Below are 273767 nucleotides of genomic sequence, written 5' to 3' on the forward strand. Positions count from 1 at the left end.
ATTCTGGACCATCTTCAGAGCGCCCCCTATGGATTCAAACTCAGACTACACAGAACTGATCAACATGTTAAAGACATTTTTTGTCAAATATTTTTTTTATTTATCTTGCCAGTGCTCTACAAGGGTGCAATTTAAATAAATACCGTTTCCAAATTAATACAATTACTTCAACTTAAAGTTTTAAGATAAATAGATAATACATCAAATACATCATATTTAGTATCATTACACTTGTATACACAATGCATGGCTTTTTACAAAAAAAACAAAACCCAAAACTGCATGGCCTGTGTTGGACCACGCCATGACAACTTCATCAAATGGTTGTTATAACAATCAACATATAGGTCCAGCTGTACAATCATAAATTACTATACAATCCTCAATCTGGCCTCCAAATCTGATCCATTAATACTTTTACCATTTGGAAATGGAAAAATGTAAGTATAGTGAGTACACATGAGACCAATGGCTTCAGTGTAAGCTGCACTGGCATGACATGACTGGAGACCAAAGTGAGGACAGCAAGAGGATCGGATAAAGGAAATAAGGTGGAAACAGTTTGAGAGTGCAAAAATGTGAAGGGAGGAGGGAGGGGAGGAATAAAAAAAAAATCAAAAAAGTTTAGAAGAACATTTTGTAGCTTCTGCTGTAAGAAGCAGGGCAGAGAGTCCGAGCTTCTGCTCGTTCCGCTGCTCAAGGCAACCTGGTCATTGGCTGAAAGTCTCATTCACTCCGGTCCTCTTTAAGACGGAAGCGCCAGGAATCCAGTCGCAGACCTAATGATAAAAAAAAATGTTAATGACATTTTGAGCCTGAAAAAATAAATGATGTATTGAATGTGATGACAAGGGCCTACTCCATGTTGCTTTTCAGCTGATGCACAGTGCGTTTGTCGAGGTAGCGACAGAAGAGACTGAGCAGGTTGGAGGGCATGAGCAGCGGCTCCACCAGCGAACACTGCGACAGCTGTGCTGCCACCTGGAATACAGTGTCGATCCTGAAACAGCCAAAGAAACATGTCATAAAAACATCTCATAAAACTGGCACTTTATTGAACTTTACACTCAAAGTTCTCACCAGACTTCGAAGTCACCGATGCAGGGCTCCAGAGGAGCACCCGAGGACAGCAGCTTCTCTCCCTGTGACAGGAAGGCGTACAGCAACGACAGTCCGAACTACAAGGAAAACAAAACATGTGACACAACTTTCAAATCAGTAGTGCCAAATAGAAGAAAAAAAAGGCAGTAAACCTTGTTCTGACATGCCAGCGTGAGACACTCATACATTGAGAGAGACTCGGATGACGTCAGATCTTTGAGGAAACCAATGACCTGACTGAAGGAGAGGCTGCTTATGACGTTCCGGAGAGACTGGAAGAGCACCGGGAGTGCCTGAAAGATGAGCGATCAGCCAAAAGCCACATGAGGTGTTTGGTTGAGGGCAGAGAAACAAGGTTAAAAAAAACAGCCATACCTCGTCTGCGTCTCTGCTCATGATCGCAGGAAGGTTAGCGGTCACAATGCGCAGGATTTTCAGTGCAGAGTCATGTTTCAGGTAAGGGAGCAGACGTGCAAGTAGCTTTTTGCCTTTTGAGACCAGCAGGAAAGGAAGAAACTCCACTCCTGAATCTCTACGTTTAACAAAAAAAAAAAAAAAAAAAAGGTACATTTGACAGTAGGCTAACCTATGAGCAGTTAACTAACTTAATGAAAGCACTGACTCACAGGGGGTGGTGGTGTTGCAGCTGTGAGTAGATGTGCTCCACCTTCCTCTGGGTCTTCTCCATCAGCCTCTTTTCTTCTGCTTCAGACAGGACTGTGGTCTTCATCCTTGCCGTTTCCTCCACCTCCAAAAGAACTACAAACAACTACGGAGCAGACCGGATGTAAACATGTGTGTATCATGTATAAAACATGTCACATCAGTGAGCAGACACCTTCTCTATTTTGCTGAGGATCTCTAACCGCTGCTGTCTGGTGTCCTTTGGTTCCTGAAAAAAAAGAGTTTTAAAAAAAAAAACTCTGAAGGGTCAGCTGAGGGAAATGAATGTACTGCTGTGTTGAAGCACCCAGTCACCTCATGTGGACCCTGAGCTTGGACTGCATGGACAGCACTGATGGCACGGCGTGGAGAGTAACACGTGGAAACAGCAACTTGACCCAAAGAGCCTTCAATGTGCACCACTGAAACAAAAGAGACTTTACAGAAACACATGCACAGCCTCCCCTCTGATCTGGTGACATCTATTAAAGAGAAGCAAACCTGGTGTGTAGGAGTACGTTTTCGAGATGTAAGGTGTGGTGAGTTTGAGTGGCTCCCTCTTGCCCCGGATACCCAGCTCTTCCTCGGCCATCTTGGCTTCTATTCGCCGATAGTACTCCTTTGGCAGGAACATCAGCCATCAAACCCAGGGATGGATTATTTAGGTTCAAGTTATAAAGATGTGAGGGCAGAGCTTTTCTACCTGGTAGTAGTAGTCCTCCAGGAAAGGATTCTCACTTTGCAGTTGGATCATCTGAAGCCGTGTGATCCACTCCTTCTCCTTGGCCGTCATGAGATTACAGTAAGGATCCCAGCCGTCACACTTCCTGTGAAAAGTCAGACTTGTTTTGTACAAATAAGACTATTTGTTGACATTACAAGCTCAAATTTGCCATGCACCATATACCAACCGTTGGAAAATACGTTGTTTTTGACTCAGTAGTCGTTTATGTTGGGGATGGAGCTGCGTGACGGGACCGGGGTACCTGTATGTCAGAAAAAAGGGTTTACGATTGATTCAATTAATGATCCCACAGAATTAATTTTATCTTAGTGAATGCTGATTAGTCATCTTTTATTCCCAGAGGGAAGAACCTGTGCACCTCAACTGCTGCACTGGATTAGATGACGGGCTGTGAATCGGCGATGGCCTTGGCGAGTTGGCACCAAACCGTAGCTGCATCACTTTGGGATTCAGAGACTGAGGAGTGGAGGGGCAGGGCCGGTTCAAAGGAAATGCAAAGCCCCCTGTCTGCTACAGCACAAAATAAAACTGTGAGATGAGTCCAACAAATCTGTGTCAATGCATTTAGTGATGGTCGAACCTGATTGAAAGGCCGTCGTGGGGTCAGAGGTTGACGTGTGAACAAGGGGGATCCTGGAACTATGGGCGCTTGCATCTGCAACGGAGAAGTAAAACTGAAGCCAAGACTCTTAACTATTCCTATTTTTTCCCTTCAGGCAGACCATTGACTGAATTTATGCTAAGCTATGCTAACTCATTATCAACAGGGGGACCCGTCTGCTGTCGTCTGATGTGTCTTCAGTCATTGTTTACAGTTAGGCAGCTTGGGAGTTTCAAATGTATTTCTTAAAGTAGCTCTCCACCTGAGAGGGCCCTCGTGATCCAAACTGTCTCCTGGTGTAGGACCCTCTGGGATCCCCCCTCCTGTTCTCAAAGGGTGGGCCAGGATACTGCAAATCTGTGAAGTTGGAATTCAGGTGCTGACCTCTGCCTCTGTGACCAATCACACAAACTATAGCACTGTCCTACGAAACATACAGTCAAATAACACATTAAATAAACATGTTATTGATTAAAGTACTGTCGTACATGTGGGGTGTTCCTCACCTGCAGTATTGATCCTGTGCCTCTTCTGGTCTTTCTGTAAGAGGGCATCATTCTCTGGGGATGAAAACAAACATTAGCAGGACAAAATGTGGTCAAAATGTCTCACTTTAAAGTCGACTCTTACATCATCGAAGATATTATGGTACATGGCACTCCCACAGTCCACTATGGCACTGTCAAGACTCTGAAAAAACCAAAACAAAGACACAAAATAAGAGACCAGCTGTGGCGAAAGAATCCAATTACAGAGTATTCGTTTCTGTCACCTTGAGGCTCGGTCGTCCTGCCACTGTCCTCATCACAGCAGGGTCTTCGAAAATCTGGCCCCTGCCCAGTCCTCTACCTCTGCCACGCCAGTGTGGATACTGCGGCCTCTGTCTGGGAGGGGAGGGCCTGCAGTGGGGGGACTGAGGTTTAGGATCTGGTTGCGGCGGCACCGTTAACGGGGGCGGCTCTTCAAACTGAAGGCTACTGGAGCTGGGGTCACCTGTGGTCTCGTGTGCATCCAGATCTACGACACAGAGGAGGTACATCAAACATATGCACATGTCTGTGAAAAATCTCGTTCATTCCAGGTCATGTCCAAGAGGTTAAACATCAAAGCAATAGATGGGTTGTTAGCCGACCATTAACCACTTTAGTCATGTGAGTTTTACTAGATGTCCTAAAACGTAAAACAGAGTTCTATTTTGAAGCTACAGTTAGCTTAGCACAAAGAGGGAAAGTTTTCCCCCTCAGTACAGCTCATCACAGGCCTGCTCGGGAAAATAATAAATTCACATATACACACCCATTCCAAATGTCTCCTCATTGTGGACGTTTATCTCTTCATCTTCATCGGCCATGGCCTGCAGAAGCCCACAGTCCATGCTGGTTTCTTCCTCTCCATCACTCCACTCACCTCCATTCTCAGGCCACTGAGGCTCACACACCTTCTCTGCCTCCTGGAAGGAAACAATGCATACATACAGCTGAGATCACATGAACAACTATAATCACATCAGTACATCACACATTGAAACAGCAGGTGCTGACTTACCTGTTGCTGTTCTGATTCACTCATTGTGTGTGTCTGTATTTTTTTTTCTCCTCTCTTGAAACCAACGAGTCGTGGTGACTTTCCTCGCAGGGTTACCTGCTTTTCTCTGGTCAGACTGAGAGTGACGCTCATTAACTTTTAAATCAACTCACCTGTGCGTTGCACGTGGGCGCGCACGTCCTCTGTCCTCGCGCACTCCCTGTCCCTGCCGCGCTGCTTGTTCCAGGTGAGTGAACACTGACACCTAGTGGCCAAATACAACACTGCTTCCACAGTAAGCGGCTTCATTTTATGTTTTGAAGGAATTATTTTTCCAGCTGTTCACTTTTTTATTTATTATTTTGCAGAAACTGAAAATGTTTAATTCATCCACAAAACTGTGCAGCAGGTGTGTGTGTGTTCACCTTTGTTTTATTCTTTGTATTTGTGAATGAATAATGCAAAGTATCTGACTTTAAACATACAATACTTTTGTTTGGTACATGTAAAATATATATATATAACAGTCAGCATATAATATATAAATGTGATTGCGGTGACACGGATACTTCTTGCAATAAAAAAAGCAAATATATTAAAGGGGATTTACTTGCACTTGCAAGTACAAGTCCTTAATTGAAACAATCAATTTGTTCGGTTTCTTTGGCAAAAGAAGTCAATTTTAAATATTCAATTTGAATCAATACAGTACGTAAAAGATTTACATACATTTGGCATCATTTTGTGTCTGTCTAACTAATGCTAGAGTTCTATTTCATACTGTCAGTCCAATAATAAACAGAAAGGAGTTGGAGGACTCTTCCTCTAAGAGACCAGCTCCATATAAAAAACAAACAGTTGCACATTCACACAGCTTCTTCATGACTTTCAGGACGAGTGGTTGGGTTCATCCAAATAGTTTGATGAAGCAGGGGTGGCAGTAAGGTTTGTTCTCCTGCTCCTTGAAGCAGCCTTTGCTCAGAGGCTTCAGGCAGAAGTGGCACACAAGGTGATGTGGGTGGAATTTGGCCCCCATGGCGGTGACGCAGCGGCCCAGGATTGGCTGCTGACAGGCCTGACACACGCTGCCTCGTGACTGGTGGTAGTGGGCCTCGCAGAGCGGCTTCCCCTCGTGTTCAAAGAAGCTGCCGTTGACAAAGGGGCTGTAGCACTCCTGGAAACATGACGAGAGGGAGAATGCAGTGAGATTCAACCCTGACTCATCCTACTGTAATTAGAAGGTTTCATGTGAAATGACAACTTTCCCATGACGTAACTCCAGCTCTTTTTTTCATACAGCTGCATTAACTTCCTCACCGAGGCTTCCCTGTACAACCACAATCATCTGTTGGTCACTAAGACAAACATTGTTCACTACTCATATGTTCCATGAGCCCTTTGAAGTTTTGTTGGGTTTTTACAAAATACTGAGGTCATACATTCAAAAGAACACAGCTGGCCACCGTAATTTTCAGTATATATATATATATATATATAAATCATTAAAACATTAACCATTTTACCACACTCAAAGCCAGCAACTCCCTTTTGGTTGCTCACCTGTACTTACTCCCTGTTATTCTATGTCATTATTCATTCTCTTAAAAATCTTTGTCAATGCAATACAGCAGCCCCACAGCTTCAGGTCCTCCCTGCTGCCCCCAACTGGTGGATCTTATCCTTCCAGTGAGTCCTGATCAACCCATGTGTCATCGTAGTGTTCTCTGCAGTGTCTGTGACCATGCATCTACCTGAATTGTAGCACTACTACACCAAGCATCACACACTCACCCTGCATACAAAGCATTGTGGGTGCCACAGAGAGTTCAGAGCTGAGATGTAGTTTTCCAGAATGGGCTGGCTGCAGCCTTGACAGCGTGAAGCAAACAGCGTCAAGAAGCACTGCTGGCAGTACTGCTGGCCGTCACGGTCATGGAAACCTGCAGGAGTTATCATTCATAGTTTAACAGTCCTTTAGACAAACATCAGATTAACTGCATACTGTCCAAAGTGTTGAAAACAGTCTGAGCACTTCCAGTGTGACTCTCATTAGTGGTATTTTAAACTTCAGTCTCTGAACTGCTTCAAATTTGGTCAGTTTCATGCCAGGAAAATACAAAGATTCAGTGTTTTCATCCCAAATTCCTGGCAGCTTTACAAAACTGCAAAGATTCTTATTTTGAAAACTATAAAAATGTCACATTTAATCAGGTCATATGGCAGAAAAAAACACTACTAAACAAATTCGTTACTGTAATACTACAAATTAATCTACCCTTTAATTAACATAATTTTTATGAAGTGTGACTTTACTGCGGTTTAATGTTAACAGCTGCACGCTGTAGCCAGACAGGATGCAGCAGTGCCGCCCATTACCTTCCTCTCCGAAGGCGCGGCTGCACTTAACGCAGCAGAAACACTCTGGGTGCCAGTTCTTGTCGAGAGCGGTGACCATTTTCTACACAAAAAGAAGAAGAATGAAACATTTTGCGGCAGGTTGTTTGGAGTCTGTTCATGTTACAACAAGCTTTATGTAGCTGCATCTCACATTTAGGATAGGTTTGTTGCAGTGTGCACAGTGAGGGGAGAAGAGGGTGAAGTAGTCCGACTCGCAGTACGGCCGCCCGTCCTTCTCAAAGAAATTGCGGCTGCCCAACTCCGTCTCACACTCTGTGCACACAAAGTGCTCCGGGTGCCACACCTTTCCCAGAGCTGTCACCACCTGCATCGATGCCAAGAAGTGCAGAATCACAAGAAGACTACAGCCTTATGTGCACAATAGAAATTTTAAAACCTCACCTGTCCTACTACTGGCTTCTGACAGGCTGAACAGTTTCCCTTGGACGATGTTTGGACTCCTTGTCGGCTCAGGTCCGATTGAAGGAGCCCCAGCATGCTGTCCAATGAGCCTCCAGATGAGGGCTGTGCTGCTGTGGTAGGCTGTGGAGGTGGTGTAACCACAGGAGCTACAGGTGCAGGCGGCTGAGAGAAGACACAGAGACATGTGTCTGCAATGATTGTCGAACTAAAGTCATACTGTTAGCCTTTCTTGGATTCACCTCCTCTGCTCACATGCTTACTGACTCACTGCAAAGAGCAACCTGATTATATACTACACACACCATATCTAGATCTATAACTATCTGAAGCTATTTTTGAAGTTTCCACCAAGACTAATTTTCATCCACGAGCCATGTCTGGTGACTGATTTGTACCAGGAGGTATGTGATGTGGCCACACAGAGTAGTCATTATGAATGTCTTCATGAATCCACCATGAATCAGTGAGAGCTGTGTTACAGTGTGGAACAGATGAGGGTGAATCGTTGGTAATAAGCTGACAGGTTAGGACTAATAAACTCTCTCTTACTGTGCTTTGGACTCTGAAGTCAGATAGAGAAGCCATCAGTTTGTCCAGTTCCAGTGTGGCTGATGTTGCTGAAGGCTTCGCAGAGCTGGAATACAAAAATATAAAATCAAACAATGTATGAAACAAACCTGCAAGTGCCATTGATAGATTTGGTACCTTGTTGCGGCCTTATCCTTGATTTTTTCCCTTTCGTCTTTCTTAGAGGACGGAAACTGAGCCAGAATCTCATCTATTAACAAACAAAAAATAAAATAAGAAGAAATTCACATCAGAGTGAGACTGATTATAAACACACACTGACCTGTGATGTTAAACTGGGTGGCATTGAGCTCCTGTAGCAGATGGTCCAGTTCACTCAGACCTCCACCCAGCAGTGAGGAGGAGGAGAAAGCTGGAGGAGGATCTGCTGTGCGGGGAGAGCGTGGTTTACACACTGTGCTGGAAGGGAGATGAGACAGTGTCCAAAATTAACAAAGACATAAAACATACTCCTGCTAATGTGGATTTTTTTGTGGTCACAGTAAACTTCACTCCCTTCAAATATGAGTTGTGGGAGGAAAATCCTGTCAAATGACCGAACTAAAACAATTAAAGACTGTGGCTACCTGCCACTGGGTCCAAAAGGTCACTGCAATAACCCCTCAAAGTCAGCCATGACTCCGTACTGAGCTGGAGAGCAGCCAGAACGGTCAGCTAACACATCTGCAGGACTGTTGGCTTCTGCTTGGAACTGACAGCTGCTTTGGACAAACAGCTCAAGTCGCCTCAGCTCATCGCTGTCACCTCTGTGAGACTGGTTACAGGTCATGCATTTGAATCCCTCAAGTGATCCGTCACATTAGGCCTGTCTGATGATGGGTTACCCAGATTATTTAGTGAAAGAAAAATTGGAGGACGTTACCTGTATAATTTGTCTGGGTTGGAGTTTTGTGACGACTTCATCGCAGCAGAAACTGTCTAGAAAATCAATCATGAGGACAATCAAAAAAGGCTACACAAAAACAGCAAGAACCACAGTAATCAAAGTGAAAAAAAATGATGTGAGATAAGTCACCTGTTGTGGAGTGTAGGCGGGTGGTGGAGGCCTGGCCTGGGTTGAATCCTGGCTAGCAGGATCAACATTTTGAGGGGGGTCGGAGGTGAGCAGGACGGGACACCGAGGTAGAGGAGAGCTGGTGTTCTCCAGATCAGCAAGGAGGGCATCTGAAAGGAAAAGAGCTTTGATAGACGTTTGGCTCCCATGACGTGTCTCGACTTTTTTTTTTAATTATGAATGTCTTGTAAAAGTTTGTTGACGAAGCATTAAATGGAAAAAAATGGATGTTAAGCACATGCTGGATGACGGACAGAACATGCACGACATGACACAGGAGACGGGATGAAACGTAGAAACACATGCAGAGGCAGCTACGTACCAAACACAACAATACGGGGGCTGAGAGGGTAGTTAGGTGGCTCAGGCACTCCTATAAGGAGAGACAGACAGCCTGTGTGACCAATACAGCAGCAGCAGCAAATCAGCCCAACACGCAAGACACCACATGGAGGACAACAAGCGTCCTCAGACACTAATCAGCCGGAGGACAGGACAGGAGATAATCCACTGACAGTGAAGTTATTTAGACACACATATATTTCTGCATTCATATAAATGACATGCCAGTAAGAAAAGGAAGCGGAGGAGGAAGAGTGTTTGGAAACTGTTATCTAAATCCACTCCAGCACCCACGCATACGCTCACTCACACAGAAGCCATCCAGAGACTGAACTCTGCAGCTGTATGACATCATTTAGTGCTGACAAGTCGCTGTATGTGTGACTGAAGGCCGCAGCCGAGCGTTTGAGAGGAAAAAGGAGTCATTACAAATTCCAAATAGTAGAACAGAGGCTCCTGTTTTGGATGCATCACAACAGCACACGAGACCACGAGACACAAGACTTTCATTTTACTACCAAGGTTATCAGTAACCCCTTTAGGGGACACGGATACGTAATTTACCCGACAAAGACAGAAAACTCATTTTATACAGCGCTTAATACGCTTTTAGAGTTTTCAAGCGTAAATTCTCCCCGAATCTCTCCCATATAGTCTGCTAATAAGTTTCTTGAAGCTCAGAGTGGCGGCCGCCATGTTGGAAGTGACTTGTGATGTCCCTTGTGATGCTTTGTCAGAACAATGGGTGACAGCAGCCATAACATTAATTATGTATAACTGTAATCCATAAATAGTCTTTAAACTGTGGTCATATTTAAAAAAAAAAAAACATGTTTTTTTACTAAGCTGTGAACTGACTCCCTTTTAAAGCCAGCCTCAAGTGGCCATATAAGGAACTGCAGTTTTCAGCATCAGCCTGATTTTTGAAACCCTGAAACAGCAGTTTGGTCTCTTCTGTACCAGCAGCACTGCCAGAGGACATGATGAGAAATGGTCTGCTCAGGCCACTGGAGCTGGCCCCGCTGACTGAGTATTTATCCAACCAGTCCTGATTCTCGAGTTCACTTAGCTTTTGTTTTTAATAGCACACAGAGAAGTACTGAATCATTGGTACAATGGTGGACTTACTTTGTCTGTTTAAAAACTGAGAGCAAAGTCCAATCATGAGCGTCACCATCAGCTTAACCACATTTATTTGAACGTTGATGGGCTCCTGCTTCACTTACACTGGTGAGGTTCTGTATTCAACATCTGCATCGGTCAGGTACGTGACACCATCTAAACATAACCAGCCTCCTTCACCCCTGGAGTCATCTCTGTCCCAGATGATTCACACTTCTGGTACGACCATGTGGTGAGAACTGTGTGCATATACTACTCACCCTCCTCTCTGCTGTCTCTTTTACACACACACACTCTTTCTCTCTCTCTCTCTTCCAGACTAACTGCACATATAAGGAGCTGAACTTCTCTCAATGGGAATTATGACCATATTTAGAGCTGCCTGCCATCTTGTTTGTCTTGGCCTGTGTAACAAGTGGTCTCTCCTGAAAGCCTTCACCAGATCCATTACAAAAACTTACAACATTGTTGAACAACAGCGTAAACCTCAAGTCTCAAACATGGCCTCTGCCTGACTGAAGTTACCCAGTAACACGGGTCTTCCCGCCTGCAATCCAATCCAGATGTTCCCAGATGTGCTCAGGCTACATCCTGCCATTCCTCCTTGTGTTGCCCTGAAAAGCTGAACAAATGTCTGACTTCTGCAGATTTTAGGCGGAAAAAAGTTCCAGAGAAAGAAAATGGCCAGGTTTTTTTTTCATTGAACTCTGTGGCTTTGACAAATAGCAGCATTGCCCTGGGCTATTCCAGGGCCTCTCCGGCACAGCTATTCTCAAACACAAAGCTTCTCATAATGTTGCTTAAAGAGGGGGAAATAGTTAGAAATAGATGCTCCCTGATGATGGCCATCTTTGATGTTTTTAAAACAGGAGAAACTCTGTGTCTCTCTTTACATCCCTGGGTTGTTAATGTCGATGGATAGGCGGGCCTGCTGAGGATCCATCTAAATCTAATTTACAGAGAATCTATTCAATTTGCATGAAAAAAAACCTCAATGGTGGTCACACAGATGTGGAATAATGCACACAATCTTTCTGAAAGATGCACCAGAAAATATAAAAATGAGGAAAAACCTTCTTCACAGAGAAGTTGTCACAGTTTAAGAGGATTTTACTCTGTTATGTATTTTCTTTAAAATGTCATAGAGTCCCTGTTTAGCTTCATACATGTCAGTGTGTGTCTGCCAGAACCAACAGAGACCGTATTTCCTCTGTTTGGACGCACCACCCCTTCCCAGAGATCCCTTAAAGATATCTCAACATGTACGAAGAGGAGCAGCGCTACTCACCCAAATCCTCCATGATGTGACCTCAGCCGACTGGTTTCCTCTTCAGCATGAATAAAGGGTGATGGTTGTGTTTCAAAGCTGGACAGTCTCGGCGCTATTGTCTGCGTCGGTGCTGAATAACTTCTTGGACACCGTTATCCGCCAAGAGAAGAGGAGGAGGAGGAGGAGGAAGAGGAGGAGGAGGAGGAGGGCGTCCCGTTTCTTTTTTCTTTTCCTCCCAGACTCTCTTCCTGTGTAATGCCTACCAGGACCTCAGACCGGAGAAGGCGCAGTTGAATAAATGTGGTTACAAACCCGCATTCCCCGGACACGAGACGTCATCGTGGACATTCCTAGGCCTTATTTGGGATACAAAATTAGGACTGCACGCGCCGACGCTGTGACCATTACGCACGTATAGAGACAAACTGTGTGTGTGTGTGTGTGTCCCTGCACTGGGACGGACACACACGTCGTTTTAATGGAGAATATTTTCTTTTCTTTTAAAATGTCCACATCCATGTCCCATTCAGTCTTATAACAGAATGTTTACATTTTCTGACCTAAGATGTGTTTTGTTTAAATTTAGCTTTATTTTAATTGATTCAACAAATCTGTTTTTAAAAAAACATAAAACTTCCTTTTGGCATCAATTAATATTTTTTTACCAATTGCTATCAGGAAGGAGAATTTTCGCCCACTTAATGCAAAAATAGCTACTTCCAGTCAGCATGAACAGAAGAGACATCAGCCCACAAAATCAATAGAAATATGAGGATGTGATTGACTGAAGTGAATCCATACTTTTCTGTTGTACCTCAAGTTTCAACCAAATACAGCACACACAGCAAAACACAAGATGGCTGCGTGATATAACCTACACTCTGCATCCATTTCAAAATGCTGAATAAAACACAGTTTAAATAGAAAAACGCACCATGTGTACACAATACTATGTGTGTAAAAATATCATATAGGGCCAGACTATGCGATGATAAGTTGATGCTAACTGTTTTGATCTTAGCAGTGATGCTGGTCCTTTTTATGGTAATCTGGAAGACTAAATACCATTTAGTGTTACTGTTTATCCACATGTGTCCTCTCCTATAAACTATGTGCAGCAGAAAGGATGTTAGCACGGCCAAATTTATAAACAGAATATATAGACAAAACTAATTTTTAATAATAATAATAATAATAAAAACTTAACCAAGAGAAAAAAAAGCAAAAACTTTTAATTACGCAAGCTCAGTTACAGGCTATGTTTGTGTAACTAGAGCAAGGTGCCACATTAATGTTGGTGACGTGATGTTTAACACATGAAAATGCTCCTCCCCCCCCCCGTGTTTACTATACTGTATGTCACAGACTGACCAAAAAAAATCTCTCTGCTGTCCAAGAGGTACCTGCCTTTGGTCTCAGTGCATGAAAAACAACAAAGGGGCTAACAAGAAGACACACGGACGAAAATGAAAACAAAAAAATGAACAACTATAATAAAGACTGGTATGAAATCAGATTAGAAATGTACAACAGAACAGGAAAACAACAAGGAGACATATCTGTGGTGGGTACAATCGGTCTTACTGTTTCTGTGGAGAAAAAAAAAAAGCCTTTTGTTTTGAATTTGTTCATGCAGTTTGCCAATTCAGACACTGCACTCTTACCCATGCATTGTTACTTCAAGAGCACTGTGACACACAACTATGCCTTCACCTTTTCCAAAATAATAATGATAATAATTATAACAACTCATACACACACAATTGTTCTTTCCAAACCAACGTCTTCACTCAAACATTAGAGCCAAATGGTGCAAAGAGCAAATTCAAGAAGCAGAACCGCATGTGATGTGGAAATCAGTTTTAAAACATAATGTGAGAAGTAAACTGGGAGGGGAGTGCTAACATAATAGCATGAAGGTGGATAGGATTGGTTACCTATAATGTCCCCATCCATCAACTAAAATTATATTACATATCCTCCACCCCGCTACTTCTTCACTGAAGTTATTCCACACACACCCACTTCATTCCTTCCCTCCATTGCTCGGTTTCCTCTCTCTGCTATCACTGCACTGCCTGTTCATTAGCTGTGCTACCAGAGTCCTGAGGCTTCATCACATCAGGGAGTTCTGGGGGGCTGGAGAAGGCCTCGATGTGCAGCTGCTCAAACATCTCATCTGGAGGGAAGAGGAGACAGATGGACAGACATGAGCTCCACCATGACAACATTGTTTAATGTGGCTACATACTTCTTTTGTCAATAAAGTTTCTCAAGTGAACATTTATTGTGGATATGCATCCACTCAAACTGTTGCTCAAGTACAATAAGGGCATGCGTGAAAGTAAAACACTTAACCCTAAGGTTGGTTAATTCAATTTTTTTTATTATTTGTATTGGTCGTAAGGTTGTGGTAGCCTGTCTGTTCAGAGACCAGGGTGTATTAATAGTTTTTGTCACAATTACCAAGTTTAAGGATTTTGAGTATTGCTGAGCGACTGACACAAAGTGTAAATATCTTTTATCAGTCATTCCTGGCAAGGCAAGAAAAAGGTGAAAAGAAGCAGGACAGGAAATACATGTTGAACAGAAAAAGCTCTTAACACAGGTAAACACTATATCTCCAATCCCAGCATGCAAATCGCATGAAAGAACATACCATTTATACGGAAGGCCAGACCAACTGTAGCTGGAGCCTGAGGTCTGGCAGTCTGGTTGGTGAATCCACAGTCACCCAGAGTTTTGCTGTCCTCTAGCAACTGGTCGTCCTGTAGAACAAGAGTTGAAATTGTTTGTCTACGTGAATCTGACAGATAATATGCTAATTTAAATGTATTTTCACTCACTTTGTAGAGTCTCTGGTCTTCAGGTGGTTTTTTAAGTATTCCTTCAACAATGCGCTTCAGCTCATAAACAGTGGTGGACTCCTTGGCATCCGTGAAGATTGTGGTCTTGTGACGCCGAATCATTAAGAACACGTCCTTAAAGACAAGTGGCCACACCGTTTTATGTCAAACACAATGCCAATGACACGTTTCAAACACGTCAATGAAAACTTTTCATCACTTTTACAAAATGCTACATTAAGATTAGGACATAATCAAATGGGACACTTCGTTATGTGGTAAAGGTAGCTAATAACCAGGTTATATAACAAAACATCTCAGCCGGCCATCCATTCCTTTAATATTGTACTATTAGCCCATTTAGCAAAATAACCTGAACTGAAAACGGACTCTCTTGATAGCAGGCATGTTTTATGGACTTCAAGACTATTACGTTCTTTAAATCGTATAGATATTAATTTACGCTACTGACATTTCATTGATTCATAAACTAGCAGTGTTACACAGACGTAACTCTGAACTATCGCCAAATTAGCCCCGAGACCTCGATCAAAATTAGGCCGAACAGATAAATTAACGGACACCGAGGCCTGAAAATGACCTATTTATAATAAACTATTATGACTAGTAAACCTGTGTTAGAATGCGGGCCAACGCCGTTTCACTTCCAGTGTAAACCAAGCTAAGCTAAACTACCTCGGTAGCTTTGCCTCCCGTTATAGATAGGAAGGTAGCGCTAGAAACTTAGCGTTAGCTCGCTAGCCAACGCTAAGTGAAATGAGCATTTCGATAACCGCCTGAATTGTTGGCCGTCAAAAACGTTAATACATCTGAACGGAAAACGGAACAATATTTTCGCATTTGTGTCTACGCATTACAATCCCAAACCATAAGTGTTTTCTTTAATTAAAGTTACCATTTCAAGTGGTCAGCTAGCTAGCCTGTCACGCCAGCCTTATGTTGTGCAGCAGAACCCCAGACTGCACCGCTTGCGGATGTTGCGCAATGTAGCTCCGTAGCTCCGTATTCACAGACGCAGGTGCGCAGCGCCGCGTACACAGTTCAGAATTTGGCGCGAGGTGGTTATATGCTCCAAGAGTGCTCGCGCAGGTTTGGACACAGCAGCAGCAGCGACTGTTAAAACGTATTATTTGGAAACCTGTCGCTAAGAGTGGACTATGGTATGTTTACATTTTTTGTACTTCAATTAATACTCAGCTGTCAGCTGTAGTGAGTTATTTCGTTGTAAATTAGCTAGCTTGCTACGTCATGTTGTTGTGTTTGTTGTTGGTCCGCCCGTGGTTAGCAAAAGTTTGTTTGGGTGTTAGCACAACATGCTATATCACAACAGACACTGGCGTCAGTCTTTAAAGTAACAGGAATACATGTTACGACCTAAGACTGACGCTGACAAACTGTTAGATTGTTGATATCGATAATGTACGTCACATCCAGCAGGTCTGCCGACAACCCCAGTGCCTGTGCAGACAAGGAAGGCCTGCTGTTTTGCAAATTAGTTTGTCATACATAGATGAAAGGGACTGTATTGAAACCGATACCACACAAAAGATCTACAACCTGTCAGACGAGATCTTCAGATGTTAGAGCTTTTTGATTGTTGCGAGTTGGAGAGAAAATGGCAGGCATATATAACGTACCTCGCGTCACAGTACAGCTGTTTTTGCTTTGTGCAAACACATCAGATTAAACTGTAAAAGTGGCATTGATATATTATTAATTGTCTAATGTGTTCCAGCTTGCTGTCTACATGGAAAAGAACTGAAAAGGCCCCAACACTATGTCCACCACAGTGGAGACTACAGTATCCAGGATGCCTCTCCCACTTCCCACCCACTTCTCCCATGCAGAGCGCTCCTTCTCCCTCAAAAAGCGCCACCTCCCAGTTTCCTCATCATCAACATCCAACTCATCCTACTCTTCCCCAGATCGACTCTCACATTCTCTGCCCCCACGGCCACCCTCAAAGGGATGCCCCACTCTAAGCAGGGTGTTCCACCAGCATTCATCCCCATGGACACCCCTATCTCATTCCCTTAGTATGTCTCCCCCACCAAGTAATGTTTATGATCCCAGCAAGCAAGAGACCTATTTTAGTCAGTGTTTTACTAATTTGGGCCTCCTGGGAAGAGGGTCATTTGGAGAGGTCTACAAGGTAAGACAAATATGACAGTGGTATAGCACACTTTCAGCATTAGATGCTACTTTACATAGAGGAAACTAGAAATTCTGCATTGTCAGTACATTGTGTATTCTCTCTAGGTGCAAAGCAACAACGACGGTCGCCAGTATGCAGTCAAGCGCTCTGCTCAACGCTTTAGGGGTAACAGTGAGAGAAACCGGAGTGTGAGAGAAGCCAGGAACCATGAGTGCCTGTGTCCTCACCCTCACATTGTGGATTTTGTGGCAGCCTGGGAGGAGTGTGGCAGGCTGTATATTCAGACAGAGTTGTGTAGCACCAGTTTGCTCCAGCACTCTGAGAACCAGCCTCCTGGGCCAGGTATATCCAAAAAAGACAACAAAATCTATTGAAATTACATATCACTGTAGTATTTTTAAAAATCTGTTCTGTGCTTGAATCCAGATGAGCCTGCAGCATGGGGGTACTTGTGCGACCTGCTTTCGGCCCTGCAACACTTGCACTCTCAGGGTTTTATGCATCTGGACATCAAGCCTGCGAATGTCCTCATCACAGACTCTGGCCGTCTGAAGCTGGGGGACTTTGGTCTGCTCCTTAAATTCAGAGATGCGAGTGCAACTGAGGTGAAAGAAAAAGAGGATGTCCAGGAGGGAGATCCTAGATATATGGCTCCTGAGCTACTCCGTGGAGATTATGGACCTGCTGCAGATGTTTTCAGGTATCCATACCATAAAATGCAATTCTATATTACACCAGTTATAGATCTCAATTAAACTCGTGTCTAATTACTGTTAATCATTTTGTTTTAGTCTGGGTGTTTCTATTCTGGAGCTTGCCTGTAATGTTGAGGTTCCAAATGGTGGCCAGGGATGGCAGCAGCTCAGACAGGGCAGACTTCCCTCAGAGTTAACCAACGGTAAGATCAGATGTCCTTTAAGCTCTATTAGTTTGATTGCTGCTAGGCAATCAAACTTTTGTTCTTCATCCTCTTTCTTCTATCTTCTTTCTTATTCTTCCGTACGTTTTTTGGCGCAGCGTATCTTCAGCAAACATTGACCGATTTCAGCCATTCAACTATCAAAATGTTCATCTCACAGAGGACATTCCGGCTCAACTTCAAGTTTTTTTTTTCAAAAAATTATAGTTTTTCAAATATTAAGCAATTTCTGTCATTTTTTACATGGGAGTCTATAAGAGCCCTTCAACGAGGGTCATCTGCCAAATGTAGCTCCTCCTCCATAGTCTTAAAACGCTCATTAGATGCTGCTCTATCAAACTTCAGAATTTCTGAATTCTCAATTCTGAGTCGTTTCCACGCGCCAGGCCCTCAAAGTTGGAGTGGTTTTTGAGGTCTCCTCTGCTGTTACCATGGTGACAGGCTGACACGCAGAGGCATACAAAGATCTGAATTGCTCTGATTCCCCAGCAATTCAGCGCAATCAAAGCAATGCTTCAGCTGCAGCAATCAAACTTGCATTTTCTTCAGGAAATGCCCTTTTCTAGTCTTTATTTATGATTGTACTCTCCCCATCTGTGTTTGCAGGCCTGTCTACCGAGCTGCAGACAGTGCTACAGATGATGCTGGTACCAGAACCCTCTGAAAGGCCAACAGTCTCTGAACTTCTCGACCTCCCCTCTGTCAGGAAACATAGGTGGAAAAGACACATTCATCTTAAGGCCATTGAGACCATGCTTAAACTGGCCTCTCTGTGCCAGGTAATGATTCCAAAAAAACACAAAATACACATGTAATGCAGACTGAAGTTTTATACATTTCTGTCTTTTTTTACTTTTACAGTTTGTGGCGTACTTTGGGTATAGAATATTCTCCTACTTTCACTTGTCCCTCTTACCCCGTTGGACCAAGCCGGTTCCCTCTACACCTCCTAAGGACAGCTGGGACAGAGATCTAACCCTGCCCCTCAATGTCCTGCACACGGACTCAGGGAGCCCAGAGGATGATGATGTGTTTATGCAACCTACAGGCCCAGATCTTTCCCCCACTTTCTCACACGGGTAGGGAATCATTGCATTGATAGGTGGATGTTCTTGTCAACCCAGTTTTACATGGTCTTTAATCTGCGTGGAACAATAATAATTTCTTAGCTTGATGGGTATATAACAAGTACAGCTGCTTTTTCCGTTGCTAAAGGTAAACCTGTTAGGGAGTACAGATTTATTGGCTGTGACTCTGTGTCTGATATTGCTTTTCCCTTTCTTTTAATTAGTTTTTTCTTTTTGTGTTTCTCTCCTCTACAGAATCAAATCCAGACTCTGTGTGGAAAGCACGTCCACTCCTCTCCCAGGTTCTGCCCTCACACCTACTCAATCAAATCTGGGTGACTGGTCCTCCTCTAATTTGCCTCAGACCCCCTCTAGCATCCATTCATATGGTTCCAGCCTCACAGTAACACCCAGCGCGAGCCCTCTATGTGCAAAGCTTTCTTTTTCATCCACAAATTCTTCACAGCGACATGGTCGCAGCTGGGTTACAATAGAGGAGGCGTTACCTCGAGCCAGCTTTGAACCAAAGAACCTGCTCAGTCTGTTCGAAGACACAACCACGGAGGAGCAGCCATGAGTGCACAACTGCCATTTAACACTTAAGGACAGTGTATTATTCTCTTAAAAAATGTCAGGTGAATAAAACCTAATGTGTGAGTGGGTGAGTTTACTATTCAGTTTGTATGAACTGCCATTTTGAAAAGGTGTTTTATTCATATTTGAAAAGGAATTAATGTAGGGAAGAGGGTTGCGTGTGTAAACAGACCTTAAAGCACCTTTTATGTTTGTGTAAATACAATTCATTGCTGAAATGTCAACTCGTGATTTATTGTTAAATAAGTTATCTGTCGCCTATTGTACTCATTGTAATTATACTTAAGAGTTACAAAAGAAAGTAAACAGAAATCTGAGCTTGTGTCGAGTGTGTGACTAGCACTGACTGACTGAAAACAGACCTTATTTCCTCAGAATCAGACTGGAGGTGATAAAAACAGATGTCATAAAAACCTGCAAACATTCTTCATTCTTAAAGAAATCAGCTGGCTGACCACTAGATGGCAGCAGCGCACACCGCACCGCCTGCAATACCGGGGTTATGCTGAGTTTTGCATGCATCCCCGTCGCGGGAACGCGCATTTTATGCATTTTATAATATTATTATAATTATATCGCCCCCTCCCCCCTGCTTGTGTTGTCCTGGGATAAAATGATGTTTACCACAGTATAATGTAGTCTGTCCGTGTTCACGATAAATACGAAGAATAATAGTGCCTGTCCGTAAAATACACGGAAGTGTTTGCTGTGTGCGCGTTCCCGCGACGGGGGATGATTTTTTCGCAGGCTTGCAAAACTCGGCATAACACTGGAGGACGCCGTACGACGTTAGTCATGCGCACAACCGTCGTTTGCTAGGATAATTGTTTTTTTATATGCATCATTTTACCGTCAGGGATAAAGACAGAGAAAAGACACCTGTTGTGCCTCCTTACGTTTTACCTAAATGAGCGAGTGAGCTTGACAGTGGTTAGCTGCATATAGAGCTGAGCAGTATAAATCTGCTTTGTTCCTGCCAGAATATCATAAGATAAGTCCGACATACAACAAAGACTGCGCAGTTCAAGGTATGATGTTTCCTTTGTCGATCCGTTGTTAAAGAAATCCGCTAGTTTTATGTCTGCTCTGTATGCTCATACTACTGTAACACTGGCAGAACACATGCTGCATCTGGTTTATAAGCATCAAGGCCTCTTTGTTTTTTTGTTTTTTTTTAGGTCTTAAAGATGTTAAAGGTTGATCGTCTGAATGTCCGAGTGGAGAAGCTGCTGTCTAAAGCAGTGCTGGAGGTTCTGGATGTGGTGAGAGAAACTGTGTCAGAGTATCAGGAGAAAATAGCCAGAACCCAGAGAGAGAACCAGAGTCTGAAAAGGAGGCTGCAGGAGCTCCAAGAGAAGATTAACATAGAAAGCAAAGGTGGGGCAGTGCAGCTGCATGTGACCTCTGCATGATGTGTGTTCAAATAGAAAAAGTGTTAAAATTATAAATTGTGTTTTGTCTGTTTACTGTCTTGTGCTGCAGATTTAGTGCCACAAACTCCCCCTGCATCAGAGCCGGCTGAGGTAGAAATACAAAAGATAGAAGAGGTGGAAGAAGACATTAAACCCATCCCTGCTGAAAAGGACACTGATCAATTCAAAGACCTTGAAGTATCCATCACATCTGTAGGTACACCCTGTGTCTCCATTAAAGGTGCAACAGGAACAAGAGTTGATAATGCACCAATTTTAAACAATGTAGATCCCATTGATTCTGAAAATGACCAGAAAATGAAATCAGAGCCTGATGATGATGGCTTCCATTTTGTCAATTATTTTTATAACAGTACGTCTTCAAACAGACCTAACCTAGAACCTTCTCAGTCCAGTTCAGGACTCCACAGTGAGCCAGGGGACGTTTTCAGTTTGCATCCTCGGGCCATCGAAGTCCCCTATTTTACAACACACAAGGACTCATATCGAGTTGTGCGTGAACAACAAGGTAGGAAAGAGGACTGCTCTGAGTCCGGCTCTGCAGCACTCCAGAAGACTGTCAGAAAACAATACAGCTGCTCTCTCTGCGATCGAACATTCACGCACGCCAGCATCTTTAAAAAACACAGCAGGGTGCACACAGGGGAGAAGCCGTACTGCTGCTCTGTGTGTGGAAAGAGCTTCAGTCAGTCAGGCTACCTGACAGTGCATCTGCGCTACCACACGGGGGAGAAGCCGTTTAGCTGCCGTTATTGTGGTAAAAGTTTTTGTCATTCCAGTAACATGAAGCAGCATGAGAAAACTCACCGGGGAGGCTTCTGATGCACCTGCACAAGCTGTGTTTGAAAGGACAGACACCTAAAAGGGTTTCTGACCTATAAGCATAGAGGTAACTGAATGTGTTTAGTCTTTCTTATTCTGAAGTTAAAAGGAGCTTATTGTAGGTGAATGTAAAAAGAAATGTCCTTTAAAATAAAAAATAAACATGAGAAGAAATGGATTCCTGCTTTTGCTGCTTGTTTGCTAGATTTGTTGGTACTGATTAAAGTGAGGAATTAAAGGGTTTCTTTTAGATTGGTAATAGGAGACACATACCAAAAACAAACAGGGATTAGAAGAAGCTTTTACATGTTATTCTAGCCAATCAGATACCTTCTTGTGGCTAATCTTTTTGGAAATGTTATTAACACAGAATTTCGACTAAGAGTTTATTAAAAAAATAGAAAAGGGCATTTCCTGATGAAAAAGCAAGTTTGATTGCTGCAGCTGAAGCATTGCTTTGAATGCAGATGTGAAGGATTGCGCTGAATTGCTGGAGAATCAGAGCAATTCAGAGCTTTGTATGCCTCTATGTGTCAGCCTGTCACCATGGTAACAGCAGAGGAGACCTCAAAAACCACCCTAACTTTGAGAGCCTGGCGTGCGGAAACGATCCGGAATTAGAAAATTCTGAATACAAGTTTGATAGAGCAGCATCTAATGAGCGTTTTAAGACTAAAATGGAGTCTGTAGCTTGAAATTTGTAGGAGGAGATATATTTGGCAAATTACACCGAAATTGCTTAATATTTGAAACACTATAATTTTTTGAAAAAAAACTTGAAGTTGACCCGGAATGTCCTCCGTGAGATGAACATTTTGATAGTTGAATGGCTGAAATCGGTCAATGTATGCTGAAGATATGCTGCACCAAATAAGAAGAAGAAGAAAGAGGGTGAATAACAAGAGTTTGATTGCCTAGCAACGGCAATCAAACTAAATAGAAATTGTGTCCTAAAAACCTGCTGAAATATAACTATTGCACAATTTTCAAAGAAAAGACCAAAATGACCACTAGCTGGCAGCAGCGCAGCATGCGCTATGTTATTGGACGTTTAAAAACCCGGAAGTAGACGTTGTTTGTTGCTCATGCGCACAACTAATATGTTTAGGATAATTGTTTGATATATTTAAACACTCGTTGTCGCCAGGAAGAAGCTTATAAAAAGATAAGCAACTGAAACCTGGGTTTGCCTTTTCTTAATTATTCCCTAAAATGAGTGGGTGTGTATGCTGCATCGTTGTGAATATTGTAAATAATGCGTTGTTCCAGCTTTAATATCTGTTGATAATCACGGATACATCACAGACTGCGCCTATTTCACGGAATTGTATCAGATTCAAGGTATGGGGGTTCCTTAGTGTGTTCATTCTTTAAGACAAGTACAATTTTCTCTGTTTACCTGTGTAAAGAAGAAGGTTTATGAGTGTTTTTGTACTTATTTACAGCCTTGTATCACTCATATTGTATAAATGTCTTATAGCCAGCATAGTTATGTCTGTATGGGTCAGTGAATGTCATAATACTGGCAGAAAAAAAACATGCTGCAAGTAGAAAGGTAATATAACAGCCACTTATTATCTTTTTAGGTCTTAAAGATGTCAAAGGTTGATCGTTTGAATGCCCGAGTGGAGAAGCTGCTCTCTAAAGCAGTGCTGGAGGTTCTGGATGTGGTGAGAGAAACTGTGTCAGAGTATCAGGAGAAAATAGCCAGAACCCAGAGAGAGAACCAGAGTCTGAAAAGGAGGCTGCAGGAGCTCCAAGAGAAGATGAACATAGAAAGCAAAGGTGGGGCGGTGCAGCTGCATGTGACCTCTGCATGATGTGTTTTCAAATAGAAAAAGTGTTAAATTATAAATTGTGTTTTGTCTGTTTACTGTCTTGTGCTGCAGATTTAGTGCCACAAATTTCCCCTGCATCGGCTGAGGTAGAATTTCAACAGATAGAAGAGGTGGAAGAAGACATTAAAATCATCAATGCTGATAAGGACACTGATCAATTCAAAGACCTTGAAGTATCCATCACATCTGTAGGTACACCCTGTGTCTCCATTAAAGGTGCAACAGGAACAAGAGTTGATAATGCACCAATTTTAAACAATGTAGATCCCATTGATTCGGAAAATGACCAGAAAATGAAATCAGAGCCTGGAACAGGCTTCCATTTTGTCAATTATTTTTATAACAGTACGTCTTCAAACAGATTTAACTTAGAACCTTCTCAGTCCAGTTCCGGACTCCACAGTGAGCCAGGGGACGTCTTCAGTTTGCGCCCGCGGGCCAAAAAAGACCCCTGTTGTCCCACACACAAGTCATATGGCATTCGGTCTGAACAACAACACACAACTCAACAAGACAGGAAAGAGGACTGTTCCGGCTCTGCAGCACTTCAGAAGACTGTTAGAAAACAATACAGCTGCTCTCTCTGCGATCGAACGTTCACGCATGCCGGCAACTTTAAAAAACACAGCAGGGTGCACACAGGGGAGAAGCCGTACTGCTGCTCTGTGTGTGGAAAGTGCTTCAGTCAGTCAGGCTACCTGACAGTGCATCTGCGCTACCACACGGGGGAGAAGCCATTTAGCTGCAGTTATTGTGGTAAAAGTTTTTGTCATTCCAGTAACATGAAGCAGCATGAGCAAACTCACCGGGGAGGCTTCTGATGCACTGTGTGCATCTAAGCCGTTTTTTAAAGGATGGACACTTTCTGAACCATAAGCTAAGGGGACCTAAAGGCATTCTGTGTTTTTCATTCTGTAGTTCAAATGACTTTATTGTAGCTGTTGTATGATGACTGTTGGTCAGATTTGTTGTACTGTTTGAAATGAGTCTTTGATTTATATATTTTTTTATCAGTGTGGATAGTATAAATTGAGAACATGTGAACTAGAGCAAGATAATGGTATGTTCACTTTTTTAGGAGGATGCCACAATCTGCTGGATTTCACAACACTACATATATGTATAGTACATGTTTCCCCTTCTTCCTGCAACAGGGTGAAACCTGCCCACTAACCTAACTAGACACGTCACTTCCTGTTTAATCAATTCTTTCACATTTTTACATGGGTAAGCTAAAGGACACTCTGATAAAACAGATGTGAAAGGTAAGGCAGGGTTTTCCTTTCATTCTCTTTATTTATACTGAATGTAGTTGCCATTGCCAGACAGTTACACAATGTGATTTAATGTCATTAATATTCTTTATGATATATAAGGAATCTGGGTGCAGGTTTACACCTACACCTATATAAATAAAGTCTTTCCGAAAGACTACATACCTAGTTTCTCTTTATCTTTTTTAATTTATTTATTCTCTTCATTAACTGCACTTGTGTCACATAAAAGTTATTTGTTGTGACTTATTTATGTATTTGTATTCATCTATTTACATTCTCATGTCACCGTGCACTGACAAAAATGTCAAACATGCATTTTGAAACTCGGGGCTTTTATTTTGAAAACTAACACACAAAGGATGTGATTCTGCATCTGCTTCCGGGTTTGCGTGTTGTTTTGTTGCGTTGTGTTTTGTATCATTCTTTTCATTATTTAAAGTTGTTTAAACCAGTTGAATTAGGTAAAAAAGACATTACACCTAACATTTTGCGTACACACTAACAACACGGTTGCCTTGTCGTATTTATGGGACGCCTAAAGGGAAAACAGTAACCTACGGAGTTAGCTAATGTAGCTAACTTTAGCTTTTTTATGTTAAAGACGCTGACTTAAGGACGAGCTTGCAGGTAGAGCTGCCCTTTTAACACACTTAGCTAGGCTAGACTAACACGAGTGTAACTGTGGTCTCACCTGTTTAGAATTGATAGCAATATTTAAAAACAGGCATTACTTATAGTGCAAATGTTGACTGTGGTTTGTCATTTACCCCCAAAAAATGTAAAACCGGGTTATGTTTATGGCAATACCATGGTAACACTGCTCAAACAACGACAGGAAAGGATAGGATAAATGTACAGAGTTTCATAATTCAACACAAACTAGGATCATATAACTATTATGGCACACCAGTACAGATTTATTGACTGAGATATGAGATTCTTCTATTAGTTTCTACTGAATGCCTCTGGGGAATTGTTCAGTCCTTTCTTATTCTGAGTCGTGCTTTATTTCAGGATGTCTAAACTTGAACGTTTAAATGCCCGTGTGGCCAAACTACTGACCGAAGCATTGCAGGAGGTTCTGGAGGTGGTGAAGGAGACGGTGTCAGAGTATCAGGAGAAAACTGCCAGAACACAGAGAGAGAATGAGAGTCTGAAGAGAAGACTGCAGGAGCTTCATGATAGGATACCCAGAGAAAGTACATGTGGGTACAAGCCATTGTCATCACATTCCATCCTTGGTAAAATGTCACATTCACATTGAGTCTTTGGTCTTAATTTCACAGCTGCTCTACCTACATGTGAGCTGTCATCTGAAGAAAAAAATGACACGGAGGATCACAAGCAGGCGCTGACCCACATACAGATCAATGTCTCACATGCCGTACTCACAGAGCAAAAGATATGTAACAGCCACAACCCAGACTGTGGCATGAAGCAGGAACCTAAAGCACCAGAGAGCCACAGTAATACTGGATTACAAGCAAAATGCAGCTTGGCTCAAACATCAGCAGAACATTGCAAATCACAGCCGGAAGAAGTGACACACAGCTCTGACACGTCACATAGCACAACCAAAGATATCAGTGCAGTCTCATCAAACGATATTTGCAGCTCACAGGCTAGCACCATATTTGCAGTGCCGCTGGCTGCCATTAAAAAAGAATCAGAGGCACCAGACTGCATAACACCAGACCAGTTATCTACTCAAGAACAATTCGTTGGATGTGTGGACTTAAGCTGCAACTCTTCTCGATACACCTCTGCTGAGACCCATAGGCCCCAAGTGAGCACTGAACCCTACGGACTTGCCTTTGTACATTCGAATCTCACACACAGAAGGCACGGATTAACAAAAACCAACAGGGCCGCCTTAGACAGGAGACAAATCCTGATGGAGCACCCCAGGAGAGACGACCTGCATGTGTGTGTTGTGTGTGGAAAAACGTTCAGCAGGGTGGGGAACTTAAGAATACACCAGCGCTGTCACACAGGAGAAAAGCCGTATGGCTGCATTCAGTGTGGCAGGCGTTTCAGTCAGGCCGGAGACCTGAAAAAACACAAGAGGGTCCACACGGGTGAGAAACCGTATTACTGCAACCAGTGTGGAAAGAGCTTCAGTCGAGGGGAGAACCTTAAAAGACACCAGAGGATTCATATTGGAGAGACTTTGCAGTTACAGAAAGCATGGAGGGAGCAACAGTAGTAATCGGCTAATTACTCAGTCTATCAAGGATGATTGTTGACCTTAGTTTAAAAAAGAGTTGTACTGTATCTAAACAGCTTATAAAAAGGCCAGTAGCTTTTTACACAATGGGAAAATATTCAAGAATGTATTTAATTTGATGAGCCATTTGCAGTTTTACTATGTGTGCTTAGACTTGCATGTGTGAGAAGGACCATCTCCTAGCACATGAGAAAAGTTTGTCTTCAGGGCTTAAGAGCAAAAACAGTGCAGGTGGAGGATGGGAGTTTGTGTGTGAATATGTCAGACACAGGACTTGTGAGACCTTTTCTCAGATATTTCACTCACACTTAGTAGGGTTTAAGCAACAACTTATTTAGGAACAGAAAATCATGACAAAGAAAGCCTTTTGACAATAAACCCTGAAAGAAAACTTCTCCCATGTACTTCTGTGCAATATTATTATTGCTGAAACATGCTGCACCTGCAGGGTGGCACTGTGGTGGTGCAGTGGGTCCTGGTTCGATCCTGGGGTCTTTTCTGTGTGGCGATGTGTTTGTTAGGTTAATTGGTGACTTTGAAAATTGTCTGTAGGTGTGAGTGTGATTGGTTGTTTTTCTATGTGTGTTGTCCTGTGGTGGACCCTGTCTCTCACCCATAGACAGCTGGGATAGGCTCCAGCCCCTTTGTGACCTTGTACTACAGGACAAAGCAGGTTCAGAAGATGGATGGATGTTGCACCTGCAATATTTATTTGTTCATTATCATGTAACCTGACCTCACCCCTCGACAATGACATCTGCTTTAAAAAAGCCATATTTGTAAATCTTTACTACGGTTGCTTGATTTTCTAAATGAGTAATGAGCTTTGGCTTTCTAGGGTGACCATGTGTTGTAGTGGAGTACCTCTTTTGGTCACATATAGAACATATTTTTATGAGGATAATGGCTGGATACAAATCTGAATAGCATGATGGTTATTTATTGCCTGATTTTCCAGATTCATTAAGTGCTTGCTGTTTGTTGAATATTGCAAATTTAAATAGAGTTTTTTTGCACAGCAGAAGCAATAAATTAATTTGTTATCCCCACAAATGTGTGTCTGACATTTTGAATAGCAAATTAAGGTGTTGGTACATTACCTCCCGTCCCCCTGTGAATGTGTGTATAAGGATCTTATGAGTTATTTAGGTTAAGTAATATAATAAGGGTAGAATGTGCAAGAACTTATCACATGCACCCAGCTGACTTTACACACTAGAGGTCAGGGATTTTCAACTGACTGCATGGCCTCAGCACAACCACAGCCAAAAGCTGCTTATGACATTATTTTAATTAGACTGAAGAATGATGCAGTTGCTTTTGAAAAACCACGTAGGAGCTTATACTGCAACTGTTAGAGGAGGACAGGAAATGTAAGTTTCAAGGACGATTCTATTTGATTTTAATATATATGACACATATACTGAACTTTACAACAGCAAAACAAACCCTAGAGTAGAAATGTACTTTATTCTAATTGCATCAAAGCTTACATTCAATGTAATTTGTATAAATATCTCCTAATGCAGTATTCTGTAGGCTAAAAATAGCTGTTTTATATCAATAGAGTCAAGTGGCTTCTATTCCCAATCTAGAAAATGTCGTCTTGACTGCACGATAAAGCAGTAAAATTAGTTTCAATGTTGCCTTTTTAAGTGCGTACTGTTTTTTTTCTCTATTTTTTTAACAACTCGAAGCGATATAAACCATTTTAAAACTGTTTCATTTAGTCATCATTTTTGGTGACGTAGGGCCACCTTCACCTTAACCAGGAAGTGACCGACACACAAACACACCTACTGGGGAAATTACTGCAACACAATATTAACACACTTCGGAAAGGTGAGTAAACACGAACCATGTGGAGTGTGACTGCGTAATTTTTATATTCAGAGCAACATGTGCAAACAGGAACCGATACGTGTTACTGTCGGGAGGCTCAGGCAGACTTTGAAAGAAATTAGGGAGTTATAATAATGGCGGGCAGGTTGGCGGCTTCGCAGAAAAATACACAAACTGGGTTTACTTCCTGTTTCCCCACTTCAGTTTTTTAAAGTATGTATTCCGAGCGGTTGTAAGCACTTATTTGCCCTGTCATCATTACTTCTCCGTGAACACACAAAGGGGAAGTAGCTAAACTTGTTTGTTTTGTCGATGCTTGCTGGTGTTATGTGGCAGATGCAGTCAGGAACACACTGAGATGTTGACATGAAGATTGATGAAAAAATTTTCACCTATTTTGAATCATGCAACTCACCTGTGGACAAAGAAGGTTACCTTTACAAAAAGGTAAGACTAATCAATATTCAGCTGCAGTAGACCAGGTGATTTGAACATGACCGTTCAAAATACAGCTCCATATTTACTGGAAAAAAGGAATGAAATATTCTCCATCCACACCTCTCAAGCAAAGCAACCTTTGTTCTGCATGACACTTTTCACTTAGCAGTTGTGTAAGAAACAGAGACATTTCTAAATAACCACAGATGGCACAATTATCCTGCAGGGTGAGATAAAGACTTCCTATCAGAAGCGCTGGTTTGTGCTGAAGGGAAACCTCCTTTTCTACAAGGAACGGCCATATGACCGGGACGTGATAGGCGTGATTGTTCTAGAGGGCTGCACTGTCCAGCTGTGCGAGTCCGAGGAGCAGTTTGCCTTCTCGCTGGTGTGGAGCGAACCGGGGCTGCGTACATACAAGTTTGCAGCAGAAGACGAGGCCAATCAGGAGAGCTGGATTAAAGCCCTGCTGTCAGCCAACCACAGCTATCTGGCCCTACTAGTGATGGACATGGAGAAGAAGTACAAAGGTAATAGGCTCAGGTTTTTTTTGTGATCTCTGTGAGGGGTGAAGAGGGAAAACTTTGTTCTGGAGGGCAGCTGTGAGAGGCGTTGCATCACTGTGGACAGCCTCTGTATCAGACACCATGTACACTGTGGTACAGGGCACACAAAGCACAATCAGTTCAACAAAAGAGATCTACATAGTCCTTAAAAGTGTAGTTTTGCCTTGTTAGAAATGAATTAGTGTTTAGATGATTGATAATTTGATCAGTGGCTTGTCCTGTTACAGCTGTTTGGATCTTTTTTTCCTCTTTCCTCAGATGCATTAGGTGCCTTCACCAGTCAGACCTCATCAAGCAAACCCTTCACCATGCTCAATTTCAGCACAGCTGGAGCAGAATATCCTTCAGCCTCTCTTAGCGCACTGACTTCGCATCCTGCAGCGGTAGCAGGACCCAGTCTTGGCCCTAATCCACTGCTTCGATCTCCGGCTGCTTCATCCAAAACGGCCAGTAAGAGATCACCCAAACTCTGGCCCAAGAGGAGTGCAAACGTGGTGCCTGTAAACACTCCAGCACTGCCCGTGGGGGAGTGGTCAGGGGTGTGTTTAGGCACCATGGAGGAATTTAGTAAACTGCATGAGGACTTTGGAAAGGAAGTAAAAGAACTGATTGCTGATTGGTCGAAGAGAGGACACAGGGGTGTAGTTGTTCAGGAAGATAATTTAATAGATTTTGGATAATAAATTCATGAACCTTTTAATTATTATTTAATTATGACTGATAACAATTTTTTATTATTTGTTATCAGTGAGGTTTTAGTGTTTTTTTATGTATCATTCCAGGTTCGTGAATAAATTATCAATGATTTCCTGTTCTTTTGACTCTAGTTCCTGATTTGAGTGATGTCTTTATTTGGCTTTTTGCAAGATCATGCGTGATTGACACCCAGTAAAAATCTAACAATCATTTTTCATGTTACAAAATTATGATAATGCATGATGATTCTACAGCTTTAACTTATTTGGTTATACATTCATACACTTGGCTGCCAATCAATAAAGTTCTTCTACATTAGTAAGAAATGTTCTGCAGTATTTATTTTTTAAACCTTTTATCTCATCAGATGCATTAATGTATGTTAATACTAATCATTAATATCAATGCATATAAATTAAACCCCTTTTAACTCAAAGCTGTGGGCAAATAAAGGAGTGACAGTTGCATGGGGGCAAAGCAGGCGGGAAGGGTGAAGTCTGTTGAATTTTAGAAGACAGTCAAAATGGCTGAGAAAGAATGCTGGGGGGTAGAGGAGCTATTTCAGTCTGTACAGCTGTCTTGCTTTTATAGTCTTTGACTGTGCTTGGTCTTTCTTCTGTCTCTCTCTCTCTTCTTTTCACCTTCAGGCTTATAGCCTGCAGTGCCCGCTCTTTTGCTTGCAACATGGAACTAACTCCTTTCACCACAAAGTGATTCTTTCTGATTAAATAAATTTTGATCTGGCAGACAGATCATACAGATACATGTTAAAGAAACAAATTAGGCTTGGAAACATCGACTTCTTTTAGAAGAACTGAGCCACATTTGCCGCTAGGTCTACAAGTGAGCATAGAGACGGTATCAGTTCACGCTGTTGCTGGCTTCCAATACATACCATAGCTGTGCAGGGGGTGTGATTGATGGCAGCCTATGGAGCTCATATATGGAGTTTGGTGGGTGGGTCACTGTCCTCCTGTTCTAAAGCAACTAAACTGGGAAGCTCCAGGAGCGACCGAAATTAGTGCACCCATGGTGGGAAATCTGCACATCATCAGTTGCTGTTTTTTTTGTTTTTATTATCACAGGTGTGACTAATTCACAGAGGCAGCAGATTATTTACTGTATATGAAACAAATTTTTTATTAGAAGTTTGAGTGTGTTTTTAAAGGGTCTGTTTATGTGGGAGAGGTGGTTCATTTTTCTTTTCTTGGATCAGCTTTAAAGTGCTGTTTACACCTCTCATCAGTGCATAGTCAGTCTTTCTAGTGGCCCCTTAGTCAAGTGTCACTACTGGAGCTGGACCAGTGTCCATCCGCCAACTGCTTTCAGGTTTCATTACTGTTTATAAACTCAGATGCTCACTACTGGTGTGGTAATGGGCACAAACCTCAGACCAAACCTATCATTATGACAGGGTGATGACTTTAGGATATGTTAACTGCTAATACACGCTGGCACCTTGGGCAGCTTGTTGATGTTAATTAATAGAAAGCATTGGTTGGGTTGTGTGTGTGTGTTCTTGGAGTGAAGCAGTGAACAGCCCGCCATTGTCTTCTCTCTTCTCTCAGGATATAACATAAATAGACACAACAAAGTCTCTCAGTATGACAAGAAGAAGAAGAGACATGCGGGGGCAGTTCAGTTGTCCTCAGCATGTTCTAACTGTCTGTTTGGCCATATTAGTCCACAGATGACACCAAAGTCCAGTCTGTGTGTTGGCATTGAATTCACCTCATTCCAAGACTCCTGCGGCCTATTTTGGATCATCAGTAAACCGATCCGCCAGGCTACCTCCTCGCTCCTCCCTCTTTCACTTACTTTCCCTCAGCTCTGTTTTCCTGCCAAACCTGATGGTGTGCCTAAAGTTAGCCCCCCATGGGCTAGTATATAATGCCCCAAGGGTCCAATACTTACATGTCAGTCACATCGGCTTGGCGTAGGCTTCTCTTCTTGACCAACAACAACCCCACAAACTTGAGAGATGGTGAGTGTGGCCACATTCCTTGGAAGATCAGGCTCTAGGATGTAGGATCTTCTCTGCTCTGAACTGATGGGATGATCACATCACTAATACATTTGCTATCTGGAATACCAACATCCCATCAAACAAAACTGTTGGAGACTCTTAAGTTGAGCCTCCCAAATCTGGATTTGGACCCAGTGTTGGTTTTTATCTTCTGGCTTGAGTTAAAGTGTGACTTAAATCATGATGTAAAAAAAAATCAGTTTGGGGATCATTATCCTTAAAGCCATCACATAATATTTGGAGATGGAATTATTTATAACAGAATTATTTTTTAAGGAAAAAAAAACACCTCTTCACACTAAGCTTAGTTTGGGCAAACTACCACAACTTTTATTGCAATTATTTAGTAACACCTACTGAAAGAAGCATTTTAAGGCTTCTCCAGATCTTTCTCTAGATTTTGTTTGTGTGTATCGATATATATTTTACCTTTCTTATATCATTCCTCAGGCACCCAAGAAGGCCAAGAGGAGGCAGCAGCAGGGTGAGGGTGGATCCTCCAATGTGTTCTCCATGTTTGAGCAGAGCCAGATCCAGGAGTACAAGGAGGTAACTTTTTTCTTCTTCTTTGTGTCTCACTCACTGCACATATTTTCTAGTAATAGTGAGTGCCTGTATAACTGATAACTCCTTGTATTGCCTAACTCCTGCGGGGTAACGCGAGACACCTTCAGAATGATATAGACATGATCAGATTGGCTGTATGATGGCAAAAATGTCCTCATCAGCAAGACAGGACAGTAAATCTGAGCTTTTCCGATGACAGCAGCTACGTCTCTCCCCCGTGCAAGCTCAGTAAGTCTCCTCAGAGACACCGTGACTCCACTGGAATGTAGCCCAACAGGTGGCTGATGGTAATATTAATCAAAGCGGGAAAGAGGGGCTCAAAGTTGAAAGACAACATTTGAGGTCCTCAGACCAAAAAAGCTAAAAAGGGCAAGGGAACAAATAAAAGTCAGGGCTTACTCAAGAATTTTATTGCAATTTTTAAGATCCTCTCTCAAGTGGGAGATTTATGTTAATTAGGTTTAATCATAGCACTGTCTTCTTGTATGCACGAGGTAATTAAAGAGCGCACAGTGGCTGCAGAAGCTTAGCTAGCCCTTTAGAGGACTCTAAAGGTGAAAGAACATTGGTGACAGGGTCAGAAGATGTAGTCACAAGGCAAAAGGATGACAGCTGTAATCAATACCTTCTCCTTAAATGTCGCAAGGGGCTTGTCTCACATTCTGAAACCATTTTAACACCTTAGAAAGACAAGTGGCCGACCAGCTGCCAAGTCCCAAAAGGTTTGCAATTCCATCTTTGGTTTCACAGGGTGCTACACCCAGCTATGTGGAAAGAGAAGTGGATAAGAGTTCCACATTTACACGCTTATGTTGGCACTCTACCTCACAAAATAATTATTATTAACAAGTCTTATGATAAAGACTTGTGAGAAATCTGAGAATCTCAGTTTTCACCATTTTAATTGACACGTGATGTCACCAAGACAACTTAGTTTTTTTTGAGGGGGGGTTCCTTGACTAATCACTGGTTTGTTTCTGGTAGGCTTTCACAATCATCGACCAGAACAGAGATGGCATCATCAGCAAGGATGACCTCAGGGACGTGCTTGCCACCATGGGCCAGCTGAATGTGAAGAATGAGGAGCTTGAGGCCATGGTGAAGGAGGCCAGCGGCCCCATCAACTTCACCGTCTTCCTGACCATGTTCGGCGAGAAGCTGAAGGGTATGCTGACACAGAGACCTGGACTGATTACTTATCCTTTTTGTTATTTCATTAAAGATTTTATTTTGCACATTTATTTTAAATTGGTGTTCTTTTCCTCTTAGGTGCTGATCCCGAGGACGTCATCGTGAGCGCTTTCAAGGTCCTGGACCCAGAGGGTACTGGCTTCATCAAGAAGGAATTGTAAGGACTCTATCTGTTCCCACAACAATCTGAGCTCATAATCTTTCATCATATTTATTTATTGTTCTTGTTTTCCCTCTTCAGCCTTGAGGAGCTCCTGACCACCCAGTGCGACAGGTTCACCGCTGAGGAGGTGAGCTCATCTGTCACCAGGTTGTACTCTCATTCGGTGATTATACCCTTAGAGTTGTAAGTCACGTCTTGAATCTCTCCTCTGCAGATGACCAACCTGTGGGCTGCCTTCCCCCCTGATGTGGCTGGCAACGTAGACTACAAGAACATCTGCTACGTCATCACACACGGAGAGGAAAAAGAGGAGTAAATCCCTCTCTCTCAAGATCTCTACCTCCGTTCAAACCTGTACTCGTGCCACCATCTACTCACTCCCCCTTTCTCCAAACGCCATGGCTTCCTTACACACACTCGCGCCCAGGCCTGATCTCTTTCCTCGCCAGCTCATTACAAAAAGACTTGTCTCCTTTGCCAAGACACTCGGTGAGAGGACGGAAGGCCATGGGGGTGTCTGTGTGTGAGTACCAACAGGGGAACATGGGATTATTTTCAATAAAAATAATCTTGTGACACTGAAACTCTCTCTCTATCTCTGTCCCTGCCTCTTGTTCCTCCTCCTTTTCCTCCCCATCACTCATTCTGTCTTTCTGTGTTGAAGCCAACAGTGCATGCATCATACCTACGTACAGCATAGCGTGTATGCACATGCAGTCCAGTGTATACAGTGGTTGGTCAAAACGTCTTTTGGGTGCTGTGGTGCATGCACAGTCACTTACTTGAAACAAGTGGGCGGTCTGTTAGTCTCAACCCGGCACAGAGTGTTTAATGGATTTGTATTGGAGAGGAGTGTGTAGTAAAAGAGTGGGAGTACTGCACTATAATAGTTTGCCTACTCCTCTCTTTTTTTTCGGAAACAGTCGCTCCCTCTCTTACGCAAGGAGAAGTTGCAGTGAAAAGAGGAAAGAATGATTTTTTGTTTTAAAATTCTAATCTTGTAAATAGAGAAAGAGATGGTGAAAGATGGTGAGTGAGGGGCAGGAAAGAGACAAACAAAAGGAAAACTTTGTTTTTGGTTCCTCTTCCTCCTCCTACTCACTGCCGTTTCTCTCCTGTTGTTGTGACTGTGTCTGTGTCTCCACTGTAACGAATAAAGAAGTACAAATAAAAGCCACTATCTTTTGTACGACACTGTGTCTGCTGGTTTGAGTGGGGACCTGGGTGAAAGCACTGATGGTGGACAGCCTTGTAGAACACTGACTGCACTGTGATATGCATGTGGTGAAGCAAAAGCTGATAAAAAAAACCCTCAAAACGTTACCTTGATCTATTATTAACTCTGCATTCTAAATATACAGGACAGAAAAAATAGTACATTACAATAATAACATATACCTAATAAGGAAAAGCACTGCAGTCTTCAGATCAACTTTAGTCCTTGAGTTTCTTCATGACCTTTACTGAACTATAAATAAATGTGACACATAAATCAATCAAATCAAAGGTTGATGCCTGGATGATTTGTGCATTCAAGCTTCACATAACCTCCTTATGTTTGTCTGAGAAATGGAGTCAGCAACATGCAAGCTTTATTTAGTTAGTCTTCCATATCCTTTCACTTTTCACAAGCTTATTAATAATAATAATAATAAATAATAATAAATAATGTATTAATAATAATAAAAGTAGAGCGTTCATAGATCAATACGTCACGTGGCCAATGACGTTGCAAGCCAAAACAGGATGTAATACAATTGCGAGCAAATCTTCTGCCTTCAAAATAAAAGCACCTTTTATTGTCAATAGAGAGGCTGAATTTGGCAAACAAACAGACTTACCAAACAATGAAGCAATTTTGACGGCGCACATACTGTACTGAGTTATGGCCCTGACCCTACGTGTTGTTACGCGACACAAAAGCTTCCGCAAACATTTTATTTTGAAAATGGCGTCCGGAAACGCAGTGCGTGTGTGAAACTTGACCCTGGTCAGAGGGCAGAGGAGCAGTGGACAGCCACTACTGTAACTGTAAAACCTTTCAGGCCTGGTTTGTCAACACAAACCCGGGATGGCCCTGTGGTAATGTGGACCGCAGGCTTTAAGCCACTGTCGCCCAGCCGTGCCTTTGTGAGTCTTGACAGGCCGAGACCCTCCGCCATGGCCTCAGCGTTCTTGCCCCGCTGCACATCTGTCAGACTCCCTGCTCTGGCCACTGTCGTCCTGGTCCTGCTGTCGGCGACCACCGTGCAATCCTCTCAGGGTGATAAGGAGCCGGTTTACCGAGACTGTGTGAAGCAATGTGTCCAGACAAACTGCACCGGAGCTCGGCTACGGGGCTTCCAGTCTGCCCAGCCGCAGTACATGGCGCTGACAGGTGAGTTGTTGTCATCAGGTAAGTTAAGCTAACTTAGCTAGTTAGCAGCTGATAGCAGCATATTCGTAGTACTGTGCTATATTACATCCCATTAACAGCTGGCATGTTTCTGCTAACAGTTGCCATAATATTTACTCACACTTCCTGTTACTTCCTGGTATGTCATGGCTGCAGCCTGACTTTTAATCCTCTTTATTTTTCAATGAAATACGTGCAGCACACGCCGTTTAGTGACCTTTCACATACTCTACGATTAAAAGCAGGTTTTTCTGGTGGAGCAAGGTGTCACGGTAGTACCATTGTAACCCCACCCCTCCTTCATGATTATCATTTGTGTCTCATCCTGAGATTTAACCCACACAACAGGCTGGTAACTAACTCACCTCAGGGAAAACATGAAGGCAACAGATTTCAGTGTCTAAATTTGTGAATTTACAAAAAAAGGCAAAGTTTGACCCTCTGACCTGCCTTTGTGCCTGCCCTCAGCTCATCTCTCTTTGTCTCTGTGTCCCAGGTTGGACATGCCGGGATGACTGTCGCTACCAGTGCATGTGGACGACTGTGGGCCTTTATCAGGCAGAGGGGTACAGGGTCCCACAGTTCCACGGCAAGGTTTGTTCTTTAAAAAAACAAATCCTTCCTGAATTTATCAGAAGATTGGGTCTGGAATAATTTGGGGTGTATTTTATTTCCTTCAGTGGCCGTTTGCACGCTTCCTGTGTTTTGAAGAGCCAGCGTCCGCGCTGGCCTCTCTGCTTAATGGCCTGGCTTGCCTTCTCATGCTGCTGCGCTATCGAAGCACAGTGCCACGCCAGAGCCCCATGTACCACACCATTAACGCCTTCTCTCTGGTGAGCTAATAATAACACGATCTCCAGTCTGGAGTCTTGTTTTTACACTGTGACACTGAGTTTGTATGTGTTTGTTTAGGTATCTCTCAATGCCTGGTTCTGGTCCACGGTGTTTCACACCAAGGACACCTATCTCACTGAGGTAAATGTGCCTGAATACTTATAATCAAACTGTTTTTATCTACAAGTCGATTTGTTGATTGGTGTATTTATATCTTTCTCTTTCAGAAAATGGATTATTTCTGTGCTACAGCTGTCATTCTTTACTCAATCTACCTGTGTTGTGTCAGGTAAACTCTAAAGCATAGAATCCATGCTCCCTTCTATTGTGTTTGTTTGTCACATGACAGAAATTCCTGCATAAAGCTTTAAGAACCAACAGTAATGTCAAGTCTGTAAACTTTGCCTGGACTATCAAACAATGGAGACTTATATTCACACAGTGCTCCTCCTGTCTTTGACAGAACTTTGGGTCTGAGGCGACCTGCGGTTTCCAGCATGGTGGGCGTCCTGCTGATCTTGGCCTTTACCTCGCACGTGTCCTACTTGACTTTTATCAGTTTCGACTATGGCTACAACATGGCTGCGAATGCTACTATAGGTAAACAAAATGCTCAAACATTCAATGTCTAAAAATTATGTCTAAAAAAATCTCGACACTGTCCTGGGTTTCATGTTTCTCAGTGATGATTTTGTGGCTCAAGATGGTCAGTTTCTAACAGTTACAACACTGTATGTATTAATATGAGATTTAATACTCACTAATGTTTTCTTAGTACCTCTTTAACATTCTCCTTCTTTCTTTTTGCATTTTATAAAGGCATGGCGAACCTCTTGTGGTGGCTGTGTTGGTGCTGGCAGAACAGGCGGACCCTGCCCTACTGGTGGAAATGCGGCCTGGTGGTGGTGCTGCTCCATGGTCTTGCCCTTCTGGAGCTTCTGGACTTCCCCCCGCTGCTCTGGGTCTTAGATGCTCATGCTGTTTGGCACCTCAGCACGATCCCAGTGCACTTCCTTTTCTACAGGTTTGTGCTACATTTTGTAGACCTTTTAGAAAAGGAGGCATTTCTGGGATCGTAAATGCCCAGGCAACAAACAAATACCATATAAAAGCATTTAATTTGACTTTTAATAGGACTTTAGAAAGTAACTAAAAGGGACAGAGACAAATACCTATGTTGAATGACCCTTGTTTCCTTCTTCCTCCAGTTTCCTGATAGATGACAGCCTCTACTTACTAAACACAGAGAAGATGGGTGTAAAAGTCGAGTAGGAGGAGCTCATTGCGTCTTCACCATGCCCACCACATCCTCGTATCTCTCCAATCAGGGCAGCTGGACACCTGAATACTGAAGTAGCTTAGCCTCCCAAATGACTTGCATGACAGCACTATGTGACATTCATCAAAGTTTACATTTTTTAAAAATTTTCTTTTATTTATTTGGGGGGTGATTTCTCAGAAACGTTGTCAGGGTTGATGCTTGACTTGTACTGTGCTACCGTTTGCCACTGAGTTAAGTAGTGCATTGTTTCTTTCTATTTCCACCAAACTGATCCCCTGAACCCATAACACATCACACTCACCAGCTCTGCTCTCATGGCAGTTTGTCGTGGCTGACAATAGGTGGCACCAAATCACTAGCTGGACCCGCTCCGTGTGGGGCAACATGTGTCAGGGTCCATCTGTGCCAAAAGGGGACTGGCAGAAACTGAGAGGTAGCCCTTGTGAAGTGGGGCTGGGCTGCCAGCTGATTGTTCTAGAGAGAGGGGGAAGGGGTTCGTGTTGGAGGCCATTCTAGCTGACTATGTTTTTTCTTTTCTTCTCTCATCATCACACCTTTATTTTTGTGCCTCTCTTGTTCCCACTGCTGCTTTTGTTTTTTTTTGTCATTCAGATTTTTATTTTCATTCAAATCACCTGCCTTATCTGTGTTAATTTTGTCACTGTCGACCAAATGTGTGCGTTATATTTTTTTGAGTTTTACTTGATTGTGGTGGGATATGCCTGATGAGCAACAATGGAAATATAATTTCTATTCACCTGGATTGCCTTTTAGTGTGAGGATACTGGGATAGGAGGAATAAGCAATGCAACAGGAAGCTGCAGTCAGTATGTTTTTTAAAAAAAAAAAAATAAATCCTGCAGTTAGGTGGTGTGTGTTTGTGAGTGACTGTTTGGGTGTTTTATTTCCATTATTATTGAATTGGCTTTATTTTCTGCTGCAGTATTCCCCCCAAAATGGCACACACACACACTCAATCTAGAATATTCCACTTCTCTCCATGCTTGCCTTACACACTGCTTTTATTTTATTTTATTTGTTTTGTTTGGACACCAAAAATTCCTAAATAATTCCATGTGCATCTTTACACCTCTAAACTTCCTTTCCATATGTGCACTTTACAAGTGTGTGTGTACATTTATGTGTTTTTTGTTGTTGTTCTTGATTTTTGAAACTCAGCCCATACCTTTGTACTCCTGTGTGAGAATGTGAACAATGACTCGCGTATGCGTTGCCTTGACTGGACATTGTGTTTTTGCCATTACGAATGGAATCACTGTGTGAGAAAGAGCTAGATTGTTCTTGATCCTTTTGTAAAGATGTGTGAGCGAATCAGTGTGTGTATATTTACAGACATATATATCGGAGGATTGCTGCGTGAAGTTGTGGGTAAATTTAGCTTTGGTGACAGCCTGTGATGGGGGTGGGGGAAGACAGGATGAAAGACATGGAGAGGTTACTATAGGTCAGGGGGGGCAAAAAGATTCTTGAATGATGGGCAGATATATTGAAAAAAAAACAATATATGTAACTCTACAATTTGTCATGAGCCTCAATTGTTTCTTATTTGTAGTATTGTTTAATTACCACTGATATTCTTTTGATGACATTATGACGACTGGAAGAGTGCTATTGAAGAGTTTAAACTTCGTTTTAGAATTATAGCCGACTTAAAACCAAAAAGTCTTTGTCCACACTTTACAAGTAATTTCAGTGGTATTTGCAATATTGATTAACTGAAAAATTAACATAAAACAAACTCCTCATTTTGCTCTGTAAGTCATTCCATTGTTCATTTCCTACCTCCTTGCCAGTAACCACGTCCTTCTGCTGCCCCCTGCCTGCTGCCCTGTGCACCACCACCTCTCCTGACTGCACTTTCCTCCACCTCACATCTAATAATGACCAAAAAACAACAAAAAAAAAAGACTTCACAAATGGAATAAATAAAAGTGTTCTTTATTGATAAGGGGTTGGAATCAGCGGTGTATTTTGTCCTATAAATCAATATTTAATCCTGTAAATGTGGTTATATGTGACAAAGAATTGGTCCAACATGTCTCATGCATCCCTCAGGAGGTTTGCTTCTTTGAACATCATTAATTTAACTGCAGCTTTCAAGAGCTGCCACCTTACTTCATATGTCATCCAAGTTTTTAGCCTGCATTATAGTGATTTAGCAAAACTCAAACAATCACATAACAAATATGTTATATTATTATTAGCAGTGCTGTAATTAGTAACACTAGTTTTACCAAGTTACAGAGTTGATTCACATTTTATACAGGCAGATAATAATATACATATTATATGTATAATATGCATCATGCAAGACTGAGAAAGTACAATTATATAATAATTTTTAAGCAGAAGTTTAAACATTTTTTGAGTCTGCAAAGACTAACCTTTCAACATTTGAATAATTTTCTGACATTTTTTTAGTTGTCATGTCTCTGCAGCAGGAGGTGACCCTTTGTGATATAATGAGGACAAAGTCAGCCTGTGTAGTACAGTCCTGAAAAGGGTTCCTGTATGACTTCCTGTCTCCTTCTTGGTAAGCATGCAAGCTGTGTATTGGTACAGTCTAAAGCAGACTTGAAGGAACTAGATTTTGTGTAGATAATCTTGGGCTCTCTCACTTGCTGGCCACCCCACCATGCAGGGTTTGACTGATATTAATGTTCCATATGCACCCTCCTCCAATATGCTCTGTGATGTCTCCTGACTTTTTTAAGAAGTCATTCATCCATCCAGGATGCTGAAGTGGCTGACTGACTTTTTTTTGTGGGAACCAAACATTTCAGTTGACCAGGCCCCACTTAACCCCGTGAAAAGTCTGGGACTTGTGTTCAGTCAGTGAGTAGCTTTTTGTTGTTTTGTTGATAGCTCCATGCAGGAGGCTGGACTCTGACCCTGGCTGCTGTGGGTGGGGAGAGTGGAACCGAGTAGGATGAATAGAGTTTATTCTTCCTCCTTCCACTCCTGATTTGTGAAGAGCATGAGAAAAAGTGAATGAAAGATGCTACAGGCTGGTATAATGAAAATAATACAGCTCTTTATGAAGTCAATGAAACAGAAAAAACTTATACTCATAAATTTGAAAGTAAATTATGCAGCTTACTGTAGATTTGTGGTCATTTTTGCAGTGCAGAGTATGTATTTTGTTGTTCAAAGTGTCTTTAACCACACAAGCATCACCCTCACAGCGACCTCTAGGTGTGAAACAGTATTTAAAATCCCCGGGCTGAGTTGTAATAGATGACATCCATGTGAAACGCATGTGTCGGGATGAAGTGTTGTAAGTCAGAGTGCTGGAGTGAGGGCGGGCTGACTCAACCTGCCACTCCCCGCTCAGGCCTTCACGGGAGCGCGCTTCTGCTCCTGCGCGCTGTCACGCTTTTACTACCAACAGGCACGGAATTCACGGGAGGAAGCCACTGAGATTGGGAAACGAACAACTTGTGCCAGTAAAAAGGAAGAAGCAACATTTATTAATTCCTCGGGAACAGTGAAAAACATCCAACTTTGGAAGTATGGACTAGAGGGGCGCTGCGTCTCAGCAGATGGAGGCGGCGAGAAGTTTGCTGTTTGTCGGGGCCGTGCTGCTCGGAGTGACGGGCGCGTTGGGCAGAGAAGGTGGGTAACTTTTAAAGCTTTAATAACCCCGAGTGTACGTGTTAACAAACCGAGGAGTGTGTCGGTAGAAGTGTTGGGTGTGTTTGAGTGACTGTTCCGAGGTTGTTTCTGGTCCTGGAGCACATTCCTGAGTGTGTCCGCAGTCAGCTCGGTCCCTGCGGAGACTCCTGGGATTTATGAAGCGCTGAAAAGAAGGAAGAAAAAAAAATCACACCTGTCACAAAGCAAGCCTCACAACACATTCACTGTTTGGACTCAGACTCCACAACATAAACACACTGTAGTAACACTTTGTTACCTGGCAAAGAAATCCGAGAACCTGCTTTGCAACTTTATGGGACAAAGATACACAAGTGACATGCAGGCTCTGCTTTGCTGTAAACAACAACAACAACAACAAGAAACCAACAACAACAGGCAGTGCATTGTCTGCCAGGGATCATGACGATGTCAATTATTCACTTCTGGCTCCAAAGAGGGCATTGTCTGTCAGAGGGCCACTTGTCACACTTGGAGCTTGAGAGCATGCCAGGAAAACAAGAGCTAAATGTTTGAATAATGCTCATGTTTTATTTTGAAAGGGGCAAAAATGATCTCATTTGAACACAGCTGTATTTGACATTTTTATTAAATAATAATAACATAAAAACTTTGGATTCTTGGACTGGAAAGAAAAGGTATTTTATATATATATATATATATATATATATATATATATATATATATATATATATTATAACATTGATTCTGAAATCGGAACATAGCATTTTAACCCGGAATTTCAGCATCAATCTGATACCAAAACACAGATCAATACATTTGGATAAAGTGCTCTGCAGGCTGTGATAAGATGTCAAATTAATATTATTTTGTGATGCCTACATACAGTTGTGCAAGTGAATAGCTACTGTAAGACAATAAACAAACCGCCCATTAACCACATGGTCCCAGCATTACCACCTCTAAGCACAGTGGCTTGTTAGATACCGTTTTCTCATGACATGTTAAACCAAGTTTTAGTCGTCTAAACAAAAATGACAAACAAAAACCTCGGCTAAAATGTTAACAAGGCTTTGGATTTTAGGTGGAATGCAGAGGCATCAATCATTCTGGTCAGCTGATTGTAAAGGCCTCTGAGTGGGCTCAAGCTAATGGCAAAAAATACTGACATCAATAAGTGACAGTTTCTGATGGAACAGACTTTGTTGACGTTCTGTTTTTATTGATGTGCACTTTAAAACAATCAAAAGCCTGCAGAGGAAGAGCTTCAGTCAAATGTCTGCTCTGAATCATTCATTCATATCTTTCTCCCTTTCTAAAATCATGAGGACAGCACTGTCTGTGTTTTATTAGGTAACCCCTCCACTACTACTATTACACACACACACTGACAAAGCCAATAGTAACAGGTGAAGTGTTTGCTTAATGTGACTTCATTGTTGGAGGGAACTGGTTGGTGCACTTTACTCCACAGTGTCGCTCTCTGAAGCATCAGCTGCGGTGTGAGTGCTCAGACTGGTTAGCAGAGTTTAGAAATGCACTGTGTACAACTGGATAAATCTCGACACACACTCAGGCCTCCCCTGTGTGTGTGTGTGTGTGTGTGTGTGATAGCTATTAGCGTCCACACAGCTCATGTCCTTGTCACACTACAGTGCACCCTTTGAGTGAAACTCATTGCAGTGATTAACTTCTACTTTGTCGGCCTTGGTGGTGGAAGCAGGTTAGCTCAGCCGGCCGTGACTCACCAGTCTAGACTGTGTGTTAGTGATCTAACGCACTGAGAAGGAGACCACCAGTGGGCCTCACAGGAGGCTTTCAGCACCTTTCTCGTTGCTTATCTTAGATTTGAGGTACACACCTTCAGCCTGCTTTTACAGTAAAGCGAAACCAGCCTCTGATCTTTACATTAGCGTGTCACAAACTCTGTGCTTTGGTGCATTATACTTATATTTTATACATTCTGGGAGTGAGACATAATCTTTTTTGAGGACGTCATGATGGACTAAGAGTTTAAAGTACTGTTGATGTATTTCAGTCCACTTTAGCTTGTATCAATGTTACAAATGCAGCAACTGTGCCTGAAAACTGAAACAGCCACAGAAGAGAAACGGTGCCTGCATGAGCAAGAACATTCAAATGTTCATTGTTCAATATGTGCATGAGACCTAAACTCTGGCAGCAGTGGCTAATATCTCAGGTTGATGCTGCAATAAGAAAATTAATCAATTTATGCTCTCAAAGACTTAGTATTTCTAGTTATTGATATAACTATAATGTAACTATTAAGACAATCAGAATGACCTTTATTTAAACGATTTCTGAATCCACGCTCGGCCATCCTGATTTCAAACAGGATTGTGGGAGATTTTCTGTTGTGCTCCTGTGTGTTTGTGATTGTAGTCTGTGCATGATGGAGCGAATGAGTGAAGAGTTCGTGTCTGTGGCTCCAGTACAGTAGAGATCCTGTTCTGCTTGTCTGTTGAGCAATACCAGTTTTTTGTTTCTCGGCTGAAGAGGAAGAAAGAATGTGTTCAGGGAGGTTGGGAGAAATGTGAAGTTTATGCAAGACGTGTAGTGAGGTTTAGGCACAGCAGTAGAATCGGGGCTGATGTGTTAAATATGATGAACTGACAGAGAAAGTCCTGTTGGGTCAGCTTGTTGTGTTTGTGTTGAGCTTTGAGGGATGTCCAGCAGCAGAGAGGATCCTGCTGATTGCTCTGGTGTGGCCGGCTCTGCCACCGTGATTCAGTCCTGCAGCAGCATCGTGTTTGTGACGCTTACCGTGCGCACGCTGGTAAACACATGCACGCACATGCACACTCCCTGTGCTAACTGGACCGCTGCCATACACAGGTGTGGCTTCAAGCTGGCTTTCAGTTTTTAGTCTAAAGCTGCTTGTTTACCTTTGTAGCGTAACAGAGCAAACCTCTCTTTTGAACTTCTTATAATTTTGGGAATCAAGTAATTGACAAAATTTAAGGAAGTGGAGTGAAGCTATGCTGTATTTACCATTAGTAACACACTCAACCAAGGTGACGTTTTCAAAATTACCCCCAAGAATGGCTACATTAACCAGCTTATACACTGATATAACATACTGGATAACACAAAAATACAGTATTTTGAGTTTGTAACTGGTTACGAACAATCTCCCAAGGTTTTTTGGGGTGTCATAAGTGGGTGCTTGACAATCTTGCAACACAAATGGATGCACAAAAGTGAAAAGGAGCTTGTGTTTACTTCTCTTTCTGTTTCTTCGCAACATTGTAATAGCTGTTTTGCTTCCATATAAGTATTAAAAAATTACTCAGTCAAAATCCACATGTGAAGGACATTATCCTGTGCAAAGTGTGTGTGTGTGCTTGGATGTCTGACACCATGATCATCTTGTGAACTGGAAGGTCACAGGTCACAGACTAGTCTCTGACCTACAGCTGAGCTTCTGTTGTCCACCATGGCCCGTCTCACTGGTGAAACGCAGGTGATCACACCATGACTGCAGGATGAAAACATACATTTTATTTAAATCTAATTGAGGCTCCAGCTTAAAGATCAAGGTCGGAGGTGTATGCTGTGCATGAGTGAAGTATGTTGGTGCAGGTGTTGTAAGCTGCAAAACGGAGCGGAAGACTAGAGGAGCCGCAATCAAACCAGGGCAGTGGTGTGCCTAACCACAAGAGCAGAGATGAGGGGTTTAGAAACCCGGGGTGATCCAAATCACACTAATCAGCTACCCGCAGAACAGGCAGACACAGTCAGTCGCATTTGTTCCCAGAGGCTGGAAACAGTTGCACATTGACTTGCAGGTTCTGAGAAGATTTGAAGAAGATATTTGGCGAAATATGAGAGAGAAGAACTTTCTAGATAACTTTGGCCTCAGCTCAAAAGACATGCTGAGTGAATTTTGAAGAAGAGTAAGGCAGGGACAGTGACAAGGCGGAGCAGAGTAATAGATAGTGATAGAAGAGGGTATTTTCGGCTGCGGGGAATGAAGGGTGGGCAGCTCCTCCAAGGCCACTCACACACACGCTCACTCACACACACACACACTGTGGCGTTGCTGAGAGACTTTTGGAGAGCAAACAATGACAGAATAAAAGGAGAGGAAGCTGAGAACTAGTTTAACACACTCTTTTAGAAATGGAAAATCTGCTGTTGTGCTCTCAGTTACGGCACATTTACTTAATCCCTGGAGCCGGAGCTGTGTGTGTGTCTGTCTTTGTTTAGCTATTCTGTCTTATTAGTAGTGATTAAAATGCTGGAGGTCAAGAGCACGGCTCCCGTCTTTGCTTGATATGTAAAACTGTTTCCATGATGACATTATTGAAGTGATTAATCATTTGATTTGCTATTTGACACAAGCTCTGAGGACTGGGTGTGTATTTTTGGTAGCCTCGCTGTTAATCGCAAAACCATTCGGTGCAGGGGCTAGCTGTCAAATTTGAATGTGAACTTTATTTATGCTTTATCACTCATATCAATCAGCTGAGCTGCAACATGCGTCACCTTTGTGCTCATCAGGATGTTTAACACGTAGCGGGTGAAACACCAGATCTCCTGTCTTTGTTGAACTTGAGCATGCTAATGAAAATCGCACTCCTCTAGCCTGCCAGGACTTCCTGTTCCTCCGATGATGTATCCGAGTCCGTCCTGCCACCATTTCCAAAAGGGGAGACGGAGATAGCGCAGGGGTGGGGGGTGAGGGGCTTCAATCAAGAAAAGTGGGTTGACTATTGAAGGGCTGTTGGAAGAAAGCCAGAGGAAGTCATTTATAACCTCCACAGAGGAGGCGGACTGTCCACTGTGTGACTGCCTGCTAAGGCATGGGAGCTATGCGTCTGCAAAAGCCTCCATGGATTGTAATGCAGTGTGTGACCCTGAATGTAATGCAGTGTGTGACCCACTGCGGGGAATCTGTGCTCCCTGCTGCCAGTGGAAAATATATCCTGTAGACACAGACAGGGGCAGTGAACAAGGCTTTGTGTTTCAGAGGAACCATTCAAGGCTGATGCACACTGTAATTAATGGACTTGTGTGATGGATCTGTGTTGCAGTCTGCCTGGGTACGGACATGAAGCTGGCCCTGCCCTCCAGCCTGGAAAACCACTATGAGACCCTTAGGCTGCTTTACACCGGATGCCAGGTTGTCCACGGCAACCTGGAGATTACACATCTCCATGGAAACCCTGACCTCTCCTTCCTACAGGTATATTTTTGGGGTTGTCTGTCTTTAGTACAGATACTGCGAACATCAACTTAGAGTTTGATCTCAAAGGACATTAAAAAAGAATTAATTGTAAATTAAAGATAAAATAAGTTTTACGTTTTTGTCTCTTCACCAGGGCATCGTGGAGGTGCAAGGCTATGTGCTTGTTGCCCACGTTTCAGTGAGCCTGGTACCTTTGGATAACCTTCGGATCATAAGAGGCAGCCAGCTGTACAACTCCAGCTACGCTCTGGCTGTGCTGGACAACACTCTGGCCAACCAGGGGCTCAGGACACTCCGGCTTCGCAGCCTGACAGGTCAGATAATAGTGTGTATATATATATATATATATATATATACATACATACACTATTATCTGACCTATATATATATGTGTAGTGGTATGATCTGACAGCCCTGGCTTTATAAGATTTGTTATGTGTTGTTTCTTTTTGCAGAGATCCTGCTAGGTGCAGTGTATTTTTGGGGGAACCCTAAGCTGTGCTTCCCAGATCCCCAGACCATCAGATGGAGGGACACTTTGGACGATCAGAACATCCAGAACACCAAGCTCCACAGACTGCAGGCTCGGGCCCCTAATTGTGAGCAGCTGTTTGATTAAAATATGAAAACAGATGATGGCTGAAACAGGGAGTTTCTGCTTCCTACTTGTTCAGTTATGGATGTAGTGCTCAGATTTCCATGGTTGTCATTGCTCGCTTTCTTCTGCTGCAGGTCCAACTTGTGCTTCTGCTTGTAATAAAAGCTGCTGGGGAGAAACTGCACAGGACTGCCAAACCTGTAAGTAAGAATCATGTGATACTGTTTGGTCAATGCACAGGTAGCTGAAAAAGTCTTTTTCCCCCTCCAAAAGTGACCCGACTTAACTGTGCATCCGGCTGTCAGCGATGTAAAGGTCCTCTGCCCAATGACTGCTGTCACATGCAGTGTGCTGCTGGATGCACAGGACCCAAGGACTCAGACTGTCTGGTAAGATACACACACATTATCTTTTATCAACAATATAAATCTCATTGCAGTTACACGCAGGTCTTTTGTCATTACCAGAGTAACATGTTTCCTCCTTCCTCTTATCTCCAGGCGTGTCGTCACTTCAATGACAGCGGTGTGTGTAAGGAGAACTGTCCTCCACCCACCATCTATGACCCAGTCACCTTTCAGACTAAACCCAACCCAAACAAAAAGTTCAACTTCGGAGCCACCTGTGTGAAGACGTGCCCTTGTAAGGATCCTGCAGTGTTCAGTAGAAATACCAAGATATCACTGTCACTCAGTTGCCCTTTGAACGCTCTGTCCTTCTCTCTGTAGATAACTACTTGGCTATGGAAATGGCCTGTACTTCTGTTTGTCCCCGAGCCAACCAGGAAGTGATCACCACCCAACCTGATGGCGTCGAGACACAGAAATGTGAAAAGTGTGAAGGAGACTGTCCCAAAGGTGGGGGGGCTTGTGTTGAAGTTATGCCTTCTCGAAGTAACCCTGCAACAGACACGGTGTTACAGGACAAATGGTGATGGCTGCACACACTGATGGCCTGATGTTCCGTGTGCTGACAGCAGCGCAAAGTGAACCAACCTGTTTCTGTGGCAGCTTGTTGTTGTTACTCAAGTTAAGGATAAACTTTGGTAAACTAAGATGACTTCACTTTAATAATGCCTGTTCCTTTTTGGGGTTGTGTTACAGTGTGTTACGGTTTCGGCATGGACAATCTAGGTATCATGGACAACCACGGTGTCACCATGGTAACATCCTCTAATGTGGAGCAGTTCAACAAGTGTACAAAGATTTTTGGCAGCTTGGCCTTCTTTCCTGAGAGCTTTGCGAGGTAGGAGACACATACATATCTTTTATAACAACAGTTAATATGACTAAAAAACAGTTTTCATTCAGTTAACACAGACTTTATTCAGCAACAGAGCCTCGGCGCTCCCATTTGGCACTTCAAATATTTGAGTTTGCAGCAACATTTGTGCACAGTTGTTTGTGCAAGTTGAGCAAAAAGCTGCCACCCAAGCCGAACCCTGTCGAAGAAATCTGAAGAGCTTCTAACCCAGATCCAAGTTATGTGTAACCTAATTTAAATGCATGCACAGTGAAGAGTTAAAGATATACAGTAACGCTCTACAGTCTTCATCAAACTAGTCTGCACATGTGCTCCACTGACATTTAATACATCTACAAATGTGACATCTTCCAAAGCTGAGATGCCAAATCCTGATAAACCGTCTTCTACAGCTTGTGCTGGCTGTTTACACTGAAAGTGGAGGATTTCCTTCATGCATCTCTGGAAACTTTATCACTGAATAGAGATTGTTTCTAGTTTCTAATTTTTGTCACTGAGCCTGTTGGGGCAGGCCAAGAGAATGCAGTGTCTTAATATAAGTAGCCCCAGTGGAACATATCTGTGCAGCCCCAACACAAGCTCATACTGGAAGATATATTAGCTGTGTCTTATTCTCAGGAGCTGCATGGTTTGGGTGGACTACAAAGATGGAGGAGGTCCTTACAGCATTATATCAGGATATAGAAAAACACCAAGAAACAACCATTAGCTATTGATCAACCTGTTTTTTTTTAAATCTGTGCTTTAATCCTATGTTGTGATGCTGCAGGGATCCTGTCACCAACTCATCAGGCCTGACTTTGGAGCAGCTGAGCGCTTTCAAGAAACTGGAGGAGATTACAGGTAATAATTTTAAAAACCTTTTTCACATTAATGCTACAAATAATTCTCCTCTGCTCGAGTATTAAGTACTAAGTTTAAGCGGGTTTGCAGGATATTTGTACATCGATGCCTGGCCAGAGGAGTGGACTGACCTCAGTGTGTTTGAGAACCTGAAGGTGATCCGTGGCAGGATGCCCTACAAGTAAGGGATTGTTTGTTTTTAAATGACATCCACAGCCACTGTGCTGTTGGGATTTTATTTTCAACTATAAGTAAAATATAAATACTCAATCAAATCTAAAAAACAGGAAACAGGATTAAAAAATGAAAAAGTATACAATATTTGTAGCCTGGAAAATAGGCAGATACAGTTATATTAACAAGACAAACGTCTTCTGTAAATTGTATCGCTTTCTGCTGTCTGTGTGGTGCGTCACCACATGCCGCTGTGTTGTTGTCCGTTCACCCACTCAGTGTCCTTTGTCATTTGTGTTCGGTTGAGGCAGCCTGTTCACTTCGCAGTAATAAATGCTAATTATTAGCCAGCACATGCCAGCCTGGGTCTACGGGGCGTTAGCACAGAGTGCTTAAACTAGGTCACAGTGACACATGTGATCTCCCTGCTTTTACAATACGGTCTGTTTGTGTATTTCTTTTTTTCCCCCTTTCTTTTTAGGGGTGTGTTTTCTCTGGCCATCCAGAATCTACACATCCAGTCGCTTGGGTTGCGTTCACTACGCAGCGTCAGTGGCGGTTTAGTCTTGTTGTACAACAACTCCCAGTTGTGCTACACCACTTCACTGCCCTGGTCAAATCTTGTCCATCCCACCCAGGGACCCCACCGCATCGTCAGCCACAACCAGGACCCCAAAGTGTGCGGTAGGTGAACGTGCGCATCCAGTGTGCACAACATGCTAGTACCACACTTAGTACTGTGTGCATCATGTTCTGCTGTGTGTGTGTGTGTGTGTGTTTTCAGAGGCAGAGGGACATGTGTGTCACTTGCTGTGTAAAGGAGGCTGCTGGGGTCCCGGGCCCAGTCAGTGTGTGTCCTGTAAATCCTTCAAGCGTGGCACTGAGTGTGTAGAGGAGTGTGACATCTATCAGGGGTAAGTAAGTGTGTGTGTGTGTTTTTGTAGGTGTAGCCACTTTAAATCAATAAAACACCAACTGATAAAGTTCTCCAGTAAATAAAGCATAATTAATCACATGTTCTGCTGAAGTAAATCATATCATCACACATATGCTGACAAACAATATCTTACATTGTTGTCCAGGCAAGAGCAAATTATCCTGTGCAGCTCGTCAGGGTTATTTGCAGCTGGGGCCCCCTTTCTAAAACTGTCTCAGAGTCAGGTGCTCTATATAAATGCATCCAACAAATGCCACACTGGGATGTTACATGTGTGACATGCTTGTGTCGCAGGTCTGTGCGTGAATACACCGATGGATCTTTGTGCATTGCCTGTCATGCAGAGTGTCGTCCTCTAAACGCCTCGGCCTCCTGCCAAGGCCCGGTAAGATGTGCAGGGATTATTTGGCCGACAACACATTTCAGTTAAAAATAACAAGCCAGAGACAGACAAATAGACTAACCTCACCTCATTATATCTGTGTGGATGTGTGTGCAGGGTGCAGAAGATTGCACAGAATGTTGGAACTTTCAGGATGGCGAGTTCTGCGTGGATCACTGTCCCAGTGGCGTGAAGGAGGATCAGCAAACTGTGTGGAAGTACAGCAATGCTACAGGCCACTGTCTGTCCTGCAACACCAACTGCACACTTTCGTAAGTGAGCCCACACAGTCCTTAAAGTCACAAGTAAGCGATCAGGATGATCTCGAACTCAGTGTTTCTGTGTTTTAGCTGCACGGTGATGGATGAGAGAGGCTGCCCCATTGATACCAGGACTGGGTGAGCTACCTTTAAGTGTCTCGATGTGTTTTTAGTTACAACAGGAGCTGTAGTGAGCGGCTTCTTTTTTTTAGACCGGGTACGACCATCGCGGCTGCAGTGGGTGGAGTGGTTCTCTTCTTCATCCTGCTGGCTCTGCTGGTGTTTTACCTGAGGAGACAGAATAAGCTGAGGAGGAAGGAGACAATGAGGAGGATCCTGCAGGAGCACGAGGTCAGCACTCGGAATGATTTCTTGCTATGTCGCAGCTGTAGCTTTGCTTAGCAGTTTGTGATGATTTCCTGTATGTTAACAGCTGGTGGAGCCTTTGACTCCGAGTGGTGCGTCACCAAATCAAGCTCAGATGCGAATTCTGAAAGAGACAGAGTTGAAAAAGCTGCGGGTGCTGGGAGCAGGTGCCTTTGGAACTGTTTACAAGGTAAAGGAAACAACTGCAGTGATACACATCTTTTACTGAACAGTATTTTAGACGTTTTGTGATGGTTTTGGTCACTATTTCAGGGAGTGTGGGCACCTGAAGGGGAAAATGTGAAAATACCAGTGGCCATTAAGGTGTTACGAGAAAACACCTCACCAAAGGCCAATAAAGAAATCCTTGATGTGAGTACGACAGACACACACTCACAGCACAGGCAGGTTTCAATCTGTCAACAAGCTTTTTCTCTTCGTCTTCTCCCAGGAGGCCTACGTGATGGCCGGCGTCGCCAGCCCTTATGTGTGTCGTCTCTTGGGGATTTGTCTGATGTCCACAGTGCAGCTGGTCACTCAGCTGATGCCATACGGCTGTCTTTTGGACTATGTCAGGGAGAACAAGGACCGCATTGGTTCACAGTATCTCCTCAACTGGTGTGTACAGATTGCAAAGGTAAACACAGTTTTGTTTTGATGGACGTACCTTGCTGGAGTATGGGAGTATGGAGGTTTATTTCATGCTGTTGATTCCCCTCTCATCTTATTTCCCCTTTTACATTTGACATGGTAGCAGTGTATTTGTGGTCACATGGATTTGTGTGTGATGGTTGTGTGTGTTGGTGTAGGGGATGAGTTATCTGGAGGAGGTGCGCTTGGTCCACCGAGATTTGGCCGCCCGCAATGTTCTGGTGAAGAACCCGAACCATGTGAAGATCACCGACTTCGGTCTGGCTCGCCTCCTCGACATAGATGAGACTGAGTATCACGCTGATGGAGGGAAGGTATGATGGAGCAGCGGCTGATGTAGCAGCTTTCGTCATGATTTGTTCCTGTCATTAAAACTGATAAATGTGTTTTTATAGGTGCCGATTAAATGGATGGCTCTGGAGTCTATTCTGCACAGGAGGTTCACTCATCAGAGTGATGTCTGGAGCTACGGTCAGTGTTTGCACTTAGCATTAGGCCAGTCATCTTAACATGTGTTTACATGTGTTGTAATTTCCTTCTCAGGGGTGACGGTTTGGGAGCTGATGACGTTTGGGTCTAAGCCCTACGATACAATCCCAGCGAGGGATATCCCAGACATTTTAGAGAAAGGAGAGCGGCTTCCCCAGCCCTGCATCTGCACCATCGAGGTCTACATGAGCATGCTCAAATGTCAGTATTTCTTACTGCAGGCCTAAGCAATTCATTGATTTATAAGGTGTGATTGATATGTTTGTGATACGAGTGGCAAGCTGGGAAGTTTCAAATAATCCTGATTTAATGTTTGGATGGTAGGCTGGATGATTGATCCAGACAGCAGGCCAAGGTTCAAAGATCTGGTCAGTGACTTCAGCACCATGGCCCGAGATCCGCCTCGCTATGTTGTCATTCAGGTACTTTCTTCTGGTTTTGACTCATTTCAGGACAAACACAAACTTTAATATAAAATTACTGTGATTTCACATCTGTGTTTTTCTTTTATTGTCTCACAGAACGACGAGCAGATGAGCATGTGCAGCCCAGTGGACAGCCGGTTTTACCGGATGCTTCTGGAGGAAGGGGACAATGTTGGGGATATGATGGATGCTGAGGAGTATCTGGTGCCACAACCAAACGTCTTCCACCAGGCGAAGGGAGATGAGGCCCAGGCCAACGGGCCGTCCAGACACCAGTCATATAGGGTCAGTCAGTCTGTACCTTCTTCTTAAGTTTAAATTCCCTCTCATACCATGTGGGGGGACTCTTAGATTGTTCGGCTCTTTCATTAGAAATTTTAACTGCATAACTTTATCAGAACACTATGGTGTACCATGATCTGATTTCTGATGGCAGATTCACACCTTGTTTACCTGAATTTCCACTGGGTGAGGTACTAGTTTGAACTGCCTGTACTTCCCCCCTCATATTTATGACTTTTATCACCTCTTTCTTCAGCAGAGCAGAGATCAGGGCTTAGATGTAGAGCCCTCTGTCGCCGGTGCCCCTCGAGGCATGTACTCCTCTCTGACTACTCTGGGCCGCAGCCAGTACCCAACCTTACCATTAGGAGCCAGCACCTCTAACGGCCTATGGTCTCAGTACCCGACGCTGGCTCGCAGCCCCTCAGCTGGAGGCCAGTCTGACTCTGTCTTCTTGGACGGGCCACCAGATGGACACTCATTGCCCCCAGCCAGCCCTGGACGCTACAGCAAAGACCCAACCTACCCCAATGGGAGTCAGGGAGAGCTAGAGACTGACGGGCTGAATGGCTTCCATCTTCCTTATCACCTTCATCACTCACTGCCCAGGCGGAGTCATGGCTACAATCATAATCATGCCTTGCCAGGTGAGCTCATTATTTCATCCTTTGTCTTAGTTACTTATTCTTTTAGCAATTTCTAAGTCTCTGTTTTGTTCTGACCCTTCTCAGAATACGTCAACCAGGAGATCCAGGATCTCAGGCCGGGGATCCCTGAGCGGCCCAGCACACTGCCCCGTAAAGGTAGAGTAGGCCTCCCTAATGGCCTAAGCTCTGGTCACAGCGTGGAAAACCCAGGATACTTGCTCCCTGTGAACTCCATGAACTCCACCTCTCCAGCTTTTGACAACCCATACTACCTGGATCTTGTGGCCAAAGCCGGGGCCGTGGGAGAGGACGGACACGCGGCACTGGAGAGTGATGGTGGCATTGCCAGGCATGTGAACGGGTTTGTGACCCCTACTGCAGAAAATCCAGAGTATCTCGGACTAGCAGACACCTGGAGTGGACATACTTGAGTAGAGAGAACACAGACGGTTGTGTTTTACTGAGGGAACGAGACAAAGGGAAGATGAATGTTTGAGTGAGATGAAAAGTGAGATTGTTGTACGTGGAACCGAATTTTCTCTCGACAGAGGCAGCCGAGTCCGAACCGTTTTAAGGTTGTCCAGCAAAAGTTAGAACACATGGACTCAACACAGTGTAGCATTAATGTGTCTGTAGCATCATTTTGGATTCCTTTATTCTTCAACAATCTGTGACTGTTCAGCACCAAAAACCCTTCAAAGTCCGGAAACGGTGTCATTATCTCAGACCATTTGACTGCATTAATGGATGCTGATTATCAGCCAATCAATTTTTCTTCATTTCTGTTTTTTATTCTTGTGAAGCGTTTTTTGTTTTTTAGATTCCTGATGTCTCGCGCAGCTCCAGCTCGACAGAAAACAAATATATAGAACACACTGACCAAGTGAGCCATGAGTCGCATTGAAGGCGTTGCTTAGTATTCTGGTCACTTTCTCTCAGACCTGATGGGGGTCTTCAATGCTCTCAAAGACATTTTGTTTTGGACAGAGGAGGCCCTGCAGCCCATCTGGCCAGTAGACATGCTCCCTGAAAGAAAGGCATCCTGTATGGAGAAGACAGAGGCATTGTGCCACGCTGATGTATGTGGTCATTTGCGTCTGTGGCTGCAGCTACTTTGTGGTACGAGGAATCACTTATGAGGTACTCGCAGACTGCAAAATGATATATTTTTTGTTGTTTAAAACAAATAAGTAGTCAACCTGTCAGGGATGGACAGTTTTTCACAGAAGTCGGGAGCCATGCAAAATGCACTACATGTTAGGACACTGTGTAGACTCTCCAAGCTTGTGTTATCACAGTGAGCCTACTGGGTTTGGTGGCTTTTTGCTGTGCATGAATGCACTTCAAGCTATTAGTACATATATTCCACAATAAGTGAAGAATTTGCATATATATATATATATATATATATATATATATATATATATATATATATATATATATATATATATATATATATATATATATATATATATATACAGAAAGTGGGAAATCCGCTCGACACTGCAGCTGAATGTGATTCCGAGGAGGCAAAAACATTGCTCCATTTGGATAATCAATGCATGGCTCGCATTCCTCTCAGCAAGAACACACATTGGCATCCCAGTTAATAATCAACAGCATTTTTTGAAAGCTGTTTTTTTTCTTCCTGTTAACGGGTTTTGGGCCGGGGGAGGTCAAAGCAGAGTCAATGGAGCCATTGTGTGACCTCACATCCCCATAAGACAATGTCATAAGAAGTCGTCTGAGGATTGTAATCTAGCACAGGTCTCTGGTCTCTACTCAACAAACTGCAACAAATCATCCTGTTGCGTACGACTACTACGACGTCTTGAACGTTTTTTTTTTTCATCTCTGAAATATGTCAATGTTCCACGTAATGAGTGGAGTGTGTCTTCAGTGGGAGCGCTGAGATGTTGAAATGTGAACAACTCTCCGCATTCATGTCAGTTTTACTCTGTTAGACAAAGCAAATATTTCTTTTGTCTTGATACGGGTTTTGAAGAGCTTTGTTCCAGAATAACATCCCTAAAGAAAATACCTAATATTACATTTTACAAATATTATTATATGACCTTTATATATACTAACATAGTTTGGTGATTGAGTGATGTTTTGTCATGTTTGTATTATTATACATATACAGTGTTGTATTTTGGAATGAAACCCTTCATTTTAAAATCTGCCAATCGAAGTGATTTGACCAAAAGACATTTTTTTCCCCATTAAATACCTATAGATCAGCCGTTTAACTGGACACTCAACTAAATCCTTTACAAATATACCAAAATGATTTTTTAAGTGTATTCCACATCTTCAATGTGAGAAAGGAACTGCTAACTAGCAAGAGTGCAGACAATTTTGTAAAAGTAAATATCTGTAATTTACATTTTGAAGAAATATCTTTTGTATTTTTCATTTTTTTTTACCTTTCACACATGTTTAGCTTGTAGCCAGGTATGAAAAATAATGAGATTATTGGGAGGGTTTACCATGCAACCCCTTCTCTTTTGGGTCAGTAAGTTCCATCGTGTAAATGTGTAGTATAAATATATATATATATGTATAAATAAAAAAACAATCAGTTTGGTAGCTAAATTAATTGAATTCATTGTACCACTATGGAGGGAGGGGAGTGTAAGGACAGATATTGAGCAGATATTTCATGAAGAAAAAGTCATTTTATATGAAAATGTGTGTGTTCTGTTTACTGTGTGTCATTAAAATCGTAGAAAATATAATGATTCCACATCTTCACTAGGCTTCATTAAAGGTTGGGTGACCCTGCCACCCAGTGGTGCTGAGTGGAACTACAGCAAATTGGTTGATCATAGATGTAATCATGTATTTGGCAGCTAAAATATAGTCTTAGCTCATATTAGATAACACATCATTTTCAAAAATTCTGTCCAACAACAGTCTTTTTAGAACTTAAAGACATTTTTTAAGTTAGTGGAAAAAGTATAAAGGTACCTCTGTACCCTTGACCTTTGACCTCCTAACCACTGTGAATCAAAGGAAGCTTACAATAGAATGAATAAGTTCTTTTTTACATATTAGCAAATCAAATCTGCGTATTCATGTGTATAAAAACGTCACAGTGGCCAAGACTGGAAAATGATCCTCACTGTAACTTGCATATTCAAATCTATGTTTTCATAACCGAAACAAATTGGCTGCACCATCACAACATCTTGACCAAAATTAAGGTCTGATCTTCAAGGTAGGATGATAATTATACAGATAGTGATGTAAGAATGAATGTCACAGAGAATGAGCTAATGTGTTTCTGTTTAATTTCAGTCCATCACTGATCACTGCTGCCTGAGAATGCTCCTCCGTCCTCACATTCAGAATCTAACGCTTAACGTCAGTGAGCCCTCAGAGGACATGCTGGGACACTGTGGTGACATGTTGGCAGGTCTTTTGGTCTGGGCTTCTTTCAGCGCTCTCTTCTCTCTGCTCGGATGTCCTGCATGTGTTGCTGTTCTCTGGGAGCTGTTTCAGAGACACAAAGTAGGAACCTCTATTTCCCCCAATGATATCTTCATGCTTAACCTCACCATCATGGACCTGCTCTTCCTGTGTTTTGTCCCGTTCGGACTGTGTAACTTCCTCCTTTGGAACATCGAGACCTTTGAGATGCTCACCAACTTTCTGTATGCTTTAAACCTGGCTGGTCGACCCCTCCTGACTGCATGCATCTGTCTGGACTGCTACCTGGCTGTGGTCCATCCTGTCACCTACCACTCAAACCGGAGTCTGACTCCTCGGCTGCTGATGGCTGCTGCCGTGTGGACCGCCACTCTCATGCAGGGAGCCTTCTCCGCAGTTGTTGATGAACTGAACCACAGTGCCTGGGCCATGTTGGTGTATGTCATAGCTCTCCCTGTGATCATCATCTGTGATGCTTCCATCCTCTGGACGCTGAAGAAGTCCTATCGTGGAGGGGGAGACCTCCACCCCAAAAAGAAGAAGGCTCTCCAGATCATAGCCAACAGCATGGTCATGACTGTCATCTCGTATGTCCCTCCTGTGCTGGTTTATGTCTTCGGACATTTGATCATCAGTGATGACAAAACGTATGAATGCTATTTAGCCATACCTACCCTGATAACCCCGACTGCAGGGAGTGCAATCATGCCTCTGCTCTTTTTGGGTAATCTGGGGAGACTAAAGAGCCTCTGCTGCTTGGAGTAGCTTGATGGTTTGTGTCATTCACAGAAAGTTTGAAAAGCCTTAATAGTAACTGTAAAACAATGGTTGATGCAAATACTGATATATGCACACATGATTATCCACCAAACTGCAGAGAAGTTGTCTGTAGTGTTGAAAAAATGTGACTTGGCTGTTCTCAAAAATCTCTGCAGAGAGCAAACTACTGTCTCTCTTTTTGTGTATACTATTGTGCATTCCTAGAAAAGCTTCAATATGAGCTGTAGAAACATATATATGAGCCTATACACATATATATTTAATACTATTTTTTCCCATCACACTATTGTTGTTTTAAAAACCATATTCTTCTGCAGCTCGGTATGTAAATGATGTTTGTTTAAGCCTGCAGACCTGTGTGCAAAAAACTGTCATGAAAAATGATCTGAGGCTTTGACTATTTGCATTTGTAACATGATCATTGTACATTAGATTTAGATTTTTATGTTTGCAGGTCGGCTAGGCAGCAAGGAATTCCCTGCTTTAGCATATATACCTGCATAAACTGTTAAAGCAAAACTATGTGCACTAGCTTCCACACTAAGAGGTAAAAAAAGGTATGATGAAAGGGATGAGTTGAAAGAAACTGTATGAAACATTGTGGTTTTATTATAATCCTGCTTACTGGTTTTCAGTTGATGCTGTGTAAAATAAAAGTTGATTAAAAAAATCGAGTGTTTGTCATTAATCTAATGCTGTACATAGTGATTTGTTCACCATCAATGATAAAAGGTAAAACAGCTGAGGTCAACAACTTGTTTATTTACTTTATAATAAAAGCATTCATATTCAACTACAGGTCACAAAACACTCTTTAACAGCAAAGTATTAAGCACTATATAAATAACAGAGTTTTTTTTAAATAATATAAATATGCACGTATGACTTTGGCAGAAATTAGGATTTGCAGCATCCAACCTTGAAACAATCCAATTTGCCAACATTATATAGGTAGAGTAGAGGCATGATTGCAGATCCCAAAGAATAAGTCAGAGTAATCGGAATAGCGACTGCACATGCAAAGGCGGTGGAATCATGGATCAGAGGCAAGCCAAAGGAGAAGAGCACCACTGGAGGGAGGTAAAAGAAGGCACTCATAACCAGGCTGTGGATCAGGGTCTGGATGGCTCTCTGCTTCTGGGGGTGAATGTTTTTTTTGCCTGGCTCAGACTTTATTAGCGTGCGAACAATGCAACAATCACAGAAAACAATGATTACAATGGAAATTATGAATGGCACAATGGAAAAAACGGTGTAGTACAAGGTGTGGAAAAGGAGGAATGCAATCCCGCAGGCAGCTGTCAGAGTCCAAATTAAACCAGTCACCACAATCCTGGGGGTCAGACTCTTCCTCTGGTGGTAAATGATGGGATGGACCACAGCCAGGTAACAGTCGATGCAGGTACCAGCCATCATGAGGGGTCTTCCACATGAGCTCAGGGCATAGATTCCATTCCAAGTTGCTTCAATAGGCCAATTGAACCAGATGAAATGATTCAAAATTCCAGGTGGGATGAAGATCAAGAAGACGGCATCCATGATGGAGAGGTTCAAGATGAGGAAGTCATTTGGTGTGTAAGGAGTTCTCCTGTGCGCCTTAAGCATCTCCCAGATGATGTAAACTGAGGCAGGAAAACCAAGAGCAAAGCACAGCACTGTGCAAACAGCCCAGAAATACATGACCCCCACCGTTTGTGTGCACATACTAAAATCAAATTGTTTCCACACAAATCCATGAGATGTGCCAGAATTGTTGTTCAGCTGCGTGAAAAAATGAAGCGCAAGCAACATGGTTCGGTGGAGGAAAAAACCCTGAAAGAGGAGAGGCTCAGAAACATAAACTCACAAACAAAAAAGGCTAAAATCTGTAAAAAAAAAAAATCAAACTTCTCAGTGAATACAGAATACAGGAACATACTGTACCTTATTATGAGTGTGTTTGTGCCGAGTTCATGTGGTTTCTGCCAAACAGGTGCTTCTGCATGCATTTGTGTACATGCATCTTGCTGTTGTTAGCAGTTTTGCAAATCATATCTTTTATGAAAAAGAGGCAACCCACGAAGCATAGGAGGTGATAAAGGACCAACGTATGAAACATGATAAGTGTTTACACTGCTCACACTTCTGACTCTGCAGCAGGTTAGTGGTGAGCCGAGGTTTACATCAGGTCAGGTGTAGCTATGCTATGAAGCACCTTTTCCCCCCTAACTAATAACAAAAAAACTTTTTCACCTCCATCCATCCATTTTCTTTTTCTGCTTCGTCAGGGTCATGGCGCTGCTGCGGGATATTCCAGCTGTCACCTCTTTAATGTATGTAAAAATTCCTTTTTGCTAAATGAGTAAAAAAAATGAGTTCCCATCGACTATAGCCTCAAAGTCAGTTGCTAAAAAAATGAATTAATTGCAATCAATTTAGATGACTAAAAAGAATGGACACAAATTGACTGAATCAAATTATGGGTTGGACACATAAACTCCAACCATATATGAGCTGAGTTACCAAAGACATACAGGATTTATGATGTGATGCAAATGTCATCAGCATTTGCAAACAGTGACATTTTTCAGAAAATCTGTCATGATATGACATAAGAAGTGTTGTTTTAGGTGTCAGCAGGTGGATGGAAACACAAATGTGCTGTCATAGCTGACAAATAACCCTCTGGGGTTCCCCAAAGGGTCAGTGTGGTAAGTGATGTGTTCATGGTGCACACACAAACACAATCAGTCAATATAGCAGTGGGGACAATGAGTACTGTAGTGGAGTCAGTAGGTGCAGGGGATGATTTATTTATTTTTCTGCAATCATAAAAGGTAATTGATAAAGGGATAAAGGGTTAGTTGGGCACAGAAATGTCTTGCTGCAGCTGTCCTTAGGTGTGGAGTACACCATGCTGCCTCCGGTGGCTACTCTCCCTGCACACTGAGTTGAGAGCAGAAACTATAAGAATGCCAATAAGACAGTCGAATCAACATATATATATAGCAGGCTACAAATATTTAACACAAAATGTATCTATCTAACCCCTGAATTGCTCCAAAGACAATTCCAGTTGTTTTGACACTGATAATTACTATATTCATGAATGCACCACAAGCCTCTTTGACGCTCATCTTTATACTATTTTGGGTCTCCGGTCGCCGCCATTGCTGCCGTATTATGAACATCTTCCAGAAGCGTTTCGCCTTAAATTAGACACATTTAACACATTTTTGGATGTAACGTGCAGCTTTTACCGTTGAGAGAGCGCCCACAATTAAACGGACTAAACAGTTAGCGACTGCTGCGACGCGTTCATGGTCCACTTCTCCTGCTGGTAATTATTAGACTGCTGCCAGCTTTAAAAAAATGTCACTACATGAAAAGCGTAAAGAAATCTACAAGTACGAGGTGCCGTGGACAGCTTACGTCCATGAACTGGACTGTGCGGCCAGACAAACGCTTCCGGCTGGCGCTGGGTAGCTTCGTGGAGGAATACAATAACAAGGTAACTTCAAGGAGCACATGCTGCTACTTGTAATGGCAGTGATAGAGACACAGTCTGAATTTAACAGTTGAATATAAAGATGTAAAAGTTAATTTGAATTTTTTTTTTAATTTTGGTTAAAAGAATTAAAATAATTATTTTAACCAGCTTCATCAGTCTGGTTGTAAACTGGTTGTAAACTGGTTGGTAGACCGGATTTAGAGATATGAAAGTGTATTTTCTTGTTCCTGGTTCAGATAAGTAACACTACACTGGCTCACTGAAGGTGAGTTGTTATTGTGTCTCCACAGGTTCAGATAGTCGGCCTGGAGGAGGAGAGCTCTGAGTTTTAGTGTCGAAACACTTTCGACCATCCATACCCTACCACGAAGATCATGTGGGTTCCGGACACCAAAGGGGTGTACCCTGACCTGCTGACCTGCTGGCCACCAGCGGGGACTACCTAAGGATCTGGAGGGTGGGATGCTCTGCCTTTTCTTCTTTGTCTTCATTCCATCAGATTGTTGATGACAACATGTGCTTTAACATTGCAGGTGAGCGATACAGAGACCCGTCTGGAGTGTCTGCTCAATAGTAACAAGAATTCAGATTTCTGTGCACCCAGCACATGTAACATTATTGACTTGGTAAATACCCACTGAAAAACAGTATTTTAAAGTGTGTGTGTGTGTTGTGCAGGAACTTCCAGTATAGACACCACCTGTACAATCTGGGGGTTGGAGACTGGACAGGTGCTGGGAAGAGTCAATTTGTTGTCAGATCATGTTAAGACACAGCTCATTGCACCTAAGAACAAAGAGGTAAGCTGAACTACCGTGTCTAATGAAATGGAATGTGTGGTCAGTAATGATGCTAACCGGCTGTCTGTTTATGTTGCAGGTGTGTGACATCTCTTTCAGTCGAGCAGGTGGGGGTAGGGACATGTTTGCCTCAGTCGGTGCAGATGGCTCAGTCCGTCACCTCGAACACAGCACTATTATCTATGAAGACCCCCAGCACCACCCATTGCTCTGACTCTGCTGGAACAAGCAGGACCCCAATAACCTGGCGACTATGGCGACATTAGTTTTTAGCAACATTATTTTCTTCCTGTCATACTAAGATAAATCGATTACATCAAACCTCCTACCCTCTTCTCTGTCTAGTGGATGACCACCAGGCTCTAATCTGGGACATCCAGCAGATGCCCCGGGCCATCGAGGACCCTATACTGTCCTACACAGCTGAGGGAGAGATCAATAACGTCCAGTGGGCTTCCACCCAGCCTGACTGGATCGTTATCTGCTACAACAACTGCCTGGAAATCCTCAGTCTGAGCTGGAGGGAGAACATTGCCGGTGGGATTTTTAACAATCTTACATGACTCTGTTGACGTTGCTTATGAAGGAGTTTCAGTTTGTGCTCTTCATGTTGACAGAGAGGATGTCTGTAAATCTTTTTTTACTTTAGTGCAGATTTATACTAGAGTAGACTTTGTGATTAAAAAATGTCCACAAACAGGTTTTATTGTCATTTCTGCACCAATATTATTTATTCATGGCAACATTATTTTATACAGAAATAAATACTCCCTCACAATTTAAACCATTCTTAAGTTTATATTGAGTTTACATTGTTTCAGTGAGAGACAACACTGGTAATTATCTATAATACAGATTTTACAGTTTGAAATGATAGGTGGAAGATTCTTCTAAGTATTAAACATTAGAGAACATGAACCATGATCCTGAACGAGTGGGTCCTGAACACAAAGGAAAATACAAGAGGTAGAAAATAAGTCAAACTGTTTCGGTTAGGGCCAATTGTTCATAGACTCATTTTCACAAAGTGGGGCCAGATCAATACATGTAAGGGAGGCCCAATCCAGTGGCACATACCGTGTGTTGGTAGTTGATTAATGGATGCTGAAATTCCCTAAGATATGTTTGTGGTAAGTCCTTGATCACAGTTAATAACCAAATTTAATGGATCCTCATCTTAACATATTTATATGGTTTCCACACATACTGGTATTAAAGGATCTGTGTCGAGGATTTGTTAACCTTAAAAACACAATTAGGAATCAAATTATTTCTCAGCATGTGGGACAGATTTAGGAATAAGAAGTAGAGAAAATCTGAAATGACAATTTGTTAAAGAGCATGATAACTGGCATAACTGTCCTTTCAAGAGTGACTGTTTTCAAGTATTACTCTGGAGGCAGTCATCACTGATGATGTGTATTCCTGTGAAATCCTGTCCATATGAGTATTAATAGCTGAGTCTCTGTAGTGTGGAAGGTGGACTGGCCACATGGTTTCTTTCTTTAAAAAGTCTTTTAAGCAGCAGAGAATTACTGCTTTGACTGGCCGTCAGATGACAGGCAGCACAGGATCTGAGGCGTGTTTCTGGATTTCAGTCAGTCCTGCAGTAAGGTCCAGGTTCCCTGGTAGAGACGGGTAGCGAAGGTTCCCACCCAGTCTGGAATTTGCCATGAGGGAAGATTTGACCGTCACCTTGGGCAGCTGCGGTGGTAACTCTGTGTTGGTGTCAGCTTCAGGTGTGACGGTCATGAACATGGTGTCGTCTGACGCCACAGTCACATGGATACCGCTGGACAATGACTCTTGCGACTTTTTGTTGAATTTGAGATCAGTTTGGGCCAAGCTCTGAGAACAGAAATAATAATAATAATAATAAGTCCTCAGTCTTGACATTTGCTTCTGTTGAAATTGTTTCCTGGCATGATCCTTTACCTGTGTGGCTGCTCGGCTGTCCATCTGTAGGGGGGTGATGGAATACATGCTGTGCAGCACTGGAGTCCCAGTCCCATACAGACCAGGTGAATCAGTAGGGAGGGTGCTAGATGATACTGTGCTGTAAGCTGGAGGTACAGGAGCCATCTGCCTCTGGAGAAGCTGCAGAATGACGTTGATGTCAGCCGTCATCCGAGTTTCCAGCCTGGAAAAGTATGTTATTAACAGAGTTACCAAGAGTCTTCCATCCCTAACAGTGATTGGCCTTGATTTTTAATGAGTTTCTTGTATTGCCACTAGGTGCAATGAAGGGTCAAAGGACAAATGTAAGGTATATGTAGGTGATGATATGTTGAATCTGTTGCCTAAAAGAAGCTGAGATCAAAAAGTGAGTGCACCTGTTGAGCTGTGAATGCAAAACCTCAAGTCGAGATTCAAGCTCACTGGGCCTTTCCTCTGTGAATGGTGGAGGGTGGTACGAGTTGCGGACTGAGGAGGATCGCCAGGCTCGACTGGAAAACTGTTGAGATGGTCGTTCTGGCCAGTATTGATACATTCCCGAAACATTCAAAGGTGAGGCTAAGAAAAAATGTTAAGACGAGTAAGAAGAAGTAATTGGCGGAAGGACACATTGTACAATTCTTAAGATGTTTTTTTACAGTGCAGAGTAATACTTTAAGGTAAAGAATGCCTTCATGTCACAACAAAACAGCAGCAGTCCATTGAAGCAGAAATATTGTTAATCCTACCTTGGTGGCTGTGATCCAAGACTGCATCCCTCCCCACTGAGGTGCCACCTGTTGGCAGCAGTTGCACTACAGAAGGAGAGTAATCCCGCCTGGCATCCTCTGGAGGGTAAAGCTCAACTTTGGCTCTTTGGGCGAGAGGCGTTGCCAGCTCTTCACTTGACTGTGAACAAGGGGATCCACAGCTGCAGTGGTCCTCCCAGCAGGCCTGTGGAGGTGAGTGATGGAAGGACCGAAGAGGGTATGAGTCTTCATGATCGATTCCATCTGTGCGAGGGGAAGCCTGTTAGCTTATCTGGTATTTAGGTTTTGTGGCCATTTACTTACACATTTCTCACCCGGTCTTATGCGGCAGTCCAGAGAATGGATTCTGTGTTTTGGTTTGTGGCGATATTCACATTCATCACCAGAATCATCTGTTATTATTGGTGGCACTTGATCAGCCTAATGACCACAAAACATATTCATATTCCATGACAGAATACCACAAATACAACAATATACTTTTTTTATACAAGTAAATCTCCTACTTAAACGTACATCTCTCAGGTCAAAGGTTATCTCCAGATTCCTCCAGAAGTTGTCTGCAAAACCTGGGTAGATATCTAGGACCTCAAGCAGGTCATCCCTCAGTATGCGGTGCAGATCACAGTAGGTGATGGTGAGTACGTCGGAGTTGGACTTTCCTGGTTCATCGTACAGGTGGATAAGCTCACCAAAGATGTCGTTCTTTTCTGCAAGACAATGAAGGTGTCTTTATTTAAGTAGCTGCTTTTTAAAGAGGATTGCGGGACCTCATTTGTAATCACTTGTTACCTAATATAGCTACCACCACATCATCCCTGATGACCTGTATGGAGCCACGCGAAATGAAGAACAGAGAGTCCAGTATGTCGCCATAGTGGATCAGGGTATCACCTGGGGGAGCATGGACCGTCTTGAACCTTATACCTAAGGCTCGTAGGCATGCTTTACTGCCTCCACGGAAAGCCTTGCAGTTCTGTAGCAGAGATCTGTTCAAGTGTAAACAGATGTCCGCCTGCATAGACTCTGGAAACCCCTTCAACACCTGAAAAAGAAATTAGAATACTATGAGTGATTTGTTTTATAACAGAAGAACTAAACAATGTTTTGACTTACTGCATTCATGTCGATGCCGTTTGTGTAGGACCAGGCATGCTGAAAGTACTCTTCCAGCCTTTGACGCAGACCCCCTGGAATTTGGTGAAAGCGGATGAACTCTTTGACCCGCAGCATCTGAGTGTGGTAGCGTGTTGTACCAGAGTACAGCCGTTGGATGATAGCAGACACATTCCCAAATATGCTGGCATACATGAGAGCTGCAAGAGGCGCAAAATAGGACAAAAGACACAAGTGAGCACTCCATTTCTGGCTCAGAAGTATTACCCTAACCCTATCCATGGAATACCCCAAATAATTTTAACAATGTTAAATTTAGCTAACTTACATCCAATGACCATGACGCAGATGGAGAAGATCTTCTCAGAGTTGGTGTTTGGAGAGACGTTTCCGAACCCCACACTCGTCAAACTGCTCAGGGTGAAGTACAGAGCAGTGACATACTTGTCTTTGACTGATGGACCAGAGGTGGAGTCACTGTCATTGTACGCCTTTCCTAGTTGTTCGGCCAGGTTGTCCAGCCAGCCGGTCTCTGTGTAAGGCCTTTCCACAAAGCCAATTGCATACCAAATGCAAGCGAGCCAATGGGCTATAAGTACAAAGGTGCACATGAGCAAGAAGAGGACAGCAGCCCCATATTCTGAATAACGGTCAAGCTTTCTCGCCACACGGACCAAACGCAGCAGCCGGGCTGTTTTCAGGAGGCTCGTTAGGGTTGCCATCTTTGGTGTCCAATAACAGAGATGAAGATGTTTAGTCATTCTACAGAAAACTTTAAGATAACCTAAAAAATCTGCACAATGTGAAGTTCTGTATAGTAAGATTTGCTTAATTCTTACCTCGTCAGAGCCGGATCTGAAAATGAGGAGGTCAAATGGGATTGCTGCAAAAAGATCAATGGGAAACCAGCCTTTGATATAATGCTTGGCTATGCGGCTTGGCTGTGTGACCACCTCGTCATTTTGGTCCACGTACGTCGTTCGAAGGTTGATGACTATATCCACGATAAACAGCACATCCACCATGAGGTCCGCCACATTCAGAGGGTTGCACGTGTAGCCACAACTCCTCTGCCTTGAATCCCTGTGCTCGTCCAAGAGGAAGGCAGCTGAGTATGGAGTAAAAACAGCTGTGTAGAGGACCAGGATGAGAATAATCCAGTCCCAGAATGCCTTGAAGGGGCTGTAGTGAAGCAAGATCCACCATGTCGTCTCAGGCACCTGGAGTTTGTATTCAGGCAGCACATCAGACTCCAAAGAAAGAACCTATGCATGAAGAATGCATCGTAATTTTCACAAATAAACATTGTCATTTCCAAAAACTAGTTCTTGTTACAGAATGCAGACGAATAATCATAAACCTGACAGTCCCTGGATGCAAAGCGATCCTGTGCAAAAAAAACTAAATACAGTATTTTAAACTCCTCTATTTAAATACTAAGCAACAGACCTTTCTAGTAGACGTACTGTTTTGACCAAGTTCCGGTCGGAGGCTGCATGCTCTGGGATTGCGACCTTGTAGGTCTAACAAATTCTTGACCATCCTGTCATTGGTGGCTCAGCAGAGGGAAGATGTGGGTAAAGATAACATTGTAAAAGTTAAATAAATGCTTAGTATTTAGCAAAGCTGAAACGACAGTGTGCATAAATCAGCGGTGCAAGACCCGACTGAGTGCTGGTGAGCTGCTGGAGGGCTGTAATGATGAGTTGGGCGTCACACAGTTGAGTTCATGTGCTGCCACTGTCGTCTCGTTCTATCTCATCCAATTTCACATTGGAATATTCGCTGCCCTGAAAAATCTCACAGCCTTGCAAGACTAACAGATGGGGTAGCTATATGAATCAGATTTAATATGCTGGACTGCCAGGTGGACGACATTACAAGAATAAACAAGTGACCCCATGCAAGGTCAGACATTCCCTTGTATTTGTTTCATATTCACCACACACCATCACACAGAGGCAGTGATGCAGAATGCCGAGCCCGAGGGCTCCAGCAGTCAGGTCTGGATTGAACTGCGGCTCAATGTAACTGTTTTTCACACCCATCAGGAAAACATCCAGCAACCAAACCATCTACTGATTTTTCCACTAGAAGGTTAATTAATCGTCTTCCATCATAGCAACCACTTTATTTCTTAGAAATTTTGAAAACATGATCGCTGTGCACTCTTTAATATAGAGACTGAGCTTGCCCGGCAGGAACTGCATCACAGGGCATTGCAGTTTGGACTTCCAGGCTCTCAGACAGCCAGAGACTGTACCTGTGTGACCTTCTCTGTGACCTTCTGAGAGCGGTCCTTCACCTTGGAGGGACTGAGCAGCTCCATCGTGGGAGTTGGGGGTGAGCGGCATTCAGGACTCTTGATGGCTGGCCCTCCACTCCTCAACAGGTCTGAGTCAGACATGAAGTTCTGCTGGCCTGCAGATGATCAGAGGCACACAAAGGTCCAGGACCAGCTTGATAGAATTCATTTAACAAAGTTGTGTATTTAGAACTCAAAATACTAGCGTGTGTATTTAGGAGCAGTTTAAACAGGAGGTCAACAGAATACAGTCATATATTTAACCGACGGAACACACACCTATTTGTAGCTTCCTCATTTAGCTTCCTTGCTTTACTGGATTGTACTTTTGACATTTTGGCTTGTGCCTAAATTAAATTTGTTTCAGTCTATATCTGCAAAATCTCAATATGTATCCAGGAAAAGAAAATTTTACTGTGACGTAACACTTTTTGCTCGCCTTTAGGAAATTCCTCTCTGCTCTGATTTCCCACAATGCTCAACTAGCTGTGCCCCTCCCAAAAAACTCTGCCCTCAAATACTGGTTAATGTCAATACTTTACTCACAAAGTGTTACTACACAGGGAAGGCAGCACTTGTAGAAAGGTCCCCGGTAGTTGATTAAATCTTAAATCAACTTAAAGTAAACATAACATACCTGAAAAGAAACCAAAAAGTCAGATCCTCGTTGACTTTGACCCACTAAGCCATGACTTCGTCCGTCACAAAACCTTTTCTAGCTGTGTTGTTCAAAAACATTCACTTTCCTCTCTCATAGTAAATATGTATACAAATATACAAAAATCGCAGTGTGCTTGCAGATGTCGATGTTGAACTCTCCGCTCTGACACAGGTCAGAGGACTGGCCTGCAGCTCGCATGTTGCTGTGCAACATTCGCCAACACCGGAATTTAATCAATGCCATGCTATAGCTGAGAGGAACTGACAGAGAAATCGATGCCATTGATAACAGAGCAAATGGGCGCAGAGCCATTACAGTGGACTTCCCTGTTAACATCAAATTATCCTCTCGCTGTTCTTGTGGGTCGTTTGCTTTGGTAGATTTGACTCACATTGTAGTTCAGGAAGTGAACTACATAATGGACTGAGTGCTGTATATGATTACAAATAAAGTCAAACAGCTAAAGGTAGTGTAGTAAATGTAGTGCCCACTCAATATATTGCAGGCATACTGTTAATGTGGGATCATATTGACTGCAATGTTGACACTGGTAATGTGAAGGGGTGGCGACCTGTGATGACTTTGGCTCAAAATGTCCTTCATCTGTAACCTTTCACCAGCTGTACTATTTTTTTCATAATAACAATTTTAACATATTATATTTTCTGCATTTTGGTATGAACTGCTGATTCATGCTTTTCCACTTATAGGGAATAGTTTGTGTTCACCTTAAAGCTTTAGTGTCTCCCCCTTCTGGCAGCAGGGATAAGCATTACAATTACTTTTTTTGATGTAGATGTTAGAAAAAAGTCCATCTAGAAATGGATTATGCTCTTGGAACTGTGAACATTTCTCTGTATTTTTGCTCTGAGCAGTGGATCCCTCTTCAGTTTTGCTACTGCAATGCCAGGGGAGGAATGTCACAGTATACTGAGCAACAGAGAGATTTACTTTAGGCTTAACCCACACAGGAACATCTTTTTTATCACAAATCAAATGTAAACACATATCAGACATAAACTGTTATTCGTAGCAGTTTTTTATGTCTTGTTTTTTTTTAAATATTTTTTTATTGACTTGACAAATAATATTTTTACTTTCTACAATTAGATGTTATTTCATTCTAATGAAGCATACTTGTGAAAACGATTCCTCATGAAATGAGCAACCATGATGGAAATCCTGAGGAGAAGTGATGACTGTACATCCCAGATTTGCTTCTGTATGCTCAAGGTCAGGGCCATAATCTCAACAGCATCAAAATGACCAGTACTTTCCTATTGATAATGTCTGTTCTCCATGATGACATGCACAAGTATCGGCACCCACTGATATACAGTACAAGGTCTCAGTTGACACAGTGAGCGTCCCGACACTGCACTCAGCTGTCCGTCTGGATGTTGTCCCACACTCTAACTACATCTGGATAGTCACTCAGAGCTTCAATTAGAGTGTAAGCAGCATCCAGCTGGTCCTGGTCCAGAGACGAGTGATTGCGTGGAAAAAAGTCTATCCCAGCAGACGTAATCTGCATTTCCAGCTCCTTCAGTGAGGTCCGCACTTTGTTCAGGTCTGTCACATGACAAATAAACTGAAGACAGACAAACAGATTGATTTAGTTTAACTGCACAATACACAAGGATCTCATTTCCTCTCACTGTCCCTGTCTGACCTGCAGGATTGGCTTCTCGTCCTCGTCTTCCGTCTCCTGGACGTCTTCAGCTCCTGCCTCAATGGCCAGCTCCAGAGCTCTCTCTGTGGTGATGTTTTCACCAGGCACCACCACCACTCCCCTCCTGTCGAAGTTATGACGAGCTCCGTCGGACATCATCCCCCTGGAAGGCACATTATATTTATATTTGAAGGGTCACTTATGGAGGAACATTTTTTTTAGAAATCCAGCAATAACAAAACCATTTATCTATTGTACATGCTATTCCCCGTTTGTCTAACACATGGTACAGATCTTCAACATCTGCACTAGAATTTAGCTGTACAGTGAGATCACAGGAATCCAGTCCTGACCCGTTCTTGTTCAGCAAGCGTTTGATTTCCTGGTGGCAGCGCAAGTTGTTGTCAGTCAGGACATCGATAAGCAGCAGACATCCACCAGGTCCACGAGCTTCAAACATGTGCTGGGTCGCTGGTTTAGCCTTTTCCTGAAGAGCCAAGACAAAGGAGACAATTGTTTTATATATTTTACTGTGTGTTACAAACTGATAATGTCATTTTTTATGTACAGACAGGCGACAAATTAAGGAGTGTGATTATCTGTGTGTGTGTGAGACAGTGTGAAGCCAACCTACCGCATTCTTGATTGCAGCATCTATGGATGCTTTGGGCATGTTCTTGCCCCGACACTGCTCCAGTATGTGGGCTAAGTTTATATTCAGCTCTGGGTTAGATCCACCACCTAATGACAAACCAGACTATAATTAATACTTCAGTCCACATGAAGGATAAATTAAGATACTCTAAACCTTACCTTTCACTGCTATTTTTATCATCATACCAAACTTCATAAACATCCGCCCCCTCGCCTCATCTTTAGGTCCCTTGATGTTTTTCACCTTTGACCACTTGTTGTGTCCGGCACATAAGGCGGAGCTCAGCCGCAGCATCCTCACAGGTGTCCTCCACGTAGGGTGCAGCACACATGACGGTGGCGGAAGAACGGACTCCACCGGAACGGGAAGCCTGCCTGAGATCGCGCACAGAGCCGGGGGGCGAAGGGTCCACAGACCCCTAAGCAGTACCGGCCCCGCCATGCCCTTCACACACAACCAGATAGTGAATACAGCGTTTGAGTAATGCTGCTGTACATGTGGAGGCAGGCTCAGCGGCCACGCTGTAAGTCACCGTCTACAGGCTATGATTTGAAATGATCTAAATATACACTCTTCTTATGCACAATGAAATAAACCAGCCTGATTGTTTTCTAACTTACAGTTTTGACGAGTCAGGAGAGCACGCAGCTGCTGCTGTCCTTGTTGTGAACTCGGCACTTCCTGGTTGCGTGACGTCAGAAACCGTCCTTTCAAAATAAAACTAAACTTAGCTGGGTAAGGTGAACAATTTCTTTGAGGATACATTGTGTTTATCTTTAATCTTGTTTTCATTATTAGGAAATAGTAGTAAAGAATTCATCGATAACTAAATACAAAAGCAGACGGTTTCAATGCAACATTTTCATATCCATACATCTGGCCTTAAGTTTCTACCATTGTAAAATATGAGACTTTTTTTGGCTTCCATATATTTTTATGTCATTTAAATATTATTATGCTTTTGTCCTTTTTTGTATTGAAATTCTCCTTAAGGAGAAATCTCTATTCTGCTAATAGAGATTTGGGCTGATTTCATGCCATCTTCTCCATCATAACACAATACAACAAAACAACAATTATTACAGCATTTCCATGTTGCGGATATTTTCCATATAATTTGTCATATCTGATAGAGATTACAGATAGATTACAGAATCCCTCATCTCTGGGACTCCTTGTGAGTCTGGTGTGTATCACTGTCTACTGTCTAAATCTCCCAGCGTGGGAACATGAGCAGAAATGCTGTCCTCTTGCCATGGAAGAAAAGTATTAAATCATACTGCTTCTATTTATGATGACGGGGTATAATAATAGGCTGATGACTCAGTCCAGGCACATTCATTCTAAAAAACACAGGAACATACTTGTGCTTGTGGATTCTAAATGCTAAATGTTTGTGGATTCTCAGCAGGAAACAACATACTGTAGATGGATGACCATAGCAGAGGAGCAGAAGGAGTTCATGGAAGCTGCAGCCAATCAAGGTCAACCCAACTCAACTCAACAGTCCAAAGAGCTGTAAAAGGAGGAGGTTCCTTCCCAAGTGCTCTCCTCTGTGTCTTTTTCTTTTCACCACACAACCCTCCCTCCTCACACTGATGGCTGCACAGTCCCTCACACCTGATGAGAAGGAAAGCAGCTTCTATTATTTCTGGATGCCAAGAGAGCTGCCAAGAGAAAGAAAATCTTCAGCAAAGAAGAACTGATGGTCTAACAAAGAAGAACTTCAACACAACCTGAGAAGCACAAAATGATCTGAAAGTTGTTTCCACAGCCAAAAAAAAAGACGTCATGTTGTCCTCGCAGGGAATCATCACATGGGCTTTTTTCCACTGTGTTACAACAGCTACTGCACTGGTAAGTGTATTTCTCTGCAGAATTTAGATAATTGAGGTACTGATTAGTTAATTGATTAGATGGGGTAAAGAATTGTGTTTTTGCCATGTTTAAAGGGCATTTTATCTGCTTTGCTTTTAGTTAAACTACATTTAAGCTTGAATGTTTATTTTTCTTAAATAAATGTAATCTTCTTCAGAGAATAACTGTAGCTGTAACTTGTATAATAATAATCTTAAGATTGTGAATTCTCACGTTCTTAGTCGGGTGTAGTGTTACAATAGTCTGGTTTTTGTTCTAAATGTGAACTTTTCACACAGTACCATCATATCTGACACTTCATCATGAGTCAGAAACAACACTCCCATAGTGCAAAACATTGGGCCAAATATAGAAAATTTCATGTGTCTGTGACCCTCTTTGATCGTTTGATCTGTGGATGAGATTCTTGCCTCAGAAAATGTGCCAAACATTCACCAGCAAGACTGAGAGGTGTAATATGACATCTCCTTCACTAACCTGTATAAAAAAACAACAACAACAAAGCAAAGCAGTGACACTGGTGCAGCAGCCCTCCATCACAAATCACTTCTAGTCTGCTTTATGCATCAAATCTCCATCACCTCTGACCCTTTTAATCTTCAGTCACTGAAGCGTGACTCTCCAGCATCTAACGCTGACCTCCATCACCTTTGAGTCTCGTCTCTCATCCTTTTAATCTTTCCTGAGTCGATCCAGGGTGTCGATCGCAGACAGACTTACAGTCTCATGATTAGTCAAGCCTGAAAATCACTTTACACAAAGATGATGTCTCAGACTAATTGTTTTGCTAACACTTCATGTCTGTCAGCAGAAAACTGTTGTATAGACAGAATTATTTCTCTGTATTGATCAACATGTATTAACTTCTACTGTATTGATTCACTGCTGAGGTGCAGGTGGAGGAAACTCTAAAGCGAAAAAGAAGCTGCTAAGTCTTCTCCTGGAAGCAGCCATTGCTTTGTTTCTTTGTGATCATCTCTGCTCTCCCCTGTCTGCCAAACTGCTCTCTTGTGAGTTGACTCGCTGCTAGTTTTGCTGCTCTGTTGCGAAATGTAACCAAGAACACAAAGTTGCTTGTGTAGGCCAGCTCTCACCCGCATGGTGGAGGTCCCGAGGACAAGGCCTCCATGTGGCCAGTGGCAGCCCCGCTGCTGGACAAGAAGGGATTGTCGGGGGATCATCAAATACCGCACCATCACACAAGTATTTCACAACACTGCCTGCAGGCAGCACATTAGATCCTTGGGTGTGTTTGCGGTTGATGGATGATCCAAGTTAGAAAGGCAGTTTTCATTTGTAACATCTGTGGGAACCTTGAACCATGTGCGCTTTAGTGTTCCGATGAGCCCTTTGTCATTCTCCACCATTTACAGATAGACTCTGATGATGTCATAACACGAGATGAGCAGATCTATGTTCTGATTGGAGCTCACGCCAGGTGTGAAAGGAACATCAGGACACAGATGGCCCTTCTTAAAGGTCTGTGTTGATTTTGATATTTTTTATATATAACAAATAATTCAAACTGTTATTATTATTATCATTAATAAATTGAAACAACAAACAAAACTGTGGATATGTTGAATCAAATGTTATTTATTGTTATATTTATTCATGTGTTGGGCCTGGGCACAGGGTCAGTGAGTGCATGTCCACACAGAAAAAGTATTTATTACATCAATTACTTTCATTTTGGATCAGATATGACACCCATCCAATATCCTGCTGACCAGTATCACTGTGATTACACCATTGAATTCAGGCATGATAGCAGGGATTGACGTAGAAGCTGATGTTAGATAATAAGCTGATTCAGTGATACTTTTAAAGAAAGATTTTTATAAAACAGGGTTGCAGTCAGACGTCAGAAGAACAAGATCATATGTATGCATTCAACATAAATGCATACATATGATCAAAAGCTGTTTTTACATTTCTCCAATCTTGTTTTAGCAGAAGGTGAGTGTATGCCTGAGTGGGATGGAATCATCTGCTGGCCTCGGAGCAGGGCAGGTCAGCTGGTGTCGATGCTGTGTCCAGAATACATCTACGACTTCAATCACCAAGGTAGAATAGCAAATGATGTAGCTCAGTGCTAATGCTCAGTCTCTCCAAAATTTGGCGGTATCTGAACAAACACACCGTATCAATGCAGATTGTCTTGTTTATGCTGGGCCAGGACGAGCCTACCGCCACTGTGATGTGTCAGGGAACTGGGAGCTGGTGCCCAGTATCAACCGCACCTGGGCAAACTACAGCGAGTGCACCAGATACCTGACATTCAACCACAGGGGCCAAGAAGAGGTATGTCTACAAGCAAAGCTTGCATTGCTCTTCAGAGTTCAGCTTGTAATTACATCATGTGATTTTGTTTTTGTTTTTATTCAGAAGGTGTTTGAGCGACTTCATCTCATGTACACTGTTGGCTACTCCATTTCTCTAGCATCCCTGCTGGTTGCAGTTTCCATCCTCTGCTACTTCAAGTAAGAAAACAAAAACCTTAAAACCATTCCTTCACTTAATGTTGTGTATATGACACTTATTAGACATATTTCTGTCAGGCGTCTCCACTGCACACGCAACTACATACACATCCACCTCTTCGCCTCCTTCATATGTCGAGCAGTCAGCATTTTTGTGAAGGACGCTGTGCTTTACTCCATCTCTGATGACAGTAAGCCTGAGTACCCAGCAGAGAAGCCTCACATGGTAAACATGGTTACTTTTTTATAAATATATAAAATTGAGTAGTCACTCTTTGATTCTTTGCTCTAACCGCTGCTTTCCACCACCAGGCTGGTTGTAAACTTGCTGTTACTCTCTTCTTGTACTTCCTGGCAACCAATCATTACTGGATCCTGGTGGAGGGGTTGTACCTCCACAGCCTTATTTTCATGGCCTTCCTGTCTGACAAGAACTACCTGTGGGCTCTCACTGTCATCGGCTGGGGTAAGAAACACTGGAGCAGGAGGCTGAGCTGCGCTCACAGTGCTGACAGAGGACTCTCTGCTCCATTTAGGTGTTCCAGCTGTGTTCGTGTCCGTTTGGGTCAGTGCACGAGCCTCACTGGCAGACACACAGTGAGTCACATGCTGCATTTAAATATATTTCTAAACATGGCACCTGTTTCACAAAACAAAAGCTGTTTCATTGCATTTCAGATGTTGGGATATCAGTGCTGGAAACCTGAAGTGGATCTATCAAGTTCCAATTCTGGCAGCCATTGTTGTAAGAAAGAGACATTTAAGGACGGAATATTTTAACGTTGTTTAGGTGTAAATTTGGTTTTACATTTCTGCCCCCGCAGGTGAATTTTCTCTTGTTCATTAACATAATTCGTGTACTGGCCTCTAAATTGTGGGAAACAAATACGGGTAAACTGGACCCCCGACAGCAGTACAGGTGATTCAAGTTAATGTAACCATCGTAAAAGCTCATTAGACTCTTTATCCACACAAAGCTTCTTTACTCTGCAGGAAACTGCTCAAGTCCACATTAGTCCTGATGCCCTTGTTTGGAGTCCACTACATGGTCTTCATGGCTCTCCCGTACACTGAGGTCACTGGGCTCCTGTGGCAGGTCCAGATGCACTATGAGATGTTCTTCAACTCCTCACAGGTCAGAACACATTTACACACACTAACTGTGCAAACCATGATGTGATGCAAACTTTTAAAAATCTTTGTTTCCTCTTGTACAGGGATTTTTTGTTGCATTTATCTACTGTTTTTGCAATGGAGAGGTAATGTGGATATTTATTTATGAATTAATTCAGCTTTATGTGTGATTTAATTGACCTTTTGTTGGTCTTGTTCTCAGGTGCAGGCGGAGGTAAAGAAGGCGTGGTTAAGACGCAGCCTTGTGCTGGATCTCAAACAGAAAGCCAGGATAACCAGCAGCGGCGGGGGAGGCAGCTGTTACTACGGCGGCATGATGTCACACACCACCACCCACAGTGTCAGCTTATCTGCTGCCAATCCAAGAGCTCTTTCCATCGCTGGAGGAGCGGTGTCAGGCGGTGGACCAGGGGTCCGGCTGCCGCGCCACACTTCCAACCTCCACCCTCAAACCAGCTTGCATGGATGTGGGACTTCAGGTCCCCAACAAGAGATGACTGTGTGGAAGCCAGGCGGAGAGGAGTCAGGAGTTTTTGCCAGACACACCAGAGCCAGCAAAGGAAATGAAGATTGTCACGAGGCTGAAAATTCAGAGAACTCCTCTCCATCTCTGAAAGAGCTGGAGACCATCTTGTGACTGCTACTGAGGAACGTCATAGTGGAGAGCAGCTGCTGAGTGAGTTACTGTTTCATCAACAATAATAGGTTCATAATGAAGTGGACTTTTCTGTGAATGGGGTCATATTTTAGCCACACATATGGTGTCACATTTGGCAAATTGGCACTGAGGGCCTCACAATACTCATCAGGAAAACAGCAGTAGAGGTCACATTTTGATATGATTGAATAGGCCAGTGTTTACATAGATTATGTAGCTACATGTCCTCCTGTTAGCAGAATAATCACATGTAAAATATCCCTATTAATGGAGGAATTGTCCCATAGGCAGCCAAGAGAATGGCATAGAATCTAGCTACAAATATGAGGGAGCACATGTTTGAAAGGATCTTCCCCTAAATCTAACCACGTTTTTTAATGTTTCAATCTTATTTTGCCATTTCCTATAACCCTTCCCTTTTATTTTCCATATATCAGTCACACATGGGAAAAAAACATAGCTCAGTACAGTAGTTCCTTTAACAAACCACCATTGCTGTTGTCTATATTGTCCTATTTATCAGTCTGACAGTTCCGATGCAGTGCCGATGCTCTTTGCAGGCTGAAAACTTAACTCCCTTCTTCCTGCAACCTCTGCCCCTAACGGCCTCACAACACCATCCAGAATTTCACACTCTCCCCTCAGGTCCATGAGGCACCTGAGCTGTTTGCAGACCTCGACCGTGAGTGACAAACCACCAGCACAAGCCGCCAGTATTCACAAAATAAACACAGAGAAAAAAAATCTTGTAAATATTTTAAAACTCTTTAGGTGTCCAGAAATAGCACTTGTTCTGTGTTTATATGTACAGTGTAAAGATTTTAATTTAATTCATGCAATGGGAGTATGTGTGGAGGTTTAAAATAAACTGAACAGCATCAAATGGAATTAATTGTATTATTTTTTTAATATCCAGCAAAATGTTGGCAGAACAAATCAAGAAGAAGATGAGCACAGTTGCATTGTGGGAGGACTGATATGTTGACGATATTAGATCAAGGTCCGCCCCCTGTTGCAAAAATAAAGGCACTGCATAGAAACAGGATTTTCCAAAACATGTGGAGCAGACATCTATTCATTAGTTATTGCTCCACCACAAGCAGCCAGAAACCCCCACAACCCCCACCTAATAATGAAGGGTGGCTGCACCCAGCTGCCCCTTCATTAGACAGAGTGTGTTTGAGTGAATATAGTGTGATGACAGCTGAAAACAGGAGGGAGGGGAGGCTGCTGATGGGAAATTACAGGCAGAGGAAATCAACCAGCATGATGACTATGGTGATGAAGGTGATGATGACATCGCCGTTATTGTGATATTATGATGAAACAACATCTAGAAATTATAAGAGTTTTTGCTTGTGTATTGTATTTATTGGTCTTTGATATGCTGCTACTACAACTTAATTTCCCCACATGGATTAATAAAGTAATTCTTAATCTTAATCTTAGAAAATATAGATTTGTATTGTATTCGTATTAAATGCTAAAAAAGAATGACATGAGAAATGAATGTGAAAGTGTTCATGTCACCGAGCATGATTCGTCACAGCATGATGCGAGATGATCGAGTAACGTAATGATGACGTCAAAAGTAGGCGGAGAGTGTGACAGAGAGAGAAAGTGAGAGAGAGGTCTCTTCTTTCAGTCCTCTGAGAACAGGAGTGATAATACAAACAGATCCACGCACTGCATGTGCCGCTCCATCTGATGCATCAAACAGTCATAACCATAAATCACCGAGTAGCGCTGCTGTCTCTCGGAGGCTCTGATGCGGGCTCGCAGCATCCTCCTGTCTCCATCGTCCAGAAGTGAATGAGGAGCGCCGTCCGGCCGATAGGGAGGGGTCCTTTGATTTCAGGGCTGCCTCCTCCTGCTTCTGGATGGAGCCCGGCTGTGTGCAGGCAGCGATGGCCATGGCGGATGTCACGAAAAAAGCGTCGGCTCGTAATGTGGCGGTGGAGAGAAAAAACCTTATCACTGTCTGCAGGTCAGTTTATTGTCAGACTCTCTCTCTCTCTCTCTCTCTCTCTCTCTCTCTCTGTGTGTGCGTGTGTGTGTGTGTGTGTGTGTGCATTAGGCTGTATTAATTGAAAGTGTCCATGCTTTTGGTGTTGTTTAACATAATTAATGTACAGACATATTGTGGCATCCAGACCTAGCCTACGTCATCCTCACACGTCCTTTTATTGAACTCTGTGCTGACAGTGGGCCTGTATGAACATGAAGCCTGCATGAGGACTAACGACCTTGCATCATAAATATGTATTTGTTTCATATACTAACAGGCAGACTGTGCGAGTTTAGCGCCGTCATCTTTGTCAGTGCAATTTATTTCCTCTGCGCTGATGGCGTGGTTACCATGACGACAACCTTCCTGGGGCAAGGACTAGCTGGCACCCCTGGGACTTGGGGCAGAGAGTCAGTATAAGGCCTGTACATCAAGTCCTGATTTGGCTTTGTTAGGTTATTGTAAAGAGTCTGAGCATTAACACATACAGGTTTGCAGTAATTCTGTGTTGAGGTAAAGCAGGCGTGCATAACTTACATTGTACACCCAGATTTCTGCAGGTGTCCTCAAAAGACAGCACACCTTTTTTCTAGCAGTAGAGATAAGATCAGTTTAAGATAAAATATTGATCCCTATAGGGAACTTCAATAACTGCACAAACCATAAAACACTGAATTTAGGAATAAAATTTCTCCTCAAAGGTACGACTGACACAAAAAGAAACTGAACCGTGCTGCTGTCATTGTGAATTTGCTGCCTTGTGGCGAGAACACAGACTGTACTTGTGGATTTTTTGCATATGGGAATAAAAAGGTTGAGGATAAGGAGAACAACAGTGCCCGTCTGCTGAGTCTGACAGGTGTATCTAGGTCATGTCACTGCCCTGCTGTCTGCATTACAGTGAAACTACAGGAGACCGTGCTCATTTTGAGGACAGTCAGTCAGTTATTGTCCAGTCCAGGCAGCTGAATGAGACATTGTTTCCTTTGGAACAATGGGGAGTGAAATCACTTGCCTCTCTGGCTTATGTTAAGATAAGCTTTGTCTCATAGATGTGCGCACACCGTTTAAATAGCCAGTGTTGAAACTGAGTGAGTCTGCAAAACATGACTAATATCTATCCAAACTCATGTCTCTCCATCTGCTGCAGATTTGCAGGGGTTTATTTTTCCATATAACCTCCTTCACCTCACAGCATTTTTCATTGTCGCTGGACAAATAGCATTTGGCAGGTGTTCTTGGAGCAAATAGACCTGCTGAATTATTTAGTGTTCAGGAAAATATTTCAGAGTGGTCACTTCTGGAGAAAGGATAATGTTGCTTAAAATAATAAACAGAGTTTGGTATTTTAGTCACCCACAGCAGCGGATGTGGCGTGATGATGGTTTTACTGTATAAACCAGTTTGTTACTGATTGCAAAATAATGAAATAACATCCATGGATGATACATCAGGCTGGAGTCATAAATTCATGCTGCCCTGTAAGAGTCAGCTGGGCTTCCTGAAAGCTTCCCACAAGCGTCTCCCTCACAGTAAGTGGATGACATCAGGCTAAAGTGTAGTGATGAGAGTCTGCCGGAAAATGGAAGGTATGATATGACAGTCACACCCATGAGAGGAACATGTACAATTATTGTTGGGACGACGACCTTCCGTGGACCCATGTGGTTTCTAATTGTCAAGTAGAAATTCAAAATAATAAGTGGGTCTATATGATGAGGACTAAACCTTTTCTCCATGACTAATCACCCTGACCTGATGACTTTGTTCCTGGCAGGCTGTTTTCCAAATGTTTGATTTCCTCGCTCTCTCTCCCTCCCTCTCTCTTTCTACCACACGTAGGTTTTCAGTTAAGACTCTCTTAGAGAAATACACAGCGGAGCCCATCGATGATTCATCAGAAGAGTTCATCAATTTCGCAGCCATCCTTGAACACATCCTCAGTCATCGTTTTAAAGGTAAGTCACGTATTGTGTATTTATGTACATGCAGATAAACAGTACATATTCCCATCCACTGCAATGTAATATGTATTCTCTCACTAGGCTCAGGTAGCTGGTTCGATGGGCAGAGGAGTTACTGGGACTACATCCGCCTGGCCTGTGCTAAAGTCCCCAACAGCTGCATTAGCAGCATCGAGAGCATGGAAAACATCAGCACCTCGCAAGCTAAGGCAAGCCCTACACACAGTGACAGAAATCATCAAGATAATAACAATCATTAAACTAATAATTTTTGCCTTCAGGGCCGCGCCTGGATGAGAGTAGCCCTGATGGAGAAGAGGCTGTCTGAATACATTGCCACTGCTCTGAGGGACAGCAGGACAACCAGGTCAGAAACCTCCCCACATCTCTCTGCACAGCAGTGTCGTGTGAAGTAGAAATATGTTCCCACCTGTCTGTGTGCTTTAGGAGGTTCTATGCAGAAGGAGCTATCTTGTTAAGAGAAGAAGCCACAGTGCTGACAGGGATGCTCATAGGTCTCGGAGCCATAGACTTTAGGTGAGTCTTGCCTTTACACAGTGACGTCATAGGCATGAAAGTTGTTTAAATGTTTAATTTATTTCTGTATGTTTTCTCTTACAAAGTTTCTGCCTAAAAGGGGAGGCCCTGGATGGAAAATCATCTGCAGTTATTGACTACACTCCATACTTGAAATTCACACAAAGGTACGCTTGCACACTTTAAATGACTATGTGTCCATTTTAGGTAAATAAAACACTAAGTTTTCTCTTTTGCTTTGGTTCCAGCTATGATTATATGAGTGATGATGATGACCGACGGAGTGTTGACAGCAGCACAAGTGACGACAGCATCCCTGAACACCCTTACATTCCTCTGGTCACTGATGAGGAGAGCTGGAGCACAAAGTGCCGCAAAATGGAGCAGAGGTTCAAGATAGTCAATGCTCAGAAGGTGAGCACCTCCCCCTTTTAACTTCTGTTTGGCCTCCACGAAAAAAAAACCAAACATTTTTCCTGTTGAATATCCAAGGGTGGAGGCTTCTTTTGCACTCACAGTGGATGTTTGTTCTCAGGGTTACCTGGAGGAGCTCGTACGTCTGCGTGAGTCCCAGCTGAAGAACACAGAGACTGAGAACAAGAGGCTAAAGGCCCGGCTGGAGGAGCTTCAGAGCCAGAGTCAACAAGAGAAAAAGGAACTGGAGGCTGTAGTCCTAGAGCTACAGGAGCAACTGTGAGTGCAAAAACCACATGGTCATTAGTGCAGAGCTGTAAACTACAACAAGAGATTTATCATCTTTATTTACCCCAGTGAGGACAGTACAGCATCTTATTTGTTAGTCACAACAGGCTCACATTTTACCCTTGTGTGTTAGGACAAGCTTGATTCCCTGTGACTCCAACCAACTGGCAAAAAACCTCTCCATCCCCCTCATCAACCAGTGGCCCACACTCGAGCCGTTCAACAGCCAAGATGACGTGAAGTTGTTCCGCAGGTTAGACTGAGCGTCTGTCTCACATAGAAACAAGGATGAATGGATTAACCATTGTTGTTAAAATTGTTGTCAGAGGTCACTGTTAAGGAACCACTGTGCTGTAATACTGGTGATTGCTTGTCTCATTGGTCCTTTATTTAAACTTTAGGAGAAGTTTCCCAAGCACAGAGCTGCTGTCAGTGGAGGTCAGCCTGGATTCAGACTCCCAGAAGATTGAAGGCAAGCAGAACGGAGGAGCCTGGTGCACAGGTGACACCATTTTCTTTACTGCAGAATAAAAAGTGAGTAAACGTCCACGCTCACTTGAATTGACCTGTCCTTTGCATTTTTGTCTCACCCCTCCAGAAAAGGACTACACCCCTTCTATGATGGGCCTGTGTGGGTCCTTGGCCTCCCTCCCGAGCTGCAAGTCTCTGTCTAGCCTCAAGTCCAGCGAGTGCCTGGTCAACATCAGCACAGAGAACAGTCCTGCCCTCTCTCCCAGCTAGAGGGCGCCAAAGAAACACTGCCAACCTCCAAACAGACAATTCAACATGAAAACAAAGCGACTGCTCTTTGTAGGCGGACAAATGCGCTTTTTATGTGAGTCCCTTTACCTTTACGCTCTGAGTCTCTCAGCTTACACCGCCTGTGGAAGAGCAGCCTCCCTCTGTTGAACTGTGGATGCAGGCATAGCTGCTGTACTGCCTCACAGCCTCCTTCACTTTCACCGTCTCTCATTCTCCTGACATGATTAAGCCTCGTGGAATGCAAACAACAGGTTCAGTTTGACCTCTTTCTATGTCACAATGCTTCATTTTGTGCAGTTGCAGTCATGTATCCGAACCGGTCACATTCATCCAAACTCACTATAGGATTGTTCTGTATGTCTGTGTCCATCTGTCTGTCTTATTAGTCTGTCAGTGTATCTTATTCTGCCTGTTGCATAACAGTGGCGGGATTGACGAGCTGTCCTAACCTTTTAAGGAACAGAAAAAAAATGTGTATTTATTTATTATAAGAGAACAGAGGAGCTTGATTTGCTGGAGTCAAAGGGATTATGATGCAGAATATTTAAAATGCCTCAGAAGTAGATTTATGATATTAAGATGGATGGCAGTGTAGACCTTATTCAATCATACAGTAGGTTAGATAGACATTTTTCGATGTGACAACAGTGACATAGACGACCTGTCAGGCTACAAAGGTTTGCAGAGTCACCACAATGGGAGCATAGCAAAACAGACAAAATGTCTATTGCATACAAACGCAAAGTGCATTGTGACTATGCAGAATGAATGTTTTCATGGACTTTTTCTACAAACGAGTAGTCTGCACAGGGGATGATTAGTGAATGTGCAACGTGCATATGTGTGTCTTCAAATGTATGTGTCTTCATTTCCTGTGATCTTTTTCTTTTTCTGTTATAATTAATTTTATGACTTACTTGTATCAGATGTGTAAATTGCAATCTAATGCAGTGTTGCCGAGGAATGGGAAACGTCTTATTTAAACCTGCAATAAAACTGCCTTTTTTGAAACATTAATGCTGCTGTGTATTAGGGCAAGTCTAATAATTCAGACTTCCAAGTAAAAAAAAAATGTCTTTTCTTGTTTGTAGCTTCAATGTTGTTCCTCACATGGGAAACAAAACCTTCCATGAAGCAGGTGCACTACTCATCTTGCCCATGCACATATTATTCATATGCTCACATTCAACACTTTCATTTTTTCCTGCACATTATCTTGGTTGTGATACTGATAACTGATATCAATACAGTTTAATTTACTGTAAGACTTAGAAACCCCATAAGCATGCTCTTTCCCCTTGTGCCTCGGTCACCCTTTGTTTTCACGTCTCCCCTTTGTAACCTAACCTTGTGAAGCATGACATCGTCTCTCCTCAAATGGGTTTGAAATAGCTCACGTGAGGTCAGAGGTCAGGCTCATTTATCCATTAAGACAGACAAATACACAGAGCTAAGCAAACAGAAGCTGAAGGTCCTTTGGTAAATGTTGGAAATGCATTATGTTGGAGATACATTCCAGATCGACATACTGTCTAATTAGCTCCCTGGATGTAAATGAATGGATGCCAGGAGGTCGTGTTAAGTTGGGTTTAGTTATCCAGCTTTGTCTTTGGCTGTTTTGTGAAAGTGACATCAATTGTTGGGTGCAGTTGCACTAGATAGATGAGCAGGCTGCTGACCACATGGTTTAGCATGCACCCCATCCTTCAGTGATAAAAGACTTTCACTCCCATTCTGCTGTGTCAGAGTGTGTTATCTAAGCACTGGCCTTGTAAGAACTGAACGTTTTTGGACAGTTTGGTTTGGGAACTCTGTAAGCCTTAGCGCCGATCTGGGATCAGTGTCATGTTATCTTTGACTTCCTCCTGCCCCACTACTGGCACTCCCTTTTACACTGAGTCAGTACATTTATCTCCCACAATACACACTGTCTCAAAAATACACATTCACACCACCCAAAACCACTTCACAGTCCACCCAGATGGTATACACACACCCAGCTGGGCGTGTAAGGATAGTATGAGGAACTAATAAGTCTACCAATGAATGAACAGACCAAATGATGAAATACTAAGAGAACCATACTAAGGGTTTTGTGCAATATAGCCAGGCTAACTTGTCGGCAATTATAAATATGTGTATTATTACTTATTATTTGTTATTTTATCTATTCTATTTTCCATTCATTTCCTACATATCTCCTGGTACTTGAAGTTTGAAGAGCACAGCTCTTTAACGCTGTTTTTATCACCTATAAGTCTTCAACAACTTTGCTAAAGCTAGAACACGTTGATCTGGCCCTTTAAATACTTACCAGAACAGAGCTGGTAGATTACAGCAGTAGTAACTTGCTATTATGTCCCTGTTGTAGTTCTAACATCCATTTTCCGAACATAAAACGGCAAAACAGTATTTTAGTAGGACTTTAAGGTCGAAAATCAGTTAACATGAGATATGAATTGGAGGCGGTGACGGCAAATTTGATTGTTTGGGGATTGACAGATTGATGATGGATTGTCCAATAGGATCAAAGTCAGATGTTCCAACAACCAATCAGAAGTGATCTTTAGAGTCAGGTCCCTCCTCCATACATAATTAAATCCACACCAGCGTGGTGGTAAGAGGTGTCTGGAGTTTAACACAAGAACGCGGAGGAGCGAGAGAGAGAGAGGACTGTGTCCACCACCTCGCACCTTTCAGGGCCACAAAAACACGCTTCGGCCCGCAGAAATTATAATGAAATACACCTCAGAGTCTGCTCAGAAGACGTAGGAGTTGACGTTAAATGACTTTTTCAAGCTGGAGCTGCTTCCTCGTTCGACAGCGGAGTGAAATATCTCAACATCCTCACAAAGAAACTTTGCTTGCTAGGCTGCTAACTCGCACACAAGCTAGAGAAAAAGTATGATCAACGCCGAAGACGTGACTGCAGGCTGTTATTAACGCCTTATCTGTTGAGCTAAGTGTTTGTCGGTAGCGAATTTACTCGAAAATGGCGTATGTGTGACTAAAAGACTGACTTTTGTAACGGTTTTTTGAGTAGTAGTCATCATCAGCAGCAGCAGAGGAAGAGTTGCAGCTGGTAATTTAGCCACCACCACGAGAGCGCCCCCATATCAACTCTAGGCAGGACTGATCACTACTAAATCCAGGCAGTTGAGAACTAAGAGGTCCCAGGTTTGTTACTGTAAAAATGTCTGGCCGCAGTGGGCACATAAGGGGTGCTGCTTCGGGTCCTCTCAAGGCTACTGTTCCCTACCAGCTGGCCAGCAAACCTCGACCAAACCGGAGGGATGGGAAGTCAGGTATGAGCTTGTCACAACATCAAGTCAGTGGATTTTATGTCCATGTTGTATAATTAGTGTTTCACACCATGTATGTATAAAGTTTCTATTGATAAGTAATTGACTAGCTTTCAATTGTAAGAAGAAGAGTATGATTGTAAACTTCTAAATTAAATTTATGGTACATCAAGGAAGTTTAGCAAATGTTAAATATAATTTTTAATGTTTTGTCATTCAAGAGAATTGACTTCATTTTTTATATTGTAATAATATGTAAAACATATTTACAGTGATTGCTATAAAAAAACAACTCATGCTTGGTAGTTTAAAATTAGACCATAGTTGCATCATTAACTGGAGAAAGCACAGACTATCTTGATATTTTTAACATCTTGAATAGATTTAAGTGCTAATTTCAAACTTGCAGAAGTAAAGCTTCAGTGACTACATATGTGGCAGGCAGCATCCCATCAATGGTGGCAAATGGTGTCTAAAGAGGAAGTCCCTGCAGCATCTTTATTTTTAATTTCCAAAACAACTCTCATGTTGCTCCCTATCAGTTACTTTTTATGTCACCACTGGATTCAAATAATACAATGAAATAGGCTGGGTACAGCCATGTATTAATAAAAACAATTAGGTTTTTTTTTTTAAAATGGCCCATGGTGACATCTTCAGATTTATAGCTCATACACAATGACTTCATCACACATATAAAAGCATGCCATTTTTTATGTTAATGGTTGTCTCTGACACTGACAGCTGGAAAGGCCAAATCACACCAGTTGAGCTCGGGCATGAGGCGGACGATGTCTCTTGATGCCATCATCGGACCTTATCTGCAGGGACACTGGCCTAAAGAACCAGAGGCCCAGAGCAGTCTGTCACGCAAGGACAAATCCACCCAGGTCAGTTCTAGTTGTGGAGAATGTTTTAAAGTGTGGAAATAATAATGTGAGCTGTCCTGTCAGTGAGGAATGAGTGGAATGCATTACCCTATCACTGATGTTGACATATTTAGAGCTTATTTTTTTAAGTCATCAATGTTTCTGTTGAGTTGTTGTTTTTTTGGGGTGGGGGGCACAGATGGGGTTGGATCATGACAGAGGATTAGTTTGCAATTTTTACAGGGAGAGGAAGAAGTTAAGAGATGAAGAGGGGGAGGGAGGGGTTGTCCAGTACTTGCACAGCTATTACACAGAAGAGAACCACAGCCATGAGAACAGTCCCTGAAGTCAGCTGACGAGGCCGTTTTGGCTGCACCCATCCTCTCTTGCTCTGTGCAGGCACTCGCCTCTGCTGTCTGGTTGCCCACATCCTCCCTCTTTATTTGTTTTTCAGTTTCTCCTGCTCTTTAGTTCTTCTACAAGTGTGAAAACAGTCTGTGGGTGTGTATGGTGTGATGTGGCTGCACATCACTTTTAGAGCATGAAAAGCCGATCTGTGGCAATAGTGTGAACCTGTTGGTAAAATGTGGACTTTACGTAATGTTAGACTAAAATGTAACAGTTCAATCTGTTCCCTTGATCGTATGTTCACTTGAGGGTTCGGCTGCGATTATATTTGTTAACCACATGTGATCTTAGTTGAAAGGTTTTAATAGTTGCTCTCTTCCTGCAGACGCCAGACTCATGGTTGGATAAATCCCAAAGCAGGAGAGGTAGCAGCAGCCACAAGCGTTCAGCATCATGGGGCAGCGCTGAGCATCTACGAGAGGTCTGGTTCTGCTTGTACTTCTCAGCACATGTTGGTAACAGCCAGATTTGCAAAATGTGGTCTTTTTGCATGTTTTTGACTTTTACATCCTTGATTGAGGCGAATGATCTCATCTGCAAAGAAACTTCCCCTTTTATTTTTCACAGACACTTCATTCCTCATCTTATCTTTCCTATAATATGATCAGATAATCGACAACTAAATGGTTCATATCATAATTCTGACAGCACTTTAATGTACATGTAAAGAACTTCTCAGTGTGTTTGCATGTATAAACCGGACTGACAGCGACTTGTGTTCATTGCAGATTGCCAAACTAAAACAACAACTGCAGCAGTGCAGCAAACCTGCAGTCTCAGGAGGACATGACAAAGACCGCCAACGTGGATATTCTCAAGGGAGCTGTAGCCTAGGAGCTATCCAGGTACCTTCGCATCATCATAATGCACAAACACACTGCACTACTTACTTCAAACAGGCTTGTGTGCTGACTTCAGTGTAACGTCTCTCCAGTATCACTGATTTACATGAGAGTGAATAACTAAGCCATACAGCTCTTTGCAGGAAGTGAGTGAAATAAAAACATTGAGGCAACAGGAAGAAGGCTACATCACATTTGCTTCTCCTTTCCAGAATGAAACGTGTAGTTCTGCTTTTCAGGCCAGCTGGTCTGTACTGTCATATACCACACACACCACTGGGCCGTGGTAGCATGACAAACCAGTAACAGTTGTAAGACTTTACTAAGAACTCTTACCAGTGTGATCATCATTGGGGAAACTATGATGTACATGATACTTTTATACTTATAAGGAATGTGCGTTGGTATGTTTGAAGCTGCTTAGGAAGGCTTCAGGATTTGTTTGAATGCTAACATTAATATACTAAAGCAGCCCAGATATATACAGGTTTTTACAAAGAAGGAAACAAGAAAAACTGAAGGGTCTTACCAGCTGTTTGGATCTCACTCTTAGTGCAGCCTAAAGTTCAGTTTGTGTTCTCATTCAGCCAATCCCCATCCCCCTCGCTCCCCTGTCTACACTGGTCCCTCGACTGCGCTGCAGTGTGGAGGGCCTCAACCAGGAGCTGGAAGGCATGTTCACTAGCCAGTCACCACATCCACAGCAAAGGGTAACTGTCATCTACCCCCAAACAGCATTCATGAAGTAGTTAGTGAATTGTTTCAGTTTTACATTGTGGCGGATAAAGTTAACCCTGTCATTTTCCTGTCTTCACAGCTCCTTGAGATCCCAGATGGCCATCGGGCTCCAGTGCCTCTGCAGAGCAGTAGCAGTGGATCTCAGAGTGACCCCACCACAACACCCCTGTCCTCATCTTCTACATCCTCCTCACCTTGCTCCTCCCCCATCTACATCTGCAGCTCCCAGCCTAACTCTGTTGAGGCTCATCTGGACTTGCACCATGGTTAGTTTACCTAGTTTTAAGGTCATGGTTCCATTTGTTGAATCAATTGTTGGGTCAGTATAAACAGGACAGACTGTAGTACAAAATTAAATGGACACAAAGAGCATTCATACAGCTTGCTTTCAGTAATGCAGCTCTGTCCAAGTGTCACGTCTGCCAAAGTGCCTTAAGTATTGCATCACAATTTAGAGGAGTTTGGTAATTTTGCAATGACAGTATTTCCAATAATAGAATAGACACCGTAATAATAATAATGCATTTATCCTCTAGTAGCTTCTTGGTTGATTTTCCTCTTTTTATGCAAGCCCAGCATTACATGAAGTTGGTCCTGACATGACATCTTAGTCACAGACCTTCCAATTAAATTAAATTTATATAGTGCTAGATCATAACACACTTCCAGGGTACTGAAAATGGTAAGGTCAAGTATAGTTCCTCAGAGGAGAATCAGCTGTGAAAACTCCCTTTTCACAGGAAGAAATATCTGACAGAACCACACAAGTATGCTTAGTAAGCCCTGTCTCTGTGGCTGACGCATACCTTATGTCATATAGTTGATAGTATCTAAAGTTGAATTTAAAGAGACTCAAACCTCAAAGATAATATGTCAGCTATATTTGGAAGTACAAACAAGTTAAAGTCAAATATATATTTCTCCCACAAGCACCATTCTTAAACAGACATTATTAAAACATAAAACGAAAAATCAGCTGCTGTGTGGCTTTTGCACCTGTTGCAGAGACTTAAGACATGACCTAAAATCAGAAAACCACTCAAGCCCAGCATGAAACCAGAAAAAAACCCTTTTCATGCATGTGAAGAATCACAAGGGTTTTTTTCACATTATAAACATTATAGGCTAGGAGTGGTAAAAGATAAGAAACCATCCAGAATTGACCTATATTTATTAGCAAGCAACTAGTGCACAGTAAGTTATAGCAGCCTACACATTTGTTGTGCATAAAAGCATGGCATCACGTTTGCAAAAATGCTTGTAGAACCTTTGTATAAAAAGTCTCTCCCGTCTTGTTTTCAGGATTAACAGAGAGTGCTGAGATGAGCCACCTTACTAAATTCTCTTCCCAAAGTGAGGCTGGCCTCTCCCTGCCGCTGCTAATCTCCTCCTCACCAGGCCCCAACAAAAGTTGCTGCTTCCAGAGGGAACCTCCAGAGGGCTGTGAGAAGGTCCGAGTCTGGGAGGAGATCAGGTATGGCCAGAGATGAAGGCAGGTCACATCTCACAGTCACCAATTGTCAAATAATCCTACTTTAAGTTTAATGCTGTGGGTTATTTTATGGCTTTGAATCAAACAAAACATGACCTATAGTTGCTACCAGGAGAATTTGTGGGGTGCAGTGAACATGTACCAACAACCCTGCCTGCCTCCACCCTTTCTGTTGCAACATTCCCATGTTTTTAACACCCAAGTATATTGAGTCCTTCTCAGTTTCAACTCTTGTTTTTATCGTTTCATCAAAAATTGAATGTAAATGTATTTACTTTTTTATCCACTTAAGTATTAGTTTAATAACACTTTGTCTTTTCTTTTCTTTAAGCTCTCCTCACCAACCCAAGCCAGCTCTCATTTCCTCCTGCCCAGACCCCAACAAGGTAAACTTCACCCCCCATGGGGGTTCAGCTTTTTGCCCCGTCAGCCTCCTCAAGCCGCTGCTACCCTCCATGGACCTGTTGTTCCGCAGCCTTACAGTCTCTCCGGCAGGCAGTTGCTTGAGCCAGGGGACAAGCTCCTGCCAGGCAACATCCGCTGGCAACCGGGCTACTCCTACAGATCCACCCACAACCACCAGCATCAAAGGAGGAGGCTCCGGTGAGGGCCTCGCCTTCTGATCACAGCGGTGGAGAAGAGTACGATGCAATATTTCATGTGTTCATGTTTATTTTTTTTAAGGGAAGGCTACTTCCTCCTATAGAACTATAATACAACCTTGAATAAATAATAATAATCATAATAATGTAAAAAAAAAAAGCCCAAAGAAAATGCTTTACAAATGACTTCTAGGGCTTCCAGGAAACTTCTAATCTAACAGGCCTTTTGGGTCTGTCATTTTAATATCCAAAGATATTTTGGTCAATGAGTGGGAGATCTGCCAGTCAATATACAATACAATGTTGTTTCCCCCCCGAAAGAAGCCATGGCATTATTTGTTGATACCATTTTTAACCCGCTTTTCACCTCAAGCCAAAATATTCGGAGTCTCAGTAACAGAAAAACAGAGCCCTTCCTGGGTACATTTTTAAGTATTCAAAGACATTTATCTGCAATTTCAGCTTCATAGTTTAATTTTTACTCAACCTTGCACCTGCTGTTAGTGCGTAAAGTATGACAAATCAGTTTGGTACTGTTTATTTATCCGATTTAAAAAGAAAAAAAAATGAAATCGCATTTCAGATTTTTATAACCTGAAGGGAACTTTGTAGTTGTTGGGTAGCATCAATACCTAATGGCTTCTGCTCATGCATTCCTGCTTTAAAAGATGTATATATGTTATTTTGTATGTTTACTTGCAAAGAAAGTAACTGTGTGTTTGTGTTAATGATTGCAAACCTATTATTCCTTGACATTCTAGATGTGTGCTTGATGGTATGTTTCTAGTTTTGAGGTCTCCAGCCTAGTTGACTACCTAACCAGTTTTAGTGGTATAGACCTGTCATTCGATGTTCGTCGTTCTGCCAAGCTGACATGTTGATGAACAAATAGTTTTTATTTCTGGTAGACATAATTGCACAAATTGAACTGCTACATTTCAGTCGCAATACTTATTTTTATATTCACTTTTTGTACTTCTTTGTAAATTTGAGAGTAGCAATGTGTATTTTCTACATCTTTGTTTTTCCAGTTACCTGCAACATAAGCTAAGAACCCTTGTTATTTTTTTTTTTTTTTTAAAGATGAGGCAGGTGTTAGGTGCGTTGTTCTATCGGGTGGACTTTTATGCACTTCCAGAGGAGGGTTTGGTCCTGTGTTTGTCTCTTGACAGTTTTGTTCTGTATGTGTGCATGTGGATGAAAAGTTTGACTCCACTTCTAGTTTTAGTGTCCTGCAGAAATGCTGATTTATTGAAACATTGTCTTATTTTTTTTTTTTTTTTACTCGCCAAATAATCCTTGATTTCAATGTTTCTGGAGTCACCATGGATCCAGTGGATGTACTGTTATCTCAGGTTCTGTGTGCTGTCCACATAAATATATGATGATAAAGTGTCGTCTTTGTGATTATTAAATTAGGCCTAAGTCTTATCTCTTGATGATCTGATCTGAAATCCTGTGCTTGTCTTGAGAAGCATGCTGCAACCCAATTTTACTTAATGTCACCTCATTTCAAAGACTAGAAAAGGGCATTTCCTGAAGAAAATGCAAGTTTGATTGCTGCAGCTGAAGCATTGCTTTGCACGCTGATGTGTAGGATTGCTCTGAATTGCTGGAGAATCGGAGCAATTCAGAGCTTTGTATGCCTCTGTGTGTCAGCCTGGCACCATGGTAACAGTAGAGGAGACCTCAAAAACCACTCCAACTTTGAGAGTCGGGCGTGCAGAAACGATTCGATTGAAAAATTATAATTTTCTGAAAAAAACTTGAAGTTGACCCGGAATGTACTGTTTGAGATGAACATTTTGATAGTTGAATGGCTGAAATGGCTGTATGCTGAAGATACGCTGCGCCAAAAAACGTACGGAAGAATAAAGAAGAAGAAGAAGAAAGAGGGTGAAGAACAAGAGTTTGATTGCGGCAATCAAACTAAATATTCCAACAAAGTTTAGATGCTCCTAAATGACACTTCTATTGTTTGAAGGCTACATGCAAGAAACGCGAGATACTTGCAGTCCCACACATGACATAGGGTTATACAGTCTTGCAGGGTTTCACATACACAGCTGTTGTCGTCGCATTGTGGGATTGGCTGACAGTGAGAGGAGGTGGTGTACACTTCACTTGTACGTTCCGGCGTGTAGGAAACAAAAAAAAAGAAAAGATCCTTCACACAGACGCGTGTTTGCAGCCCCGCAGATTTTTCGTGTTAACGGATTCCACCATGTCTCTGCTGGCTACAGTCGGCAAACAACTCAAGAGCCATCCCGCTGTAAGTCTGGACGTATTTATTCTTAATATTACAATGCCATGTGAAGGATCCCGTGACATTGAAACGTGCCTTTCTGAGGGCGCGCCGTGGCGAGCCGCGCTCCCGTCTCTTAAAATCGCTCTTGTATTGATCTGTTTGTGAAATCTCTTTTAAATTAAAAGGTGTGTAGGCCTGTTAATTCACACAGAGACCGCACCAGTGAATGCAAACCTTTGTGGTATTTACAGTATAGGTTATGAGGCGAGATGCTATATCAACAGAATTGTGAACTTCCTCGAGATGTGCGCTCAAATTCTGGATAAATCTATCATAAACGTACATAAATATGTTATCATTACTGCATGCTTCAGTATGGCCACTCTGGTGTTATCATATTTGCATCCTGATGTCTTGTAACGGGATTATTGCTTTGCTCTTTGGCACTGTGTCACCTGCTCTGGTTGTCTTGTTTCACATTGATACGGTATTAGATATATTATAATAATAGGTTAAAGGGTTCTATCAGTGCGAGAACACGTATTTTCATGGGAATCCTTCTATGGGTATGTACAGCCATGTATGGAGGTCGCTGCTGCACGTATATTTCCTCCATACTGGTCTGAGTGGATAGCCTATATCCAAGGACGACGAGGTGAAACAGACTGCTTTACGGCAGGCAGCCTCCATATTAATAGACCACCGGTTATGTTTTTGTCCTCCCTGACAGACATAGGCTTATATGTGTTGGAAAAACTTAATAGAATATTAAATATATTAGTGTTGAGGTTATTGTTTGAATGTAGGTTAATAATCAGTTTTTTAATTACATGACACATTGAGTCAAAGATTATTCAAATGATTGGAAAGATCAATTATTTTTCTTCTGTTGCTCAACAGCTGATCCCCCTGTTCATCTTCATCGGTGGTGGAGCAACCATGAGTGTAATGTATTTAGGCAGGCTGGCTCTAAAAAACCCTGATGTCTCGTAAGTAGGCCTATTTCTGCAACAACATCATGGTGACTTATCTGTTTTACTCAATCTTCTCCCATGTCGTTGTCTCCTCAGATGGGATCGCAAGAACAACCCCGAGCCCTGGAACAAAATGGAGCCCACTCAGCAGTACAAAGTAAGAACATATCATATGTATTTCATTATATGCCAGGTGAACGTGCAAGCAAGCCTACTGTTATCTTGCCTCAAAGTCCAACCCCCCCCCCCCCCATGCTGATAATTTGTTTCTGATGTGTGTGTGTGTGTTTCAGCTTTTCGCAATTAACATGGATTACTCCAAGCTGAAGAAGGACAGACCAGATTTCTAAATGAGACACTATTTTTTGCCAAATACAATATAATAATGCTACATGATCATTCATGGTTCATTTCCACTGTGTGAACAGAAGAGGACGGGATCATTGTTGAATTAAACAGGCAATCACCTGTTTAACTGACTGGTGAATGTATTTTCACTTTGCTGTGTTGTAAATTATTAAAACAAGATAAAACAATGCTGCCTTGCTCACAGTTTTCTTTTTACTCAACAACACATCAGAAACATCACACTGAGGGTTAAACAGGAAGATATTTATATGCAGCCTAATCTACACTCCAATTTAAATGAGACTGCTGCGACACAGGACAACATGTTTGAACAGGAGGAACCTGGTGTGTGGGCCAGTAAAATATCCTAAGACAAGCTGCCAAGGCTCAGTAAATCTGCTGTTAGACTTATATTTACATTACAGATTACATTTGACTATATTGCACCAAAATGATGTGAATAGTCCTTAAAATCTTATTTTACAACAAAAACAAACAAAATGGTCCCTTTAAAGAAGGGCTGTTTTCATGCAAAAAAGTGAGTATTTAAAGTAGTGAGGTCAGTAACCGGAGGAGTAGCTGGACTTGGCTCTAACAGAAAACAAAATGTTTTTGGAAACACTTAAAGCCAGTTCTTAAGTAGGCCTACTTTATTTGAGTACTGGTATATCCAGACCAAACAGTGATCATTTGTTGCTTTTTAGAAGTTGTTTGTGTTTTGATAATCTTCTCTCTGTTTTGTTTTTCATCTCTTAACATTTTTCCAGCTCAGCTAATATATAGTTTTGCACTGTGACACTGACAAACATGACTGTAATGTATTGTGAAATATAATTATCCACATCAGTGTCGTTATTTACTGGTTGCTTGTGTTTGGTTTCAGGTCAGTAATGTGCACTCTATGAGCCATCATGTTGTCCTCTCTGCTGTTCTCCAGTTTCATTTCTCCAAATTACTGTCCCTTTCATGAAATCTGAAATTTTAATTTTTATATTTATTTACAATATCTTCTTCAGCAAGCACTACACTAAACACTACACACTACTATACTTCTATAAAAAAATCATTGACCATGAAATTATATTTTACTATAGTATTAGATAATTTGTACATGTTGTCACTATCTTTGATATGTAATATAAATATGTCATACATAAATATTGCACTTCCCACTTCCGTACGCTTGATTTGGTAGCGGTAGCAGAGCCGTGGGCACTCCAGTGTTTTGACCGTAGAAGAAGAACGTTTGTCTTCTCGCGAGACTTCACTTAAAAATAACGCGGGTCGAGATGCTAAAGGAGTATCCGTTGAACTTTTCAGTCAGACGAGAATAGATCTTCAGCAGTAAATAAAGTATTTGTAATTAGATAAATCTGTAATTTATGACAGTGTGTTCAGTTCAACTCCGGGGACATCCACCTGGATTACGAAAAACTACAGTCTAACGCGGATAACGTTATTGTTTAACGTTTCGCTACGGGTTGCTAACTCATTTTAGCTAACCAGCTGGTTGTCTACTACTGCTGAGTCAAATGGATACCACGGAGGACCTGTCTGCTCGGGTTTTGCTGAGAAATATTCTCAGCACCGAGCCACCCATGACTCCTATCACCAACAGGTACAGTTTGTCCTGGAAATAATTTAAGTGAACATTGAAGCCATTGAAAACGAACACAAACATGACCCGCCATTCGTCGTTTGGTTGGTACAAACCACGCAAAGACGGCGGGGAAATTGAGTCCTAATGTAGCCAAACCAATATAGCACTTACAAAGCATCAATTGCTTTGTATTATCCAGTATTAATAAGTTGTCTGTCTTGGTAGTGTCCCGCAAGGACCGAATACCAACAGGCAACGGCGCAGCAACAGACTAAGCCAGAGAGATGCCCAAACTCCACAGGACATGCTCAGGCGCAGCCTGAGACAGAAGTTACGCGAGGTGAGGAAGATAAACTTGCTATCTGCTGGTCATGGATATGTCTTTGAGACTCCTAAGTTGACCTGTATACATTCTTTCTAGAGTATAACCAGAAAATCCCTGCCTGCCAATAAAAGGAGGACTACCTCAACTCTCAGACAGCCGAACAAGTCTGCCACGACATCAATGCTGTTTAATGAGGGTGACACTCCAAGGCACATACTCATGAACATCCTGCAGACAGGTGTGTGAATGTACCTGAATGTTTTTGCTATTTCACCCATTTCTGGTCCTTTTTAAATTGTATTTTGTTATGCTTTTCAGAACCTGTGAAATCCCCTGTGGTTCATGAGAAAGGGGCACCTGAAGACTCAGAGGCACCATCTACCAGCTCCATCTCTAGGTGAGCTGTGTATCAGGATGGTTCTGACATATGAGATGCTCTTTTAATGCTATAAGTAACTGAACTCATGTTGGTTGTGAGAAAACAATATAACGGGGCAACTGATCAGCTTGTATCTTAGGTGGGGAGATATATCAAACAGTTTTTTTACTTTAACCCACTAACTTATCAGTCACTTATTGTATGTTAGTTGTTTGTAGACAACTGGCAAAATAGGATGTAGGAGATAATGACCTTAATTTGTCTTGACCTACAGCATCGAGCTGTCAGGATTGGAGTTGCCTGATTTAACGCTTGGCAATGCAGCAAGCACTGCAACGAGACTGACCAGAAAGAGACCACGCCGGATTCTTAACGTAACAGCATTTGAAAAATGTCTGAAAAGTGGAGATGGTAAGGTTAAAGCCAGCATTGTGGCAACAATTAATGTATGCAACAAATTGTTTTACTGCACATTAATGCATTTAGGAGAGGGAAAAAGACTGTTATAAGACCAGGGAGTTGGTGTGACTGTGTCAGCAAACGCTTACCAAATATTCACATATTTGCAGTTGATGAGGACCAAATTACAAACTCAACAGATGACCATTCCTCACTTTCTTTGAGGTAAATTGCATAAAAACATAATGTTCATTTAAATTGTGATTAGTCTTAAAAAAGGAATAAATACACCATGTTGCTTGTCTATTCTGTTTTCAGTTCCACCTCCCTGAATTTAAAAACGCCCTTTGTTGAGGTTCAGACTGAAAAAAGAGGCCTGCTGAGGAAAGTTTCAAACCGTCGGAAAATCACAGAAGAAGAATTTGGCGCTGCTGTGAATAAACAGCAGATCAAAGGTGATGATTGTGAATATAACGCTCTTTGCTTTTTACAAATTGTTTTTTTTTCTTCATAACAACAGATATGGAGTAATTGGGATCTTTCCATCACACAGGTGCGAGCAGCTTTGTGCAGGCACAGCAAGATCTTGCTGAGGTTACTAACTCAGAGGGCTTCACTCTGGGTCTAAGCAAACTCAGTGAACCTGACATCACGACTGACATTGTCCACTGTAACACGGCTCTTTATGCCCTGCCCAATGCCACGACCTCCAACTTTTCCATTGTTGCAACTCAGGACAAACCCACTATCATGGCGTCTCAGATTCAGAGGGATATGAGAGAGAAGGTAGAAGAGACGCGTATGGAGGGAGAGCTGGGGAAAGAGAAATCTATGTATCTGTTTCCAAATGAAGAGGAGGACATGGCTCGATTTCCTTTGCAGGAAGAGGCAGATGGAGGTGAAACTCTAAAGGAGGAAGCGAGGAGAAGAACGACCATGTTGAAATCTGAGGAAAAGAAAGATGTAGCTGAATTCCTGACTAGTCTAAGGGATGATAAAACTGTGTCTGACGAAGCTGAAGAAAAAGATGCTCAGAGTGAAGACGCTGACAATTCTCACCCTGTAGAGGATGTGGAAGCAGGGTCTCAATCTGAGGAACAAGAGTTTGAACCAAGCTCTCAGACTGAAGAAGAGAAAGATGAGGAGGAAGTTGCAGCTGATTCAGAGTTTCAAGACAACACTGAAGCTGAAGCAGAAGAGGAAGAGGACTCTGCACCAGACTCTCAAACTGAAGAAGAGGAGGAAGAAGCTCACTCCCAGTCTCAAGAAGATGTTGAAGCAGAGTCGCAGTCTAATGAAGATGAGGATGTGGCCACATCTCAGAATGGAGATGAGTCTGATGGGACAATGGAGGAGGAAGAAGAAAAACAAGCACTAGAACAGCAGGAACATGTCTCAGAACACATGGGTCACATGCTTAATGCTCCGAATTCTGCGCTCATTATGCCTGTTGCAGAGGGAACAGAGACAGGTATAAACAGCAAAATTAAAAAATATAATTTGTCATTGGTAATGATAGTTTAAAGTTTTAATGTAATTTTTATTTTTTACATAAATATTAGACAAGGTACATTGTCTGAGGTGTGTGTAGTTAATAATAATTATGCTTTTTTTTTGTTTTTAATGGGATTGTCTGATGCCAAATCCGAAGCCCACCGAAACAGCACCTTGGAAATGCCTCAGCCTTACACGAACCTACCTGACCTGCCTGAATACGTGACCCATGTGGATGCTGCCTATGCAGAGTATGAGTCTGATAAAGACTCCTTTCATCCTCCAGAGGTGATGGAGTATAGTGACATTGGTCCACTGGAAGAGGCTGCTCCTCAGGAGTCTTCAGAACAGGAAGGAGAGTGGGAGGAAGAAGAGGATGGTAAGGTGCTTAGTCATTTCCTTCCATGTATGTATGTTTTATCTACTTATCTAACAATTAAAAACTTTTTTTATATCAGCAGAGCTACCGCTCAAGACTCCAGCATTTGTCAAAGAAAAAAGGAACTTTTTTCTTCCTCGTCCTCTAGTTTCACCACCTGTTTTTAAAGATGATCCAAGGCAAGTTGCATTCCATGCTGCTGAAACCATTATTTTAAGTAAAACTAACTGACCCTGAAACATTGTACCACAGATGCAGAATGGCAAACATAGTTATAAAAGCCTTTATTGTGCCTATTAGATGGCCTAACGTTACATTTTCCTTACATATTTTTATCAAGCAGTTTCCATGATAAAATCCTGTGTCACTGACTGTGTCTTTTAATGTCTGTCACACTATCAGTGGTACGAGTGAAGCTGTACCTTCAGCTAAACCTAAACAGGTGAGGCAGAGAAAGTCAAGGTCAACTAAGAAGGAAGCCTGCCTCCCTAAGAACTACCTTATGGGCGTCTTCAAGCACTTTGCCAAAACAAAGGTCTCAGCTGACGTTTACCCCGTCCTAAGTGAGACGTAAGTAACTATGAGAGAATTTGGTGTATAGCCAGCATCTCTGATTAAATTACGATTTACTATTTATTACTGTTTTAACAGAATGGATAAATACTTTGATCGCCTGGCGGAAGACTTGGAGACGTATGCTGTCCATGCAAAAAGAAAAACAATTGACGTTAAGGATGCTGAACTTCTGCTGAGAAGGTATGTGTTGTGTGATTGAGTGAGTGTGCAAGCACTTTTAGCACTACATCAATGACTTGTGAGCTGAAGATTTAATTAGAAGTATTGCATTGTACTTGCCTCTGGATGGTAACATTGAGATCCTTGTTTACTCGTAGGAAAAGGACAGTAGATTGTGTAACCTATGCATCACTCACTTTTTCTCATATTTAATGTAATTTGTGTGTTTTTGTGTTGCAGGCAGGGTTATGTGAATAACAAGGTGCCAGTGGAGGTACTTATTGAAAAATATCTTCGTATGGATCAGCGACAGCTGCTGATCCCCATCGCGACCAAGGGAAATGTTGTTTTCCCTAAAAAACCGAGGTGAATCTTGTTTTCTGGTTATTTTACCTAAGGGGTGGACAAGCAATTGTTGTCAAGACTATACATGGCATATAGATAATAATATTTAAGATATTCTTTACCAAGTGCTCTGTGGAAAGTGTGCATAGTTTCTGATTTGTATTTTAGTGTGTGAGGAACGTTGTCTTTATTTCTGCATGTTTTGGTATGTCCTTTAATTTTCTGTTAGCATGAAACAAACATGTCCAGCTTATGTTGAAATAAAGTCCTCATATGTATAAAGCGATCATAATGCGGATACTGCAAGTATTTTTCTTAACATGCTGCTTTTAAATTGTAAAAACAGATAAATACTGTTTCATTAAATAATGTAAAGACAAAATGATTTGTGTAAACTGCTCTCAGGTGGGCTGCATCTCACCTTTATCATGTCCACTAGATGGCACAAATTCATTACAACCAGTTCAGCCGAACTGGTCCAAACTAATTACTTCTTTCAGTCTATTACCAAATATGTTTACCAAATGGACGGTACACATTTAGGATTTATTATAGACACATTGAAGGTGAACTGAAAAATCCAGAGATTAATTCCAAGATTGTCTTAATTACATTTTACCTTTAACAATTGATATCTGTTAATCTTGGCACAATGTGTTATCATCTTGGCACAAGATGATAGGGTAGATGAGCTACAGCATCTACTCTGCTGATTAATTTAAGATAAATTAGTTGCCAGTGGTGGTAAAAATTAAATAGTCCGCTGCATCCCTGTGAATGATGAATGACTCGCCACAGCTGTGTCTTGTGTTGTTCACAAAGTTACATGGATGAAAAACCTGTTTTTTAGAATCTGCTACAGAAGTTTCCACACAAGCGAAGCTATATATAATTTACCTGTACAGAAAACTGTATCCTGTAATCGGTTTTCCTTTACGTGGATCATTGTGTGTGCCATATAGAATGTAGCTTAGGTAATTACTCCGAGACAGCAGGGGGTGCTGTTTCCAATACAAGCAGATAGACTGCCAGTTCCACAGACGGCTAGCTAACAACAACAGAAGACCCCGGACTACTATCGTTATAATTTATTCAAGCATAAAGGTGAGTCTGTCGATAAATAAATCTTAAAGCAATAGTATATACATTAAAAACTTCAATTACAAGAAGATAGTGTATATATTGCCATAATTTGTTGCAGTTTTGGCAGATATTTCCCCGTCCTTTTTGTTTGGCTTAGGGTAGCTGCTACAGTGATGGGGCTAGTCGGTCTGTTAGCTCGATCGAGTTAGCTGCCGTGCTATCGTCATATTGTCCGGATTAGACAGGATTTATGTAGTTGTAATAGTATCAGAGGCATCGTTGTATGTTTTTGTCTTTAGAAACGTTGTGGTCTTAGCATGTAGTTCAATTGGAGTACAAATTCAAAGCAAGGTACCTGTGACGGTAATCTTTATTGTTAGCAGGTTAATTACCTGCTACTGTCATCGCTTACATTAACTAACTGCAAAGTGTTTGTTTCAGTTCCTAACATCATTTCTCAAAAATGTGTATTATAACTATATACAAATACCTTGAATATGGCTAGGTTTAAATCTAATTTTGTTAAACAATGTGTGTGGTTATTAATAGGTTCATAGAACAAGTGGCTTTAGGGCCCTTCATACTTTTTATGAGCTATTAAGGTAATTCATTGTTATGGATAATTATATAGGAAGCTTATTCTGAGAAGTGCTTACATTATTATGGTTTGTTTTTTTCCGGTCTAATTTTCAACAAAGCCATACCTTGTTAAGTGAGCAGCTGTCAGTTATAGTTTGAGTAGTAAAATAGTGGGACCTGTATGTTCACATTGACCCTCAGGTAGACCTTCCTTAGCAATCTGGGCACGTCAGTACATGTACATTGAGTGAGTCATGTTGTCCTGGAAGCTGACCAAACAGCAGGCGTTTTATTGCTAATGTCACTTTGCTGGAGGCCAGATCATTGAATCAATTCACTTCACAGTGTTGTCTGTCTGATAGTCTGTTGTCTGCCGGTCTGAAGTTAAATGTCACATAGTAAAAGTAGAGTTTCTGTAAATAAGGTAGCCACACGGGACATGCTTTATTCTCTAAGTGTTTTAAATATTTATTTATCCAGTCAAGACATTATCACTATTCACTAAATAATAAAATGCATTGCAGCAGTATTAAGATTTTTTCATTTTTGATGATGTTGAGAACTCGTGCTGCTTGTAGGAACAGGGCCATCTTGCTGTAGTTGCAGTCATATTTGTTGCCTCGTTGCCCATTTTTGTCAAGTCATAAAACTTGCCACGCAGCATACTGGAACTGGCCTTTAATTTCTGTTTTTCCTGAGTCCGTCTTTTTTTTTGCCTTCTATGGCTTAGTCAGTTTAGCTGAGTTTACTTTTATGTGGATAACCCAAATAAAAAAATCCAGGTTGCAATTGCCATGAATGTTCAAATGATAGAAAAACAAGTGTAACTGTAACTTAAGTTTTCATGTAATGCCCTCTTTGCACCGCATTAACACAGGAAATTGCTTTAATGTCTTGAGTTCTTAATTTTTTGAGTGTATGTATTCACAATGGATAAGCAAACTTAGATTTACAGACATTATTAAACTACAAATTATTTGCAATGTGTATGTAAACAAGCTGGGCTTATGTCATCATGTTGTAGCTGCACAAGAATTAGTTTTTCTGGTGATTATTTTGTTTTTATTTATCTATTTATTTATTCTGTGTGTTGTTATTTAGTTTTTTTCAAAAAGCAAAACCACTGCCATGCTTTCTAAATGCAGGAGTAATTGCCCTTACAGGTCTGCACTGCAGTTGTAACAGTGTGTAATAGCATAAACCAGGTGACTGGAGACATTAGATATTCATTGGGGTCCTACCTCCCTTTAACCTCCCATACCTGCTGAAGTGCACAGGGTTTTAGGTCGGAAGTACAGATGGTGGGTGAAGTCTGGGTGCTAATGCTTTTTTTGCCCAGTAAAATCCCTTTCAATGTAATTGTGGGTCTGCACAAAGTCAGGGATGAGAGCAAGGCAAGCTGATCGCTGTAACAAAATCAATAGTTCATACCTCTCTGAGATTGAGTTTTTAGGAAAGGAGGAGCACCATGACCAAGGGCAGAATATGAAATCACTCCCACAGAGGCCAAACACGCGCTCCACAATCGATCCCCGGTCCCTGTACCAATTATAGTTTTAAGGTTTGTCTGTGGCTTACTGCAGTCCTCAAAGACCAGAGCTTTGGAAACAGACATTGTGTTCACTGACACCTGGACAAGGGTTGCAATTTTTTCATCCCCTTGGAAATTGCAGCCTGGAATGCTTCCATACCTCCAGTCTTTAATTTAGAGCAAAGATTGATTTCTCTTTTTTTGATCAAAGAAGTGAAATGTCAGGAAAAACACCTTGTGGTCAAAACTGACGCTCTATGTATCATATTTCACCAATATACATTTATACACTTGACGGGTAATTTCAGATATGCTTTGTTATTGATCTGCAAAGGTGTGTGTTTTACTCTGTCAAGTCTGCTCATAAACTGCAACATCTCAGGGTTGTACATAATTGCCATGTTTTTTTGTTGGTTTATTCTAGCCAGAAATATCACTTTCTGGCTGTTTGGTGGATTTGGATAGCAGCTCTCAGAAACTTTGTACCAACTTCTGCTCAAATTATTGGACACAGATGATTTCTTTATATCTTTGATAGGTGTATAGATTGTCTGGTTAAAGTACAGCTGACAACTGTATGAATTTATAACATTGCCTTTGACCTCTGCTAATGGTGTTTTATGTTATGTTACTCCTAATGGCTTCCTTCCTCATTCAACTAGCTACACCTGCTGTGTATTTAACCAATTGCACAGCTGCTTCTGTCAGAAACAGAGGAGCAGATGCTGTATATGTTTATGGTGCAGGATAAACTGACATCTTAAAATAAGGAAGGCAGACTGTAATAGTAATTGTAGCCACAATTTTGTGAGTAAAGTTTCAGTGCTGTGTTCATTGTCATTGCAGACAACTGTCTTCAAATCTGTATTTGATTTCTCTCTTATACCTGTGATTTTTTTCCATCTAACCTCTTTTTGTGGCAATTTATCTCGGTGAATGGTTCCACAGATGGTGATCCATCTTTCATTCGCCACCTGTTTTCCAGTTGGATTCTCTATCACTTTACTTTTCATTTTCTTTCTCTGTACCCCATTCTGTAATCCTCATGTCTCCAGTCATCAGCTACCAGTTGTCTCTAACGAAGATTAGTAGGTTTTTTATTCTTTGGATGAGATTAAAGACACTCTTAAAACTTCACAGAGGTGCTGATTTGAATTGTTTTGCATTGCATAGATTCAAAAACACATGTATTATACTTGCCAATTAGGCAGCATTAAGTTAATTGAATCCAGTTTTCCATCTTCACATTTCACATAGGCCTCTAAGCAGCTTCCTGGTCTGCAGCACCTTCATTCAGTGTAATCATCAGGTGCAGAAAGCTCAGCTCTCAACCGTCACAGTTTGTTGCACTGAATTTTGACCCAAATTGAATTTATAGGTGAAGACATGAAGACATTAAAGGCTGTGAGTGAGGGAGAGAAAGGTTGCAGAGATGGATGCAGGCTTTGAGAAATGGTGAAATAGAAAAAAGGCTCCGGATAGTGGATTAAATGGCCACAGATTGCTCAGTCTCTGACCTGGTAGCAAGCTAGAGAAGGTTTAGGAATTTGGTCTTATCTGGAAACTCGAACGGTGTCCACTGCAGCAGCAGTGCATTTTTTGATGGATGGGAAGTGTATGAGAGACATTTAATTTCACAGTGTTAATATCTTCATTTTTATAACATAAAGTCACCAAAACACAGTAAATTATTAGCTTGGACTATATGTTACTGTACTATTTCCAGTGATTTTGGAGCTCTCTTAAATAATAATGGCAGCAGTAGGACACTTGAATGACTCACTTATAACACCCGGCACAACAAGTGTGTCTCACTGATCATTTTTTGGTAACAGTAGAGGCGTGGAGGTGTAAGCGATGTCAGTCCTTGGCTACACCAGAAATACGTTGTTTGTTTGGCTCTTTTCATAGGATTAGGTGACAATAACAGGAACATAAAGCATTTATATAACATCTCTGTATAAGTATAATTGATAAATATTAAACCTTCTATTTCCAAGAATGAAAAAAATCAAATCATTTTTTGGGAACTTAGTTATGCTAAGCAATGACTATTTAGTTTATTTAGTTATTTTGTTGTGCAAGTCTTTCACTGTATCATGGTATGTCGCAGAATATCTCAATATTGAAAATAAACAATTGTGGACTAAATATTTTGATGGTCTCTCCTGACTAGTTAAAACATTTAAAGAGATAATTAGGTGTAAATAATCTCTATGCTATCTGGGTTCAAAAGTTTATTCGAAAGTGTCCATCACTAATCTGCTTGGCCTTCCCGTATGAATTGAAGGTAATTTAGTCACCTGAATTTGGCCAGTGGACCCATTCTTCCTAGTCCTGGGAGCTAGATTGTTTATTTACAGTTCATTTTCGAGACTTAATTGCAATTGCAGCAGCTATTGATCTTAGAGCACGCATGGGCCATCGATCTCCTGCTGTCCCCTAGTGGGTCAGGGACAATTCATCTAACCCCAACACAAGAAACCACAGCAGCAGGCAGTGTGGCCACATGAATTAAATGATATTGAGTCCTACCTGGATTAATGAAAGAAACAGTGCCTGTGTGTTGCATCACAATAAGATGTGCTTTGGTTTAAAAACAAAAAAACATTCCTCTGTGCGGTTTGTGTGATCACTTGCCTGCATGTTACTAGGATGTGTGAACAAGATTTTCAAGGAGATTAGGTTTTGAATTCTAGTCAGACCAATTAATCACGGTCACGTTGTGTGTTTGTAGGGGGCAAACTGCTTCCATCTGGTGTGCGCTGATGCAGATGGACGTCAAGACTGAATATTGACAAGTGCAAGTGGCAGATTTCTCCTCCTCACCCTCTTGCCCCCAGCACCTTCTGTCACGCTGGCAATGTCAAGAGTCCCGAGTCCCCCTCCCCCTGCGGAAATGTCCAGCGGGCCTGTGGCCGAGAGCTGGTGCTACACACAGGTAACGTGTGAACTGTTACATATTTCTGTTAAATTAAAATCAGTCTTAAAACATTGACTAAATATTACCCTCCAGATCAAAGTGGTGAAGTTCTCTTACATGTGGACCATCAACAACTTCAGCTTCTGCCGTGAGGAGATGGGTGAGGTCATAAAGAGCTCCACCTTCTCCTCTGGGGCCAACGACAAACTGAAATGGTGGGTGTGTCTGCATATGTATTCCCACAATCAAGTCTAAAGTCCACCCCTGTTCTACCTATTTTTTTACTCTCATCCCCAGGTGCTTGCGAGTGAATCCCAAAGGCCTGGATGAAGAGAGCAAAGACTACCTGTCCCTCTACCTGCTGCTGGTCAGCTGTCCAAAGGCAGAAGTACGGGCCAAGTTCAAGTTCTCTATCCTCAACGCCAAGGGAGAGGAGACCAAAGCCATGGGTGAGGAAAAATAATGACTTACACAGAATCAGTATAAGTCTGTGGCATTTGCAGTTTGCTGCATTATCTTGGACTTTATCGACTCTTCTGGCTTTTTGTCTCTCTGCAGAAAGCCAGCGGGCATATCGCTTTGTCCAAGGGAAAGACTGGGGCTTTAAAAAGTTCATCCGGAGAGACTTCCTCCTAGATGAGGCCAACGGACTTTTACCTGATGACAAACTCACTCTTTTCTGTGAGGTACGCTGCTTATTCCTTGTGTTGAGGTTTTGATATGTTTTCTCTTTACCCCACAGTTTTGGTGTATTGTATTTCACTGAACTTCTCTCCTTCAGGTGAGTGTGGTGCAAGACTCTGTCAACATATCGGGGCAGAACACTATGAATATGGTGAAGGTGCCTGACTGCCGGCTAGCAGATGAGCTTGGTGGCCTGTGGGAGAACTCCCGCTTTACAGACTGCTGCCTGTGTGTGGCCGGCCAGGAGTTTCAAGCCCACAAAGCCATCCTGGCAGGTACAGACATGACTCAGATGCAATCCCTTTGTACTGTTTGTTCTTTCAGTTGCTTGCATGCTTACTTTTAAGTTGTTGTCCTCTTGACTGTTACTTGATCCCACAATTACCCCGTAAATTACATTAACACGTTTCCTACTCATGCTCTCCAGCACGTTCCCCTGTATTCAGCGCCATGTTTGAGCACGAGATGGAGGAAAGCAAAAAGGTAAGTCCTGAGTTAAGTCTTTTTTTTTTAAATCTTAGAAATAAATGCATTTAATTTCTAAAGTGGCACTGCTTTGTAAGGGGGTAAAGTGAGTGAGGGATTGTATGCTGTGAAATGGCTGCAGCACAGAGCTGTTTGGTGAAACGGAATGATAGTGCACCTGAAATGCAATTGTCCTGCCGTACTTGGGGGTCAAGATTCATCCTTCACTGACAAAGCTGCAGAAGCAGAGAATTGCTTTTTCCATTTTTGCACATGACTGTAAGAAATGAAATTGCAGGTGTAGCTGCCCAGGTGTGTGTGTGTGTGTGAGAGTAAGTGAGGCCATTTAGGATTTTATGTTGGAAACTTTAATGTTTAAAAATTAAAAATTTCCCTTGACATTCCCCCCCAAAACATACACCTCCACCAGGATGATATGTGATTATTAAACCTCTGTGTATGTTTTGATGTGAATACAGTTTTGTTGATGAAGATTCTCAGTCATCCATCATACATAGAGAAGATAGAAGCAAGGCGTCTGGACTTGTGACAGAGCGGATGCTATGTGCTAAAGCTTGTTCCATACTCCCTGAAAACAGAGAAATCTGTTCGTGTTCCCGAGGTGCTAAGAACAAGAACAAAGTTCGTTTTGGCCCGGACTTTTTGAAACGTGTGTGCAGAACTCATACGGCCCTCTCACTGCAGTGCGCACACACAGACAGACAGACAGGGTTTAAAGAACAGAACAGCAGCAACCGCAGTTTAGGTGAACATGCAGCGGAGGAGGAGGATTTGTTGCCACTATGCAGGTTTTGCTAATTTGCTGTTGAGCTGAGTGAGTGATGATAACGAGCCGGTAATGTTCAGGGAGGGTGCGTGACGTGCTCGTAGCATTATGACAGACTGAACAACAGGTCTGACGGACAGTTTTATCTAACCTGTGTGGTTCATCCATGAAGCTGAGTCACTCTGACTGACAGCAGTCAGCTAGTTTTAAGGAGTTATAGAACATGGTTACATGACGAACGCCCATTTAAAAAGTATTGTTATTATCCTGCTATAGCGGACCATTGTCTGCCAGTATGATATCTGCCTACAGCTAAAGCTGTAACAGAATGAAAAGTGTCAGCTGCAGCTCAGCTTTAGAAAGAGAGGAGACATAGGAGAAACTGACGAAGAGAGGTGAGGAAGATGAGAGAAGAGATACTGTAGCTGCATTAAAAATGTGTTGAAGAAAACAAAATATATATCTCAATCACAACTATTAAATAAATAAATAATGGTGTATATGATGATATTTTAATTCACATTGCCAGGTAGATAAGTGAGGAGTGACAGCCAGAAAATACACAGAGAAAGCAAACAGGGAAATGAAGAGTGCTGTATGAACTTTGACTCTTTATTATGGATTTCTGACAGGCAGACTTGTTGGCTAGTTTGTCCATAATTTGAAAGAGTACTATCAGCATTCAAATATTTTTTAATGTTAATTATACAATTATGTCCAAATTCATTTCAGGATGATATGTGATTATTAAACCTGTTCATATAGAATGTACTGATGTGCACAGAAATATATGGACAGTGATTAAGAACAAACTGCGGTGTTAAGTGTGCGGGTGGGTGTTAAGATGTGGTGTACCTAAGAAAAAAAGTTAGGAGCACCAGTGCAACAAGTTAGTCTAGAGCCCTGCCCATACTAGGCACATGTCTGGGTTTCCTGAAATAAATATAGTACAACATGCCAGTGTGTGTTTATTCGCTGTCTAATAACCACAATGCAGTGTTTGTTGCCAACCATGAGAGGCGGGCCTACTTAATTCACTATGTTTTTAGCGTTACGTTGCCTCTTGAATTTCTCGGCTCACGCATTGAGAGCGAGACCCACACAACTCAACAGGCTCACACGGCACACATGGCTTCACCGCACATAAATTCCTATAAATGAGTCAAAGGCAGACTACTGTGCATTTCCAATAGCTGTCTGGATTTAGCGACCTATTAATTACTTATTTACTTAATTATTATTTACCTAATTACAAATTACTACTAATTTGAAAACTGCCTGAAGGGAATCAATATACCTAGGTTAAGTTTATTCAGCTTAACTCAATTCTGTTCAACTGCAAACTACAACTGTTAAAGATGTACTCCTAACAACAGCTTAAAGGGGGCGATAGGGTCTTTAAATATTTTTGAAAAGTTTTTAACAAAGTCTTAAAAAGGTATTGAAATTAACCTCAGGATTCCTGCATATACCCTGTTTCAGAACCGGGTGGAGATCAATGACGTAGAGCCCGAGGTCTTCAAGGAGATGATGTGCTTCATTTACACAGACAAGGCTCCCAATCTGGACAAGATGGCTGACGACCTGCTTGCAGCAGCTGATAAGGTATTATAACATGACAACATTCTGATGCTCCATGGATGTGTCAAGGAGAACCAATGCCAAGAAGATCTTTCATTCTTTTGACTGAAAGACACTTGGTGCTCCCACCACACTTCCCTGATTTTGGGTCATTGCAAACCTAAATTGCAGTGGTAATCGGTAATTTAATGAGAACAGCTGATTTTTTTTTTCCTCACGTAAAGATAATGAGCTGAATTAGAACCAGGGATGGTGCGCAGTATCCACCAAACCTTCCCCTAGTAATCCATTGGTATTTCAAGACACACTGATGTCACCCTCTCATGATACCTACTGGGTGACTGACTTTGAGACAATTTCTTTTGGAGGTCGAACACTGAGATGTTTATTTTATATCCTCCTTAGAAGCCTAATATATATTTATCTTTGTTAGAGGTGTGACCCCACAGACAGTGGGGCCAGACTGACTGAATAATATTGGCAAGTATCACCTGAACTGTCACAGCAAATACCATATGAATACTGATGAAGAAGAAAAAACACACTAATTTCTGTGTGTGTCCTCTCTTTCAGTATGCTCTGGAGAGACTGAAGGTCATGTGCGAGGACGCGCTGTGTACCAGTCTGTCTGTGGAAAACGCAGCTGAGATCCTCATCCTTGCTGACCTGCACAGCGCTGACCAGCTCAAAACGCAGGCCGTCGACTTCATCAACTAGTGAGTTGACACACAGAAAAGCTCGTCATCACTTACAATGGGATTTCCAGCACCTTTTCACAGACTCGCTGTGCATTTTGGCTGTCTTATTGTGTGGATTTGCTTCATCTCTTTCTTCCTTTACATGGCCTCATTACTGATGGTTCCAGTCTGCTACTCAACTCATCTCTTGGTGGCTCTGTCCCAGTTATTTTAATTTCACATGTGCCCTTATGGAGTGGTCTGCTTGTTATTGCTAAACCCTGCTAAGGCTTTTCGAGGGATCAGGGCAACCTGACTCTTCACAGGGTCCATCGTCACCTCCTTTGTTGAATGTTGTGTTGATGAAAGAGTGATAATAACTATGAACACCACATGCACATCTGTGCTGATGCTCAGCTCACACTTATCTAAGACTAGGCCACATGGCCAGATTAAGTCATGTTTTCTTGTCTTGGTTTCATTTCACAGTACAGGTAACTTGTCCATATTAACAGGCAAGCTAGTGCTACACACTGCAACAAGTCACTCATTTTTTTTCATGTCTCTTCTTCTCATCCTCAGCCATGCTGCAGAGGTGATGGAGACAGCAGGTTGGAAGTCCATGGTAGCGTCTCATCCACACCTGGTGGCCGAAGCATACCGCTCCCTGGCTTCGGCACAGTGCCCTTTCCTCGGACCCCCACGCAAGCGCCTCAAACAGTCCTAACAGCCTTACAGCAAGGCTTCTCACCCATGCTCATATATATATATATATATATACACACACACACAGACACAAAAACACACAGATCCCTCATCAGACACACAGGGACAACCTTTCCCCTTGCTGTTACTTACTACACTACCTACAGCCTACCCCCGAATCTCCCCCTTCTGCCCCATCCAGAACCTGCTGTATTTAGTCTCTTCTAAAGATGGAGGGAAGAAGAAGGAGGAAGAGGAGGAGATGGCAGAGAGGGACAGGCAGGCTTGTGAAGTGGATGTTTGTTGTTTACAAGAAAAAAAAACAAAAAACCCTCTCCACTTTCTCCTTGGCCCTGGCTTAGTGAGGTCTGACATTGTGCTCTTTTCCTTGTGTGAAATAGTAAATCCTGCTAGTTCCTGCTCTGGAATGAATTTGGGAGGAAGAACTGGACACGTTATCGTGTTAAGAGCCAACTGTTTGGGATTTTGGAAGGTCGAAGGACTAAGTCTTTACATGTCCGTTTTTTTTTTCACGAGGCTTCTTTCAGCTCTATTCTAATTATTTGGAGTAGAGGGCAGCGTGAAGCCCCAAAACTAAAGGACCTAACAGGCCTGTGCCGGACCGAAGAGGAATAAGTGGGCCTGTTGGTTACAAACTAGAAGCCCCCCACCCAACCGCACCCCAAGAAAGACAACCAAGGGCTAGACAAAAAAGGAGATATGGGACAAAATCATTTAAAGGAATCTTCCCAGAAGAAGTTGGGAAAAACATTGCACTAAAGTCACAGGTCATCCCTTATCATCCCTTACCAGCAGTCAAGTAGAAATACTGTAGGCAAGCACACACTGAAGCAAGCTTCATGGACTCCGCTGGACCACCAAGAACAAGTTCCCTTTAAGAAGCAGAAACAACACATGTATTCCTACGTAGAACTCTTCAAGCTTCATCTGCGTCCGTTTTCATTTTTTAAATTGCTGGGGACACAGAAAGGGGGATACGGAAAATTGCAACGCACAACTGGATGTCATTCTTGGGGAAATTGTATTTTGTGTGTGAATTTGTGTTTGTAGCCCCTGAGAGAAAATAAGGTGTCAGTAGACAAACATACCAGGAGACAACAAAGGGAGGAAAGAAAAAAGGTTACAAAATAATCTTAGGATTTAATCTGGCATGTTGATGTTCTTTTATGACGGAGTTGTTTTTTTCCCTCAGAACTGTCATTTCTATTTTTTTTCAGAGGAATTTGTACAGACACTAGTGTTTCTGAAGCCGTGTTAAACAAAAGCATTTTCAATGGCAAATTGAAAAAACTGGACAGTTTTATTTTTTTTTCTTTGCAGGCATGAAGACTGAAGGGAAATGAAATTGAATGAACACGTTTTAATGTTCAAAAATAGATCAAATGTGAAAAAGTGCACACCAAGGCAAAATCACATGAAATACATTTGAAGTTATCATTTTAACCTGCTGGAAAATGGTAATAGAAAGAAGGAACCAGCGCTGTTTCTTTCCTGTAGATATCGCTGATTATAAGAAGTGACACTTAGTTGTTGCCATTTTTTGTTCCCAAAAGAATAAACCACAACTATTTTGTATTGAATGCAATGCAAGCTTTGGGTGGCTGTTTTTGTATAGCTGTCTGAATACTTCATTAGCTCGTATATTATTTGTCTAATCTATTCCTGCAGACCTTGTAGCACTGTCAGCCCTTTGCCTTCATATGTTTAATGAGTTGCCACTTGTCTTTTTTGCACTATTCCAAAGCATCTTTCACTTCAGATATCTCACATTGTTGTCGAGCTCTGATATCTCCTGAACTATTTACTAACAAAAATGGTCTCATTTTCTCCATGAACCCTTAACATGAGAGTATTTTCTATATAGTAAGCTTATTGATTCTTCAGTGGCTCTACTGTTTGATGAGATTTTAATGGCATTCATGTTTTATTGAGCAAAATACAGATAAAAACAGCCGACATGACAAAATCTGCAATGTAACAGACTACAATAGGGACAAATGCATATCCTAACAATAATATCAAGACTTGAAATGTGTTTTAAAGGTACAATGTAGAACATTTCCTCCTTCTGGCAATGAGCATAATTACTTAAATTATGGATTATTGTCTTGGAACTGTGGAAGTTTCACTGTATTTTATTTCTTATCAAAAACCATTGTTCATTGTTCCAGTTTACTTCACAATACAGTGTGCTTCACCTGCTGCTGTTAGGTTTAATCAGCTCTGTGTGTACTGCATCAGTACTGCATTAGACTCTGGTGGAGGGAAATGTATAAAATATATAGGTTTTGATTTGCAATATCCTGACTATCTGAGCAAGTAACGTCATTTTGGCCTTCATGAACCAAAAGCTATTGTCAGCAAGTATTAAGAGGTTATTTAATGTTGAGAGCTGCAAGGAAAATTTGATGAATTTCAACAACTTTAATAATTGTGCAGTTCCAGCCTTTCAAGGACGACTTGTGTCAGAAAAAAAAATTAGGGTGAAACTTGTGATGTTCTTCACAACTTTTCATCAAAAATGTAATTGTCCGTTAAAGGAAATCAATAACCCCTACCATCAGTCAGTTTGTGTAGTCTACAGCAGGCAGAACATTTCACTAAGAACATATTTTACAATATTAGACTTAAAAGCATATTTTCAAGACACCTTTAAATCCTTGATCCATCATGCTGGCTCCGGGCTGCTTGAGTTCTCTTTGTGAATGTATTTACACACCCTTGCCTTTACCACTTAACCTTTGGGCATGTAAACTGGACTCTGGGTGCTGTATTCTGGACAGACTTTCTGAACCAGTCTGTAGTCCGTGCTGTAAAAAGACACGTAGACGCAGATAACCTGGAAAGGTTTGGAGCACATCCAGGTGACGTGGCTCTGGGTCTGTTCATGAGCGCACGTCTTTGACGGGTCGTAGTTGCACAACATCACCTTTTTGTTGCGCTCCGTCTTCTCGTAGTCCACCCTGCAGTTGAACGTCTTGGAGTCTTTGGGGTTGACCACACTTTGGCGCTCTAGGTCGAACTCCACCTCTTTCATAGGCGGGACAAGACTGACCGACACGTTGCCCACACCTGTGGTGTTGTGGCGGAAGTAGACCCCGAGTGAACCGTTCCCATGATCCACAACCTTTCCCATTATCAGCAAATTCAGTTTGACTGTCTTGATATTTGAATAAAAGTCTCCCCAACCAAATGTCCGGGACAGTTTAGATGTTCCATGAACTTTCGTGATAGGTTGGAGCTTTATCTTTAAGGACGGGTTGGAGGGTGACTTTGGGTTCCCTTCAACTCTCTCCCACAGTCCCTGCTTTGAACGAGGGGTCAAGGGCTTTTGGGGATTTTTACTTCTGGTCTGAAGCAGCCAGACCTTCTGTGCAGAGACTCTGTGGGTTGTGTTGAGTTCAGGTGATGCTCTCTCGGTGGAAGGGATGCTGCTGTGTATTTGCTGTTGGCCAAGAACAAAGTACACAGAAAAGCACAGACAAATACTTAAATACAGGATACGTTGGCAGATATTTGGAACTTGTCAAAGATGAGGTAGGAGATGCAGATCTTGCAAAATGCATGCACAGGTTTGTCAATAACCTTTGTGATATTTCATACAGAAGTGTCCTTTGTATCTATTTCAGCAACCTCAGACTGCTTTTGACATGCTTGGGATTTGCTCCAGATGATCCATATGCCCCAGAACTTCTGGACAATGTGCGTATATGATGACTGCTTAACTTATCAATCACTCCTCATGGTTCAAGCCACTATTAAAACATGGTGTACTGTGAATAACTAAAAGAATACTACTACAAGGTCTAATCAAGACTACACAGATGGAATTAAATGTCCTGATGAGCATTTTGCTGTTAAATTCCCTGCACTACACTGTACTGTAGCACATAACACACATATACATCATTAAAGTAATGCTGCTTAAAACGCCACAGAAAGTGATGCATCACTTTTAACCAGAATGACCTGAGTGTTACTTACTCACCAAACAAAAGGTTCCATTCAGAAGAATCCATACAAACATCCCCACAGTGCATAAATTCATCTTCAAACAACCACCAAACAGCCATCCACTGTTGTTGAAATATCAGTCAAGCCACGTTTAATAGCTGCAGCCACATAAGACTCAATATGCTCAGTTAAAGCAGCAGGAAACCTTCAGTGTGCTGCAGCTTCCTCTCACAGCTCACACAGGGGGAGGCAACAAGATTTTTAACACCCCAGTTTTGCTTTCCTCTCTCTCTCTCTCTCACACACACACACACTCTCTCTCTCTCTCTCTCGCTTTCACTCACCCCACCATACACACACACACTAGTAATTCCCCGACCACTGAAAAAAACTGTTGCAGTATGTTAAGAATAAGGATATCATTTACCTAGCCCTAAATTAAAAACTGTATTTATCATAATAGAATATAATGTGATGCTGCCATCTTGTGGCCCAATAGTAAAATGCAAGCCCCAATATACAGGTGTCTCTCAGATGAAGTTATTAGATCCTGAGCGGTGCAGATAGATGTGACAGAGACCGTTTGCCGTCTGATTATGTGTGTGTTATTAAAGCACATGATATTTACATTTTGATCAAAACGGCATTAAAAAAATTGGATTTTGTAAGTATCCATCTGTGCAGTTCCAGTTCCGTTAGTTTAGGTCAGCCTCATTTCACTACATTGAAATTTATGAATGTTTTTTTAACACCTGAAGTGCTTTCTTCCCACAGCCCACAGCCAGTGGCACTCCCAGCAGATGCCACTGGCTGTGGGAGAGAGATGGTACATTGCACTTGTACAGTATAGGGCTCTACAGTGTTATGCTTTGCAAGCTACGCTCTTGTGCAATGTTGAAATTAAGTTTCATTTTAATTTTGTTTTAGAGAAAGGTGATGTCATAGATGCCTTGTGTTTAAATGAAAACTGGAACTGTAGGTGTGTGCAGGGGATTTCTGTTACTGTCAGACACGCACAGTCTGTGGTGTTTGTGCAGGCTATGTGTGCTTCACATGGTCATGTTGCACTGCACTTACAGAAATATGAAACAACACAAACCTGAATCTGTCACAGATTAGATTTCTAGAGCTGGATTAAAATGTTACATGTAAGTTAAACCCGACCTTTAGAGACTTGAGATAGAAGAGTCAGACAACAGTTTCTGGGACTTTTACACTAAAAGTTCAGTCTACATCCTGGTTAGAAAAAAAAGTTATTCACAAAGTGTATCAGATAGCTGGTACAGTGGGCATCATGTAAACTGAGGGTATAGTCCTCACTGCATCGCCCCAGGGTGATTCCACCATGATGCCCTTTGTTGCATCACAAAAATGAAACCAATCTGTATTTGCTGTATCCTTCCTGCTGCGGTGCGTCAGACACACTGGCCTATTGGTTGCATCTGCAAAAATATCTTTTCCATCTTTTCCTGGTTGCTGTGTTGTTTCAGGTAATCCATCATAGAGATAAACACAAAATTAGCCCTGCAGTTTTTAAGTGTTGCTGGGATCCAACACTGAAAATGCTGAAAAAAACATGAGGTAACCAAATATTAACACAATATTTGATATGTGCAGCCCTGCTTACACAAAGCTTTAACATGGGCCACAGTTAAATCACTTTTGTTCCCACTTTTTTTCTAACAGGAAATAATTCAGTATAAACATTCAGCTGTTGAAGTCAGTGTGTGCATTAAGCACAATACTGTTATGAAGAAGGGTCACTAAATTACTTGTTGTATGTTGGCACCTTATCACACTGCACATAATGCCTCCGAGCATCATGTGTCATTTTATTGTCCAAAAACACAATTCGAGGTTGTTCATCGTTCTCTGAAGACAAAGATGAATGGTACAAGGAAGCATGATCCATTATACACCGACCTACTTTAAAGTGCTCATAAAACCTCATTTCATGTCCAGAGTCACAAAAAGATGAGACGGATGGACTGAGAACACGACCAGGTAATTTTCAGGTTTTTTCTTTAATTAATTAATTTTTTAATTTTTTTAATTTTAATGGGTTTTTTTGTGCATACACATTTAGAGTCTCCTTTTAGAATAAATATTATCCACTTTGCCTTCTAAGCAGATCTGAAAGAAAATGATAATCCACGGCATGTTGTCCGTGCTGCTTCTGGGAATTATAAGTAAGTTCTTTTAGCTAAATGCAGTTTATATTTTCTTTAATATGCTCAGTTTTTATGTATTCACATGCTTTTCTTTTTATTTAATTTACAGGTACAGTGAAGCCCACGAGTTCAGGTAAACAAAGTGCTTTTTTCTTTTTATGTCAGTATTTCAGTTTCACCAGGCTGTATGTTGCCATAACGCCCTTTTAGATTAGTATACGTATATCTAGAGCATATTTTTTAAGATACTGCTTATTATTATTATTATTATGTAGTGCTTGTCTTCCTGCTGTAAACCTGCAGATTTTCCCACTGTGGGATTTCAGTTATTAGCTTTTTTTATTATTATGAAAAGACTTTTGCTTTTTTTTTGGCAAATAAAAAAAAATTTCAGTTACTGTAATTTTATTTTTTCCAGAGGGTATCCTCTACCCATGGATTGGAACTGAAAACCCTCGATCCGATGATGGAAGTTCAGATTTAATAAGACTGCAGAAGCCCTTTGTCTATTTTGGGAGGAAGTATGATCATATTTATGTATGTCGAAATATTCTTGTTTTATTACAACATGTTTTTTTTTCTCCTTAAGAATTAGATCTAAAATTTTACTAATTTACCCAAATATCTATTCATAGGTGAACCAGAATGGACATTTGACTTTTACTGCACCATTTAGGAGTTTTGTCCCCATGAGGTTCCCAATGTATGGAGTCAGAGACATCATTGCTCCGTTCTGGACAGACCTGGACAACAGACAGTCCGGTCAGGTCTACTATAAGGAGTACACCAATGGCACTGTACTCCAAAATGCCACGCAGCACATTAATACATATTTCCCAAGCACAAGGTTTACCGCAGACTGGGTCTTTGTTGCAACATGGTATGAGGTGGCCTACTATCTAAATTCAGGAACAGTAAGTTTTAAATGTTGAAATATATATATACACACAAAATACACACATTATAAAATACTCTAAACACACATTATTTTCAGCGCACCACTGTCCAGGCAGTCTTGATCTCCGGTGGCAGTTACTCATTTGTGTTGATGAACTACGGAAAGATCGCCTCTACAGTTTATGATGTTCAGGTCAGAAATGCAGCATGTTGGTCATAGAATAAATAGTAAAATCAAAGACACGTGAACATATTCTACATGATAACTGTTTCATATTATAGGCTGGCTATGACACAATTAACTCAACTCACCATTGGACTATCCCTGGATCATTCTCTAATGAGGCTACAGGTGATGGCTCCATTTTCCATCTAAGAAGTAATGTCAATATTCCTGGACGCTGGGTTTTCCGGACTGACCGTGGAGAATATTATTGCACTTTTATAGGTGAGCCTTCAAGATAAGTGATAAGTGTAAGGATGTCAATAACATGATAAACCATGCTCCTTAAGTGATTTATGACTTACTGCATGTACTCCAGCATGTTGTGCAGTGATTGTCTGAACCATTAGTTATTATTTATGAGTTTCGTTCCTTTCATTTAGGTGTATTTTTGCAGCTGGGTGACACCTTCTGGACTGACAGGACCTGTGCACAGAAGTGCACCTGCACCAGAGCAGGCCTGCAGTGTTACAGTCAACCCTGCACCTTCTCCCAGATCTGCCAGGAAACTTTCTTTCGTTATTCCTGCCAGACAGTGCAGAGACGCACTTGCACCATAAGTGGTGATCCACACTACTACACCTTTGACAACACGGTGTTTCACTTCCAGGGCACGTGCACTTATGTCCTCTCTGAGCAGTGTGGCCAAGGGCTGCCCTACTATAGAGTGGAGGGTAAGAACGAGCACCGGGGCAGCACTCGAGTCTCTTGGACGAGACTGGTCAAAGTGTTTGTCAATAATGAGACCATTGAGCTTGTTAAAGGACGTCGTAGTGAGGCTAAGGTTAGCAATAAAGATTAAGTTTTCACTTGATTCTCTATGTTAGTATTGTTCATATTTTTAACTCTTTGTATGCTGTTGTGCTTACAGGTTAATGGAAACTTTGCTACTGCTCCCTTCTCTCTTAGCAACGGCACCATCCAGGTTTATGAGTCTGGTTTTTCAGTGGTTGTCAGCACTAACTTTGGCTTGGTTGTGTCTTATGACACCTCTCATTACGTCACTATCAGCGTGCCGTACACTTACCTGAATGCAACATGTGGCCTGTGTGGAAACTTCAATGATCACCCTGGAGACGACTTTCGGACCCGCCAAGGCCAGGTTGTCAGCTCTGATGTGATTTTTGCCAACAGCTGGACAGTAGCCGGAGATGATGATCCTGGTTGTGGGGTCTATTGTGCAGGCCCGGACTGTGCTGCATGCAATAATGCTCAAACAGCTTTATACAGTGATACAGCACACTGTGGAATCCTTCAGATCATGTCTGGGCCGTTTGCCGCTTGCCATCAACAACTGCCCCCACAGAGGTTTGTGGAAAGTTGTGTGTTTGATCTGTGTATAGGAGAAGGGTACCAGCCCATTCTGTGTCAGGCCCTCAATGTCTATGCAAGTCAGTGTCAACAAAATGGTATCCAGCTACCGAGCTGGAGGAGACAAGGCTTCTGTGGTATGTCTCTCATTCAGTAATATTTCAAACTGTCCTTGGAGTGAAATGTGTGAGAAAACAAAATGTTTCTTTTTTGTAGAAATCCCCTGCCCAGCCAACAGCCACTTTGAGTCCCAAGGCACAGGATGTCCTCCTACCTGTGTCAATCCCAATTCAACTCAGAGCTGCCCCCTCCCTGCCCAGGAGAGCTGCGTCTGCAATTCAGGCTACATCCTTAGTGGTGGGGTGTGCGTCCCTCGTGCTGAGTGTGGCTGCAGCTTTGAGGGTCGATACCACCGCTCTGGAGAAACAGTAATACTAGATGAGGACTGTGGGAGGCGTTGTAGCTGCAGTTACGGCTCCATGACTTGCCACTTCTATGCTTGTGGCCCTCTCGAGTCATGCAGTGTGAAGGAGGGAGAAAGAGGATGCAGACCAAACAGCTATGCGACATGCTGGATAAAGGGGCCAGGGTCGTATCAGACATTTGATGGGCTGACGTATCAGTATCCTGGAGCTTGTCAGCTGACTCTTGCCAAGGTGATGGGATCATCTAGTCACCCACACTTTGCACTGTCAATTGAGAAAATGCCCACAGACCTGCAGAATTTAACCTGGGTGTTGCACATTAGGACAGAGAATGCACATGTTTCTATTGAAATTGCAAATGGCAGCAAAGTTCAGGTAAGTAAGGTTAAATGAGACAAAATGCATTTTCCCTAAATTTCAACATCAAACTGTATAATGAGAATCATTGATGGTTCTTTAGGTTGATGGGCAGCAGGTCAGACTACCCTTCAGTTCTGGGTCCAGTCAAATCCAAATCTTCCACAACAGCATTCACAGCATCATCCTCCGCACTTCCTTTGGTGTAACTGTGCAGACAGTGTGGCCTCACTTTGTGAGCATCACAGTACCTGTTGTCTACAATGGCTCACTAGGGGGACTCTGTGGTAACTACAATGGACATCCAAATGATGACTACCGCACACCAGATGGCATCTTGGTCAACAGCTCTTATCTCTTTGGAGACAGCTGGCGATTTGGCCCCCGAACAGCACAGTGTCTGGGGAGTAGAAGTTACTTTGCTATAAACAATGATAATTCTAGTGAGTACTGTAGCATCCTTGGAATGCCAGGTGGGCCTTTCTCACAGTGCTGGGGCACAGTTGACCCACAGCAGCATGTTCACACCTGTAATGTTACTGTGAAGTCCTCTATGTATCCTAAAGAGGTGCTATGTGAGATCCTGCAACATTACACTATTATGTGCCAACAAGAAGGTCTAACTGTCAGACAGTGGAGGCATACAACTGGATGTGGTGAGTATTTTAGACAAAATTAACTTTCCAGTTTTTGTAAGAAAAAATAACATAACACATTTACTGGCCTTTGTTGTTTTTTTTTCTCTCTCTACAGAGCAAACCTGTCCTCTAAACAGCCATTATGAACAGTGTGGAACCCTTTGTCCCTCCACCTGCCCCAGCCTCTCCTTCCCCTTCTCCTGTGACACTCTGTGTCAGGAGGGTTGCCAGTGCAATGACGGTTTTGTCCTCAATGGAAACCAATGTGTGCGGCCAACATCCTGTGGATGCTACTACCAAGGACACTATCATCAGGGTGGTGAACAGTTCTGGGAAGGTCAAGAATGCCAGAGTTTCTGCACCTGCAATGGAACTACTGCAGTAGTGCACTGTATCCCCAGATCCTGTGGCCCTCAGGAGTCCTGCCGTGTGGTAGAGGCCGAGTACGGCTGCCACCCCAACCCTCATGGCACCTGCTCTGCCTCTGGAGACCCGCATTACCTAACCTTTGATCGCAAGGCCTATGACTTCCAGGGAACCTGCCGCTATGTTCTGGCGACAGTTTGTAATGCCACTGATGGACTCCACCAGTTTTCAGTGGAGGCTAAGAATGAACCGTGGAATGGGTTTTCAGTTTCATTCACAGCTGAAGTTTTTGTGAATGTGTGGGGCTATCAGGTGCACATGAAAACTCAGAAACGTGGGATGGTGCAGGTGAGTGACACACTTTAAGAGTATAATTCATCATTATACTTATTTTAGTCTGCAGTTTTTGCTGAAATTGATTTTCAAAAGGCCTTTCAGTGCATTCACAAATTCACATTTGTGATTATTCTCTAATCCTGTTTTCCAATTTCTAAGGTGAATGGAGTAACAAGAAATCTACCTTTTTCGTTGAATGGAAGTGTATCTGTCTCAGCAAGTGGATCTACAACAACAGTCAAAGCGGATTATGGTCTGAGTGTCACTTACGATGGGTTGCATACAGTGACTGTTTCTGTTCCTTCAAAGTACAGGTGTCTAACTTTAACTCCAGCATGATTAAGCACTTCATTCTCTCATCTTGTTTCTAATGCTAAAACTTTTGATCATTGTCAAAACTACAGAAATAAAATGTGTGGACTTTGTGGAAACTTCAATGGAAATCCAAATGATGAGTTCCAAACTTCATCTGGAACAATTGTAACCACTCCGGATGATTTCGGGAAAGCCTGGAAGGTGCCAGGTGACTACGCCTGCAGCGATGGCTGTGGTTCCTCCTGCCCACGGTGTGCTGATGAGCGGCCTGCTCGAGCTCAGTGTGACGTGATACAGGCAGCGGACGGTCCTCTTAGCTTCTGTCATGATCGGGTTGACCCGGCAACTTATTTCAAAGACTGTGTGTTTGACGTGTGCGTGTCTGGAAATGAGAACCACGTACTCCTGTGCCGGGCCATTGAAGCATACGTTGCTACCTGTCAGTCTTCTAATGTCACAATCCAGCCTTGGAGACAGAACACCACCTGCAGTGAGTAAACCAGTCTGCTGGACAACTGTCAGTTAATCAATACATCTTGTAGACCACTGTTATTGTAGGGTTCTAATAAACTTGTGTCTTTCCTCACTCATTAAGGACTCAACTGTCCGGCCAACAGTCACCATGATCTGTGTGGTACTGACTGTGGCCACACCTGTTCCAACAGCACTGATTTCAGCTGTAGGCAGGTTTGCTCTGAGGGATGTTTCTGTGATGCAGGCTTCTTTAGGAGTGGGGTGAGGTGTGTCCCTGTGGAACAATGTGGCTGCCAGCATGGTGAATTTTACTATAATGTAAGTCATATATCATGTCATATCTATCTATCTAAGTCATATCTATAATTTAAGTCAGTTAGTGTTCAATTCAGTTGCCATTGGCAGCATTTTCATGGTCATCATGTCCTCCTGTCTTGTTGCATGCTGCAGGCTGGTGAGTCCTTCTGGACAGCAGGCTGTTCCCAGAGATGTGAATGTCGTGCTCCCAATGACCTGCGCTGCTCTGCTGCACCGTGTACTAATGCACAAAAGTGCACCATTAGAAATGGAAAGCTGGGTTGTTATGCTGTCATGTCCACCTGCACTGTGTGGGGGGATCCACATTACATCACCTTTGATGGAGCAGTGGCTCACTTCCAGGGCTCCTGCTCATACATCATCACTGAAAGTGTAAACCACCACAGTGATGAAACCCAGTTCCAGGTGATAGCTACCAATAATCACCGTGGCAACAACCGTGTGTCATTTGTATCAGCAGTGGATGTATACCTTTCAAATCAACCAGAGAGTGTGTATATCAGGATTGGACCAAACAAAAGAGTGAAGGTAAACTACTTTAAAGGTAATCACTGTCTGTTGTGGACACAGGTCCTTCCTCACATCTCTGTTTGTTCATCTCTTAAGGTAAATGGAAGTGAGGTGTCTCTTCCAACCACTGCAGGGACCTTAGCTCAGGTGGTAACGCAGGGAAGCTACATAGTGGTGAATGCCAATGACTTGATAGTCCAGTTTGACGGCTACAGTACGTTACTGGTCAGACTGGGCCACAACCGTGAAAACAGAGTCAGTGGAATGTGTGGAAACTTCAATGACAACTCTACAGATGACAAAGTCTCACCCAATGGCACCCTGGCCCAGAATGACAATGACTTTGGACACAGCTGGAAGGCATCCACAAGCCAACCTGGGTAAACTACATTTTCAAAGAAAAAAATTAAACTCAATAACAACATTTGTTTTATGTCTTTTGCAGATGTGGATCAACAGATAATGGAATTGATGTTGGATCGAGCAACTGCTCCTCTAAGCAGGAATACTCTGAACTCTGCAGTGTCATCACCAACACCACTGGCCCATTCAGTGCCTGTCACCTACACTCCGACCCTCAGCCATTCTTCACTTCCTGTGTCTATGATCTCTGCCTCTATACTCCGGCCAACGGCATGCTGTGCTCTGCTGTGGCAGCCTATGAGACAACCTGCTCTGTTTCAGGGTTAAACATCCCTGATTGGCGCTCTGCTCTGCAGTGTGGTATGTTCATTCTAGAAATGGAGCAATGATTACTTCGTTTTTGTTTTGTAATGTCTTGCTTCATGTTTTCCTTTTTGGTAGCTAAATCAGATCCCTGTAACCAGCTGAACTGCACAGAGGATGAGTGGTGTGGTGAAAAAGACGGCTTTTATGGCTGCTTCTGTGACGAACACCATCCTTGGCCCAACAACAAGAGCTACAGTGAGAGGAGCTCCTAATGACTTTTGACATTTTTCCCATGTTTCTGCCTTAAAAATGTATTACACGTACAACATATTGTTTTTCATATTTCTTTCTAGACTCATCAGTCACATGTGCTGGGAGTTCAGGCACAGTGTCCCTGTCTCGCTGTCAGCTGTTTGAAGCTGGATTCCATCCCAGTGCTCTTCATCTCAGGGATCCATCCTGTAAAGGGACTCTCCAGAATGGCCGTGTGGTTTTCCACTTTAACAGTGACGACCAGCTGTGTGGGACAGTTCTCAAGGTTCAGTTAAAAAAATGACAATCATAGCTGACGTTGCTTGCATTATATATTCTTATCATGCTTTTACATTTATCTAAAGGGCAATAGCTCACACCTCAGCTATGAGAACATCATTGTGGCTGATGAAGGCGTAAATGTTACCCTGACATTCTCCTGTGAATATCTTCGGACTGAAGCTGTGTCAATGAATTCAGGCATCAACCCGATGAAAAGGCAAGACTTAGACCCTGTATTAAATAGAGGCTTAAGGCCTTTTATCAAAAATAATATTTTGTGCTGTTTTTTCCTCTCCTCTAGATTCATGAGCAAGAAGCTGCCATCTGGCCAGGGTCATTATAATGTGAAAATCATCCCTTACCAGGACGCCGGCTTCCGTTTCCCCTTGACCAGTAACACAAACATAGAACTGGAAACAGAACATAGGCTGTATGTGGAGGTGAGGACCGAAGGTGTGGATGAACAGCAGGTGGTCACCGTTGTGGAGTCCTGCTGGGCCACACCGGTCAACAATGCAAGCCACCCTGTCCGGCACAACCTCATAACGGCAAAGTAAATAATCTCCAGCCTTGTGGTGACATGCTAAACACCTGGAACTTTGTGGTTTATGTTAACAAATACACAGGATTTTAATCTGTAAAATTGTCCCTGTGTTCCAGGTGCCCAGATACAGATGATACAACAGTGGAGCTAATTCAGAACGGCAATTCCACTGAGGCCCGTTTCTCCTTCGAGATTTTCACCTTTACCAATTATCCATCCATCTACCTTCACTGCCAGGCCCGCCTATGTCTTCTGCAACACAACAAGTGCATCACTGTATGTTTCATTGTTCACCTGTCTTTCCAGTTGTATTGTCATGCAGATCAGGGTGTTACTGGAATGTCTTTTCAGCATTTAGTGCGATGGACCCTACGTCTCACAGAGAATGTACACAAGGCACAGGGTGTCAGGATTTTGTTTTCTTTTTAACAATTTGTGTTAAAAATATCAATACAACTAAATATGTAAAGAAGATTGCTCAGAAAGCAAAACATATAAACAGAGGCAGCACATCAAATCTCTCATTAGTTATGTAAGATCCACAGTGTAAAACCTGTTTCTCTGCAGGATTGCCGTAGTCAGCACAGACGTCAGAGGGACGTATCCTACCAGGACAGTGTAATGCTTTCATTTGGACCTCTGGTACCAGGTACCTCTGGGGTATGTGCATTTATTTTCATCTTTTCCTTGTATCTGTTTGTTGAACATGTGTCGAAGTTTTTTTTAACTTTGATTGATCTTTTGTAGAAAAAATGACGGAACTTCCTGGAAGATCATCATCATCGCCATCATTTACTCTGAACTGGAGCTGACTGAATAAACACTGAACCTATGAGATTAATATTTTCTATTAATCCATTAATCACATACAGTAGCATCCAAGACACTTACAGACATATTGCAGTTTCAATGAAATCTGTTAAAAGGACTCTTTTTTGGGGTTCTGCACAATAACATTCTGTTTCCATTTTAAGGTGTATGTGTTCTATTTTTATTTTCTATATTGCTTTTTAACTTTTTTGTGGGAGAAATGGTTACAACAGACCTTCTTAGGCTGCTGAGCGCTGATAGCAGCTCATAATCTTATTTTAGAATTTGAAGAGTTTTTAATTTATACACACGGCACTCCCCACTCAGGTTTTACTTGTATCTGCAGGGGTAAAACACTGCTGTAAATCTGCACAATTGAACTATGCAGTTATCAAGAAGATAACTTCCTTGTCTGTCATTCCATCTTTTCATGTGTTGTTTCACATATTGTTCTTTCTTCATTGTTGTTGTTGTTTTAGCAGATGACTGCTTTGAGCACCTGAGTGACAGCAAGACAAAGAAAAGACAAATATTTTTTAGTGCTTCTGTGTACCTTGGCATTTGTTTTTCCAGTCACTCACAGATTCACTTTCTGTTTTTTCAGATAGACACAAGGTTATTGTAGGTGCATTACTACTTACTTTTTTAATATATCTTTTTTTAAGAAACACCTAAAATTACTTCTTAAATACCTGGCTGTATTACATGCTTACATTTTTTTACATTACAGAATATGTAATGGCATAATTAAGCTGTTACACTGCTGTGCCTTGTGCATAAAATGCACACGACTGTCTTTCTCTCCCTCTTTGTATAAACGCAGAAGAGTAGCCCTAAACACCATGTTTCTGGATTTGAAGTTGTGCTTATGACTCACTATTTTTGGTGCTACTCACCCAAAAAACTGACTGTTAAAGAAATATTTTGCCTACATGTCGGCCTCCTCTGTGTGCCTCATTTCTCCTGCCTTGTTCTTTGCACATAAGGCAGCTTTGCCTTCTATGAACTCCCTAAAATTCTGCTGTGTCCATATTTGAATCTGTGGTCACTGTCCACTTTCCCGCTCAGCTTGAAACATCTTTATTGTTCACAGCCGTTAGTTTATTTTTATATGAAAAATGAAAATCTTACATTTACGAAGAAAGGGTCGGATCATCTGTGTTTTGGACATGTTGGTGCGGGCCAGATGGGCCGATGCAGTGGGCCAGATTTGGCCCGCAGGCCTTGAGTTTGACAGATGATTTAGGTGAACAATGAAGTAGCTCTGAATGAAGCAAAACAAAAGAAGCTGGCATCAACATTATCAAAAACATCTCACGCAACTGGATTGAGTTTTATACATGATTGACACCGAGGCTAGTCACAGGTGACAAGTTTTATGATGGTATATTTATAATTAAAAGCACACCTACAACAAGTATGCAGCTTTGTCACGAGCAGCGGTGGAGAAAGTACTTAAGCTTGGTACAAATTTGTTTTGCTTGCAAAAGTACAAATAACCAGCAAAATATATACTTAAGTAGAAGTGCTACATCAACAATCCTACTTAAGTAAAGGTCTTAAGTACTTACCTTTAAATGTACTTATACATTAGTATTAAAAGTAAAAGTACTCACACACTGAATACATATATTTGATTTCTATTGCAAAGGATCTGAACAGGTTAAAATAATCAAAATCATCTTAAAATTAAAATGGACAATGTGTAGTTAATTTACATTTTCAGTACCCAGAAGCAGCTATGGACAGGTCTGTGTGTCATGACGCAGGCTGTGGGCATCAAGAGAACAGAGTGGCTGCTAATAAAAAACAGGCATTCACCATTTTTCTGTGTAAGTGTTCCTGCTTTAGCTTAATGTTATGATTCATGTTAATCAGACATTAATGGATGGATCAGTGTTAGCAGACAGCAGCTAACTAGTTGGCTAACTGAGCCAGAGCACCGGCATCATGATTGAGGCTCATTATAGAAACACAGCTGGCAGCGTGACACCACCTCCATGCAGAGTACACTCAAAAAAGTGAACACAGTGAGTTGTTGCACCAAACAACTGTATTTATGTGTAATTTAGTTAACATTTCTGTGTTTGGCTGCAAAACCTAGCCCACTTTAGTGAGTGTAAGTTAAAATGTATACTTGTTAAAGCAAGAGAACAGAACTAAGTAAATTCGACATAACACTGTTAAGTAAATCGCACATTACCTATGCGCACACTACGAATGTCCTAGAAGGGTTTCCGTAGGCCTGACATTGCACATGCTCAGAAGCTGACTGCACTTGCTACATTTTGGCGGGCCACTGTGGGATCTACCTCCATCTCTGTGAGTAAGTATGTTTTAATACGCTCCATTATGTTTGTATGTAGATTAATGTATGGTGAGAGAGATATATATTGCTGGTCCAGCTGTATTTGTCTTGTGAAAATCTCTTTATTTATGAGCAGGTTAGCAAATGTTATTTAACTAACAAACGAGCCAATTAACAAAATTCTCAGATGACAGACACACATTACATCATCAATTTGACGCTGTAATGTTAGTTTTATAATCTCATTTTGAATGCAACATTACATTAGTTTTGTTTAATGGTATTTTATAGGTTACAGTTCATTCTGTGGGCAGCAGAGCTCCCTGTAGCAAGGTGAGGTCACCTACAAATGGTTCTAATGGTTTTGCAGTTGGGGACAGAAAGTTCGTAAAACAGCCAGTCTGAAAGTGTGTCATTTGCTTGTATTTTAGCTGCAAGCTAACAGCTAAAGGTAAGCTAGCGGACTTTTTGTTAAAAAAAACAGGCGCATGAGTAAGTGAGTGGGCGATCAAGAGCGAGGGAGATTGCCTTAGCAGCTGGCTCATTTGAAAATTAGCACCGCTTTGTAAGAATATTATGAGCCACGTTTTGTGATAAAATGTACAATGCAGATGGGGTGTTGGCGATATGCCGGAACAGATAGATCGTTTTATCCATATTTCGTCGATAGAACACCTTTTATTAGTTGCAGTTCTATGTTCACGCAGCCGTAGGAGTTTTGTTCCCCTCGGCCAACTCTCAGTATGCTTAATGTGAACACGACCAACCAATGACAGCCCCCCTGTTAGGAAACCATGGCTGAAAACAAAAAGAAAACGGAGGACTTGTCCCTAAAACAAACTCCACGTTTAAGTTCGGTGCTGTTTCTGCCGTCAGCACGCGTCTTCGAAGGTAAGCCTGAGACAGACACGTGCTGCTGTGGAAGGGCCGCGTGTAAATGTATGTATTATCATATATCATGCTACGAGCACACGCCCACCTCTCTCGACACTATCAGCTCCAGGTTCGCTGCTGTGTCTGCCGTCAGCAGCTCTTCTAAACCTGTGTGCGTGTGCGCGCAGTAGAAAGGCCGTATGTGGAGTTCTGTGCACGCGTGTGTACATCAGATGCAGACAGAGGCAACAGCTAATGACGTTATCAAAAACAATGATAATGTTGATTTGTTTGTTATAGGTAGTAATATAATATTATTTTTTGGAACCTGATATGTTTGTTAATCAACATTTTCAAGCTGTAACTAAGTCTGATGAGTGTAATAAATGAACTGTACCTATATATTACAGATTTTCCCTACATTTCTGAGCTTGAGGACCAGAGAGTCTGCATTTCTAAGTGGCTATTGAGGTAAGTAATAGATCCAAAGTAACATTTCAGGTATTCACAGATCTACAAAGCTAATACTGTATATGTGTTGGTGTTTTTGTTGTTTTGTTGTGTGGTTTGTGTTCAATCTTCAGTATTATGAATGTGGAAGTGCAAAGAGTGTGCTGCTGAAGAAAAAACACGTTACCAATTACTGAAGCACTATAGGTTAAAACATGGCCACTTTGGCCGCAAACACCCTTATCCATGCACATATTCCAATTGCCCATGTACATTTAAAACTTGGAATGCACTCCGAAGTCACCTGTGTAGATCACATTTTGACCAGGCCTCTCAAACATCAGTAGATTGCACAACATTTAGCTGCCACCATTGTTCAAGTAGCCACATTGCTTCATTGAAAGAATTTTTAACTCATGTTAATAGCCATCTAAAAAAACATGAAACTATATGTTGCATTTTTGAGAACTGTTCCTTTCAAACAAATATTTATGGAACATATCAAACTCACAAGAACAGAAAGCACAGGACATTTGCACTGAATGAATTAAAAGCTGGAATTGTGAAAAAGGCCACAGCAGATTCACTAAATTCTTCTTTCAGTGGTGCATGTCTGACAGATAGTGACATGAAAAAGGATGTAGTGCTTCATCTACAACAAAAACATCCTGATCTCACAACAGTTACTCTAGCAGAAAGTGTCTCTACCAATGGCATACAATATAGAAATGGAATGATTCTTGTGCATGGATCAGTAGGTGGATTGCCTGAATTTGTGGAGATACTTCAGATGTGTATCTTGGAAGACACATTGATCTTCATATGCAGAAAATTAGCATCATGGTACAGAGAGCACTACAGAGCATTTGAGATCCAGCAACCCTCAGCAACAGAGCTTGTGTCAGCTGAATTAACTGAACTGACTGACAACTATCCCCTGGTTGACTACAAGTGTGGAAGCTGTCGAATGGTCACCCTTAAAAGATACATACACGTGTCTGGTAATTATTCTTGATTATTATTTGATGCTGACTGTTTTTAATAGGATTCAGAGACAACTATTTTTACACAGAAACATTAGTCACAATTAGATCAATGCTTTTTTGTGTCTTCAGGATGAGGTTGTTATAGCCAGTATGAACATTACACATTTCATGAAGTGAAGTTTGATACAGCAGTCGTAGATAAGATTGAAGCAGGGCGTCTGGACCTGTAGAGTTTTCTTGAAGGCGTTTCGCTGCTCATCCAAGCAGCTTCATCAGTTCTAACTGTTTGGTGAGGAAAACATGGTTTATATGTGTTTACAGACCTCAGTGGGTGGGTCTGGGTAAAACTTACAAACAATAGCACTAAATGTTTACATAGTTACCTGTGATGATCTGGCTGGGCCAGGTGGGTCTAACGACTGGCTAACTATGTAAACATGTAAACACTATCATAAAATAATACTGACTTACTTTTGACTTTGACTTTGACTTCAATACACAATGAGCTAATTTGGAAGCAAGTATCTGGCCTTTATGCAACATTCTGAGGGATGCTTACTTTACACTAACCCTCTGCTCCCTGTGATTGTGATACTGATGATAAATGGATGCTGTCTACTCAGACTTATTACATATGGCTTAATAATTTTCCTGCTTTTCCTCAGAATAACCTGTCAAGAAACATGACATCAGCAGTGCTTCGCATTGTTTTTGGAGAAAACGACTCGTCCAAAATAAGCCTGCCTTCAGGATTACCTGATTCTGTTGAGGAACTAAAAAATGAGATAAAGAGACATTGTGAGGTGTCAGGTGACTTCCGACTGCAATACAAGGACACTGACTTTGATGAGTTCATAAATCTGCAGTCTATGTCAGATGTTCAAAACAAAGCAACCCTCAAAGTAATTTACCTTTCAAGTACTTTGTCTCCAAGTAACCTTTGCACATCTTCAGTGGAACCTAACCTGAATGAGACTGCTTCTGTTTCATCTGTGGACACTGACATTCTCTCATTTTCTGGCTCATCCTCGTCATCTCTCAGATCTGAGCCATGGCCAGGCATCTTCCCTGTACCTGAGTTTCCTTATGATATTGAGTTGCAGCTCCAGCGTGCAAATACTGACTTTCAAATTAATGGTACCCTTTTCAGTCCAAGTCCAAGCATGAAATCATGCATTCTTGAAAGTTTGGCCTCCCAGATAATCAAATATAAAGCTTATCCATGCAGTGCTGAATTTGATGCAGTGGGTGAAGAACTTGTGAAGAAACATAAGATGGCAAACTACAGGACGAAGTTGCGCAGTATTGGATGCTCAGAGCTGAATCTGAATTCCTTCAAGCGTAAACAAGGTGCTCCACGCACATCACCAAATCAAGTGAAGAAACCTAGAAGAGCAGAGGTGAACTATTGTCCAGATTATCCAACAGGACAATCCCAAGAGAGCCTTGAGGAAGACAGGGTGGCACTATTGTCTGAAGTGACAAAGAGAAACAACCAACAGGTGGTTAAGGAAAAAATGGAAAAGACATTTGCTTACAGGCGTCATGAGGTGATTGAAGACAGGCCTTTCATTGGTGAATTTAAAAAAAGGTGGCCAGCGCTTTTCTTTGAGCATGAGGTGAGTCATGATGACTAAGTTTTTTTATATGAATGTTATTTTTGAAAGATAATAATTATAATCTACCAGAAAATAGCATTGTGTCAAGTTAGGGACTTAGGGAAAAATAATTACGGGATCTTGTTGATAGAATGATTTACATACTTGGTTATGGAACTCCATCTTAGGAAGTCACATTAACATTGGTCCAGTAATTTGATTCTTGTATTGACCTGTATTGTGTTGCTATTTTTATGCTTTTTAAAATGTATGTAGGTGGAAGCTGAGTTTAAGCGCATCACCACTGCCCCACTGAGATCGAAATTCATGCAACAGCTGGATCATCACTCAGCAAAGCTGATGACAATCTTCAAAAGGAAGGGAGGAGCAGCAGGACGTAAAATAAGGAATATCATGGCTGACTTGGCTAAGGTATTTATGAATTTTCATTTATTTTTGATGATGAAGATAAACTAGCTGGTCACCATAATCCAATTGGACATCTTTACCTTATTCTCTGCTGTAGAATGATGCCATTGAAATGAGAAGAGCCTGTGTACTGAAAGCACTGATGGTTTACCTCAATGAAGACCCTGAAGATCTGATAAAAGAGTATACGGTAGGTATTTTGGTCTCTGGTTCTATTGTACATACTTTCCTTCCAGAAACTGAAAATGTCATATATTATAACTTAAAGTTTATTTGTTTTGTGTTTGAGGATGTTGAAGACAACCAGGAGGCTATGGACCAGACAGTACTGGGAATCTTTGCCATAAAGAGGGATGGTGCCGAGCTTACAGATGGCCTGGAAGATGTTGGAATAATCATTGAAGGTGTGGAAGTGCTCCATGAGCTTGATAACATTGCAAATGCAGTTGCAATTTTGTTTGGCCTCATGTACTCTCTGGACTTGAGCTATCCAACAAACCTGACGTACACATTTGAAGTTCTGCAAAAACTTGTGATGGAACTAGATGGCAAAAAACTCTCAACAAAGGCCCAAGTGCTAAAGAACAAACTGTTTGAAGGGACATTTTAGAGTGTACTGGTCCTGAGCATCAGAGAAAGTTTTGAGGAAGGATTCCATCCCAAATCATATGGCAGAAACTGATTTTTTTTTCTTTCTTTTTTTTTTTGCTGTATGTGTTGAACTGTTGGTGAAGAGATCAGATGTACTAAATGGTTAACATTTAAAAATGCTTACAACAATAAGAGAGAAAAATTACTCAATTACTCAGAAAGCACCAATGACAAGTTTGCATTTATGTCACAGAAGAGGTGAGCAGTATAAAAGAGTGATAGGTGAATATTTTGTTGTTTGGTCATAGCAACATAAACATGTTTTCTAAGTTACCCTTCATTAAGTTTACTATGATTGCTATGATCAGTTAAAAATTGTCACTGATTGTGGGGGATTTTTTTTATAACTGCTTTGATTTGTTTTTAAGCCCTACAATGCACATGTGACAAGGAGGACACAATTATCTTCACCTAAAATTTCTTTACTGTGTTAATGATGGTTCATCTTAAACAATCTCAACATCTAAGTTTTCAGTGGGATACAGTTACAGTAACTGTGAACGTGGGAAAAGGGCAAGCCCTATAAGCAACTTTTGTTTTCATTTACAAATTAAAGGGAAACATTTTTATTGTGACATTGGGAAATATAACAACAATGTTTTTTGATATTCAGGAGTTTTGAGGTATTCAAAAATGTTGTGTTTTTAAGTATTCCTGGTTGTTGTTGTGTTCCATTGGAAATAAATAATATTTTTCACCGAATTAAGGTATTTTGATTTGTATGTACTTAACAACATTGTGTGGAAATTGTTGACATAACTAGGTTTAATAAGTCCAACACAAATTCACTAGCTTTATACAATGAAAACTACTTAAGTACTGCTTATTCAAGTAAGTTAAGTTGGAACTACAAGGAGCTGTTTAGTTTGTGTTACTAAATACAGCTGAGTTAGAATTACATGGGTGAGTTGTGTTACCATGATGAATATCGGTTTAGTTAGCTGAACACAACCTAATCAGTTAAAGTAAACTTGACCAGGTAATATTGAAATGACCCAAGACAGTCTTGTGGGTTTCACATTAGTTAGTTCTTTCCATTGTAATTCTAGGGTTAAATTAGTTTGAACACAACACAGTTGTGTGGAAATTGTTGACATAACTATATTAGGTAGATTGGACAAGTTATTTTTTTGAGTGTAACTCACCTCACATCAGTCCAGCACAGGTGTATGAACACAACTGTATTCATAAATGTACTTGTAACTACAAACACTGTAGAAATGTAGTGGAGTAGAAAGAAGTACAAAATAAGTACAAATACTTAGTTACATTCCACCACTTGTCACGAGCACTGCAGCATAGAGATTGTCACTTAACCATGAAACTGCTATAACAATACTCCATAAAGAACAGAAGGTTTACAGAGTCTTCATTAATGCCCTGCAGTGCACAATTACAGTAATTGGTGGTAAGGTGGTTAGGTTTCAATAATAAGAGGTTTTAGGGTAAGACTTAAGAAAGACTGTGATTATGGTTAAACAGAAAAATAGGCTTACTGGAAGCAAATAAATACAGCGAAATTCTGCGAAGACTATTAGGACATTATTTTTTCGGTCAGATTCATTGAGTTCATGTGCATTTTACTCTGAAATTATTGAGCAACTCAAAACCTGAGCAAATAAAGGCAATGTCTCAGAGCGGGTCCGATACCGTACATTGTTTTTTAATTGAGACTAAAAATGACAAAAAAGAGACTTTGATATAGACGAAAAATTAAGGTAAATAAAATATGTAATAATTCTGTCAGTATAAGAATCTAACAATCCTCAAAGAGCAGTGGAATGCTGGTTGTTATGAGGAAACAGCTGGTATTTTTTCATCTGATATGTCTAACTGGTGTAAAGTGAAAGATTAGATTGGGACTGTGCCAGATTTCACTGTTTAAAACTTCTTGCTCCTGCTCAGACTCACATAGTCATCCTGCGTGAGGAAAAGAAGAGCATGAGAGGAGGTAATTTATTTTGAACTAGTAAAACATCATTCTCAATATAACGATGCTGCTGAATAAGAGACAGGAGACTGTTTCTAATGGAATGTTGGTTTTATTAAGGATTTAATTTACTTATTAGAAGCAGACTGTAGTCTACAGTCTACATTTTTGATGCATATCTGAATGAATCTAATTTTATTTCATCACCTTTGGTTGACAGGTCTGAGCCATGGCACGCCAAGCCATACTGTCTGTGCTTCTTTTGTGGATGATAAGTACGTATATTTCATTCAATGTGTTTATATAAATTAGATCTATTTTTTGACATTATCCATCTCAGAATTTCAAATGATGCATCTGTTTTTTTATTTATTTTTACAGGTAAAGTGACTGCACAATCTTCAGGTAAGCTCATTTGTTAAAAACTGTCCATTTTATATGATGTCAGAATATGTGAATAAACGTTTTATTGTATAATTTTTATTGTACTGTTATGCATATAATTACTCACAGTGCATTCTATTGCGCACCATGAATAATCATTGAGAGTGTGTAGGTCCAGAAACAGGCTTTACTGACCAGTGGTGGAATGTAACTGAGTATTTGTACTTTGTTACTGTACTTAAGTAAAAATAATAGTGCATAGACTACTTTATACTTTTACTCCATTACATTTTGCAGCTATTATCTGTACTTTCTACTCCACTACAAATTTGAAAATGTCTGTAGTTACAAGTACATTTATGAATACAGTTGTGTTCATATAGCTGTGCTGGACTGATGTGAGGTCAGACATGAAGATGGTGTCACGCTGCCAGCTGTGTTTCTATAATGAGCCTCAATCATGATGCCGGTGCTCTGGCTCAGTTAGCTAACTAGTTAGTTTTTATTAGATTTAGTTAGATTTTATATAGCTGGTTCTGGGTAGTGAAAATTTCAATTAACTACACATTGTCAATTTTAATTTTAAGATGATTTCTTTGATTATTTTAACCCGTTCATATATCCTTTGCAGTGTGTGAGCACTTCTACTTTTACTTAAGTATATATTTTGCTGGTTATTTGTACCTTTACTTAAGTACCAAGCTTCAGTACTTCCTCCACCACTGTTACTGACACATAAGGGTGTGGAAGCCGGGAATCTATCACACCCTCGGCTTACCGTAAACCAAGCCCTTCCCTCTAGAAATGAAAAAGTGTGTTGCTGAGTTTTTGTTTTGTTTTGTAAAAGCACATTGAGACAATTCTGATTGTAAAAAGTGCTATATAAATCAAATTGAACTGATTTGAATTAAAATCAGAAATTTAGGACATTTATTTAATTTAATTTAGTCACACCTGTGCTTTGTCAGAATGTCTGCTAAGATATGTTAGATTAAACACCAATGATTTGCTTTGTTGGCTGTGTGTAATGCTGACACTAAAATATTTTTTATTGTATTTTACATTTTCCAGGACCTCTTTACCCAATTTATGGAACAGAAAGCAGTCACACAGATGATGGAAGTTCTCCTGTAATTAGTCTGCTACGGCCTTTTGTTTATTTTGGACAGCCGTACAATCAGATCTATGTACGTAACAAGTTTTGTGACTCATTATAACTTCGTTTTGTTGTGTTATGATCAGAAACCCAGCAGTCTGTGGACTGTCGGGCACATTTAAAACCACAGCGCAGGTTCAATCAAGAACAAAATATGTGGCCTGAGGATCAGGGTTATTATTTTCTAAAGCTATTTAGAATTGACTTCGACTTAAATTTTTTAATAAGTACTAATCATAGTCAGTATAACATACTGTGCCTTACTTAGTTAGTAAGAACTGTTGTTTTTCCTTCAGGTGAACCACAATGGACATCTGACATTCGACATGCCATGGAGCTCTTTTAGCCCTCAACCATTTCCAATGTATGGGTCCAGAGACATCATTGCCGCCTTCTGGACAGACTTGGACAACAGAGCAAACGGTCACATCTACTACAACCAGTACACCAGTGGAACTGTCCTCCAACAAGCTACACAAGACATTAATCAGTACTTCCCTGGGCTGAACTTTAATGCAAACTGGGTCTTTGTGGCTACATGGTATGAGGTAGCCTACTTTCCAACCACTGGGACAGTAAGTCATGTTTTTATAAATGGTATATAGAGCACATTCTATAAAGCACAATATAAACACAATATTTAAGTCATAACTCACCTTTGTTTCAGCAAACGACTGTCCAGGCAGTCTTGATCTCTGGTGGTCAGTACTCGTTTGTGTTGATGAACTATGGGATAATTGCTTCCACCAGTCGTAGCATAGAGGTTAGAACCATTAAAATGACATTCAATCAATAAAGTCTGTGTATTTGTTGCAAAATAAAATTAAACACTTGGCTGAAAAGAACGCTGATTCTTTATATATGTGTGTCTGTAATTTCCAGGCTGGCTATGACACAAACAATTCTACTCACCATTATACCATCCCGGGATCATTCACTGCAAGTGCAACAGGCCCTTATTCAGTGTTCAGTCTGAACAGCAACGTTAACGTACCTGGTCGTTGGGCTTTCCGGACAGACCATGGCTCGACAGGCTGCACCTTCAATGGTATGATTGGACTCTGGCAATAAATTGATATTGGAAAGAAGATTTATGTTACTTTTTCCTTTAAAAGATGCGCCTGTGCAGCTTGGTGACACCTTCTGGACTGACAGGACCTGTGCACAGAAGTGCACCTGCACCAGAGCAGGCCTGCAGTGTTACAGTCAACCCTGCACCTTCTCCCAGATCTGCCAGGAAACCTCCTTTCGTTATTCCTGCCAGACAGTGCAGAGACGCACTTGCACCATAAGTGGAGATCCACACTACTACACCTTTGACAACATGGTGTTTCACTTTCAGGGCACGTGCTCTTATGTCCTCTCTGAGCAGTGTGACCAAGGGCTGCCCTACTATAGAGTGGAGGGTAAGAACGAGCACCGGGGCAGCACTCGAGTTTCTTGGACGCGACTGGTCAAAGTGTTTGTCAATAATGAGGTCATTGAGCTTGTTAAAGGACGTCGTAGTGAGGCTAAGGTTAGCAATAAAGATGCAGTTTTCCCTTGATGCACTATGGTAGTATTGTTCATATTTTTAACTCTTTGTATGCTATTGTGCTTACAGGTTAATGGAAACTTTGCTACTGCTCCCTTCTCTCTTAGCAACGGCACCATCCAGGTTTATGAGTCTGGTTTTTCAGTGGTTGTCAGCACTAACTTTGGCTTGGTTGTGTCTTATGACGCCTATCATTACGTCACTATCAGCGTGCCGTACACTTACCTGAATGCAACATGTGGCCTGTGTGGAAACTTCAACAATCACCCTGGAGACGACTTTCGGACCCGCCAAGGCCAGGTTGTCAGCTCTGATGTGATTTTTGCCGACAGCTGGAAAGCAGCCGGAGATGATGATCCTGGTTGTGGGGTCTATTGTGCTGGCTCGGACTGTGCTGCGTGCACTAATGCTCAAACGGCTTTATACAGTGATACAGCACACTGTGGAATCCTTCAGATCATGTCTGGGCCGTTTGCCGCTTGCCATCAACAACTGCCCCCACAGAGCTTTGTGGAAAGTTGTGTGTTTGATCTGTGTATAGGAGAAGGGTACCAGCCCATTCTGTGTCAGGCTCTCAATGTCTATGCAAGTCAGTGTCAACAAAATGGTATCCAGCTACCGAGCTGGAGGAGACAAGGCTTCTGTGGTATGTCTCTCATTCAGTAATATTTCAAACTGTCCTTGGAGTGAAATGTGTGAGAAAACAAAATGTTTCTTTTGTGTAGAAATCCCCTGCCCAGCCAACAGCCACTTTGAGTCCCAAGGCACAGGATGTCCTCCTACCTGTGTCAATCCCAATTCAATTCAGAGCTGCCCCCTCCCTGTCCAGGAGAGCTGCGTCTGCAATTCAGGCTACATCCTTAGTGGTGGGGTGTGCGTCCCTCGCGCTGAGTGTGGCTGCAGCTTTGAGGGTCGATACTACCGCTCTGGAGAAACTGTAATACTAGATGAGGACTGTGGGAGGCGTTGTAGCTGCAGTTACGGCTCCATGACTTGTCAATTCTATGCTTGTGGCCCTCTTGAGTCATGCAGTGTGGAAGCGGGAGAAAGAGGATGCAGACCAAACAGCTATGCAACATGCTGGATAAGGGGACCAGGGTCATATCAGACATTTGATGGGCTGACGTATCAGTATCCTGGAGCTTGTCAGTTGACTCTTGCCAAGGTCATGGGATTGTCTAGTCACCCACACTTTATGGTAACAGCAGAAAAACTGCCACAAGGCCAGCAGGGTTTTTCCCGGATTCTAAAATTTGAGGCAGAGGGAACCCAAGTTTCCATTGAGATGGCTGGTGGCAGCAATGTTAAGGTAAGTGCTTAAAAATAATTTAAAAGTTGCTGAGAAGGAATGTAGCAAAACACCACCCAGAAAATTTGACAATGCTGTTTAAATGACCCCTTACAGGTTGACGGGCAGCAGGTCAGACTACCCTTCAGTTCTGGGTCCAATCGAATCCAAATCTTCCACAACAGCATTCACAGCATCATCCTCCGCACTTCCTTTGGTGTAACTGTGCAGACAGTGTGGCCTCACTTTGTGAGCATCACAGCACCTGGTGTCTACAATGGCTCACTAGGGGGACTCTGTGGTAACTACAATGGTTACTTACAGGATGACTTCCGCACACCCAATGGCATTCTTGTCAACAGTTCTCAGGTCTTTGGGGACAGCTGGCGAGATGGCTCTCTCAGTGCACACTGTGTGGAAAGGATGGATCGTAACTCAGGAATCAATTACAATTCTAGTAATTACTGTGGCATCCTTAGCTCAACACATGGACCCTTTGCACCATGCTGGGGCACGATGAACCCAGGGCAACAGGTGGATGCATGTGTGGAGATAATTAGAGGCTCTCAAGATCCTGCATCAACACTTTGTGAGGTCCTACGAGATTATGCCCTAATGTGTCAACAGAGGGGCGTTTCTATTGGACAGTGGAGAAATGCAACTGGCTGTGGTAGGCAGTTTATCACCTGGCTTTGATATCAACACATTCACTGGCCTTTGTTAATTGTCCTGAATGTTTTTTTCTCTCTCTACAGAGCAAACCTGTCCTCTAAACAGCCATTATGTACAGTGTGGAACCCTTTGTCCCTCCACCTGCCCCAGCCTCTCCTTCCCCTTCTCCTGTGACACTCCGTGTCAGGAGGGTTGCCAGTGTAATGATGGTTTTGTCCTCAATGGAAACCAATGTGTGCGGCCAACATCCTGTGGATGCAACTACCAAGGACGCTATCATCAGGGTGGTGAACAGTTCTGGGAAGGTCAAGAATGCCAGAGTTTCTGCACTTGCAATGGTACAACAGGGTTAGTCAACTGTATCCCCACATCCTGTGGTCCTCAGGAGTCCTGCCGTGTGGTGGAGGCCAGGTACGGCTGCCACCCCAACCCTCATGGCACCTGCTCTGCCTCTGGAGACCCGCACTACCTAACCTTTGATCGCAAGGCCTATGACTTCCAGGGAACCTGCCGCTATGTTCTGGCGACAGTTTGTAATGCCACTGATGGACTCCACCAGTTTTCAGTGGAGGCTAAGAATGAACCCTGGAGTGGGTTGCCTGTTTCTATCACAGCTGAAGTGTTTGTGAATGTGTGGGGCTATCAGGTGCACATGTCCAGAGAAAGCAGGGGTATTGTGAAGGTAAGTTGAACCACTTTAGAACCTTAAGAAATAGTATAACCTTACCTTTCATGTTGCTATTGATTTTAAACATTGTTTTTTTTTGTTATAGGTAAATGGAATAACTAACAACCTGCCAATTGTCCTGAATGGAAGTCAAGTCTCTATCTATACAAGTGGGTCCACAACCTTTGTGAGTGCTGATTTTGGTCTGAGTGTCACATATGATGGATGGAGTACAGTGTCTGTGTCCGTGCCTTCAAAGTACAGGTATCTACCATTCACCAGAGCTATTTTTAAGTAACTTTTTTATTAAGTTCTGTTACACCATTTTCCCTCAATCATTGTCTTCATTAGGGGACGAACATGTGGACTGTGTGGAAACTTCAATGGAAATCCAAACGACGAGTTCCACACTCCATCTGGAACAACAGTAAACACGCCACATGAGTTTGGGTCATCCTGGAAGGTATTGGGAAACTACACCTGCAGTGATGGTTGTGGTTCCTCCTGCCCACGGTGTTTAAATGAGCAGCCTGCTAGAGCTGTGTGTGAGTTGATTCAGGCGGCAGATGGTCCCCTCAGCTTCTGCCATCAGCAGGTGAACCCACGACCCTACTTTGATGACTGTGTGTTTGATGTGTGTGTGTCTGGAAATCGAGCCCAAGACCTCCTGTGCCGGGCCGTTGAAGCATACGTCAGTGCTTGTCAGTCTGCTAATGTTCGAATCTACCCTTGGAGAGAGAACACCACCTGCAGTAAGTTGTTTGTTTTACTATAGTGTACCTACTATACAGAATACTATACAAGATAGTATGAGAAGTGTCATAAGACATATGCAGAACACCAATATGTTTTTTTTTCTCACTTATTATTTAGGAGTTCAATGTCCAGCCAACAGTCACTATGAGCTGTGTGGTACTGGCTGTGGCCACATGTGTGCCAGCAGCACTGATTCCACCTGTGAGCAGGTTTGCTCTGAGGGATGTTTCTGTGATGAAGGCTTCCTAAGGAGTGGGACGAGGTGTGTCCCTGTGGAACAATGTGGCTGCCAATATGATGGATTTTACTACAATGTAAGTCATATTTATATAACAAATGCACATGGGTGCATAAACTTGTGAATGTAAGGTTAAAAGGTCAGGCGACAAAAGAGGAACCTGAGGACAGGTGTCTTTTGCGTCATGTTTTTTTTCCTACCTGAGGCTTTCTAGTAAACAAAGCTGATTAACAGGAATCAGTGGCAACTTGGCCAGAACAAGAAACAAATCTGGTTTCAAATAATGCAGTTCTGCAACAATCCTTTGATTATGTCACCCGACTGCTCTGTTTGACACAATACCTATTCTTACCTATCTCTAAATCATGACTAATTTTTTTTGCTGCAGGCTGGTGAGTCCTTCTGGACAGCAGGTTGTTCCCAGAGATGTGAATGTCGTGCTCCCAATGACCTGCGCTGCTCTGCTGCACCTTGTACTAATGCACAACAGTGCACCATTAGAAATGGAAAGCTGGGTTGTTATGCTGTCATGTCCACCTGCACTGTGTGGGGGGATCCACATTACATCACCTTTGATGGAGCAGTGGCTCACTTCCAGGGCTCCTGCTCATATATCATCACTGAAAGTGTAAACCACCACAGTGATGAGACCCAGTTCCAGGTGATAGCCACCAATAATCACCGTGGCAACAACCGTGTGTCATTTGTATCAGCAGTGGATGTATACCTTTCAAATCAACCAGAGAGTGTGTATGTCAGGATTGGACCAAACAAAAGAGTGAAGGTAAACTACTTTAAAGGTAATCACTGTCTGTTGTGGACACAGGTCCTTCCTCACATCTCTGTTTGTTCATCTCTTAAGGTAAATGGAAGTGAGGTGTCTCTTCCAACCACCGCAGGGACCTTAGCTCAGGTGGTAACGCAGGGAAGCTACATAGTGGTGAATGCCAATGACTTGATAGTCCAGTTTGACGGCTACAGTACGTTACTGGTCAGACTGGGCCACAACCGTGAAAACAGAGTCAGTGGAATGTGTGGAAACTTCAATGACGACTCTACAGATGACAAAGTCTCACCCAATGGCACCCTGGCCCAGAATGACAATGACTTTGGACACAGCTGGAAGGCATCCACAAGCCAACCTGGGTGAGCTGTGTAGAATAAAACACACACATGCATGACCATATTATGTAACTGTATTACTTTAAAATTATACATGAACTCTGCACAAATATTCTGCACCGAGACATGTGTTGTGACAAAGTCTGATGTTCTTCCTAGATGTGGATCCAATGATGAAAGAGCAGGTGAAGGATTGGGTGACTGTACCTTCATGCAGGAATACTCTGAACTCTGCAGTGTCATCACCAACACCAGTGGCCCATTCAGTGCCTGTCACCTACACTCCAACCCTCAGCCATTCTTCACTTCCTGTGTCTATGATCTCTGCCTCTATACTCCGGTCAACGGCATGCTGTGCTCTGCTGTGGCAGCCTATGAGACAACCTGCTCTGTTTCAGGGATAAACATCCCTGATTGGCGCTCTGCTCTGCAGTGTGGTATGATGATAATAAATGAGTGTTTGTAATGTTTTCTAGGTTTTGCTTCCGTCTCATCCTTGCTTCACTCTTTCTGCAGCTGAGTCAGACCCCTGTGAACAGTTGAAATGCACAGAGTATGAGTGGTGTGGTGAGAAGAACGGCGCGTATGGCTGCTTCTGTGATGAACATCATCATCGGCCTACCAATGAGAGCTACGGTGAGGAAAGGTTTCCTTCGAACTCTGCGTCATATGTTTAGTGCTTTGGTGTTTTCTCACTTCACTTTCTAACCTTAACCTGATCTCCCTCTCTAAACCGCAGACTCGTCCATCACTTGTGTCAGTAGCTCAGGCACCATGACTGTGTCTCGCTGCCAGCTCTTTGAAGCTGGCTTCCCCTCCAGTGCCCTCCATCTCAGAGATGACTCCTGCAATGCCACTCTCCAGAATGGCCAACTGGTGTTCCACTTCGACAATGACGACAATCTGTGTGGGACAGTTCTCAGGGTACGGTCTATAGCATCCTTAATACTGATGGTCAAAACTATGTATTTTAATGTCATACAATCAACTTGTACTTCTTTGTTAATTTAATTTTCAGAGCAATGGAACACATTTTATGTATGAGAACACCATCCAGGGCCAAGTGGACAGTCATGGAGGTATAATCAGCCGGAAGAGGAACATTGAGTTGCAGTTCTGCTGTAATTACCCGCTCAATCAGGCACTGTCAATGGCTGTGGGCATCAATCCTGTCGAGAGGTGATATGACTATCTCCATTATTCACTGAACAGTTTTAATAGGCAGCTCTTGAGAATAACTTGTTTTCTTTTCATAGTATTGTGAGGAAGAAGCTTGCAACTGGCCGTGGGATGTTTCATATGAGGATGATCCCCTTCGAAGACCGCGGCTTCCGCTTTCCCCTCACCAGTGAGAGAAACATAGAGATGGAAGTGGACCAGAGGTTGTATGTGGAGGTACAAACAGGCGGGGTTGATCAGCGTCAGATCTCCACCATTCTTGACTCCTGCTGGGCCACACCGGTCAACATGGCAGGCTACCCTGTCCGCTGGGATCTCATTATCAATGAGTAAAAGAGCTTCTGTTTTCTTAATTGTGTGAATAAATAAATTAAATCTTTTATGTGCTCTCTTAATCTTGTTTCTGTCCTCCAGGTGTCCTAATCCATCAGATGGTACAGTGGAGGTGATTCAGAACGGCGTCTCCACTGTGGCCCGGTTCTCCTTCAAGATGTTCACCTTCACCAACTTTCCATCCCTCTACGTGCACTGTCAGGTCCACCTGTGTCTGTTGAGACACAACAACTGCACAACTGTACGTACCACTGTGTTCGTATGCGTTTATGCTTGCTTATTGTGACATCCACTGAAGCATCAATGAGGCTCTTATTATTGTTATTTTCCTGCAGCACTGCTATCCCGGTTACCATCGCCGTGTTCAGAGGGACGTATCCTACCATGGTTCTACAGCCATCTCACTGGGACCATTCGTCATGACGCAGGGACACCCAGGTAATTCTCTCATATGTTGGTCTCATGTTTGTGTTCTCGTTGGTGTCATGGGCTGCTAGATAATGTGAACACTGGATATCTTCTTGCAGAAACAAGGATCAAAGCAAGCAGTGCTTCAGTCCAGCTGGCATCACTGTTGACCCTGCTGGTCAGTTTGCTGACTGTAAAAACTCTGGTCTAGTGAGATCAAAGATGATCCACATTTTACCATACTTTTACTTTGAATTGTATTTCTGATATATTATTTCTGATGAGGGATGTGTTATAATCCAGTTTGTTATATTCACTGCATATCACATTTAATGATTGTATTAATAATTCTTTTGATTTACATGTAGGAATGAATTTTAAGGAAACGGATGTAACAATAATAATTACAATCAGAACGGCACTTTCTATCTGAATGCTGCTTATTAATATAAAATGTAAACTTGTTAACTGGGTGCAACATTGAATATTCAGTGTATAATTCTTTTATAAACATTCTGAATTCAGTTCAGTTTGACAAATGAATGAATGAAAACAAAATGAATCTGATCATGTCTCTGTGAGAGGTCCGGTCTATTAATCATGGTAGGTTTTCTTTGCAACACTAGAGGGCAGTATAAGATCAAATGCACACTATTGATGACTACTATTGAAGGTAATGTTGAAGAAGTTTACTCTCAGGTATTTTGAATGTGAATGTTTTTTAATCATCATAATTCTATTAATGATTATAACTAGTGTAACATGTTAATCTTGTTCTTTAATTCTGTTAAGTACGTTAGTGTTTTAATCACATAAGAATAAACTTTTCTTGTTAAATAAATGTAACACAATCAACTACAACCAAAATCAAAATAAATAAATACAAATTAGTTCCCGAATGATATGAGTTGCTACCTCTCTCTTCTGGTTTGGAATTCATCTTTACAGGATAAGACCCACGTAGACATAACAGCACTCACCACACAGCAGCTACATGTCATTTGTCTTTGGTGTACAGTATGTTTCCTGACATCTTCAGGTAAGAAGTGTAAAAGACATTTAAGATCATATTACAGGTCTGTTTGGTTTAATGTTGTTCGACAGCATTCAGAGTGTACTTACAAATCCACAACCATTGTTGGTACTTAAGGACCAACACCCTCTTTATATTTAAGTAGCAGTCATTGTTTGATTGCTCTCTGTTTCTCATGTAATAGCTTAGCTCCTCTGACAATGTACCGTTGGAAGGTTAATCCTGTGGCTTTTGTGGTATTTTCAGGCTTTCAAAGACGACGTGTCAGCATGAATGAGGGTGCAGAATGGTGACTTCCTACAAATAATACTTAGTTCTGCCTGGAACTGATCTGCAAGTCATTATTTAACAGGAAGTACCCGAGCTCATATGACAGAGAAGAATTAGTGTTCATGCCAGTTCCTGTTAAGGTTACATTACATTTTAATTTTTAAAATATTGTTATTGTTGGTGCAGTTTAAATGGTATCAAAGAAATCCCCATGCAGGACTTCAGCTGTGAGATGCCATCCACTTCTATTCTGTATTTTGGAAATACCTAAAATCCAGAAGTACTCAGACTGTATCGTGATAAGCATGCAGGCCTTTGACCCCACTCATATCTTCTTTTCTGCACATTTATTCTCTCCCCTCCTTTCATCCATCTATCCTGTACATAATTCAATTAAACAGATGCAGGTCCTGAAGCGTCACATATGTCAAACTTAACAACAGCCATATGTGGTGAGTCATACCTTATCTTTGGTTTGGTGAACCGCTGTCACACAATCACTTTATCATGCTCTCCTTGATGTCAAAAGCTCCTGAGTGGACCGTCCTATCACTAAACTAAGGCCCAAAGTAGGCAGGCTTCATTATGTTTCTTTTCTGTATTCTGTGTTTTGTGTTTTTAGAAGGAGGGAGAGTTTGTTTCCCCAGAAAAGGAGTGAAAGACGGAGTGGAAATGAAGGGTAGGATGGTGGTGGATGTGGGCTGAAGGAAAATATGAGTGACAGCTTGTTGACTTTTACGAGATGCTGAGGGCCCAGTGGGCTTAATTGGATTCCCTCATAAAGTCCCCTGTGAGGTGTGTTGGAGGGGTCAGCCGGGGTCCAATGTGAAGTCTGACCTGCCTTATTCCACCGAAGTGCACCACCCCTAATGACACTGACCATTCACTACATAATTACATCTGAACTTGTGGCTCTTTGACTCTTTCCAAAATACTTTAGTTTCACGTTTACTTTCCTAAATTGTACGGTTGCATGTGTTCTAAACTGAGTTTAGGACGCCTTGTGAGAAAAGTCATTTGTTTTCTTGGTCTTAACAAAACAAGGTCTTTTTGTGTCGTTATAAAACCTTTCTTGATAAAGATGCATCGGGCCGTTTCTGATGACAGTAATTCGATTTCCCCGGTGAACTCTATACTCCTGAGAAGGCCACACAGTCATGGGACCGAAGCTGCAATCCTAGAAGTCATTAAATTAACTTGGCAAACCATGTGTGAAACATCAACACTTCGTTAAGTTTTACACCTAACCAAACTGTGATTTACTGTGACACCTTTACTGTCCTGAAAATTATTTGTCACAAGAGTATAATAATAGTTATGGACGTTCTTTCTTTGTTAACACCACTGTAAACAGAAGTACAGTCATTGTTTATCTGTGCCTTGCTCTCATTGCACAGCATGTGGTCATGCTTATCTCTTAATTATTCCATAAAAATCCATTATAATAAAAGTGCTAGGGTTATGAATTATGTTGACTGTGACATACTGTTTCCATCAACCTTCCATTTGAAATATTAAATCAGAGGTTTACCAGAGGGCTTCCTCCTGCCATCTGGTTTTGCTGTCAGCCCAGGACCACCTCCCTTACTCCCTTAGACCTGTACATTTAAACGATTTTGAAAATTTCCTGTCTATAAATGTTGAATTCACCTTGGCCACTTGCAAATAAGTTTCTAGTAAATGCTTTGTAGTGTTTTATTTACAGATTATGTTTTAGATTAAGGAACAGGACCTTTATTGACAGGAGACTACTTTGACTCGCTGTGCCATCCTCTGGCACTGAGTGGTACTACATGATAGTAATCAATCTTTTAAAAAAACATATTCAAAAATTCTTCTTATACATAAACAGGAAAACATGTGCAGTAATAAAAATAAAAATCTCATTCCCAGTTTTTGAGCCATTTGGACTGAGCAGATTAGAGTATTTTCAATTAACTTAAAATGCTTTTAGCTTATTTGCCTAAGATACTGTAACTAAGTTTACCCCAGGAATTAGAAGGCCGGAGGCTGACGGAGTAAGTGATGGACTGGAAGGGATGATAATGACAATCCTCTTGTTTATCCTTTTTTCCACTGTGTCACCATATTCGCTTTCCTCCACCACACCCGACTCCACCACCACTTCGCTCCCCTCCAACAGTGACCATGGGCTGTTTATCGACTGGCTTCTTCTTCCTGTTTGTGGTACTAAGAGGCTGAAATTAGATCTGCATCGGCGAGGATTTGAGATAAATTGGGCAGCAGATCGGTCCTAACTCAATTCGCTGTTGGTTTCTGACGGGGTAGGGTGGGGGTGGGGGGAATACTTCTTATGATACAGCAGATAGAAACAACAACACCAGGCTGATGTGGACACAGGCTGGTCTTTTGACTTTAGCTAAAATGAATGAGCTCAAAGAGTATAGTTTAGGTGGTATGTAAAGCTTTCTTTAGGGTCGTTGATTGTAATAATCTTCCTGTGGGCAAGGCCTTGTCCCTGCTGTCCCCCCACTGCTGCTCCCTCGGGTTGGCCTAAATGGCTGTGGTACACAGGGGTAATCGGCCGCTCCCATTACAAGTCCCGGGGGAAGAGGGGTTCGCTGCTTAGCTTCTTTGTACGGTTTGGGGTTGGGGTGTGGATCTCACTCTTTTCACTGTCCCACTTTGATCTGACTCCAATCCCCGACAGCTGATACTGTAGCTGAACCTGACACTCTGAGCTGCCTCTGTAGAAATCTGGAATGAGAAGAGGAGAATGGGATTGAGGAGAGTGGGGCTCAATGCCAAAGTATCTCTTGTTTTGTGTGCCAGACAGAAACGATGACCCTCTTGGTTAAACTCAGCCTGAGAGGTCACGGCCCACAGTGAGGAGGAGAAACTCCCTGGGGGGGTAAACAAATGTGTTGCTATGTTTTTGCCACTGCATTAACATAAGTGCATAAAATATAACTTGGAAGTGGTGGTGGTCAGGGATTCTGCATTAGTGTATGCACTCCCATTACAAGCTATAAAACTTCTGATTCCAAAGGTGCATGAAAAATGAAACAAACAAACAAATCCTGCTCCTCTTCTTCTTCTTTTGTTTATTAGCCATTGACATCATGTAACAAATGTATGCCCTAAATGTCCAAATCTACAGTGACTGAGACTTTAAGAGTATGACATTTGGGATGTTTTAAACACATCTGATGATGAGCTGCATTGTTCCTGAAGGTGTGTTTCATAAAACTCTGTATGACGTGTTTGTTTTTGGTCTCAGAAGGTCTTTGTGTACATGCTAAACTGAACATATCAAAAGTCTGTCAGTTTGACACTTTCTGAGAAATACTGAAAGGCGGGTTGTTAGCTTGAAAACAGACAAGCTGTAACACATACTGCCTCAGGTCGGTACTAAAACTGATGTTGATCGAATAGGCCCCTTTCTGTCTTCACAGACTGTGAACGTGCCCGAAAATACAAAGAGGACCTACAAATGAACATTTGTGGGATTCTTGACTATATTAGGGTGTTTTCTTGTGGCCAATTTGTATATTTAAAAATATGTATTTATTGCATCTCTTGCACTAGTGTTTACTTTATTCTCAGGATGCTTTTAGTCACTGTCTTGATCATGGTATCAGTATCTTCACTGCATGAAAAACACAAGGATGAGGCACCAGAACCCACAGGTCCTGTCGCTTTCTTGGATGTCTCAGTAAATGTGGGAAAAGGTCCATGTCATACTAGAAAGCTGTATTATCTTTTAGGAGTACAATAATCCACATCCACAGTGCAACATTACATCACGCCTTTATTTAGAGGCCATATCAATGTGACATCATGACCATCACTCTATACCTGCATTCACCACAGAGACGGGTGACTGGGATTGAAACTCAAGCCTGTGTATTATGTGAGATGCAGAACATCAGTGCTTGTCCTTGGCTATTCTGAAGACTAATCAGATTTCATGCAGCAGAATGCCGGGACATAATTACACTTTTCCTTTATGTTGCGTGCACAAAAACACAGCAGAGTAGTAGGAGGTTAGCACATTATAGCCACAATGGTTGCTTTGCTTTGCTGGTTAAGAGATTAAAGAGATACCACTTATGTCAACAAGCAGTTTATTACTTTAGCTTGGCTTCAAGGAACCAACAAAGGTATCAAAACCTCACTAATTAAAATGTGTGCATATCTATTTACTTCTGTGTGGCATTATAAGATTGCTTTTTTCTTAAAAAAATTAACACCCCACCAAGATGGCAGCTACACTCAAAGATTCATTTCCTGTGTCACACAGGTGTCACCACTCCTCTGAATGTTGGACGCTGTCTGGTGGCAGCAGGAACCTGACAGAGCAGCTTGATCAAAAGGGGTAAATATTACTTTCTACACTCAAACTGTCAAAGAAGAGGCGTGCATCTAAATGGGTAAGTAATGCTGTACACTTTTCTGCATATGGTTGTGGGGCCTAAGATCAGTGGTTCAGTTAGGCTGCAGGACAATGGAACACATGGCTTAGCATGCTAACCTAGTTAGCATCATGTCTAAACATTCAACTACTACTACACATGCATTCAACTTCTCATGTTTGTCGGTCTTGCTAATCAAACTTCAGCTTCAACTGCTTTCCATGAATAGTCTCTTAAATGTTTGAACAGTATGCATTTTATGTGTGGGGAACACAATGGGAATAATTAGAAGAATTTGTTTGTGTGGTTTTATCCCCCAATAGAAATGTTGTGTGTGGCTTAACCAATAATATATACACTCATGTTGGGCCTTAAGGTATGGAAAGACTATTGCGGTCGAGGATGTGCTCCTAGAATACCTCCTAAATAAGATTTTAGTGAGGTAAAACTCAGTCAGAACCATAGATTCACAGTATAATAGCTGTGTGAATTGCAGTACTTTACTTTCATGTTGAGTCTTGCACTTGCTCACACTGCCAACATAACACAATATGTAATGTGGTTTTCCATAAAAGGATCAAGTAAAAACATAAACAGTGTTAAAAGTAATATAAACTATTCCATATCAAGTGGTTACAAGGATTCAAGCCTTTGAAACGTACAGCTGGCTCAGAGTATCGGTGTCAGTCTAACAGGGTGTTTGTAGCTCTAGGTGCAGATCAGGCTCTGAGGTATCGTGGCTGTGTGGGTGCAATTGTTACTGTGCTGTAGATCTTTTTTCTGTTATGACATGAAGGCTCTGTTGGTTCAGTGACTCACTTGTCAGGATAAGAGGACAAAAGAATCAAAGGGAGGGAAACGTACAGAACACTCGCACCAGTTTGCAGAGCAGCCAGGCGACCTGCTGGACTATGTGCTCGGCCTGTTGTTGTTGTTGTTGTTGTTGGGGTAGCGGTAAATAAGAAAATGTTCTCTTTCAAAGCACTTTACTGGCTGAAAGTGGCACCTGGCAAACAGAAAAGAGACACAAATAGCACCACTGAGCATGTGCAGCTTTACATGAAATGCAGTTAATGTTTTAATGGCATTCCCCTCCAATCTGTGTGACAAACAAATCGTTTCTCCTTCACCACAAAGCCACTAAAAGGAATGGCTTCCCAGTTTCTGACTGTGGATTGTGTCGTTATGTTGTCACTTCCTGTTTATAAGTTATACCATCACTGAAAATGGAATGACTGTGTGGGCAATTAAAGTCAAAGCACATTCCCATCGTTAACATTTATCACCTGCTTTAGCCGCAGACCTTTTATAGCTTTCATTCAACAGGATGTTGCTTCTGAGGAATGCTGTCACTACATGATGTATTTGCTTAATCAAGGATTCACTTTGGATTAAAATTCAGACTCACACTGCAATATTTGTTCTTGTTTGGCACCTTGACTGTAATTTGACTGTGTATGGATCAATGCAAAGCAACAGGAACGGAGTTCAGAGAAGAGAGAGGGGTCTTCCAGGGAAGATAAGAGAGGAGACACTACATGATGTTTTATCAAGAGACCAGAACGGAAAGTACTGGAGGAATAATGATATAATAGACTGATGTGGACGGAGGTGAAAAATGGCTCTATTATAGGCCTAATAGAATTTGCCATGCTCCCAGAGGAAAACAGAATGGACTCTCCCTCCTCCTTCCCACCTCTCCTCTCCTCTCCTCTCCTCTCCTCTCCTCTCCTCTCCTCTCCTCTCCTCTCCTCTCCTCTCCTCTCCTCTCCTCTCCTCTCCTCTCCTCTCCTCTCCTCTCCGTCCCTGCATCCCTCCATTTGCTCCGACCAGAGATATAATTTCATCACTCTTCACTTAATTGTGTGCGTGTTGCTGGCAGAGCCCGTCTCTCTGTTCCAGCAAACACAGGCAGGTGGGAGAGGAGGAGGAAGAAGAGCAGAATAATAGAACAGAGTGGGAAACCACATCACTTCATTTTAATAGATGGACAGCTTGTAAAAGCGATGGGTTACATGGTCCCCTCTGAGCAGTCAAGTGTAAACACAGCACAACACTGAGTAGAATCCATCAGAAAAACAGGAGAGACTACAAGATAGAGTTACAGGAAACAGACATATTTGTTTGTGGGTCAAGTAAATATAAGAATAATAAGAGTTTATGTGAATCAAAGGGTGCAATACGTACGACTTTTGGGTGACAATACTCAGAACTCTGTAACGAGGAGCCACTCCAGTCACCAGTGTGCCCTCGGTCCAACATGGCTGAAGCTCTTCTCAGCTCTGGTTCATTTCTAGGTAGAGAAATGTGACTGAACATACCTGATGTGTTTGGGTGTATTCTCTTTCAATCCATCCTTTCATCCTTTCATTGTTTACAAAACAGGATACAAATTGAAATAGACCCCAAAATTCACGCCTATAAGTCTGTACTCTGACAGACACTGACCTTTGACCTCACAGGAGATCACTCACCTCCTTCCTACTGTCCCACCTCAGTTTTTTGCTTCTTTCAAAGGCCGTGCCTCATGTTTGATCTCCTGTTACAGTCCACCATGACTAAAGGCAACACGTGTGTCGTCCCTCAGAGTGATCTGCAGACTTGCCACAGCCAGTCGTTCATCATCGCGAGCATCTGCTGCGATATGCGGAGAGATGATTCTCGCTCGTCGTAAAGATGCCTCTGACCTTTGACCTCATCTCACTGATTGCCTTTTTAGAGAACATTGTGCTAACTTGTATGGAATGAGTTAGGTTATAAAACTGGGGTCGAGTGTTTGAGGAAAACGTTTCCCTTGAAGTGCCGAGGTTGGTTTATGCTTTGACATAATTCTACAAAACCAATCAAACTGCTAATGAAAACTTTTACAGTCGTACATTTTATTGATATTGTGACACAACAGAGACTGAAGATTTCACAGCCTCACATATCTGGATAGTCTTGTTTTTTCATTCCCACTTTATCCCAGGAGCGTGTTATTCTATCACCACACTAAGGCTCCGTCATAAAACTGACCATAACAAGTGGTAAATGAGCCGAGTTAACTGCACGACAGGGAGGGATTTAATGTGAGGACCATCACCTTCTCCAAAAAGACCGCAGACATGCATTAGTATTTTATTTATTTGTGTGGTGGACTGTGGCACATTCATAAACTCACTGCTCATTTTCCATTCATTCCTTTAACAGTCACAGAGGCAACTGAATGCTTTTATAAAATTTCAGTAGCCTTCAGATCCAGCTTCTTCTTCTCAATGAAGAACAGGAAGTAATCCCCTGAGAGGAACTTTGTTGTGGTTTTCCATCACAAATCAGCACACAAAGGCGTTCACAATGCTGATACACAAACAGATTTAGTGGTTTGAGCCAGTTACTGAAAAACAACATTTCTTCACTCACTTTAACACACAGCCAAAACACAACCGGTCACCCAAACACAACATGGCTGATCCTCTTTCACCGCCACATGTCACTCCTGCACACATGGTTCTCTTCACACATCAGGCATTCCTCGCTAACGATTCACTGGAGGTTAGCAGTAGTTAGCCAGGCAATGTGTTTCCCATTTGACCCACGGTTCACTTCGAAACTGATACTAGGTGCCGGGACTGTCTGAACCTGTCGATGCCATTTCTGATCTATATAAGCAGAAACAGATCAGAAGGCAGATCGAGTGCTCAGACTACAGACTGTTACATCCACTTTAATTCATTAGAAAGCAGCAGGCTTTAGGAAGTTTCTGACAGATAAAGTGTGATTTTACTGCCACAAGTAATTTACATTTAAAATGTTAATTATTAAACTGAAGCTACGCTCCCCCATCACGATGTATTTACACTACCATGACCATTCATTGAAGCCCACAGTGACTAAACACGTTGGAACCAGTGTGCTACCATGTGTCGTTACACGCACCATTATCTTTACATTTCACTCACCAGAGTGAGTTCACTTGTGTTGACAGGTTGACTGCATCTATTATGATGGCACTGTGTTGCTGCACTGGCCACACGCAAACGCTATAATTCATGCAGTCCCCCACCGGACTCCTTTTCGCCCCCTCTTCCTCTTCTGTCGCTCACTGTGCCAAAGCTGTTGAAGCCTCCAGTAATCAGTCTGTCTCATTTGGCTTGAGTTACATGTCAGAAGGACTTGAGGGACTCTTGAGGGGAAAATGGACAGGCCTTCTGAGTCCTTAGGGCAAAAACAGTCCATAAGTATCCATTATTAAGTAAATATAAAGAATCCAGTGCTACTTTGCTATGTATGTCTTAAAACATAACCATATATATTAGTAATATTGAATTATTTTCACAATTTATTGATTGGTTTAGATACTGTTTATTTACATGTACTATTTCATTAGTCTGCTTTCTTTATTGAGCGCTTCACGGTTCTAATACTGCCTATTTGGTGATTGTGTCGGAGCAATAAAGAAGATTGAGTGGATTGAAGAGCTTTATTATTAGTTTTACTGCTTGTCTGCTGTAGGAATTTAGCAAATTCACATTAAGTATAGGACAGCATACGTATTAGTATACAATGAACATTCAGTGGTTCTCAGATCTGTACAATTCAGTGGTGCACTGCCAGTCTTGTCACTGTGAGTTACATCCCCGACCCCTGACCCCTGTCTCTCAAGTGCAATATCATGACATGTTCACCTTCAGTTGGCTTCACTGTACAAGCACTTCAAAGGTCATCATTATTGTTAGGCTAAACAAATACTGTCCAAGAAATAGTAGAAAACATCCTGTCCTGACCACAGGATTCCAGGGAAGGCTGATCTGTGGCAATGGATGAACACAAGCAAAATAAATGTCTTAAGAAAAGTGGAAATAAAAACCTATTCACCAGTTGTTTTGGGACAACTGAGAACTCATATGAAGTTTGTCACATTAGCTTGGCACAAAGAGGATCTAACGTCTGTCCTGGCTTGGCTGTCTGGAGGCTGGATCGTCCTTGTTTACAGCTGGGACTGGGATCACTTTTTGCATCAAACCTTTGGCAGGAAAGCACTTAAAATCATTTCCCCATAATGGCAAACCTTTCAGGGGCTTTTTATGATGTTGAATTGATGCTAAACCGAATTTGATAGTAAGGTGCTGTTGTTCTAAATACAGAAATATACCCATTTTTAATTCTGATCTATCTCAGCTTTATTTTGAATTAATTTAGTGATTTCTATTTTAACTGTAGCATTTCTTTATTGATGCAACTCCTTCCCTTTGCCCTTCTGTCCCTTTAAATCTCAGACAGCACTGATAGTGTAAAAAATTCCATTTTACATAGATACTGTACAGTTATGCCTTCCTAGATTTAACTCAAATAAAACCTAAAAAAAGACAAATTATTTAAACATTAAAAAAACAAGAACTTAATAACAAAACAGAAAAAAACATAATGTACAACATCAGCAGACACCTGAAAGACTTCTCAGGCACTTGTGATGTAGAGAGGACACATTTAAGTGCTACAATCTAGGACGAAAACAACAATATAATACTATTTACAATTGTTATAAAGGGAATTAAAATACAACAACCCTTATAGAGTAGTAAGAATACCTTCATTTAAAGTGACGCATACCACAGTGTGGTTGGTCATAATCTGTACTCAGGATTGTTAAACTGCAGATGGTGAAACAGGTGAGTTTAGCTAAGTAAACTATTGGTTCCTTCAAATATTTCCCCTAACACAAAGTACATTTGTTTAAAAACAAAAGTTGATCTATAAAAGTGAAATTCAAACTAATGAGGTGCAATACAACAACAAAACAACTGCACAAAGACCGGGATGAACTTAAACAAGCTGATTAGTTCAAATGTAGATTCCTGGGTTTCACCTTTTACGTTTAGGAAATCCAAAACTTTTCCGCTTCCCCTTGTCTGAATTCATCCCACATCCTTCGACTTATGTCTCTGCTGACTTGTCTTTTATCCAAAGGTCATTCCAAACAAAGAAGAAACAAGACACCTCTTTTTCTTTTTCTTTTTTTTTTTTCTCTGGGCTTTTTCGCTCCTCTTATTTGTCTGATTGGAGGATTGTCAGTCACAAGAATCACTGCTTTGGAACTGCTGTAATAAATTCTGTAATATTTGTGACGTTACACAGTCATTTGTGATCCCCTGAGAAAATAAGATGGAAAAACCTGCATATTAATTTTTTTTGCATCAGTTTGTTTTTTTTTTTTGTTTGTTTGTTGTTGGAATGAATTGCTACTTTTTTGCATGCTTGTTACTGTCAGTGTAGCATTTGACCAGCTACAGCATACATCATCATCTTTTGACATAATGAGACAGAGAGTTACCTTACATTGGCTAATGACATTAAACAGTATGTGGTCCCCTCATCAGAGCCACATTTACATGGCAGGATCAGACGTTTTCCCTCTACAATGAATAAGAATGTTAATGCATACATCTGTGTGTGTTTGTATAGTACAGTACATGCATGCATGGCTACATACTGTATGTCAAGTATGGCTATGTCTATAATTAATGTGCGCACTTGTCTTCTTATGTACATATAGTATACATGGTTATAATGTGAGATCCGCATACATCCCTTTTCTGGGTCAGCCTGTGTTTGAGCATCTGTGTTATGCAGATACTGAGCACATAGACTGGAGTCATGTTGCCTCAGACGCTGACCTGACTCCACAGACCACCTAGTTGGCAAAGTCCAGCCAGTCGTTCTTTGAGCAGAAAAAGTTTGCAGTAATCACTTAAGACGAAGCGGAAGGTGAGATTCCACGTGTGCTGCTGCTACGGCTCCATGTCTTAAAACAAATATTTATACTAAGAGTAAATACCCGGATGTAACCTTTATTTTTTGTGTCAGCGCATCCTTCCTCAGGTTGTCACTTTGCAAAGATCCAGATCTCTCCGAGGTATGCAGGCCTCCTTCCAGTAGCAGTAACAGGGACGAGCCATTCGTCAACTAAAATTCAAAAAGTCTAACATGGCATGTAAATAATGTCACTAGTCAGGTACGGGCTGAAAACACTGACTCCTCTTTGGTACATTTTTGAAGTTAAACAAAGGGTCACTCTGGGTAGGCATGTTTAAGAACTATAATAAAAATGTAGCGAGCAAGCTGGAGGAATGAAAGTGTCCATAATAATTTTAGTTCAAAGCCCACTGCTGCTCCAATATTTCAGCTGGAATAATAGTAAGCTGGGAGTCAAATGGTGTGTTAAGGCAGGTAGATATCCAGGAATGATTATAGAGAGAAGTTTGTAAAGACTGTTTCTTGCTACACAGGCTGTGTTGTGTGGGATAGCTGAGTGAAAGAGTGGTTTGTATACTGACTGTAAGGATTCATTGCAAAGAAGTAAAGGAAACCATGGAGGAATATTTTAGGGTTATGGTGGTAAAGGCTTTGCTGACTACACTACAGACGTGGCGGTCGGCTTTGTGGCACTTGGGCTGAGCACCAGACTCTGGGCGATGTCGTCGCGGTTGATCTTACGCAGGGCCGTGCACAGCGTGTCGATGCTGGCGCAGTCTTTGCTCGCCCAATCCGACAGCAGCGCACGGACAGGATGCTCTTCCTGCTGGAAAGTGGCAATCCGCTCCTCCTCGTACCCAAGGAGGCCCGCCAGGTTGCACCAGTCGCTGTCGTGCATGTGGTTGCAGTTGTCTCCTTCATTGCCTCTGAACAGCAGCTTCTCCACTTTCTCTCTGGTGTGGAGAGGAAGCAGCAAACAGGGCTCTTCATCCACGGTGACAACTGCAGAGGGCAAAAAAAAGAATTATTAATTTTATTTTAGGTCAATTTTAGGTCAATATAGAGCATATATTTTTAGATTAGCCACAGCCTTTACGATGCTCTCTGAATACTGTACAATTTTTTGTGCTTGCAATAATTTGCGTCCTTCCTTTTTCCATTATCTGTGCAGACATGGGGGTTTTAAAATTCTTAAATTCTCTAAAACTGGTTTGTCTGGACATGACAAAAAAAAAATCATGTGCTGCCAAACACACACTGGAGGCTCTGTCAGTGTTGTAATCCTTGTTTGCTGATCTGCTACAGTAAGTTTGAAAGGTTACAGTCAAGGTGGAGTCAATGAAGCCAGTGCACGGCTCACTCCTGAGGGGGAATTCTTCTTCTCTTCACCGACACAGTGGGATGCAGTTAGGGCACAGCTTGCTGTTTATGTATAATCACTAAATCCCAAACTTCAGGTTAGCTATCCATCAGGCTTAATCATGGATTAGAAGAAACTCATTTAAGGGGAATTACTGTTGTGCTGCTTACGCCCAATTTAAGCACAAAAGTCTGATAAATGAGACCTGTTGTGTTTCTTGGTGTTAAGGAAACTGCGTCTGTAAAGGTACACTGCAGGCATTGTGTGTGTCAGTGTTACCTGTCTGTGCCTGAGTCTGGCCCTGCTGCTCCTGCAGACTTTGGCTGTCCACAGAAATGCCACTGTCGCTGTGGAGCTTCTCCCCCTCAGGTGACGGTGTCTGGTTCTGGTTGGCTGTGCAGTTGTTGGCCCCTTGCTTGTTCTGCTTACAGCTATTCCACCTAAATGAGAACAAAGTGGACCATAAGGTGTTTCCATACGGAGAGTTTTACAGATTAAAAGTAGATGTGTGCAGTACGGTAATAACTAAATGAATAAAAAATTAAACTTGGCCATACAAGACTTCTAAATCATCAGTGGAGTTAATCGACATTATGTCAGTATAAATACTGGAGAGGTGTGTAACTTGGTAAAGAACTGTGGCTGGGGGCTCTGCCAAGAATTAACCCACAATGCAGTGCTCTGATGCCAGCTTTAAGAGAACATTAAAAAATAATCAATATGGTAGGATATAAGTGAGTTTTTTTCTGCAATCTGATCGGCCTTGGCTCCACTGTGTTTGAATATATATACTGTAAATTAATAATTTAGTGTAGGTGTGTGACCCACATGTCTCTGTTCTCACCTCTTGAAGATGATGAAGGCCACAAGACCGACAACAACGGCTGCTAGGATAGAGCAGTAGATGGGGATAAGTTTGTCGTTCAAGCCCTGGTAGAGGCGCTCCTGGGAATCGCCGTTGTTGGTCGTGGTGGTGGTGCTGCCGGTAGGGCCCCCCGGTAGTGGGCCGTCTGGTGTGATTTCTTCATAGCCGGTCGTGGAGGAAATAATAAAGTCCGAGGGAGACGCTGAGAACAATGGAACTGTGGAACAATGGAGGACAAGGAAATTAGAAAGTTAGAGCCAACACTGGACCCCAAAGCTCGCTTCAGGTGAAGAAACAGGCTGTGGGTTCTTTGATATCCTGCAGATCAGGATATTTAAAATGATGTCCAAAGAGCAAACATGGATGTTACATCCTCTATTGTAATCTACTTCTTTTTTAGTTTCTAATCATCCCCCTCCACACACACACACACATTACACCCCGCACTGCGTGGTCATGTCTCCTCCTCTCCGGAGAGCCATTAAAGGGAACGTAAGAGCAGGTTTGTCAATCCAGCTCTGCCCACATTCCTCCAACCATTAGCAGACATGTTCACTCCTCACTGCGGATGTGGAAACCTATCCTCGCCTGTCACTTACTTACAGTTACTCACATCATTGACAGGAAATCACCCTGTTGACTTCCAAGGGCTCTAAATACCTCAGGAGAGCCGCTGAGTGCAGGGCGGCCATTTTTCACTAATGAGCTGAATACATTTTAAGCGAGAGCTTATTTAGATGGATGCACTGCTGCTGGTTTTCAGCTGAAGGAATTTAGTGATGAGTGCTTTGTGGCAACACCATCCTATCCCTGCTGTATATTTCTGTCATCACCTGCAAGGCCACTGATTAGATCTTGCTGCATGGGGACACTTTTCCAACCACAAACATGTTGCCCTGCAGGATTATCTAACTCACTGTGCCAGGTGAATTTAACATGTATCATTTTGTGTGCACAGTTAATGTTTGCTACTTCATTGGCATTGATCCTTAACCAGCTTTTTTTGAATGCGTAAGGATGAAGTGTCTAAGAAACTGAATACAAACGGGCTTCTGATGGTTCACTGGAACATATCGGGTTGCTTCCCGCAGTCCTCAAGACTTGATAGACAAACATAGATATATCTACACCACCTTCATCACCAGCTCCACCATAGCTTGCCTGTGTCTCTCCCCAGCTATCCTTTACCCTCCAACACACATGAAATCAGACACCATCCATTGACAGAGATCTTCTTTGTCCCACACAAATGTCCCCTCCCCATCTTTTCTCTTCATCCTTCAGTCCTCTTGCCATTTTACCCCTGGCTACGTGTTTGGTTGCTCCCATCAGGCATTTCCTTTCCTGTCAATCAGCTGTCATTTGCACTTTTTTACCTTCTAATGAGCTCCCCTATTTATTGTCCATCTATCATTCCTTTTACATTCTGCACCTGCACAACATTACAGCACTTTCCTTCCTCTATGATCCACATTTAAAACAAACAGAGCCCTGAGTGCATCTACTGAACCACTAGCTCAGCTCTGGCTGTCCGATGGCTTCAGAGGGGAGTGACCCTCTCTTTTGCTGAGCTCAGCTTGTTTCCAAGTACTCAGTGGTTACTGGACCAGCTAAAGTGTGTTAGCATACTGAGACATCTTAATGATCGACACAAAAACAATCCACTTATAAAATGGATTGGTGATGAGTGTTAAAGTGTAAAAAGGAAGGGATATTACATCCATCCATAAGGAACATATATATGCATATAGCAACCACAATAATCAATACTAGATCTTTTTTAAGTGTAGAAAATGTGTGTTTTTGAGACTCAACACCTCCTGGTCTCACCTCCAGAAACATTAACAGTCTCAGTCTCACTGGGGTCAAACTTTGGGAATCCTCTTGTTAAAATAATAACACCTCAGAGCATTTAAAATAACACGTTCGGTCAACTGTCACTTGTCAACCAAATATGATATTTATTGTTCAGCATTGTCTGGCAGTTAGTGAAATTACTGGACTTTTCCCCCTGGCTTTGTCCTATAATGATTAACTACTGACAGGAAATCCAGGCAGCACATGTGTGCTCACTAACATTAATTATATAGAAAGAGATTGTTGCTCTTTGTGTGTTTATGCATACAGCAGGACTGAGTGTGTGTGTGTGTGTGTGTGTGTGTGAGGTACTCCAAAGCAGCCACACCTGAGCTGAACTCGTCATTCCAGCCTCTTGTAGACTCTTCCAAACAGGTGTTGCTGCTGTTTCAACACTGACTTTAAAGGACAGAGCAAAGGAGGGGCTTGCTGGTTTTTTTTATTACACGAGTGCTTGCTGTAGAGAAACTGAAATGCCTTCAGCACCAAGGGACATTTTATGCTTTTACATATGTTAATTTAACATTTTGTGATCTTTCTTTGTTTCTTTCTCACACTTTCTCCTTGAGGCTTCTGTTCCTACCTCACACGATCCGTCTCATTTTCCTGCACACGTGCTTCGGACACACCTCTAAATGTGCACTTGTACAGGGGGCGCATGTGTGTGCATGCATATGTCTGTGTGTGTGTGTGTGTGTGTCTCTCTCTTCTGCGGCAGAATGTGATCAGCACTCGTAGAGGTCAACCAGAGAAACCGGAGAGTGCAGAGGAGTAACTCCATCGCTTTTATCGACCAGGCCACATTCTCAGCATCTGCTCCCTCTCTACACTCACAAGCTTTTTCTGTCTCTTTCATTGCTGCAGCTCTCCATTTGCCTTTCAGTGTACTGTTCTAACTCACATCTTCTGTTGCGTTCTAATAGCATTCATTACATTACAAATCATGATCAATTGGCAACTTGGTAACAAACTGTTTGAGCAAAAAGGTCCTCCACTTTGAAAAGAAATTGAGCAACAAATGAGTCAACAGCACAAAAATCCCCATCTTTATGCCACAGCGCAGTGATTCAGCTCAAGTCAGCTATGTCAGATTAAAAGATAATGCTGTATCACTGAGAGAGGATTGGCTTGGCACAGACAGATGCCGTAAATCCTCATGAAGACAAAACCTCAACCCCAGCAGAACTCTTGGCAGCGAATAGACGGCACGAGCTGAAGCGTGAGTGTTGTGGTCACCCTTGCCACCAGAATCACTCCCTCATTCCAAATCACCTCTGAAAATTTTCCCCCAAAATGTCAGAAGGGCAGGCGACTTCAGGAGTCAATGCCACAAGGACTTGATTCTTGTTTGACAGAGGAGAAAGAGACACAGTCGACTTTAAAACCTCTCTCATCATTACAATGCTCATACTGTCGAGTGGGGAGCAAAGGGGTTAAAGAGAGAAGGTCAGCTGTGGCCACACAGTCCAGCTCAGTGGAGATATAAGTCAGTAGATGTGAGGGGACCAAACTATAGTCAAACTATAGTCACACAATGAGTAACTGTGCAATAGAAAGACAGCGAATTGTTTAGTCAGACTGGGGTTGGGGATTCTTCACGGCTATTGAAGTGCCAATAGACGCAGGAAATCGGGAATGTCGATGGCATTTTGCCCTTTATCATTTCCCCCATTTTTCTCCCACTCTTCTCTGTCTGTCTGTCAAAAATGGAATGGACCAATCAGAGCTCGGCAAGAAAAACAAGGCACAGAAGGACTGTCAAAAATTTAAATTCTCAGTCAGCAGTCAACCCAAGCAATGCTCTATTCACTGGAGATATAATAACACAAAGCCTTCACTGTATCTATGTCACCTCATGCCAGTAGCTCTGCCCTGCTAACTGGCATCACTAGCTAATTACCTCAATCTATACTCTTTTTGGATGCAAAATGATTATAAATTGCAGGATGAGTCGTCAACATTAACATGATCATTTTCAGAAAAAAGATAAACACTTTAAGACTTTAGTTAGAGGTCATCAGGTGTGCCATAGGTAATGATCCAATTTCACTTGATTGGTCCATTTTTTTTACATGTAAAATATGTGACATGGCTCAAAAAAGGTTTGGAAACACTGCTTTAAAGGATGCAGCCTACAAATAAATCACATCAGTTGGTTAAATCTTTTCTGCTTCAGTCTCTCCACACACTTCCTGTTTCTTTGTCCACCCACCCCCCACCCCACTGTTGAACTGGCCAGGCACTGAGAGGCCTGCATCATGCTCGTTATCTGATTATGCTTTCTGATTTCTGCAGGGCAGCCTGTCAATTGCAAAGGTCAACCAAACTCAGGAAGCAAACAGCCTACCTACCAATAACCAAACAAACCTCCCAATCACTCTCTCCTGCCCTCCAACTTTCATCTGTCCGTCTGTAACATTCAATCGGCCATCTTATTGATTTCAGTCTGTGCCTGTTATTGACAGTCAGCATACACCTGGCTTCATATGTGTTTTTTGCGACTCATATTCTAGGAATCCTTTGAACTTTATGTCAATGCATGCATGTGCTCTGCAACCTGTTGCCCTATGTTGCCAGAGAACCTGAATCCCAGGGTTTGGGTGATCGGGTCATTTCACATATGCCGTGTCAGTCCTGGGTACATTCTCAAGGAAGAACAGGGTCATGGAGTGAAGCCCTCAGTTTCCCACTGGCCTTGAGGGCTTTTAGCCAAAACCTCAGGCTGATAAGAGCAGGCAGCAAGTCAATCCAGGCATTACTCATTCATCTTTAACCACAATATGAAAGGGCCTTGTCATGGTGTGTTAGCATGGCTGGCCGCTCCTGTTGGTGATGCATTTTGAAGTAGTTTCTCTCTCTCCCTGGGATTTACTGTCATACTGTAACTACACATCCCTCATTTTGTGCAGTGTACACACAGACACAGCAGACCGGATTATTATCACTACTCGTAGTCAACTTCACATGTTGTTGTGACCTCTGAGAGGATTACGGCATGCTGTATATACACCTCCCCAGTGGGAACTCATACTGCTTGATTAAACACGCACACACACACTACACATACAAGCCTCCCATGACCTTCCACCTTTGACCGTGACTCGCTGGCCATGCTGCAGAGTGGAAGTTATATCACACTCCCTAAGATAAGCATCTTGCTTCAGTCCCTCAACTCTGTGGGTCTATAGCCTAACAAAGTCTGGGTAGTATTAGCGTGTTTTGCCACCACAGAGATGAAGAGAGCTTTTGCTTCCTTGTGAGAGTCCAAAAACAGCATTAATCCCTTTTGGAGGAAATTAGATTTTCACCCCACATATCAGCTCAGCTTGTATCCACATACAATAAAAATTCACTACTAGTCTAAACTCAAATATAATCCAAAGAGTACGCGTTTTTTCCACTAAAGATAACCTACAATATTATCAAAGTAATGTTCCAGTCCTTCTACTTTCAGTACAATGACGCCACACGTTACTTTTCATAGGCTTTCTGTGTGCTCCTCTCAATCCGTCCACCTTCCTGACTGTGTTTATCCTTCAGGCCTGCGCTGTCTGACTACACAACATTAATGGATATGGACGTCTGGCAGCACAACAGATTTGTAAGTGCTGATAACACTGGTGCTTCGGTAAAGAGATTACATTAGAAATAAAAGGCGCATGATTGGGTTAGAGCGAGGGATAACATATGACAATGAAGCCCATACACGCTGTGCTGTAAATCATCATGCCTGGAATCACTGCAAATTCTCATTCATCATGAAATATACTTGGTTAGTTATCTAGAAGACGTTTTAGTATTGGGAGTTCTGGCTCCTTATATCGTGTTTTTGGATGAATCATCCCTCCAAATACCTCCCCTTTGCGTCCCTTTTGACAACAACTTTAACCATAAAGCATCACCCTCAATGGTGGACATATACACCTTTGTATAACATAATTGTAATTAACAGCCTTACAGATAAATGATCAGGTTAGGGTTAAAAGATGCAGTGTTGCGTTCCTCTGTCTGTTTTACACATTACTGGCTCCTCCAAGTAGCCCCATGGGCAAAACCAAAAGCCCTCGTAGGCTGAACAGGATCATGGGAGCATTACAAAGACCTCCCTTTAGCTCTGCGTTCACCACTGTGATAACAGCATCCTTCAAACTGCTGGCCTGACAGACTGCTTGGCTGATCAACAGACTCCTTTTATTGTCATTTCACAAAAGCGTTGATTTTATCTATGATGCATCACATCATTGGAATGAGCAGTGACTGCAGTAATAAGGAATCTATGATTTGGAGTGTGATACCCACTAATATAAAAGAAATATGGAGATGTGACCTTCTTCTAAACCCTCGACATAGAACAACATAGTGGTCTTTGTATCTTTGGATGGGATGAGACGGTGAAGACAATGAGACGAGCTTCAATGTGGCATTTCGGTCAATGGGGACAGCAGCGTCGAACTGAGCTGATCTGATTATGTGGCTGAAAAAAAAGTTGATGTCCACCATCTTTTACTGTTTAGCCAGTGCTTCACAGGAAATATGGGCTCACATTGACTCTATTCAGTTTATTGTGACCTTGGGCATTGAAGCCTATTACTCAACTTTGTGCTCCACACAAGTACACGATAAACATGACCAGTGTTTATGCAAGGTCATCCCACAGACATTTGTTAGATAGCTGGACAAAAAACATCTCTGAACAACTGAATTAATTGTATCAAAAGAATACATCAGTATTACATGAAGTCTTCTCAGAGGAGTCTCTCCAGTAGTTGTATTTGTCCACTTCTTCCTCTAATGTTGTACAGAGGGCAGACTAGATGCTACATCGAATCATAATCTCATCTTCCGGCGTGATACTGCATGATGGCAGTGAGTGGTGCTAGCTGGATAGCATGCTAACCACGGTAAGCATTGCTGCAACCAAGTAGCTGTCTCTGGAGCTGACAACCATGAAGAAGTGTTAAAAATTGCAGTTTAACACGCAGCCTCTAGGGGCAGGCTCCAAAAGCAGGTCAATCCCTGTAGAATCTTATGTTTAACTTCTAAGCTACACATGTTTACAGCCTGGTACAAAAAAGTTTTTGGTCTCTATTAATAAGTTTGCTTATCAATAGAGTTCTGATGCTAAGCTAAGTTGTAGCTTCATATAGTATGCATTTTGAGAGTTTATCTACATCCATAAATCTTCCATACTACTCGGCCTAATATGGTGTACAAACCTTTAGCACACTAAGACTTAGCATACTTCAGACATGAGCAAACTGTCTTACCTTGACAAATTGTGTCACTGACAGGGCTGCAGGCCTGTAACACCTCCTCTTCATCACAGGTGGTGCACGGGATGCAAGGTTCTCGAGAGCTCTCCTGGTCCGAGTAGGTGTCCCCATTGCAGTCCTCACACACCGTGTCGTGGTCCAGCTCACAGCTGAGCAGCATGCCTTGGCCCTCGGGACATTTAGTGCAGTGTTCACACTGCTGCGACAAGGCATTTAGGTAGTAGCCGTAGTTACAGACGCAGATGGCATCGTTGGAGTCGGTGCAGGGCGTCTCCATCCGAAGTAGACCTTTACATTGCGTGCACGGCTGACATTTCTCTAAGTGACTGAAATTCTCTGAGAAGGTTTCACCTGAAGGAAGAAGAAAGAAAACAGACATTGAAACATCCCTTTAAAATACACATTTCCGGTGAAACATACAACATGCATAGGTGTGGGCGATGTCAATATATTGATGAGGAACATAATAACATTACGTAGTATGTTTCATAAATGTTTTGTGCACCTGCAAGATTTCCTAGGACAGATATATCTGCAAAGGACACAATCAATATTGCATGTTTTATGGAATTGTATTTCGGCTGCATAGAGAACTGGGAAACACACTAAATTATGCAACAGACCCATTTGTAAAAGCAATGTGTGTATGTGAAGAGAGGGAGGTGGAGTGGGAGGTTGTATGACCTCAAAATCTCTATCACAGAGTTCGTCTGAACTGATGACAAGAATTTATTATATATGTAGTATCTTCCTGTGGCAGAAAATAATAAAGAATGTCCATCTCTCTCTTTCTAATTTCTTTCTCATCTCCAAAACCAAAAATATTATCACTAAAATAAATGAATCATCTCAGAAGTTTGCACCAGGTGATGGTTCCACTTCCAGATTATTACAGATAATCATAATTCCAGTCCATGTTTCTGAGAAACGAGAAGTGGAAATAAACTAAAATAACTTGGTGTGTGGTACGAGACAGGAGCTGTGTCTCATGGCATATCGAGTTTTCTGTCTGCGTCACACCAACCATGCTCTATGCTCTGATGATGCAGAGATTAAAACTGAGATGAGGGGAGATAGACACAGAGTCGGGCGCAGAGAAGAAAAGAAAAGCAGAGGCTGTGTCATCTGAGATGAATCCATGTGTGCAGCTCTGTCTTAAACTGATGGTGTCAAATGAGGGTCCTTCACATTTTTCTTTAATTATGTCTCGAGAAGGGGACTGACTCTTCTTTCTATGTGGGCCTCACATAGCCAGTCATAGCCTCCCATCCACACTCACCCCCAACCCCATTATGTCCCGCATCACTCTCCCTCTTTTCAAACAGACACGCATTCAGACCCTCACTCCCCCTCCCCACTAGTGCTCTTAGAGCCATTATCATAATGCCATGCATCAATAATGCAAGTCAATACATTAATAACACTAGCCTGGAGCATGGAGGGAGGGGTTGGAGGATCGGGTGGTGGTGCTGGTGGTGGTGGTGATGGAGGAGGGAGGTACAGACGGTCTTTTCCTGGCTCAGCATATCATATCATAACAGTACTTTCGCCTCTGGTCTAACATTCAATCCATCGCTTTGTTTTCAACGGCCATAAAAGGACTCCTGACTTCGTCCGCTCTGGCTGTGTGTGTGTGTGTGGGAGTTTTCCTGGATGTATTGGTACGTGTGTGTATGTGTATGAACCATTAGCTGCTGGCTGAGAAGTTTTCCTTGTGTCCATTCTGTACTTGTTCTGTTTCATCTCCGCTTATCTGCTCATTCATCCAAACTCCTTCCTGTCAGCTGGCCCCTGTTTTTAGTCGTTCAGTCGGTCTGCTGTTGGTTTTATTAATTATCTGCGCTAAATGAAGCCTGTGTGGAAACCACAGTCTTATAATGGAAACTTGTGCAATGAAGTGCTATTAACTGTAGGCGATAAGACTGGAACAGCACCAGCAAAGACATGTGGTGGGTGGAAGCTGTTGGTGAAACAAAAAAGTGGAAAAGTTTCCAAGAGAAATATTTTATTTCTAAGCAGAATTATAACTCAGGCCATACGATGCTTTCACATGGTTACAGTTCATGAAATTGATGCTAAAATAACATCCCTCCATGTTGACCTGAATCTGCACCTAATGCAGGTGGCAGATGTGCCACATTTTTTTAAATAAACTTTATGCCTGTGACAAGGCAACAGGAGGGGCAGCTCTTTGTGACAGCTGGTGACACAAATAGCAAATCCTTATCTAGCAGCACTAAGTTTGCGACCTACAAAAGCCAGCACTTTACAGGCCGATGTCACCCGATGAATTTAGGCATGGCTGCACCTTTAGCTGAGACTGTAGCTAAAAGCGAATAGTCCCTATGTTGTCCAGATGTATTAATTTATTTTCAGGGATGTAGGTCTACAAGAGAAAAGACCTCGTGTTAACAAACAAAAAGCTGTCTTGTGTTGTTGGATTATTTCCCTAATGAAATGAAACAGCACAGCCGACACTCTGATTTAGTATCAGGCCTGACAGGAAAGAGTGGATGTGCTTGTAAAGAGAAGCAATCAAACATTTTCAGGTCGGGAGTGTTCAAAAGAAAAATCAGGGCTGTTTGTTGCATGCTTCATCCACCTGTGTTACAGATCTGATCAATATGTGTCATGTTTCCTTTTATAATTTTATCAGATGGAGAGTTATCTGCTTTGTGAGTGAGTGCAGAGCCTGTCTGGCCTCATGCCTGTCGCTGTCTCTTTGTTCATGTCTGAGCAGAACAGGCACTATAACTGATAATTATCACCCTTCAAAAGCTCTAAGTTGTGCAACAGGAAGGAGCAAAACTCAGAGATGTAATTTTCAGCCTAAAATACATGTTTTTAAACAGAGGGAGGATAATTTATCTTAAGCACTTCAGTGCTTAATGATTTTATATGTGGCAACAATATATTATTCAGATGTTCTAAAATTCACTTAGAAAAGCATACATCATTACAAGGAAACACCACAAATATAGAAGATTCTCCCTGTCCACATTCTGCATGACTTCTCTCATGACCTGAGCTCTGAATCATTTTCTGACTGTGGGGCTTCTTTGCTCATAGTTTGCCATCCTTCACTGACCCAGAGAGCTTTACAGCTACTTCCTGGCCTAAAAAAAACACTGGGAACGGCGCAGGACCTGGCTGTGGACCAACGTTGGCCTCTGCAGGCTCACTGTGACCTTTGACCCAACATGATACAGAGTTACAAAAAAACTTTTAGTGTTAATGTATTTCCCAAATGCTAAAGGCAGAAATTTAACCGTCTTAGTGATGACCTTAAATATCTTTTTAAGCACCCAGTCGTCTTTACCAAATCTAAATCTACAGTGCTTACCGTCTTAATCACGGTGACATAACAACTCATCTGACAGTGAAAGTGTCTTTTACTGCAACAACATTTGGAGCTAGCCCTGCTCTCACCGTCCTCATAAGGTCTTTCAGGCAATCTCAGCTTCTCTCCCTACATGGTGAAGGCCAAGAGGAGGGCAGTAATACTGGCGAACAGTTATGTCTGGCGTCTAGTCGATTGTATTATGTCTGAAATCTGCATACTTTTCAGGACACACCGCCGTTTCATAACACTCATCGTTCTTACACTTGAATGCTGAAATTCATTCATTCATCCATCTCCAGATAAATAAATAGTAGATACAGATATGACATTTTTGATTTAGGGTCCAGGGTGCACCCCGCCTCTCACCCATAGATAGCTGCGATAGGCTCCAGCCCCCCGTGACCCTGCATTACAGGACAAAGAAGGTTCAGAAGATGGATGGATAGATGGATGGAGGGACTTAAACATGTGTTCCTACTGTTTAATGGACTGAGTAGCAGCTTAACAAAGCTGTCAATGTGATACAGATAGAAAATAGATTAGGTCCAGAATTATTCACAGTTTTATGGTCTAGCACCATTTTGGATACTAAATCAAATTTTGCAGAGCCATTACCGTGATTTACAATCTGTAAGCTGCCACTTCAGCCATCTGTCTTCTCCAAAGACAGCAAGTACAATAGAGGATTTGTATGAAGAAAACATAACTTAAAGCGAGAAAGTCAGTGGCAGCAATTTAACATCTTTTTAGTGTCAGATGAAACACACTTGACTCATTTGTCTGCGCTTTCTGAGTTCTTAGTTTGATCTGAATAAAACTTACAGGTGTTAATCCTTCACATAGACACATGCTGTCAATTTATTCTTGTTTTTGGTAGTTTGGAGCAATCAGAGAAAGTTATAGCAGTTGCTTGGTGATGGAAAAATGGTAGCAAACAGAAGAGAAGAAAAAGATCTTACATGATACACAGTCTCATAAAGAAGTCAACAGGACAATAAACGCAAAGCAATGATGCATCTACAGTGTGACATTAAAACTAAACTGATTAAGCCACTTAACACTCGATTATATGCACACTTTGTGTGACCTTTTTGTGCATTTATGTAGATCCTTCTTGTGTGTGAGTGTTTCCACGTGACACTGAAACAGCTGGTTTGTGTGACACTCACTGTCGAGGCACGGAGCGCAGACAGTCTGCGTGGCTCCACACGGTTGGACGACGCCCTCGCCGGGCGGACACTGCTTGCAGCATTCTCCACTGGTTGTGTACTTGCCCGATAAACAATTCTCCTTGTTGGCAAGAGCGCCGACCTGCCAATCAACAGAGAGGTCACACATTCACTTTCAGCTAAAAAACGCAAAATCATCAATACACACACACAAAAAAATGTAGTTATGTTTAAACAGGGAGTGTTTTTCTCTTATCTGAACTGTTTTTAGAGGTTGTAAAAAAACAGATTATTTCACAAGCACAGGGAATAAAAAAGATGAAAAAAATAAACAGTGCTCTGTGAAGCAGAAATCATTTCTTTCTTTCTTTTTTCTTTTTTATATTTTTTTATTTTTTTGGATAATCATGTATCCCTTATTTATGTTGGATCACTAAATGCAGCCATTGGGTCCAATGGGACGCCAACATAAACCTTAGGAGGTGATTTATGAGATAGCTGCACAAAACCTCCCAGGATCCATCTCTATTATATATAAGTTCACTTTTCTTTATCTGGCTTCTAACAATTGGAGCAAAATTAGTGTGGAATTCCTCACAAGCTGTGGGAACAGCTTGGTTTTAAAAGGATCACATGCCAGAAAAGATTGGGAAACTTTTACCACATACAGTAAGAACAGCCGCACAAATACTGCTTTTACAATGTTGCAGTCAAAGACGCAGACATGAACACAAACAAAATCAGACCAAGAAAAGCTTGTCTGCTCTACATTCTTCAAACATCAACCTGTTGAGTGTTTTATCTCTGCTGCTGACAGGTGAAGATGTTTGTGCGTGCCTCTGTTTATGCATAAATGCACACTTGCACACTCATGCCCGAGCATGGGACGTGTCTGTATGTCTGTGTTTGCATCTTGGCCTTTAAGATTATATGATATAAAACATTCACCTAATCATCTGCACTCCTTTATTCTCAAAGCAAAAATAGCAATTGCCCTCTGACACTGAGGAGAAGTCTGTCTGTCTGCATACACGAGGCTGTGTGAGGCCATCTTTTATGAAGATGGTGGGCAAGCCTCAGATCAGAGATTAGAAGAATGATATCTTGGACTGTCAGGAGTGAAGCATGTCTCATCATATGAGCAGCACATGAGTCAGCTTCCTCAATCATCACAGTGTGAAGCACATTTTTGCTTACTGAATGAGCCATAGACTTACTGAAACACTTTTGGGGGATGTGTGCACATGTGTGTAGCTTCTTGACAAGTGCGAAGGAGGAGGAGATTCGCTCAAAATAAATGGCCAGGCGTCAGGGTTCAGGTGTGTGTGGAATGCTGCTGACAGCAGAGAGGAGCTCTCTTTACATCAAGTGTCCCCTCAGGCACCTTTGAGTCAGCTGGCAGATAAAGTCTGAGTGAGTGTATGCACACACACACACACCTACACCTTCTTGCCCTTGATGGTGTCATGGCCCATTCACCTTGGAGTTTTAGGTATTCACCTCTCAATGTGTATTCAGCTTTGTACAACATTTGCTGATAGAATGATAAAATACTTGATGGATGTAGAGGTAGTTTTTTAGGACTTGTACGGCACATGGACTTCACAGTGTGTCGTATCTACCATCTCCACAAACTGCCACATCCTAGAAATCCCCCTACAACCAATCAGTATAATGATGTGCTGGATATCTCAGCAGGCTTCATGCGTCCAGTCGAGCAAAAGTGCAGCAAGTCCGTCTGCACTAAGCTAAAAACAATCACAGATAATTATTGTTTTTGTAGCAGTCTTATATTTTTTTCTTTACTACCTTCTTTCTCTCATTTCTTCCCCAAAACACACACACACACTCTACCTCACTCTTTACCTTCATATAACAAGTTTTAAAGATGAATGAAATTTGTCACAGCATACGTTCATCCCTGTCCTGCTTCCCCTGATATACACCCGTGCTCACACTCACATAGAATGTGTTACAACCTCACATGTGAACTAACCTGTTCCAAATTGTCTGACTGACACGTTTGAAATGACTCCAAGTTCCAGCGTTTGGGTCTATTTTTTTTTTCACTTCTAGCTTCAGGTGTGGGCGCAACAACAAAATGTCTCAACAACCAAAATCTGGGATTAAAGTGCATCGCTAAATCGTGCAAATGGATGAATTAGAGGGTAATGTGATTTAAACAAATAGCTAATGGAATGAAAAAAATAAAAGGATGCAGTGCGTTCAGCAAGTTGCAGCTCGACTTGCACGTTTCCTGTAATTGGCTTTTAAGATGGGAGTCTTTAACTCTTTAACTTTTGCCAGTTAATCTCCCTGAAGCGAAAGCCAGATGATCACGCACACACACAGGGCAACAAGCGCATGCAGAAGCATCTGGACACACAACTCCAGCTCTCTGACCAATCTTACTAATGCTTCAGTCAATTTTCAGTTGGAGGCACTTAACCTCTGGACCTCAGCTGTCAGCGCTTGTTAAACCATTAGAGTTCCACTAAACCAGCCTTCCAAAGTTGGACCTAATTTTAATCCAGACATGGATCCTGAACTCCCACTGGTGCAAATAACATAACAAGTGAATGCCTTTGGAAACAACGCTGAATCATCAACACTTATGAAGTTAGGGGAGGAGACAGACAGATAGAGAAGGTGAGGTGGGTGAGGGGAGGGGGGAGAGGGGGTTCAGCCGCTATCAATATTGCATGTGCTGAGCCAGCAGAGGATGCATAGCCATCAGTGGGAGCAGCTGTCATGTATCAGTGATGCAGCTTGCTCCAAAAGAAGGACCATGACAAGCTTGCAGAGCCGAGTGACTGTGTCCAGATATAAGACAGTGGAAAATATGTTTCCTTCCTGTGCCTGCATGGCCTCAAGAGAATTACAGATAAATCAGGGAGATGACAAACTGCGTCTCCAAAGAGTGTTCACGCATCCTCTTTAGGTTTCTGTCATGTGCTCCTGTAGATGTATCTCTGTTAATGGCACCTGGAAGTTGACATTACTGACATCTACTCAAACTATTACTTATCACTCACACATATTGGGCTGTCTTGGAGGAAGAATCCCTCCTCAGTCTACAACATAAAGGTTTTTACATCTTTCTTCTGAGCACAGACGGTGTCCTCCTGCAAAACTTTCAAGTCAAACCAGTACATTTGAACTTTCTAAAACCCTAATATAGAATGGCTCCTCCACAGGGCCCTCTGCGACATTGTTATTGTATTGCTGTCTGATGGGCCACATGTAACTGAGAAGGGTGGAACTACAGACCCAGCAACTGGAGCTATAGAGTATCAAGCTGAATGGTTGCTGCATACATCCGCATCTGCCTTACATTGTCAAACCAGGGCTGAAGGCAAGACAGGTGCACCTTACTCGGTTAAAGACATTTTACAAGTATAAAACTGAGAATATAAACAGTGGTTTAAGCAGGTTTAGAGTTTCAAATCCAGACTTCAGTAAAACTTCAGTAAAAGTTTCCTGTGAAAAAAAATGAAATTTGCAGCGAAGGAAAACCTTATAAAACGAACTTATTACACTATTTAGAACCAGGCTGTCTCTTTTGGCTATGTTGATGCGTAATTGCGCATGTTGTTCCGCGCATGTTTTTCCACACAACGTGACTGGACGAGTTTTAAAGTTTAAGGCACAACACTTTATACACACGCTGGTTATGTAAGAAGTTACTCACCACTCCAACAAACACTGCCACAAAGACGGAATTCATCCTGTGTCTCCTTTGCATCTTTCCAGAGCGCGGGGGTCAACGATTGGATGCGACGCAGGAGGATGCGGATCTCAGTAACTTCGAAGTGACATTAACTCAGCTGTCATTGTTTTTTTTTTTCGTGTAAAAGAAAAAAAACTCTCCTGTTCTCGCTTTCAGGTGTGTAACGCATGGGAGGAATCAGTCAGTCCAAACACACCGGCATCAGACACAATCCAGACACAGAGTAAAGTCGCTGAGATTGACCCATTGGATTTTCGTCTGTGTGCGCTTTTTCCTCCTGCTGGGCTCATATGGCAGACGCGCTCAGCTCAGCGGCTTCAGGGAAGGACACATCTCTCTCTCTCTCTCTCTCTCTCTCTCTCTCCACGCCCACAAGACACACACACACTCTCTCTCTTACTCAGCTTATGGGATGTTGTTGAGTCTAAGAACTTTCTACTATCAGAGAAATTAAGCTGTCCCCTTCACTGCAGCCTGATTACACTGATATGCTCTCCTCCAACTCTTAACTCCTAACAACTTCTGAAAAAAGAGGTCCAACAGATTGCTGTCTTTCTTTTTTTTTTGCTAGATGCTCCCTGAAGCACTGAACTGACCTTGTTTTGTTAGTGCCCGAAGACAGAAACCACTTCAACAGACCTCACCAAGACTTCTGCCTCAGGACTGACTGTTGAAATGTACTTTTAACCCAGAAACCTGAGATTCAACACTGGTAGAGCTCTGCTGATTTTTTGCAGCAGTATCCACACTGTGAAAATAATCTAAAACATAATTAATAATATAAATCCTCCATTTACAGTAAATGTTCTTTTACTGTAAAACTGCATTTACACATTATTTATCTGTCGGAGAGCAGTGACGGAGTTTTCTCTCTTATTGGAAACACTGCTGCCTTTATGCATAAGAAGAGTCGGTCTACTGTTGTAAAGTGCTGACACTTGAGGCTAAATGTAGACTGAAGCTAACTAGAGAGAACATCATACTGCAATCAAGGTTCAGATCATGACTACACACGCTGCCCTGCTCAGTGTGTTGTAGTTCAGCAGAGCAGGCTGGAACAGTGGCGGAGTTGTTTATGTTCATGTTTGTGCATCGTCTTCCCTGAGTGAACATGAACCAAATGAAATTATACCTTTTTTATAGCAGGGTTCATCACAGTTGTGTCACAGTTCTTTGCTAAAGGGCACTGAACGAGTTCATGCAGAATGATTCATACTTGACTGTGAACAAAAAGTGAGCTCACCAGTTCTTGTAATCCTTTAATGCATGAGTGACAAATAATTACTATAGTATATTATGGGATATAGTACCCGATTCCATACCTGCTGCAGAATGAGATGTCATAGCTGCTTTATTTTGGTATTAGAGTTCTGTTTTTCTTTAATAAAATTCCTATTTCTAACCTTTTTGTCCTGTTGTAGGTCAGGTGGTTGATGAATGAAACCGCAAATACAGCCAAATCTGAAGCAACCATGACAACCCTGGTCAAAGGGGGGACCCAGAGGCCTGATCCCTACAACTTCTATAATCCAGCAGATCGCTTTGCGGGTTTACTGTAGGATATACCTCAACAGTGGCAGATACACACTGGTGCTTATGTGTTGTGAATGCCTCTGTAAGTAAGGTACTGCTCTCTTTTTGCATGTATGACCTTGGTACACATGTGTATTGATGTATTTTCCTTTTTACAATATAGGAATGACTTTTCCACCTCACATATTGATGAGACTTTTATGTAGACCACATATGGACTGAGGGGACATGGGGGCAGCATATGAGGAAAGAGAGAGAGAGAGCCGGGTTGCTATGAGAAGATAAATAATGCATGAATGCAAAGAGAGAGACTGAAACGGACAAAGAAAGATAATCCATTTTAGAGTCAAAATAGATACATCTTATTTTTATCACATCTCCAGTAATTCATTAGAGAGACTCTGAATGTATTACATCTGGTATAACTTATGCTGTTGGACATGAATACAGATTAGACCCACTGTTTACCCATTAAATGGCCTTAGAATGATGTGTAACGATAAGGCCTGTTGAACATAGCAACAAGACTGAGTCATTCATCAGTGTGAATGAGTGTGTTGTTTACTTTAAGTGTGTGTTTATGTATAAATGAGAATTATTAGAAGTTACAGGCTAGTGGTAGGTGTATGTGAAAACAAATCTGTATCTATTTCATCATATGCACAGAGACAGAGATCTAGGCCCACACTCAGGCTGTGGATGTGCACACCAGCGCACACACACACACACACACACACACAGTTTTTCGCAGGGCCAGCCACCTGGAACAGAATCCTTTTCTCGGAACCTGAGATGAGACAGTGAATGTCTTCTGGACCACCCATCCTGTGTCCACACACTGGTGACAGATGGTGTGTGTGTGTGTGTAGACCTTCGGTTCTTGTGTACTGCATATCCCTTGTTTAAACACATGCATCTTTCCTGTGAGTTTTTCAAGGAGGAGGCCACCTGTCACTCCTGCATCCACGGCCACAGAGGAGCACAAACAGCGCTGGCAATGCGATCCACAGTCTCCTTGCAAGCTTTCCTTCTAATGTACTGTAATAGCTGCAGAGGCATCATATGACGAGCTGAGGAAGCCCTTGAATTGCTTTGAGAGCACTCACACCAATAACAGGCATGAGAGTGATATCATGTTGTGTTTGAGGAGAACCTTAGAAATGCTGCGGCGCTGGCAGTGAATCCCTTTGATATGTTTCAGGTTTAACAGCCGTCATTATGTGCAATAAGGGTTTGAGCTGCTGAGCTGCTGCAGATATTGTTAATTTTATTGTGTGCCTGCTTCGGATGAAATGATTAAACCTGAGCCGCAGTAAACCTTGAAGAGGCCAGATGGCAACAAACTTCCCGTGGGACTCCCTCAGCTGCACTGTATTGATCTGATCTGTCTGCCCCTCTGTTCTCTCTCCTTACTGTACATCCTCGGTTCAATAGCTGTGATATCTTATTGAAAAATAGATCACATTTTTTAATAAAGCAAGATTTACACATATTTCAAAAATTCTGAATGAATGACTGACAGAATGAAACATGGTTGTTTATCAACACTGGATCATTCATGAAAAACACGATTTGTTTCTATGCTGATGTGACTTATGAGGGGGCTTTTGTGGGGGTGAACTGGACTTTGTATTGATCATATTTTAGACATGCACAGTTCAGTTTGAAGCAGTGGGTAGAAAATGAGCCTCAGGCACATCAGACTGTCAATGCAGCACATTATGCATTCAGAGACACAGTGATGTGACACATGGTGTGCTCACACACACACAACACACGTACATGATGCTGTATTATTCAAGATTCAAGATTCAAGAAGTTTATTGTCAAATGCACAGCACTTTACAGTTACACTGAGCAATGAAATTCTTACTTTGCGAGTTCCCTTCATATGACTTTATACACAACTAAATTAAGATAAAAAAAAATAAACAGTAGACTTAGGCATAAGAATAAATAAAAATACGAATAAACAATAGGAAAAAAAAAATAAAATAGAGTAAGCAAAATGTGCAGTTCTATGTACAGAATGTGCAGTTCTATGTACAGAGGTAGGACGTTTAGAATGTGCAAATATTTTAAGAGATTGAATTATGTTAATATAATATAATATAACATTATGTTAATATAATGACAATGAGTAGGTAAATACATCAGCTACAATATAAACACAATAGTTTTAGCCTACTAACAACATCGACAACTTGCCATGTTTGATCTCTGTAATGTATGATGTTTGCTGCATGTTTGTCCCTCTCTCTCTCCTTCATCCTCTCTGTCCTGTCTACCTCTTCTCCTCCTCCTCTATCTGGCTGGCTATCAGCAGGATGGTTCTTCCTTATGAGACGGGGACTGCTCAAGATTTCTTCCTCTTAAAAGTGAGAGTTTTTCTCTTAAGGGGGTTCAGGCTCTGGGTTTCTGTGAAGCGCTTTATAAATAAAATTGAATTGAATCTATGGACAGATGTGCTCCCATACTTCACAGATGATTTTAGCTGATACCTCATGGAGGGTCCTTGTTGCCTTGAATTCTACTCTAAAATAATTCATAAATGTTCAAACTCAGTATGGTTGTTGCTGTGTTTTTGTGTTCTTCACTGTACCCACAGTCTGGAAGCTTGGAGTCATCTTTTTGATCTGCTGTATTACTTTCTACACTTACATTACACTTTTTACCTTCATTTACTTCTTGTTCAGCCTGTATGTATGATGCCTCCGTTTGTGTCCTTTGGCAAATTTAATCTCTCAGTCTTGTGGGTGTCTTTCTCCTTTTGACACTTTAGAGGTTGACTTTTTAAATTCTGCTCTGTGTTTGGTAATACTGACAATGGGGTCGGAGATGTATTATAGCTGTGTCTTAAATGATGCTGCCCCCTGCTGGTTAAATGAGCATCAACTTGTGAGAGATCACTGCTGTGTGAAGGAGAGAGCAGGTGGACCAGAAGATGTTTTAAATGAAACCTACAAATATACAGAAATTTATAATCTATGTCACATATTTTAAGGACTCACTTAAATGATGAGTAAACAGCTAACCAATGTTTTCAATATTTCTCACATAATGAAAAATATTTCAGGTAGAGGGAGCAACATTTGATGCAACAAAGGAAATTTGAAGCAAAGAAACAAAACTACAGCTGCATTTGTGACTGAGAGACATGCAGCAGTTATCCCTCACCTGTCCATTAGGCGCCCTCAGTCCTGTTTCCTCAATGGTCAGCTTTAGTATATACAGTATACAGCACAGAAACAAGACTTGACTGTATACCGTTAAACAGAGTGTGGCAGTGTGCTTCAGCTGTTCACATACCAAACACTGGAGATTATTTTCATACTTTTTATATGTTTGAAAGTGGCAAATTACACTGAAATTGACTATTTAATCATAGAAATATTCATTGCATGTTACTGGATAATTATTACCCATTCATTGATTATATATTAATAATAGTTTTTTTAAGTCATAATTCTATTTTGTAAAAAATAGCATAAAACTTAAATATTATTATAAAACGCAGTGATTTATTCAGAAGCATTATTACATTTCTTTAACCTACCTGTGGCCCAGTTGCTCAGGGTGGGGTCATACGTTGAGCCAGATGTGGACGGCTGATAGCATCCCTGAACCCCTGGACAGCTGTTATCTCAGTACTGTCCGAGGGAGGAAGGGGCCGGCTAGTGCTGTTTAAAACACATCGTCACTGTTGTCAAAGGACTTCTGAACACGCTGACCTCTAATCACAGGGTCACACTGAGTTTTAAAAAAGGGGTCACTTCAGGGTCCAGGGCTGTTTAAAGAGCATCTGCTGAACCATCTCTGTATCGCTGACGCAGCTCATGACAGGTAAGAGTGAATTTGTTCATTAAACTATTAATTTCTGATATTGTAGTGTAGAAACGTACACAGTCGAGGTGATACCTGCAGACCTATCTCTCATTTCTTGTGTGATTTTCTATCAGACACCTGTAAGGTGTGTACTGTGTGTATCATGTATGGTAAAACATTGTGAAGGTTACACTGTGAAAACTCATGGAAACTGTCTGTGATACTTTGTGACCTAAAGGAAGCAGCACCGAAACGCTGTCAACGTTGTGACTTCATCTTTTGTTGACTGTTTTTAAGGATGAATGACATGCTGCTATGTGCTACAGGTAATTTCCTTTTGTGTTGTCTTACAAAGGGGAAACACAGGATTTTTGTTGCAATGGCCTCTGACCTGTTGCTCAGGACTGTAAGTCAAACCACATACACACACATACACACACACACACACACACACACACACACACACACACACACACACACACACACACACACACACACACACACACATTTAGAAGGACAGCAGTGAATTATATCCTTTAAATGTTTCCTCTGCAAAGAAGCCAAATGGCACAAAAATCCGCTTTAATATGTCCCAGATGCCGTCACAAGCCGTTGCAGGAGATGTGTTGTTATCAGTTAAAAAAAGTTTAATAAACCACCTGGTGTGTTTAATTCAGATTCATAAAGATGGGATAGTATTCATATTTCATATTTAGAGCTCTTAGACTCTATTATTAAGGCCCTTAACCTACAATATGTGGACTCCAGTGTGCAAAATGGATCCAGCATTTTTTAAACTTCAATCACACCAGTGAATGCAAACTTTACAAAAACCTTGGCTTTCCTTTTACCTTTTCAGGACAAAAATGATCAAGAGGTTTCCCTTTACATCCCCTTCAGAGGGTAAGTCACATTCATTTCCAAGCTGTATTTTAGTGTCCTAGTCTACATAATCTAAGGGTGATAATAAAAAAAAACAATCCTGTTTTTGTCTCAGGCCTCAGTTTCAAGACAGATATGAGATGCTGGCTGTCCTCAAAGGAGAGGGCGATGACTTCAAACAGAGTTTAACTCTTTACCCCAGTCAATGTGAAGGTGAGCGGGCCGGCAGTGTAATCCAAGCCCTTGTTGTCCTCTAAACACTTAAATGTGATAAGATGCTGGTTGAATAATGTGGCTGGTTTCCTCACATACCAACTCACTGTATTTACTATCAATATTATGTGTGAGTTCAGAACACATTGCTCTTCTGAATGCGTGTTTCAGACAGATCTAAGAACGTGCACGTCAATGTGTATGTGCACATGCATTAGTCCCACCCATCACCAAAGCAGTGTGCGCCCACACAAACACACGGGGAGGCAGCTTTAACAAGGTGGTGTTTATAAAGGCACGCTTTTTTTGCCATTGGGTCAGTCTCTACTGTCGGCCTGGCGAGTGCCTGCAGAAGGTAAGTGTCGCCTTTTCTGCAACAGTTATGAATGGTATCTGTGCAATAATACAAATAAATCTGTAACTTTGTAGCATGAAAAATATGGGAACAGAATACTTCTGGGAATGCACACACGTACTGTTATTGTGATGTAATCAGAGCTGCAGCAAGGATGATTTTCACAGCAGGAGTTTCTATGTAATATTCACGTTAACTATTCATATTCATTATATATTATTATTATTGTATATATATTAATGATAAATGTTGGAATATTGGGCTGGATCAGCGATCCATATTGCAAAACAATTTGGCAAATCAGTTATATCCCTATAGTTATAGTTATATAGTTATAACCCTATAAAATATAGGCTAAATATGAATGTGTCCTCTAGAAATTCACAAGATGTCAGGTGTCATTTTTGAAAGTAGAAAAAAATGTGTACAATAACATATCATGATCAATATCTGCAAACACACAAACAAATTTTGCTTTTTGCACCTACACTCACACATATGACCTGATGTACATACTGTAAAAAAATGTGCAAAATGACAAAAACATGCACACATAAATCATTAAGGAGGGGGCTGACCTTTCCTAACCAACATGACCCAAACCTTCAAACACACAAATTATATAGAAAAGACTCACATCATTGAGGACCTGCTTTATGTCCCTCATTATAGGACTGTGGAAACATTTGTCTCATGTGTTATACAGATACTCTCAAACACACACAGTAGACGGTGTCTAGTCTGTCTAATCTGAATCTTCCACCCCTTTGCACAGCTGTGTTATGGAAATAAATCATTTTGTTGTCACAGTCAACTTCACCGCTCTCTCTGATCTGAGATAAAATGGACACTCTGGAGATATCTTACAGACTTACCGTCATCTTCAAGAAATGAAAAAAAAAATCCAAAATTTACCAAATATAAAGATTTGAACAACTGAAGTTAAAAAATACTAAAATCCATCTGAACACACACTGTTTATTAGAACTTCTGATAAAACAGAATACATGTTGTACTTAAAATATTTTCTATTATTGATGATAAAAAAATCCTTTGTGTCTCCCCCAGCTGCCTGGAACACAAACACCAACTCCAACGCAAACCCTGGAGCAGAGTTTCAGGTAGGGGACACACACATACACACACACACATTCCTGATCTTCACTCCAAACACGTGACATGTATTGACAGTCCAAATACGTCCGAGGTGAGTTGCAAGCCGTGTCTACGCCGGAAACTAGTAGAGCGTCTGGTGTCAGCTGGTTGTTGAGGCAGGACAATCATGTTTATCTGACAAGTGTCACCTGGTCATCACCTTCCCACATCTGCATGATCCATGTCCAGCCAAGATTGAAGCATGAAGTATAACTCGTAAGAATGTGTGGTGTTTGCACATACTGCAGGCTTTGATCTGTAGAAAAAGGGAGGGGAGGAGGGGATTTAATATTTATAGATGTTTTTGTTTAAGCAAACTTAACCTTTTCTCTTTTGCTTTGTTGTTTTCACTGTAAAGAACTTTATGTTTTGACAATCATGATATTTTTATTACAAATATCATATTCTGCATGTATGAGGCCTGGACAATCTGAGACAGTCAGATTAATAAATGACCACTGTCTCTGGATTTTGGATCCTTTAGGCTCAAAATTAGGTAAGTGATTTACTCACAGGTTAGACACAGTGACGTCCGGCAGTGACCAGTGAAACCACACATATACACCTCATGCCTGAGCTGCACATGTGGGAGGTGAAGTTTAAATCACCCACTTGATCCGTCCAACACTTCACTCATTGTCTTGGAGACACAAGCATGTTTGTGCCTGTGTCTCTCAGCCATTCAGTACTCCTGTGTGTCCCTGTGCCCTCAGAGGTACGTGGCGCTGAAGGAGCTAATGAACAACCAGCAGCAGCAGGCCTACTGGCAGGAGACGGGCCGATGGACGGGCCACGAGGAAAGCTTCGACCCCCATGCTGGGGTGTGGGCTTCCTTGCACATCTCCTACCTCACCTTCAAGAGCCTCATTCGGCTCCGTCGCACCATGAACACAGGTCAGTGAGAAAGAAAAACATATTTTTCCTCCTCTGCAGCTGACCCATGATCACTTTCATGTTTTCCTTGGTTAAGGTGTGACAATATTTGACTGTGAAGAGCAAACCCTGGCCACCATCGCAGAGAAGATGGTCAGTGAGATGGTTAACAAGAAGGAGATCAGATCAGAAGACCGGGAAGGAGTGCTGAAATCTCTGCTCCAGAACCGCAGGTACCCAACAGTGACTCAAACTGAAATGACCTACATTTAGGCTATCATCCAGAGCTCCAGAGTTCAGAGAAAGTCGTACACATCAGACTTGTAATTATGTATCACAATCTCTGACCACTAAACCGCTCTGTTGCCTGTCTGCTGAAGTCTTTATTAAGGGTGCACCACAGTAACTTGTGAACCTGAGCCTCCTCTGTGGACATGTGTGTGTCTGCATGTGTAAATGATACAGATCCTGTTCAGCAGACTCTCAAAAACAGTGTTACAAAAAAACACCCAGTGACACGTGTGTGTGTGTGTGTGTGTGTGTGTGTGTGTGTGTGTGTGTGTGTTTCTGGTTTCAGCCAATCATGTGATCCGGAGAGCCAAGCTCTGACTGATGGGGACCTGCAGAAGTTTTCAGTCAAAGACAGAGTAAGGCCTTCCACTGATGTAATCACTTATTTAAATGCTGACAAGATGACAGTGGTGAGACAACAGCAGAAAACATGAAAGTGACTTCAGTGGAGTTGATTTCTTTGCAGTTTTTTTGCCCCAAATTTTTCTTTTTTTCTTTTCTTTTTCAAAAATTTTTTTGCACATTTTCATTAGTTTAGAGGATCAGCTTTTTAAAGACATGAGGACTTGTATGTTTGCAGTTATCTATTTACAAAACATGTATAAGTAAGTGCTAGAGCTGGAAAAGGTAATTTTCTCTGGAGAGGAGCAAGGCAAGGCAAGGCAAGCTTTATTTATATAGCACCATTCATACACAAGGCAATTCAGAGTGCTTTACATAAGATGAAATCACAGAATAAAAACATTTTAAAACATTAAATTAAGAAGGAAATTAAAATCATAAAAAGAATAAAATCATAAAAAACATCAAATAAAATCAGGATGATTAAATGAGAAGAGTGCAGTCAAGTAATTAGGAGAATGCTGCAGTAAACAAATGTGTTTTCAGGCCTGACTTAAATGAAGTGACTGTCTGAGCAGACCTCAGGTGTTCAGGAAGACTGTTCCACAGGTGAGGGGCAGAATAACTGAATCCTGCTTCACTCTGTTTGGTTCTGACCCTGGGTACACACAGTAGGCCTGTCCCTGATGATCTCAAGCGTCTGGATGGTTCATAGGGAACCAATAAGTCCAGGATGTATTTTGGTCCAAGACCATTCAGTGCTTTGTAGACCAGGAGTAAAGTTTTGAAATGGATCCTTTGACTCACAGGAAGCCAGTGCAGTGATTTGAGGACCGGTGTGATGTGGTCCATTTTCCTAGTGTTACTCAGAACTCTAGCAGCAGCATTTTGGACCAGCTGCAGCTGCCTGACGGATTTTTTGCTAAGACCTGTGAGGACGCCGTTACAATAATCTAGCCTACTGAAAATAAATGCATGAATACGTTTTTCTGTGTCTTCTTTGGACAGAAAGCCCTTGATCCTAGCTATGTTTTTCAGGTGGTAATAGGCAGACGTAGTAATGGCTTTTACATGGGTGTTAAAATTCAGGTCTGAGTCGAGTATTACACCGAGATTTCTGGCTTGGTTTGTGACCTTCAGTGACATGGAGTCAAGGTAAGCACTGATCTTAGCTCTTTCATTTTTGGGGCCAAAAACAATCATCTCTGTTTTGTCAGCATTGAGCTGGAGAAAGTTCTGGCTCATCCACTCATTGATTTGTTGAGTACACTTACTTAGTGAGTGTAAGGGACTGTAGTCATGTGATGACACTGATATATAAAGCTGTGTGTCGTCTGCATAGGTGTGGTAGGAGATGTTGTGCTGTTCTATGATCTGAGCTAGGGGCAGCATGTAGATGTTGAACAGAAGTGGTCCAAGAATGGACCCTTGAGGAACCCCGCATGTGATTTTAGTTCGGTCAGACTCATAGTTACCAATTGACACAAAGTAGTCCCTATCATGTAAGTAAGATTTGAACCAGTTTAACACAGTGCCAGTAAATCCCACCCACTGCTCCAGCCTGTCGAGCAGTATGTTGGGATCAACTGTATCGAATGCAGCACTAAGGTCCAGCAGTACTAAGACAGAGACTTTGGATGCATCATTATTCTGATGTATGTCATTTAAGACCTTAATAAGTGCAGTCTCAGTGCTGTGGTGTGCTCGAAATCCAGACTGAAATTCATTAAAAAGATTGTTTTGCACCAAAAATGCATGAATTTGTTGAAAAACAGCCTTTTCAATGACCTTTCCCAGAAAAGGAAGGTTAAATATTGGCCTGTAGTTATTTATTGCTGAAGCATCCAGATTTGATTTTTTGAGCAGAGGTTTGATTACTGCAGTTTTCAGGGTCTGGGGAAACTGCCCTGACTGAAGAGAATTGTTAACTATCTGCAACACATCTGACGATCGTTTTTAAGAAAATGTGTAGGCAGATTGTCAAGTGAGCATGTTGTGGGTTTTAATTGTTTAACAGTTTCTGTCAGTGCTGTATTATGTGTACTGTGTATAAATGTGCCAGCTTAACTGGTGGATGAGAAGGCACAAGTGACATTATGGTTTTGCCAGAGCTAGAGCTACAGACTGTTTGTCTTATTTTTAACACTTTATCTGTGAAAAAAGATGCAAAGTCATTGCATGACTTTTTAGACAGCAGTTCAGGTGGGACTGATACTCCTGGGTTTGTCAGTCTGTCTATAACAGAGAACAATGTGCGAGCATTGTTGCTGTTCCTATCGATGATCTCTGAAAAATAGGATTGTCTTGCATTTTTCAGTTCCTGGTTGTAGTTATGTAGGCTCTCTTTGTAAATGTTATAATGAACCTGGAGTTTAGTTCTTCTCCATCTGCGTTCTGCCTGTCTGCAGACTCTTTTTTGAGCTTTAACCAGTGTGGCATTTCTCCAAGGTGACTTTTTCCTTCCTGACAGAACTTTGGTTCTGATTGGGGCAATTGAATCAAGAACAGTCATAACCTTGGAACTGAAACTGCTTACAAGGTCATCAACAGGAGCTGTGGGCAGGGTTGGTGATGGTACAAAAGCCTGTGTGAACAGTGCACAGGTGTTATCATTAATGTGACGCTTTCTAAACACCTTTCCTTTTACGTTGTTGGGATTAGCAGGGTTGGTCGTTTTAAACGCAACACAGTAATGATCAGAAAGAGCAACATCAGTCACCACAACCTCAGAGATGTTCAGACCTTTGGAAATAACTAGATCCAGTATATGTCCCTTGTTATGTGTTGAGTCTGTTACATGCTGTGAAAGCCCAAAGCTATCTAGGATGTTAAAGAGTTCTTTGGCACTTCCATCATTAGGATTATCAACATGAATGTTAAAGTCACCCACTAAGACAACACAATCAAAGTCAATGCACATAATAGACAATAGTTTAGCAAACTCATCAAAGAACTTTGCATTGTATTTCGGGGTTTTGTAAATAACTGCAAAGGTTGCTTGACAGGAGGATTTTAGCTGAAGAGCAACATATTCAAAAGAGTCAAACTTTTCATAGGATACCTTTTTGCACTGGAGGCAGTCATTAAACAAGATGGCGACTCCTCCTCCTTTCTTGTGCAATCTTGCTTCACTCATGAAACCAAAGTTAGGAGGAGTAGACTCAATAAGAACTGCTGCACTATTGTCCTGCCCCAACCAAGTTTCAGTTAAAAACATAAAATCCAGATGGTGCTTTTGAATAAAATCATTAATTAAGAACGATTTGCCTGCCAAAGACCTAACATTTAAGAGAGCTAAATTTAATGTATTAAAATCCGTGTCCTGTCTATGTTCAGGGACAGACTGTGGTTGACATTGAATAGATTTTAAATTTGATAGTACATTTCTTGGATGATGGAGCTTTCTTTTCCTTTTACTTATCAAAACATGAATTGATGAAGCTATGCTGTGGGAGAGTACTCTCTCCCTGGGCCTCAGGTTGGTAGTGGGATTATTATGGGTACAAGTCCTCACACAGCAGAAGCCCTGGGTGTCCTAGTCCCTGATTGCAATCTTGGTGCTGTTAAAGGCCTTAGAGGCCAGTGCTCTGGGTGGTGGCCGGGGAGGCTTAGATGGTGTGCTTAGGGGAGTGGAAGAGGGAGGGGTGGGTTGGGTTGACCTCAGCTGCATAATCTGGGGGGAGGACGGAGGGGAGATACTGCATCTTGGGGGCCTTGAGGGAGGTGTCTGGGGGGATGCTGGTGGATGTTTCAGTGTTGAGGATAGGACTCTTGATCTGGCTAGATTGGGGGTGAAGGGGACCATTTTGATCCCAGACTTCACCAAAACTACTAACTAAAACACCAAGAGGTGAAGCAGGGGGGGAGATGGATATTGAGGAGTTGGAAGAGGATGCAGCTGAGGGGGTGCAGGGCTGTAGTGGAGGAGGTGAGGTGGGGAGATCCGAGCGCCAAAATAACTCACAAATGTGATGAGGCATTTGAATGAATTAACCACTACAAAGCTGTTAATGGTGTATTTTCTCATTCTGTTTTAATTCAGAAAAATGAGTCTGACCGTGTTGAGGCGTCTATGGTGCTAGTAGGTGAGCCTCTTTTTTCTTTGTGCAGATGTGTTACTGTATGTGTGGGCGTCTCCATGAGTACAATATCAATGGTTCTCTTTAAACCAGGAGCCTTGGACTTCCTGGAGAAGCCCACAGTTGCTTTTGTGCGACTGAAGGAAGCAGTGGCGCTGGACTCTGCCTTGGAGGCCCCGATGCCCGTACGCTTTGTGTTTGTTCTGGTGGGACCGAGCAATACTGACATGGACTACCATGAGACTGGGCGTGCTATGGCAGCGCTAATGGCAGATAAAGTGAGTTAGATGGACACTTTGGATTTGTCAGATGATTGAACTTTCCTGCAGGATAATGCTTTGTTTGTTTGGGTATTTTCATTTGAGTCCAAGTTCTAAATGCAAACCTATAAAAGTATTGCTTACAGTCTTCAAATCCTCTCCACTCTCTCTCTCTGTCCCAGGTGTTCAATCAGGCTGCACTACAGGCAAAGAATGCCCGAGATCTGACGGATGCTATGTCTGACTTCATGGACTGCAGCATCGTCATACCACCCACTGAGATCCAGGATGAAGCAATGCTCAGCTCCATCATCAGCTTTCAGAAGAAGTTACTGCAGGAGAGACTGCAGCCTTCTGATGCTTCGCTCCGCCGGGACTCCAGAGCCCGCAAAGGTAAGTCAGTCTGCACCCAGATTCATCTACAGTAAAAACTCTTTTTTTTTAATTCAAAATTTAGTTGTAGATTCAACTTAGATGTCAATTTTCTCCATCTAGTTTCCATCTCCACTGGACCTCCACCTGAGGATCCTCTTTCTCGTACTGGTCGACCATTTGGCGGGATGCTTAGGGACATAAGGAGACGCTACCAGTACTACAAAAGTGACATCACTGATGCTCTCAACGCTCAGGTCCTTGCTGCCATCATCTTCATCTACTTTGCTGCGCTGTCTCCTGCGATTACCTTCGGAGGACTGCTGGGTGTGTATGGTCCCATTTTACAGATCTGATGCTTCTTAATGAAACATCCTATAACATTTTACTGCCTGCCTCTCCAGCTGATAAGGTGGACAACATGATGGGTGTTTCCGAGCTCCTGATTTCCACCAGCATCCAGGGAATCATCTTCTGCTTCGTTGCTGCTCAGCCCATCCTGGTGATCGGTTTCTCTGGACCTCTTTTAGTGTTTGAGGAGGCCTTTTTTGCTGTGAGTTACATTATGATACAAAATCTATTGGTTGTTATACACAGCATTTCATATAATGCTTAATATTGCTGTTTGATGGTGGTCAGGGTCACAGTTCAACTCATTCCCACTTTCCATTCACTCAGTTCTGCAAGTCCCAGGACATTGAGTACATTGTTGGCAGAGTGTGGGTCGGAGTGTGGCTCATCATCATTGTGGTGATCATTGTGGCCTGTGAGGGCAGCTTCTTGGTGCGCTTCATCTCCCGCTTCACCCAAGAGATCTTCTCCATCCTCATCTCCCTCATCTTCATCTATGAAACCTTTGCCAAGCTGGGGAGGGTAAACCATCCTCATCTTCTATCTGTCCCTGTGTGCTGTTTATCATGGCCAGAATAATATCTATCTTCATCTGTGTTTCATTTTAGATCTTCAGAGCACATCCACTGATTCTAAACTATGATCACGTGAATGCAACTTTAGAAAATCCCTGGCACCCAAAAGTGGAAGAGACCATCATCTATGACAACTCTACCGGCAACACAACTATTATCATCAACACTATCAAGGCGCCTTACCCCAACACTGCCCTGCTGTCCATGTGTCTCATGTTTGGCTGTTTCTTCATTGCTTTTTTTCTGCGCCAGTTCAAGAACGGGACATTTCTCCCCGGAAAGGTGAGCTGGCTGTAAAGTCCACATGTCATTCAGAGGGCACACACACGCCGTCATGGAGACAAAGCATGCTACACCACCTAGCTGTAATTACACTGATTCTTTGAGTTTAATAGACTTTTTTGGTTAATGATCTGTGCCTACCAGGTCAGACGTTTGATTGGTGACTTTGGTGTGCCTATTGCCATATTCCTCATGATTGTTGTGGACTACAACATTGAGGACACCTACACTCAGGTTGGTGATGATGATTCTAAGCTACAATGTCCAGTTTACAGTTGAAGATCTTTTCTTTGCTTGTATGAACAGCGCCCTCATCAACTTGATTTCTCCACAGAAATTGGCCGTTCCCAAAGGTCTTATGGTCTCCAACCCAGCCAAGAGAGGCTGGCTCATCAATCCTTTTGGAGAACACAAGCCTTTGCCTGTGTGGGTTATGTTTGCATGCTGTGTCCCAGCCTTACTTGTCTTCATCCTCATCTTCCTGGAGTCACAGATCACAACGTGAGTCACTGTGTCTAAAGCAAGGTCACTCACTGAATAATCACCCCTTACACTTCCTGGTGTAAACAAATATTTCATATCTCATATCTCTGAACAGCCTGATTGTGAGCAAACCTGAGAGGAAGATGGTCAAAGGATCTGGGTTCCACTATGATTTGCTGGTTTTGGTTGGTATGGGAGGGCTCGGTGCAATCTTTGGTGTGCCATGGCTCAGTGCTGCCACAGTGCGGTCTGTCACTCACGCCAATGCCCTCACCGTCATGAGCAAAGGATCCAAACCTGTGATAGAGAGAGTGATAGAGCAGAGGATCAGCGGCATTGTGGTGGCATTGCTTGTTGGTAGGTAGTATAAGCATGAGTAATTTGCATGTAAAGCTGATCAAATGATCCATCATCTGAATCTCTGTCTGCCGTTAGGTCTGTCAATTCTGATTGAGCCAATTCTAAAGATGATCCCAATGTCAGCTTTGTTTGGGATCTTCCTCTACATGGGAGTCACGTCCCTTAATGGCATCCAGCTGTGGGATCGTATTCTGCTTCTTCTCATCCCCAAGAAATACCACCCTAATGAGCCTTATGCCACCAGGGTAAGACTGAGGTTAAAGTGGTACCAGCATTTACAGAAATAGTACAATAGAGGGCCTCAGGGTCTCACTAGAGTCACCACAGCGTTCATGTGTCATGTGACTGTCTGACTTTGTCTGTCTACCTTGAACACAGGTCAGCACAGGACGAATGCACTTGTTCACGGCCATCCAGATAGTGTGTCTTGCAGTTTTGTGGATTGTTAAATCCAGTCCAGTATCCCTCGCACTTCCCTTCATTCTCATCCTCACCATACCTCTACGCATGCTCATGACCGGACGTCTCTTCACCAAACTGGAAATGAAATGTGTAAGCAGCTTGACTTTTCGGTGTTGTAGAAATACAGATATAATGTGTCTGATGTATGCGTGTCATTGTTTTGTTTTAGTTGGATTCTGACGACGCCAAAGTGACCTTCGAGGAGGAGCCTGGGCAGGATGTATACTGTGAATCTCAGATGCCATTGTAGACGTCTTCCACAACAGCTGCCAGCCGTTTTTTATTTTAACAAAGATATATTTATTTTATATGTGGCTTAGATTAATGTCAACAAACATGTGCATGTACAATGCATATATATATATATATATATATATATATATATATATATATATATATATATGTCAGTACGGATAACTCAGGTAAATCCTTTGAAGCTGAAAGTGTGTGTTTATTTCAAACTATCACACACTGAATGTAATGTTGTGAAGTGATTCACTTCAGTGGATAAACTAATATATAAATTCTAAGGCAGTGATGGTAGCAAAAAAAAGGTATTTTAGAAAGAATGATTAACTTTGGCGAGCAAAAGAACCGCATAGAGACAAAGTGTTGTGTGATAAAAAAGGAAAAAAGTCATGTTGTTGTCTCATTGTCATCTTGCCACATATAATAAAAATATCTTATTGAAGAAAATTGGATCAGAGAGTTCAATATATCTATCTGTATAAGCTTGAAAATAAGTGTTCATATAGTATTCCAAACACAAAAAAATCATAATATAAGAAATTATTATATAAGTGTTAAATGGCTGCAATGGATAGTAGATGTAAGGATGGGATTGGTTTTATTATTTTTATCTCATTTTATTAAATAACAGTTTATAAAGGTTTAGAGCTAAGTTTTTAAACACTAATTTAATGCTCTGTCTGATTTGATTGGCTACTTTTAATTGCATTGGCTGATGCAAAAAAAATCCATGACCACAATATACCAGTTGGTGGCAGTAATCCTCCGCTGCGTTGTTTGCCACCCGCAAATAAGCGAAGAAGAAGAAGAAGTAGAAGCCGAAGAAGAAGAAGAAGAAGAAGAAGACCTGAACACACCGGACATGCGCTTTTTACGCGGGCTGTGTGGATTTATATTGTTTTAAGTGTCGCTAGGGACGTACATCTCACAGGTTTGCTAGCAGGCTACCTACTACTTCTAACTTAGAGATAAAGCCCTCTGAAGGAGGACACTGAGTGAAGTCAGAATGACATCTAAAGGATCTGGTGGGTTTGGATAAATCAATCTCTCACATTAAATGTATAGGCTGCCAGCTAACATTGTAATCTGTGCTGTTACAGTAACATGGACCAAGGAAAACCTCCAGATGCTTCTTGCTAAACTGAAAGCCAGCATCCCAGAAGCAGAGAGGTGTTTTGTTTATAGCAAAGCACAGAAAAGCGTAGACTGGAATAAAGTAGCTTTTCCACCCTTTTCTCCTGCTGAATGTGAAGAAAAGTGGAAACAGATTTTGCAGAAGGTCTGTAACACTCCCTCATCCATGGTATGAATGTGTAGAGGCAGACGTTGTAATGTCCTTGTTTGTTGTTCCTCAGATGCGTAAGATTCGCAGCCTCACAGAGCTCATCACTGAAGCTGAAGATGTCATTTCAAATCCAAACCAGAACAAAAAGGTAAGCACAGAATCTTTGCATCTACATTTGAAATGCAAAACACCTCCATGAAAGAGTTTTTCAATTCCCCCTCCTGTAGATTCATCCAGAGTTGCCTAAGAAACCCAGCCCTCCAAATGCCCTCTATTTTGAAGAGAACTTCACCAGGATCCAGGAGCAGCACCCAGAGATGAGCGCCCCATTGCTGTTTACGTTCACAACCAAGATGTACAAGGGTCTCTCAGAGGAGGAAAAGGTACAGACTACTGCAACCAATCTGCCAACTCTGCCAAACAAAAGCCTCATACTTTGTTTGTTTTTTTTCTCCAGGCTCCATATGTGGAAAAATTTAATCTTGCAAATAAAGAATACAAAAAAAAGATGTTGGCGTTTCGGTAATAGATGAATGCACATTTTAAACAATGAAACACATTTTTGGCTTAAAGGACTGCCTATATAACTTAAATGTGAAACAAACATTTGGTCTTTCAGGCTAAGATATGACAAACTTTCCAGTCGTGACCTGAAAAATTACCAGAACAGTGACACCTCAGATGTAAGATTGATAACCCCTTTTTACACTGTGGGATATTCTTCCATTCCTTCAACATTTAATATATCATTGTTATTAAATAACACTGCTAATTAATGTGTGACCTGCTTTGCTTAAGGAGGGTGAAGATGCAGATTTTCTACCACACAAGCCACCTCGGTATGCACACACACACACACAAACCAACCACATGACTTTGTACACAAATGAGCAGCTCACACCACATACTGTTTTTGTCACTTTTATTATTACTGTTACAGTAACTATTTCCCAAGTCCTTCAAACTGAGCATGTATTGTTTTGTGTGTTTCCATCCACAGAAACAGCTATAACCTATTCTGCAAAGAGCAAAAGGGGATCATGAAGGGTTCATCAAAACGTAGCTGCATGGCTCAGTGGGCTCAACTCTGGGGAAAATTGGATCCATCAGTGAAGAGGGAGTACAATACACGTTGCAGCGCGGTATGAACACACAAACTTTGGTCAGAATGGAAGAGATAACGTCACAAGATGGAGAAATCATGTTACATTAAAAATCTCACTAATTTGAATTCAGTACCTATGATTTTTCAGATGAGGCTAGAGTATGCAAAAAAGATGAAGAGTTATGCAAAGGTAAGTGAGGAGATGAGTTGAAATGTTGCACCAATGCAGTCTGTTTACAGTTTATACCAAGTAGAGCGATGTTCTTCTCTTTTAACAATGCTGTTTTGTCTTTATTTTGCAGATCAGAAAGAGGACCTCTGCATTCATACCTGGTGAGCCCAAAATGCCACCTCAGTGAGTCAATGCCATTAATTTAGACTTGCAAATCTTCAAAACGAATGCATTGTTCAATTTAAGACTTAACACTTGGAATTTCTTTTCTCGCTCAGGTCTAGTAATATGATATTCTACCATAATCAAATGGCACTTCTGAAGGATCAAATCCCTGACAGAAGGCAGCGTTTAGCTAAAGCCAGCAGGATGTTTAAGAAGCTCTCCACAAAGGAGAAAGAACACTACAAAGAAATAATGCATGACAGCATGAAAAAGTACTGGAGAGACCTACAGAAGTGGTTTGATGTAAGAAATCTTCATTTCTAATGTTGAACCAGGTTTTTTTGAACTTTTCGACAGGCATGAATATTTTAAATTTTTCCATTTTGTAGATGCTGAGTACAGCTCAGCAGCAGGAATATCTGAAGCAACACCCCAATGTGAGTACCTCAAAACTCTTCCAAAAAACATCCTCGTTGTTTCTCCAGTGTTTTCCCCCTTAAATTTATAATATACATTTCTTTGCAGAAATGTCCACACCTGACACAGAAACTCTTTGACGCAGAGGACCTGCATCACCTACCATCAGTAAGTCTGAATATTCTCAATCGCATACTGATATAGCTGCACCTTAAATCCCTTGTGTGGTTTATTTATGATTGATATTTTTACTTGCAGTTCCATGTGTCGCATAATTGCTGTTTATGCATGTATTTAAATATAACTCATGGATGCATTTATTGTGTCACACAGGACTCTGAAGACGAGGACATTGAGGACAGCAGCAGTGATGAAGAGGACAATATGGAATGGAATGAGGTTAGAAAACTACTTACACTTAAACAATTCTTTGTGTAAAATTTTGATATTGTGCATCCAGTTAATATGAACTGTTTTTCCACAGGATGGCAATGAGGAGGAGGAAGAGGAGGAAAACATTACATTTGTGATTGATTAGATGGTGTTGAGATGGACGCAGACATGTCAACATCAGAGTTGAATTCTGGGATTCGAAGGCAGACTCATCATTGTGTAGTTTTGTACTAGTCACCACATGAAAGACTGGCTTACAGTTACACCCCAGGACGCTCCAGAACCCAGGGTTTCTACTGCTATGAGCTTGGACATGGGGCATGTGACATCATGGGCCCTGCGACATCATTGGCCCTTCCTGGATCTGTTAAAAGTCTTCATCCTGTCATTCAAATTAATATACATAGAGAGATGGGGGCATTCAAAGGTGATCCGGCCTTTCAAGATATGTGCAACTTGTCTCCAAAGTTATTTACTACACAGGAAACCCAGGTTGTCAATGTAGAAATCACAGCCTTCATTTTGCTTTCTGTTATGACTGTATATGGATTTAGGAAAAAACATGCCAACTAAAGTTTTTGTTTTTTTAACTATTATACTGTATTTGAAGTTTAAAATTAAGTAATTGATTTTCTAGCTTTTTTTCTTTTCCTTTTTTTTATTACACATGTTTTTTTTCCCATCCTTACTTTTATTTTCAAATTCCAAAAGAAGTGCTGCTTCCAATAAACTCTTCATTCATCCTGACTCACTTCAAATAAATTATATCAGGCACCTAAAAAAAGAGAAGAAAATCCACAAAAGGAATAAATATAAATCCAGTTTATCCCAAGTGTGTGTGTGGGGAGGAAACACATGGTCACATGCTGCCCTGGGTGATTAAGACAGTCGGAGTTGAACACTGCCCGTGCAGCGGAGGAAGCGCCTGCTGGAGACTCGTCGTGTGGTGATCGATTACTACTGTCTGATCTCTCTGATGTAAAGATGGATGCCAGCCGAAATAGGTAAATAAACACAAATTAGTGATTGGCGGGGGCTGAGCTTATTTTAGTCTTCGTATGCGGTATGTTATGTCGGGATACAGGCGTTGTTTTTCCTCTCTTGTGGGGTTTGTACGCAGAGTTGAGAGGCGGACAGCCGCAGTGCAGCGGCAGCAGTGCAGGGTTCGAGGACTGAGCCTCGGTGCAGTGTTTCTTCTAATTTACCACTCTGATACGGTTTTAGACGTTTACTTCGTGTGTGGGGCTGCTGGTCAAGTTTGTTAGCCGGGTACAGTCTGTCCTGTAGTCCTCCTGTTATCCCCAGCGTCTCCAGCAGCCTGTTCATAGCCACCCTCTTTGTTTTCTTCATCCAGGTTTGTGCTAAGCTACTTTGATGATGGTTAATGCTCGCAGCAGCAGCAGCAGCAGTGTTATGTTGAGCTAACGTCACGCCTCTGTGTTTTTTTGAGATGCTACAGCACCAACGCGAAGTTCTTTGTGTTTTGTGTTATGGCAGGGTGTAAACGTGGGAAGCTACTCCCCGGCAGTGTTCAACGTGCAGTTGTAAGTACCACAGGCACGGCGTCAAGTGTTGACCACAGACTGGGTTACATTCATTGTTTTAACGGCACCGCGTTGCTCTGTTCCCCCTGCTGCTGCAGCCCTGTTTTGGCCGATGCTTGCTGCGCTACAGCATGACCACAGCAGCGTCTGCTCATCTGGTAGTTCTGGCAAATGAAAATGGAGGAGGTTTCAATGTCCAGCCTGGACAACAGCAAGCTGGAGGTACAGGAGAGAGACCTCAGTCATGATCATACTCATTACATCTGCATTGCTGTTCAGAACACACACATGTAAAACTACCCCCCGCCTTCTCTCCCCTCTCTTCCCTTCCAGGCCCTAGCTCAGGACATCCTGTCTGACCTGGTCGAGGATGCATGCCTGGGTCTTTGCTTCGAGGTCCACCGGGCCGTTAAGCAGGGCTATTTTTTCCTGGATGACACGGACCAAGAAAGCATGAGGGACTTTGGTGAGCAGTAATCGATTTGTGTGTTTTTTCTAGCCTTCTCTTTTGTCCCACTTCCCTCTTTTTTTAACTCTTTCTGGGCTCCAGGACTGGTCTCCACGTGACCTGAATTCTGCTCAGTGTTTCTGCCTGTTTAAAGGAAGTTATTCTTTTCACTGTGGATTTCTTTCTTTGTTATGGTCATTGCTTCTGTATAAAAAATAACAGACGAGGAATGTGTCTATAAATCTGTTTTAATTTCATGACACTAAATAAAAAAAACAACTGTTGTAACTTGATCTTGAACCTCCAGAAATTGTGGACCAGCCAGGACTGGATGTGTTTGGCCAGGTCTACAACCAGTGGAAAAACAAAGAGTGTGTATGTCCCAACTGCAGCCGGAGTATTGCTGCCTCACGCTTCGCCCCACACCTGGAGAAATGTCTGGGAATGGGACGTAACAGCAGCCGAATAGCCAACCGCAGGTACCAAAAACAAAGACTCAAGGGTTTTAATCTCTGCTGTGACATGTGGGAACCTAAAAGAAATAATTTTGTTTCATAAACTAACTGTTGAGTAGTGATGACTTGTCATCTGTGTGTCATGTCATGCCTTTTCTTCTTTTACAGAATAGTCACTGGTAACAACACCAACAACAAGTCAGAGAGTGACCAAGAGGACAATGACGACGTCAATGATAATGACTGGTCATACGGCGCGGAAAAGAAAGGTGATGTCCTGGCATTATTGAACAGTATGATTTTTATATCATACTGATTGTGTGTGTGTTTATAGTTCCTGTGTGTGCTTATACACTTTGTCTTTTCTCTTATAGCCAAGAAGAGGAAATCAGATAAGGTACTTTATTTTTCATCATTTCTGTCTTATTCCTTCTTTTTTTGAAAAACAGAAAAAACATTAGTCTGGATATGTCAACAAAATGTATTTTCTCTTTCTACTTCAGAATCCAAACTCACCAAGAAGATCCAAATCATTTAAGCATAAGAGCAGTAAGTGAATACAAACTTTTCTGCTTGTTTTCTTTGTGTTTTTGTGTAATCACTTTGAGTCATGAAAGACAATTCAGGTGCCTGTTAGTCAGTGTCACTTTGTATTGAATAACCCCATATTTTTATTTAGAAACTCTGTTTAAGAGGTTACATGATCTGCAGGTTAAAACTATTTTAAGCTTGTGTTCTGACCTTTTGCATGTTACTTGTCCACTTCATAAGGACATAAGGCAGCTACGCATGTCGAGGTCCCAGAGGAAGACATACATGCATTTGTTCAAATTGTCAGACAATAGGACTGGACAGATTTTTTTAATTTGAGGCCAAACAACATATTGAATTAAAGCTGCAAGCAGCATTGCGGGCCCTCACACACCTTGCCATGGGGCCATCGCAGTCTCCTCTCCTATGCTCTCCTCTGATTTCCAGAGACAGATAACAAAAGCATGTTTACAAGAGAAATTTCCTGCTGCCAGTAGGTGGCGCTATGACCGTATCATCATATTAGCATATGTATCTGTTCAGACTCGGGTCCATAGCAGTGCTGTAAGATTTTGTCCACATTGCATGCACTATGTGCGTAGTACTGCAAAAAATACAGTGTTTCTTTATAATGGCGAATGGTCAACTTTGAGGCCACGCCCCGGCCACACCGTGATACTTCTGAGAGTTTTGGAATGCGTCTATTCCCTATGGTGTCCTGAGTGAACACAGTGAATTTCAGCTCGATTGGATGACGTATGTGAGGCGTGAAAAGTTTTGTAGGAGGGTCACAAATCGCCAAAAATAACCACAAAATTCAAGATGGCGGACTTCCTGTTGGGTTTGGAGGGGGGGTCCAAGAGACTTTTTTGTGCATCTTGGTGTAACACACAGGTGTACTGAGTTTCATAATCCTACACAAAACAGGCCACAGGGGCAGGCAGAAAAACCTGTGATTACATAACATTATGTGTAGCCAGTAGGTGGCGCTCTGTCAAAGCTTCAATATTGTTGTATAGATGTGTTTAGGGTCAGACTCTGATCATATATGTGACATTTGGTACAAATCGGACAGTAAAAAAAAAAAAGACAAGTCACATTTAACTTTGTGAGGTTCCTGTCCTGACATCCACTGAAAAGATTTAAAGATGTAGGACAGAAAAATGACAGCAAAGAAGAACCCTGTTAATGGTAGAATATAATTATTAGTATAATATAGCATACTAATTGTGTGAAGAAAGAGGTTGATAAACTACACTGTGGGACACGTGCCTAAACAACATGCTCTCTTCTTGGTTCCTCCAGGCATGATGGGGCCTAGACGTCGTATAGACAACCAGGAAAGCCCGCGCATGCTGATGAAAGACGAGGCATTCTCTCAATAACACACTCGGCCACAAACAGACATTCTCTTTATCATCATGTGGAAAAGTCAAACACACACACACACGGGAAGACCAATAACTCTTCGCCTTTGTTTCTTTATGTTGTGAAATCAATGGACATTGATGTGATAGGTGACATTCGTGGTGCTCTGCAGAACTTATGGTTTGTCGTTTTATTTTCAGTCACTCTCATAGTTCTGCAGCTGAATTATAACACAAGCAACTCAATCACTTGTGGAAGCTTGTTTTTAAACATGTTCAGTAAATGAACTCCCTAATCATTGCTGCAGAAAGCAGGTTACATTTTTTTTTTGGTGGATAGGTCGGCTTGTTTTCTAGCATTCAAATATGTCTCAATTTCATGTGTTTACATTGTAAGGATTACATACTGTATGTCCTTGGTGTGATGTGATAGTGTAAATATTCTAATAGTCCAATTGCTGCTATCATGGCTCAGTTTATTTCATCTGTCTAGCATAATAAATGATTTGTTACCTGTAATACAGTCTTGTGTTAATTTGAATTAATAAGAAGGGCTGAATATATTATTGATGCTCAAAACGGTCTAATATTCACAAATTAAGATCTGACCCTGACCAATAGGGGACGCTGTTGATTATGCTCCTGCACCTGCTGATTGCCATCTAAAGGCACACACAATGCTTCAAACCTATAAAATAGTTTTTGTTAAATAGAAACAAGTTATGCTGCCTTTGGGTACGTGATGTAAAATGTGGCATAGGAGCTCTGAGATCTTAATCAGCTAATTCTATGCAGGTTTTTATGGTTATGTCTCTATTTAAAAGACATGATGACCTTATACTCTTACTTAAAGAATCGCTAATCACTAAAGAATCACTAATGCATTTAACCCTTGATACTCACGGAATGTTTGCGGGTCTGGTGGACCCGCACCATTATTGTGGGCCCTGCTTAAACAGGTTAAACGAGTAAATCAGGGGGTGGCAGTTAGATGTAGAAACAAAATGACACAATGGAAAGTTACGAATATCTTATTCATAGTCATATCTTTGTAACCAAATGGAAAACATGGACTTTAATCAAATAAGTGACAAAAAACTAAACTATATATACTTAATGTGTAATGTAATGTAAAAAAAATGACACATGAAAGCGCGCTGAAATGTGTATCACTGTAATTTCCGACGCCCGTGAAAGCAGCATGTCATATCTCCTATGTGTGCCCGTGGGAGTAGTTACAAGAGAACTTGGTTTCTCTTTAAGCACTCGGTTTGTCGTAAGTGAGGCGTTATCATGTTTTAAGTATCCTTACAGAGAAGTAGCTCTTAAATGACGATGTTCCGCCACAAACATAGGGGTGGGACATGACAAACAACAGTCAGTACTCTAACGAGCAGTTACTAGGTAGAAGCAAATCCCGGAACTTGAAACGGTACGAAACGAGCTAACATTAGCTAGCTTTTTGTTGACAGTGTGCTTGCTGTCAAACCAGAATCTCGGCTAAGGTAAATGCATGTAGCTAGCTAGCTCCAGTTTATACGGGTTACGCGCAATTAGCAGTTTAGCAGACTTTTATTTGGAGGGATTTTTTTTACCCCCTCACTTTTAACCACTTGTGGATCAAGAAGATGGCATCAAGAGGAGGCTTTACGGGTCCTCCCATGAATCCGAACCTGAACCCCATGAATGTGGGGCATGCTGCGGGCATGAGGATGCCAGGAATGCCGCAACATCCAGCGGGGTACCCCCGGAGTATGAACACCGCTCCCCAATATCCACCGGTTGGTTTTCTGTTTAATTTCTCCTTGTTAAAACTTGGTACTAATCAAAACAGTTTCTATTTAAATGGGCTTATTTTTCATAGTGCGTGTTTTAGGTAATAATCCAGTCTTAAATTATGTTGAGACAAAAGCACCTAGTTTAAAGCTGTTGCCTTAAAGCATTAGTCTTAAAATATTTAAGTGTGGACACTACTTCCGCATTTTGAAAGTCTCAAGATTCAGTTATTGAATTGAGTGTAACTTTTTATGAGGTAATAATATAATAGAGCTATAATAATTTTTTAAGTAGGTGGACGTTTAATTAAAATCAGTCGTCAGAGAACAATGTTTTGTTGTGTAAAGCAGATAATCACGTGGTCGCCCTTAGCCTCCTGTCAGTTAGCATGAAAACAAAAGTGAGTTTATCATTACCACCATCTGCCCAGAGGTTAGTCTGCATACGTTATGCCTGTTTCACCACCATCTGCAGCTCTTAACATGCCCTCTTTTAACGGCCCCGTCTGTCAGTATGAGCCAAAATAATTCAGATATCTATTTTTTACCGTTAAAGGCAGACTCTAAGTAATGGTTGATATTTAGCAAACATTTAGAGAAAGTATCTGTCATGCACATTTATACAAAAAGATGCAGCCAGGTGCATAATGTGGAATTTATGTAGGTTACCTTATTTGTTAAATCATTTAATTAATCCCCCTTTTTATGCCATCAAATTTTGCGTCAAACCCTGCATTATACTGGAATAAAAAATGCAAAATGAAAACCAAACTAATATGTATTTTTACTCTGATAAGTTGTTTAGGGAAAATAAGTGAGACTCAGCTCTGCTATCCTTCAATTTGTAAATTCCTGATATAATGGCTCCATCTTCTCTCCTTTTCACTAGCGTCAAGGGATGTCACCCAGCAGAGCGGGGGGCCCCATGGGGTCAATGGTGGGTCAGCTGCCGGGTCCTTCTTATGGTGGTGGTAACATTCCCATGCGGCCAGGCATGGGACTTCCAGGCATGGATGCCTCAAGGAAGCGGTTTCTTCATCAGCAGCATCAACAGCAGCAAGAGGCGCTTGGAGGCCTCAGGCGAGGGTAAATAGCAGAAAGGGGAGAGTGTTGATTGACTTAAACAGCCTGGGGCAAGAGTTTAGGTGTGCTGCTGGTGTTTGTTCTTTTATTTCCATTTAAATTAGATAGCGTTTGTGTTTTATTTTCTTTCTATTTTTGAATATAGTAGTTATTCAGTTGGGCAAAAGAATCTGAACAAATTAATTAAAAAAAAAATAAAGCAAAAACAGGGTTACTCCAGAGATCTTGATGTGTTCGTCAACCAGAACAAACAAAAAGGCATACAATGATAAAAATGCAGGGACAAATTATTCCAGATGTGGTTCATTTATATTGACAGCACCCTTTTTCATTCATGATTTGCTGTCCTGTTTGCAGTGTCTGTTTGTAAAGTCAGCGTACTGTTAAAAGCTCAGATCGCATCACACAGACACGAGGATAGCAGTATCTCATGACTGGCCTTTGCTTTCAAAGCAGCAGACACAAGCGGGTATTTTTGACTTCACTGCTTCAGTGAGGCAACACTCATGGATGTGGGGAACCTTAATGTGAAGCAGCTCCTCTACAATGAGTTTGTTGTGTTTTTAAGGTTTATCTAATAACACAGCTCTCTGTATATAAAGATTAGTGAGCCACAGTGCTAGAAGCAACATCCTAAATTCTTGTTATAGCACTTGGGAATTAAGTTTCATCATAGTGAGGAGGAGTGTATAATTTAATTAAAGAAACAAATTTGGTTTTATGAAGTGAGTTGCAATGATAAGTGGAAACCTGAGGCAGTCTTTCTGGGAACTTAATGAAGAGGAAACACTGGACAGGATTGTTTTCCATGGTGAAGTTTTCCAAATATAATTGATAATCAAATGAAGTGAATGAGTTCTTTCTTGCGTGTGCCCAGATCCTTGCAAATTGCTTAACGTATACTTAATTGGGCAAATGTTAAATGATGAATACTTTGAGCATGGAGTTATTTGGAAATCACCCCCTGTGTTCTCTTGTTTTGTGTGATTTAGAGCAAAGAGAAGAAAGATGGCTGACAAAGTTCTGCCACAGAGGGTAGGAAAAAAATCTCTGTTTCAACAGTAATTACATTTGGCTCAGTTCCCTCAGTACTCACATCCTGCTGTTCTCTAGATTCGAGATCTGGTTCCAGAGTCCCAAGCCTACATGGACCTTCTGGCCTTTGAGAGAAAGCTGGATCAGACCATTGCCCGGAAGCGTATGGAGATCCAAGAGGCCATAAAGAAGCCCATTATGGTAGTTTCTGTATTATCATGTGATGTAAACTCAGTGTTGTGGCCATCATGGCAAGACTTGACTCCAGCTAACTCCTAGATAATCTAAAAAAGATTGAGGTTCTATAAAATGCGTGGAAATCATCTCTAGAAATTAAATTGTTTTTGTACCAGGCTGCAAACATGCTTATTTCTTTTGTAAAGGATTGTAATGTGGGCGTATCTGCCTGCTCTTCTCTCTTCTCTCTGTGACACAGCAAAAACGCAAGCTCAGGATCTACATTTCCAACACTTATACTCCCAGCAAGCCTGAGGGTGAAGAGGCAGAGAAGGTGTCCTCCTGGGAGTTGAGAGTTGAAGGCAAACTCCTGGAAGAAGTAAGCATTACATTTGAATTTTTTTCGCTCTGTTTCACCATTGTCTCCATGTGGTCTGACTCCAAGTATTTCAGTCTTTCTGAAAAGTTCAGTTGGCCTGTGTCCTTGGCTCAGACCACGCAGCCAGATGTGTGTTTACAGCGTTCCCCATTCCACCCTGCAACTACTGACACACACACACACACTCATACTCATGTTCTCCTCTGAAACACAGAATTGAAACCACTGGCCGTTGCATACCACAAGCTGACATGGCTCCCCTCCCTCCCATCAATTCCAGCTCGACTCATTGTGTCATCTGGGGCCACATGAAGGAGGATTTTTTTTCTGTTAATTTTTCTCCTTATTGGTTTAGGCATGCGTAGGAGTGCTGCACATAGTAACAGAAAAAGCGAAGTGATGTGAAGGAAGGAGTGAAAGGGGTCATGTTGAGCAAACAGACTTTGACAGGGTGGGGGTGCAACAGCTTTTTCTTGTCTACAGTTTTGTGCTTCACCACCCCCAATGTGGTCAGAGCTAAACAATGCAGTGGCAGACTGACACAAGAAGAAAACATATTGGATAGTGAACTTGTTGCTCTGTTTTTTTTTCACACTCTTTTGTGCTCTCTGTGTTCTCAGACTGGCAAACAGAAGAGGAAGTTCTCATCTTTCTTTAAAAGCCTGGTGATCGAGCTTGATAAGGAGCTGTATGGACCCGACAATCACTTAGTAGAGGTATGATATAAAGACACAGACCTCAGATACAGCTCCCTCAGAGCATTGTAGGTATATCAACACCAGCACCCTCTGCCTTATCCATTTGAAACCAGTCCTTTGTGAGATCATTATAAGTAAATTAATTTCACACTAAGCTATAAAAACTATTTGATCATAGCCCTTTTGATTTTCATATTTTAGTTATCAGGCTTTACAAAACTAGCAGTTACAGATACTCAATGACTGCACCCTGTAAATAAACTGGCACCTATATATGATTACTAGTAGATGTATTGTCTCTACATTCAAAGCGGGATCCACTGGTCTAAGCGTGTAAATGTTGGGACAACAAATTCATCAATTACTACCTTTAAAGAGGGAAGGAATGGTAAACATGGTCGACTTAGGTCAGTGTATATCTTGTTTTATTTAATGAACATATCTCACTTTCCTTTTTACTTATTTGTCTTTCAGTGGCACAGAATGCCCACAACTCAGGAGACAGATGGTTTCCAGGTCAAACGTCCTGGTGATGTGAATGTTAAATGCACCCTCCTGCTTATGCTCGACCACCAGGTAACACCTACTTTCTCACTCTTGCAAATATTCAAATTTCTGGATGGTATCACTTACCTCATCCTAATAATGCTTTTCATTTCAGCCCCCTCAGTATAAACTGGACCCGCGGCTGGCTCGTCTTCTGGGTGTACACACACAGACACGGGCCAGCATCATGCAAGCTCTCTGGCTCTACATCAAGAACAACAAGCTGCAGGATAGTCACGAGAAGGAATTCATCAATTGCAACCGCTATTTCAGACAGGTTAATTTTTTTAGTTTTAAAGGGGAAGTTAAGCAAAAATGCTTATTTAAGCAGCTTTTTTTAGAAGCAGCTTTTTTTAGAAGAGTTTTTAACTCATTGTCATTTCAGATATTTGGATGTCCACGTATGAGATTCTCTGAGATTCCCATGAAACTGGCAGGTCTGCTGCAGCACCCTGACCCCATCATTATCAATCACATGATCAGGTAAAGGAGTATGAAGCTATATTACTCATTCTGGCTATGTGTGTGTGTTTTTTGCAATCCATCCTGAGTTGTGTTTTGCTGTCATGAACAGCGTGGACCCCACAGATCAGAAGAAGACGGCATGTTATGACATTGACGTGGAGGTGGACGACCCACTGAAGGGCCAAATGAACAGCTTCCTGTCCTCTACAACCAACCAACAAGAGATTGCTGCTCTTGAGATGAAGGTCAGACCTTTAACTTTACATCTCATGAGATTTTTAGAATATTTATTAGAATGTTTTTTTTTGTTAAAAATCTGCTGTTACTCTTTGTAACTGCTGCAGATTCATGAGACGATTGAGTACATTAACCAGCTGAAGACAGAGAGAGACTTCATGCTGAGCTTCAGCAATAATCCGCAGGACTTCATCCAGGACTGGTTGAAGTCTCAGTGCAGAGATTTGAAGGTAAATGCTAATTTTGCAGCATTTCTTATAACATGCATAAACATGCATTCATATTCATAACTACTGACTACTAAATCTGTCCATTAACCTTAACACTACTAATTTGGCATGTGTTAATGAAGCTGTTTCTTATGTTTCATCAGTTGATGACTGATGTGACAGGAAACCCAGAGGAAGAGAGAAGGGCTGAGTTCTACCAGGCACCCTGGGTCCCTGAGGCTGTTGGCAGATACGTTTACTCCAAAGTAAGTAAAAACAAATGCTAATGCTAAATAATGTATGTTTACTCGGAAATTTCATTTTATTAATATGACGTCTTTTGCTTCAGGTGCAGCAGAGAAGACAAGAGCTGGAGCAGGTGTTGGGCATCCGACTCACCTAAAGACACAAGAGGAGCCAGCCTGGGTTTACTCATCTAATGTTAACGTCTCCTTACCTGAAACTGGAATTAGCCTGGGAAGTTTAATGTATACAAAGCCATCCTCATTGACTGAGCATTTTGGACCAAAGTGGTAATTTACATTATGTTAAATATAATGTAACATGTCTTGCATTGTCTGTCATATTGAGCCTTTTCAAAAAAATCTTTGCCTTTCTCGTAATATATGTTTTGGTCTGCTATTTAAGCAGTGGTGCTGTTTAGGTGTTGTTTAGCAGCATGTTGTGCTGTTATTTGGAAAGGTTGTCTGTTCACCTTCACTTTTAAAAGCCATAGCCGTTAGAGGGACAGAGCCTGATATCTGGTTAGTGGAATGAAGATTTTTCATTCCAGTATGTCCAAACATGGAACTGAACAGAAAGAATGACTTTTTTGATAGATAGATAGATTTTTAACCATTTGTTGAACTGGGTGACTCCACTCTGTCAGCTGTTTTTCAGCACATCTTTGATTTGTTCTTCTTGAATGTTTACATGCTGTTTTCATTTGTTATCGGAGTGTTTCGTAGTCTTATTGGCAGGAAGAGGAACTGTGGCCTCTTTGATTTAAGAGAACTATACTTTCCAAGTTTAACCAGTAATGAAATAGGAATGTAACTGTAGTGTATCGACTTAACCAAGTGACACAGTGTGTACAGTTTAAAGTTCCATGAGTTAACTTTTCATCTAAATGATATTTTTGTTATGAGTGTCATGAAACATTCCTTGTTAATAGATATCATTGTGCCAAAATGTGTTTTGTGAAGACGGCACATAGAGTTGGAGAAATGTGTACAACATCTTCTTTTCTTTTTTTGTAAAATGATTGCATGTTGTGTATCAATCAAAGCCTTTATCTTTTATACATTTGGAGTATGTATTTTTTTTTTTTTTACAATAAATATACTTATAAATGTTTCATATATTGTATTTTTTAAATATTATACTCTACAACCTGTTATGAAAGGGTATCATTTTCCTTCAACATATGTCCCACTGCATTATTATTATTATTATTGATTGCATAGATATTTATGAACATGTCCGCCATACGACTGTATGACTACAGAGCTGACGTTGCACCACAATTGTGCATGTTTGGGCTAGTCACAGTTCTCAGGTACTTCTGGTCTCAACAGGTATGCCTGGTTTGAGGCAACCTCCAACTGTTCCGCTCCTCAAATAACCAAATAACAGCCAAGCCAAATACATATTACATCTTACAAAGTTTGAAAGTTGACACTTTATTAAAGAAAAGGGACCACAGGTTTAATTGACACAATAGTTTGGAATATGGTATCTATATGTATTTAAGTGACTACATTAAATTCTGAATCTAAACTAAGTTCTGTTTAAGAATGAAAGGGGGTTATAATAGGGGTTTCTTTACAGTTTGAAAATAATGTAACACTTCTTCGACTGTAGGGGGCGCTGTGTAGATTTACATATTTTAATAAAAAAAACCCGAAGAAGAAGTTAACCGGAAATACAGCTGGTCTCTAGCGGATGTAGAAATTTCAAGATGGAGGTGGACGGGATTGATCCTGTAGGTGTATTTTTCAGTTGTTTTGTTGATTGTATCGTAAAATTATCAAGAAAACGTTATTGTTGTGCTTTTAGTCGACATAATTATTTGACTCTGATGTGTGATTTAAACGTTTTACGACTGTAGAGTAAAAACTGAAATGTAACTTCATTCAAAACAATGAATGTGTAGAATACCACCGGTTTGCTGTCTCATTGTAGCTAAGCTAGCTAAAGAGCTAAAGCTAGCTAAGGCTCGCTGTCAGTCAACATGCAACATAGCTAACTTCAGCTAGTTTCTCGGAATAACCGTAGCGGTATAAAAGTTACATTTGTATCCGAATTTTACGTTATTTTACGCAGCATTATTTTTTTCAGTATTATTTATTTGCTACTGCATTAAATCTGTTAATAGTTTGAGGACCACCAAACGACACTTCATTCGCGTCCATGGGCTAGCCAATGCTAACTAACATTAACTAACATTGTCACTATCTTTTTGTATAGTTATCTAGAAAAATCTATCAGGTTTCTGCTCCTCTAAAATAATATTTTGTAGTATGTTTTTTAATTGTAGATGAGATTGATGTTTTAATCAATCTTACACACAATGGACATAAACGTGTCTGAAGTCCGCCTGACTTTATTCAGCTGTTATTAATCAGTGTGGGCGATATTTTTTTGCATGAAAAGTGTCACTAAAGTTGGATGATTTTACTAATAGATGGAGATGGGGGAGAGTAAAGGTGGATCAGGGCTGCGGCAGTACTACTTGTCTAAGATAGAAGAATTGCAGGTAAGGAAATAATACATCGGTGTTCCTTTTAACTGTTTATATTACTCCGAATGGCACAATTTATCTCAACTTATCTGTTTTATCCTAACAGTTGACAGTGAACGATAAGAGCCAGAATCTCAGACGTCTGCAGGCACAGAGAAATGAGCTCAATGCCAAAGGTATATGCTGTTATTGCTTCAGCATGATAGTTGTTTAAAACATTGCTTGCTATGTTCGCATGAGTAAAACATTTATGTTAATTTTGTTTCAGTGCGTCTTCTTCGTGAGGAGTTGCAGTTACTACAGGAGCAGGGATCCTATGTGGGAGAGGTGGTTAGGGTTATGGACAAAAAGAAAGTGCTCGTCAAGGTATCCTGTGTACATAAACCGCATGTTGAGACATGTTGGTGAATAGTTTAAGTTAACATGTCTCAATTTTATTTTTAGGTGCATCCAGAAGGAAAGTTTGTGGTGGATGTTGACAAGAACATTGACATTAATGATGTAAGTATTGTAGTAGTATTCTTAAGTCATCTTTGTTGGATACAGTGTTCAGTATATGTAAGAATCACGCATTGCACTTTAATTATGTCTCTTGTGCATCAGGTGACTCCAAATTGCCGTGTGGCTCTGCGTAACGACAGCTACACCCTGCACAAGATTCTTCCCAACAAGGTTGACCCCCTAGTGTCCCTCATGATGGTGGAAAAGGTGCCAGACTCCACCTATGAAATGATTGGTGGCCTGGATAAGCAGATCAAGGAGATCAAAGAAGTGATTGAGCTGCCTGTCAAGCACCCAGAACTGTTTGAGGCTTTGGGAATTGCACAGCCCAAGGTTGGTGGTTGTCACATGACCTATTTAGTCTTTTTTTTAAACTTTAGTTAGTTTAATCAGGACAGATTTCTCTAATTCTCAACATTTTCAATAGAATTTCAAAGATTTTTTTGTATTTTTACTTTCTAATACAGACAGATGTTTCTGTGGAGTGGCCTACATTCCTGTCTTTCCTGTCCCACTTACCTGTCTAATATCACATCTCACAGTGTTACACGATGGATAAAAATGATTTATTTACCTGCAGTTTTCAGAGCAAATTTAATTAATCAGTTGTTACTTGTAGACTGTTTCTGTCTAAAAACGGTTCTAATTTTATATGTATTATGCTTGTAGGGTGTGTTGCTGTACGGTCCCCCAGGTACAGGGAAGACCCTGCTGGCCAGAGCGGTGGCCCACCACACTGACTGTACCTTCATCAGGGTGTCTGGCTCTGAACTGGTGCAGAAATTTATTGGAGAGGGTGAGCTCCTCTCTTTTCCTCTCATACTTTTCCTCTCAAATTCATAACTGTGTTTTCAGAAGTCTGGTGGTATAACTTCAATTTCTCGATCCAGGTGCTCGTATGGTGCGTGAGCTGTTCGTCATGGCAAGAGAACACGCCCCCTCTATCATCTTCATGGATGAGATTGACTCCATTGGCTCGTCTCGCCTGGAAGGCGGCTCAGGTGGAGACAGCGAGGTGCAGAGGACTATGTTGGAGCTCCTCAATCAGTTGGATGGCTTTGAGGCAACCAAGAACATCAAGGTATGACATACAATGAAATAATTATTTGAATATTTACATTTTACAGTTTTTTTAATTTTTTATTAGTGTATATAGGGCATTTAGTTACAATTTTAAGTGGTAGTTCCTGTGTAGCTTCTGTTTAAGGACTTTGAAATACACTGGGATGTTATGCCTTTGAATGTATTATCTAGGTCTTCTTTGTCTTTATAGGTCATCATGGCCACCAACCGTATTGACATCCTGGACTCTGCTCTGCTCAGGCCTGGCAGGATTGACAGGAAGATTGAGTTCCCTCCTCCTAATGAAGAGGTAATTGCTATATCATGCATGCTAGCTGCATACAGTCTAGTACATACACATAAATTCTGCATGTTTTTTTCCATTTATTTGAGCACATCGTAATTCTGTTTTATCAGGCTCGTCTGGACATCCTGAAGATCCACTCCAGGAAGATGAACCTGACACGTGGCATTAACCTGAGGAAGATCGCAGAGCTGATGCCTGGAGCCTCTGGAGCTGAGGTTAAGGTGAGTAGTAGGTGAGGAAGACCTGTTGATTAGTAGCAATAAGGCATCCAAGTGTTTTAATTCAACACCCTTGTGTGTATTTTAGGGTGTTTGCACAGAGGCAGGGATGTATGCCCTCAGAGAAAGGAGAGTTCATGTGACTCAGGAGGACTTTGAGATGGCTGTGGCAAAGGTTAGTATATGAATGAGGCAAATCCTTACTTATATGATACATATTTTATAATAGTTCTACCTGTCCATTAACACTTTTTTACTCTTCACCAGGTGATGCAGAAAGACAGCGAGAAGAACATGTCTATCAAGAAGCTGTGGAAGTAAAAGGCCTTGTTGCACACAATGTACCCACATATGTATATTTTCCTTCTTTTGTTTATGGTTTGTAATTGTTACAGATAAGTCATGGTCCATAATTAAATGGTTTCCCCAGAAAGTACAGGATGACATGTGTTTTATCTCTTTAGTTGACTGAAATGTTCAGAATGAGGGACAGAACACTGCAGCTCACTTCAGGACATTTTAGATGAACTTGATTTTGGTATAAACTGTCTAAAATCATGTAACAGAAATCCGTGTCCAGCTTCAGCAGATGGTCTGCGCATTTATTCCTTACAATTATGTAAATACAACAGGTGTAATATGGCACTTCACATCATAGCTGCTATTATAGTGGATGTCTTACATACTGAGGGCAGATCTCTGACTAGTGACTCCAGCATGCTGCTTCTACATTCCTGCCAGCTGTGATACTGCCACTGCTCTACTCAGGTAAACAGTATGTACACCAGCACTGAATGTGTTTGACTACTGTGGTCATGTTATACTGACCAATCTAAGACAGGCTTGTTTGATGTTTACACTGATGAACTAGCTTTCTCTTCTTTTATGGTGGTGACGCCACTCATTACAAACCCATATTTGTGGAATGATTAAATGTCAGTAAACAGTGCACCACATCCCTCAGTACCCCACATTTTCATAGCTATTTTACTTTTAACCTTCTTAACAGCAAGCAGGCAAGCTCAGCTGGCTAGCGCCTCACCCAGCACACAGGCACCCACTGTGGCTCCATCTGCACTCTCTCCAGAATGACCTGGAGTTCTGCTAAGGCACTGACAGGGTCCTCTTTTAGCAAGACATAGTCCACCCACTGGCCATAGCATTCATCTATTCGCTCTGCTGACTGCTTCATTTCCTGTAGGTCTTCCTCCTAGAGAGCAAAAGGAAGATTTACTGTCAAGATGGTGATAAGGAGAAACAAAAAATATCAAATCTACTCATTATCATCTGTAATACAGCATATTTCTGGTGTGGTTTTTGTGCTTGTTTAACTCACTGTGATCCCTACGCTGAGCGAGGAGGCGGAGCCAAACTGTTTTCTCTGGCTGTCATAGATGCGAGGCCTTACAAAGATGATGTATGGTTTGAATTCAGCAGCCCGCAGCGTTTTCAGTGCCTAAACGTGGTTAACAGAAACTCATGATTCACACCAGGTATGACAGAAATACTTTACATTGCTACATTGACATAGGAGCTTTTTGAGCAGTATGCTGAATGCTACAAACCACAAACAATGACTAAATTCTAGTACAGTCAAATACTATGTATCCTTGTGCAGGGGCATTCACAGTACAGTCAAACATCTACTGATTTAAAAATCCTGTTTATGCCAGGTCCCTCTGAGGGTGTCTTTTGATACTGACCTCTGGTTGCACATCCACCAGACAGACCTTGTTTTGATCCAAAACTCTGTGAATTGACTCCAGACTGGTGCCATACAGATTCTCTTTATACTCTCCATATTCAATAAACCTGCATTATGATATCATTTAGACCAAGATGTTAGTGTGCACCAGCTGACAGAAAATCCTTTTTGTACTCATTTAGAAACATATTGCATTTGACACTTACCTGCCATTCTGAACGTCAGCCTCGAAAGCTGCTTTGCTGATGAAGTGATACTCCACCCCTTCTCGCTCGTGAGACTTCCTGGCCCGTGTGGTGTCTTCAGGCCAACAGGAAGTTGAGGGAAAAAAAACTAAATGTATGTTTTTGGCCATGTGACTGTACAAAATGCAGCAGTAACTGGTATTGTACTGAACAACATTATGTGTAAGGAAAAAACAAAGTTAAACAGACTTACGAGGCACAGCCAAACCGTACCGCCGAGGATTCTCAGCAATCACCTTCTGTTTGAGCTCAGTTACCCGTGCTCCAAGTGAACCTGTGACCATACAGACAACAGAATACCTCACATTTATTAAAACAAGAGAATGGAAAATACAAAAACTCTGCAAAGTCAACAGGCACCAACCTATGAGCACTATAAGGCGAGGCCTCTCTCCAGGACGAGGACAATACTGTGTGACTTCCTCATAAATCAGGAACTCTACATGATTGGCGTCTGGAGTTGACGGTTCTCCTGGTGAACCCTGGCGGTCTTTCCTGTGGCGGAAACTTCTGCGCAGGCTGGCTGTGGTCAAACACATGCAGGTGGAATAAGTACAGAGGATGAAGATTGTCCTTATGTTATAAAATATTAAAACTTGAACAAGAAATCTGTCCGTTTTTGCCACCTTCATGTTCATTGAATTTTTTTTACAAATTCTATCTTTGTCAAAGACACACTAAACAACACCATTAGAAATCAGAGAGAGTACCTGAGTAAAAATCCCATGAGAAGGCATGGCCACAGAAGGCAGGAGCTGCCTTACTCTTGGGAGAAACTACAGCTCATATTAGACCATTTATTCAACCAACCAGCGTTAAACCTTTAACAGAGCAGAAGCTTGGAAGCCATGCATGCTGCTGTGTCTACCTCTTAGTCAAAGCACAAGGAACGCCCTGTTAGCGTGTGGCGTCAGCAGAGGCCACGATGAGATGCTGTATGATGAGGCGCCACAAAGACAGTGAGAGAAGCTTGGTCGCTGTTTAATCCATGGGCCAGACAAGATGTCGGTACCAATCAAGGTGGCAAAGGTTGCCATTTTGGTATGTTAACCCCATTGAAGTCACAGCTAAATTATTGTTATCAGCTGTTAAGTTACCCTCAAAAAAATAAAATAAAATGCATTTTGGACACTGGTGCATATCATGGTATTGGCCCTTGTTAATGACATATTTCAATTATTTATATTATGTTTGGTATCATTTTAAAGGGGGCAGTCTGTGCTTTCATTCAGGATATTTTGTCTCCACAACTCTGTGACATTCTGGGTAACCCTAACCCCAGTTGTAACCCTAACCCTAATGCAGAGCTAGAGTTAGCATCTTGGTCATCATGAGGCGTGAAGCCTTAAAAGAGACATTTCCGAAATGGCAACCTTTGCTCCCTTGAGTGGTACCAACATCTTATCTGGCCCATGGACTAGTTGGCACACAGGACAGAATGGCTGCCAGTCTAATCATATTGTAACTTTATTCTGCAGCGCTAGAATATGTTAGAAGAATGTTTGAGACCTACTTAACTGGATTTACTATATTTCCATGTCACAATAAAGATGACGTTTGACCTTTTGAATATAAATTATTCATTTATATAATTACATTTGATATAATTTTGCTACAAAAATTATTTTTCTGTGACCATGGCCTTTGACCCCTGACCCCCAATGTCAATTTGTTCTTGAGCCCAAGTGATTATTTGTGCTTAATAAGGGAAAATCTGTCAAGGCCTTCTAACGACATCACATTCACATTCAAATTAAAGGGAAAAAAACAAAAAAAAATGTTTTTATGTTTTTGTGTAAAGTCCAAAATATTAAATTACAATAAATAAATAAAAAAATTAGCTGGAGTGAAAGTTTTTGATCCTAATCAAATCCTAATTAGATCCTAATCTAAAATTATGTAAAAAGTAGGTCAGTGAGAGCAGCTGGTAAAATGTGCATGTTAACACTTTGTTAACATGCACATGCAAGTGAGCTGAGCAGAGGCCTGACATTAGCTACTGAGTTCAAAAATGATATACACAATGTTATTAGCTATAACTGACTATTGAGCAAAGCCAATAACAAAGAAGCACAAAGCAGTCCACTTTAACACCTCAACACTAAGCCTCTAAAAAGAATGGATGAATTAGCACACAGGCTGAGCAAAGACGTTGCAGCAGTTAGTATAAAGTCACCGATTGTGCTTCCTCACCTATGTCCTTTCCATTCAGAGCACCTTTACTGTCACAGTCTTCTGCAGGATGGCAATCAGAAGAAAAAGACAGGGTAAGAGGAGGGAGGAGGGAGTCTTCATGTGAGAGCACAGCACGTTAAGTTATATCAGTAGGAACTAGTGTTTGTGGATGTAAAAACAATGTGGTGGAAAAAAGTGACGAGTTTCTGAATTTCACACAGAAATCCAGCCATGAAAACATCAACAGTCCAGAGATGAGAGATGTGTTTGTTTACCTCTTTCAGCCCGATCATCTGAAGTTAGCAATGCAAGGAGTAACACACAATATCACTGTAGAGTCACATAACAAGATTTTTTAAATCTACTCTGCTTATGTCCATTGATTAGATTTATTTAAACAAATGGAGAAGCATTTTATTTTAAGATTAGAGTTTATCTTGTAACTAATACAGCAGATAGAAAAAAGATCTGGCTTCATTTCACATGTAAATTGGATTAGGAAATAAAACAATGGATTACGTATTTTTCATTCAGAGATTAACCTCAGGTTCCCTCATCTCTTTATAATCTCTCTGATAGATTTGTCCTACCATTCAAACTGCATGTGTCAATTTAAGCTTCTTGTTCTTTTGTGGTTGTAGGTCATGGGAGACAATTGGTGCTTGCAGAGCTAAATGAGGCTTACATGGTGGAACTTTGGGGGACATAGGCGAAGGCAAAGAACCAATTTTCATCCTGTATCTGAGGCGCCTGTGAAAAAAAGAGTCATTTTTATGTCACACACAGAGATGGTTAAACATTTTCATGTAATAGCAGAGTTTACCTCTCCTGAAATTGTGTGGAGGGGACGAGGGCGGCACGCAGGTTGCAGTCACCCACCCTCTTGGCTTGCCACCAGGTGGCGTCCTCCTGGCTGACGACCTGAAGAATGTCCCCCCTCTTAAAAGGAAGGCCTGCCTCCTGGCAAGGTGTGGCCTTGTCCTCAAATGGTGTGTATTCAAACAAAGCCCGAAGGTAGACCTTTAGTAAGGAGGTGACACGCTCATTTTGACATTTGTAAATATGATGCTGACAACCAGTTAGTGGCATCTAGTGGTGAGGGGGCAGATTGCAACAACCTAAACACCACTCTACCCTTACAAAGTTTGACTCACCACAACAGAAAAAAAATACAAGAAACTCTCCTGAGTCTGTGTTTGGTTGGTTTACTTAAAAATCTCAACACAACTCCACCCTGGTCCTTTAAGTTTAAAGCTGCCCTAGATATCTTCTCCAAAACACCTTCCTCACCCGGCTTTCCTTCAGTTTGTCTTCCTCGGCAACAGCTGGTATGATTTTCAGCGTGATTGAGCCTTGTGACTGAGACTGTTCAAAAACAAAAGAGAGCAGCATCATCATCCAGCTGCACCAATCAGTGAATGACATATCTGATCCTGCATGAAACAAAAGACCTTTACCAGAATCTGACTAATTTCATCTGGCCTTTTGTGGGTGATCAGATTTCCATTGACCTCCCGCAGTTCATCCCCTACATGCACCAAACCTGCAAACAAACACACAAAACACTGATATGAATATTGTTAGAGAACGAGGCTCAACAGGAACAACAACCAAAAAGACAATTTTCTGTTATTGGCATAAAGTCAATAACATCACCATGGCAACAGGCAGGAGCAACTCCTGTTTGTAATCTCAAAATATGCAATCTCGTGGCACTAATCTCAAGGATTTTATCTCTACTGACAGTTCACAGGGTTACACGATGTAATCCCCCTCACTTCCCCGTCAGTATATCAGTAGTGATAAGAAAGTCTTGTTGGATGGAAGTTTCATATCTGTGACACATGAAATGACTGATATTTAAATTACAACGTATGTGGCTTGTCTCACCGCTGCGATCAGCTGCCCCTCCCCTCATTATTCTGGCCACGATTACGGCTCCTGTGGCCTCGTCTCTCCGAATCGTCGCTCCCTGTTGGAAAAAAAAAGAAGAAAACAAAAAATCGGATTTCTGAACCAATCTTATCTTGAGCTGACTGAGCTGATAAAATGCTCTGACAGGCAAGTCAAAGCTGCGCAGCTTTGTTGGAAAATCAATACCTGAACAAAAAGTAAATGCCAATGAAGCCCGAGCTCCTGGTACCTGATCGTCATGATCTCCTCCCTGCTTATGTTTTATCTCTGTGTCTCTGACACTTTCAAGTTAAGTCTGTTGGTTAAAAATCTTCTTATATTTGCTCACATCAGTTTCAGTTTAGACTTTTTTTGTTGGTAAATTTCAGGAAATGTATGTAAAGTTACAGACAAAAGACAGCTTAGCTGATAAAAGTGAAGATTTAGCCACATAAACCGGCTTCAGTGATAAATTTTAAAGTATCAAACCAATTCTTTGAGTAAGAACTACATTAATTTACTCAACAAAGCCCCAAAGCTGCTCCCTTAAGGTAAATGGACTAAAGAATCACTTTAAGAACATGAGGGGAAGGAAGGAAGAGCTCTTATTTTGTCACATCCTCAGCTTTTGGGGTGAATCTCACCAGCGGCTCCTTGTTCTTCACCAGGCGGACTATCTTCACGGACTCCTCCTCCAGGTCGTCGTCCAGATCATCTGGCAGCGGCGGCAGCACAGGGTCAAATTTCTTTTGGGCTACTGTGTCATGTGCTGACAGCACTGCCTGCATGAGATGGTTACAGACAGAGAGGGTTAAGAACCTGAACAGGAATAGTGTAATAGATGGAAAACAAAGAAAACATATGCAGGAATAAAGCCTCCCCAGTGGCTGCTTTTGCAAACGAGCGTTCCAGATTCATAGCCGTCTTCGCTTGCTTGAAAGCTCCCCAGAAAGCCAATAACCTGAACATAATCACTTGATCAGAGTAATTAGGCAGTCTAGGGGATGAGGAAGGGGTGCAGACAGCTCTAATGCTGGTGTTATGTAATGGATGATCAACTTAGGGAGAAATCAGAGCAGCTCAGACTGAAAGTACAGAGAAGCAGCATCTTAAAAGAGATCAAACCTCAGAGGGGCTGAGATGTGTCTGGGTCGAAGAGGAAACAGACACTATCCAGCATTTATCAGCTTTTTATGTGTGTGATGAAAGTGGATAAATGTATGTGTATTTGTGTGCGTTTGTGTACCTTGATGTGAGGAGTGCTGAGCAGGAGAAGCAGTTCTCGCTCGTCCTCCTCCATCGGTCCATTCTGGAGCTCCTCTGCAAGCTGAGAAATGAAATCAGAAACTCCTGAGAAAATATACCCACTCTACTCAAAATATACTCAAAATAAGATTGCACCTACATCCTCTGCCAGATAGGAGGCGCTGTGGAGGACTGGAGTGGGACTCTGTTTCTCATACTGCTTCAGTTTCTCATGGATCTGAGATGTAAAACAAACCATCAGCAAACAGGCAGATGTCGACACACGCACGTCAAACAGCAGCTTTCGGTTTTCAATTCTACTAAAGGATGCTTCACACTACTCCTTTAATGCAGAGCAATATTATCTGATGATACAGGAGAGACTTTGCGCCTCAAGAGCAATCATACCTTCATGAGGTAACCAATGCTTTTCTCACTGAAGACATCTTTGAGGAAGACCAGGTCCTCCTTGTGGTTGGCATCAGGGTGGAGTTGAGAGGTGAGCAGGGCCAGAGTCTCATGTAGCCCTAAGAGTCGTACAAAAACAGGCTCACAAACATCCTTTGATGTGATGCGAGTGCCTTTCTTTTACCAATTAGTGACTCCACATCAGACATTTTAGTGTCTTTCTTTAGTTTATATATTGATTGTTATGCTATTCAATAGAATCCACACATCATATCTGTATCGCAAGTATTGCATGGTAAGGTAAAAATGTAATGCTACAGTAGCTTCCATACATAAATCATAGCCACATAAACGTCATCAGGGTGCATGCACAAGTAGCTTGAGCACATGTTGGGCTGTACCTGTGCTTGCAGACACGATGGGCATGGCGTCAATCATTCACAGGAGGCAGGAGGATGAAGAGAGGGGGAGGACGGGGAGGGAGAGGAGGCAAAGCAAATCAATTCACACTGATCCTCTCCTCTCCTGCTCGCCACGTGCGACCAAGGTAGGAAATCACAGAAGCAGCTGGGAAAGAAAACAAGAAAACAATAAAACATGTTATTACAAGATTCAGAAGAAAAAAAGACTATTCTTATTGATGAGACAAGACATTAATCTAAGAGTTTGATAAATAAATACCTTCCCTGCAGAGCCAATAACTTCTGTGATTCTAACAGAGAGCACCGTGAGCTTACTAAGTGAAGCACCTCCAAATGTGAACACATTTTTTTTTGAAAGTCTGCCCAATCAGCCGTGCTTTGACAGTGATGAATCGACCCATTACTGCGCTGAAGTTTCAGTATAATTAATAGTTGCTCTCATTACTGATGCATAAAGCATTCGTTTCATTTCAAACTGTGAAGAAAAGCCAGGTCAGATAACGAGGGCCACGGTTAGTTCTTTTTACCTTGTTACCATGACAACACTAGTCATGTTTAGGAAAAAGAAGCATTGTTAAGTATTGGTAAGTAATTTTGTCGTCCTCGTCATCGTCATCGCCATAATCATGATCATCATCATCTTCATTGTTGTAGGAGCCATTAAGTTGACATGTCATTACTTTGTTTATCGCTAGATGGCATTGTTGTCATTGTCGACTCCATTATCGTCACCATCGTCACCGCCATCATCGACCGTTGACGTCACTGTTATCATTGTCATCCTTGGCACCTTTGCCATCATCGCCATGGTCACTGTCATCATCGTCATAGCCATGTTCGTCATCACTGTCATCATCATCACTATCATCATCATCAAGTTGTCATCGTCATTATCATTGCCGCCATCGCCACAATTATCATCATCATAATTGTTGTCGTCACCGTCATCATCGCCATCACAAACGTCATCATTGTCATCACCATCACCGTCAGTTCCTGCTTGTCTGGCCACAGCTTTGTCATTGGCAATATATATTGCAGGGTCAAACCTCACAGACTCTGCTATTGATGCGACTTCCTCACTCCTGTTACTTACATAAACTCCCAAACGAGTGTCCTTTTTTCCACAGCTGCCAGTATGTGTTAGATTATCTTCTAATTAACAGTCCCATGCAGCAGCACCATCAGGTGGAGCAGCAGTACATTCCTACAGCCCACATGCTATAAACCTGCTCTAACCTCATAACTGCTCCTAAAAAAAACGCTGCCTGTGCAGGCGGGAGAGGCCAAAACACTATTTTGAAGCTCTAATGCACATCTGTGGGAGGGTCGCACTTCAGTCTGCATCCTACACATTACATTCCTTCACTATGCAGCTATGCACCCTGCAGCTGGTACCAGTGCAGAGTCGACCTGTTCCCATCACATCCATCAGAGAGACGACATCAAGAGGCAAACCTAAATCAGTAAAATGAAAACAACAACCTGTTGGAAGTGAAATTCTGTGCTATAGTTTTGTAAACAAGAGCAACTGAGTGATACGTAATGTTGTCAAATAAGAAAGCCAGATAGGCAAACAATATAGATGTCTTGTCAGAAATCTATGATCATCTATAATAAAAGTAAACTTTAGAAACCGCACATACGCGAAGCTACAATTTACAACACAACCGTGGCAATATTCCAAGGGTTGGAAAATGAATCTGGCTCCACAAACAACTACTGACAAAAGCCAGAAGCAGCACCTGATCAGGTGGTTGGCAGCGTAGTAAGCAATCAATCTCTCATCAGCTTTGATGATTGTTAGGGCAGATGAAAGGACATCCATCACCGTCGTGAATTTCCTCAGTATATTTGCAGAAATCTCTTACAGCCGTGAGGGTTTGTCAACACTTTTTATTGTCTCTCTGTCATCTTATGTCAGATATTCTGACAACATTTACAATGGCCTCGTGTTAATTAATTGCCATGTTCTGTCAGTTAAATGTCACATTTTGGTGAAAACATCAGCTGCGAGGGGAATTTCTTCTTAGGAAAAAAGACAAAGGTGGCAATTAGAATAAACAAGTAACCAACACTTAGTCCAGGCTGCGGCCATGTTTGCATGCATTTTGATGCATTTAATGAACCATGGACAAATGAGAATAAACACTCAAACACTCAAAGCACTGATAATACAATAACATGAGCTGACATTTAAATACCAAGAACTGCAGTTCCATTAGTGGCCACTAGAGGCTGGGTTAATCCCCCACAGAACAACAATACTCTCAGCAAAAACCAAGCAAACTATTCCCACAACTGTACAGCAGTTCTCCTCCACTGTGCTGCATCTGAGTAAATCCCAACATGATGACATACCACCAGTAGTAGATTACATGCCGTCAATGTGGAACCACGGCCTGAGCATGCTATGACTCTTTGACCCCCCCCCCCCCCGCCCCATGAGGGACCCTCCATCAGGCATCAATAATAAAACTCCCAGATTAAATCAATCTGATGCTGCAGCACCACCATCAGCACGCCCGTCCCTTCATTTCATTCATTTACCCAGTGCAGCGCTTTTTAAAAAAAAATCCATTCTGCACATTAAAACACACTTTCTGCTGATGTACACAGCTCCCACAAATGAGTGTGTGCATGTTTGCTTAGCACATTGACTCAAACAACAAAGCTCCGGGGCAAAACATCCTCTCTTGCCTCCTCCTGTGTTTCCTCACTTCCATTCAGTCCCCCTCTCTGCCCACTTGGCCTGCGTTCCTGACCTTCTTTCTCTCCGTCTCCTCTTCCCTCCATCCAACTCTCTCTTTCCCTCTCTAATTACAAGAGCTTAAAGCCGTCATATCCCCCCTCACTCTCTCAGTCTATCATCTAAATACTCAAGGTTTCTTCTTGCCATATGGCGGCACAGTATTATCTAGTCTCTTTGATTTAAGACAGCAGTGCTGACGGCTGTGTGCATCACTGAGGATTTCAATTAACACAATGAAGCAGATTAGAAACAACTGGTGGATTAGAAGAAAAACACTAGATAGCAGCAAGAAAATCAAGAATTTTCTTTGAATGGACTGATTGTAGGTGTGGGTTACAGCTCTTAATTTCACGAATTAGCAGATTAGATTAGTAATCTAACATTGAGCATTACTTCTACTAGTTATTTTTATAATATCATAACTGATAACAACAATAATGATATCTAAATTTTATGTGTTAGCAGAGATAATTCGATTTCATTTCCTATGCAGATATTGCATGTGTAAGTGTTTCATAGCAATTCTCCATTCTGCAAAAACATAGAATTAAAGTGAATAGATCCTCCCTCTGAATCAGCCTCTTGATCTCATCTCTTGATTTAGTCAACATTAGGCCCGATATCAGCATGATGCACCCCTAGATGTGAAAAAGTGGGTTATTTTCTGGCTATGGTAAAGACCATCGTCAGGCAGGACATCGGGGCAAGACAGAATCTTTTAAATGTTATATTTTTTAGCTTAAATAAATGGAATGTGGACACAGAGTGTGTTACATTTGGACTGACCGCTAGCTTTTTCCTTATTTTCAATCAATCAATGATGTGAGAAGGAGTTTCAGATCCAGCTTATTGTAACCCGTCTGATTCATGCTGCTACCAAACAGAACAATGGCCCCAATCTACAGTAAAAACAGGCAATACTTCATATAATATTGTGTTTGGAGAGCTTAACCTTATGTCACTGTCCTCTCTAAACACACAAACGCGTGCCGACCACCTGCTTGCCAGACTCATTTGCTGTTGGAAGGGTCCTGAGAGAGAGAGAGAGAAAGAGGGGGCGAGGTCGCCAAAACACTGCTGATGCCATCTGCCCATCACTGTGTGTGTGTGTGAGCAGTCCATCCACTAACTAGTATGACACACACATGGCTGATCTGACATGTTTGGATTTGACAGATTTCATTCCAATATCTGTTTGGGAAAACATGCTGCCTGCTGTACATTTTGTAAAAAAGTGAAATAATGCGCTAAGAAGGTTTAAACTGTGTTAATCATGTCCAAAATGAGAGAAGACGCATTATTTTTTTACTTAAAAGATCTGATCTGAACAGGTTATTAGTATAAATACATATAGAATAGATCATTAAAGTCTGTCACCCTTCATATGTGCAGCTACCTTAAGAGTTTAGCTTTAATTATGCCTGAACACAAACTGTGCATATAAACTAAAATGTAATGCAGAGGAGGTCAGGAGCCAGACAGCTCCTAAGAGGCTTACAGTTAGAACATCACTTCAAAACACCTTCAATACGCCCACTCTGAGACACAGCAGGATGACGGCTCAGGCTGTCCTGCACTCACAGCGAGCCAGGCTCCGTGTCTGAGAAAGGAAAACCCGACATCTGTGTCTCTTTCAGAATTGCAACAGGCAGAAAGGTTTTAGTGGCAGAGGAGGAGGAGAAGGACCTCGACATGATGGCTGATAAAGTGCCAATCTGTCTGGTTGGGAGCCAAATGTTAGCGGCTTTTCACTGGTGGCTGATGTTTAACTCCCACTGAGCTCATAATGATGTGTATAAATGCGCTGAAAAGCAGGGTGTGAAAGGGGGACGGGCTGCGGGACAATAGGCCGCTGGGCACAAACATGTCAAAGACATGACCATGATGATGATGCAACCATGTTATCTGTGGGCACCTTTTCTTATTTCTCACAGTAGATTTTTGTCTCTGTGCTCATATTTTATGTCCCCTTGTTATCACACTGTTCGACTGTGGGCTAATTTGCATATTCTCTGTTTACTTTTCTCTAATACAGATTTTTGTGATTGTTTTATTGTCATTTTGCATCCATTTAAGGTTGCTTTGCATGACTTTCTCTTCATTATTTTGTGTGTTGTCATTGTGTTGTTGTGCGTCTCTATGGTTCATATTGTTTTGACTTTGACATTTCTAACAGTTTTGCGTGTCATTGTGGCCACTTGTCATCTGGTCGACTTTCCTACAAAGAATGTTAACAGTCGTTTCAAACAGAAGCTCAGGCCCAGGGGGCTCGGATGATGACGTGTCTGTTCTGTAATCCCTCCACGGGGACTGTGACTGCAAAGTGTGCGCCTACAAAAAAAGTCCTCTTTCCACTCAATCCATCTGTCTCAAATTAAAAAATGTGCAATTTTCTCCTAATATGGCAGAAATGTTAGAAACTGAGCCAGGTTCGTGCCTGCAGGACAACCCTTTGTGACCTGGGTTTGCATAAATATTCAGTCTTTGTTTACTAAAACCACTCCGCGCTCTGACCCTGACCTTCACAGACTCTCTCTGGCTCTTTTGCTTCCCCTGAAAGCCAATAAAGCCATAAAATAACCTGTCCTGCCCTGCAGCAAAGCGTGACCAGGTCACAGCTTAGGACCTGTCTCCTCAGCCACCTCTTGCTGAGTTCCACAAAACACTCCTGCGTCTCCTTTATATTATCCTGCTTCACTATATATATTAGAGCTGGTGATCAATCACAGGTGATACACACCCCTTATTACCATGCAGCACAGGCAGGAATCCACTTGGGTAATTAAGACATGTGGCTGCAATTTATACATATATATATAAAAGGAGAGTTTCATAGAGGACAAAATATATACATCAGCACAGCACGTGTGTTAATTAAAGCTCATAATTTCTGCCCCCCCCCTTTCTTTCATAACAAACAGAGGGAATTCACACAAAGGTGAGTCTGAGCATCCTTACCTTGTTGAGGCTCCTCTCAGTCTCGGCGTACGTGTTTTCTTTCTTTCTTTCTTTCTTCCTTTCTTGTCTTCTCTTTCTCCCGACTCGACACCAGCACCAGCCCGCCTTCCTTTTGTGTTTTTCTCTGCCTGTGTGTGTGTCTCTGTTCACGTTGTCTCCAGCTGACTGGCACACATTAGGTTTGATTCCTCTGCTCAGCCCAACCCATCGCTCTGTGAGCCGCCCCTTCCCCCCCTGTCAGTCAGTCAGCTCCCTCCCTCTCCCTCTCTCTCTCTATGCTGCCTTCAGGGGCTCCTCGTAAACTCTATGTACCATGTGAAATTTGGAAAAGCTTTGTCTAAATTAGTATAAATAGACAGGTAAATGGGGAAAATGTTTGAGTTATGTATATTTACTGTCTCGATTTATAGAACATTGATTAAATTATGTGTGTTGTTTGTTTATTGCAAGAGGCCAAATTCTGCCCTCTAACAAATCAAATGTCAATGAATTACTGTAACAATTAGTAGTTGGACTAATCGGAATTTATACATTTTTTAATGTATTTCTTCTTGGGAAATATATTTAATATAATGTGAATATTGATTAGGATTTTATAGAAGGGTTGATTCCTGACATATTGTTTCTTGTCTTGTGTATTTCAGTCACTGAAATATCATTAAAATACACAATATAAATGTCTATATTTCCAATTTCTACATCCATGCATCAGTAATTTATTACTGACTTCAGGCATTTCACTGAATTGCTTCAATTTCTGACATTAAGGCATTATAAAAACTGAGCGTAACATTTCCAACAGTCCCTGCAAGCAGCACTGTGTGCACACATCCTTTGGTCTGCCCGTTCTTATTCATCCCCTCCCACTGTGCGTCTCCGTCTCACAGTGAGCAGTACAGTACACACTTTGCTCTCAGGCGCCTTGTGGTGAAACAGCAGTTTGAAAACACGCAGTGAATCATCAAGAAGCACAACCCACAAACACACCGCTCCCTATTGTGTTTCCCTCTTTTCTCCACTGTCTCTTATCCACTTGTTCCTCCGTCTTATCTCTTGTCCCCTCGCTCGTGCGGCTGGCCTAGTTGTTAGAGAGACCTTGATGTGTTCAGACACTTTTGACAGTTGGAGAGAAGAGGAACAGGATCATTGCTGTTTCTCTGTGATCACTCTTAAACTGTCTGTGATTAAACGGATGATGACAAAGCATTTCATCTTAGTTCGGTGGGTCAGATACAGAAGCTGGGGATCAGGCGTATCTGTGATGAGAATGTGGATAACAGTGGGAATCTTGTGTCCTGTGATTGAAGACTATTAAGAATAAGGAGATACATATATGTCTACTAAGACCAAAGAGCTGACCCAAAACAATGATTAAAAAAAATATACAAAAGGTATAAGATTTGATTTATTTTATTGATTTATTGAAAAAGTTTCATATTAGTTATATTAAATCACATCTGAGATTGTTTTATACAAATACTGCTACACTGAAATTAAAGTTACACACAAAAACAATCCAGTTTAGTTTGTTGAACTGTGCGGTTATTTCAGTAAAACCCTGCAAGGTGGCCCAGTTTAATTACTGATTTCTGGTGTTTGTACCTGAAGTTAGACTGTTTCCATTCTGATTCATGTTATAGATCATAATTCCATGTACAATTGTTCTTTAAAACTGAAGTAAAAACACACATTTTTTAAAATGACATGGCCATTATGTTTGGAACATTCACAGCTCTGCATGTCAAAAGGAGAACTGCAGAGCAGCCCGTCACTCTCTGCTTACTCTAATTCTGAATTCATTGTGTAGATGGGATTTTGGAAAGACAGCCCGTCACCTCCGCTGGCTTCCAACGGCTGGAAAAAAAACAACAGAATAAACAATGATGATGAAACAAAGCAAACATCTAAAGAAAGCTCATTTTAGTGTTCTTTTGACTTTGATTGCAACATTTGGACTTTTTCATCATGCTATGAATCTGATGATCTAATAAGTAGTTAATCCTTGTGAAACATTCTAACATGGCTACCTGTGTGCTCGAAGCAGCCGGCTGTGCAGAAGGGATGTTTTTGTCTTCTAAGACTGAGCTGTATGCTGGGTTCTCAAAAGCGTCCTGAAAAACCAACAATGGAGAAACATTCATACCAACTTATAGAAATGTTCAACAAACTCAACGTAAAATAAAACACAAAGAGACTCAGGCGTTATATGTGTTATTTGTGACCAACCTTATTGGAAATAGCAGGCTTGGTTGCACTTCTGGGCTCATCCACAGCCTGAGCCTCTTCCATATACAAGGGGCTACTGATGTTTTCCTAATGGAAAAAATAGGGTCATATGATTTGAGAATAATAAGAGTAAGAAACGTGATTTAATAGAGATGTCTGATACAATATTTTATTTTTTATTTTTACCAAAAATAGGAAATTATTTGAGCATTACAGGGAACTACATGGCATACTGTGTTAAAGGAGGTGTCAGCAGAATCAATACAGTCTACAGAGAAGCAGATTTTTTTAAAATGTATTTATATTTTGTTCATTGACCTTGTTTGTTCCAGCAGGAGCAGATGTGGCTGGAGGCATGCTGTTAGAGGCAAACTGTTCTTCGGCTTCATATGCTGGGTTCTCAAAACTCTTTCCCGCCGTGTCCACCATGGAAACAGACATACTTGGAACCTTACATCAGAAAATACTGTTTTAGTATTTACTGTTTGCAGTGCAAGAAAAAACAGACAACAGATAAGAATGACTGACCTCTACTGAATTCTGCCTGGGCACACCGCCTTCTGTTCCTGATCCATTTTGGGCTGAACCGTTCCTGAAAATCAACACATCGCCTCATTCAACACTCATTCTGCTGTAAATAACATACCAACACAATAATCCTATGCAATCATTTTTATTACAGTATATATTAGGGGAGAATAAAGCTATTTTGTATGGAAGTATGGAAGTCTTGTCTGGCTCCATCTCACCTGAAACTTGAAAAATTAGGCATTGATGGCATGCTGGGCAAGTTGCTCCACAGATTAACCAGCAGGTTTGATTTTTTCCTTGCAGCATAAACCAGAGCAACTAACAGAGCCACTATCAGAATCGTCACCCCGATGGCTATTCCGACTGCAATGAAGATAGAAAAGATAGGGCAGGTGAGAAGTGAAGGCTCATTAATTATTCAAATTTTCAGGTTGTGATGGTTATTTTCCTGGAAATAATAATAAACATACTTGAAGTTGCAAACACCGTGTATACATTGTTCTGGCAGTATTCTCCATTCCATTCTGGAGGACATCTGTGAAACAAAAACATTACAGTTCAAACTCTTCACTTATTACCTGCTTATGGTTACAATGTATAGCATTTATTTCTATCTAACTACATATCTGTTGATTTCTGACATATGGAAAGTAAATCCTTACATGCAGAGAGCCTTGTTGTCATCATAGTAGCAGGTGCCTCCATTCTGACATTGGCATGGCGGTGGAATGGTGGGTGGGGGATCAAAGCCTAATCAATCAAATGATCGAGACATTAAAACTTGGGATATTACAAAAGATCTTAGATTAAAGCTTGTTCCATACTCCACGAGAACAGAGAACTCGCAAGAACAATTGTGTGATTGGTCAGAATTTAGTGGGCGTGATGAAGTGATGTTCTAACTCGCTCCTCGCTCCCCACCCGGGAAGCCCACTAAATTCCGACCAATCACACAATTGTTCTCGCACACCACTGAGAGAAAAAGTTCTTTCCGGGTCATGTGTCCGAGAGAGCTGCAGAACAGGCGCTCCGAGACAAAAAGTACGTCATTTTGTTGGCGGAACGTCGGCAGCGAGGAGCGAGTTCTCTGTTCTCGTGGAGTATGGATCCAGCTTAACATATACAATTTAATAAGGACCACTATTATTTACCTGCATCACATTCGGTGCTGCTGCCAGGGACGAAGTTGGTGCCCTCAGGGCAGGCACAGGTGTATCCTCCTGGTCGTAGCAGACACAGGTGGCTGCAGGTCCCCTTGCATGGATTCTTCACTGCAGGAATCAAAGGCGAATATCTTAGTCCAGCCAGATTAAAGAAAGTCACAACACACATTTTTTTGTGCACTGAAACACCAACCAAAACACTATTTAAAACAGTACAGCATGTCTTAAATGTATCTGAATATAGACATGCACTTACTAGCTATGGAGTTGTATCTCTGCTGCTGGTACACAGAGACCTGGCTCAGCCAGGGACCAGCAGTCAGGAGCTTGACCTTTTCTCCACGCCCAAACTTATCCTGTCGAAACACCTCGCCTTTCTCTTGAGTGCTCCAGTAAACATGGTCCTCGAACACGGACACGCTGAAGGGGTTTCTCACATCTACACAAGGTGCAACAATATGTTAACACTGCTGTAACAAATTATATACCTATATATCTATATATATATTCTCATGCCTTTTTGACGACCCTACCTATGTAGACAGCTGTTCTTCGCTGCTCTCCTGAAGGCAAAACAGACTCTATACGGCTTTCCTTTGAGTCAGACCAGTAGACCCTGTCTCCATTGGTGAAGTCAATGGAGAGGCCAGTGGGCCAACCCAGGCCATCAGCCACTAGAACTTTTCTCTCCTGGCCATCTAGCCAAGAACATTCGATCTTGGCTGAGTTACCACGGTCTGCCCAATAAAGCATCCTGCAGAGATACAACAGATATTATAGAACTGGACTCTTCCACAAGCACCTGTTCTCCACTTAACCTAGTCCTAGCATTACCCCAGTCGTGGGTTAACAGCCACAGCAGATGGGTGACCCAGATCCGTCTTGACTAAATGCTTCCTGTAGCGTCCATCCAGCATAGCCACCTCTAACCTCCTTAACCTGGAGTCTGCCCAGTAAAGGTTTCTAGAAAAAAGAAAAAAACACTCAGTCATGTGCAAACTTAGTTTGTAGTTTTATCTAATTAGCTTTGATTAAACTGAAGGCAAAAGACAAGCTCACCTTCCCACCCAGTCCACAGCGATGCCATCAGGTGTTGTGATGTATTTGATGCCAAGGTCCATAGCTGCACCAATGTTATTACTGCCATCATCCACCGAAGGTATGTACGCTCGTTTAATTGCACCTGGTTTAGAGTCTTTACCAGCCACAGTGAAGTACACCATGCCTGACAAAACACAAAGGAGTTTGAGTAGACCAGATTGTCTTCATTCTTTCATTGTTTACTGTGGAGCTTACTGTATCCGGTGTTGTTGTGGTTCCAGTCGTAGTCTAGAGCCATGATGTGTTCCTCTTCTTGAAGGAAGTCATGGTAGGCCTCTGTCTGCAGATTGAACCTCCGAATACGAATGTTCTCTGGGAGAAGAAGCAGCGGAGTCGCTCCTGTGGGAGACGGACAGAACCAAAATTTCAGCCATAGATGAACACGGTTTATCACAGTCTATGTCCGAGACAATCACTTCATTAATATAACGATCATTCATTAATATAACGATTGCACAGTAAATCTAAAGAAATGTTCTCACCGTCAGCCTCGCACATGTTGCCGTCACCCACTTTCCTGTAACCAGGGGCACACTCACAGTCATAACCTCCTTTGGTGTTCTTGCAGACTTGTGGACAGGTACCATACACCTCACACTCATTGATGTCTGAAAGAGTAAGGAGAACCAATAAACTCAGAAGACCGCAGAGTCTTACTGAGCAGTTAACACATGTGTCAGTTTAACTGTGTGTACCCAAGCAGGTGTAGGTGCTGTCTGGGTCCACCATGTATCCAGGTTTGCAGGAGCAGATGAAGCCAGTGCCGTTCAGATTAGTGCAATCTTGCTGGCACAGCTTCTCTTCACAGTAACGATCATGGCCAAAATCTGGAGGAGACGAACACAGAGCTAGTAAGCTGAGCTCACTACTATGATCTTTATTGGACTATAATTAAATCAGCTAAATGATTATACCTACAATCAGACTAGTTCAGGACTGAAAGCCTATAATACTACAGTCATTTGTTTTCAAATAAAAAGAGGACAGTGGCAGTAGTGTGTGTCATGTTGAGGTACTCACTGCAGCCCATTTCATCCGTGAGGTCTCCACAGTTGTCATTGTGGTCGCATACATATGGTAGGGGCACACAGTGCCCATTAGTGCATTTAAACTCTTCCAATGTGCAGGGGGGCAGTGTGGGCTCCCGGCCTGTGAAGGACACAGGCAACATGAATCATCAACACAAGTATGCAGAGGAGGTAGAGTGGGTAACAGCCCTTCTGTGGAAACATCCCTTTCACTATTCTAAGACTGAATTTAGAGTGGATATCTCCACTACTCTCAAACAAAGATTACACTGCCCACTAGATTAAACACCCACAAGCTAAACATTCATGGTATATGCCGATTTACATGGACACACAGGAATAGCTGCATGGTTACAGTATATATTTGTATATTACTACATGACAACATTCTGTTGGTCTTATCCATCTCCACCTCTGAACCTAACTATTTAATCTCCCCTCAAAATAATTTGCTCTGATTGACGTTTAAGCTGATTGTGTAACAATTCCATAAAACAGACTAGTTCCTTATCCTGTGTTTGCTTCAGGCTTTGTGACCTGTGCACACACTGATGTCATTTCAGGACTTCCAGTGTGACTGTTCTGAGAAGAATGTTCAGGAGCATTAGTGTTTGAACTAATGGCTGGCAAACCCAGAAACTAATGATAAGAGCAAAAAAACAATTGAGTGTTCTATATTCTATTTTGTGTTCTATATAATATTTCTTTTCATTTCTGCTCATCTCTGCTCTTTTTCGCTCTAAATCATCTAAATATTCTGTACTTTATTTTAGTCTATCAGTCTAGACTGTGGCACGTAGGTGTGGGAGTCATACAGAGTTCTTCTTTCTCGTCACTGCCATCTCCACAGTCATCCTTCTTATTGCACAGCAGGCCAGAGTAGACACAGTAGCCGTTGGCACACCGAAATCTGTATGGCATCTCGCAGGTGATGTTCACTAGTCAGACACACACAAATAACACACAGTTACTGTTTATTCCTAGTTATTTCTTTTGTTCCTTTGTTAATTACATCATATTGTTGTTTATAGTGCTTGTATAACATGTCCTCACAACATAAAGTGAGCTGTTCATCAGAGCGGTCCCCGCAGTCATCATTGCCATCACACACCCAGCTCTGGCTCACACACAGACGGTTAGCACACTGGAACTGATGCTGAGGACACCAACGACCTCCTGGGTAACGAGTAGCTGGAAAGGATGGGAGGATAAGAGAGCAGCTTGTACATAATTACTAAAAATGATGATCTATTTAGTTCTTATTTACTACAGACTGTTACCTTTAAAAAAGCCAAATATAACTAGGCTTCTGACTCAAACTGAACCCAGTCTACTACATAAAAAGGATTAAGTACTAAAGGGGGTTTGTGTCTGCTTATTATGACGACTGTGTTGTGCTTCACTGGAGATAATTACCATTAGTTAGAAGCCTATAAACCCATATAATTATTTTACACAGACAAGAAAAAAAAAACAAAAAAGCCAGTTTTCCATTATTTTTTTGTTGTTTACTTACGACATCTGGTCTCATCTGACAGATCCAGACAATCAGGCCTGCCATCACACTGCAGAGCAGCAGGGATACAGTGACCTGAGTCACACTGGAATGAACCTGGGCGACATGTCTGCAACTCTGGAAGGTTGCCAAGATGTTAACGTGAGTGAGTGTTGAATACTTTGTGGAAAGTCAGTTTGTGTGCAACAACTGCTTACCGCAGTCTCGCTCATCTGAGTTGTCTCCGCAGTCGTTGTCATGGTCACACACCCAGTTTCCAGGGATGCACTGTGCATTGTCACATCGAAACTCACTTTCAGAGCATGGCCTTGGCTCTAGAGACCAGAGATACACATATCTAAGGTATGAGCTTTAGAGTAGAAGAGCTTTAAGGTATACAGAATCAGAATCAGAAATACTTTATTGATCCCAGGGGGAAATTACTTAAGACTTATTACCGTGAATGAAACTTGAATGAAAGTATGATTAAAGCTTTACAGTATGTATATATATATATATATACATATATATAGTATAGTTATGCATTAACCAGGGTTCCTATGCATTTTATAATTTTAATTTCCATATATTTCTAGGCTTCTCAATCGATTTGTCAGATCATAATAAAAATAATAGACAAACACATAAGGGGGCCTGTGTGGACATGTCTCTTTTAAACGTTTTCTGGTCTGTAATAGTTCTGAAATAGATTAGGTTAAAACATATTGAGCATGACACTTACGGCAGTTCCTCTCATCTGAACCATCGCCACAATCGTTGGTGCCATCACACTGCCAGCGGATGGGAATACAGCGGTGGTTGTCACATCGAAAATCTCCCAGAGGGTCACATGTCACCGCCTCTGTCAGAAGAACAATGTCAGGAAGCAGCAGAGATGTATCAATGTGTAGTCAGGTTTAAAATTTAAAACACATGGACTTCACTAGTACAATCTCATAACAACACATTTGCTGACATAAACACTGACCACAGCCTTCCTCATCGCTGTTGTCGATGCAGTCGTTAGTGCCATCACAGCGGGCCCACTGAGGAATACAGCGGTAGTTTGTCTTGCAAGAGAACTCTGTGTCTGCATCACACTTATGGTCTGGACCCACTGAAGAGAGAAAAAGAAAATGAATAAACCATTGAGGGGTTTCAAGAATGCAGATGAGCAATAATGAGAAAGACAGAAATAAGGCAGGGAAGGACAGGCAGTGATTAGAAGGAGAAGGAAGAGGATGAGAGGGGAAAGGACAACACTTACATTCAAAATATCTGGTATGTCTAGTTCACCCTCATTAATTCAGTCAGACTACCAAACACATCTGAATCTACATTGATTATCTATCACAGAAAACCAGATAAATCTATGCTTGATTAAACTGTCAAGTTTTTCCGCTGCAGTGCTCTGCCAACATCAATTACAGCGGTGCCTTTCTGTACTCATCACAGACACAGGTAGGCAAATAAAGTTGTTGTTGTATGTTTAGTTCCTGCCACAGCCACAACCATAACGTTGTGCCTCTACTGGTCCCCCTAATGCGGTGGCTCACTGTTGTTCTAATTCATTTCAGTTGAATGTCAGACTCACTGCAGGTTTCATATGGCTCATCAGATCCATCTCCACAGTCATCCTGAGCATCACACACATAACTTGATGGCAGACAGCGACCGTTGGCACACTGGAACTGTCCTGGTTTACATGTCTTCTGTGAACAAGTCTCTGCGTCTTCATCGCTGCCGTCTGAACAGTCCTTCAGTCCGTCGCAGTGCCAGGACACAGGGATGCACATCTTGTTTTTACACTGAAACTGATTTTCCTGACATCGGTGATCACCTATAACAAAAAACAGGTTACTTACTGTTTGAATTTTACACAAACAAGTGTCCTATTATGGGGCTGTATGTGAGTCATCATCAGATTTTTGGCACTCTAGCATTTTAGTAGATACTATGTTTATGGTCATACTGCAGAGAGCAGCATCCTCATCTGAGCTGTCAGGGCAGTCTGGGTGCCCATCACAGATGAAACCAGGGTAGGTGCAATTGCCGTCTTGACACTGGAACTGGCCAATGGGACAATAACGAGATGGGCAGGTCTGAGGTTCGTCTGAGCCATCACCACAGTCTGACTGGCCGTCACATTTCCACCATATAGGAACACATCTACAGTAAAGACAGGAGAACATACAATTATAGGGTATCATTACTGGATGATTGTGTAAAGGAAAGACTAATTTTTGTCAGACTAACTTCTCATTGTCCCCACAGCGGAACTGGGTGCTAGAGCAGTCAGCAACACACTGGATCTTGAAGCCCACGGCCAAGCCGATAAAGTGATCTGGACACTCGCAGGTAGCTTTCTGCCCACCAGGTCCAATCAGACACAAATGACTGCAGGTCAAAGAGTGGGACGAGCAGGGGTTTTCACCTACGGTATATTCAATTGATTAAAATATATGCTAAAATCTGCTGAGACCTTATGAATATGAAGCTGTCATTCACATACTTCGCGGCTGCCTGTAGGGGTGGTACACATGAATGTCGTAGGGCCTATGTGTGTTGTTGCCCATGATTGTGCGCTGCTCCCCAGTATACTTATGGGCTTTCTCAACAGTGTGTGTGTTCCAGTCTGTCCAGTAGACCCAGTCTTCAAACAGAGTAACAGCAAATACATGGGGAAGTGTGCCACCAATGGCTCGGTGCCGGTTCTGACCATCCATGTCTGCAAAGCTAAAATATTCAAGGTTAGTATACGTTGTTGGTACTTTACTGACGCTTCAATAAAGAGACTTCACTATGTGCTAAATTGTGATGCTTACTCCAAAAAGTTAAGATGGGAATCAGCAAAGAAGATCTTGTTGGTGGTATAGTCTATGGTCAAAGCAGTTGGCCATTCCAGCTTGGTTGTTATAATGGCACTGATATTTGCTCCATCCATGCCAACTCTGCCAATAATAGCTGCATCTCCCCAGTCGGTCCAGTACAGCCATCTGGATGAAGGAAGGGGGGAAATGAGAGAGATAAGAGAAAGTCCAAACAAAGGATTAGGAATAAATGAAGGGGTCATTTCCCAATATAAATCCTCTGCACAGAGGAAACAGCACATAAAGCCTAATAAAGGAAGAATTTCTTTTAACGTTTTTTATTCCTGGGTCTAACTAGACGGTGCAAATTCATATAGCCTATGTAAACAATAACAATGTAATGTAATTATTAGATTCAATCATTGGAGCAACAATAAAGTCTGACTGTAGCACCTGTACAGATAATATGCTGGGGATCAAGGTTGTGTGGTCTGTGTGCGTGTGTGTGAATACCCATATTTAGGGTTGACAGCTACAGCACGAGGTCGACTGACAGTATAGGTGTTATTTCCATCTGTGAAATCCCCTGACACCAGCTTCTTCTGGTAGCGCCCATCTAGCTCCATCACATGAATTGAGCCATAGAAGCTATCTGTCCAGTATAACTTCCTGCAGGAGACACCAAAAAAAAATCACTGCACTCATGCTTTTGTCTTTATCAGCGATTTACCACAAATGAAACACATATTATGTCAACAAATTATTAATGTGCTTTCATTTCACAAACCTGCCAGCCCAGTCCAGTGCAAGGCCTTCAGCTCCTACTATATTTTGATCTGCCAGTGTCTCCCTGTCACTCCCATCAAAACGCATTCTCTCAATTTTTCCTATCCCTGCATCAATCCAATAAAGTCGCTTGTCATAGTGATCAAAATCTAATGCAACCACATTGGACAGCCCCTGAAGGACTATACTCAGATGTGATCCATCAGTGGTCAAATTGCGGATGTAGTAGCGATTACTATACAACAGGTATGGGGCAATGCCACTGTTCTGACGACAGGTGCGACCATCAGGTTCACGGATGTATCCAGGGGCGCATTTGCAGTGGTATGAGCCAACAGTGTTTTCGCAGATCTGGCTGCAGACGGCGGGTGTGCTGACACACTCATTCAGGTCCTCGCAAGCTTTGCCATCTGGCATGAGTTGGTAGCCTGGGTAGCAAGAGCAGTAATAACCAGTGAGGGTGTCTGTGCAGAGTTGGGCACACTTGTGGATTGATGGGTTGTTACACTCGTTGATACCTAAACCAAATAATGAAAGAGGGAGAAAAGAAGCAATGCAACATTTTTTTTAGAATATACATTTTATCACATTTTATACATATGCATTCTTAACACCTTTTTATATGTGCAACACAACAAAACAAAGGCTCTGAAACCAAACACTGTATCTTGTGTGTAACAGGCAGGTAAACCATTTTTAAATCATATAATGAATGTAACATAATTCCACATTTCTGTGTCTCTCACCGCAGCCTTTTTCATCACTGTTGTCCTGGCAGTCCTTCTGTCCATTGCACACCTTGTTGTTCTCGATGCATTCACCTGACTTGCACAAGTAGTGCTGTGGAGAACAGGTGGGCTGGGGGGTGATGCACAAACTGTCCGCTTCATCAGAACCATCCATGCAGTCGCTGTCCCCATCACATGTGAAGGACGCGGAGATGCAGGCTCCGTTACCACAGGTGAACTGGTTGCTACTGCATGTGTCATAGGTACAGCCCAACTCATCACTGCCATCTCCACAGTCATTCACACGGTCACAGCTAGGAAGAAAAGTAATTTATTACTCACTGAGAAGAGACTTGTAAACAAATCTGTTATTTTATCCAAACACATACATTTCACACTTACTGGAAAGGAAGGAGGATGCAAAGCCCATTAGAGCAGGAAAACTCATTCATATGGCAGGTCCGATTGGGACAATTCTGGAGCTCATCGGCTGCATTTGCACAGTCTTTCTCCCCATCACACACAAAAGTCAAGGGCACACACCGTGGGTGGCCAGGATGCCAGGTTGGACAAGTGAACTGGTTGGAACTGCAGGTACGTTGTCCTAAAGGAGAGGGAGAAAGGGCAGAAACATGGCTGGCTAAACAATATGAAACCAGGTCATCTGTTGAGCTGCACAAGTTTTGATTCAGTATGTTGCATTCAAATTGTAGCAGGATGCAGAATCTCACCGCACTGCAGTTCTGGAGCTTCATCACTGTTGTCCCAGCAGTCATTGTTGCCATCACAAACCAGTGACTGGGGGATGCAGTTCCCATTAGTACATGTGAACTGACTTGGACTGCATGTTTTGATCTGATCCTCTGCATGGGAATTAAGAAAAATACATTTCCATTACAGTGTATATACATATTTTATTTATTTCAGCTTTATAAATAAAAAAAACTCACCACAAGAAGGAGGCTCATCTGTTCCATCACTGCAGTCTCTGATGGAGTCACATACCCAAGCCTGAGGGATACACTTCCCTGCATCACAACGGAACTGATTCGGAGAGCACGTACGACCCACTGTAATACAGCAACACATTAACATGATTAAAATAGGTGTATGTCTGTACAGGTTTATCCAGCAATAAAACTTTGCAGGATGCATGTCTGTCTTTTTATACATCCTCTCACTCTGTGTTCCACTTACCACAGAAGAGAGGATTTTCATCACTGTTGTCTCCACAGTTGTTGTAACCATCACAAAGACTTTCAGGGTAGATGCAGATGTTAGTGTTCTCACATTTGACCTGGCCAGAAGGGCATATGCGTTCAGCTGCAGAGAGTTAAGGAGGGTGAAAAATTATAAATGTATCTAAACTTAATTGTACGTCTTAACTAAGCCATCAGTTAATGAATGAAATACTTCATCAGCCTCAGTGTCACTCACGGCAATTGATTTCATCAGATGTTGCGTTGTCTCTACAGTCATTATGGCCATCACAGACAAATGCAGCACTAATGCAGCGGCCATTAGCACAGGTGAACTCAGTAGTTGGGTTACATGTGGGAAAGGGGCATCCCCGTTCATCACTGTTGTCACCACAGTCATTTGTGTAGTCACAGGTGTAGCTCAGTGGAATGCAACGCCCATTGTCACAGGTGAAGTCTATGGCTGAGCAGGTGTGGAAGGCTAAGTAATGTTAAAAAGAAGCCAGAGCTGTAAACTAACAGTCGAATGAATGTGCATATGTTTGTTTCACACCAATGTAACAAACCATCTACAGAAGGGAATGGGACAAAGCAGCAAAAATTCTGATATCTCACCACACACTCTCTCAAGCTCATCTGAGTTGTCATTGCAGTCATCATGGCCATCACACTTCCAGCGTGCTGAAATACAGTTGCCATTGAGACAGGTGAACTGCTCTGGCTGACAGCGTTTCCCTGTGTCTTTGATACAGTCTTTGCCATTGTTGGCCAAGTACCAGTTCCCCTGATGAGGACACTGGCATTCAGGGCCCACTGGACCTGCAGGAGAGATTATAAGAGGTGATGTACTTTAGGGTTGCAGAAGAACAAGAGGGAATAAAGACATAATTGCTCTTTCTAATTAGCAGCACTGTATGTCTCACTGTATTAATATATAAGAATATTCTTACCTGGAACACAGATATGACTGCAGCCTCCATTAAACTGCTGGCAGGAACTGGAACAACTTTCCTGTTTAGATGCAGCATACACATGGATGTCATTTGGTCGGTATTGCATTTCCTGGGCTAACACGGCAAAGCCAGAGCCATCATCTTTCCCAGCCCTAAAGACAGCTCTCTCTGTCCAGTCAGTCCAGAAAATGTCCTGCTTGAAGACAGTCATGGCGTATGGGTACTGGACACCTTGCACGATCACTTGCCGGTTCTCACCAGTCAGAGTGGCTCGCTCGATCCTGTCTCTGTAGAAAGCAATATAAAAAAAAACATCTGCTGCAAAAATTGTCACTCTCCTACTTTTAGTTATGCAACAAAAAACTGAACATACAGTGAGGCATCAGCCCAGTAGAGCATCCTCTCTTCATAATCTAGAGACAGGCCATTGGGAGTTGTAAGGCTGCTGTTGATGATAGAGGTCCGGAAGTTTCCACCAAGAGTGGCCCTCTCAATTTTGGCTGGATAGCCCCAGTCAGTCCAGTAAAGGTAACTGGGAAAAACAATGAAGCTCATGAATATACTTGACATTCGCTATTCAATGGCTGAAATAATGGTTTTCTGCTTTTACCCATAGCATGGATCCACAATGATCGCTCTGGGACGGTCTGCAGATGCAATAACAGAGCGGTTCAACCCATCCACCCCAATTGACTGCACATTACGGGTATAGTAGTCAGTAAAGTAGAGCCGCTTATTGACCCAGTCATATGCAAGTCCTTCTGGATCATCCAAATCTAATACACACAGGGGAGAATAGGGGACATAAGATAATGGAAGAAATGAGAACATGGAAAATGGTGTCAAGTAATGCTACACTTACTTGCAGCCAAAATGACAGGAGGGTTGCTGATGGATGTTGTTGTGATATAGCCAATTCGGCTGCGACCTATTCCCATATACTGGCTGAAGAAAAGTCGTTTCTCCCTGAAGTCATAATCCAAGGCCACTAAACCATAACCCAGGTTTACTGTTGGAAATGGAGTGCTGTGGTCTATGGGGTCTAACCTTAGGCTATTCAGTGTGTAATCTGTGGTAAAAACTAGAAACTCATCAAGTCCATAACCACACGTGACTCCATTATTAAGGAGTGACCCATGGGCACAACCACATTTAGGTTTCTCTTGGTTGGGAATGGCAAAGCAGAGCTGTTGGCAGCGTCCATTGTCTTCCTGGCATGGGTTGAAACCCACCAGGTTGGCAGATGTGGGCTGGATGTGAGCATCAAAGATGGCAACATCCAACAACCCATCAAGACTGTCCCGGATTACCTGGTTCCAACAAAATGTGCAGTTTAGTTATTTTGTGGTAACACAATCAAAGCAGGATCATTGGAGCTGATGCAGTTACTTGTCAATCAACAAAAACCCACAATGGGTTCCCCACAGAAAGCCTTGTCCAATGCCCAAGATGCACATGATCATAACAGCTTAATCTGTATGTTATAACAAACTTTTTTTTTACCTCTGGCTGGTCAGTATTGGCTGGATCCTTGGTAGACTGGAAGAGCTTTCCAAGCTTACTATCCACCCACAGCATATAGTTTCCCAATATAGCCATTCCAGTTGGGGATGGATATCGACTCCCATATCGGATAATCTGCCTCTGTGTGCCATCTATGGCCATGCGGGAGATCATATCAAGAACATCATCTGTCCAGTAGAGGAAATCGTTGGTGTAATCTACTGTTAAACCACGAGGGGATGCCAGGCTCTCCGATGCTAAAACGGTGCGGTTTGTGCCATCCAGGAGGGCACGCTCAATTTTGGGTGTTTGGCCACTATCAGTCCAGAAGAGGTAGCGAAGCTTGGGGCTGACTGCCATGTCCTGGGGCTGGTCCTCAGCAGACTTGAGGAGAATCATTCGATAGGTGGTGTTGATGGCCAGAACCTCCAGGAAGGTCTCACTCTCGAAGGCATTGGTGAAGTACAAGTTACCTGAGAAGGTGAACGTTGTATGTAAATTCTACTGTGTTTTGTGTATTTTGTTATTTCTGTAGAACCTCCTTGTTAAAAAGTGAATGGCTTCAAACCTGCAACCCAGTCAACAGCCAGGCCCTGAATGCCTCTTCTTCCAACACCTGAAGTGATCACACTACCATAATGTCCTCCATCTGTTTTGGCCCTGAAGATGCCCTTGTATGAGGAGGACGTGCTGTTGTCAGTCCAGTATAAAAAGCCAGAATCGATATGGAGGTCCAGCTTCCCTTTTATTGAGTATGATGCTGATAAGAAAAACAATTCCATTTGTAAGAAAACGTGTTGTAAATACAAATGTAAACATTTAAAGGAAAACACAAAAGCCAACATACGTCCACCAACAGGGACCATGGCCTCAGAGTGGTCTGAGCTGTTTATGTGGAAGCCACGGATATACTTTAGGGTGGAGATGATGGCAAATGATTCATACTGTTCGCAGCGTGAACCATCTTCAGAGGGGTAAAATCCAGTGGTGCAGGCGCAGGTCTTTTGATTGTCTGGTTTGGGCAGACAGAGGTGTGAACACCCTCCGTTGTTGGAGCTGCAAGCATTGGCGGTCCCAGCTGAGTCTGAGTGGGGACAGACAGTGGTGAAGGTGATTTAGTGTCTGGTGCACTTACAGACATGAAATCTCCTCTCAGTCCTCAAAAATGAATGACACAATGCCTGTAGTGGAAACATGTTTACCAACACAAAAGCTACACTGAGAAAATTAAACACAAACAGTGCTCAATGATGCTGTGTGCTGTCCTTGAGGAGGGAACTAAACTCCTACTCACTCTCTCAATGGCAGTAATTATTCACTGCATAATGTAAAAGTGTGGATAAAAAATGAAAACACAAATAAGCTGTAGATCAGACACTTCTGGATTAAATAAAAACCAGTGAATCCACATACTGTCTCTCGCATGCACTTTGAGGGCACGCAGGCCAGACATGCCGCTCCTCATCACCACCATATTGGCACCGTTGCTCTTGTCCACCCTCTCAATGACCTCATAGTCCAGATCGGTATAGTAGAGGTGGTCCTGGTAAATTGTTAGACCCCATGGGTGGGACAGGCCACTGACCACAGTCATACGGCTGACCCCGTCCATGGTGCCACTCTCGATCTGAGCAAACAAAGATGGAGAATAAAGGTGCTGCTTTCACAGACATCTTCTGGTCATAATCTACAACATGAGCAAGTATTCTGTACATACCACCCCTGAGCCTGCCACACCCCAGTACAATTTCCTGGTAGAAATGTCAGCTGCAATAAACCCAATGTTAGCCAAGTTGTCTGTGTAGAGATTCCTGAGGTTGCCTCCATCCATATCAGCACTGCCAATTTTTGGAGGGACTCCACTGTCTGAGCCCTTGTCTGTCCAAAATAATTTCCTGTGGAGGGAAAGTGTAAGCAGGAGAAAGAACCAAAGCAGTGTCATTTCTGTACTGTATCAAAAGTTTAACATTAAGTTAATTTATATCCCATGAAAGAAGATAGGGGTGGACATGTTGCCCAATGATATATCAACGATTAGCCCACTTTGTCCTTGTCAACCAGCTATTGTGTCTGATTAATGTTAATGGGCTCTTGGGTAATTGGTTGTGTCTCCCATATAAAAAAAAACATATATTGTTCACTGCCATCAAAAAGATAGAATAGAGAATAAATATCTTAATACATTAATTCATTTTACCCATAAAATGGGACACAGATTACTTTATTATTTTGTCCATGCTGATGTATTCCATTAGGACAGCAAATGCTCAGCAAACTGATGCTTTACCCTCGGGCTGGATCCAGGGCAATTCCAATAGGCTGTCCTGCTCCCTCAGGTTTGCCAGTTGAGGTAATGATGGTCTTCCTATATTTCTCACTTCCATCTACACGAATGACCTAAGTGGAAAGTTTTTTTTTATTGAACTGAAAATATGATCATATGAATACACTAATTATAATCAAGGCTAAATGTGCTATAGAAGGAGGATACCTGTTTTTAGAAGTGGTATAAATACAATAGGGTCATCTCACTAATTAATATTTTTCCTCTATGTTACATAGGCCATGTCCTAATTCCATTGTATGTAGTTATTTTTTAATATCATCAGTTATATCATCAACAGTTCTTCATCAGCATTGTATTTTTGTCACAAAATATGCTTACTTCAATGGTTTTTGCAGTGGGATTGGTGTAATACATAATTCTGCTTATCCAATCAAAAGCCAGACCAGATGGTGACCCCATGTAAGCAGCTGGAGCAAACTCTGACCTGTTGGTCCCGCTGGTTTTTACTCGCCAGATGGAACCCTTGTAATAGTGCAAAAAGAGCATATGAGAAACTGTCAATAGTTGAGTTATAAACAAAAATATAAAAAAATGTAAAAACGAATTTGTATTGCCATTACATGTTGTGGAAATATTAAACTCAAGTCATATTTATGTTTAGTATTAATTATATACAATTATATGTTTCAATTAACATTTTTCAAAAAATCATATCAGATCAAACTGATAATATAAATTAAACATTTATAGTGTTCTTAAATTTAAGACCTCCACTCACAGTATTCTGCACCCAATAGACAAACTGCTCCTGGTCATCAAAATCAATGTCTTGCCCCTGGCTGATGCCAGACACCGGAGCCATTGCATTGTTGGATGGGTCAGCAGGGTCCAAGGGAATGCCAAAAATTACTGAATCCCTGACCACCATCAGGAAGGGAGTCTCATCTATAACAATCAATAACATACAAAAGAAGAACACAAATGTGAGAAGATGAAAGTAGAAACACTATAAAATTAAAACAAAGTTAAAATTAGGTGACATTGATTACATAAAATTAAAAAAATGGTTGTTTAAAGGCATACCTTTGATACAGGTGCGTTTGTCAGCATCTAGCTTCCAACCAGACTGACAGTCACAGGAGTAGTACCTGGGTCTCAGGGTTGACAGCAGGCACAGCTGAGAGCATAAATGTTCGCTGCATGGGTTGGTGGCTAAATGCAGAACCACAGCGTAACCATTAGACTTAGAATAGTGTTTAACAATTTCAACAAACTGGTTCTTGTAGACTAAGACCCAAGAATTCATTTGTCAATAGTTTTTTTTAATTTCCTGTAAAATTTGATTTTGTGTGAATCCTTTAGTATCCTCTGACAGACATTTTTCTTTTTAAGCTGTTGATATTTCTTATATTTTAGGACTTACCTGTGGGTTGTTTGATCGGATGGTCCATGACGATGCCCAAGGGCTGGTAGACATTGTTCATCAAAATTGTGATGTTGCCACCATGGAACTTGTTTGTCTTCATCACCTTACTGGTGTATAGCTCTGACCAGTAGATGTCGTCCTCAAAGATGGTCATACCATGTGGGTGCTGAAGAACCTGTAAAGGGAGATTTGTGGTTTTAAACCATTATAAAAGATTTATTCTAAACTTCTCATTTGCTGTCTTGATTGGCAGTATACAAACATTTGTTTGTCATTGACCCACACTAAAACATTATCAAAACTAAACTCACCATGTCGCTGGCCATGACTTGATGTCGGTTGTTGCCGTCGTAGTCACAGTAGTCAATGTATTTGAGATAGGCATCCCCAAAGTAGACCCTGCGGGTGGTGTAGTCAAGGGCCAAGCCGTTGGGCCAGTAGAGCTTAGTGCTGACAATGACTCGTCTCCCTAATCCATCCATACTAGCCTGTTCAATCCTGGGGTTCTGACCCCAGTCTGACCAGAACATCAGGTTGATGCTGGGAAGATTGACAACTGATTAATGATGATTTAGTAACATCTGAGAATGATGATTTAATGAGAGACTTCTTACTGGGTGCGGGGATCTAAAGCTAATCCACGAGGGCTGGTGACATTTTTGGTTAAAAGAACCTTCCGAAAGCGACCATCCAGAGTGGACACCTCAATGTTCTCCATGACGGAATCAGTCCAATAAAGGTTCCGACCTACCCAATCAACTGCAATGCTCTCTGGTACCATAAGACCAGTAGAGAACACCTGGAATAACACAGACACACTGAATGCAGAGAACATTGCACACGTTGACCCTGTGGTCAAATATTACTCGCGAAATAGTTTGACTCTGTCCCATTGAACTTACTTCTTGTCTGTCTGTGCCATTCTGGTAGGCACTCCATATTTTCTTCTGTGATGCATCAGCCCAGTAGATTTTGGAAGTCAAGCGGTCAAAGTCTACAGTTACAATGCCTGAACCGCTGATCACTGGAAGAATCTGGGGTGGTCTCATGTTGATCCTATTGGCGATGATCTGGCTACGTCTGGCAACCAAAAGTACAGCTGCTAGAGGATCTAAAAGAAGACAAACATCTTTCATCTTCAAAGCTCCAACAGAGAAAAATCTCACATACAAATGCTGGAAACACAGCATGTGAATGAATATAGTCTTGCTATTTAACATGAAAACTTTCACTTACACATTAAAACACAGATGCTCAAAAACAAAATCCCTTTACCTGCAGCTTTGCAGGTGCGTCCATCAGGCTGAAGGAGGTAACCCTCTGAACAGTAGCACCTAAAGGTTCCTCTCTCATTGTAGCACTCCTGGCTGCAGAATCCAGGTATCAGACACTCATTGATGTCATCACACGTCTTGGAGTCATTGAGGAGCTGAAATCCTGGCGGACAGGTACACTGAGCCCCAAATGGTCCTTGGACACAGCCGTGACTGCAGCCTCCATTGTGCAGTGCACAGTCATCTTGGTCTTTGTGAAAATACGCAGTTAACAAGTGTTTATCGTTTTGTTGTATTTTTTAAATATAAGGCAAAATGTACTTTTTTATCTTATGTGCAACAACAATCACAACAGTACAAATGTATGAAAACTCACTGCAGATAGGTGACTCATCTGCTCCATTTGGACAGTCCCTCTGGCCATTGCACACCTTATTCAGGTCGATACACACCTGGTCTGTGGGGCAAAGCCACTGCCCAGAGGGACAACTAAATGGGGGTGTGGGGCAGTTCTGTTCATCACTCATGTCCCGGCAGTCATTTTCACCGTCACATAACCAACTTTCATGGATGCACATCATGTTGGCGCACTGGAAGTAGTTGGGTCTGCAGGTGACAGTTGGGCAGGTGTTGTGTTCATCAGAACCATCTAAACAGTCTGGATGGCCATCACATTCCCACTCGTCTGGTATGCAGAAACCGTCAGTCTGACACTGGAACTCATCATCATGGCAGTGGCCTGGACCTCGCGTGGCTGCAGGTACAGAGATTTTGAATATCATTTATTTATTTATTCAAAAAAAAACTGTAGTAGCTTTACATACATAGTGTCAGTTCTGGTATTTAACTTACGACAGTCACGTTCATCAGAATGGTCCCTGCAGTCAAACACTCCATCACAACGATAACTTGAACTGACACACTGGTCCCCACTGGCACAGGCAAATTGATAAGAGGCACATGAAAACTCTTTAAGTCGAAAGGAGACAAAAAAAAGTGTTTGTTTTTTTTTTCTTAAACACAAATGTTAATGTGTTTCAGAACCCAGGAATCGTGATATTCATACCACAGTTTTTCTCATCAGAACCATCCAAACAGTCTTGATCTCCATCACACACGTAAACGTTGTAGATACAGCGGTGGTCAGGACACAAAAAGTAGGAGGGAGGGCATGTAGTAATGGTTGAATCTGACAATAACAAAACACAGATTATTTTTCTGTAAGATCTTTTGTATCTGCAGTATTTCATGACATATAAGTACTTACTGCAATTCTGCTCATCAGAGCCATCACCACAGTTATTGTCACCATCACACACCCATATTTTTGAGATACACCTGTTATTATCACAGGTAAAGTAATCAGCTGCACAGGTTGTCGGTAGACGAGTGGGACAGTTGACTTCATCAGAACCGTCTCCGCAGTCGTCCATGCCATCACAGCGCCAGCTAGAAAGGATGCAGTGCTTGTTGTTGCAGGTAAAAGCATAAGGAGCACAGGTCCCTCCTGGCAAACACATGGACAGATGGGAAGGATATCAGCTGGATTAATAAATAACCGAATATTTATTTCTACAACTCCTAAAGCACACTTATTCTTCTATATTCACCTGTATCAGTGCAGTTGGCCTCATCAGTCTTATCCACACAATCAATAATCCCATCGCAGCGGTAGGAGTTGGGCCTACAGCGCCCCTCATCACACTCAAAGGCATAGTCCCCACAGTTGTCAGGTGGGGGAACAGAATCATCCTTGACACAGTCCCTTTGGTTGGCCTGAAGTTTCATACCGTATGGACAGCCACACACTCGACTGAAGCCGGGGGTTGGAAAGCAGAAGTGGCTGCAAAGCCCGTTAGGAACTGTATTACAACGGCTGGTGAACGCTGTTGGAAGGATGACAGAGATGCAATCAGCCAGTTGACTCACTATCACCAGCCATATTTATTTTGGTTCAAGAAAAAGAATGCTCACAAACACAGAGGAATCTTGATAAACAACACAAAACCATGACGTGTTCAACTTACTGCTATGGGGACCCACTGTATAAGCTTTGATATTCATGATTCCAGTGATTCCTTGTCTGATCATGATATTTCCACCTCCATCCCTCTTCCTCATCTCAAATATTGCTCTGGTCCTTGTATCAGCAACATAGAGGTAGTCTAAAAGACAGAAAGGCTAGTCTATTTAGTTCTATTATCTGATAGATGTATCTATACAAATAAAATCTCTCTCTCTCTCATATATATATACTCAGTACTCAGTACACTACTGAGGCCATATACATCACCTGAATAAACTGTCAAAGAGTAAGGTTGAGTAATTTGTCCAAGATTGGTAAATGTCTGTCTATCAAGTCCTTCAATGCCAATGTGACCAATCTGATCCAGTAGGTAATCCACCCAATACAGCCTGTTCATCCTGTCCAAGAGCAATCACAAGTAGTCAGTCAACCAGGTAAAACACAGAAATACATTTTTTAATTCCATAAACCATATCACTGTGCTTACATATAGTCAACAGCAAGGCCATAAGGCCATCCCAGTGTTGTGTTGACCAGCGGAACAGCATTGCTGCCATCGGTGACGGCCCTCATTATGACAGCTGGTCGATACCAGTCAGACCAGAACAAGTACCTGCAAATTACATCAAAATCATTTAATTAAAATGTACTTTTCCTTAGAAAAAAACTGCATTAGTGAAGTGGAGTTAGGCTGCATCCCTTATTACTTATTACAAATCTGACCCAACTCACCCAGCACTAGGATGCACTGCAATTCCCTTTGGGTTCCTCAGTCCAGTTACAATGTCTCGTCTGGACTTGTCAGCAACTCTGAAGGCCACCACTGACCTGTAAGTGCTGGTGGTCCAAAACAAAACCTTGGATGTCCAGTCATAAGCCATGGCATCAACTGTTCCCACTCTGTAGCCTGTCAAAATCTGCTGAACTAATAATGCATCAAGAAAACATAGTGAGCTGATATACTATCATTTCAGTTGTATTTTATTTTACACAGCTGTAACAAAACTAACCACTGCCATTTAGGTTTGACTTGTAGATAAGGCCTCTGCTTCTATCGTTGAAGAAGATGGCCTCCTCATTGCCATCATACTCTACTGCAGAGCCAGAAAACGATTGTCCAAGTCCTGTAAGGGGTAGGGTGATGTCCTCCTGGAGGGACAAATTCAAGGGGATTCCTCGCACTGCCAGAGAGGTGCCCAGCAACAAAAAGTCTTTCACCTCTGTTCAAAGAGTGAGAGGCTGAGGTTACTAGCAGGCAATCACATTGTGTCCATTCCAAATCAAGACATCACAAAACATTGAAAAATTAAATACTTTGTAGCTAATTAAATAATTAACAGAATCATAAATTAATTTTCCTTTTTTTTCCAAGTTGAGAAATACCCACTGAAGCAGGTGCGCCGGTCAGGCTGTAGGTCATAACCATGCCGACACTTGCAACGGAAGCCCAAACCATTATTGTCAGTGCGATGACTCAATACACAAATGTGCTCACAACCACCATTGTGTTTGCCACAAGGATTCATCACTGCAAAACAATGGTAATTTCATGATAGCACTGGCACCTGTCAATCTTGTAGTATTTTCATAATAATTTATGGACTGAAAATATGTCTCCTTACCAACAGGCTGCAGAAGAGGGTGTGATACTACAACATGGCCTGGTCGCTTTGCAGTACGATAGATGAGTGATGGGTTGGTGCCATTAAACCGATTGGCTCTGATCACACCCATCTTGGTCCAGTCAGTAAAGAACACATGGTTTTCAAACACTGTCATTCCAAAGGGATGGGGAGCCTGAGTTCCACCATTAAGGACCATTTTCCTGAGCAACAACAACAACTTCAGAACAGCCATCTTGTGAAATAAATCATAGCATTTCTTCCTCATAAAATTATGAGAAATGTTGACTAACAACATTTTCAGTGTAACTTGTACCTGTCCAAACCCCTGTATGTGACTGTTTCCACCGTGTCAAAGTGACTATCAGACCAGTAGACCCTCTTGGTGACAATATCAAGGGTAATTCCTGTTGGTGTGCCGAGCCCCCTCTTTACCAGCTCTACACGATTACTGCCATCCATGAAGGCACGTTCAAGCTTTGTCTGCTGATTGGAAATGCCCATGTCTGTGAAAAACATGTAGCTGCAAACAAACAAAAGGTATCACTTAGAGAGATATTACTTATAATGACAATAGGTATTAACAAACAGAATTATGATGATTAAATTATGGTTGATATTATACATACTGACTCAAGGCAAATGTATCAGCCTTGTTAGATACAAGCATTTACTAACCCTACTGTAGGATCCAGGGCAAGGCCATGAGGGGTCTGTAGGTTTTCTGCCACCAGTGTCACCCGATTCCCTCCACCAAAGTCACACATATCAATGCGCTCCACCATAGCTTCTAAAACGTAGAGTTTGAAGTTGATCCAGTCCACTGCAAGGTTTTGGACATTTGATACTGCAGCAATCAGAACCTCCTTGATGTTACCCCCGTTATAGTCGGCAGAATAAACCTGGAAATAGAATTAAAGGGTTTGGCATTCATGTTTCTTTTCGTTAACTCAGGTCGCCAAGAAAAAAAATATAAAAGCCACAATCATTTAATATGAAGTAAATAAGGAAAAGAACAAAGTAGACTGACCTTCTTGGTATATGTATCGCTCCAGAACACCAAGTTGCTGTGCAAGTGGTAGGCCACTCCAACAGCATAACCTTTTCCCTGTGATGGCACCAGAGTTCTGACAAAGCGCCCATGTATATCGGCCATCATCACATCACCTCCATTAGTAAAAATGAGCTGTGGCAATCCACCTGAGAAGATACCAAAAAGTACATGTAAACATCATTAACAGAGGTAACACTTGAAAGTGTCTGTGCAACTACTTCTCTGTACCTGACACATTGGCTTTGCAGACATGCCCCTGTTCCAGGAAGTAACCATTAGCACAACTACAATGGTGCGTCCCGGGACGATCTTCACACAACTGGTCACAGATCCCCCAGATCTGACAGTCATTATAATCTGGGCATTAGACCAAACAGTTGTAGACATGAGTCATTAATTAATTCACAACCAGTAAATTAAGCCAGTAATTTCTGCTGACTTGTATAAAAAGATGTAATAAAAAAGGTTAAAAGGTTTCCCCAAATCTAGGGATGCTGTCAGAGAATTCACTGTTATTATTGTTGCATCAAATATAGATTATATAATCCAGAAAACAATGTGACATCTGACACTCACCCACACACGTCCGGCTGTCATTGGCTACAATAAAACCATCAGGGCAGTAGCATGTACCACCCTGAGGAGATGGGTGGCAGAGGTATTCACAGCTCAAGGTAGAACACCGATCCAGGCCTTTCAGCAAAAACATTACAAATCAGCATGGCTATATCTAGGCTACAGTTCAAGTTTGTAAATTCAATATTAGTATTATAGTCAGTAATACAGCCATCATCTTCTGAAAATTACCCTTAAAAGAGTTCATCTTGAACCACGTGTGTGTAAGGGGGAAGTGATAAGAAAGTTAAAATTATATCAAAGTCGCAGCTACTAATTACTGAGAGACATTCATGAGCACACTGCACCATGGTCAAAGTTTTACAAAGTGCTACAAATCTCACTCGGCCGTGACTCGAACCATTTAGTGTAACTGATATTCACACAAATTAAAGCAAATATGAATATGTGTAAATATAACCGTTAGACTTACTGCAGGTTTGCTCTGCTGTAGAATTGGTCTCGTCTGTACCTCCAGGACAATCAAGTTTGCCATCACACACTTTACCCACTGCTACACACAAGGTTGAGCCCGGGCATCCCCACTCACCGGGGTAACAGTCTCGAGAGTTGCTGTCTAAAAACCAAGGAAACACATATTTTTTACTTATCCCTAATGATGTAAACAGTCTGTCACTTGCAATATGAGTGCAGAATATAAGACACGACAGAGCAGATGTTGTTTTCTGTGGTGTGGCCTGCTAGGGCAGCTGCATTTCAACAGCTCACAAGAAGACCAGCTGGTTGGGTAAGCCAGCTGTCTCGAGATTCCCTCACAACCCAGTGGATGTAGTAAAAGGAGAATGATGGCTTAGCTGTCATCCCTGATAGAAAATTTATCAATTCCTAGGCAAGACAGCACTGCCCAGCTCTTCCAGTTACAGACTGCTTCATTGCAGCGGGAGGAAGGGGTTTTCAGCTGCTGTCAACGCTGCACTCAGTAGTCCAAACCTGACAACATGTTTCTCACTTGTGCAATGATTTTAAATACCTCTGAATAAATAGAATGTGTCCAATAGTCATAGCAAGTTTTCTCACCACATCCTTTCTCGTCACTTAAGTCCCCACAGTCGTTAAATTTGTCACACACCCATTGCTGAGGAATGCAACGACCACTGGAACATGTGAACTCACTGCCTTTACAGCTCGGGTACACTAAGAAATAAACAGGTTGTTGAAGATTCTCAGTCATCCAGGTCATCATACGTAGAGAAGATTGAAGCAAGGCGTCTGGACTTTGTAGAGTCCAGACGCCTTGCTTCAATCTTCTCTATAAATAAACAGGTTAAAATAAATAGCAGTATGGAAAATGTTCTCACATAATGTGTGTACAAGGGAATCTGGTTCATCCTTACCACAGCCTTGTTCATCACTATTATCCCCACAGTCATCCCAGTGGTCACACACAAAGGAATGGGGAATACAGTATCCATTTGCACATTGATACTGGTGTATTGGGCAATGCTGCGTTGCTAAAAAGGTTAAGCACAGTGGTTGAAATTACAGACTGTTAATCATTAAAACTACTTTTCTAAAATTCCTGATTGTTTGCAATCACGAGAAGTCAAAACGGTCCAGAGGTACAAAGGTGAAAGGACTGTACTGATGCTAGCTCAAATATATTAAAGCATAGCTAGGCCAGATTCGTTGTAAGAACACATGCTAGGCTAGCAATAACTCCGACATAAGTGTAGTCACATAGCTACAGGGCCATACCATTGACAGTAAAAACTGTGGAAAGAGCTTCCGTGACGTCACCCGTTTGTTTCTGAAGAGCCGTTTTGTGGTACCGGTGGGAGGTTCCAGGACGTGATGACCGCCGCCATGTTGGCATCGTCACGTCCGCCAAAACTCCAAATATGGACAAAGAGGGGGGGGGAGCACGAGCGGGTTTTGCGGGGGCGGGCGATCTTGGAGGCAGGAAACTCACGCTGTGATACCTCAACGGTCTGTCACTCAAGCGGCAACGCCCATAATTATGCACAATTTTAAGGCCGAATACAATTGAAACAAGTGAGTTGTAAAAAATTCACCTCCCGTACAATTGACACTAGAAGAGAACCTATCATCTGAGACCAGAGTGGTTTTTTGTACCAGGCTGTAAACATGTTCTTTTCTGCTGTGAAGTCGGCCATTTTAACGTGGGAGTCTATGGGAAATTACTCGCTTTTAGAGCCAGCGCCCAGCAGTTGCAGCGTGAATTACAAGTTTTGACACTTCCGCATGGGCTTCAACTTTGAGCCCCGAAGGTTGCCGCTTGGTCCATACCGAATATACTTGGCACTAAGCTAGCGAACTATTAGCTCACAGCTAACTATGAGCTTTTTCCGCATTAATAATACGACGCCGGGTTATAACACAGACCAATAAATGACAACACTTACATAATTTCTGAGGCTTATTAAAAGAAAGGTTAACTTCAAAAATCTCCCAATAGCTGCACAATAAAAAAAATTTGGTGCTGCGACGTCAAAGGGTGTCAGACGATGCTAAATGACAACTAACATGGCGGCCGGAAGTGAGAAGCAAGATAAACAAGAATGCATTTAATCAAAAAATATAAATGTATTTTTATATAAAGACCAAACATATAGAAATATGTTTATGTTTATATATACATAAACATTATATGTTTGTAATATTCACTTGTCGTCTACTCACTGCAGTTAAATTCATCAGAACCATCTCTGCAGTCCTGTAGTCCATTGCAGTGCTGAGTGTTGTTGTAGCAGGCTCCATTAGCACACATCTTCTCGGGACAAGGTGGATAGTCTGCAAATATATAAAATAACAATTTAAAGTTTAAAGCCAGCAGAATGTTTTTTTTTTATTAAATATTATCAGTAAATAATGTTTACTGCAGTTGTTTTCATCAGAGTTGTCCACACAGTCCTTGACATGGTCACATCTGTATTGGCCTGGGATACACTGGCCCTCCCGGCAGGTGAACTGGTCCGGGCTGCAGGTTCGCCCGCCTGGAACAAATATATGGAAGTGGATCTCATAATGTGATGTAAATTCATTATTAGTTTCCTATAGTACATCAAGCCCAGACTTCTTGACTTTCATAGATCTCATTTGGTTTTATTCACACATGTATTCTGAGAAGGCATTGAGAATATTGAGATGATGATGCCACCCAGTGGTTTTACTTATTCTTACTACAAACACTTCTTGTCCTTTGGGATCATTTTAAGGATTTTTTAAACGTTGACTATGTCCAGTTGGAGCCAGTTTTCAGGATATTTTTCTAAAGGAACTTGTGGCTTATTTTTCAAACTCTGTTCATCAATGGAAGAAAAAGATTCAGTATTTTTACCACAGGTTCTTTTTTCATCAGAGCCATCGATGCAGTCCTCTTCCCCATCACATACAAATCCCAGTGAGATGCATTCTCCGCTTGTCACACATTTAAATTCCTGTGAGGTGCATGTTGGGGATGCTGCCACACAGGAACAAACAAATTTGAAGCGCTGTTGTTAGATGACTTTATTTTACCAGAAATGAATAAACATTCATTTTACATGTTAAAGTAATGAGTTCTTATCATCAGTTTCTCTCTGGTTGTGATACTTACGGCAGTTTTGCTCATCTGAGTCATCGATGCAGTCTTTAGTTCCATCACACCTCCAGTCTATGTCAACGCATTGCCCGCTGGTGCACTGAAACTGGTCACTGCCACAAGTTCCTGCTGAGAATATAGACACAAAACCAGAAAAATGTGTTTACTCTATATTTTTTTAATGTCTGATGATTGTGCAGAAAGTGTTAGAATATGTAGTTTACAGTTTCCTTGACAAATGAGTTACCATGTTTATGACAGTTCTAGTCACTCTCTGTGAGCAGCATTTGAACCTTAAAGCATGTGATTCGGCCTTTAAAGGATAGTTAATTCTTCACCATCTCATGACCTTGGATTATACAAGGCTGTCCATTTCAAATCGATCATTGAAGTCTGAATTAGCATAATGATAACGCAGTCTGCGTGACTACTTTCTTATACATTTAGGAGTTTAGTCAAAAGTGATAAAAAGATTTGTTTTTGGAAATAATAATATGTTCTTTACCATACTTCACTGTTGCTGCACATTAGAGATACATTTTGATTAAATATACAACAAATTATATACCTTTAGATGTCAGTTTTATACAAATGACAAAAATCTCATTGTTTTATTTATGTAACTGTACAACTAAAGTAGTCAAACTACCTCAATGAGTTATGAGAGATTTTAGTGAAATTAAGAATGTACAGTGTGTGATAAATCCCTTCTTAATTCACATTTTGATAAAAATGTAAAGATGAAGATTCTGTGAATGCATATAATCACCTTGTACTTTGATTCCTTTGAATAAATCCCCAAGTGCAGTGACATGTTACAGTTAAAACTATAACAATTAGAAGTATACACGTACCTCGAACAAGATGAATTCCTTGGGAGAACAATAGTAGAGACAGAAGACAAAGACCTTTAAGGTCCATAATTTAACACTCAGATTTTGTCCCCAGCACTATTGTTGTTCCACAGCTCAGGAGTTAGGCTGACAAGGTGTGTGCACTCATGCTACACCTGCACCCAGGCTCTCTTCACAAATGAGGATGGTAGCACCTTTGTGATGGAGATGTATGAACCAGGGCAAGCAGCAGATCAGTAGTGTCACATGCAGGAGTAATTTGTGTTTTATGGCTTGCTCCTTTACATAAACCTCATCTAAGATTAACTTTTACCTCTCAGTGTGTTGTATACCTCAGCAAGAAAAGCAGCTACTCATATTTGTAACAGTGTGACAAGAAGTTAGGGGTGCCTATTTTTATGTATATATATGAAGTATCTGAAAATGTGGGTACATATTAGTACATTTAGGCTCAAAAGTTCAATAATAGTTCAATAATAGCTAATTGCTGTGAACTTTATAAACACAAATCTGATTTGTATCACACACAACCATGTACAGTATTCAACAAATGTCTTTTTATCATCCTTTATAGTACTTTTACTATATTTGACTACCTTAGTTTTGACTGAAAAGGACCTGCATAGCGGTGAATAATATTTTTACATCGAAGTATTGGTACATTATTGAGACATTATCATATTTACAATCAATATAAGGCAGCACCACCAGATATCTTTATTGCCTTTTTCGGTGTGTGACTTTGTCGTTTCTGCTTAAGTGGTTTATACCACCAAGGAATATCGCCCTTCAGCAGAAATGAAACGCAGTCCTGATCTATTTCCGTCCAACACAAACAAAATCAAATAAATAAATGAACGAATAGATAAATAGGAATATTTTTTATCTATTTTGGAAAGAACATACTTACATGGTGTATGTCATATAAGTCAACAAACATCTTCATTTATTGCCAAACTGACTCAAAAATGTGAGTAAGACTTTGGTGCCCTCCAGTGGTGGTACAAAAAACAGCACCATTTTACAATGTACTGTACAATGAACCCCCCCCCCCCCCATACATACTTACTGTACAGCTCTGCAATCACCTCTGCTTCCATCTGTGCAATACCTGACAATCATATATGCAATTGGTACCATTACTCTGTACGCTCTATACTATAATCTATCATAACTCTTTTTTATTGGTAGTTACTTTTATACTGTATGTTATCTTTACTTTATCTTATTTTAACTGATACTTTAGCCTGCATATTATCTCGCTGCTCTACTGTTGCAACAACACATTTTCTCAATTGTGGGACAAATAAAGGTTTTCCTTGTTGTGTATTAATCTTAATCTTAATCTTAATCTTAAATTAAATATTTTAGGATTAATTTAAGTTTTATCCTACAATAACATTTAGTAAACTGTTATACATTGGCATTTTTTTAAATAAAAAAACCTAAACATTTCCAAGTATGGATTGTTGTTTTTAGGAATTTGATATGAGAGATCAAATTGAATACCATAGAATGTCATGGTTTGAGCCAGGGCTTTTATTTTGTAGTTCTTTTACTTTTGCTTTAGTTCTAGTTTTATTGAGTTACTTACCTGTTTTATTTTGTAGTCACTGTTTCCCCTTTTGTTTCATTAAAGGTAGGGTAGGAGATTTCATTCTGATGCACTTTTTGTTAAATTAGTGTAACTTCTCTTTACAATCCGATAGCAACCAATTCAGTTAGGCAGTTTCACTTTAAAATGAAGAATATTAATCAATCTGTGGAAGCTATAAAATGCTAAAAACATCAGCCAATCCTACAAGGCACACCTGTATTGGCTGGTTGTCACTCTCTTCCTGCTCTGCGTGCACCAGAGAAACTTTCAAAATCTGGCTGACTCTCACTGAGTTTTCAAAATCTCCTACCCTACCTTTAACACCGCCTGACATATAAACAACAGATGAAGATACAACAAAACTGATAAAATATGATGAAAACTGTACTTAATTTTGTTTATGTCGAATTATAGCTTAGAATGAATCTTGAATTACTTAAATTAATCAAGTGGTTAATAATATACAAATATATACTTATATACTTACACAAAATGGAACATAAAACAATTTCAGTGTTATAAACATTTAATACATATTATATTGAAATACATAGATCAATGAAGTTAAATATATAATTGTAAAACACTTATTTGTAAAATCATAGACGAGCGTGATATTAATGAGGAACAACACATGATCTTCACTTGTAGGTTTTTAGCCTGACGACTGACTTTCTCACTGCACGCTCACAATAGAGGGAAACCAATGGTGTGTATTTGAAAAAAAGCATGTTTAATAAAAAACAGAAAAATGATTACATTTTTGATCCAGATTAAAGTCTCTGTGGAGTCACCCTCTCTGAACTAAAACCGCCTTCCTTCGTCTTGTGAGTAGTAAGGGTTGCTGTGGCCTTGGCTCTGAGCGTAGGGATTGCTCTGGGGTCGATTTTGGGCGTAGGGATTGCTTCGGGGTTGAACCTGAAAGTTGAGGCTATTCGTGGATCTGGAGTATGGGTTGAAGTCATCCTGGTCATCATCATTTAGCCGCTGCAGTTGTGGAAAATCACATTTGAGTGTCGCAGCAATTCAAGACAACACAGAAAATGGCAAAATATGACTCCTTATTGAAGCACTACCCACCGAGCTCTTTCCCATCAGGTTTTGTCGGCTGTTGCTTGGAATCATCTCCAGGTTGGTACTGCTGTCCCAGCTGTTGTTGGCTGTGGCCCGTGGGATCTTTGGTACACCAAAACCTGCCACACCATTGCCTGATTCACTAACAGAGACAGGATAGCCGTTGTTGGCCAATGGAGCCTTGGCGGGAGAGTGGCTCATGTAAGGTTTTCCCAAGTCTTCACTTCGGACCTTCTTGCCGCTTTTCTTTGTAGACCTAATAAGATAATATTTGGTTAATGAGTCTGCATCTCTGCATGCAAAATCGTAGTAATGTGGGTTTATAATTATTACATCCTAATGGTTAAAGGTGTGCAGAAAAAAAGCATGACGAAGGCAGAGAACGTCACCTTTTAGCCAATACTGGAAGAAGGATGAGGGCTATGAGCAACAGTCCACCGAGCACAGAGCCGACAATCACCAGTATGAGCTTCCAATCTAACAAAACACAATGAACATAATGTTTAAAAAAATGGTGGAGGAGTTGCATCATTGTATTAAGACTGTCATTATTTACTTACTTTCACTGCAGTTCAGGCCAGAATAACCAAATTGACACCTGAAAGACAAAAAGAAGGCACATTTTACTTTATTTAGAGGTTTTTCTCAGTAGGACCTTGCAATGATTTCCATGAAATGCAAATGACAGAGGAAAGAAACACTTACTCTTTACACTCAGACTCAACTGCTTTTTTCCCACTAGGGCAAGCTGAAAGAAATACACAACATTTCTCAAGTTTGCAGTTAAGACAATAATAGATCAACACAGACACGTTCCCTCTGTTCTCCTAATCACTTACCGATGCACATTCTGTTGCTGAACGATGTCGGAACATAGTTTGGGTCACAGGTACAGGTGAATGTTCCATCTGTTGAGTTGCATGTTGCTGTTTCTGCATCACAGGGTTTTCTCGAACACAGATCTGTCTCTTTAATTGAAAGGAAAAACAGAAGAAGAACAGTCAAAAGCGCAGTACAAAATATACACAAAACAAATACGATGGTGTGGTGCCAATGTGCAGACAACTGATAAGAAGAATGATATTATGTAAAAGTAAGAAACCTACTTCTAAAAACTGAATTTGCCAGTACACCGTCTGTGGTGCTAGCAAAAGTCAGGGTTTTACTGACATCTTCTGTTGTTATTGCAGAATTTGCTCTGAAGAACATCTCAACAGATGCTCTGACCCCAGGCTCAGACCTTGCTCCATCTAACAGCCTATATGGACAAAAACACATTTGATAATATATTCTGTAGTTATAAAGTGCAGCATTATGTAGTTAGAAGTCAGTTGTAGATAGATAGAGTCTTAGACTTACTGGAGCTCCAACACCAAGGATCCAGCGTATCCAGTGGTATCGTTCTTGAACGTGACATCTAGCTGTGTGTTGGAGGGAAAATACAGATTTGTTAAATGTCATCTGACACGAAGTGTACGACAGATGAACAATAAATGGTAAATATATTTACCGCATCAGTTATTTGATTTGAGGCATGTTGAAATTCTGGGGATTCTGTGTTTTCCATGGCTTTATTATATGGTATGCTGGGCAAGCCTAGTTGTCCAGGGAAAACTTTTGCTACAGCAGAAAAGTAAAGAAAACTCAATACACATGATCAATATGTGAATCATTGTTGTTGTTGTTGTTTTTCTGAGCATTAGATGAATGATTAAACCTGTATCTGTCTATTAAAGGGGAACTACATGCAGCTCTATTATTTCTGTCTTTACATGATTTAAAAAAATGTTCTTTTTAAATTTTATACTGGCTCTGTATGTAGCTCTGTATTTCATCCTCGGTCCATCCTCCAAAAAAACATCACAGCAGTTAATATTTCTGGCCTTAAACGGAAACTGTGAGCTGGAAACCTCAGGGACTCTTGTGTCTTAAAGGACACTTCATTCTAAATGGCTCATGAGTAACAAATACTTACCAGATTCACAACTCTTGGTGACATCATTGTAGTTATCACCAGGCAGACACACACATACAAAGGACTGATTTGCACGAGGCTGACAGGTACTTCCCTGGCCACATAGGTTCTGATCACAGGGATCTTTCAAAGAAAAGAGCACATACATAGTAATATAAGCATTATGAGAGCATGTAAATCAGTTGTTTGGAAGAATATATTGAATTTACTTGGAGGTGGTGCCGCAGTGGAGGGTCCTGCTGTTGGTGCTGCAGTGGAGGGTCCTGCTGTTGGTGCTGCAGTGGAGGGTCCTACTGTTGGGGCCGCAGTGGAGGGTCCTGCTGTTGGTGCCGCAGTGGAGGGTCCTGCTGTTGGTGCCGCAGTGGAGGGTCCTGCTGTTGGGGCCGCAGTGGAGGGTCCTGCTGTTGGGGCCGCAGTGGAGGGTCCTGCTGTTGGTGCCGCAGTGGAGGGTCCTGCTGTTGGTGCCGCACTGGAGGGTCCTGTTGTTGGTGCCGCAATGGAGGGTCCTGCTGTTGGTGGTGCCGCAGTGGAGGCAGTAGCCAGAGGGGCTGAGACTGTATGGTTAAAGAAGCACAATGTTGCAATTAGTAAGAATAATGTTTAAAAAGTCTTCAAACACCAGCAGGTTTCTGTAACAAATAAATAAATCCATTAATTAAAATCTAAGGTTCAGTCAGATTTTTTTTCCCTTCAAAGCACGTCATGATCAAATGATATGTGAAATTACTTTTATGGTACCGCAGTATGATTTATGGGTTTATAGGCAGGATTAATCATAGCAACAAGAATACAGTGTAACTGGTGCTTTGTGAACCCAGCAAGGCAGAAGCAGGTCCAGCCATTCACTGCTATAAAAACTGATCACTGTTTAATTTGAATCTTGCAGAATTTAAACTAGTAAATAATCATTCCTCTGGATTTAGGTTATTCTGATTACCATGATCATTACATTAATGGCACCAGTAGGAACTAGATATACTTATTATAGGTCTTAGACACTGAATAAGTGTAAAATATGGAGGTAGTGTCTTATTTTTGAAAAAAAGACACTGTATTTAAAGAAAAATATCCAATTTAAAGATACAAAAACAAAAAACAGCATCTGCCCCATTAACTTCTCTTAAAAGTACTTTAGGTTTTATACAAGTAAAGCATTAACCAGAGTGGAGGATCTGAAGTTAACTTCCTTGTTTTGACCGCTGACAACAGTAAACACACTGGTCACATAAGTTTGCACTGAAACAATCAAGCTACACAGATTGTCGCTTTTTTGTAACATTTGATTCCTGCATCTGTATTTTAGATTAATTAGAAAAAAATGATAAAAGGAGAATATGTTTTAATAGGTTAAAATAGAAGAAAACATCTATATTTATTATGATTATAATGAGAGCTACACAGAAAAAAACTGAAAAAAAACATATATTATACTCTGATAAAATGTAAATACAATCATGCTACTTACGAACAATGGCTACAGTTATCCAAAGGACAGACTGGAGTACATGTTTTCCAGCCATTGGTGTAAATAAACAAGACAAAAACCAAGAGAAAACAAACTGTAGAGAGGACGAGGCGTTAGTGTCTTGAATGATGAGTATTCAGGTGTCCTTCGCTGGTAGTGTTTTAAGCAATAGCCACTCCTCTCTGGGTGGTACATAGTATGTTATCCAAGCAGAAAGGGTGTGGGGCCATATTTCCATTCTGTTTATCTATATATCAGTCTTCCATGACATAAGTCTGTTTTTGTGAACTTCCAGAGGTTTGTGCTTTCTTAAAATAGTAACTTTTATAAGATGTTTTGTAAAGTGATTGAACAACTCTGTCACAAGGTTGGAGTCAGCGCTCCATGTTCTGCAGTTATAGTGCAGGATAAAGATCAAATAATGTCAGGAGCAAATGAAAACTCAAATCATCTCATCGTACAGAGTTGGAGAGACACCAGTCGGTTCAGTTAGCAGGAAGCAGAGGAGACAGCTCACTGACAGGGTTTATGATTATTGTACATTATAAAACACACACACGCTCACACACAACAAGTGTACTTCGCTGACCTATTTCCATTTCTGACAAAATGTTGGAACAAGAAAGAAATCATAGAATTTGGAGAAGCTGGTTTGCTTTAATGCAAAAAAAACACAAGAAAAGTTGTGGTCGTCATAGTAACACCTGGCTCCTTTTTGCACACAAATAAGCCTCAGACTTTATAAGTTACTGGTAGAAGCAATTGATGAACAGGAGGAACAAAGATAACATTCCTTGCCAGTCATTTTATGAATTTATGGCAGTTTCAATAGTCGCCATTAAATCTTGAGGGATCTTTTTAAAACATTATTCCTTGACAGTCCCACAAGAGAAAAGTGTGTTCATTGAAATAAAAACGTCTAAACACAACCAGAATGGGATTCGACCAACTTGAAACAGAGTTACCAGAAACTAAGCGGCCATTAAAACAGGGCGTCAGGGAGGACAGCGTGACCTTTACTTCAAAGACGTCACAAGGTGTGAGATAGCACAATCTCAGTGCAAGCACTTAGACCTTGTCTGATTGCACATCAGAAATAATACATACACGACAACAGTTCTTACACCTCATAAGCGTCATCATGAGTGTCTGTGGAAAAATGGCATTAATGACCCTTATGATAAAAACAGGCCTTTTCCCCCAAAAACACACATTTTTTATTAAACTATTTTAGCTTACAGACACACTCAGAATGTAAAATGAATGAAAAAATAAAAAAAATAAAATAAAAAAATGAATGAAAGTTCAATCAAAGTCTTACTCATAAGCAGCAACAAGTTTAGTTTTCTACAAGTCGTTTTTAGACGGGGCTCTCACTGACACTTCCCTCTCTGATTTAAAACACCTCCGAACAGGACAACATGGACTCTTAATTTGGACTTCAAAAAACTAAACCTAGAGGTTCACATACATACTGTGACTCACAGACAGGTGATCTTGGATTGTTTTAATTCTTTTGATTTTATTTTTCCTTGCTTACTTTGAATACTTTAAGGAAAATTCGAAAAGTTTTACAAACTTAGTACACCACTGATACAACAGTCGTATTCCCTGCCGTAACAAATCAAAATGACAAAAAAAAAGTTGTGATCTCTAAGCAACTCAATTTTATTAAAAGAATGTTAAAGTTAATTTTTAACTAATGTTGTGGGGTTTGGCTCATTTTCACAATTGTTTCTCAACAGCTAAATGGACTTCTGCAAATAGAGATATCTACATTATACCTTAACTACATTTTTCCCCATCAGCTTTTATGAACATGTCCTGAGGAGTGTCAACAGAGGTGTGATGACAGAGCAAAAGTCCAAAGTCACTTACAGTTATGCCCATCCTTACCTTACCCCACCCAATTTGATGTTCCTGGCAATGAGGCACGACGACTGTATGAAACATTAAACATTAAATTAAGGAACATGTTCATGAGGGAAAGTGGCAGGTTTTTTTAACCTGACCCCAGGAACACAATTTCACCTACCTACCACTTTTTTTAATTTTAATTCTTATCCAGCACAAATGTCGCTATGGGTTGGTGATTTGTCAGTATGATAATGCATTTGCATTAGCTTCTTTTAAGTGAAATGTTTCAGAGGCATCAAGATATTATGGCATTAAAAATATGCAAAACATTCACTTGTTATGACACTGTTACTCTGTATTCTGAGTTCAGGGGATCTTTGGTTACTTGGCTCCATCCTCTGGTAGCATAAACACCAGGATAATCAAACATTTTTTCTTGTAAGGGATCACATGACAGACAGTAAACTAGATAAGGTTTACTGACTTGGAACAAACTTTTGCAATACATCTTTTTTCAGTCACACTAAACTATGGAAAAAAACAATAGCAATCTCCCATTAAAGATGGGAGTGTCACTGGTGAATAACAACACTAATCCATGTTTCCAGGTAATATCAGACATCCTGCTCTTTCGAGAAACAAACACAGAGCATGTTTTTTTTTTGTAACAAAAAGTTTTTTTTATTGGCTTCTCTAATCCGTTCGCATCTCAATAACAGGTACAGCCTGGGAAATCATATCACAAGGGGTCTAGAACAAATAAGACAAAGGAATGGGGAGGCTTCTGCTACAAAATTTGGTATTGAGGTGACAGAAAAAAAGCCATACAAAAAAATGTCTTTATCATGCATACTGGAGAAAAACTCAAAAAAAAGAACACACATTTTTAGTGTTTTTGTTCATTTTTGTAAACAATATCCTTCTAGAGATCATATCAAAACACATTATGGCAAGTAACAAAAATAAGGGATATAACATGAGAAAATTGAATGTTCTATGAGGCATCTATAATGCAACACTGCTTGGCGTGGATGTTTTAACAGAAAAAAAAATAATACATTTGCATTTTGATGAGTCATTTGCTCTATAATTGTAAACACAGGCAGTGTTAAATGATTATACAATATGTCGAACCTATACTACAAATATTTCCACTACATACATGAAACGCGTGTCCCTGCTTTCTTACGCTTTAGTGATATGAGGTATATTCAGGTCAATCTTTTTGTCTTTTTTTTTTTTTTTTTTTTTTAGTTTTCTCCGTTTCTCCCACTCTATTCCTCCCCTTTAAAAGCATAGTGTGTGTTTGGAGTGAAGTGGCTGGTCAGTCAGTCTTTGTTCCCTGTGATCTGAGCAGCTTCAAAGTCTCTTGGCTGTGGAGCTCACAGACATAGGAAAAGGAAAGGGAAGAGGGGGGGGGCACGGCTCACAGGAAATCAACTAAATTAAATATCAACCCTGGCTGCCGGGAAAGAATGGCTATAGCCACGGAAGACAAAGAAGGCCATTGTTTATTCTTGTGAGTGCAGGGCTGCATTTTGGGAAAGGGGAGATGGATATAACTTAAGTTTTATGATTTACTGAAGCAGTTTCTTAGCTAAAAAACCACAAAGAAACATGAAAGGGACTGAGTGTAGGTCCGGTGATTACTTGCCTAAAATTATCTGCTACAGAGTTCTGGTGTGGCTAGTGGAGAATAAATAAAAGGGTTAGGTATGCATCCAACATACCCAAGGATTTAAAGATATAAGGATTCCAGCATGTCAGCCCATCTCTCAAAACACTTAAATACAAAGAGGTACTCTCAAAATATTGTATAACAAAATTATGGCAAATCATCTTTTTACAACATCACCCGAAAAACCGTAAGAAAAAAAAAATCCCTGCCCTCCCCCCCAAAGCCCACCCCTATTTTCTACCCTTGAGAAATAGCAACAAAATACATTTAAATGCCCATGGTCATCATGCCTAGTTAACCCCTAATCAAAGCCCATCAAATAACCCAGCCCTCTCCTCCCACCCACCCATCATCCTCCCCTCCCACCTCCCATTCACAGTTTTCTCCTCTTAAAATAATATTAATAATCATTAGCATAATAATCACGTATCACATATGCAAATTGAATGGGTTATTGTTTTTTTCCAATGATGAATTGTTTAAAAAAGTGCTTGTTTGATTCCATTGACATAAAAAAAGGAACAGCAAGGAGTGGAGTAGAAAAGTTGGTGACATGTTTAAAAATCAGCAACGGCACAATGAAAAGATCACCGACCGGCATTCAATGCATTCTGAAACAGGCAGCCGTAACAGAGGTTTGTCTAAGTGGTGTCCTTTCTGCGGCCAAAACAGTGCACAAAAGCAGAGGAGTGCAGATGGCAATGTTGTAACATCCTCTTCAGTGTGTTCTGTTCTGTGTGTGCACCACAAGCTATAATTCATACCAACTCATGAACATGTGGCTCTTAAAAAAAAGTTATGTGGATGTTTTCACATTGATACAACAGTACCATAATCTCGACAAAGCTGCACGGAGTAGAAACCAAACATGATCATATATTTGTTTTTCTGACAAGTTTAAAAAAAAAACCAAAATCAAAGTTTTGTAGTTTCAAAGTACACCTGTAAAAACTGTGCTAATTGCATCTCATAATACAAAGTCTTATTACACAATTTTGCCTATTTTCCTGAGTTAATACGTTTCTTGTAACAGACAATAGATACTTTTTTGCCATTTGAATTCTGGGCCTTTCCCTGCCACAAATGTTATTATTATTGAAATCATCAACATTGTTCATTATTAGTTTACAATGGTATGATTGGTAAAACCCAAGGGTACAGAAAAAGAAGAAGAAACAAGCAAGTTCATAGCTACCCTCTAAATGTTTTAAATTACATTTAAATCTACGGTACGTTCATATCAAAATTACTACTCATAAACAAAAAAATTAAGCGACTACATAATAAAAATGAGACTATTTTTAAAAAATTGCATTTGAGGCCATGGAAGACCCTCCCTGGTCGTTTTTGTATTAACATTAATGGCAGTGTTCAAACAAAACTTTGCTACAAGAACAAAATTAGGATGAGAGTAGGGACCATATGGACAGTAACAGAACGGCCCCTTACTGGATTCACCTCATTTGACCCTTATCTGAAACTTTGGCTTGTCGGGGTTTTTGATCCTGTACTCACTGGCTCACTGACGTCAGCTAACAAACTGGTATACCCTGAGAATTCCGACACCGGAGTCCGTATTCGGTGGTCAACCTCTGTTCCAGGATCACTGCCATAGCTCAGAGGGGTCCGCCGTCCTGACTTGAACTGGGAGCCAAAGGCCTGCGCAAAGTTCTCAATCTGGTATGTGGTTTCTTTAGGGGGGTTTAGTGGGGACAGCTCTGGGTATGTTGAGCCATTAGTAGGTGCAGCGCTCCCTCCAGCCTTGGGCTGCTGCCCCTTGGGGCCCTCTGCCTGGGCAGAGAGGTCCTGGGGAGGTAGGTTGAAGGTGCCAGGAGAGTGCCGTTTCTCCAACTGTTCAGTCAGCTCCTGAGATGGAGTCAGCTGCTGGTGGCTAGTAGATTCTAAGCTGAGGTGGTAGCCTGTCTGAGAAGGGGAGCCAACGAGCATGCCATAATGGGACTTGGAAGAGGATGAAGAAGAGGATGACGAGGGGGCAGCAATTGGCAGCGGAGAGGAGACAGCAGGTGGGTAGCCACAATCCAGGGGGGATGTTGTGTACACATGTTTGTCAGAGAACAGGGGCCCTGTGGGACTGGAACTGCTGGACAAGATTGGGAAAGGCCCTGTTGGACCTAGGCTTGGGAAGGGTCCACTATGGCTGGTGCGTTCCAAGGCCTGCAGGAGGAATTTTGAGTACTCGCTCATCACTGCCGTTTTGTCTCCACCATTGGGCGAGTCATCCTCCAACTCTGGTGTTACAGGGGCTGCTGGCTGAAGGTCTACATGGTGTGGTGGTTCTGACAAGTCAAAAGTCACGTCATGGTGGTGTGCTCCCTCGGGCTTATGGCTATAATGATCTAACAGGCTTTGAAGTACCTCGTCTGGAATGCCCGACTTGTCATGCTTGAGTTCCAGCGGCGATGTGTCCAGCATGGCCAGTGTGGGCTCAGGCCCCAGGGTGCCCTGGATTATACCACTGCCCTGGGATGCCATGTGCAGTGAGCCGGCTCCATAGTCATTGTTAACTGCATGGAGGTAGCGCCGCTTTTTGACGAACTGCATTGCATCATCATAGTTGCTGCTGGTAGCAGGCCCCGGCTTGTTACCTCCGGGTCCCTGGAGTAGACCCATGTTATCCAGGCCAGAACTGTCTACATGATCTAAGGAGCTAGGTTTCTGGTTTTGTCCATCAGAACCGTCTTCCAGAGAGAGGAGGCCCTTGTCGTGCCCCTTGCGGCCAGCCTTTTTAAAGACTAATTTAGGAGTACGTCCCTGCATGGTGGGGTCAGAGCCTGAAGGGTGCTCCATGTTGAAGTCCTGCAGGCCCAGGTCACGGGCCATCCCCCCAGAGGATGAGGCTGCTGCCACTGAGGCATTCTTCTTCCTCTTGCGCTCACCGCCCTCGCTGTTTTTGGACTTTGCCCTCTTGCGTCCGGAGGTGGTAGAGTTTCCCTGAGTGAGTGAATAGCTGCCCTGGCCTAGCTCTGCTTCACTGAGCTCCAGCATGCTTGGGTCTAGGCCCTTCTTTATGGCTTCTCCACAAGTCCGTTTGTGCTTCAGTAACCGGTCTGTTCTTGAGAAAAACTAAGAGAGAAAAATATGGGCTTAGATTTACTAAGTGGACAGATGTAGTTTTAAAACCACTTTTTAAAGTTTTAAAGTCTATTCATCAGGGTGAGCCAAGGGTGGACAGCATGGATAAAAATAGAGCATGAGTTAAAGAAAAAACTTAGTAAATAGACTAATGTGCCTACTTGTTGGCAGGTATCGCAGCGATATGGTTTCTCGCCACTGTGTGTCCTCTTGTGCCTCTCCATATGGTACTTCTGGATAAAGCGCATGTTACACTGGTCACAGCTGAAAGGCTTTTCCCCTGTCAAACAAGGCAGTAATGGAATCAGTGCCTGATAATAACTTAAGGCATATATTCCAAAAATACTCAAGTACAGAAACTTACCACTGTGGATCTTCTCGTGCCGCTGGAGCAAGTATTTCTGAATGAAGCTCATGTTACACTGACTGCACCGGAAAGGCCTCTCACCTGTACAGTCAAGAATACAACCACCCGCTCACCACATTAATTACAGCCCAGTCCATCACATCAAAGCAAAAGAAATGATACTAACATGATTTACAGGCTTAAGCAAAAAATATTCAAACAGTCATACAACATAGAACCAGAGGTCCCATTACAGGAAAACTACATTCCCCATGTGTAGAAATGATTTAAGACAAAATGAGGTCATCAAAAAACAACCCTGTGCATTGAATCATTCATGAGTTTAAGTTCAAAGTCCCAAATGAGAATTCCCAGCAAGGAGAATGACTAAGATGTCCAGAAATACATGAGTAAGCCAATGAGTCATTGCAGGCTTCAGTGATTGTCTGGATTTAAACAAGGTCCCCAGCAATTGTGCTGAGGAGAAGACTGCCATGTGTATTAGTCATAATTCTTATTTAAATTTCCTTTGAAGTTCCTTTGGATCCGTGGTTGCATATTTAATTTACACTTTCCAAAGCAATATGATAAATGACAATGAAAAGCAGACACTGCCTCCTGATTTAACATATCCTGTCTGAACCTGATTTTTTTTTACTGCAGACAAGCTTTGACAACTAAAGTGAGCATTATATTTTAACTTTGAGACAAATGTGTACACTGTGTAGATAGAAACAACAAGCAGCAAAAGTCTCTCACCTGTGTGTATTAGCACATGTCTACGCAAGTGGTAGGAGCTGCGGAAGGCGGCGTTACAGTGCTCACAGATATGAGGTTTTGAGTTGGGGGACAGGCAGGCTCCATCTGGATCCAGCATCATAGCCTACAGGGAGAAACCGACAAAATAAAATTATTTTGACTTGAATGTGCTTTCGTTGTGTCAGCTAATTACTGCATAGCTTTTTGGTGCAATGCAATGAAGAATATTAGTGTTCAATTAATAACCTTTGCAGCATCGTTGCGTTTCCTCCTAGCTTTGCCCCCTTGTCCATCTCCATTACTTCTACGCCCTCTTCTACCTGAGGACTCTTTTGGCTCTTTAACTGGTCTTTCAGGCATCTAAAGAGAAAACATCAATAAGTTAACAGCATAAAAGTAGATTGATACTGTAAAACAAGAAATGGTCAAAAATATAAGTCTGCATATAACAATGTTAGGAATGGTATTAAGAGAAGAAACTAAGCATGAACAAAAAAAACTTTTGACAAATTCTTACCGGTTCTCCAAGGGAACGAACATTGCTGAGGCTGAGGTCATGCAGGAGCATGTTCTGGTGATTTTGGTGGTGGTTGCCAAAAGACATATCTGACATGTCAGTACCACTCTTCCCCGCGCCCCCTCCAGCACAGTTCACCCCTACTCCTCCACCCCCGCCATACATGGGCATACGGTAATCCAGCTCACTTAGCCGTTCCTGCTTAATGCCCATGCTGTGAAGGAAGCCCCCTGTGTTGGCAGCAGTGGTGCCCTGGTGTTCTGGGGGTGAGTCTCGTTCTTTCTTCAGGATCATCTCCTGTGGAAGCTCGCCCATAACAGACTGGGAGGCCAGTCGTGTGAAGCTGGTCACTGGTGGCAGGTGGCTGAACATAAGCATACCTGGTGCAAAATTGGGGTCCATGCCTCCGTTGCGCAAAAACTCGTTGCCTAACTTGTCTTGGATAATACTCATGATGGTGATTTTGCTTTGTGCAGGGGAGAAGGATGATAATTAATCTAAAGAGGAATGCAGGAGGAGACCATCCTATAAGAGAAAACAGAAACACAAACAGATTATGCACTAATGATTACAAACATGAAAAGGTCATTCTGACAGTCCCATGATGGGTCCCAGTTGTGAAAATTCTCCTAGTCCTGGCTATATGGAAGAGCTTCCACTAACAATATATTCAAATATATTGGACTATTTATCTCCATTACTGATTGTTACTTTAATTTTTCATCACTTTATGACATTCCAATTGTTGCAGGTCCACTACATTGCTATTACATAGTTACTATCATGATCCCTGATTTCTACCATTAATTAATTTACTGGACAGACTTTGTCTAACTCAAGCACTGGGTACAGTACCTTAATGATTTCTTAGCAACAGATGCATTTGGTTTACACTGAGAAAAACATAACAAAATGAAAGCTTTCATTTTCTATACGATCACGTCAAAGTTACTACTGTAAATACTGAAATATGCCTAATTGTCATCAATAGAACCTTCTGATCATCCAGATAATTCACTACACATCTATCAAATCGGACATAAAAAGTTTATCTGAATATGAACAGTGACTTAAAGCAAAAGTGGTTCTGGCAAAAAACCATAACTAAAGGTTGTGTATATATAATATTTGAAGGCTTGATCAAGTTTCAGCAACCAATTCTGTTCAAAATAAAAGAGGGGAAAAAAGAAAAGTTGCATTTAACAGAGTAAATCCATCTCATGTATTGTTCTCTATCTAGCACCACATGTGACTTGGACTGTGGCCAAAATAAAATCTTGAATCTAGCTTTTAGACACACGTCGCTATTGTTTTTGCACTTTTGATGCATGCTAGAGCTACACCACATGCCATCTTTATATCAATAACCACAGCGAGAATGCAAAAGCTGGGGGCATTGGTTACAATATTGGCAAATTAATCGGTTCACTACTCTTGCCTAAAACAAACGATATTTAGGTCAAATCCAGCCAGACATTTTAGTGATTTTTAAGCAGGCGCAGTCGGGTAACTAAGTGGGACGTGAATCTGAGCAGGGAAAGAGGGGAAGAAAGGAGTGGGGATTTATTGTTTAGTCTAGAGCAGCTGACCATTTGGTTACGCGACACTGCATTCGACAGAAAGCGGATGAGCTTTTGTGGTGCATAATTGTTAGCCAGCTAGTTAGCATAGTTAGCTAGCCGGCTAGCCACAATGAGACACAATCAACGCATCTGTGCGCCCTCAATCAAAACAAAAGGTTAAGACGCCTTAGAATCCACAATCACCCCATAAAACAAAACCACACTAACACTCAAAGCAAAAACAACCAAAATACACGTAGTTA

The 273767-nt window shown here is 41.7% G+C and overlaps 34 protein-coding genes and 1 pseudogene across 49 annotated transcripts in view; 24 read left to right on the forward strand and 11 right to left on the reverse strand.

Annotated features, from left to right (window-relative positions):
• Positions 1 to 353: 353 nt before the first annotated feature.
• On the reverse strand, positions 354 to 4771 carry patl2 (PAT1 homolog 2). Of its 2 annotated transcripts, none has more exons than XM_028431552.1 (19): positions 4656 to 4771; positions 4407 to 4560; positions 3883 to 4127; positions 3741 to 3800; positions 3617 to 3670; positions 3373 to 3534; positions 3090 to 3164; positions 2868 to 3016; positions 2676 to 2750; positions 2468 to 2591; positions 2266 to 2383; positions 2080 to 2186; positions 1940 to 1993; positions 1728 to 1870; positions 1477 to 1633; positions 1254 to 1394; positions 1081 to 1178; positions 860 to 1000; positions 354 to 779 (listed from the first exon to the last, which is right to left on the reverse strand). In XM_028431552.1, exons 1-19 carry the CDS (start codon positions 4677 to 4679, stop codon positions 746 to 748), a joined length of 2115 nt encoding a protein of 704 aa, XP_028287353.1. In that variant the 5' UTR covers positions 4680 to 4771; the 3' UTR covers positions 354 to 745. The 2 variants fall into 2 exon arrangements, with proteins under 2 accessions (XP_028287353.1, XP_028287352.1); XM_028431551.1 differs by having other exon boundaries at positions 2868 to 3019.
• Positions 4772 to 5054: 283 nt separating this feature from the next.
• On the reverse strand, positions 5055 to 12125 carry LOC114452636 (transforming growth factor beta-1-induced transcript 1 protein-like). Of its 2 annotated transcripts, XM_028432061.1 has the most exons (12): positions 11849 to 12125; positions 9419 to 9469; positions 9058 to 9206; positions 8905 to 8960; positions 8305 to 8441; positions 8160 to 8232; positions 8004 to 8088; positions 7434 to 7616; positions 7183 to 7356; positions 7011 to 7092; positions 6426 to 6574; positions 5055 to 5808 (listed from the first exon to the last, which is right to left on the reverse strand). In XM_028432061.1, the coding sequence occupies exons 1-12, from the start codon at positions 11859 to 11861 to the stop codon at positions 5542 to 5544; spliced, it is 1419 nt and encodes a 472-aa protein (XP_028287862.1). In that variant the 5' UTR covers positions 11862 to 12125; the 3' UTR covers positions 5055 to 5541. The 2 variants fall into 2 exon arrangements, with proteins under 2 accessions (XP_028287862.1, XP_028287863.1); XM_028432062.1 differs by lacking the exon at positions 9419 to 9469 and having other exon boundaries at positions 5061 to 5808; positions 11849 to 12120.
• Positions 12126 to 13045: 920 nt separating this feature from the next.
• Positions 13046 to 15700, reverse strand: LOC114452611 (elongin-B-like). The gene is made up of 4 exons (XM_028432001.1): positions 15593 to 15700; positions 14677 to 14811; positions 14490 to 14598; positions 13046 to 14009 (listed from the first exon to the last, which is right to left on the reverse strand). Exons 1-4 carry the CDS (start codon positions 15593 to 15595, stop codon positions 13897 to 13899), a joined length of 360 nt encoding a protein of 119 aa, XP_028287802.1. The 5' UTR covers positions 15596 to 15700; the 3' UTR covers positions 13046 to 13896.
• Positions 15701 to 15720: 20 nt separating this feature from the next.
• pkmyt1 (protein kinase, membrane associated tyrosine/threonine 1) lies at positions 15721 to 19651 on the forward strand. Its single transcript, XM_028432002.1, has 8 exons — positions 15721 to 15857; positions 16433 to 16849; positions 16957 to 17194; positions 17279 to 17552; positions 17644 to 17750; positions 18378 to 18550; positions 18633 to 18850; positions 19094 to 19651. Exons 2-8 carry the CDS (start codon positions 16475 to 16477, stop codon positions 19413 to 19415), a joined length of 1707 nt encoding a protein of 568 aa, XP_028287803.1. The 5' UTR covers positions 15721 to 15857; positions 16433 to 16474; the 3' UTR covers positions 19416 to 19651.
• A 564-nt stretch (positions 19652 to 20215) lies between these two features.
• On the forward strand, positions 20216 to 21806 carry LOC114452622 (zinc finger protein 26-like). The gene is made up of 3 exons (XM_028432041.1): positions 20216 to 20460; positions 20611 to 20809; positions 20915 to 21806. Exons 2-3 carry the CDS (start codon positions 20620 to 20622, stop codon positions 21685 to 21687), a joined length of 963 nt encoding a protein of 320 aa, XP_028287842.1. The 5' UTR covers positions 20216 to 20460; positions 20611 to 20619; the 3' UTR covers positions 21688 to 21806.
• Positions 21807 to 22808: 1002 nt separating this feature from the next.
• LOC114452624 (zinc finger protein 239-like) lies at positions 22809 to 24407 on the forward strand. Its single transcript, XM_028432042.1, has 3 exons — positions 22809 to 23028; positions 23274 to 23472; positions 23577 to 24407. The coding sequence occupies exons 2-3, from the start codon at positions 23283 to 23285 to the stop codon at positions 24344 to 24346; spliced, it is 960 nt and encodes a 319-aa protein (XP_028287843.1). The 5' UTR covers positions 22809 to 23028; positions 23274 to 23282; the 3' UTR covers positions 24347 to 24407.
• A 776-nt stretch (positions 24408 to 25183) lies between these two features.
• Positions 25184 to 28082, forward strand: LOC114452621 (zinc finger protein 2 homolog). Of its 2 annotated transcripts, none has more exons than XM_028432040.1 (3): positions 25184 to 25263; positions 25817 to 26007; positions 26089 to 28082. In XM_028432040.1, the coding sequence occupies exons 2-3, from the start codon at positions 25818 to 25820 to the stop codon at positions 27006 to 27008; spliced, it is 1110 nt and encodes a 369-aa protein (XP_028287841.1). In that variant the 5' UTR covers positions 25184 to 25263; position 25817; the 3' UTR covers positions 27009 to 28082. The 2 variants fall into 2 exon arrangements, with proteins under 2 accessions (XP_028287841.1, XP_028287840.1); XM_028432039.1 differs by having other exon boundaries at positions 25190 to 25429.
• A 201-nt stretch (positions 28083 to 28283) lies between these two features.
• LOC114452125 (sesquipedalian-1-like) lies at positions 28284 to 30689 on the forward strand. 2 transcript variants are annotated; one of them, XM_028431254.1, is made up of 5 exons: positions 28284 to 28402; positions 28760 to 28871; positions 29208 to 29318; positions 29516 to 29839; positions 30134 to 30689. In XM_028431254.1, exons 3-5 carry the CDS (start codon positions 29276 to 29278, stop codon positions 30553 to 30555), a joined length of 789 nt encoding a protein of 262 aa, XP_028287055.1. In that variant the 5' UTR covers positions 28284 to 28402; positions 28760 to 28871; positions 29208 to 29275; the 3' UTR covers positions 30556 to 30689. The 2 variants fall into 2 exon arrangements, with proteins under 2 accessions (XP_028287055.1, XP_028287054.1); XM_028431253.1 differs by having other exon boundaries at positions 28291 to 28402; positions 29536 to 29839.
• A 1710-nt stretch (positions 30690 to 32399) lies between these two features.
• mylpfb (myosin light chain, phosphorylatable, fast skeletal muscle b) lies at positions 32400 to 35102 on the forward strand. Its single transcript, XM_028430939.1, has 6 exons — positions 32400 to 32555; positions 33048 to 33146; positions 34149 to 34329; positions 34434 to 34512; positions 34597 to 34645; positions 34733 to 35102. Exons 1-6 carry the CDS (start codon positions 32553 to 32555, stop codon positions 34832 to 34834), a joined length of 513 nt encoding a protein of 170 aa, XP_028286740.1. The 5' UTR covers positions 32400 to 32552; the 3' UTR covers positions 34835 to 35102.
• A 1396-nt stretch (positions 35103 to 36498) lies between these two features.
• On the forward strand, positions 36499 to 40998 carry pgap3 (post-GPI attachment to proteins phospholipase 3). The gene is made up of 8 exons (XM_028432197.1): positions 36499 to 36895; positions 37410 to 37507; positions 37594 to 37746; positions 37826 to 37888; positions 37975 to 38036; positions 38211 to 38347; positions 38567 to 38771; positions 38956 to 40998. Exons 1-8 carry the CDS (start codon positions 36604 to 36606, stop codon positions 39017 to 39019), a joined length of 1074 nt encoding a protein of 357 aa, XP_028287998.1. The 5' UTR covers positions 36499 to 36603; the 3' UTR covers positions 39020 to 40998.
• Positions 40999 to 42359: 1361 nt separating this feature from the next.
• On the forward strand, positions 42360 to 56588 carry erbb2 (erb-b2 receptor tyrosine kinase 2). Of its 2 annotated transcripts, none has more exons than XM_028430553.1 (27): positions 42360 to 42665; positions 47723 to 47874; positions 48011 to 48191; positions 48333 to 48476; positions 48610 to 48675; positions 48749 to 48864; positions 48976 to 49117; positions 49204 to 49332; positions 49579 to 49720; positions 50508 to 50581; positions 50672 to 50762; positions 51237 to 51439; positions 51540 to 51669; positions 51987 to 52077; positions 52192 to 52346; positions 52425 to 52472; positions 52547 to 52685; positions 52768 to 52890; positions 52974 to 53072; positions 53152 to 53337; positions 53510 to 53665; positions 53747 to 53822; positions 53895 to 54041; positions 54165 to 54262; positions 54362 to 54550; positions 54804 to 55194; positions 55279 to 55625. In XM_028430553.1, the coding sequence occupies exons 1-27, from the start codon at positions 42593 to 42595 to the stop codon at positions 55623 to 55625; spliced, it is 3888 nt and encodes a 1295-aa protein (XP_028286354.1). In that variant the 5' UTR covers positions 42360 to 42592. The 2 variants fall into 2 exon arrangements, with proteins under 2 accessions (XP_028286354.1, XP_028286355.1); XM_028430554.1 differs by having other exon boundaries at positions 42361 to 42665; positions 54807 to 55194; positions 55279 to 56588.
• A 1653-nt stretch (positions 56589 to 58241) lies between these two features.
• LOC114451638 (proteinase-activated receptor 3-like) lies at positions 58242 to 59394 on the forward strand. Its single transcript, XM_028430409.1, has 2 exons — positions 58242 to 58417; positions 58498 to 59394. Exon 2 carries the CDS (start codon positions 58525 to 58527, stop codon positions 59392 to 59394), a length of 870 nt encoding a protein of 289 aa, XP_028286210.1. The 5' UTR covers positions 58242 to 58417; positions 58498 to 58524.
• Positions 59395 to 62760: 3366 nt separating this feature from the next.
• LOC114451639 (DDB1- and CUL4-associated factor 7-like) lies at positions 62761 to 64262 on the forward strand (annotated as a pseudogene).
• Positions 64263 to 64642: 380 nt separating this feature from the next.
• kcnh6b (potassium voltage-gated channel, subfamily H (eag-related), member 6b) lies at positions 64643 to 70534 on the reverse strand. The gene is made up of 12 exons (XM_028430790.1): positions 70463 to 70534; positions 69784 to 69941; positions 68360 to 68785; positions 67849 to 68242; positions 67521 to 67720; positions 67197 to 67449; positions 66921 to 67114; positions 66719 to 66824; positions 66384 to 66647; positions 66033 to 66213; positions 65635 to 65839; positions 64643 to 65547 (listed from the first exon to the last, which is right to left on the reverse strand). The coding sequence occupies exons 2-12, from the start codon at positions 69925 to 69927 to the stop codon at positions 65251 to 65253; spliced, it is 2664 nt and encodes an 887-aa protein (XP_028286591.1). The 5' UTR covers positions 69928 to 69941; positions 70463 to 70534; the 3' UTR covers positions 64643 to 65250.
• Positions 70535 to 71519: 985 nt separating this feature from the next.
• On the reverse strand, positions 71520 to 73503 carry taco1 (translational activator of mitochondrially encoded cytochrome c oxidase I). The gene is made up of 6 exons (XM_028432064.1): positions 73434 to 73503; positions 72972 to 73257; positions 72793 to 72899; positions 72512 to 72645; positions 72159 to 72321; positions 71520 to 72077 (listed from the first exon to the last, which is right to left on the reverse strand). Exons 2-6 carry the CDS (start codon positions 73252 to 73254, stop codon positions 71868 to 71870), a joined length of 897 nt encoding a protein of 298 aa, XP_028287865.1. The 5' UTR covers positions 73255 to 73257; positions 73434 to 73503; the 3' UTR covers positions 71520 to 71867.
• On the forward strand, positions 73197 to 79748 carry pth3r (parathyroid hormone 3 receptor). 5 transcript variants are annotated; one of them, XM_028430685.1, is made up of 16 exons: positions 73197 to 73336; positions 73436 to 73548; positions 74222 to 74670; positions 76065 to 76170; positions 76645 to 76758; positions 76847 to 76995; positions 77080 to 77174; positions 77253 to 77400; positions 77487 to 77640; positions 77711 to 77771; positions 77853 to 77919; positions 77999 to 78093; positions 78168 to 78309; positions 78392 to 78433; positions 78511 to 78984; positions 79527 to 79748. In XM_028430685.1, the coding sequence occupies exons 3-15, from the start codon at positions 74605 to 74607 to the stop codon at positions 78943 to 78945; spliced, it is 1674 nt and encodes a 557-aa protein (XP_028286486.1). In that variant the 5' UTR covers positions 73197 to 73336; positions 73436 to 73548; positions 74222 to 74604; the 3' UTR covers positions 78946 to 78984; positions 79527 to 79748. The 5 variants fall into 5 exon arrangements, with proteins under 5 accessions (XP_028286486.1, XP_028286485.1, XP_028286488.1 ...); XM_028430684.1 differs by having other exon boundaries at positions 78511 to 79748; XM_028430687.1 differs by having other exon boundaries at positions 76871 to 76995; positions 78511 to 79748.
• An 886-nt stretch (positions 79749 to 80634) lies between these two features.
• Positions 80635 to 85950, forward strand: rundc3ab (RUN domain containing 3Ab). Its single transcript, XM_028431250.1, has 11 exons — positions 80635 to 80953; positions 82817 to 82932; positions 83020 to 83147; positions 83220 to 83305; positions 83386 to 83475; positions 83562 to 83642; positions 83724 to 83889; positions 84011 to 84168; positions 84311 to 84430; positions 84579 to 84679; positions 84776 to 85950. Exons 1-11 carry the CDS (start codon positions 80847 to 80849, stop codon positions 84916 to 84918), a joined length of 1296 nt encoding a protein of 431 aa, XP_028287051.1. The 5' UTR covers positions 80635 to 80846; the 3' UTR covers positions 84919 to 85950.
• Positions 85951 to 87575: 1625 nt separating this feature from the next.
• On the forward strand, positions 87576 to 94624 carry LOC114452678 (protein FAM117A-like). Its single transcript, XM_028432155.1, has 8 exons — positions 87576 to 88244; positions 88986 to 89131; positions 89844 to 89939; positions 90247 to 90363; positions 90948 to 91070; positions 91178 to 91364; positions 92401 to 92572; positions 92922 to 94624. The coding sequence occupies exons 1-8, from the start codon at positions 88133 to 88135 to the stop codon at positions 93211 to 93213; spliced, it is 1245 nt and encodes a 414-aa protein (XP_028287956.1). The 5' UTR covers positions 87576 to 88132; the 3' UTR covers positions 93214 to 94624.
• A 646-nt stretch (positions 94625 to 95270) lies between these two features.
• On the forward strand, positions 95271 to 96952 carry ndufa4b (NDUFA4 mitochondrial complex associated b). Its single transcript, XM_028431325.1, has 4 exons — positions 95271 to 95464; positions 96341 to 96429; positions 96511 to 96571; positions 96708 to 96952. Exons 1-4 carry the CDS (start codon positions 95417 to 95419, stop codon positions 96762 to 96764), a joined length of 255 nt encoding a protein of 84 aa, XP_028287126.1. The 5' UTR covers positions 95271 to 95416; the 3' UTR covers positions 96765 to 96952.
• A 1096-nt stretch (positions 96953 to 98048) lies between these two features.
• cenpt (centromere protein T) lies at positions 98049 to 102588 on the forward strand. 2 transcript variants are annotated; one of them, XM_028431263.1, is made up of 13 exons: positions 98049 to 98380; positions 98588 to 98702; positions 98784 to 98925; positions 99006 to 99084; positions 99341 to 99477; positions 99636 to 99690; positions 99784 to 99920; positions 100019 to 100936; positions 101117 to 101338; positions 101418 to 101517; positions 101741 to 101908; positions 101990 to 102094; positions 102314 to 102588. In XM_028431263.1, exons 1-13 carry the CDS (start codon positions 98295 to 98297, stop codon positions 102441 to 102443), a joined length of 2394 nt encoding a protein of 797 aa, XP_028287064.1. In that variant the 5' UTR covers positions 98049 to 98294; the 3' UTR covers positions 102444 to 102588. The 2 variants fall into 2 exon arrangements, with proteins under 2 accessions (XP_028287064.1, XP_028287066.1); XM_028431265.1 differs by having other exon boundaries at positions 101421 to 101517.
• An 840-nt stretch (positions 102589 to 103428) lies between these two features.
• LOC114452494 (speckle-type POZ protein) lies at positions 103429 to 113508 on the forward strand. The gene is made up of 10 exons (XM_028431827.1): positions 103429 to 103522; positions 108349 to 108552; positions 108628 to 108749; positions 108832 to 108983; positions 109093 to 109220; positions 109316 to 109493; positions 109646 to 109701; positions 111953 to 112075; positions 112625 to 112767; positions 113311 to 113508. Exons 2-10 carry the CDS (start codon positions 108475 to 108477, stop codon positions 113453 to 113455), a joined length of 1125 nt encoding a protein of 374 aa, XP_028287628.1. The 5' UTR covers positions 103429 to 103522; positions 108349 to 108474; the 3' UTR covers positions 113456 to 113508.
• Positions 113509 to 116139: 2631 nt separating this feature from the next.
• On the reverse strand, positions 116140 to 117481 carry LOC114451640 (neurexophilin-1-like). Its single transcript, XM_028430410.1, has 2 exons — positions 117442 to 117481; positions 116140 to 116916 (listed from the first exon to the last, which is right to left on the reverse strand). The coding sequence occupies exons 1-2, from the start codon at positions 117479 to 117481 to the stop codon at positions 116189 to 116191; spliced, it is 768 nt and encodes a 255-aa protein (XP_028286211.1). The 3' UTR covers positions 116140 to 116188.
• A 2085-nt stretch (positions 117482 to 119566) lies between these two features.
• On the forward strand, positions 119567 to 128316 carry LOC114451641 (alpha-tectorin-like). The gene is made up of 24 exons (XM_028430411.1): positions 119567 to 119597; positions 119689 to 119712; positions 119998 to 120116; positions 120215 to 120493; positions 120574 to 120669; positions 120759 to 120924; positions 121083 to 121483; positions 121571 to 122147; positions 122227 to 122810; positions 122896 to 123448; positions 123546 to 124144; positions 124292 to 124446; positions 124537 to 124937; positions 125043 to 125239; positions 125372 to 125767; positions 125846 to 126129; positions 126195 to 126472; positions 126554 to 126673; positions 126772 to 126956; positions 127036 to 127169; positions 127254 to 127505; positions 127613 to 127772; positions 128146 to 128156; positions 128244 to 128316. The coding sequence occupies exons 1-24, from the start codon at positions 119567 to 119569 to the stop codon at positions 128314 to 128316; spliced, it is 6075 nt and encodes a 2024-aa protein (XP_028286212.1).
• A 6101-nt stretch (positions 128317 to 134417) lies between these two features.
• LOC114451642 (uncharacterized) lies at positions 134418 to 135560 on the forward strand. The gene is made up of 4 exons (XM_028430412.1): positions 134418 to 134542; positions 134798 to 134953; positions 135048 to 135140; positions 135240 to 135560. The coding sequence occupies exons 1-4, from the start codon at positions 134441 to 134443 to the stop codon at positions 135558 to 135560; spliced, it is 672 nt and encodes a 223-aa protein (XP_028286213.1). The 5' UTR covers positions 134418 to 134440.
• Positions 135561 to 137501: 1941 nt separating this feature from the next.
• LOC114451405 (alpha-tectorin-like) lies at positions 137502 to 148099 on the forward strand. The gene is made up of 25 exons (XM_028429973.1): positions 137502 to 137552; positions 137752 to 137806; positions 137913 to 137936; positions 138987 to 139102; positions 139368 to 139646; positions 139739 to 139834; positions 139954 to 140119; positions 140187 to 140587; positions 140675 to 141251; positions 141331 to 141914; positions 142011 to 142563; positions 142649 to 143247; positions 143339 to 143496; positions 143584 to 143984; positions 144106 to 144302; positions 144615 to 145010; positions 145089 to 145372; positions 145508 to 145785; positions 145865 to 145984; positions 146088 to 146272; positions 146367 to 146527; positions 146605 to 146856; positions 146942 to 147101; positions 147196 to 147298; positions 147388 to 148099. The coding sequence occupies exons 2-25, from the start codon at positions 137761 to 137763 to the stop codon at positions 147477 to 147479; spliced, it is 6228 nt and encodes a 2075-aa protein (XP_028285774.1). The 5' UTR covers positions 137502 to 137552; positions 137752 to 137760; the 3' UTR covers positions 147480 to 148099.
• Positions 148100 to 157392: 9293 nt separating this feature from the next.
• ngfrb (nerve growth factor receptor b) lies at positions 157393 to 177584 on the reverse strand. The gene is made up of 6 exons (XM_028430034.1): positions 177238 to 177584; positions 173547 to 173688; positions 169029 to 169385; positions 161884 to 162121; positions 161319 to 161479; positions 157393 to 160681 (listed from the first exon to the last, which is right to left on the reverse strand). Exons 1-6 carry the CDS (start codon positions 177289 to 177291, stop codon positions 160338 to 160340), a joined length of 1296 nt encoding a protein of 431 aa, XP_028285835.1. The 5' UTR covers positions 177292 to 177584; the 3' UTR covers positions 157393 to 160337.
• A 6445-nt stretch (positions 177585 to 184029) lies between these two features.
• On the forward strand, positions 184030 to 194323 carry slc4a1b (solute carrier family 4 member 1b (Diego blood group)). Its single transcript, XM_028430007.1, has 18 exons — positions 184030 to 184084; positions 185153 to 185205; positions 185953 to 186133; positions 186210 to 186345; positions 186690 to 186759; positions 190788 to 190830; positions 190918 to 191102; positions 191267 to 191477; positions 191580 to 191783; positions 191861 to 192009; positions 192135 to 192329; positions 192416 to 192664; positions 192809 to 192898; positions 192999 to 193165; positions 193263 to 193504; positions 193583 to 193752; positions 193886 to 194059; positions 194139 to 194323. Exons 3-18 carry the CDS (start codon positions 185977 to 185979, stop codon positions 194217 to 194219), a joined length of 2523 nt encoding a protein of 840 aa, XP_028285808.1. The 5' UTR covers positions 184030 to 184084; positions 185153 to 185205; positions 185953 to 185976; the 3' UTR covers positions 194220 to 194323.
• A 697-nt stretch (positions 194324 to 195020) lies between these two features.
• LOC114451437 (nucleolar transcription factor 1-like) lies at positions 195021 to 198452 on the forward strand. Its single transcript, XM_028430035.1, has 15 exons — positions 195021 to 195243; positions 195319 to 195497; positions 195574 to 195651; positions 195731 to 195886; positions 195961 to 196025; positions 196123 to 196186; positions 196302 to 196342; positions 196504 to 196645; positions 196757 to 196798; positions 196911 to 196963; positions 197059 to 197248; positions 197335 to 197382; positions 197471 to 197530; positions 197696 to 197761; positions 197847 to 198452. The coding sequence occupies exons 1-15, from the start codon at positions 195225 to 195227 to the stop codon at positions 197898 to 197900; spliced, it is 1257 nt and encodes a 418-aa protein (XP_028285836.1). The 5' UTR covers positions 195021 to 195224; the 3' UTR covers positions 197901 to 198452.
• Positions 198453 to 198625: 173 nt separating this feature from the next.
• On the forward strand, positions 198626 to 202619 carry atxn7l3b (ataxin 7 like 3b). Of its 2 annotated transcripts, none has more exons than XM_028430066.1 (9): positions 198626 to 198759; positions 199253 to 199299; positions 199398 to 199521; positions 199633 to 199765; positions 200055 to 200226; positions 200371 to 200471; positions 200577 to 200599; positions 200706 to 200751; positions 202039 to 202619. In XM_028430066.1, the coding sequence occupies exons 3-9, from the start codon at positions 199471 to 199473 to the stop codon at positions 202116 to 202118; spliced, it is 606 nt and encodes a 201-aa protein (XP_028285867.1). In that variant the 5' UTR covers positions 198626 to 198759; positions 199253 to 199299; positions 199398 to 199470; the 3' UTR covers positions 202119 to 202619. The 2 variants fall into 2 exon arrangements, with proteins under 2 accessions (XP_028285867.1, XP_028285868.1); XM_028430067.1 differs by lacking the exon at positions 198626 to 198759 and adding an exon at positions 198956 to 199109.
• A 706-nt stretch (positions 202620 to 203325) lies between these two features.
• Positions 203326 to 209112, forward strand: smarcd2 (SWI/SNF related BAF chromatin remodeling complex subunit D2). Of its 2 annotated transcripts, XM_028430023.1 has the most exons (13): positions 203729 to 203881; positions 204765 to 204961; positions 205951 to 205993; positions 206072 to 206194; positions 206430 to 206549; positions 207170 to 207265; positions 207722 to 207823; positions 207909 to 208070; positions 208179 to 208276; positions 208368 to 208503; positions 208603 to 208725; positions 208869 to 208970; positions 209054 to 209112. In XM_028430023.1, exons 1-13 carry the CDS (start codon positions 203729 to 203731, stop codon positions 209105 to 209107), a joined length of 1509 nt encoding a protein of 502 aa, XP_028285824.1. In that variant the 3' UTR covers positions 209108 to 209112. The 2 variants fall into 2 exon arrangements, with proteins under 2 accessions (XP_028285823.1, XP_028285824.1); XM_028430022.1 differs by having other exon boundaries at positions 203326 to 203881; positions 207909 to 208276.
• A 1487-nt stretch (positions 209113 to 210599) lies between these two features.
• psmc5 (proteasome 26S subunit, ATPase 5) lies at positions 210600 to 213973 on the forward strand. Its single transcript, XM_028430038.1, has 12 exons — positions 210600 to 210688; positions 211391 to 211462; positions 211554 to 211623; positions 211716 to 211813; positions 211892 to 211948; positions 212051 to 212281; positions 212618 to 212744; positions 212839 to 213029; positions 213222 to 213320; positions 213428 to 213538; positions 213624 to 213710; positions 213803 to 213973. Exons 1-12 carry the CDS (start codon positions 210665 to 210667, stop codon positions 213854 to 213856), a joined length of 1221 nt encoding a protein of 406 aa, XP_028285839.1. The 5' UTR covers positions 210600 to 210664; the 3' UTR covers positions 213857 to 213973.
• A 162-nt stretch (positions 213974 to 214135) lies between these two features.
• Positions 214136 to 227477, reverse strand: LOC114451474 (MAGUK p55 subfamily member 3-like). Its single transcript, XM_028430083.1, has 19 exons — positions 227339 to 227477; positions 221608 to 221773; positions 221207 to 221325; positions 220959 to 221036; positions 220800 to 220880; positions 220198 to 220335; positions 219551 to 219632; positions 219118 to 219203; positions 218951 to 219025; positions 218484 to 218680; positions 218346 to 218410; positions 217936 to 217953; positions 217679 to 217720; positions 215850 to 216008; positions 215679 to 215759; positions 215447 to 215540; positions 215239 to 215347; positions 214872 to 214991; positions 214136 to 214745 (listed from the first exon to the last, which is right to left on the reverse strand). The coding sequence occupies exons 2-19, from the start codon at positions 221642 to 221644 to the stop codon at positions 214566 to 214568; spliced, it is 1761 nt and encodes a 586-aa protein (XP_028285884.1). The 5' UTR covers positions 221645 to 221773; positions 227339 to 227477; the 3' UTR covers positions 214136 to 214565.
• Positions 227478 to 229111: 1634 nt separating this feature from the next.
• On the reverse strand, positions 229112 to 257648 carry lrp2b (low density lipoprotein receptor-related protein 2b). The gene is made up of 80 exons (XM_028430413.1): positions 257582 to 257648; positions 256743 to 256853; positions 256485 to 256607; positions 256024 to 256140; positions 255827 to 255937; positions 254521 to 254637; positions 254204 to 254320; positions 253599 to 253742; positions 253127 to 253243; positions 252779 to 252907; positions 252527 to 252696; positions 252175 to 252398; positions 251813 to 252019; positions 251497 to 251699; positions 251262 to 251402; positions 250885 to 251094; positions 250607 to 250799; positions 250362 to 250487; positions 250142 to 250272; positions 249876 to 250013; positions 249459 to 249734; positions 249116 to 249355; positions 248915 to 249037; positions 248701 to 248817; positions 248225 to 248602; positions 247850 to 248098; positions 247477 to 247685; positions 247189 to 247373; positions 246886 to 247114; positions 246572 to 246749; positions 246232 to 246360; positions 245927 to 246093; positions 245527 to 245670; positions 245149 to 245258; positions 244579 to 244756; positions 244275 to 244488; positions 243709 to 243945; positions 243430 to 243621; positions 242862 to 243334; positions 242221 to 242668; positions 241969 to 242134; positions 241732 to 241890; positions 241356 to 241645; positions 241021 to 241224; positions 240644 to 240886; positions 240404 to 240529; positions 240157 to 240276; positions 239938 to 240069; positions 239609 to 239810; positions 239225 to 239520; positions 238480 to 238996; positions 238206 to 238361; positions 237708 to 237878; positions 237395 to 237618; positions 237139 to 237316; positions 236855 to 237051; positions 236477 to 236722; positions 235871 to 235999; positions 235625 to 235744; positions 235101 to 235217; positions 234904 to 235020; positions 234441 to 234578; positions 234203 to 234325; positions 233380 to 233508; positions 233055 to 233186; positions 232842 to 232967; positions 232555 to 232698; positions 232318 to 232483; positions 232093 to 232221; positions 231792 to 232012; positions 231515 to 231697; positions 231247 to 231366; positions 230758 to 230845; positions 230566 to 230630; positions 230314 to 230458; positions 230093 to 230156; positions 229883 to 230014; positions 229565 to 229651; positions 229366 to 229449; positions 229112 to 229192 (listed from the first exon to the last, which is right to left on the reverse strand). The coding sequence occupies exons 1-80, from the start codon at positions 257646 to 257648 to the stop codon at positions 229118 to 229120; spliced, it is 13833 nt and encodes a 4610-aa protein (XP_028286214.1). The 3' UTR covers positions 229112 to 229117.
• A 2038-nt stretch (positions 257649 to 259686) lies between these two features.
• On the reverse strand, positions 259687 to 263843 carry muc13b (mucin 13b, cell surface associated). Its single transcript, XM_028430024.1, has 12 exons — positions 263693 to 263843; positions 262437 to 262781; positions 262228 to 262350; positions 261763 to 261872; positions 261612 to 261673; positions 261359 to 261510; positions 261092 to 261220; positions 260958 to 261000; positions 260813 to 260850; positions 260642 to 260729; positions 260259 to 260508; positions 259687 to 260165 (listed from the first exon to the last, which is right to left on the reverse strand). The coding sequence occupies exons 1-12, from the start codon at positions 263745 to 263747 to the stop codon at positions 259983 to 259985; spliced, it is 1578 nt and encodes a 525-aa protein (XP_028285825.1). The 5' UTR covers positions 263748 to 263843; the 3' UTR covers positions 259687 to 259982.
• A 3759-nt stretch (positions 263844 to 267602) lies between these two features.
• znf281b (zinc finger protein 281b) overlaps positions 267603 to 273767 on the reverse strand; it is a 7019-nt gene continuing 854 nt past the window's right edge. For 3 of the 4 annotated variants that reach the window (XM_028430008.1, XM_028430009.1, XM_028430010.1), the window contains exons 2-7: positions 271943 to 272467; positions 271672 to 271785; positions 271426 to 271549; positions 270685 to 270777; positions 270482 to 270600; positions 267603 to 270311 (exon numbers count right to left, since the gene is read on the reverse strand). In XM_028430008.1, the coding sequence (XP_028285809.1) occupies positions 268698 to 270311; positions 270482 to 270600; positions 270685 to 270777; positions 271426 to 271549; positions 271672 to 271785; positions 271943 to 272395 (2517 nt within the window). In that variant the 5' untranslated portion in view covers positions 272396 to 272467 and the 3' untranslated portion in view covers positions 267603 to 268697. The remainder of the gene's footprint in view (positions 270312 to 270481; positions 270601 to 270684; positions 270778 to 271425; positions 271550 to 271671; positions 271786 to 271942; positions 272468 to 273767) is intronic. The other variant, XM_028430011.1, reaches the window with a different exon arrangement.

This window comes from Parambassis ranga, chromosome 19 (assembly GCF_900634625.1).
Source record: "Parambassis ranga chromosome 19, fParRan2.1, whole genome shotgun sequence".
NCBI lineage: Eukaryota > Metazoa > Chordata > Actinopteri > Ambassidae > Parambassis > Parambassis ranga.

Excerpts from the sequence above, each read along its gene's own strand:
- patl2 (XM_028431551.1), bottom strand. The coding sequence starts at position 4,679 with ATGAGTGAATCAGAACAGCAACAG. Across the intron at positions 2,592-2,675 it reads AAACAACGTATTTTCCAACG|GAAGTGTGACGGCTGGGATC; the intron begins GTTGGTATATGG and ends GACTTTTCACAG. Across the intron at positions 1,179-1,253 it reads CGCTGGCATGTCAGAACAAG|TTCGGACTGTCGTTGCTGTA; the intron begins GTTTACTGCCTT and ends TTTTCCTTGTAG.
- LOC114452636 (XM_028432061.1), bottom strand. Across the intron at positions 8,961-9,057 it reads CCGCCTACACTCCACAACAG|ACAGTTTCTGCTGCGATGAA; the intron begins GTGACTTATCTC and ends TTGATTTTCTAG. Across the intron at positions 6,575-7,010 it reads CCGCGCCTTCGGAGAGGAAG|GTTTCCATGACCGTGACGGC; the intron begins GTAATGGGCGGC and ends TAACTCCTGCAG.
- LOC114452611 (XM_028432001.1), bottom strand. Across the intron at positions 14,599-14,676 it reads AAGACCAGAGACTCTACAAA|GACGACCAGTTGCTAGAGGA; the intron begins GTGAGTGAAAAT and ends CTTGTTCTACAG. Across the intron at positions 14,010-14,489 it reads TCTGGCCTTCCGTATAAATG|ATGAGATGTTTGAGCAGCTG; the intron begins GTATGTTCTTTC and ends TCTTCCCTCCAG.
- pkmyt1 (XM_028432002.1), top strand. The coding sequence starts at position 16,475 with ATGTCCACCACAGTGGAGACTACAGTATCCAGGATGCCTCTCCCACTT. Across the intron at positions 16,850-16,956 it reads CATTTGGAGAGGTCTACAAG|GTGCAAAGCAACAACGACGG; the intron begins GTAAGACAAATA and ends TATTCTCTCTAG. Across the intron at positions 18,851-19,093 it reads TCCCCCACTTTCTCACACGG|AATCAAATCCAGACTCTGTG; the intron begins GTAGGGAATCAT and ends TCTCCTCTACAG.
- LOC114452622 (XM_028432041.1), top strand. The coding sequence starts at position 20,620 with ATGTTAAAGGTTGATCGTCTGAATGTCCGAGTGGAGAAGCTGCTGTCT. Across the intron at positions 20,810-20,914 it reads GATTAACATAGAAAGCAAAG|ATTTAGTGCCACAAACTCCC; the intron begins GTGGGGCAGTGC and ends CTTGTGCTGCAG.
- LOC114452624 (XM_028432042.1), top strand. The coding sequence starts at position 23,283 with ATGTCAAAGGTTGATCGTTTGAATGCCCGAGTGGAGAAGCTGCTCTCT. Across the intron at positions 23,473-23,576 it reads GATGAACATAGAAAGCAAAG|ATTTAGTGCCACAAATTTCC; the intron begins GTGGGGCGGTGC and ends CTTGTGCTGCAG.
- LOC114452621 (XM_028432040.1), top strand. The coding sequence starts at position 25,818 with ATGTCTAAACTTGAACGTTTAAATGCCCGTGTGGCCAAACTACTGACC. Across the intron at positions 26,008-26,088 it reads GATACCCAGAGAAAGTACAT|CTGCTCTACCTACATGTGAG; the intron begins GTGGGTACAAGC and ends TTAATTTCACAG.
- LOC114452125 (XM_028431253.1), top strand. The coding sequence starts at position 29,238 with ATGAAGATTGATGAAAAAATTTTCACCTATTTTGAATCATGCAACTCA. Across the intron at positions 29,319-29,535 it reads AAGGTTACCTTTACAAAAAG|GGTGAGATAAAGACTTCCTA; the intron begins GTAAGACTAATC and ends ATTATCCTGCAG. Across the intron at positions 29,840-30,133 it reads CATGGAGAAGAAGTACAAAG|ATGCATTAGGTGCCTTCACC; the intron begins GTAATAGGCTCA and ends CTCTTTCCTCAG.
- mylpfb (XM_028430939.1), top strand. Across the intron at positions 33,147-34,148 it reads AGATCCAGGAGTACAAGGAG|GCTTTCACAATCATCGACCA; the intron begins GTAACTTTTTTC and ends TGTTTCTGGTAG. Across the intron at positions 34,330-34,433 it reads GTTCGGCGAGAAGCTGAAGG|GTGCTGATCCCGAGGACGTC; the intron begins GTATGCTGACAC and ends TTTTCCTCTTAG.
- pgap3 (XM_028432197.1), top strand. The coding sequence starts at position 36,604 with ATGTGGACCGCAGGCTTTAAGCCACTGTCGCCCAGCCGTGCCTTTGTG. Across the intron at positions 37,747-37,825 it reads CCATTAACGCCTTCTCTCTG|GTATCTCTCAATGCCTGGTT; the intron begins GTGAGCTAATAA and ends GTGTTTGTTTAG. Across the intron at positions 37,889-37,974 it reads AGGACACCTATCTCACTGAG|AAAATGGATTATTTCTGTGC; the intron begins GTAAATGTGCCT and ends TTTCTCTTTCAG.
- erbb2 (XM_028430553.1), top strand. The coding sequence starts at position 42,593 with ATGGAGGCGGCGAGAAGTTTGCTGTTTGTCGGGGCCGTGCTGCTCGGA. Across the intron at positions 52,347-52,424 it reads AACACCAACTGCACACTTTC|CTGCACGGTGATGGATGAGA; the intron begins GTAAGTGAGCCC and ends TCTGTGTTTTAG. Across the intron at positions 54,042-54,164 it reads CTACATGAGCATGCTCAAAT|GCTGGATGATTGATCCAGAC; the intron begins GTCAGTATTTCT and ends TTTGGATGGTAG.
- LOC114451638 (XM_028430409.1), top strand. The coding sequence starts at position 58,525 with ATGCTCCTCCGTCCTCACATTCAGAATCTAACGCTTAACGTCAGTGAG.
- kcnh6b (XM_028430790.1), bottom strand. The coding sequence starts at position 69,927 with ATGTCTGACTCAGACCTGTTGAGGAGTGGAGGGCCAGCCATCAAGAGT. Across the intron at positions 68,243-68,359 it reads TCAGATCCGGCTCTGACGAG|ATGGCAACCCTAACGAGCCT; the intron begins GTAAGAATTAAG and ends TGGACACCAAAG. Across the intron at positions 67,721-67,848 it reads CTGCGTCATGGTCATTGGAT|CTCTCATGTATGCCAGCATA; the intron begins GTAAGTTAGCTA and ends CGCCTCTTGCAG.
- taco1 (XM_028432064.1), bottom strand. The coding sequence starts at position 73,254 with ATGGCGGGGCCGGTACTGCTTAGGGGTCTGTGGACCCTTCGCCCCCCG. Across the intron at positions 72,900-72,971 it reads GATAAAAATAGCAGTGAAAG|GTGGTGGATCTAACCCAGAG; the intron begins GTAAGGTTTAGA and ends GTTTGTCATTAG. Across the intron at positions 72,322-72,511 it reads CGCTTGCTGAACAAGAACGG|GGGGATGATGTCCGACGGAG; the intron begins GTCAGGACTGGA and ends TGTGCCTTCCAG.
- pth3r (XM_028430684.1), top strand. The coding sequence starts at position 74,605 with ATGTTGTCCTCGCAGGGAATCATCACATGGGCTTTTTTCCACTGTGTT. Across the intron at positions 77,641-77,710 it reads TCTCACTGTCATCGGCTGGG|GTGTTCCAGCTGTGTTCGTG; the intron begins GTAAGAAACACT and ends TGCTCCATTTAG. Across the intron at positions 78,434-78,510 it reads ACTGTTTTTGCAATGGAGAG|GTGCAGGCGGAGGTAAAGAA; the intron begins GTAATGTGGATA and ends TCTTGTTCTCAG.
- rundc3ab (XM_028431250.1), top strand. The coding sequence starts at position 80,847 with ATGGAGCCCGGCTGTGTGCAGGCAGCGATGGCCATGGCGGATGTCACG. Across the intron at positions 80,954-82,816 it reads AACCTTATCACTGTCTGCAG|GTTTTCAGTTAAGACTCTCT; the intron begins GTCAGTTTATTG and ends TACCACACGTAG. Across the intron at positions 84,680-84,775 it reads CGGAGGAGCCTGGTGCACAG|AAAAGGACTACACCCCTTCT; the intron begins GTGACACCATTT and ends TCACCCCTCCAG.
- LOC114452678 (XM_028432155.1), top strand. The coding sequence starts at position 88,133 with ATGTCTGGCCGCAGTGGGCACATAAGGGGTGCTGCTTCGGGTCCTCTC. Across the intron at positions 90,364-90,947 it reads GTAGCCTAGGAGCTATCCAG|CCAATCCCCATCCCCCTCGC; the intron begins GTACCTTCGCAT and ends GTTCTCATTCAG. Across the intron at positions 91,071-91,177 it reads CACCACATCCACAGCAAAGG|CTCCTTGAGATCCCAGATGG; the intron begins GTAACTGTCATC and ends CTGTCTTCACAG.
- ndufa4b (XM_028431325.1), top strand. The coding sequence starts at position 95,417 with ATGTCTCTGCTGGCTACAGTCGGCAAACAACTCAAGAGCCATCCCGCT. Across the intron at positions 95,465-96,340 it reads AACTCAAGAGCCATCCCGCT|CTGATCCCCCTGTTCATCTT; the intron begins GTAAGTCTGGAC and ends GTTGCTCAACAG. Across the intron at positions 96,430-96,510 it reads CTAAAAAACCCTGATGTCTC|ATGGGATCGCAAGAACAACC; the intron begins GTAAGTAGGCCT and ends TTGTCTCCTCAG.
- cenpt (XM_028431263.1), top strand. The coding sequence starts at position 98,295 with ATGGATACCACGGAGGACCTGTCTGCTCGGGTTTTGCTGAGAAATATT. Across the intron at positions 98,926-99,005 it reads CATGAACATCCTGCAGACAG|AACCTGTGAAATCCCCTGTG; the intron begins GTGTGTGAATGT and ends TATGCTTTTCAG. Across the intron at positions 101,909-101,989 it reads TACCCCGTCCTAAGTGAGAC|AATGGATAAATACTTTGATC; the intron begins GTAAGTAACTAT and ends CTGTTTTAACAG.
- LOC114452494 (XM_028431827.1), top strand. The coding sequence starts at position 108,475 with ATGTCAAGAGTCCCGAGTCCCCCTCCCCCTGCGGAAATGTCCAGCGGG. Across the intron at positions 109,221-109,315 it reads AACTCACTCTTTTCTGTGAG|GTGAGTGTGGTGCAAGACTC; the intron begins GTACGCTGCTTA and ends TCTCTCCTTCAG. Across the intron at positions 109,494-109,645 it reads CCACAAAGCCATCCTGGCAG|CACGTTCCCCTGTATTCAGC; the intron begins GTACAGACATGA and ends CATGCTCTCCAG.
- LOC114451640 (XM_028430410.1), bottom strand. The coding sequence starts at position 117,481 with ATGTTTGTATGGATTCTTCTGAATGGAACCTTTTGTTTGG. Across the intron at positions 116,917-117,441 it reads GAATGGAACCTTTTGTTTGG|TTGTTCTTGGCCAACAGCAA; the intron begins TGAGTAAGTAAC and ends TTTCTGTGTACT.
- LOC114451641 (XM_028430411.1), top strand. The coding sequence starts at position 119,567 with ATGTTGTCCGTGCTGCTTCTGGGAATTATAA. Across the intron at positions 125,768-125,845 it reads GACCAAACAAAAGAGTGAAG|GTAAATGGAAGTGAGGTGTC; the intron begins GTAAACTACTTT and ends TCATCTCTTAAG. Across the intron at positions 127,170-127,253 it reads GGCATCAACCCGATGAAAAG|ATTCATGAGCAAGAAGCTGC; the intron begins GCAAGACTTAGA and ends CCTCTCCTCTAG.
- LOC114451642 (XM_028430412.1), top strand. The coding sequence starts at position 134,441 with ATGGAAAAGACATTTGCTTACAGGCGTCATGAGGTGATTGAAGACAGG. Across the intron at positions 134,543-134,797 it reads CGCTTTTCTTTGAGCATGAG|GTGGAAGCTGAGTTTAAGCG; the intron begins GTGAGTCATGAT and ends AAATGTATGTAG. Across the intron at positions 134,954-135,047 it reads TCATGGCTGACTTGGCTAAG|AATGATGCCATTGAAATGAG; the intron begins GTATTTATGAAT and ends TCTCTGCTGTAG.
- LOC114451405 (XM_028429973.1), top strand. The coding sequence starts at position 137,761 with ATGGCACGCCAAGCCATACTGTCTGTGCTTCTTTTGTGGATGATAA. Across the intron at positions 143,248-143,338 it reads AAAGCAGGGGTATTGTGAAG|GTAAATGGAATAACTAACAA; the intron begins GTAAGTTGAACC and ends TTTTTGTTATAG. Across the intron at positions 145,011-145,088 it reads GACCAAACAAAAGAGTGAAG|GTAAATGGAAGTGAGGTGTC; the intron begins GTAAACTACTTT and ends TCATCTCTTAAG.
- ngfrb (XM_028430034.1), bottom strand. The coding sequence starts at position 177,291 with ATGCAAAGGAGACACAGGATGAATTCCGTCTTTGTGGCAGTGTTTGTT. Across the intron at positions 169,386-173,546 it reads CTGCGCTCCGTGCCTCGACA|GTGAAACCTTCTCAGAGAAT; the intron begins GTGAGTGTCACA and ends TTCTTCCTTCAG. Across the intron at positions 160,682-161,318 it reads CCAGACTCAGGCACAGACAG|TTGTCACCGTGGATGAAGAG; the intron begins GTAACACTGACA and ends TGCCCTCTGCAG.
- slc4a1b (XM_028430007.1), top strand. The coding sequence starts at position 185,977 with ATGAACAACCAGCAGCAGCAGGCCTACTGGCAGGAGACGGGCCGATGG. Across the intron at positions 190,831-190,917 it reads GGCGTCTATGGTGCTAGTAG|GAGCCTTGGACTTCCTGGAG; the intron begins GTGAGCCTCTTT and ends TCTTTAAACCAG. Across the intron at positions 191,478-191,579 it reads GGACTCCAGAGCCCGCAAAG|TTTCCATCTCCACTGGACCT; the intron begins GTAAGTCAGTCT and ends TTCTCCATCTAG.
- LOC114451437 (XM_028430035.1), top strand. Across the intron at positions 195,887-195,960 it reads GTCTCTCAGAGGAGGAAAAG|GCTCCATATGTGGAAAAATT; the intron begins GTACAGACTACT and ends TTTTTTCTCCAG. Across the intron at positions 196,187-196,301 it reads AGAACAGTGACACCTCAGAT|GAGGGTGAAGATGCAGATTT; the intron begins GTAAGATTGATA and ends GCTTTGCTTAAG.
- atxn7l3b (XM_028430066.1), top strand. The coding sequence starts at position 199,471 with ATGAAAATGGAGGAGGTTTCAATGTCCAGCCTGGACAACAGCAAGCTG. Across the intron at positions 199,766-200,054 it reads AGAAAGCATGAGGGACTTTG|AAATTGTGGACCAGCCAGGA; the intron begins GTGAGCAGTAAT and ends TTGAACCTCCAG. Across the intron at positions 200,752-202,038 it reads ATCATTTAAGCATAAGAGCA|GCATGATGGGGCCTAGACGT; the intron begins GTAAGTGAATAC and ends TGGTTCCTCCAG.
- smarcd2 (XM_028430022.1), top strand. The coding sequence starts at position 203,729 with ATGGCATCAAGAGGAGGCTTTACGGGTCCTCCCATGAATCCGAACCTG. Across the intron at positions 207,266-207,721 it reads CCGACAATCACTTAGTAGAG|TGGCACAGAATGCCCACAAC; the intron begins GTATGATATAAA and ends TTTGTCTTTCAG. Across the intron at positions 208,971-209,053 it reads GCAGATACGTTTACTCCAAA|GTGCAGCAGAGAAGACAAGA; the intron begins GTAAGTAAAAAC and ends CTTTTGCTTCAG.
- psmc5 (XM_028430038.1), top strand. The coding sequence starts at position 210,665 with ATGGAGGTGGACGGGATTGATCCT. Across the intron at positions 211,949-212,050 it reads AGAACATTGACATTAATGAT|GTGACTCCAAATTGCCGTGT; the intron begins GTAAGTATTGTA and ends CTTGTGCATCAG. Across the intron at positions 213,030-213,221 it reads AGGCAACCAAGAACATCAAG|GTCATCATGGCCACCAACCG; the intron begins GTATGACATACA and ends TTGTCTTTATAG.
- LOC114451474 (XM_028430083.1), bottom strand. The coding sequence starts at position 221,644 with ATGATTGACGCCATGCCCATCGTGTCTGCAAGCACAG. Across the intron at positions 220,336-220,799 it reads TCAGCACTCCTCACATCAAG|GCAGTGCTGTCAGCACATGA; the intron begins GTACACAAACGC and ends CATCTCATGCAG. Across the intron at positions 216,009-217,678 it reads TCTGAATGGAAAGGACATAG|CCAGCCTGCGCAGAAGTTTC; the intron begins GTGAGGAAGCAC and ends GTTTGACCACAG.
- lrp2b (XM_028430413.1), bottom strand. The coding sequence starts at position 257,648 with ATGGACCTTAAAGGTCTTTGTCTTCTGTCTCTACTATTGTTCTCCCAA. Across the intron at positions 246,094-246,231 it reads CAAACGCACCTGTATCAAAG|ATGAGACTCCCTTCCTGATG; the intron begins GTATGCCTTTAA and ends TGATTGTTATAG. Across the intron at positions 230,015-230,092 it reads CCAGGCAGAATTCAGTAGAG|GTTCCAAGTATGTCTGTTTC; the intron begins GTCAGTCATTCT and ends TTCTGATGTAAG.
- muc13b (XM_028430024.1), bottom strand. The coding sequence starts at position 263,747 with ATGGCTGGAAAACATGTACTCCAGTCTGTCCTTTGGATAACTGTAGCC. Across the intron at positions 261,674-261,762 it reads CAAATCAAATAACTGATGCG|CTAGATGTCACGTTCAAGAA; the intron begins GTAAATATATTT and ends TCCAACACACAG. Across the intron at positions 260,851-260,957 it reads GTTGAGTCTGAGTGTAAAGA|GTGTCAATTTGGTTATTCTG; the intron begins GTAAGTGTTTCT and ends TTTGTCTTTCAG.